We start from the raw sequence: 288,358 nt of genomic DNA, 5'->3' as shown, positions 1-288,358 counted from the left end.
GCCATTGTGCCGCAGGTGGATCAGCAATGGGGGGGGGTGGTGTGCATGCGGGTGTGGTGGGTGGGGTTGGGGAGGGGGGTGAGGGTGCTGGGTGGGTGGATGGGTGGGGGGTGTGGGTGGTCGGCTGTTGCCATGGTGTGCGGTCTGTGGCCGTACTACCCGATTCCCACGCCCATCTAGTCAGTGAAGCGGGCGGCTGTCAGCCTGTCCCGTGCCCGCTGGCCCAGCCGGTAACGGTGGACAGCCACCCGCCTGTGTCTAGCCCGTCTGCCCTGACCATTGCCCCCATCCCCCTCATCTGGGGAGGACTGCGCCTCTTCCTGCTGCTCCTCCACTCCGCCCTCCTCTGCCTGCGGCACATCGCCCCTCTGCTGGGCTATGTTGTGCAGGACGCAGCACACCACAATGATGCGGCCGACCCTATCTGACCGATACTGTAGGGCGCCCCCATGAGAGGTCCAGGCACCTGAAACGCATCTTCAGCACGCCAAAGCACCTCTCTATCACTCCCCTTGTCGCTACATGGGCATCATTGTAGCGGTTCTCCGCCTCATTGCGTGGCCTCCGTATAGGCGTCATCAGCCACGATCGCAATGGGTAGCCCCTGTCGCCCAGCAACCAGCCCCTCAGCCAGGGATGGCGTCCCTCGTACATGCCGGGGATGGATGACCGCGATAACACGTATGAGTCGTGTACACTGCCTGGGTAACGGGCGCAGACGTGCAGGATCATCATGCGGTGGTCGCAGACCACCTGTATGTTCATCGAATAGGTCCCCTTCCTATTGGTGAACACGGCCCTGTTATCTGCAGGTGGCCTCACGGCGACGTGCATCCCATCAATCGCGCCCTGGACCATGGGGAACCCGGCCACGGCAGAGAAGCCCACGGCCCGGGCATCTTGGCTGGCCCGGTCCACAGGGAAGCGGATGTAGCGGTGCTCCATGGCATATAGGGCATCTGTCACTGCACGGATGCACCGGTGCACCGATGTCTGCGATATGCTGGACAGGTCCCCACTCGGTGCCTGGAATGACCCCGTTGCATAAAAGTTCAGGGCCACCGTAACCTTGACGGACATGGGGAGAGGGTGTCCCCCGCCAGTGCCACACGGGGACAGGTGTGCCAGCAGGTGGCAGATGTGTGCCACGGTTTCCCGCCTCATCCGGAGTCTCCTCCTGCATTCCCGGTCCGTGAGGTCCTGGTATGACTGCCAGGGACGGTACACACGGGGCGCTCTCGGGTGCCTCCGTTGCCGTGGGGCCGCGACGTCCTCCTCCCCCTCCTCGTCCTGTCGGTCAGGTGTCCCTCCAGCCCAGGCGGCTGCCGCCTGCCCCTCTGCGGCAGCCTGCGCCGCCTCTCTGGCACACTCCTCCTCCTCCTCCTCATCCAAGGCAACACAAACATTAGCGGCTGCCGCCATGGCGGCCAACATCGCTGGATGATCGGAAAACATGACGGCCTGGTGGGGGGGGGGGGAACGACGACATGTCATCATTTCCCATATCCCCTCCTCCACCCAGCCAGGTGGCATGGACCGCATGGGTCCAACTGTTGGAGGCTGGCACCTGGCCAGGTGGACCAACTAACTTGCCCTCGCATCCCCCTCCCCGGCACGAGACCCCCATCCCCCTCCCCGGCACGGACCCCCATCCCCCTCCCCGGCACGTCCCCCCCATCCCCCTCCCCGGCACGGCCCCTCCCCCCATCCCCCTCCCCGGCACGGACCCCCCATCCTCCTCCCCGGCACGGAGCCCCCCCCATCCCCCTCCCCGGCACGGGCCCCCCATCCCCCTCCCCGTCACGGACCCCCCCCCATCCCATTCCCCGGCACGGACCCCCCATCCTCCTCCCCGGCACGGAACCCCCCCCATCCACCTCCCCGGCACGGACCCCCCATCCTCCTCCCCGGCACGGACCCCCCATCCTCCTCCCCGGCACGGACCCCCCCCCCCATCCCCATCCACGGCACGGGCCCCCCATCCCCCTCCCCGGCACGGACCCCTACCCATCCCCCTCCCCGGCACGGACCCCCCGTCCTCCTCCCCGCCACGGACCCCCCCCCCATCCCCCTCCCCGGCACAGACCCTCCATCCCCCTCGCCGGCACGGGCCCCCCATCGCCCTCCCCGGCACGGGCCCCCCATCCCCCTGCCCGGCACCGAGCCCCCCCTCCATCCCCCTCCCCGGCACGGACCCCCCCCCCATCCCCCTCCCCGGCACGGGCCCCCCATCCCCCTCCCCGGCACGGAGCCCCCCCCCCATCCCCCTCCCCGGCACGGGCCCCCCAAACCCCTCCCCGGCACGGACCCCCCCTTCCTCCTCCCCGGCACGGACGCCACATCCTCCTCCCCGGCACGGATCCCCCATCCTCCTCCCCGGCACGGACCCCCCATCCCCCTCCCCGGCACGGACCCCCCATCCCCCTCCCCGGCACGGACCCCCCATCCTCCTCCCCGGCACGGACCCACCCCCAATCCCCCTCCCCGGCACGGGCCACCCATCCCCCTCCCCGGCACGGACCCCCCCCCATCCCCCTCCCCGGCACGGGCTCCCCATCCTCCTCCCCGGCGCGGACCCCCCCCCCCCCATCCCCCTCCCCGGCACTGGCCCCCCATCTCCCTCCCCGGCACGGAGCCCCACCCCATCCCCCTCCCCGGCACGGCCGATGGGGGATATGGGGGTGGGGGATATGGGATGGGGTATATGGGGGAGCGTGGAAATGGGGGAGGGGGTATATGGGGAGGGGATATGGGGGAGGGGGGATATGGGGGAGGGAGGATATAGGGGTGGGGGATATGGGGGAGGGGGATATGGGGGAGGGGATATGGGGGAGGGGGCATATGGGGGAGGGGATATGGGGGAGGGGGCATAAGGGGGAGGGGGATATGGGGAGGGGGCTATGGGGAGGCGGATATGGGGAGGGGGATATGGGGGAGGGGGATATGGATATCGGGCAGGGAGGGGGGGCTCACCCTGGCTGCCCGACGAGGTTGTTCACCTTCTTGTGGCACTGGGTGCCTGTCCGTGGTGTCAGAGCCACAGCACTGAAGGCCTCTGCCACCTCCCTCCACAGACGCCGACTGTGGCGTGGGGCAACTCTGCAGCCGTGTCCGGGATACAGGGCCTCCCTCTTCTGCTCCACTGCGTCCAGGAACGCCTCGGTGTCGTGGGACTGGAACCTCGGGGCAGAGCGGCGGGCGGCCATCTGGTCGGGTCTTCTGGTCAGTACGAGATTTACCCAGGGACCACTTTGTAGGCTCATGCTGAAAATATTTGTTTGTGACAGTGTGGTTAGTGCTCTGTTGTCATGTTATTGCTATTTAATATCTTGTTCACCTGGGAATACACTTATGGACTGGTTACTTGAGTTGGATTTAAAATTTGTAATTGGATTGACAGAATCTGCAATCCTGTGCGTATATTCCAACGATAAATTGATCGGACACAAGTCAAATACTTTATTAATGATCAGAATTTACTGACTGCAGACTGACACGAAGATCACAAAGGATGGTCTGTGGCAGGAGATACACACGTTAGAGCTCGGCCCTCCCGATAGCTTCCTTTATCTCCCATTTTATCTTAAGTCCCGCTTATAGGCGGAGGGTCTGCTCCTCCTGCACTTTTTACATTGGGTATTTTTAGCTCAACATTGCAACACTCCAAATGCTCCACTGAATCGTTACAGGACATAAACTACTGTATCTGTTCACTTTTGCAAAGAAAAGTAAACCTATGAATCACAAAAAGATCAGAATTAACTATTTATGTGGCATTTGCATGTTATAATAACTCATAAGGAAGATGGCGTTAACAAAGATGAATTTGTTTACATATTTACAATTACCTGCTTATCATAGCATCTCACTCCCAGTGCAGACCTCGCTGGGAGGATAGGTCTCACCAGGCCCTGAGTTGGACATATTTCTATCCCCTGCCTTATTGAGCCCTAGGTGGTTGGCCCCCGCCCCCTACCTGGTGAGCTTGTACTCTGTCCTGTAACGATTCAGGGTGATCATAAGAACATAAGAACTAGGAGCAGGAGTAGGCCATCTGGCCCCTCGAGCCTGCTCCACCATTCAATGAGATCATGGCTGATCTATTGTGGACTCAGCTCCACTTTCCGGCCCGAACACCATAACCCTTAATCCCTTTATTCTTCAAAAAACTATCTATCTTTATCTTAAAAACATTTAATGAAGGAGCCTCTACTGCGTCACTGGGCAAGGAATTCCATAGATTCACAACCCTTTGGGTGAAGAAGTTCCTCCTAAACTCAGTCCTAAATCTACTTCCCCTTATTTTGAGGCTATGCCCCCTAGTTCTGCTTTCACCCACCAGTGGAAACAACCTGCCCGCATCTATCCTATCTATTCCCTTCATAATATTATATGTTTCTATAAGATCCCCCCTCATCCTTCTAAATTCCAACCAGTACAGTCCCAGTCTACTCAACCTCTCCTCGTAATCCAACCCCTTCAGCTCTGGGATTAACCTAGTGAATTTCCTCTGCACACCCTCCAGTGCCAGAACGTCCTTTCTCAAGTAAGGAGACCAAAACTGAACACAATACTCCAGGCGTGGCCTCACTAACACCTTATACAATTGTAGCATAACCTCCCTAGTCTTAAACTCCATCCCGCTAGCAATGAAGGTCAAAATTCCATTTGCCTTCTTAATCACCTGTTGCACCTGTAAACCAACTTTTTGTGACTCATGCACTAGCACACCCAGGTCTCTCTGCACAGCAGCATGTTTTAATATTTTATCATTTAAATAATAATCCCTTTTGCTGTTATTCCTACCAAAATGGATAACCTCACATTTGTCAACATTGTATTCCATCTGCCAGACCCTAGCCCATTCACTTAGCCTATCCAAATACCTCTGCAGACTTCCAGTTTCCTCGGCACTTTTTGCTTTACCACTCATCTCAGTGTCGTCTGCAAACTTGGACACATTGCCCTTGGTCCCCAACTCCAAATCATCTATGTCAATTGTGGGTCCAACACTGATCTCTGAGGGACACCACTAGCTACTGATTGCCAACCAGAGAAACACCCATTAATCCCCACTCTTTGCTTTCTATTAATTAACCAGTCCTCTATCCATGCTACTACTTTACCCTTAACGCCATGTATCTTTATCTTATGCAGCAACCTTTTGTGTGGCACCTTGTCAAAGGCTTTCTGGAAATCCAGATATACCACATCCATTGGCTCCCCATTATCTACCGCACTGGTAATGTCCTCAAAAAATTCCACTAAATTCGTTAGGCACCACCTGCCCTTTATGAACCCATGCTGCATCTGCCCAATGGGGCAATTTCCATCCAGATGCCTCGCTATTTCTTCCTTGATGATAGATTCCAGCATCTTCCCTACTGCTGAAGTTAAGCTCACTGGCCTATAATTACCTGCTTTCTGCCTACCTCCTTTTTTAAACAGTGGTGTCATGTTTGCTAATTTCCAATCCACCGGGCCCACCCCAGAGTTTAGTGAATTTTGGTAAATTATCACGAGTGCATTTGCAATTTCCCTAGCCATCTCTTTTAGCACTCTGGAATGCATTCCATCAGGGCCAGGAGACTTGTCTACCTTTAGCCCCATTAGCTTGCCCATCACTACCTCCTTTGTGATAACAATCCTCTCAAGGTCCTCACGTGTCATAGCCTCATTTCCATCAATCACTGGCATGTTATTTGTGTCTTACACTGTGAAGACCGGCCCAAAAAACCTGTTCAGTTCCTCAACCATTTCCTCATCCCCCATTATTAAATCTCCCTTCTCATCCTCTAAAGGACCAATATTTACCTTAGCCACTCTTTTTTGTTTTATATATTTGTAGAAACTTTTACTATCTGTTTTTATATTCTGAGCAAGTTTACTCTCATAATCTATCTTACTCTTCTTTATAGCTATTTTAGTAGCTTCCTGTTGCCCCCTAAAGATTTCCCAGTCCTCTAGTCTCCCACTAATCTTTGCTACTTTGTATGCTTTTTCCTTCAATTTGATACTCTTCCTCATCAGTGGTTGTTTCCCCATGGTTCTCATGGGAGTTATAACAAGTGTCTTGTAGAATCATGGAAAAATTTAAGGCTCAGGACGAGAACATTCAGCCACTAGGTTGCCTGTCAGCAATGGAATATAAAAGTAGAGAAGTGTTGTTGCAATTGTATAGGGTGTTGGTGAGACCACATCTGGAGTATTATGTCCAGTTTTGGTCTCCTTATTTGAGGAAGTATGTGGTGGCATTGGAGGCAGTTCAGAGGAGATTCACTAGATTGATTCCGGGATGAAAGGGTTGACATACAAGGAGAGATTAAACCGTTTGGGATTTTACTCGTTGGAGTTTAGAAGAATGAGAGGGGATGTGATTGAGGTGTATAAAATATTAAATGGGATTGATAAAGTAAACATATATCAAATATTCCTCCTTGTGGGGTAATCTAGAACATGAGGTCACAGATATAGATTGAGAGGCGGTAGATTTAAGATTGAGATGAGGAGGAACTACTTCTCGCAGAGGGTGGTGAATTTGTGGAACTCGCTACCCCATAGTGCGGTGGAATCGGACTCATTGGATGGTTTGAAGAAGGAGATAGATATATTTCTGATTAAAAAATGGGTTAAAGGCATGGAGGTACAGTGGTTAGCACTACTGCCTACGGCGCTGAGGACCCAGGTTCGATCCTGGCCCCAGGGCACTGTCTATGTGGAGTTTGCACATTTTCCCCATGTCTGCGTGAGTTTCACCCCCACAACCCAAAGATGTGGAGGGTAGGTGGATTGGCCACGCAAAATTGCCCCTTAATTGGAAAAAAATAATAATTGAGTACTCTAAATTTTTTTTTTTTACAAATGGGTTAAAGAGTTATGGAACATGTAGGGAGGTGGATTTGAGATCAGGAAGAGATCAGCCATGATCTGATTAAATGGTGGAGCAGGTTCGAAGGGCTGAATTGCCTACTTCTGCTCCTAATTCCTATGTTCCTATGTTCAAATGTACGTTCATTTTTTTTGATAATTCTAAGATTTATCTGCATAAAATAATCTAACAGGAAACGTTTATATAAATCCTTTATATTAAGAATTTACATAAAAGGACATATATCCTTTTGGATGAAATTGATGCTTTAATTATTTCTCAATCTTAACCTCATCGAGATCAAGGGCTGGAGGATATACAGGAGTATGTGTCATGGGAGGGGTGGAGAATCATTCAGGAATTGAATTGGAAACAAAACCGTTCACAGAAAGATGGTCATGTGTTTTTGCTAACTCTGCAAGTTGAATTGTGCATGAAACGATAGACAGGAAATGAAAAGCCACTTCCGTGATTTTACCAGCCCTTTAAACTAAGTCATTTAAAAGGAGATGGTGGAGACGTGTGGTAGGTGTGGATTTAATTAATAATTAAAGCTGTTGGAATGAAATTTCTTACCCAATTCTTACTTAATATAGAAAAGAATGTAATTCAGTAGTCATAACAAAAGTGGTGTATTTTAAATATCTGATAGGATGTATAATGTCAGTAGATCTATAATGGATACTGACTCTCCTCTTACATTCTAGGGTTCAGATTGTTCGCACTCAACTAGTCCGGCTCATTGTGTGATTACTGTACTGACTGGCATTACCCTGCCAATACCCAACACCCATTTAACCAACACTGAGCCCTTAAAATGACGAATATGGATGAGAATCCACCTGGTATGTGTGTTTTAATAATTAAGATTGTCAGGAAGAAATTAACCAACTTTCCTTGTTTGAAAATTAATGTAGCTAAATACTGTTTGAGACTGAAATACTTGTTAAAATTTGCCTCTGCCCGGTTAACAAATAATTCCCCTGTAAACAAGAAGGTTTATACACCAGGGACATTGCCACTGAGTTAAATGGGTCTAAGTGACATTAATAATGAGGGAAGGAGGTGTTCAGCTGGAGAATAGCGGGAGAGGTAAAAACAGAGCTATGTTAGTCTCTCGATTTTGTTTATTTGTTGATTTTGTTTCAGTATTAAATTAACGTGGGATGAAACCTGCCCAGGTTTAGAGAGTTTATTTAATCATGATAATCTTTATTATTTGTGGTGTTCTTTGTGTTGCTTATTTCCGGATGGTTGGCGTAGTGTTCATAAAGGCAGCAAAATAGCTTGAACTTAAAAAAAGCTATAAATTTATTAACACTACTAATTTGGATTCGACACATACTCCTAAAGAATACACAGTTGATTATTAACATTTAAACTACACTCATCCACAACTAATCTTGATACTGATATAAATTATGATCTGCTCTTCTTACACTATCTGCACTTCTGACTCTCTCTAGCTACCTCCTGCACACATTCTCCCACAAAGCTTAGCATCACTGCCTCATATAGTTGTAACTGTAGCTCTCTCTAGTGGCTACTCTAGACACTTCAATAACCCTTGTAGTTCTTACAGTTATGATAATACCACATTATTGCCACAAGTAGGCTTACATTAACACTGCAATGAAGTGAGCACTACTTTGAAAATCCCCTAGTCGCCACATCCAGCGCCTGTTCGGGTACACAGAGGGAGAATTCGGAATCATAGAATTTACAGTGCAGAAGGAGGCCATTCGGCCCATCGAGTCTGCACTGGCTCTTGGAAAGAGCATCCTACCCAAGGTCAACACCGCCACCCTATCCCCATAACCCAGTAACCCCACCCAACACTAAGGGCAATTTTGGACACTAAGGGCAATTTATCATGGCCAATCCACCTAACCTGCACATCTTTGGACTGTGGGAGGAAACCGGAGCACCCGGAGGAAACCCACGCACACACGGGGAGGATGTGCAGACTCCGCACAGACAGTGACCCAAGCTGGAATCGAACCTGGGACCCTGGAGCTGTGAAGCAATTGTGCTATCCACAAGGCTACCGTGCTGCCCCTGGAATGTCCAAGTCACCTAACAAGCACCTAACGGGCCTAATGTAGGTCTGTTTCAGCAAGTTGATCGCTGCTGGGAATTCTTCCGCGTCCTCGATGAGTGCGTAGATTTCGGGACTCACTCTGGAATGCAGGACCTGCATCTTCTGGTCTTCCGTTGGTCTGCTGGGGGCCGTTCGGAGGTACCCCTCGAAGCACGCCAGCCAGTGTTTAAACGCCGATGTTGTGTTAGCTGCTTGGGGGCCTATTCGCAGGCACTCCGGGGCAATCCGGAGCGCCATATTCCTTTTTAAGTCTGCTCAATAAATTGTAGCACCATCGATCACACACGAGGCAAGACATAGAGAACTTCAGTCGAGGCTTTATTGAGCAGACTTGTTCAGACTTGTTCCCCAGCAGCTCAGTCACAGAATGCAGCTGCGGGGAGTAAACCGGGTTCTTATACCCCGCCTATCTGGGTGGAGCCCAGTAGGCGGCAGATCCAATCGGGACCCAGCATCTGTCCTCCAATAGCTCCTCGGCATTCATGGTGTACCGTATTACCCCTAATACATACCACCACACCCATGAATTGCATTCATGAAACCTATTAGAATATTCAAACTTTGGTGGGCCGAAGGGCCTGTTCCTGTGCTGTATTGTTTTTTGTTCTTTGCTTTTTTGTCAGCCTTGACTGGGAATTTTCGAATGGACCAATCCTTGAACAGCCTTGGCAAAGAAAAAATAAGAAAGAATAAAGAAAAATAAGGGAGGTAATAGCCATATTAAAATCAGTCGACAGAATCTGCCACAAATATAAATCAACATCTTCTCTGCATCTTCTCTGCATCAGATTAAACTTCCTGTTTTGGAACCTGTGATGGTGTTATGGTGCAAGAAGATAAGAACATAAGAACTAGGAGCAGGAGTCGGCAATTCTGTCTCTTGAGCCTGCTCCGCCTTTCAATTCAAGCACAATTGATCTCACCTCGGCCTCAACTCCACTTTCCTGCCCGTTCTCCATAACCCTTCAACCCATAACTAATTAAAAATCTGTCTATCTCCTCTTTAAATTTACTCAATGTCCGACATCCATCAAACTCTGGGGTAGTGAATTCCACAGATTCATAACCCTTTTAGACAAGTAATTTCATCTTATCTCTGTTTCAAAAAAATGCTAAGTCATTCAAGACTGGGTGTTAAGGGGCCGTGAGGATGTGTTAGTTTACACAGATTGTTGGACCTCCTCCCCTGTAAAAAACGTGTCATTAGGTGAATTGGACATTCTGAATTCTCCCTCAGTGCACCTGAACAGGCGCCGGAGTGTGGCGACTAGGGGCTTTTCACAGTAACGTCATTGCAGTGTTAATGTAAGCCTACTTGTGACCATAATAAAGATTATTATTATTTATTAATGTGCCTCAGTGTTTCGATAGTGACCGCTGAGGTTGTCAACCCCATTTCCTGGACGTCCAGCCACTTGGAGTACGCATTGACCAGTATCAAGAACATTTTCTCCAGGAAGGGGGTCAGTGAAATCAATGCGTAACCTTGTCCACAGATGGCCAGACTATTCCCATGGATGCAGATGATGCTTGTGACTGACAAAAGTCACACTGATGAACCAGGGGCGGGTTACCTGGCCAGTCCCGTCGGCGTGGATTGGACATGGTCCATCACGGCGGGACCTGGCTTATAGGCCAGCTAGGTGAGTCCTCGGGGGGGATCCGGCCCCGGGGGCGTGGGGGGGGGGGGGGGGCGCACGGTGGCCTGGCCCGCGATCGGGGCCCACCGATCTGCGGGCGGGCCTGTGCTGTGGGGGCACTCTTTCCTTCCACGCCGGCCTCTGTAGGGCTCTGCCATGGCCGGTGGGGAGAAGAACCCCCCTGCGCATGCGCAGGAAACATGCCGGCTGGTCTGCGCATGTGACTGGGAAGTGCGGAGGATTCCCCACCTTCCGGTCGGCCCGACACCGGAGTGGTTCGCGCCACTCTTGGCGCCGGTGTCAGGCCATCCGGCCAGTTGCAGGAGAATCCCGCCCTAGGTTCTCAATACCGCCATATGTAGTTCCTGGCCAATATTTCCATCTTACTCTGGTAGGGTGCACACTGTGCAACTCCTTCAGTGATTGCTCTCTTGCTACGGGTGGTATTACCACTCGACAACTGAGTTTATCTTTCCTCAGTTGGTCACGTCTGAGCTGATCTGACTTGTCGTGGTGCCATCCACTTAGAACCATTTGTTTGACCTTTGCGAGGACCGTGTCACTTTGGGCCCAGTTCCTGATTTGGCTGAGGAGACCAGCAGGGTATCTTGAAAATTTAACGGCAGGATCATGTCTTGTGGCACAGGCAGTGATGCTATACTTTGGGGGAGCTGGAGCCGACTCGGGCATTGGAGATGTGTCCCTGGTCAGTGTTGGAAATTGTAGCTATAAGCCTCCAATAGCAAGGCCCGCCTTTGACCCTGGCTGAAGCAATTGGCAGCATTGGTTTACCTTGCGAAGTAGTCCTAGTAGTGGCTTGTGGTCGGTTACGATGGTGAAATGGCAGCCAAACACATACTGATGGAAAGTTTTTAATGCCGTTAATCAAAGCTAGGCCCTCTAATTTGCACATAGTTTGATTTCGCGTCAGTGAGTTTTCTGGAGGCAAAAGCGATGGGCCTGTCAGTATCGTCCTCCATCTTGTGGGACGTGATCACCCCTGTCCCATCAGGTGAAATGTCGCAGGTCAAAATGATTGGTTTGCCTGAGTCGAAATGGACCATCAAGCTGTATATCTGTCGGGCCTATTTGACTTGTGGGTTTTTCCAATCCCAGTGTTGGTGCTTCTTTAAAAGGAGGTGCAGCACCGCTAATGTAGTTGCCAAATTAGGGATGAACCAGCCATAGTATTTTACCATGCTCAGAAATGATGCAAAAGCGTGACATTTTTCGGCACAGAGACCTCTTCGATAGCTTTCCCTTTGTCCTTTAAAGGGTGCAGATCTTTTAAATCCACCTTAAATTCTAAATATGTGACCACATTGGCTTCAAATGTGCACGTTTCTCTTTTTAATCTGTTGTCAGCGCCTCTGAACCTTTCAAGGTAGCACAGTGGTTAGCACTGTTGCTTCACAGAGCAAGGGTCCCAGGTTTGATTCCTGGCTTGGGTCACTGTCTGTGTGGAGTCTGCACGTTCTCCCTGTGTCTATATGGGTTTCCTCCGGGTGCTCCGGTTTCCTCCCACAAGATGTGCTGTTAGGTGAATTGGACATTCTGAATTCTCCCTTAATGTACCCGAATGGGCGCTGGAGTGTGGCGACCAGGGAATTTTCACGGACACTTAATTGCAGTGTTAATGGAAGCCTACTTGTGACAATAATAGAGATTATTATTATACAAGCTGGCCAGATGCTCTTTGTGTAAAGTTCCATCACTAAGATGCCGTCTAAGTGCACCACGACTTTTGGGATTCCTTGTAAGGGGGCGAGATTCTCCGACCCCCCGCCGGGTCGGAGAATCGCCGGGTGCAGGCGTGAATCCCGCCCCCGCTGGTTGCCGAATTCTCCGGCACCGGATATTCGGCAGGGGCGGGAATCACGCCGCGCCAGTTGGCGTGACCCCCCTCCGCGATTCTCCGGCCCGGATGGGCCGAAGTCCCGCCGCTAAAATGCCTGTCCCGCCGGCGTAGATTAAACCACCTACCTTACCGGCGGGACAAGGCGGCGCGGGCGGGCTCCGGGGTCCTGGGGGGGGCGCGGGTGATCTGGCCCCGGGGGGTACCCCCACGGTGGTCTGGCCCGCGATCGGGGCCCACCGATCCGCGGGCGGGCCTGTGCCGTGGGGGCACTCTTTCCCTTCCGCCTCCGCCACGGTCTCCACCATGGCGGAGGCGGAAGAGACTCCCTCCACTGCGCATGCGCGGGAATGCCGTCAGTGGCCGCTAACGCTCCCGCGCATGCGCCGCCCTGAGATGTCATTTCCGCGTCAGCTGGCGGGGCACCAAAGACCTTTTCTGCCAGCTGGCGGGGCGGAAATTCGTCCGGCGCGGGCCTAGCCCCTGAAGGTTGGGGCTCGGCCCCCAAAGATGCGGAGCATTCCGCACCTTTGGGGCGGCGCGATGCCCGACTGATTTGCGCCATTTTGGGCGCCAGTCGGCGGAAATCGCGTCGATACCGGAGAATTTCGCCCCTGTCCTCCATCATCAGTTAAAATATTACACAAGTTGATGGTATCCCAAAAGGCAAACTGGTATATAACAGAATGGTCAGGTTTTAAGACATTAGGAGCCGCCCATTCTGAGAATTATACCAGTTTTATCATCCCTAGTTCTTCCTAGCGTGTCAACTCGGCCTCTACTTTCTTGTCAGAGCATATGAGATGGGCCTAGCTTTGAAGAATTTGTGGATTTGGGGTTTGTGTAAATTACTTGCCTTTACGCCTCATACTCAGCCCCCCCCCCCCCACCAAGCTAATTTTGAAACACAGCTTCATACTTGCATGGGTGGCACGGTGTCGAGTGATTTGCACTGTTGCCTACGGCACTGAGGACCTGGGTTCGATCCCCGCTCCGGGTCATTGTCTGTGTGGAGTTTACACGTTCTCCCTGTGTTTGCATGGCTCTCACCCCCACAACCCAAAGATGTGCAGGTTAGGTGAATTGGCCACGCTAAATTGCCCCTTAATTGGAAAAAAATAATTGGATACACTAAATTTATTTTAAAAAATCTTCGTACTTCGACTTTCGAAAAATGCATTCAATATCCTGAAAATGTCTAGCCATTTTTGTTTTATCTGACGTATTGTTATGGGCCAGGATTTAGAAAACTCCAAAGTATATCATGCAGTTCACCTGATGTTCACCTGAAAGTTTATTGAATGTGGCTAGTTTAGCACACTCGCTGGCTTTTAAAGCAGACCAAGGCAGGCCAGCAGCATGGTTCGATTCCCGTACCAGCCTCCCCGAACAGGCGCCGGAATGTCGCGACTAGGGGCTTTTCACAGTAACTTCATTGAAGCCTACTCGTGACAATAAGCAATTTTCATTTCATTTTTTCATTTCACAAGAGCCGGCCTATAAAATGTTATTCAAGTTCTTCGGCACTTTTAATCAAAAAAAACAAACTTTATTTTATTAATTTAGTTAACATTTGTATAAACACACACATCAAGAATTTTTATCAACTACAAACATAAATACCTAACACAGCTACAGTCATCTATGTATAACCTTTAATGAATCCCCGCTTAACTGTTCCAATTTAATAACAAGATCCAAGTAAAAAACAGAACCCCCTTTTCAAAGGTGTGGCCCAGCACACGGCCCTCTTACTGGTATAAGACTTGGTATTGATACTCTTGTTTTCCTTTCCAAACACCAGCTTTGAATTCCTCCAGAAAGAAATTATCACTTTTAACTTGTCAAGCAGACTGGAAACAGCTTTTAAAATGAGGATAGAGAAACCCTTCTTTCAACCTGTGCAGTACAAACCAGTACAAACTCAAAGCAAAAGTAAAACTTAAAACCAAAAGTAAACTCACAGAGACACAGCGCAGCTCCACAAACACTATCACTGAAGACATGTGATAAGACAATTTCTTAAAGGGACACTGACATGACAGTATCCAACCTCGCCCCGTGAGGCTTGGCACTTGTCTTTCCACAATAATTATGGAAAGAGGGGGAAAGAGAAGATATGTTAGCAAGTTGAGTATTCTCTTGCCCATGCAGATCCAACAGGCTATATGGTGATCTTGATTTGCACTTCAGCTCCAACCACCACATGCCCCCTCCAATCCACTCCCCTCACCTCAGTGTAACCCCCCACCCAATAATTTGCTTTCCATACTGCACCCCAGTCCCCATCAATGAGTAGCACCGAGAGCCTCTACCCTCACCCCCCCATCCCTGGGTAGCACGGTAGCACAGTGGTTAGCACTGTTGCTTCACTGCTCCAGGGTTCCAGGTTCGATTCCCAGGTTGGGCCACTGTCTATGAGGAGTCTGCACGTTCTCCCTGTGTCTGCGTGGGTTTCCTCCGGGTGCTCCGGTTTCCTCCCACAAGTTCCGAAAGACGTGCTGTTAGGTTAATTGGACATTCTGAATTCTCCCTCTGTGTACCCGAACAGGTGGCAGAAAGTGGCGACGAGGGGCTTTTCACAGTAACTTCATTGCAGTGATAATGTAAGCCAATTGTGACAACAAAGATTATTGTCATAATATATTATTATAAAGTATCATCAGCACTTTCGAGAAAATATTCCCGCTAGTTGGTTTATCATCTACATTGGAGGCAGGTGGGTTTTGATTGGCCTCAATGGGAGTGGGGATGTGATGTGAGGAGTGATGGACAGGAGTGATGCCAGGGGAACAGAGGTGGTGACTCACCTGATGTGCCCGAAGGAGGTCATTCATCTTTTTCCGATACTGCATACCACATGCCTCAGCCACCTCCGCCAAGGCCCGATTAAGGATTGTGAACTGGAGCCTCCTGCCCACCCTGAGGAAAAGGGTTTTCCCCCTCACCTCCATTGCGTCCAGCATCCTATTCAGATCACTGACAAGAAACCAGAAGGCCGTTCTCCTCTGTGCCATCTTCTTGGCTGGAATGAGTTTGTGTGGGGAGTGGAGTGCATTTAAGCAACTTCAGCTTGTCAAGCTCTCCAGCACCAATTCCGACCCCAGAGAATCTGATGCCAGCGGAAATGAGATTGGCTTTAGATTCACATGGGCAGAATGCTGGCCCATAACTATGTTCCGAATTGCTCCACAAACAGCACCCCCAATGGGAATGCTACCCACATGCAATTTAGTCCCAGAGTCAACACGGGCGGCATGGTGACACAGTGGTTAGCACTGCTGCCTCACAGCGGCAGGGACCCGGGTTTAATTCCGGCCTTGGGTGAATGTGTGGAGTTTGCACTTTCCCCCTGTATCTGCGTGGGTTACCTACGGGTAATCCGGTTTCCTCCCACAGTCCAAAGATGTGCAAGTTAGGTGGATTGGCCATGATCAATTGTCCCTTCATGTGCAAAAGATTAGGCTAGGTGGGCTTACTGAGTTATGGGGGTAGGATAGGGGCCTGACCCTAGGTGGGGTGCCCTTTCAGAGGGTTTGTGCAGACTCGATGCAACAAATGGCCTCCTCCTGCAATGTAGTGATTCTATAATTCTATTCTAACACAAAGGGCGGGATTCTCCCGTACCCGGCAGGGCGGGGGCACCCGGTGGGACGGAGTAGCAGGAATCCTCCGCACCTTCAGGGGCTAGGCCTGCCCCGGAGTGGTTTGCATCCCACCGGCCGGCGTGGAAGGCGCGAACCGCGCCAGCCAGGGCAGAAGGGACTCCGCCGGCTGGCGCAGGTCCGCGCATGCGCGGGAGCATCAGCGTCTGCTGACGTGATCGCCGCGCATGCGCAGGGGGGTTCACCGTCGGGCCGGCCATTGCGGAGGCCTACAAGACCGGCGCGTAGGGCCAGGCCACCGTGGGGGCACCTCCTGGGGCCAGATCTCCCCGTAACCCTCCAAGAACCCCGGAGCCCGCCCGCGCCGCCAGTTCCCGCCAGTAAGGGACCAACTCTAACTTACCGGCGGGGCTTCGGCCATCGTGGGCCGGATAATCCGGACAGCCCCAGGGCACATTGAGTCACGCCGGACCCTGCCATTCTCCGAGGCGGACGGCACGACTCACGCCACAGCGGTTTTGGGGGGACAGGAAAATTGGGAGGATGGCGGGGATCATGCCAACCCCCGGCGATTCTCCCACCCGGCGGGGGGGTCAGAGAATCCCACCCATAGTCTCCCAAACAGCGAATTTAGCCCAATGTTTTGAGTTTGAATGACTCTTCTTCAGAGCCCAGCCTTCACATTTATATAACTGTAGTCATAGTGTGCAGTCAAAAATACATCATTTCATTGCCATTTTAGATATTTCGACCTCTGAGACAGATGAAGTGGGAACAAGCAGCACACTTGATGATGTCGCCAAACCAAATGTTCCACCTGGCAGTGGCTCGAGTGGTAAAGAATCAGAGAGTGATATTCAATCTCGGAGTGATCTGTGTGACAGGAATTTGGAGGGTGCATCTCGTGTGAGGACGCCTTGTCCAGTACTTGAGGAAGATGCAGAACTATCATGTAGTGGGACTGCAGCTGGATTAACAAGTGTTCTTGATGATGAAGTCCCTGAAGACCAGAACATGGAACCTGACACAACTGCTCCATTACCAAGTCCAGATCCTACTGAAAAACAAGAAGGTAAAATAGTGGTTCTAATGTCCCAGATGCTCCCTCTTTATCTGATAAAAGTACTTGTAGAGGTGATGGACAAAGTAGGTTATTTTGAGTGAATTCTGGATATAATCCTAATCCTCACCATTTATCCAGATCTGTGATTAATGAAGAAAATGCTGTCACTAGTTTTATTTTGGATATTTTAGGTGGCATAGCTCAATTAAGTTTGTTAATTATAAAATATTAGTTAAACAGAAAATGTTTGGTCTATATAATTGCTGGGACAGCAACTCGTGGACAGTGAAGTGGTTAGTTGTGGAGTCTCCCCGAATACTCTTGGGGTTTGGGAAGCTTCCAGTCTGAAAGAAGTTCTTATTTGAATTATATTACAGTGGAAACCAACGCAGTGGAACTGTCATTGCTTCATCCCAGCCTCATCGATCTAATTGTAGCCAGAAAATTTCTTGCAATGGTTTCTCTTCCTACTCCTACATTGTTAACTCTGCTTTCCCCAGGATGTATAGTTGTCCCTTTCCATTTCTCAACTGCACACTACCCCTCAGTGACCACCTAAAAGCACAAAGTCAGATTCCACATGTACACGAACAACACCCAGTTTTATTTTACCACCACGTCACTGTGCCTGGCCACTCTCTCTGATGTGTCACACTCTGTAACAGAAATTTCCTCCAACGAGGAGTGTTGGGATAAATGAATCTATTGTCTTCGGCCCCACCCCCACTCTGCTCCATGGCCACCATTTTCATGCCTGCTGACTGTACACAGTTGAACCAGACCATTCAAAATCTTTGTGTTGTGTTTGCCCCCCATAATGAGCCTCTAACCACATATCTGTTCCACCACAAAAACACTTACTTCCATCCCCATAGTAATGGCTAACTCTGACCCCTGTCTCAGCTCATCTGCTGCTGAAACTATCATCTTGTAATAACTCCCACGAGACCCACCGCGATGACCTGATTTCTGTCCCCGTGAGGTTTGTATAACATGAGCTCACTCACTGAGGGGTGGAGGCCTAATAGCAGGGCTTGTTAAAACCTACCTATATAAAGCGGCCAGGATGGGAACTGGCATCTTCGGATGGTCCTGGCTGGGACTAGATGCACTTAACAACTGAATAAACATTTTGGTTTGAATCCTTTTTGGAATTCAGTGATTGTAATATTGGCGAAAAGAAAAAAACAGAAGTATAAGCTGCGATTCCGGATGTCCAGCCATGGCTGAGTCTCACCACAGAGGAACAAGGTCAGCACTTCGTGAGGCTCAATGCTTTTGACATAAGCGTAGAAGACTGAGCCCAGTATGCTGAACAAATGCATTACTTTTTCGGAGCGAATGTCATTATAGGGGATGACCACCAGAAAGTGATACTCCTGAATGCCTGTCGGGCCCCTAATTTTAGCGTCATCAAAAGCCTGACCTACCCTGCGACCCCAGGTTCAAACACCTTTGACAAACTGGTGACACTCGTGGCGGTCCATTATGACCCCAAACTGTTGGTAATTGACCAAATGTACAGGTTCAACACGGCCAGGGGAAGTCAGATTATTTGGTACGCCTACGCAATCTGGCCGAACACTGCAATTATGAATGAAAAATGAAATGAAAATCGCTTATTGTCACATTAGGCTTCAATGAAGTTACTGTGAAAAGCCCCTAGTCGCCACATTCCGGCGCCTGTTCGGGGAGGCTGGTACATGAATTGAACCGTGCTGCTGGCCTGCCTTGGTCTGCTTTAAAAGCCAGCTATTTAGCCCAGTGTGCTAAACCAGTGTGCATGGACTGTTCCTTCCAGAGATTCTTGTGTGCAGAATCAACAACATGGCGACCCAACATAAGTTGCTGGCTGAACTATCTATGTACCTGAAAAGGACCATAGAGATAGCCCTCTCCCATGAAAACGCAGAGAAGGGAGTCCAGGATCTCCAGGGCTCACGAGATAGGGAGGTAAATGGCATAGGACACCCCCACCCCCCTTATTCATGTGAATACCGCCCTCAAGAGTAGAGTCTCTTGGAACCAGCCATTACCAGAGCAATGTCAAGGCCAGACCCGTTGGCCAAGAGCCTCTACAACCTGGCAAAATGTCTCCCCTGAGCCCCAGGAGGAGACTCACAGTGGTGCAGCACCTGTGGTCGGAGAAACCGTGGGGACCAGGAACGGCAGATCTGCCAACAAGCACTCTGCCCTGGCCGGGGGACACACCCTCCTGGAGCCAGGGCTTTACGCCTGGCACAACCCGATGAAGATAAGTTCATGCAGCTAAAGTGCATTGCCGCACCAAGAATGGCCCCCATCAAAATCACAGTCCAGGTTAATGACCGCCCGCTTGAAATGAAAATTGACATTGGGGCTGCTGACGCAGTCATAGGACGGCTGACGTACCAGAAAGTCTGGACAGGAATCCACCACCTGGACCTGAGGGACACTGAGGCATGTTTCGCAACGTACATGGGTGAACCGTTACCCATCACGGGCACGACAATGACTCCAGTTCTCTATGGGCAGAAGTCCATCTGTTTGCCATTGACAGTGGCATGAGGGCCTGGACCCAGTGTGTTGGGCCGCGACTGGTTGCAGAGACTCCACCTGGACTGGCAGAAGATTTTCAAGATGGGCACTGGGGGATTGTATGAAGTCCTAGGGAAATACCCAGAGGTTTCCCAGGACGGCCTGTGAAAAAATAAAGGGTGCCATGGCCAAAATCTATGTAGACTCAGAAGCCCACACAAAGTATTTTAGGGCCCACACAGCTCCCTGCGCCTTGTAGATGAAGGTAGAGAAGTAGCTGGAAAACTTGGGAATCATCCGTCCTATGCAGTTCGCAGAATGGGCAGCACCTGTAGTCTCAGTGCTAAAGCCAGATTAAACCATCCGGCAGTGTGGCAATTAAAACCATCCGCCAGTGTGGCGATTATAAGTTAACGGTGAACAAGGCCTCTCCGATGGACGGGTTTCCGATGCCGTGCATGGAGTACCTCTATGCAAATTTGCTGGAGAGCACTCTTTCTCAAAGTTAGACATGAGCCACGCATACCTTCAGTTGGAGCTAGACGCTGCATCCAGAAGGTTTGTGGCCATCAATACCTATGGGAGTCTTTACGAATATACCAGACTTCTATTCAGGGTATTATCTGCCTGTGCGATTTTTCAGAGGGTCATGGAAAGCATCCTCCAAAGGCTTCCAAGGGTGTCAGTTTATGTGGATGGTCTCCTGATCACCGGAGACACTGAAAAAGACCGCCTGAGCAATTTAGAGGAAGTGCTTCACCGATTCGCTCAGGCAGGCATCCATCTTAAAAGGGGCAAGTGCATTTTTCACACAAAAGTGGTCAGATACCTATGGTATCGACAAGGATGGCTTGCACCCAATGGAGGAGAAGGTACAGACAATCAAACAGATCCCCACGCCTGAGAACTCGACCGAACTACCGTTGTTCCTCAGCCTTGTAAAGTATTGCGGCAAGTTCACCCCGAACCTGGCGCCACTCCTTAAAAAAAACACCAGGACTGAGCAAGGAGGGCGCCACAAGAAGAGGTGTTTGCCAAGGTGAAGCGACAACTATGGTCCTCCAGGTTGCTGATACACTACAACCCTTCCAGGCCACTCCGGATCACATGCGATGCCTCCCCATATGGCATGAGGGCGCTGTTGCCCATTGGTTGGACAAAGGGATGGAGTGACCAATAGCTATGTATCGAGGACTTTGGACAATACAGAGCGTGGATATGTGCAGATCGAGAAGGAAGTGCTGGCCGTTATCTTCACGGTCACGAATTTCCACCAATACAGTTATGGGCAATGTTTTATGATCATAACAATCACAAACCATTGCTCGGCTTGTTCAAGGAGGACAAGGCAATCCCGCCGATAGCGTCAGCCCGGAGAAAATGTTGGGTGCTATTATTGGCATCATACGCATATGTGTTCAGTTTTGCCCAGACTTGCAAATCGCACACGTGATGCCTTGAGCTGAATCCCATTGCTGACACATCCCCCGTTTCTGCTAGTGGCAGGCAAAGTTACTGTGGTCTTGAATTTTATGGACACCTTGCCAGTCACTGCCTCACGGATCCATGAGTGGACACAAAAGGACCCTTAGCAAAATTACATCACATCGTTCTGCTGGGGAGGGGACAGCAGGGAGAGCCTGAGGAGCTGTGGAATTTCACGACAAAGCAACAACAGGTGAGCATGGAGGACGACATTGTCCTGTGGGAAGCCTGCGTTCTGGTCCGAGCAAAGCCAGAAAATCCATATTGCAAAACAGACACCCGGGAGTATCCGCGGTGAAGATGCTTGGCAAGAGCTACGTTTGGTGGCCAGGATGTGATGGCGACATCGAGCAGTTGGGGCAGCAATACGCCGCATGTCAGTAGCATCAAGAGCTCCCACCAGCAACAGCTCTTCGTCCATGGAGATTTCCAGGTAGACCCCGAGTATGATTGCATGCCGCCTTCGCTAGACCTTCTCAAGGCTCCATGTTTTGCTAATCCACTTAAAATGGTTGGAGGTCTACCGAATGCCGTCCACCACTTCAAGGGCTACCATCGAGAAGTTGCACCTTTCATTCAGTACCCATGGCATCCCGGAGATACACGTTACAGATAAAAGTTCCCCTTTTACCAGCGCGAAATTCTCACACTTCATGAAGTCAAACAGGGCAAAACACATTTGACCGCCCCATACCATCCCTCTTTAAATGGCCTAGGTGAATGGGCGGTACAGACTTTTAATAGGGGCATAAGAAAGTAGGCCACAGGATCCATGGAGACAAAATTAATATGGTTCCTCTTCAGCTATCATACCACGCCACATATAATGACTGGAGTGGCGCCGGCGGAACTTCTGATGGGCTGAATACAGAGGACCAATTTAGCCTGATATTCCATGATATTGGTGGGAAAGTGCAAAGAAGACAGGCGTCGGGATTCTCTGCCCCACCGCGCCACATTTCTGCCTCAACCCGCCGGCGGGAATCTCCGTTACGCCGGCCGGTCAATGGGGTTTCCCATTGTGGGGCAGCCCCAAGCCATTGTGAAACCCCCGGGTGCTGGCACAATGGAGCATCCCGCCGGCGGAGAATCCCACCCAGGATCTCCAGAAACAATACCACAGCAGGCAGACACACAACAGAGGTTTCCGGCTAGGGGATGCGGTAAAGGCTTGGAACTTCAGAGACGGTTCCCGGTAGATACGTACACTATGAAAACCAAGGAGCGGACGGTACGAAAGCTCATGGGCCATCTTAAATGCAGAGAGCCCATATCAGGACTGGTCCCACTGAATGAGTCAGCCCTCCATCTCTCCTGCCCATCACCCAAGGGCCAAGGGGCAATACCCCCAGGGGCCAGGACACAGGTGGAAGACTCAGGGCCCGATGTGGAGATACAAGCGTCCACAGGTTCGGACGGCAGCTTGACCAGGGAGCGGTCGCCGACAGCACCCCCCCCCAAGATGATCGGCCCAGAAACAGCGCTCCCAACACGTTACATATCCCTCCGACCAAGCCCTGCAACCATTGAAAGTGCAACCGTGGGCTAAGTGAAGGAGGAGGCTATATCTACCCTCTGTGACAGAGGAGCTTACGGACCACGGGAAGGAACAATGTAATAACTCCCACAGGGACGACCCGATTGATCTCCCAGTGGGGTCGTGGAATACAAGCTCCCCTGCTCCGCTGAGGGGCAAAGGCTTAACAGCTTTGCTCTTTAAAACTTACCTACAAAAGCTGGCCAGGATGGGAACCGGCATCTTCGGAGAACCCTGCTGAGACTAGATGTACTACTCACCGCTCTGCAGCTTTGCACTTACTTGCTGAGTAAACCTTTTGGTTTGAATCCTTCTCGGGACTCCTGTGATTGTAATACTGCTATGCGTTTTACTTGGATTGGATTGGATTTGTTTATTGTCACGTGTGCCGAAGTACAGTGAAAAGTATTTTTCTGCGAGCAGCTCAACAGACAATAAGTACATGAAAATAAAAGAAAATACAGAATAGGGCAACACGAGGTACACAATGTCACTACATAAGCACCGACAGGGGTGTAGTGTTAATGAGGTCAGTCCATAAGAAGGTCGTTTAGGAGTCTGGTAACAGCGGGGAAGAAGCTGTTTTGAGTCTGTTTGTCCGTGTTCTCAGACTTCTGTATCTCCTGCCCGATGGATGAAGTTGGAAGAGTGAATAAGCCGGGTGGGAGGGGTCTTTGATTATGCTGCTCGCTTTCCCCAGGCAGCGGGAGGTGTAGATGGAGTCAATGGATGGCAGGTTCGTGTGATGGACTGGGCTATGTTCACGACTCACTGAAGTTTAGTGCGGTCCTGGGCCGAGCAGTTGCCATACCAGGCAGTGATGCAGCCAGATAGGATGCTTTCTATGGTGCATCTGTAAAAGTTGGTAAGAGTTAATGTGGACATGCCGAATTTCCTTAGTTTCCTGAGGAAGCTGTTGTGCTTTCTTGATGGTAGCGTCGATGTGGGTGAACCAGGACAGATTTTTGGAGATGTGTACTCCGAGGAGCTATTCCGGGGCAGGTATGACCTATATAAGAAGGACGGTTTGCACCTAAACTGGAGAGGCATAAATATCCTGGCCGCGAGGTTTGCTAGTGTCACACGGGAGGGTTTAAACTAGTATGGCAGGCGGGTGGGCACGGAAGCAATAGGTCAGAAGGTGAGAACATTGAGGGAGAACGAAGGAATAGGGCCAGTATGGCTCTGAGGCAGAGCAGACAGGGTGAAGTTGCTGAACACAGCGGGTCTGGTGGCCTGAAGTGCATATCATCTAATGCAAGAAGTATTACGGGTAAGGCAGATGAACTTAGAGCTTGGATTAGTACTTGGAACTATGATGTTGTTGCCATTACAGAAACCTGGTTGAAGGAAGGGCAGGATTGGCAGCTAAACGTTCCAGGATTTAGATGTTTCAGGTGGGATAGAGGAGGATGTAAAAGGGGTGGCAGAGTTGCGCTACTGGTTAGGGAGAATATCACAGCTGTACTACGGGAGGACACCTCAGAGGGCAGTGAGGCTATATGGGTAGAGATCAGGAATAAGAAGAGTGCAGTCACAATGTTGGGGGTTTACTACAGGCCTCCCAACAGCCAGTGGGAGATAGAGAAGCAGATAGGTAGATAGATTTTGGAAAAGAGTAAAAACAACAGGGTTGTGGTGATGGGAGACTTCAACTTCCCCAATATTGAATGGGACTCACTTAGTGCCAGGGGCTTAGACGGGGCAGAGTTTGTAAGGAGCATCCAGGAGGGCTTCTTAAAACAATATGTAGACAGTCCAACTAGGGAAGGGGCTGTACTGGACCTGGTATTGGGGAATGAGCCCGGCCAGGTGCTAGAAGTTTCAGTAGGGGAGCATTTCGGGAACAGGGACCACAATTCAGTAAGTTTTAAAGTGCTGGTGGACAAGGATAAGAGTGGTCCTAGGATGAATGTGCTAAATTGGGGGAAGGCTAATTTTAACAATATTAGGCGGGAACTGAAGAACCTAGATTAGGGGCGGATGTTTGAGGGAAAATCAACATCTGACATGTGGGAGGCTTTCAAGTGTCAGTTGAAAGGAATTCAGGACCGGCATGTTCCTGTGCAGAAGAAGGATAAATACGGCAATTTTCTGGAACCTTGGATAACGAGAGATATTGTAGGCCTCGTCAAAAAGAAAAAGGAGGCATTTGTCAGGGCTTAAAGGCTGGGAACAGCCGAAGCCTGTGTGGAATATAAGGAAAGTAGGAAGGAACTTAAGCAAGGAGTCAGGAGGGCTAGAAGGGGTCATGAAAAGTCATTGGCAAATAGGGTTAAGGAAAATCCCAAGGCTTTTTACACGTACATAAAAAGCAAGAGGGTAGCCAGGGAAAGGGTTGGCCCACTGAAGGATAGGCAAGGGAATCTATGTGTGGAGCCAGAGGAAATGGGCGAGGTACTAAATGAATACTTTGCATCAGTATTCATCAAAGAGAAGGAATTGGTAGATGTTGAGTCTGGAGAAGAGTGTGTAGATAGCCTGGGTCAGGATGAGATCCAAAAAGACGAGGTGTTGGGCGTCTTGAAAAATATTAAGGTAGATAAGTCCCCAGGGCCTGATGGGATCTACCCCAGAATACTGAAGGAGGCTAGAGAGGAAATTGCTGAGGCCTTGACAGAAATCTTTGGATCCTCACTGTCTTCAGGTGATGTCCCGGAGGACTGGAGAATAGCCAACGTTGTTCCTCTGTTTCAGAAGGGTAGCCAGGATAATCCAGGGAACTACAGGCCAGTGAGCCTTACGTCAGTGGTAGGGAAATTACTGGAGAGAATTCTTCGAGACAGGATCTACTCTCATTTGGAAGCAAATGGACGTATTAGTGAGAGGCAGCCTGGTTTTGTGAATGGGAGGACGTGTCTCACTAACTTGATAGAGTGTTCGAAGAGGTCACAAGGATGATTGATGCAGGTAGGGCAGTGGATGTTGTCGACATGGACTTCAGTACGGCCTTTGACAAGGTCCCTCATGGTAGACTAGTACAAAAGGTGAAGTCACATGGGATCAGGGGTGAGCTGGCAAGGTGGATACAGAACTGGCTAGGTCATAGAAGGCAGAGAGTAGCAATGGAAGGATGCTTTTCTAATTGGAGGGCTGTGACTTGTGGTGTTCCACAGGGATCAGTGCTGGGACCTTTGCTGTTTGTAGTATATATAAATGATTTGGAGGAAAACGTAACTGGTCTGATTAGTAACTTTGCAGACGACACAAAGGTCGGTTGGAATTGCGGATAGCGATGAGGACTGTCAGAGGATACAGCAGGATTTAGATTGTTTGGAGACTTGGGCGGAGAGATGGCAGATGGAGTTTAATCCGGACAAATGTGAGGGAATGCATTTTGGAAGGTCTAATGCAGGTAGGGAATATACAGTGAATGGGAGAACCCTCAAGATTATTGAAAGTCAGAGAGAGATATACAGTGAATGGGAGAACCCTCAAGAGTATTGAAAGTCAGAGATATCTAGGTGTACAGGTCCACAGGTCACTGAAAGGGGCAACACAGGTAGAGAAGGTAGTCAAGAAGGCATACGGCATGCTTGCCTTCATTGGCTGGGGCATTGAGTATAAGAATTGGCAAGTCATGTTGTAACAGCCTCCCCGAACAGGCGCCGGAATGTGGCGACTAGGGGCTTTTCACAGTAACTTCATTGAAGCCTACTTGTGACAATAAGCGATTTTCATTTCAGCTGTATAGAACCTTAGTTAGGCCACACTTGGCTCATAGTGTTCAATTCTGGTCGCCATACTACCAGAAGGATGTGGAGGCTTTAGAGAGGGTGGAGAAGAGATTTACCAGAATGTTGCCTGGTGTGGAGGGCATTAGCTATGAGGAGCAGTTGAATAAACTTGGTTTGTTCTCACTGGAACAAAGGAGGTTGAGGGGCGACCTGATAGAGGTCTACAAAATTATGAGGGGCATAGACAGAGTGGATAGTCAGAGGCTTTTCCCCAGGGTAGAGGGGTCAATTACTGGGGGGCATAGGTTTAAGGTGCGAGGGGCAAGGTTTAGAGTAGATGTACGATGCAAGTCTTTTACACAGGGTAGTGGGTGCCTGGAACTTGCTACCGGAGGAGGTGGTGGAAGCAGGGACATTAGTGACATTTAAGGGGCATCTTGACAAATACATGAATAGAATGGGAATAGAGGGATACGGACCCAGGAAGTGTAGAAGATTGTAGTTTAGTCAGGCAGCATGGTCGGCACGGGCTTGGAGGGCCGAAGGGCCTGACATTTCTTTGTTCTTTGATCTTTGTATAGTTTTTTACCAGAGTTTTTGCTGATCTTTTGATATAGAACTTTAGCATAAACAGCTGGTGTCAGGTGACTGAAATTCATAGAATCGTAGAATTTACAGTGCAGAAGGAGGCCATTCAGCCCATCAAGTCTGCACCGGCCCTTGTAAAGAGCACCCTACTTAAGCCCCATTAATGGAGATCAATGAGGATGAGTTGAACTTGGCTAGGATAGAATATGGAACAAACTTTTGGATGAACTGAAGTTTATGGAGAACGAAAGGACACCAAGAGAACACTAGAATACTCAAAAATCTATGACCCAGCTTTCAGTTGCTCATAATTTTTCCCTCCATGGTTGGTCGTCTCCCATTCTATTTTCATGTTGACAATATTTTTAATTAACGGTGCTGTAAAAATGGAAACGGTCAAATTTCATTATTTTGCATGTACTCCGGAGCAGCATATTACTGCATTTAAACAATAGTGAATTGCTGAAATTGCTCATCTTGTGTCGGATGGTTTTTGTTTACGATTGGGAAGATAGATGTGACTTATTCATTGAATTTCTTTGTGGGGTTAGAACATATAGAACGATACAGCGCAGTACAGGCCCTTCGGCCCACGATGTTGCACCAAAACAAAAGCCATCTAACCTACACTATGCCATTATCATCCATATGCTTATCCAATAAACTTTTAAATGCCCTCAATGTTGGCGAGTTCACTACTGTAGCAGGTAGGGCATTCCACGGCCTCACTACTCTTTGCGTAAAGAACCTACCTCTGACCTCTGTCCTATATCTATTACCCCTCAGTTTAAAGCTATGTCCCCTCGTGCCAGCCATATCCATCCGCGGGAGAAGGCTCTCACTGTCCACCCTATCCAACCCCCTGATCATTTTGTATGCCTCTATTAAGTCTCCTCTTAACCTTCTTCTCTCCAACGAAAACAACCTCAAGTCCATCAGCCTTTCCTCATAAGATTTTCCCTCCATACCAGGCAACATCCTGGTAAATCTCCTCTGCACCCGCTCCAAAGCCTCCACGTCCTTCCTATAATGCGGTGACCAGAACTGTACGCAATACTCCAAATGCGGCCGTACCAGAGTTCTGTACAGCTGCAACATGACCTCCTGACTCCGGAACTCAATCCCTCTACCAATAAAGGCCAACACTCCATAGGCCTTCTTCACAACCCTATCAACCTGGGTGGCAACTTTCAGGGATCTATGTACATGGACACCTAGATCCCTCTGCTCATCCACACTTTCAAGAACTTTACCATTAGCCAAATATTCCACATTCCTGTTATTCCTTCCAAAGTGAATCACCTCACACTTCTCTACATTAAACTCCATTTGCCACCTCTCAGCCCAGCTCTGCAGCTTATCTATATCCCTCTGTAACCTGCTACATCCTTCCACACTATCGACAACACCACCGACTTTAGTATCGTCTGCAAATTTACTCACCCACCCTTCTGCGCCTTCCTCTAGGTCATTGATAAAAATGACAAACACAACGGCCCCAGAACAGATCCTTGTGGTACTCCACTTGTGACTGAACTCCATTCTGAACATTTTCCAGCAACCACCACCCTCTGTCTTCTTTCAGCTAGCCAATTTCTGATCCACATCTCTAAATCACCCTCAATCCCCAGCCTCCGTATTTTCTGCAATAGCCTACCGTGGGGAACCTTATCAAACGCTTTGCTGAAATCCATATACACCACATCAACTGCTCTACCCTCGTCTACCTGTTCAGTCACCTTCTCAAAGAACTCGATAAGGTTGACAGACCTCGTAGATAGTGGAGAAACTATGGATGTCATATACCTGGGCAGAACTTTACTCCGTTGGGATTTTCCGATCCCGCCAATGGACTTTTGAACGGCTCCATGCATTTCAGGGCCATGCCCCCCCCCATCAAGTCGGGACCATAAAATTCCACCCCTAGATTTCAGGAAATCATTTGACTCTGTCCCACATAATAAAGAAATACATTGACCGGAACCCCCCGGCCATTGCGATTCACTTTTTCCACTGGGTGCGTACCCCGCCAGCGGGTTTAGTAGCAGCTTAGGGTGGTTACGATGGGAAATCCCATTGACAAGCGGCGAGAAGCCAGAATCCTGCCACCAGCTAACAGCACATGGCTGAGAAACGCGGCTCGGGGAAGGGGGAAACCCATCCATTGGGATGGATTCTCCATTTGGGAGACTATGGGCGGAATTATCCGTAGCCCGACGCCAAAATTGGGATCGGCGACCAGGAGGAGAATGCCTTCCGACGCCGGAATCCGGGCAGGTGTCTGTTTGATGCTGGTTCGCGATGCTTCACCCCCTCCAAATCGGCATCATCGGGAGGTGTGCCGTCGCAACATCTTTGGTGTGTCAGCAGCTGGCCTACCCACAATCCTCTGCCTCCGATGGCACGGATTCCCAATGGCGTGGGCCACGTGTGGCCCCAGCGGTCGTGAGCCTGACGTGCCAGCATGCGGATATTATCTAGCGCCGGCACACCCGGCAGGGATCCGTGCTGCTGGCCTGGGGGCTTCTGCTAGGGCTGGAGGAAGTGGTGGGGAGTGGCCAGGGTTGGGCTATGAGGTCGGGGTGATCGGGTATGCGGTCCTAAACAGCTGGCACCATGTTTGCCGGCGCAACCGGTGTGTATGTGGGGGGTGTAGACGTGGGTGGATGCAGCTCATCAGCGCTATGTATGTGTGGACCGGGACCGGTGATTCTCTGGGTGATCCATGGGTGTTTCGGGCGGCGCCGGTGCTAGTCCCTTACCGGTACCAGAATCGGTGAGGGTTTTGCTCCGGTTTTCCCATCGTGAAACACCACGGATTCTCCGTTGGCATTGGCACTTAGCCTCAGGAACGAAGAATCCAGCCCTATGTTCTCCCGCCGGAGCTGAATTGCACCAGTTTTACAGTCCCCTTGGGGTCCTAAAGTGGGATGCAATTCAGTGTTCCATGCCATGCAAATTTAGGCATGGCATGGAATACGGGGGATTCCCATGGAATCCAACTACTAGGCTGCCATCTTGAGCAGGTGGCTGGATATTGAGGTACTGCAACCAACCACCTTCCACCCTGTACTGTAAATTGGCCCTCCATCCCCACCGCAAATCGGCCCAACACCACCCCCACCGCACAGCAGCCCTCCACCCCTAGATTATCTGGATGCCCCGCCCACCTCCATGTATGGGGTTGACCCGAACTGCCCCAGTGACCCCAGTAATAGAGGGAATGCCTCACAAAGGCCCTTTTAATAGGGAGACCCCCATAGGGACCCCTGTCATAGGGGAACCCCCCAACAGGGACCCCGTGCCTAAAGGAACCCCCTTCACACACACAGCCCCCCACACCAGAACTGCCAGAAAAGGGGCCCCTTTCTGGAATTAGACAGCAGTCTGTGGTGATATACTTCATTGCAAGTACACAAAGGGTTAATGTACATACACTACACCTAGCTAGACACTAGAGAGAACACCAGAGACATGGCACACAGACAGTCAGTAAGATAGGACGCGATCAATGGGCATTCACAATTACACACAGAGGTGACACTACTACAGGAGGGCATTACACCAACCCATATAAAAGGACACATCACACATGCTCAGTCTCTTCCCAGTGGAGTCTCTCAGTGAGCACAGACACAGGGTTGATTGAACATCACTCTCACCACGTGGATTGTCGCAGATTGGTTCGTCAGTCTGAGTAGCTATAGCAGGATTAACAGTAGCATCGAATCCAAGTAGGAGAATTGTTATTCGTTTAATAAACGTGTTAAAGCTATCTCCAAGTCTGAACCTTCCTTTGTCAGAGTGCACATCAAGAAAGCAGTTTATGCTACGACAAGAGCATAACAAAACACAGTCTAGATAGGGGCAGTGCGAAGCATTATAGCTGTAATGCTTACCAAGCAGCTCCAGTGTCCATTCCTCAAAGAAGAACAGCTGTACTTGCATCTGGTTTCCACAGAACCATCAGCTGCAAGCCATTCATCGCTTTCCACAAATGGTCTGTGATTTGCAACTTGTACAAACCATCTGCAGCTTTGATCCATTTATATCCCTTCACAGTTCAGTGGCCTAAGTGGTGAAACCCCAATGTTTGTAAATATTGACCACATCAAAGAGATGTAAGTGCATTCCAGCTGATGCACCTGCACTTACCTCTCTTTGATGTGGTCAGTGTTTACAAATATTGGGAACCTGACTAGGCACAGTGGCTCTCCTTGGAGGAATGGACAGGTGGAGCTGCAAGGTAAGTACTGCAGCTATAATGCTTCCCACTTCCCCGGTCTGGACTGCTCTCTAGCTTCCAGACAGGGCTCACTTTCTGAAATGGCGGGGGGGTGGTGGTCTGTGTGGGGGGGTGTCTGTGTGTGGGGGTGTGTGTATGGGGAGGTCTGTGGAGAGAGTAGATTTTCAGTGAAGTTACAGAAGATTTGAGCTGTTTATAATTGTTTATAATTTTAAGAAATTAATAAGGAAGGAATTATGTTCAAATATTCCAAATTTACAAACAATACCAAATTGAAGAAAAATTAATATCCAAATCGACAAATTCAAAATGACCTGGACAAGCTCAATTCATAAGCGGAGATGCATTCTAAGACAGAGGGGCAGAAATGGTTGTTGGAGGTCCCTGGTTATAGATGTTTCAATAAGATTAGGGAGGGTGGTAAAAGAGGTGGGGGGGTGGCATTATTAATTAGAGATAGGATAACAGCTGCAGAAAGGCAGTTCGAGGAGTATCACCCTATTGAGGTAGTATGGGTTGAAGTCAGAAATAGGAAAGGAGCAGTCACCTTGTTAGGAGTTTTCTATAGGCCCCCCAATAGTAACAGAGATGTGGAGGAACAGATTGGGAAACAGATTTTGGAAAGGTGCAGAAGTCATAGGGTAGTAGTCATGGGCGACTTTAACTTCCCAAATATTGAGTGGAAACTCTTTAGATCAAATAGTTTGGATGGGGTGGTGTTGGGCAGTGTGTCCAGGAAGCTTTTCTAACACAGTATGTAGATTGTCCGACCAGAGGAGGGGCAATATTGGATTTAGTACTGGGTAATGAACCAGGGCAAGTGATAGATTTGTTAGTGGGGGAGCATTTTGGAGATAGTGACCACAATTCTGTGACTTTCACTTTAGTAATGGAGAGGGACAGGTACGTGCAACAGGGCAAGGTTTACAATTGGGGGAAGGGTAAATACGATGTTGTCAGACAAGAATTGAAGTGCATAAGTTGGGAACATAGGCTGGCAGGGAAGGACACAAGTGAAATCTGGAACTTGTTCAAGGAACAGGTGCTACGTGTCCTTGATATGTATGTCCCTGTCAGGCAGGGAAGAGATGGTCGAGTGAGGGAACCATGGTTGACAAGAGAGGTTGAATGTCTTGTTAAGAGGAAAAAGGTGACTTATGTAAGGCCGAGGAAACAAGGTTCAGACAGGGCATTGGAGGGATACAAGATAGCCAGGAGGGAACTGAAGAAAGGGATTAGGAGAGCTAAGAGAGGGCATGAACAATCTTTGGCGGGTAGGATCAAGGAAAACCCCAAGGCCTTTTACACATATGTGAGAAATATGAGAATGACTAGAGCGAGGGTAGGTCCGATCAAGGACAGTAGCGGGAGATTGTGTATTGAGTCTGAAGAGATAGGAGAGGTCTTGAATGAGTATTTTTCTTCTGTATTTACAAATGAGAGGGGCGATATTGTTGGAGAGGACAGTGTGAAACAGATTGGTAAGCTCGAGGAAATACTTGTCAGGAAGGAAGATGTGTTGGGCATTTTGAAAAACTTGAGGATAGACAAGTCCCCCGGGCCTGACGGGATATATCCAAGGATTCTATGGGAAGCAAGAGATGAAATTGCAGAGCCGTTGGCAATGATCTTTTCGTCCTCACTGTCAACAGGGGTGGTACCAGGGGATTGGAGAGTGGCGAATGTCGTGCCCCTGTTCAAAAAAGGAACTAGGGATAACCCTGGGAATTACAGGCCAGTTAATCTTACTTCGGTGGTAGGCAAAGTAATGGAAAGGGTACTGAAGGATAGGATTTCTGAGCATCTGGAAAGACACTGCTTGATTAGGGATAGTCAGCACTGATTTGTGAGGGGTAGGTCTTGCCTTACAAATCTTATTGAATTCTTTGAGGAGGTGACCAAGCATGTGGATGAAGGTAAAGCAGTGGATGTAGTGTACATGGATTTTAGTAAGGCATTTGATAACGTTCCCCATGGTAGGCTTATGCAGAAAGTAAGGAGGCATGGGATAGTGGGAAATTTGGCCAGTTGGATAACGAACTGGCTAACCGATAGAAGTCAGAGAGTGGTGGTGGATGGCAAATATTCAGCCTGGATCCCAGTTACCAGTGGCGTACCGCAGGGATCAGTTCTGGGTCCTCTGCTGTTTGTGATTTTCATTAATGACTTGGATGAGGGAGTTGAAGGGTGGGTCAGTAAATTTGCAGACGATACGAAGATTGGTGGAGTTGTGGATAATAAGGAGGGCTGTTGTCGGCTGCAAAGAGACATCGATAGGATGCAGAGCTGGGCTGAGAAGTGGCAGATGGAGTTTAACCCTGAAAAGTGTGAGGTTGTCCATTTTGGAAGGACAAATATGAATGCGGAATATAGGGTTAACGGTAGAGTTCTTGGCAATGTGGAGGAGCAGAGAGATCTTGGGGTCTATGTTCATACATCTTTGAAAGTTGCCACTCAAGTGGATAGAGCTGTGAAGAAGGCCTATGGTGTGCTCGCGTTCATTAACAGAGGGATTGAATTTAAGAGCTGTGAGGTGATGGTGCAGCTGTACAAAACTTTGGTAAGGCCACATTTGGAGTACTGTGTACAGTTCTGGTTGCCTCATTTTAGGAAGGATGTGGAAGCTCTGGAAAAGGTGCAAAGAAGATTTACCAGGATGTTGCCTGGAATGGAGAGTAGGTCTTATGAGGAAAGGTTGAGGGTGCTAGGCCTTTTCTCATTAGAGCGGAGAAGGATGAGGGGTGACTTGATAGAGGTTTATAAGATGATCAGGGGAATAGATAGAGTAGACAGCCAGAGACTTTTTCCCCGGGTGGAACACACCATTACAAGGGGACATAAATTTAAGGTGAAAGGTGGAAGATATAGGAGGGATATCAGAGGTAGGTTCTTTACCCAGAGAGTAGTGGGGGCATGGAATGCACTGCCTGTGGAAGTAGTTGAGTCGGAAACATTAGGGACCTTCAAGCAGCTATTGGATAGGTACATGGATGACGGTAAAATTATATAGTGTAGATTTATTTGTTCTTAAGGGCAGCACGGTAGCATTGTGGATAGCGCAATTGCTTCACAGCTCCATGGTCCCAGGTTTGATTCCGGCTTGGGTCATTGTCTGTGCGGAGTCTGCACGTCCTCCCCGTGTCTGCGTGGGTTTCCTCCGGGTGCTCCGGTTTCCTCCCACAGTCCAAATATGTGCGGGTTAGGTGAATTGGCCAATGATAAATTGCCCTTAATGTCCAAATTGCCCTTGGTGTTGGGTGGAGGTGTTGAGTTTGGGTATGGTGCTCTTTCCAAGAGCCGGTGCAGACTCAAAGGGCCGAATGGCCTCCTTCTGCACTGTAAATTCAATGATAATCTATGATTAATCTAGGACAAAGGTTCGGCACAACATCGTGGGCCGAAGGGCCTGTTCTGTGCTGTATTTTCTATGTCTATGTCTATGTCTAAAGTGCAAGGTTATGAAATTTGGTTGTTTAAAGGTTTGCTTTGGATTATGTGCTGATTGGGATTATTCTTGAACTATTGGGGCAGGAATGAGAACTTGATGTTTGAGTGCAAAAGTCACGAAACCCATTAGTTTAATGGCCCCAGCCTGTTAAAAAGGGAATACTGTAGATAGGTGAGTTAGATGGACTGAAGGTCTTCTACTGCTTGAAACTATTATGATAGGAGAGATTATAACTTCACATGCCAAAAATCAATTCAGAGGTAAATTCGGTGCTTTTGTTGCTAATAAATTAATACAATTGACGGAGAATAAATTAAAGTTTCATCCACTTTTTTCTTCCCTAGATGCAGCCATTGAACTTGGTAGCGAGATTGCAGCTGATCAGAAAACCAGAGAAAGGAATCGAGATGGTACTGATAACTCTATTCTCCTGCTTATGGGAATTCACCTGCTCCTCGATAGCTCCCTGAATGAGACACATTGCCTACCCTGGGTCTCTTCTGCTGGTTCCCTGAATCTTAATCTGTTTATCTGCTGCCTCATAAATTACAAATAATGACTGATTGGACCTGTCTCTGACCCATCTAACCTACACAATTATAATACCTTGTCTATCGCTGTAAGATTTTGGAACTGGGAGACACAGATAATTAAGGTATAGTTTATCAAGAAGCAACAATTTAAATATGACACATCAGCGAAACAGACAGGAAAAGTACACTACCCGTGACAGTGAAGTGATTCCAGTGACAAACAGAGAGTTAGCACAGAGTGATGATCTCAGTATTTTGTGATGGCAACTTTCTAGTCCCTAGTCTTCCCTCCAGCTTCCTCCATCTTCCTTGGTCTATCCTCCACCTGAACAAAGAGTCTGCCTGATGAGGACTGTCCCCTGACAAGAACTCTCCACTGCCGAGGACTCCCCCTCATTGCCACAGAGGGCGGTGGAGGCCGGGACGTTGAGTGTCTTTAAGACAGAAGTTGATAAATTCTTGATTTCTCAAGGAATTAAGGGCTATGGAGAGAGAGCGGGTAAATGGAGTTGAAATCAGCCATGATTGAATGGTGGAGTGGACTCGATGGGCCGAATGGCCTTACTTCCACTCCTATGTCTTATGGTCTTATGGACTCTCCACTGCCGAGGACTCCCCCTTGACGAGGACTCCCCCCTAACGAGGACTCCCCCCTGACGAGGACTCCCCCCTGACGAGGACACCCCCCTGACGAGCATTGCCTCCTGACGTGGATTCTCCGCTGACGAGGACTCTCCCCCAACGAGGACTCTCCCCTGATGAAGACTCTCCCCCGAAGAGGACTACCCCGTGACGTGGACTCTCCCCTGACGTGGACTCCCCCTGACGAGGACTCCCCCTGAAGAGGACTCCCCCCTGACGAGGCCTCCGCCATGACAAGCACTGCCCTCCCTGACGTGGACTCTCTGCTGACGAGGACTCTCCCCAACGCGGACTCTCCCCTGACGAGGACTGTCCCCTGACAAGGACTCCCTGACGAGGACCCCCCTCCCCCCCCCCCCCGCAACGAGGACTCTCCCCGACGCGGACTCTCTCCTGTCGAGGACTCACCCTGACGAGGACTCTCCCCTGATGATGACTCCCACCTGACGATGACTGTCCCCTGTCTCCGAGTATGCATTAATACACTTTATTTTTATGGGCTGGTAGTTTGCCCTGTTATTTTTGTACCTTCCTAGCCAATGAATACAAAATAGATCCCTAGATGGTCACTTTTTCCCTGTCTATCACTTAGCTCAAGGTCGCTTTTCAGATTACCTCATGATGAGGATTATTTGCTGAACCTCACCAGATAATTAAGATATAGTTTATCAAGAAGCAACAATTTAAATATCAGTGACACAGACAGGAAAAGTACACTACCCGTGACAGTGAAGTGATTCCAGTGACAAACAGAGAGTTAGCACAGAGTGATGATCTCAGTATTTTGTGACGGCAACTTTGTGTGGGGAAAAGATATACAAGGCACCAGCTTACCCACTCAGGAATGTCAATATGGAAGCCTGAACAAAGAGACTTTGACATTTCTCCAGACTGTTTCTGTGTTTGTCCCAAGAGAGAAACAAAACTTTCTCTGCTGAGTTGGCTTTATGATCTGCTGAATAATTCTCTACAATTCTAAAACCTGACATTTTTATTGGTCCTATTTCTTACAGTACTCTTCGCCTGACTCCAAAACACTCATCTGCACTTTGGTGCGCTGATATCGACAGTTATAACTGTTACCTCTTCTCTGATTCGAAAACTGGAATTCTTTCCTCTTCTAGAGATCTGACTGATCTTCACTACTCTCTTTATACTCAATCCTGCTTCTGAATTGGACCTCACACCACTACAGCCTGGAGATTGCCTCTTCCCTTTGCTCAGGTATTCATGCAGTGGACTGGTTTCCATTTGTGTAGCACCTCCAGTTCTAATGCCCTGCTCCCTCCCTTACTTTCTTCTCCATGGCCGTGAATGTCCTGTTTCACCTCTCCCTATTCAAGCCTCATTTAATTCTAGCTCCTATTTGACATTTTTCCCTTTGCTCTCATTCTCCGGACCTGACCCAGCACCTCCATCAATTCTATTGTTTCACACCTTCTTCTCCCTTTCCATCTCCATATGCATATCTTGCAGAAGACCCACATTCTGCTACCTTGCCTGTCCCTTATCACTCAACTGCTGGCCTTTTAAATCATCACCATGTGCACCTTCTTGTTAAACCATCAAACTCCTGGGGTGTTTTATTTACCAAAAGCTTAAGTGAACTAATTATCCATAGAATCCATAAAATCCCTACAGTGCAGAAGGAGGCCATTCAGCCAATCGAGTTTGTACCGACCCTTCGAATGAACACTCGATCCATGTCCATCCCACCCTATCCCCATATCCCCCTAACCTAACCGACACATCCCTGGACACTAAGGGATAATTTAGCATGTCCAATCCACCAAACCTGCATGTATTTGGACTGTGGGAGGAACCCGGAGGAAACCCACGCAGACACGGGGAGAAAATACAAATTCCACACAGACAGGTACCCTTGGCCAGAATTGAACCCGGGTTCCTGGCGCTGTGAGACAGTAGTGCTAACCACTGTGCCACCTTGCTGGCCAATATATGTACTGTCGCTATAAAAGCAGGTCAGAGGCTGGGAATTAGGTTGAGAGAAACTCACCTCCTGACCCCTCCAAAGCCTATCCATCATCCACAAGGCACAAGTCAGGAGTGTGATGGAATATTCCCCACTTGCCTGGATGAGTGCAGCTCCAATACCTCTCAAGAAACTAAACACCATCTGGGACAAATTAATCTACTTGATTGGTAACCTATCCATCACCTTCAACATTCACTCCCTCCATCACTGGCACATAGTGACAGCTGTGTGTAACAGCAGCACGGTGGTAATGTGCTTAGCACTGCTGCCTCACAGTGCCAGGGATTCGGATTCAGTTCCAGCCGTGGGTGACTGTGTGGAGTTTGCACATTCTCCCCGTTTCTGCATGGACTTCCTGCAGGTGCTCCAGTTCCTTCCTACAGTCCAAAGATGTGCAGCTTAGGTGCATTACCATGTTAAATTACCCCCTTGAATCAAAAAGGTTAGGTGGAGTTACTAGGTTGTGGAGATAGGTTGGGAGCATCGGCCTAGGTAGAGTGCTCTTTTGAAGAAGGTGCAGACTCGATGAGCTGAATGTCCTCCTTCTGCACTGTAGTGATCCTATGATTCTATGACCTACAAGATGAATTGCAGCAACTTGCCAATCTCCTTTGACAGCGACTTCTACATCCGTGATCTCTATCATCTTGAAGGATAGTAAGAAGTCTTACAACACCAGGTTAAAGTCCAACAGGTTCAAGTGAAACCTGAGGAAGGAGCTGTGCTCCGAAAGCTAGTGATTCAAAACAAGCCTGTTGGAGTTTAACCTGGTGTTGTAAGACTTCTTACTGTGCTCACCCCAGTCCAACGCCGGCATCACCACATCATGGCTACCTTGAAGGATAAGAGTGCATGCTCACCACCTGCAAGTTGCTCTCCAAGCCATTAACATCCTGACCTGGAAATATATTGTCATTCCTTCACTGTAACTGGGTCACAATCCTGGAACTCCCTCCCTAACAGCACTGCGGGTTACCTACATCACATGGTCTGCAACGATTCAAGAAGGCAGCTCACCATCACCCTCTCAAGGTCAATTGTCATATTGCAATAAAAGGCTAGCCTGGCCAGCGATACCCAAATGTTGTGAATTAAGAAACTAAAATAAATCATCTTTTCTTCACTGTCATTGGGTTCAACATCCTGGGTCTCAATTCTTAACGGAAGAATGTAAGTAAGCAGTTAATATTTAAATAGGTTGTGGTCTTTTGTTCCAGGTAATGTTGAGCCTACCCTGCGGCTGAAGGACAAGGAGACCCTCTTCATGCTACTTGCCCTTCACATGGAAGAGTCTCCACTCTGTGAAAATCCAATGAGACATAAATCAGATAGAAAAGAGAAAAAGATCATGGTAAGAAAAATAATCTGACAATATGCCTCCGATTTCTGATCTGCTTCACTATAATCAATGCTGATTCATAATACTGAATGTGAGGCAGTTCCAAACTACTATTGAGTAGAAACCACTGACCAAAACATTTCTTGTATATCGTCAGCAAGTGATGAGGAGTTGCATTCCTGGAGGTGCTGCCTTTTAGATGTCAAACAAAGTCTCTGGGTGGGATTATCCGACATTCCAGCCGCGGGTTTCTCGGTCACGCGCCGTTCGCTGGCACCAGTATTCTACCTTCCCACCGCTTGTCAATGGGATTTCCCATTATAACCATCCTACGTCACCGGGAAACCTGCAGTCAGGGGAGCACTGCTGGCGGGAAAGTGAATCACAACGGCCGGGAGTCCGGCCTCTGTCTGCTCTCTCGGGTGATATAAAAGATCCAAGGACATTATTTTGAAGAGGAGCAGGGGGAAATATCCCCAATTTCCAAGCACTCAACCAATATCAGATTATCTGATCATGAACACATTGCTGTTTGTGGGAAGCTGCTGTGTTTGCTGTTACATTTCGTGCACCCACAACCACACTTCAACCTCTCGCGGTCATGAAAGACACCGTATAAATCTAAGTCCTTCTTTATTGGCCCATAATTTCCTGGCTCCCCAGAGTCAGATTTGGGAGCTACTCCAAAGATGCGCTGGGGAATTCCTTGCAGATGTTGCCAGGTAATGGTTTATGTAGCAATTGTCCAGAAGCACTAAAGTTCCCTGGACAATTGCACTACGCTGGGATTCATCCGGCAAAGTGACATTGGATGGTTCTGCCAATGTTACGATAATACTTATTCTGACAAAGCTAGAAGAAATTAAACCACTTTTAACTTCAATACCCTGACTTGACTAATTCCACACCCCTGACCCCACAAGGGATTCGTCCCCCAAGCAAGCAACCCCCCCCCCCCCCCCCCCCCCCAAACACACAGTGCCTCTGAAGTTTTCCCCACACCTGACCCTCCACCTGCATGGGTCTCTACCCTCTCTCCACATCCCCCCTGCCCCCCAACCCAGCTGGAGCCCCGCTCGCAACCCGACACTACCAGACCCCTAACCCAACCAGACCCGACCAGAACTAACCTCTCCTCACCGCCTCTCCCGTTTCACCCCCGTGCGCCAATCCAGCTGGATCCTGATCCATCCCAACCCTTACCTTCCCCAATGCTGACTGCGCCGATATGTCCTCACCAACTCACACTCCCACCCCAATGCCCAACCTCCCACCCCCCAATCCCATCCACCCACCTGAGGCACTTAATTTCTCCCCAGCCTATTATTTTCAATGGGAAATTTAAACTCACCACTTTTATGGCAGCTAATGTTGCGCTTCTTTGATACTCCGACCTGGACCCAGGGTCCTGCAGCGCTGCCTGAATCTTGTTGGGCCAGAGGCAAGAAGGTTAAATAATATAGGTGCTGCAGAAATTTAGGGCAGGTAAGTGGGTCTTGTGATGCAGTGGGTAGCATCCCTGCCTCTGAGCCAGAAGCTCCGGGTTTGAGTCCCACCCCAGGACTTGATGGCTAAGGAAGGTGCATTCCTAAACCGCCAAACAGGCTGAAACTGTCAACCTGCAAAATCCTTCCAAACACACTAATGTCTGGTGATAAAAGTGAGTCCTGGTCAGCCACGCTTGATATGGAATGGTGCCCATCAAGCTATAAGCCCCTAGCGACAGACTAGCGACCAGTTTCGGGAATTACAAGCTATGGAATCAGACAAAAGTCTGTCTTAGTGCAGCACTAGGTGAGGGAAGAGATTTGGGAATGGGTAAGGAGTGGCACTCTGACGTTGATTGCCACTCCGAGGAAGTTATGGCCCAATAAGAGATGTGATGATAGCTAAACAATGGGAAACAATGAAGGAAGTAATTTATAATCCTCAACAAATATATATTCACTGATGGGTGTGTCTGCACCAGAGAGATTCCAGCGGATCAGGAAGGCAGATCAACACCACCATCTCAAGGGCAATTAGGGATGAACTTCAAATGCTGGTCTAGCCAGTGATGTCACATCCGATGACAGAGCAAAAACACCTCACTAAATCACACTCAAACTCAAATTATATCACATTATGATCACTCTTCTGCAGTGCTCATTAATGACAAGGTCATTAATTAATCCTGTTTTTTTAGGCAAAATTACAAATTGTCATGACCTCCTGCGCTAGTGCATGGACAGTTCCAGCCCCATTTGACCTGGAGTTGCAACACAGGTGAAATTAGATTTTATTTAAAATACCCAAGGTCCTTGGTTGAACCCAAATAAACTAGTCACCAGGGGCGTCATTCTCCGACCCCCCGCCGGGTCGGAGAATGGCCGTTGGCCGCCGTGAATCCCGTCCCCGCCCCCGCCGAAGTCTCCGAAGGGAGAAAAGTCGGCGGGGCGTTAATGGCGCCGCTGCCGCGGAGAATGTCACGGGTCTGCGCAAGGCAGCCGATTTTCGGCCTGCCGATATTCTCCCTTCCGGATGGGCCGAAGTCCCGTCGACGTGATGACCGTTCACGTCGACGTGAATCAAACCTCCTTTTCATCGGCGTGACCCGGTGCTCCAGGCTCACGCCGACCAGCGAGGAGGTGAGTGACGGCCTGGGGGGTTGGCTCTGGGCAGGAAATGGCGTGGCCGCAGACTGATTGCCTGAGGAGAGGTTTGTCTCGGCTTGTGTGTGTGTGTGTGCGGCCGTGGGGGGGGGGGGGGGGAGGGGGGGGGTGGTTAGAGTAGGTTGGGCTCCGGGGGAGTGCCGGGAGGGGGTCCGTGCCGGGGTGGAGGTTGGGGGGGGGGGGGGGTCCGTGCCGGGGTGGAGGTTGGGGGTTGGGGAGGGGGTCCGTGCCGGGGTGGAGGTTGGGGATGGGGTCCGTGCCAGGGTGGAGGTTGGGGGTTGGGGGGGGTCCGTGCTGGGGTGGAGGTTGGGGAGGGGGTCCGTGCCGGGATGGAGGTTGGGGGTTGGGGGAGGGGTCCGTGCTGGGGTGGAGGTTGGGGAGGGGGTCCGTGCCGGGGTGGAGGTTGGGGGGGGGGGGTCCGTGCCTGGGTGGAGGTTGGGGGTTGGGGAGGGGGTCCGTGCCGGGGTGGAGGTTGGGGAGGGGGTCCGTGCCGGGGTGGAGGTTGGGGGTTGGGGGGGGTCCGTGCTGGGGTGGAGGTTGGGGAGGGGGTCCGTGCCGGGATGGAGGTTGGGGGTTGGGGGGGGGTCCGTGCTGGGGTGGAGGTTGGGGAGGGGGTCCGTGCCGGGGTGGAGGTTGGGGAGGGGGTCCGTGCCGGGGTGGAGGTTGGGGGTTGGGGGGGGGTCCGTGCTGGGGTGGAGGTTGGGGAGGGGGTCCGTGCCGGGATGGAGGTTGGGGGTTGGGGGGGGGTCCGTGCTGGGGTGGAGGTTGGGGAGGGGGTCCGTGCCGGGGTGGAGGTTGGGGTGGGGGGGGTCCGTGCCGGGGTGGAGGTTGGGGGTTGGGGAGGGGGTCCATGCCGGGGTGGAGGTTGGGGGTTGGGGGGGGGGTCCGTGCTGGGGTGGGTGATGGGAGGGCAAATGAGTTGGTCCACCTGGCCAGGTGCCAGCCTCCAACAGTTGGACCCATGCGGTCCATGCCACCTGGCTGGGGGGAGGAGGGGATATGGGCAATGATGACATGTCGTCGTTCCCCTCCCCCCCACCAGGCCGTCATGTTTTCAGACCATCCAGCGATGTTGGCCGCCGTGGTGGCAGCCGCTCATGTCTATGTTGCCCTGGATGAGGAGGAGGAGGAGGAGGAGGAGGAGGAGGAGCGTGCCAGAGAGGCGGCGCAGGCTGCCGCAGAGGGGCAGGCGGCAGCCGCCCAGGCTGGAGGGACACCTGACCGACAGGACGAGGAGGGGGAGGAGAACGTCGCGGCCCCACGGCAACGGAGGCACCCGAGGGTGCCCCGTGTGTACCGGCCCCGGCAGTCATACCAGGACCTCACGGACCGGGAATGCAGGAGGAGACTCCGGATGAGCCGGGAAACCGTGGCACACATCTGCCACCTGCTGGCACACCTGTCACCGCGTGGCACTGGCGGGGGACACCCTCTCCCCGTGTCCGTCAAGGTTACGGTGGCCCTGAACTTTTATGCAACGGGGTCATTCCAGGCACCGAGTGGGGACCTGTCCGGCATATCGCAGACATCGGTGCATCGGTGCATCCGGGCAGTGACAGATGCCCTTTATGCCATGGCGCACCGCTACATCCGCTTCCCCGTGGACCGGGCCAGCCAAGATGCCCGGGCCGTGGGCTTCTCTGCCATTGCCGGGTTCCCCATGGTCCAGGGCGCGATCGATGGGATGCACGTCGCCGTGCGGCCACCTGCAGATAACAGGGCCGTGTTCACTAATAGGAAGGGGACCTATTCGATGAACGTACAGGTGGTCTGCGACCACCGCATGATGATCCTGCACGTCTGCGCCCGTCACCCAGGCAGTGTACACGACTCATTCGTGTTGTCGCGGTCATCCATCCCCGGCATGTACGAGGGACGCCATTCCCGGCTGAGGGGCTGGTTGCTGGGCGACAGCGGCTACCCATTGCGATCGTGGCTGATGACGCCTATACGGAGGCCACGCAATGAGGCGGAGAACCGCTACAATGATGCCCATGTAGCGACAAGGGGAGTGATCGAGAGGTGCTTTGGCGTGCTGAAGATGCGTTTCAGGTGCCTGGACCTCTCTGGGGGCGCCCTCCAGTATCGGTCAGATAGGGTCGGCCGCATCATTGTGGTGTGCTGCGTCCTGCACAACATAGCCCAGCAGAGGGGCGATGTGCCGCAGGCAGAGGAGGACGGAGTGGAGGAGCAGCAGGAAGAGGCCCAGTCCTCCCCAGATGAGGGGGATGGGGGCAATGGTCAGGGCAGATGGGGTAGACACAGACGGGTGGCTGTCCACCGTTACCGGCTGACCCAGCGGGCACGGGACAGACTGATAGCCGCCCGCTTCACTGACTAGATGGGCGTGGGAATCGGGTAGTATGGCCACAGACCGCACACCATGACAACAGCCGACCACCCACACCCCCCACCCATCCACCCACCCAGCACCCTCACCCCCCTCCCCAACCCCACACACCCCACCCGCATGCACACCACCCCCCCCACCCCCAATTGCCGATCCACCGGCGGCACAACGGGCCGGGCTCACCCAGTTGCGGGTGGACGCGTGTCTATCGCAGGCCATGGAGAATGATGACAACCCGCCTCCGATGAGCTCCTGGCTCTACATCGTTGGACTATGTCTGACCCATGGCCACAGTACCACCATCCACCCGGACCATCCCTGCATGCGGCTGTGACACTGCAGCGCACGGTCCCGTCCTCTGCCCGGGGGATGTTAATGGCGGCCCAGGGGGAAGGGGGCAGACTCACCTGGGGCTGAGGTAAGACCACCCCTCACACACACACTTGCGCTCAACGTACATGACACCCCCGCACACTTTGGACAGAGCACAAAGGCAGCTTCGGTAGGTGTAACATTGACTTTAATAACCAAAGGAGTTCATGCACGTGCCCTAGCGCCTAAAACTCATCTGTGCCCTGCACCCGTGCCAACTTACTCAGTGTCTAATTGTTTGGCCTTACGGGCCCTTTGACTACGTCTACGTGGTTCCCCAGACGGTACAGCAGAACTGGAGGTGGACTCCTGTGATTCCTGCCCTCTGACACTGGATCCCTTTGGCGGCCGTTTCCTGGGGCGTCCTGGCCTAGATGGGCCAGGCTGCGGCCCGGGCGACTGGGATGGCGAGCTGCCAGCCTGTCCTGCCCGTTGCCCACCCGATGCACCTGGGACGGAAGGGGGGGAGTCCGAGGTGTCGCGGTGTACCGGGACCTCCCCTACAGAGGGAGCCGGGACGGACCACACCACCTCCTCCTCCCTCGGGGTGCCCGATGGCCCCCAGGCCTCTACATGGGTGGGGGATGCGAACGGACTGGCCATCCGACGCGCTCCCGACATCTGGCGCTGCCAGTCCTGGAGGCCCGTGCTGGTATCGACAGGGGTCTGCAGGTTTGCAGCCATGGAGCCCAGGGGGTTGTCGAATCCTGTCTGCGACAGTGCGACGCCAGCTCGCACATGGCCACTGGCGCCGATGCCCTCAGCGATGGCCTGCTGAGACTGGGCCATGGCCTGCAGAGACTGGGCCATGGCCTGCAGAGACTGGGCTATGGCCTGCTGAGACTGGGCCATGGCCTGCTGAGACTGGGCCATTGCCTGCTGAGACTGGGCTATGGCGTGCTGAGACTGGGCTATGGCGTTGAGCGCCTCTGCCATCTGGCGCTGGCACTGGCTCATGGCCTCCTGTGAGAGGGCAACCATTTCCTGGGCCACAGACGCCGCCTGCACGGAAGGCCCCAGGCCTCGCAAACCGTTCCCCATGTCTGACACCGTCGCACCCATTGCCTCCACCGCGGACGCCACCCGTGCGGTGTCAGCCTGGGTGGCACGCATGACCGGGACCACTCCCAGCTCCTGGACGGGGGTGGACTCCTCCACCTGCGACCGCAGCCGCCGCAAGCCACCCGTCACCCTATTCGCTCGTCTCCGTGTCAGTGGTTGCATCGGATCTATGTGTGGGTGTGGTAACTGCAGGAACCCGGGATCCATCTGGGCGGCAGATGTTCGCTTGGCCTGGGAAGCCCTCCGACCGCCCGGTCCCTCTGCTGCTCCTACCTCCACCTGCTGTACCGGGACGGCTGTGTTGCGCGCACCAGTGAGTGTACCAGACGCCTCATCACTAAAGTGCCCAACCGTGTTTCTGCGATGGTGGAGGGTGTTGGTGACAGCAGTGGCGTTGTGTCGTGCTCTTCGTCCCACTCTGAGTCCATGGCACTTTGGGGTGGGGGTTCGTCTCCACCCATCCACTCTGAGTCACTGTCCGGTATTTCGTCTTCCCGGGTAGGGGTGTCCTGGGTAGTGCTGTCCCGGGTAGTGCTGTCCCGGGTAGTGCTGTCCCGGGTAGTGCTGTCCCGGGTAGTGGTGTCCTGGGTAGTGGTGTCCCGGGTAGTGGTGTCCCGGGTAGGGGTGTCCTGGATAGTGGTGTCCTGGGTAGTGGTGTCCTGGCTCGGATGTGACGGGGGCCTGTGGCTGCCCCCCTCATCGCTGGGTGGTCGCTCCCGCACGTGACGGGGGTGTCGTCTCCCTGTTGCTCCAGGTCTCTCCGTCTCCCGTGGTGTGCGAGGGGCATCCTGCGGGCGTCGCATGCTGGAGGGTCCGGGTCTCTCCGTCTCCCGTGGTCTCCGAGGGGCATCCTGCGGGCGTCGCATGCTGGAGGGTTCGGGTCTCTCCGTCTCCCGTGGTCTCCGAGGGGCATCCTGCGGGCGTCGCATGCTGGAGGGTGCGGGTCTCTCCGTCTCCTGTGGTCTCCGAGGGGCATCCTGCGGGCGGTCTGCATCTGCGGGGATGGGTGCCTGGACGTTTGGTCCTGCGATACACAATGAAGCATGCATGGTTAGACATCAGGCAGTGATCAGGTGATACGGGGGAGGGGGATATAGGGGAGGGGGGATATGGGGACGGGCTGTTGGTGGCTCACTTGCTCGTGGGGCCCCGACCTCTGCATCAGCAACCTCCCGGTCCTCAGGTCCGCCAGCCAGTTCCAGGGCCCTTTCCTCGTGTACGGTCAGTGGCCTCTCATCAGCGGGCCCTCCTCCAGTCCTCACATGCTCCCTATTGTTGTGTGCGCGCTTCTCCTGGGGGGGGGGGGGGGTGGTGGCAGGGGTAAAAGGCAACAGTGTTAGGCAGGTATATGAATGCACGCCATCGGTTGCGCGTGCATTGCAGAGGTTAAGGTTAGGGCTGGATTCACTTGGGGATATGGGGGATATGGGGGAGGGGGGGATATGGGGGAGGGGGGATATGGGGGATATGGGGGAGGGGGGAATATGGGGGATATGGGGGAGGGGGGGATATGGGGGAGGGAGGATATGGGGGAGGGGGGATATGGGGGATATGGGGAGGGGGATATGGGGGAGGGGGGATATGGGAGATATGGGGAAGGGGGGATATGGGGGATATGGGGGAGGGGGGAATATGGGGGATATGGGGGAGGGGGATATGGGGATATGGGGGAGGGGGTGATATGGGGGAGGGGGGATATGGGGGATATGGGGAGGGGGGATATGGGGGAGGGGGGAATATGGGGGATATGGGGGATATGGGGAGGGGGGATATGGGGGAGGGGGGGATATGGGGGAATATGGGGGAGGGGGGATATGGGGGAGGGGGAATATGGGGGATATGGGGGAGGGGGGATATGGGGGATATGGGGGAGGGGGGATATGGGGGAGGGGGGATATGGGGGATATGGGGAGGGGGATATGGGGAGGGGGGAATATGGGGGATATGGGGGAGGGGGGATATGGGGGATATGGGGGAGGGGGGATATGGGGGAGGGGGGATATGGGGGAGGGGGGAATATGGGGGATATGGGGGAGGGGGGGATATGAGGGAGGGGGGATTTGGGGGAGGGGGGATATGGGGGATATGGGGGAGGGGGGATATGGGGGAGGGGGGGATATGGGGGAGGGGGAATATGGGGGATATGGGGGAGGGGGGATATGGGGGAGGGGGGGATTTGGGGGAGGGGGGATATGGGGGATATGGGGAGGCTCACCCTGCCTGCTCTGACGAGGTCGTTCACCTTCTTGTGGCACTGGGTGCCTGTCCGTGGTGTTAGGGCCACAGCGGTGACGGCCTCTGCCACCTCCCTCCACAGACGCCGGCTGTGGCGTGGGGCAACTCTGCGGCCGTGCCCGGGATACAGGGCGTCCCTCCTCTGCTCCACCGCGTCCAGGAGCGCCTCCACATCGCGTGACTCGAACCTCGGGGCTGAGCGACGGCCAGCCATCAAGTCGGGTGTTGCGGTCGGCTGTTCCGGTCGGGTGGGGGGGAGCTGCGCGGCCTTATGAGCCGTCACGCCGTGCAGCGCGTATGACGCTGCACGGCGTGAACCACTGCGCAAGCGCGGATCCCGTTACGTCGCTGCTAGCCCATTTCGGGCCGCAGAATATCGGCCCATTTTTATGACGTGACGCAAGTGTGATTTGCGCCGTTTTTTGCGCCGATCGGCGGACTTTCCGCCGATAATGGAGAATTTCGCCCCAGATCTGTAACTTTAAAACACAAGTAACCTTTTGTTATGGACAGTATTATAATTAAATTACCTACTACTTTCTCAAACCATCTTTTCCGAACTACCCCCACTCTCTAGTCACACACACAAACAAGAACACAGAGGGGGAAAGGGTGGTGGAAAGGGAAAGAAAATATTAATAAAAATAAAAAGATTAGGATCTTTGATGCAATGGGTTGATTTCCAGTCAATAACTTTCTGAAGTTCAGGCTTTCATTTTGGAACTTCTTCATTCTCGGCTTGAGATGCTTTTCTCTGGCAAGGTTGTTTACCTTCTCTGCAGACTCAGCATCAGTTTCAATGATAATAATAATCTTTATTGTCACAAGAAAGCATACATTAACACTGCAATGAAGTTACTGCGAAAAGCCCCCAGTCACCACATTCCAGCACCTGTTCGGGTACACAGAGGGAGAATTCAGAATGTCCAATTCACCTAAATTCATCTTTGGATTGTGGGAGGAAACCGGAGCACCTAAAGGAAATCCACGCAGACACAGGGAAAATGTGCAGTCTCCACACAGACAGTGCCCCAAGCTGGGAATCGAACTTGGCGCGGTGAAGCAACAGTGCTAATCACTGGGCTACCATGCCGCTCATCATGTACATGGCAAAGAATGTACCAGGCACTCACTGATTTCAGAATAGAGCAGTTCTTTACTTCAACAAGCAGGAGAGAGAGAGTGTTCCTTTCACTGCCAAGGTCTAATCACTTCAGCTGTGTTCTCTCAGAAAGCATTACACAACAGCCAATCACTGATCCTTTTCAGGCAGAACACAGTCCCTGGCCAACCCATTGTTTACCAATTAACAAATCAAACCGATTCCCTCCAAAGCTGGTTCCAAATATCCACTCGGTGATGAAGAGTCTGCCTTCCCCGATACAAAATACAAAACCTTTGAACACAGTGTCCTGACAAGCAGGCTGTTTCAGCTGTGAATCTTCTGCTTAAAGGCACATCCCGGACCAAAATAGAAAAAAAGAAAATAAAAGAAATGGGAACAAAGGAAATAAAGAGGAAGAACTCTCACAATCTACGTTAGTCTGCAGCTGCAGAAACGCCTATCTGTTCCCTGAACTATCAAATCACCCATCACTTTTGCTGCTCCAGACTTCCTTGAACTGCTCTTTCAGATAAGCTATCGGTGGTGTCAAAAACTTGGCTCTGGCTGGATTCCCCAGATAAACAATCACTCTTACCAATTGAATACTGCTTGGAGAGTGGGATTCACTTGGTGGACTCCTGAACACCTGGTGGGTCACCCATTCCCTATTCCCAAGCTGCGGTGTGACCACATTTATAAATGTGCTATCCACTTAGCTCTCAGCCTCATGAATACACTGCAGTGACCACGGTTGCTGCTGAAGTTTGGAACCATCAGACTCTCTCCACCTCTCGCACTATTTCTCTATTCCCTCTACTCTCTGAATTCTCTCCACTCTTGTCCGGTTTCTCTCTTCCCTCTGTTAACTGAACTCTCTCCACCTCTCATCCTATTTATCTGCTCTCTCTATTCACTGAATTCTCTCCACGTCTTGTCCTCTTTCTCTGATCCCTCTGTTCACTGATTTCTCTCCCGTTCTTGTCCTGTTTCTCTGATCCCTCTGAATTCTCTCCCCTTCTTGTCCTGTTTCTCTGATCCCTCTGTTCTTTGAATTCTCTCTACTTCTCGTCCTGTTTATCTGCTCCCTCTGTTTACTGAACTCTCCACTTCTCGTCCTGTTTATCTGCTCCCTCTGCTCACCGAACTCTCCACTTCACGACCTGTTTATCTGCTCTCTCTGATCTCAGAACTCTCTGCGGTTCTCATCGTGTTTCTCTGTCTCTCTGTTTTCTGAACTCGCTCCTCTTCTCATCCTGTTTCTCAGCTCTCTGTTCTCTGAACTCTCTCCACTTCTTGTCCTGTTTATCTGTTCCCTCTGTTCTCTGAACTCTCTCCACTTCTCATCCTGTTTCTCTGTTCTCTGAACTCTCTCCACTTCTCATCCTATTTCTCTGCTCTCTGTTCTCTGAACTCTCTCCACTTCTGGTCCTGTTTCCCGGCTCCCTCTGTTCACTGAATTCTCTCCACTACTCGTCCAGTTTCTCTGCTCCCTCTGTTTCCAGAACTCTCTGCGGTTCTCATCCAATTTCTCTGCTCTCTCTGTTCTCTGAACTCTTTCCACTTCTCGTCCTGTTTCCCAGCTCTCTCTGTTCTCTCAACTCTCTCCACTTCTTGTCTGGTTTCTCTGCTCTGAATTTTCATTGCTGCTTTTCTGGTTCTAACACACCTGAATCAAGAAACCACAGCTCTGTACACTGTTTAAATATTCTGAATTTAGTTAGCAGGTCAGTTGCTTCCCATTTCAAACTGGGGAATTTTGTGGGCATTCTGACAACATTCATCTGACCTTCTTTCTCCTATTGTACCTGGGACTATTGTTTCTGTCGCTGCTTTTGACGAAGGTCCACCCCTTTATAACCACAACCTTCTCTGGCCTGATTTTTATTCCTTTATTTTGTTTGTCTCTCCCCCTTGCTCACCATTTATCCAGCCCATACCCTGGTCACTCACCTTATCCAACTGAGCTACCCTACTACTGTGCTGGCCCTCCCAACACCGTCCTACTCCCCAACAAGGATCCATCAGCTTTTTACCTGAGCATTCTCTCTGTACTGTGTCTTCAAAGCTTTTCTGTGCAGTCAGCACTCTGTGATTCCAAATGCTCTGATGCTGTAACTTCTCTCAGTATTCTGACTTTCAGGGAAGCGTGATCTAGGCTCAATCTCACTTCAGCCTGGAGATGACCAGTTTTAGAACAAGGGTCGTCTCACATTAAATAGCGCAATCTAACACTGTTCATCATGTCGTTCATACCTATACTTCACCCCGTAGCGCAGAGCACCACGCCATTAAGAAGGTATCACTGCTGCTCACCATGTTGAGTGTGTCTTATGATACTCTAAAAGCACCAATCTCTCATAAGGAATTGTGAAATTGTGTTGTTGGCTCATTACTTAATTCTAGGTATATGTGAACATGGATGAAAATCTTGAAGGCATTATGAGCAGGGCAGTGTGTCTGTGTTCCTCTCCAGGCTGAAGTTAAAGTGAGCCTGGATCAGATAGCACACTTCCCGCAAAGCGATGACATGTTTCTATTTCTACAACACATTGGGCAAGTGCACGGTCAATTCCAGCCCCACGCATCCCAGAGTCACAACACAACGGAATTAAGCAATAATTCTTTAAAAAAAATACCCAAAATCTCTGGCCCTTGGCTGTCCAATAATTATAGTCACCAGGGGCGAGATTCTCCGACCCCCCACTGGGTTGGAGAATCGCCGTGGGCCTTCGTGAATTCCGCCCCCGCCGAATTCTCCGAAGGGAGAAAAGTCGGCGGGGCGTCAATCGCGCTGCACGCCTCGGAAAATAGCATGGGTGGGCGCGAGGCAATGGATTTCGGGGCTGCTGATATTCTTCCGTCAAGATGGGCCGAAGTCACGTCGTGGTCACGTCGGCGTAAATCAAACCACCTTTCAATCGGCGTGAACCAGTGCTCAAGGTTTACGCTGACCAGCGTGGAGGTGGGTGACAGCCTGGGGGGTTGGCCGCTGGAGAGGCGATGGCGTGGCCGCAGTCTGTATGTGTGGGGGAGAGGTGTGTGTAGGGTTCTGTGTGCGGCGGCGGGGGGTGGTTAGAGTGGGCTGGGCTCCGGGGGAGGGCCGGGAGGGGGGGTGAGTGTCGGGGACGGGAGGATGACTGCCGGGGAGGGAAACGGGCGATGGGGGTCCGTGCCGGGGAGGGGGACGGGGGGGATGGGGGTCTGTGCCGGGGAGGGGTTCGGGGGTCCCTGCCGGGGAGGGGGACGGCGGGACGGGGGTCCGTGCCAGGGAGGGGGAACGGGGGACGGGGGTCTGTGCCGGGGAGGGGGACGGGGTCCGTGCCGGGGAGGGGGATGGGGGACGGTGGTCCGTGCCGGGGAGGGGGATGGGGGGGGGGGGTCCGTGCCGGGGAGGGGGGTGCGAGGGCAAGTGAGTTGGTCCACCTGGCCAGGTGCTAGCCTCCAACAGTCGGACCCATGCGGTCCATGCCACCTAGCTGGGGGAAGGAGGGGGTATGGGCAATGATGCCCCCCCCCCCCTCCAGGCCGTCATGTTTTCCGGTCAGCCAGCGATGCTGGCCGCCGTGGCGGCAGCCGCCAATGTCCATGTTGCCCTGGATGATGATGAGGAGGAGGAGCGGCCAGAGAGGCAGAGGGGCAGGCGGCAGCCGGCCAGGCTGGAGGGACACCTGACCGACAGGACGAGGAGGGGGAGGAGGACGCCCCGTGTGTACCGGCCCCGGCTGTCATACCAGGACCTCACGGACCGGGAATGCAGGAGGAGACTCCGGATGAGCCGGGAAACCGTAGCACACATCTGCCAGCTGCTGGCACACCTGTCACCGCGTGACACTGGTGGGGGACACCTCCCCGTGTCCGTCAAGGTTACGGTGGCCCTGAACCTTTATGCAACGGGGTCATTCCAGGCACCGAGTGGGATCTGTCCGGCATATCTCAGACATCGGTGCACCTGCAGATAACAGGGCCGTGTTCACCAATAGGAAGGGGACCTATTCGATGAACATACAGGTGGTCTGCGACCGCCGCATGATGATCCTGCACGTCTGCGCCCGTTACCCGGGCAGTGTACACGACTCATACGTGTTGTCGCGGTCATCCATCACCGGCATGTACGAGGGACACCATCCCCGGCTGAGGGGCTGGTTGCTGGGCGACAGGGGCTACCCATTGCGATCGTGGCTGATGACGCCTGTACGGAGGCCACGTAATGAGGCGGAGAACCGCTACAATGATGCCCATGTAGCGACAAGGGGAGTGATAGAGAGGTGCTTTGGCGTGCTGAAGATGCGTTTCAGGTGCCTGGACCTCTCTGGGGGTGCCCTCCAGAATCGGTCAGATAGGGTCGGCCGCATCATTGTGGTGTGCTGCGTCCTGCACAATATAGCCCAGCAGAGGGGCGATGTGCCACAGGCAGAGGAGGGCGGAGTGGAGGAGCAGCAGGAAGAGGCGCAGTCCTCCCCAGATGAGGGGGATGGGGGCAATGGTCAGGGCAGACGGGCTAGACACGGGCGGGTGGCTGTCCACCGTTACCGGCTGGGCCAGCGGGCACGGGACAGGCTGATAGCCGCCCGCTTCACTCACTAGATGGGCGTGGGAATCGGGTAGTATGGCCACAGACTGCACACCATGGCAACAGCCGACCATCCACATCCCCCACCCATCCACCCACCCAGCACCCTCACCCCCCCTCCCCAACCCCACCCACCCCACCCGCATGCACACCACCCCCCCATTGCCGATCCACCTGCGGTACAACGGCCAGGCTCACACAGTTGCCGGTGGACGCGTGTCTATTGCAGGCCATGGAGGATGATGACAACCCGCTCTGCGATGAGCTCCTGGCTCCACATCGTTGGACTATGTCTGACCCATGGCCACAGTACCACCATCCACCCGGACCGTCCCTGCATGCGGCTGTGACACTGCAGCGCACGGTCCCGTCCTCTGCCCGGGGGGATGTTGATGGCGCCCCAGGGGGAAGGGGGCAGACTCACCTGGGGCTGAGGTAAGACCACCCCTCACACACACACTTGCGCTCAACGTACATGACACCCCCGCACGCTTTGGACAAAGCACAAAGGCAGCTTCTGTAGGTGTAACATTGACTTTAATAACCAAAGGAGTTCATGCACTCATCTGTGCCCTGCACCCGTGCCAACTTACTCAGTGTCTAATTGTTTGGCCTTACGGACCCTATGACTACGTCTAGGTGGTTCCCCAGACGGTACAGCAGAACTGGAGGTGGACTCCTGTGATTCCTGCCCTCTGACACGGGATCCCTTTGGCGGCTGTTTCCTAGGGCGTCCTGGCCTAGATGGGCCAGGCTGCGGCCCGGGCGACTGGGATGGCGAGCTGCCAGCCTGTCCTGCCCGTTGCCCACCCGATGCACCTGGGATGGAAGGGGGGAGAGTCCGAGGTGTTGAGGTGCTCTGGGACCTCCCCTACAATGGGACCCGGAACAGGACCCAGCACCTCCTCCTCCTTCGGGGTGCCCGATGACCCCCAGGCCTCTACATGGGTGGGGGTTGCGAACGGACTGGCCATCCGACACCCCCCAGACATCTGGCGCTGCCAGTCCTGGAAACCTGTGCTGGTATCGACAAGGATCTGCAGGTTTGCAGCCATGGAGCTCAGGGAGTTGGCCATCCCTGTCTGTGTCTGGGCGACGCCGGCTGGCACATGGGCAATGGCGCCGATGCCCTCAGCGATGGCCTGCTGAGTCTGGGCCATGGCCTGCAGGGATTGGGCCATGGCCTGCTGAGACTGGGCCATGGCCTGCTGAGACTGGGCGATGGCGTTGAGCGCCTCTGCCATCTGCCGCTGGCGCTGGTTCATGGCATCCTGTGAGTGGGCAGCCATGTCCTGGGCCATAGACGCCGCCTGCACGGAAAGCCCCAGGCCTCGCAAACCGCTCCCCATGTCTGACACCGTCACACCCATTGCCTCCACCGCGGACGTCACCCGTGCGGTGTCGGCCTGGGTGGCACGCATGACCGGCACCACTGCCAGCTCCTGGACGCGGGTGGACTCCTCCACCTGAGACTGCAGCCGCCGCAAGCTGGCCGTCACCCTCTTCGCTCGTCTCAGGTTCGGTGGTTGCATCGGACCTATGGGTGGGTGTGGTAACTCCAGGAACCCGGGATCCATCTGGGCGGCAGATGTTCGCTTGGGCTGGGCTGCCCTCCGACCGCCCGGCCCCTCTGCTGCTCCTACCTCCACCTGCTGTACCGGGACGGCTGTGTTATGCGCAACAGTGAGTGTACCAGACGCCTCATCACTAAAGTGCCCAACCGAGGTGAGTGTTTCTGCGATGGTGGAGGGTGTTGGTGACAGCAGTGGCGTTGTGTCGTGCGCATCGTCTGACTCTGAGTCCATGGCACTTTGGGGTGGCGGTTCGTCTCCGCCCATCCAATCTGTGTCACTGTCCTGTATTTCAGTCTCCTGGGTAGTGGTGTCCTGGGTAGTGGTGTCCTGGGTATGGGTGTCCTGGGTAGAGGTGTGCTGGGTAGGGGTGTCCTGGGTTGTGGTTTCGTGGCTCGGCTGTGACGGGGGCCTGTGGCTGCCCCTCTCGTCGCTGGGTGGCACACGCCTGCGTCGTCGCACCCGCACGAGAGGGGGGCGGCGTCTGCCTGTTGCTCCAGGTCTCTCCGTCTCCCATGGTCTCCGAGGGGCATCGTGCGGGCGTCGCATGCCAGAGGGTCCGGGTCTCTCCATCTCCAGTGGTCTCCGAGGGGCATCCAGCGGGCGTCGCATGCCAGAGGGTCCGGGTCTCTCCGTCTCCAGTGGTCCCCGAGGGGCATCTTGCGGGCGTCGCATGCCCGAGGGTCCGGGTCTCTCCGTCTCCCGTGGTCTCCGAGGGGCATCATGCGGGCGATCTGCATCTGCGGGATGGGTGCCTCGATGTTTGCTCCTGCGATACACAATGAAGCATGCATGGTTAGACACGCAGGCAGTGATCAGGTGATATGGGGGAGGGGGGATATGGAGGAGGGGGGCTATGGGGGAGGGGGGACATGGGGGAGGGGGATATGTGGGAGGGAGATATGGGGGAGGGAGGATATCGGGAGGGGGGATATGGGAGATATGGGGAGGGGGGATATGGGGACGGGCTGTCGGTGGCTCACTTGCTGGTGGGCCCCCGACCTCTGCATCAGCAACCTCCCGGTCCTCAGGTCCACCAGCCAGTTCCAGGGCCCTTCCCTCATGTTCGGTCAGTGGCCTCTCATCAGCGGGGCCTCCTCCAGTCATCCCATGCTCCCTGGTGTTGTGTGCGCGTTTCTCCTGTGGGGGGGGGTGGTGGCAGGGGTAAAAGGCAACAGTGTTAGACAGGTATATGAATGCACGCCATCAGTTGCGCGTGTATTGCAGAGGTTAAGGTTAGGGCTGGATTCACTTGGGGAAATGGGGGAAGGTGGATATGGGGAGGGGGGATATGGGGAGGGGGGATATGGGGGAGGGGGGATATGGGGAGGGGGATATGGGAGGGGGGATATGGGGGAGGGGGTATATGGGGAGAGGGGAAATGGGGAGGGGGATATGGGGGAGGGGGGATATGGATATCGGGCAGGGGGGGAGGCTCACCCTGCCTGCTCTGACGAGGTTGTTCACCTTCTTGTGGCACTGGGTGCCTGTCCGTGGTGTCAGGGCCACAACGGTGACGGCCTCTGCCACTTCCCTCCACAGACGCCGGCTGTGGCGTGGGGCGACTCTGCGGCCGTGTCCGGGATACAGGGCCTCCCTCCTCTGCTCCACTGCGTCCAGGAGCGCCTCAATGTCATGGGACTGGAACCTCGGGGCTGAGTGGCGGGCGGCCATCCTGTCGGGTCTTCTGGTCGGGTGGGGGTAGCAGCGACTCTTATGAGCCGTCACGCCGTGCGGCGTGTATGACGCCGCACGGCGTGAACCACGTGAGCCAGCGCGGATAGCGTCACATCGCTGCTAGCCCATTCCGGGCCGGAGACATTGCGACGTTTGGGGCGTCGTGATGCAGGTGGGATTTGCACTGTTTTTGGCGCCGGTCGGCGGACATCGCGCCGATAACGGAGAATTTCGCCCCAGGTTTGTAAATTCAAACACAATGGGCGGAATCCTCCCCCCCACGCCGGGTGGGAGAATCGCGGGGCGCCGCCCGAATCCCGCCACGCGCCCCTGCACCCGCACGCGATTCTCCCACCCTCCCCAAACTGGGACGGCGAGAATCACGGTTGGCCGCTGGGAGAATCGCCGCTCGCCGTTTATAACAGGCCCGGTTGGGCCGAGCGGCCTGCCCAACACGACAGGTTCCCGCCAGCGCCATCCACACCTGGTCGCTGCCGGCAGGAACAGCGCGGGAACGCTGGGAGGGTGGCCTGTGGGGGGGGATGTCTCTGCACCGGGAGGGGCCTCAAAAGGGCTCTGGCCCGCGATCGGTGCCCAGCGGGCCGGCCTCTCTGAAGGAGGACCTCCTTTCCTCCGCCACCCTGCAAGATCCATCCAACGTCTTGCGGGGCGGCCGTGGGGAGGACGACAACCGCACATTTACGCAGCGCCGGCCGCGTCATTTACGCGGCGCCAAGGCCCGGCACGCGTAAATGACGCGGTGCCACTCCTAGCCCCCCGGGGGCGGGAGAATAGGGGGCTGGGAGCGGCCTCCGACGCCGGAGTGATACACTCCGGTTTTCACTCCGGCGTCGGGACTTAGTCTCCCGATGGGAGAATTGCGCCCAATTACTCTTTATTTATAACTAGGACACATATGAAATATGAAGTGAGTACAGCTGCTTAACATCAAGCTAATACACAACTTCCTCTTCAACTACCTCACCCTTCTACCAATGCACAGAAGATAGACAAACACAGAAGGGTGGAAGGGGTAAAAATAATAATATATAATAATCTTTATTGTCACAAGTAGGCTTACATTAACAATGCAATGGAGTTACTTTGAAAAGCCCCTAGTAGCTACATTCTGGCGCCTGTTCAGGTACACAGAGGGAGAATTCAGAATGTCCAAACTACCTAATAACACGTCTTTCAGGGCATGTGAGAAGAAACCGGAGCACTCAGAGAAAACAAACGCAGACACAGGGAGAATGTGCAGACTCCGCACAGACAGTGACCCAAGCTGGGAATCGAACCAGGGACCCTGGCGCTGTAAAGCAACAGTGCTACCCACTGAGCTACCATGCTGCCCATCATGCCGCCCATAATGAGAATTAAGGTCAAATGAATCCTTGCTTCAGGTGATGAGTTCTTTAGTGCACTTTCTGCACAGGAGGAGTATGGATTAAAGTCTCTGGTTTACAGTCTGTGATGATCTTCCTGGCAATTAACAATATCTTACTCAGATTTTACAGGAAAGGCCCTGAGCTTCACATCAGCCTGTTCTGCAGAGAGATTTGCCAGATTCTTCTTGCATCAGTCTTTTCTGCAGAGAGAGAGGTAGTTCCCACAGTGGCATTTTGGTGATTGTTTCTGGAGAAAACAGAATGGAAAAAGAGAGGTGTTCTCCCTTAACTGCCAAAAGCAAATGTGAAAGCTTCCCAGGTCCCTGAATTATTTCAGTGGGCTCAGATCCAATCACCACCCATTACCAGGCAAAGTACAGCCTTTTGGACCAATCCATTGGCCGTCAGCTAAATCAATCAAACCAAGACTCAGCCAATCGCCGGTCAGTCCACCACTCCAGTACAAACCAACACAGGTATCAGCTCAAATTAAAGACACAGGCCACTGTCCATAAATCATTCATCGATCAAAAATGTAACAGCAAAAATAAAAGTAAGGGGAAATAAAGGAATAAACAGGAAGGACCTTTACACTATCCCTAAAAGGCATATTACAACACAACATGTTGCTTGGTTGCTGTTACATATTGCTGTTTTTTGTGTATTTTATCATGCTCGCCTATTTCATTTGATTTTGAATCCACTACTGTTCTTGCAGATCAACAAAACTGGGATAGTTATTTGTGACTCGGATTCGATTCAGCGTGTGATGATGATGGATTGCTCTCGGGAACAGCTACATGCTGCACAGCTTGTGATGGTGAACCTGACATCGAGAGCAAGAGGTTGTGATGTGTACTTATCCCGGAAACCCTGCACGGACTGTGCCAAATGTCTCGTCCAAGGCAAGACTCAAACTTTAATAAATCACTGACTACACCGCACTTCGGACACGATTCAACCAAAATATTTCAGTGTCATTTTGGGTGGGTTTAGCACTGCAATCAGTCCCCCCTCTCCCTGCCCCCGCATCGCAAAACATCCCCCTCACCCAAAACAGCTCCCCACCCCCCGCATCTCAAACAGCACCCCGCACCCAAATCAGCCTCTCAACCCCCCACATTGCCAAACAGCCCTTCCAGACCCACATCAGCCCCCCATCCCCCATTTCTTTTGCAAAAAACACACCCCACGCACTCAAATCAGCTCCCACTACCTGCATCACAAATTAGCCCCCCACCCCTTATTTCTGTGTCCCCTCTTCCCCCAAGTACAAGGGGTGATGCAACCTGCCCGACCCAGGACCCGCTAAATAGGGAGAACCCCTATTCAGGGACCCTCCCCTTGAACAAGGACATACCCCTCCCCAAGGACCACCTAAATAGGGAGACTCCCTCAATAGGGTGACTCTCCCTGGGGATCTCTTAAATAGGGATACCCCTCCAGGGACCACATTAATAAAGAGACGCCGCAGGGATGCCCTAAATAGGGAAACACCCTCCAGATACCCCATAACTAGAGGGACACTCAATAGACCCTAAGAGAGACCTTTCACAGGGGCGTCCTAACTAGAGGAACATCCCACAGAGACCCTGGGCGTCATTCTCCGACCCCCCAGAGGGTCGGAGAATGGCCGTTGGCCGCCGTGAATCCCACCCCCGCCGGTTGCTGAAGTCTCCGAAGGGAGAAAAGTCGGCGGGGCGTTAATGTCGCCGCTGCCGTCGGAGAATGTCACGGGTCTGCGCAAGGCAGCCGAATTTCGGCCTGCCGGTTATTCTCCCTTCCGGATGGGCCGAAGTCCCGTCGACGTGATGACCGTTCACGTCGACGTAAATTAAACCTCCTTTTCATCGGCATGACCCTGTGCTCCAGGTTCACGCCGACCAGCGTGGAGGTGAGTGACGGCCTGGGGGGTTGGCTCTGGGCAGGCGATGGCGTGGCCGCAGTCTGAATGCGTGAGGAGAGGTGTGTCTCGGGTTGTGTGTGTGTGTGTGTGCGGGGGGAGGGGGGTGGCTAGAGTGGGCTGGGCTCCGGGGGAGTGCCGGGAGGGGGTCCGTGCCGGGGAGGGGGATGGGGGGTCCATGTCGGGGAGGGGGATGGGGGGTCCGTGCCAGGGAGGGGGATGGGGGGTCCGTGCCGGGGTGGAGGTTGGGGTCCGTGCCGGGGTGGAGGTTGGGGGGGATCAGTGCCGGGGAGGGGGATGGGGGGGTCCGTGCCGGGGAGGGGGAATGGGGGTGGTCCGTGCCGGGGAGGGGGATGGGGGGTCCCTGCCGGGGAGGGGGATGGGGGGGGTCCGTGCCGGGAAGGGGGGTCCGTGCTGGGGAGGGGGATGGGGGGTCCGTGCCAGGGTGGAAGTTGGGGTCCGTGCCGGGGTGGAGGTTGGGGGGGGGTCCGTGCCGGGGTGGGGGATGGGGGGGGTCCGTGCCGGGGAGGGGGATGGGGGGGGTCCGTGCTGGGGAGGGGGATGGGGGGTCCGTGCCGGGGAGGGGGATGCGAGGGCAAGTGAGTTGGTCTACCTGGCCAGGTGCCAGCCTCCAACAGTTGGACCCATGCGGTCCATGCCACCTGGCTGGGGGGAGGAGGGGATATGGGCAATGATGACATGTCGTCCTTCCCCTCCCCCCCACCAGGCCGTCATGTTTTCCGATCATCCAGCGATGTTGGCCGCCGTGGCGGCAGCCGCGAATGTCTATGTTGCCCTGGATGAGGAGGAGGAGGAGGAGCGTGCCAGAGAGGCGGCTCAGGCTGCCGCAGAGGGACAGGCGGCAGCCGCCCAGGCTGGAGGGACACCTGACCGACAGGACGAGGAAGAGGAGGAGGACGTCGCGGCCCCATGGCAACGGAGGCACCCGAGGGCGCCCCGTGTGTACCGGCCCCGGCAGTCATACCAGGACCTCACGGACCGGGAATGCAGGAGGAGACTCCGGATGAGGCGGGAAACCGTTGCACACATCTGCCAGCTTCTGGCACACCTGTCACCGCGTGGCACTGGCGGGGGACACCCTCTCCCCGTGTCCGTCAAGGTTACGGTGGCCCTGAACTTTTATGCAACGGGGTCATTCCAGGCACCGAGTGGGGACCTGTCCGGCATATCGCAGACATCGGTGCATCCGGGCAGTGACAGATGCCCTATATGCCATGGCGCACTGCTACATCCGCTTCCCCGTGGACCGGGCCAGCCAAGATGCCCGGGCCGTGGGCTTCTCTGCCGTGGCCGGGTTCCCCATGGTCCAGGGCGCGATCGATGGGATGCACGTCGCCGTGCGGCCGCCTGCAGATAACAGTGCCGTGTTCACCAATAGGAAGGGGACCTATTCAATGAACATACAGGTGGTCTGCGACCACCGCATGATGATCCTGCACGTCTGCGCCCGTTACCCAGGCAGTATACACGACTCATACGTGTTGTCGCGGTCATCCATCCCCAGCATGTACGAGGGACGCCATCCCCGGCTGAGGGGCTGGTTGCTGGGCGACAGGGGCTACCCATTGCGATCGTGGCTGATGACGCCTATACAGAGGCCACACAATGAGGCGGAGAACCGCTACAATGATGCCCATGTAGCGACAAGGGGAGTGATAGAGAGGTGCTTTGGCATGCTGAAGATGCGTTTCAGGTGCCTGGACCTCTCTGGGGGCGCCCTCCAGTATCGGTCAGATATGGTCGGCCGCATCATTGTGGTGTGCTGCGCCCTGCACAACATAGCCCAGCAGAGGGGCGATGTGCCGCGGGCAGAGGAGGGCGGAGTGGAGGAGCAGCAGGAAGAGGCGCAGTCCTCCCCAGATGAGGGGGATGGGGGTAATGGTCAGGGCAGATGGGGTAGACACAGGCGGGTGGCTGTCCACCATTACCGGCTGGCCCAGCGGGCACGGGACAGACTGATAGCCGCCCGCTTCACTGACTAGATGGGCGTGGGAATCGGGTAGTATGGCCACAGACCGCATACCATGGCAACAGCCGACCACCCACACCCCCCACCCACCCAGCACCCTCACCCCCCTCCCCAACCCCACCCGCATGCACACACCCCCCCCCCCCATTGCCGATCCACCTGCGGCACAACGGGCCGGGCTCACACAGTTGCGGGTGGACGCGTGTCTATTGCAGGCCATGGAGGATGATGACAACCCGCCCCGCGGTGAGCTCCTGGCTCCACATCATTGGACTATGTCTGACCCATGGTCACAGTACCACCATCCACCCGGACCATCCTGCATGCGGCTGTGACACTGCAGCGCACGGTCCCGTCCTCTGCCCGGGGGGATGTTGATGGCGGCCCAGGGGGAAGGGGGCAGACTCACCTGGGGCTGAGGTAAGACCACCCCTCACACACATACTTGCGCTCAACGTACATGACACCCCCGCACGCTTTGGACAGAGCACAAAGGCAGCTTCTGTAGGTGTAACATTGACTTTAATAACCAAAGGAGTTCATGCACGTGCCCTAGCCCCTAAAACTCATCTGTGCCCTGCACCCGTGCCAACTTACTCAGTGTCTAATTGTTTGGCCTTACGGGCCCTTTGACTACGTCTACGTGGTTCCCCAGACGGTACAGCAGAACTGGAGGTGGACTCCTGTGATTCCTGCCCTCTGACACTGGATCCCTTTTGCGGCTGTTTCCTGGGGCGTCCTGGCCTAGATGGGCCAGGCTGCGGCCCGGGCGACTGGGATGGCGAGCTGCCAGCCTGTCCTGCCCGTTGCCCACCCGATGCACCTGGGACGGAAGGGGGGGAGTCCGAGGTGTCGCGGTGTACCGGGACCTCCCCTACAGGGGGAGCCGGGACGGACCACACCACCTCCTCCTCCCTCGGGGTGCCCGATGGCCCCCAGGCTTCTACATGGGTGGGGGATGCGAACGGACTGGCCATCCGACGCCCCCCCGACATCTGGCGCTGCCAGTCCTGGAGGCCCGTGCTGGTATCGACAGGGATCTGCAGGTTTGCAGCCATGGAGCCGAGGGGGTTGGCAAACCCTGTCTGTGACAGTGCGACGCCGGCGCGCACATGGCCACTGGCGCCGATGCCCTCAGCGATGGCCTGCAGAGACTGGGCCATGGCCTGCTGAGACTGGGCCATGGCCTGCAGAGACTGGGCTATGGCGTTGAGCGCCTCTGCCATCTGGCGCTGGCACTGGCTCATGGCCTCCTGTGAGAGGGCAGCCATGTCCTGGGCCCCAGACGCCGCCTGCACGGAAAGCCCCAGGCCTCGCAAACCGTTCCCCATGTCTGAAACCGTCACACCCATTGCCTCCACCGCGGACGCCACCCGTGCGGTGTCAGCCTGGGTGGCACGCATGACCGGCACCACTCCCAGCTCCTGGACGCGGGTGGACTCCTCCACCTGCGACTGCAGCCGCCGCATGCCGCCCGTCACCCTCTTCGCTCGTCTCCGGGCCGGTGGTTGCATCGGATCTCTGTGTGGGTGTGGTAACTCCAGGAACCCGGGATCCATCTGGGCGGCAGATGTTCGCTTGGGCTGGGCTGCCCTCCGACCGCCCGGCCCCTCTGCTGCTCCTACCTCCACCTGCTGTACCGGGACGGCTGTGTTGCACGCACCAGTGAGTGTACCAGACGCCTCATCACTAAAGTGCCCAACCGAGGTGAGTGTTTCTGCGATGGTGGAGGGTGTTGTTGACAGCAGTGGCGTTGTGTCGTGCTCTTCGTCCCACTCTGAGTCCATGGCACTTTGGGGTGGGGGTTCGTCACCACCCATCCACTCTGAGTCACTGTCCGGTATTTCGTCTTCCAGTGTAGTGCTGTCCCGGGTAGGGGTGTCCTGGGTAGTGCTGTCCCGGGTAGTGGTGTCCCGGGTAGTGGTGTCCTGGGTAGTGGTGTCCTGGGTAGTGATGTCCTGGGTTGTGGTGTCCTGGGTAGTGGTGTCCTGGCTCGGATGAGACGGGGGCCTGTGGCTGCCCCCCTCGTCGATGGGTGGTCGCTCCCGCACGTGACGGGGGTGTCGTCTCCCTGTTGCTCCAGGTCTCTCCGTCTCCCGTGGTGTGCGAGGGGCATCCTGCGGGCGTCGCATGCTGGAGGGTCCGGGTCTCTCCGTCTCCCGTGGCCTCCAAGGGGCATCCTGCGGGCGTCGCATGCTGGAGGGTCCGGGTCTCTCCGTCTCCCGTGGTGTGCGAGGGGCATCCTGCGGGCGTTGCATGCTGGAGGGTCCGGGTCTCTCCGTCTCCCGTGGCCTCCGAGGGGCATCCTGCAGGCGTCGCATGCTGGAGGGTCCGTGTCTCTCCGTCTCCCGTGGTGTGCGAGGGGCATCCTGCGGGCGTCGCATGCTGGAGGGTCCGTGTCTCTCCGTCTCCCGTGGTGTGCGAGGGGCATCCTGCGGGCGTCGCATGCTGGAGGGTCCGTGTCTCTCCGTCTCCCGTGGTGTGCGAGGGGCATCCTGCGGGCGTCGCATGCTGGAGGGTCCGTGTCTCTCCGTCTCCCGTGGCCTCCGAAGGGCATCCTGCGGGCGGTCTGCATCTGCGGGGATGGGTGCCTGGACGTTTGGTCCTGCGATACACAATGAAGCATGCATGGTTAGACATCAGGCAGTGATCAGGTGATATGGGGGAGGGGGATATAGGGGAGGGGGGATATGGGGACGGGCTGTCGGTGGCTCACTTGCTACTACGCCCCTGACCTCTGCATCAGCAACCTCCCGGTCGTCAGGTCCGCCAGCCAGTTCCAGGGCCCTTTCCTCGTGTTTGGTCAGTAGCCTCTCATCAGCGGGGCCTCCTCCAGTCCTCATATGCTCCCTATTGTTGTGTGCGCGCTTATCCTGTCGGGGGGGGTGGGGTGGCAGGGATAAAAGGCAACACTGTTAGGCAGGTATATGAATGCACGCCATCGGTTGCGCGTGCATTGCAGAGGTTAAGGTTAGGGCTGGATTCACTTGGGGATATGGGGGATATGGGGGAGGGGGGATATGGGGGAGGGGGGATATGGGGAGTGGGGATATGGGGGAGGGGGATATGGGGGAGGGGGATATGGGGAGGGGGATATGGGGTAGGGGGGATATGGGGGAAGGGGGGATATGGGGGAGGGGGGATATGGGGAGGGGGGATATGGGGGAAGGGGGATATGGGGGGAGGGGGGATATGGGGAGGGGGATATGGGGCAAAGGGGGATATGGGGAGGGGGGATATGGGGGAGGGGTGGATATGGGGGAGGGGGGGATATGGGGGTAGGGGGGATATGGGGGAGGGGGGATACGGGGGAGGGGGGATATGGGGGAGGGGGGATATGGGGAGGCTCACCCTGCCTGCTCTGACGAGGTCGTTCTCCTTCTTGTGGCACTGGGTGCCTGTCCGTGGTGCCAGGGCCGCAGCGGTGACGGCCTCTGCCACTTCCCTCCACAGACGCCGGCTGTGGCGTGGGGCAACTCTGCGGCCGTGCCCGGGATACAGGGCGTCCCTCCTCTGCTCCACCGCGTCCAGGAGCGCCTCCACATCCCGTGACTCGAACCTCGGTGCTGAGCGGCGGCCAGCCATCCAGTCGGGTGTTCCGGTCGGGTGGGGGGGAGCAGCGCGGCCTTATGAGCCGTCACGCCGTGTGGCACGTATGACGCTGCACGGCGTGAACCACTGCGCAAGCGCGGATCCCGTTACGTCGCTGCTAGCCCATTTCAGGCTGGAGACTTTCGCCCCATTTTTCCGACGTGACGCAAGTCGGATTTGCGCCGTGTTTTGCGCCGATCGGCGGACTTTCCGCCGATAACGGAGAATTTCGCCCCCTGTAGCTAGAGGGACTCCCAAAGACACGTCCCAGCTAGAGGGACCACCCATTGAGATCCCCTAACTTGAATAACCCCCCACATGGACCCCATAACTAGAAGGACACTCCCATACACCTCCCAGAAAAGAGATGCATATCTGGAAGCTAGAAAGCAGCCCAGATAGGGGCAGTGAAAAAGATTACAACTGCAACACTCACCTGGAAGCAAAATGTGTCTATTCCTGGAAGAAGAACAGCTGTGACCTGGGCCGGGATTCTCCCCTATCCGGCGGGGCGGGGGGGGTCCCGGCGGGATGGAGTGGCGGGAAGCACTCCGGCGTCGGGCCGCTCCAAAGGTGCGGATTTCTCCACACCTTTAGGGGCCAAGCCCTCACCTTGAGGGGCTAGGCCCGCGCCGGAGTGGTTGGCGCACCGCCGGCTGGCGGGAAAGGCCTTTGGCACCACGCCAGCCGGGGCCGAAAGGACGGCCGGCGGAACTCCGCGCATACGCGGGAGCGTCAGCGGCTGCTGACGTCATCCCCGCGCATGTGCAGGGGGGGATCCACTTCCGCATCGGTCATCGCGGAGGCTATGGCCGAGGCGGAAGAAAAAGAGTGCCCCCACGGCACAGGCCCGCCCGCGGATCGGTAGGCCCCGATCGCGGGCCAGGCCACCCCATGCCTCCCCCAGGACCCTGGAGCCCGGCCGCGCCGCCAGTCCCGCCGGTAAGGTAGGTGGTTTGATTCACTCTGGCAGGACGGGCATGGCAGCAGCGGGACTTCGGCCCATCGTGGGCCAGAGAATCGCATGGGGGGGCCCGCCGACCGACGCGGTGCAATTCCCGCCCCGCCGAATTTTCGGTGCCGGAGAATTCAGCTGCCGGCGGGGGCGGCGTGAATCCCAGCGGGGGGTCGGAGAATCCCACCCCTGTGTTCAAATCCCTCAGATCCAATGCAGGTCCGGAGCTCGCCGGAAGGCTTCTTTACGCACACCATGGAACTGACCCAGTCAGTTGGTTCCGTCACTCTGGAGAGGACTCCTTGGTCCTGGAGGTCCTGCAGCTGCTGAGGTCCTCTGGAGAGGACTCCTTGGTCCTGAGGCGGTCCTTGAGGGGTGCTGGGACTCTGCGAGGTGCATGAACCACAGGCGTGGCATCTTGTTTGAGCAGGATTTAGTAAGTGTATGGAAGCGTGCCCATGCCTTCGAAAACATTGCTGTGCTGGTCGATGATGGCATTGAGTTGCGCCCTGAAGTCCGCATCCTGGAAGGCAGACGTGTCCTCTGGAGAGAGAGAGTGTACTTGTTGAACGAGTTTTAGGAGTTTGCACGCCTGTGCGCCGAGCAGAGAGTCCTTCGAGGAGCCCACGATCTCGAAGGGAAGGATGGCTTTTCGCGAGTTGTGCGTCACTTCCAGTTGGCATGAACCGGTAGCAGGAATGACGTTGCCATTGTAGTCCACTAGTTGGCAGGTCGACGGAAGAATGGTTGGTTTAACCCCAAGGGTCTGAAGGTCTGACCACGCTAGGAGATTAGCGGAAGCACCAGTGTCCAGGCGGAATCGTATCTGGGATCGGTTAACCGTCAGGGTGGCACATCACTCGTCGTCTGGATCAATGCTGTGCACCGACAGCGGCTGGTGGTTTTGATTCGGGACAACCTGTTCTTTGTTATAACAGCGACTCGAAAAGGCTCCCTCGGGTCCTCGGTGTCACTGATCTGCGGGAAGTCGGAATCGGACTCGGTGAATGTGGGTTGAATTGCCCGAACGTTCCTGCGAGGCTGGCTGAAGTGATGTGGATTGGCAGGCTGAGCTGCTTGACAGCGGGCAGCATAGTGGCCAAGTCTGCCACATCGTAGGCATTGTTGTGACATTGCCGCTTTAAATGGGCAGCACGGTAGCATTGTGGATAGCACAATTGCTTCACAGCTCCAGGGTCCCAGGTTCGATTCCAGTTTGGGTCTCTGTCTGTGCGGAGTCTACACATCCTCCCCGTGTGTGCGTGGGTTTCCTCCGGGTGCTCCGGTTTCCTCCCACAGCCCAAAGATGTGCAGGTTAGGTGGATTGGCCATGCTAAATTGCCCTTAGCGTCCAAAAATTACCCTTAGTGTTGGGTGGGGTTACTGGGTTATGGGGATAGGGTGGATGGTGTTGACCTTGGGTAGGGTGCTCTTTCCAAGAGCCGGTGCAGACTCGATGGGCCGAATGGCCTCCTTCTGCACTGTAAATTCTATGTAAATGGGCGGAGCCACAGTTGCCGCACGTCGTGACGACAGTACGCTCGTTGCGCCACTGCGCATGCGCGGTGCAGTCCTGCATGGTGCGCGTCTGCGCACCACGTACCTTCACGTCACTGTCCCCTCGTTTGGCGCGTACAAGCGCGGGAGGCCGCGAAAAGCGCGCAAAATGGCCGCCCTCATCCAGGCTGCAGCCTTGGAGGTGTTCAATTGTTTGGACCCGTTCCGCCTCGTGGGGACCTTGCCGCGCTGTTTCATCCGCCTGTATGTGGGAGTACCGGCTGGTGGCATTTTCATGCAGGACACAGGTCTCGATGGCAGTCGCTAGGGTGAGTTGCTTAATTTTGAGGAGCTGCTGACGCAGGGGATCCGACAGAACACCAAATACGATCTGGTCGCGTATCATGGAGTCGGAGGTGGGCCCGTAGCTGCAGGACTGCGCAAGGATGCGGAGGTGTGTTAAAAAGGATTGGAAAGGCTCGTCCTTACCCTGCAAGCGCTGCTGGAACAGATATCTTTCGAAGCTTTCATTGACCTCTCTGCTGAAGTGGGTATCGAATTTGAGGAGAACCGTCTTGTACTTTGTCTTGTCCTCGTCGTCTGCGAATGTGCGGAGTTAAAGATGTGGATGGTATGTTGCCCGGCCGTGGAGAGGAGCAGAGCAATCTTCCTGGTGTCCGAGGCGTTCTCCCTGTCCATGGCTTCGAGGAAGAGCTGGAAGCACTGTTTAAAAATCTTCCAATTGACCCCGAGATTGCCGGCGATGCGGAGCGGCGGCGGGTTGATGTTCTCCATACTTCAGGTTGCCGGAATGCTGATTAGTTGCAGGTTGGTCTTAGAAGTGTTAGTATGCAACCACTCCTTGTACCATGATGTGTTGGGTGTTCATGATCACAAACAGGTCACCAACACTGGAAGTGGTGCAACTCTATTTTATTATAAGGTTAACTATATTAACATACTTGAACTGTGGGTAAATGCAATACCAGCTTTAACTGTTGACCCTTGCCTAGTCCTAACCAGGTGATTTCCTCAGCCACTGAACGGAGCAACCCGTTATCTATTGAGATTTCAATCCCCAGCCAAATTTACCTCATCCTCCCTCCTCTGATTTTACTGTTCCTTTATTCTTCATCAATCTCTCCCACTCTATAAACTCTCCGAACAATATTCGAAACCACCCCCTCCGTTTAGATATATCACTCAACATCTGTCATAAAATAAACCATTTCTAAGCCCTGCCTTGAATCCCTCATCATCCTCATCCTCTCTAACATTACTCCCTTGAACACTCTCTCCAAAGGAGCCCATAATGGCACCTTCACTCTTTCAAGCTGCCAACTTTCTAGCCTTTTTTAAAATCATTCATGGGATGTGGGTGTCGCTGGTTGGGCCACCATTTATTGCCCATCCCCAAGGGCTTTTATAAATCAACCACATTGCTGTGGATCTGGAGTCACATGTAGGCCAGACCAGGTATGGGCGACATATTTCCTTCTCTAAAATATATTAGTGAACCAGATGGATATTTATGACAATTGACAATGGCCATCATTAGGCTTTTAACTCATTCCAGATTTAAAAACATTGGGCGGGATTCACTGACCCCCCGCCGGGTCGGAGGTTCGCCGGGGGGGGCGGCGTGAATCCCGCCCCTGCCGGCCACCGAATTCTCCGGCACCGGAGATTCGCCGGAGGCGGGAATCGCGCTGCGTTGGTCGGCGGACTCCCCCCCCCGGCGATTCTCCGGCCCACGATGGGCCGCAGTCCCGCTGCTTCTATGCCGGTCCCGCCGGCGTAGATTGAACCAGGTCCCTTACCACCGGGACCTGGCGACGCAGGCAGACTCCGGGGTCCTCGGGGGGGGGGGTGTCTGGCCCTGGGGGTGCCCCCACGGTGGCCTGGCCCACGATCGGGGCCCTCTGATCCGCAGGCAGGCCTGTGCCGTGGGGGCACTGTTTTCCTATGCGCCGACCATCAGCCTCCACCATGGCCGACGCGTAGGTGAACACCCCCCCTGCGCATGCGCAGGGATGACATCACCAGCCGCTGACGCTCCTGCGCATGCGTGGACTCGCGCCGGCCGGCGGAGTCCCTTCGGCCCCGGCTGGCGTGGCGCCAAAGGCCTTCCCCGACGCCGGAGTGGTTCACGCCACTCCGTCCCGCCGGGACACCCGCCCCGCCCGGTAGGGGAGAATCCCGCCCATTTAATTTAATTTTCACCAGCTGCCATGGTGGGATGCAAACCCATGTCCCCAGAGCATTACCCTGGGTCTCTAGATTACTACTCAAGCAACAACCACTGCCTAAAGGGCCTGTTCCTGTGCTGTATTGTTCTTTGTATAGAAAAGAAGTATCTATAAATATAGAGTATAAAAATTGGCAAGTCATGCTACAGTTGTATAGAACCTACGGTAGTAAGGCCGCACTTGGAATATTGTGCACAATTCTGACCGCCACACTACCAGAAGGATGTGGAGGCTTTGGAGAGGGTGTAGAGGAGTTTTACCAGGATGTTACCTGGTCTGGAGGGTGTTAGCTATGCGGAGAGGCTGAATAGACCCGGACTGTTTTCATTGGAACGGCGGAGGTTGAGGGGTGACCTGATAGAGGTCTACAAGATTATGAGAGGCATGGATTGAGTGGATGGCAGGCATTCGTCCCAGGATGGAGGTGTCAGTCACTAGGGGCAAAGTTTAGAGGAGATGTGCGAGGCAGGGTTTCTTTGCTCAGAGGGTGGTGAGTGCCTGGAATGTGCTGCCAGGGGAGGTTGTGGAAGCAGATACGTTAATGGCATTCAAAAGGCATCTCGACAAATACATGAGTAGGATGGATAAAGAGGGATATGGCACAAGGGAGTGCTGAGGGTTTTGACCAAAGGTGGTATCATGACCGGTACAGGCTTCAAGAGCCGAAGGGCCTGTTCGTGTGCTGGATTGTTCTTTGTTATTCTTTGTTCTCTTTGTTCATTGTACTATTTCCAGGGCCACTTCCTTAAATACTCTGGGATGAAAATTATCAGGACCCAGAGATTTGTCCGCCTTCAACCCCATTAATTGCTCCCAAACCATTTATTTACAAATACTAATTTTTCTTCAGCTCCTCACTAAAACTTGTGTTTCTCAGAACTTCCATTACATTATTCATGTCTTCCTTTGTGAAGACAGAAGCAAAGTACAAATTTAGTTCCTCAGCCATTTCTTTGTTCTCTGTTACAAATTCCCCCGTTTCTGACTGTAAGGCACCTTATATTAGTTTTTTAATCAATCTTTTTCTCTTTATACCCACAGAAACTTTTACAGTCAGTGTTTATGTTCCCTGCTAGTTTACTTTCAAATTGTATTTTACCCTTCTTAATCAATCCCTTGGCCTGTCTTTGCTGAATTTTAAACTGTTCCCAATCCTTAGGTCTATTGATTTTTCTTGCGAATTTGTATGCATCTTCTTTGAATCTAATACTATCTCTAATTTCCCTTGTAGCCATGGTTTGTCCACAGTTCCCTTTCTACTCTTGCGCCAAATAGGAATAAATAACTTTTTGAGGTCATCTATTTATTCCTTGAATGCCTGCTATTGCCTGTCTGCTGTCCTTCCTTTCAGTCATGTTTCCCAGTCCATAATAGCTAATTCATGCCTCGTACCACCATAGTTACCTTTATTGAGGTTCACAACCTTGGTCTCAGCATCAACTAACTTACGATACATCTGTTTGTTTTAGAAAATATTTTAATGAAGCATTTGTAATTTTCACAATTTAACATATTGACATTTCTAAAATGCGGGTTGACGCACAAAATACCCCCTAAAATGACAACAAACAATAAACCACGTACCCCACTTCAATTACCTGTATACTAAATTCCTTGTCCTTATTTAACATTACCATGCCTGCTAATTTCCTCCCCTCCCACCTTTTTCCCTTTCTTCCTTACTGCTGACGTTAAGCTTTTGTTCAAGAAATCGATGAACGACTGCCAATTCCAGGCGAATCCCTGTATTGATCCTCTTAGAGCGAACATGATTTTCTCCAGACTGAGAAACTCTACTATATCCCTGACCCACACTCCTGACTTCAGGGGCTCCGAGTACCTCCATCTCAGCAAGATCTGTCTCCGGGCCACCAGGGAGGAGAAGGCCAGGATATCGGCATCCCTCCCCCACTTTTCCCCCAGATCTTGCGACACCCCAAATATTGCTAATTCTGGACTCAGTCACCCTACCTTCCAGGAATTCCGACATAATCTGCAAATCCCTGCCAGAATTCCCTCAGGTTCGGACATGCCCAAACATATGAACATGGTTGGCCGGGCTACCCCCACACCGCCCACATCTGTCCTCCACCTCCTCGAAGAACCTACGCACCCGAGCTACTGTCATGTGGGCCCTGTGGACTACCTTGAACTGAATCAAGCTAAGTCGAGCTCAGGACGAGAATGCATTTCCCCTTTTCAAGACTTTTTCCCACAGTTCAGTTTCCAGCTCCCTCCTAGCTCCTTTACCCACTTCCTCTTCACCTCTCTGATAGGGGTCCCTTCCCACTCTAACAATTCCCTGTATATGTCCGAAACCTTCCCACCTCCAACCCCTGATTTTGACAGCACTTTATCCTGTAGTCCCCTCAGGGGGAGGCGAGGAAAGCTTGGGACCTGTCTCCGTACAAAGTCCCGCACTTGAAGATACCTAAACCCATTCCCACCCGGCAAATCAAACTCCTCCTCTAATGTCTCCAAGGTCGCAAAGCCCTCCTGGATGAATAGATCCCCAAACCTCTCAATCCCTGCCCGCTGCCATACCTTAAAGCCCCCATCCAGACCCCCCGGGACAAACCGGTGCTTGTCATAGATCAGTGACCACACTGACGTCCCCTCCAGTCTCATATGTTGACTCCATTGCCCCCACACCCTCAGGGCTGCCACCACCACAGGACTTGTGGAGTACCGAGCCGGCGAGAACGACTGGGGCGCCGTCAGTAAAGCCTCCAGACTCGTACCTGCCTCCATCTGCTCCCAGACCGACCCCTCCCCCTCCCCCACTACCCACTTCCTGACCATCGATATGTTGGCAGCCCAGTAATAGTTAATAAAGCTTGGGAGAGTCAATTCCCCTTCCCCGTGGGCCCGTTCCAGGAGTGTCCTCTTTACTCTCGGGGTTTTACCCGCCCATATAAACCTCAATATCGCCACATTCATACTTCTGAAAAAAGCCTTTGGGACAAAAATTGGGAGACATTGAAAAAAGAAAGGACCGTCATCTTCACCGTCTGAACCCTCCCCGCCAGCGTCAGTGGGAGCATGTCCCAACTACAAAAGTCCCTTCTCATTTGGTCCACTGCTTTGCCCAAATTTAACTTGTGAAGCTGCCCCTAATCCTTGGCCACTTGAATCCCCGGTACCTAAAACTCTTCCCAGCCACTTTAAAGGATAGCTCCTTTCCTGCCCCCGTGCCGGAATAACGAACATCTCGCTCTTTCCCATATTTAACTTGTGGCCTGAAAATCGCCCAAATTCTCCTAATACCTCCATGATTTCGATCATCCCCCCCACCGGGTCCGTGATATAAAGCAGCAAATCGTCCGCATAGAGAGAGACCCTGTGTTCCACCACCTCTCACTATACCCCGCCAGGCATTCGCTGCTCTCAGAGCCATTGCTAAGGGTTCTATGTCCATGGCAAACAGTAATGGGGAGAGCGGGCATCCCTGCCTTGTTCCCCGACAAAGACTAAAGTATTCTGACCAAACTCGGTTAGTTCTTACATTTGTCACCGGGGCCTGGTACAGTAGCCGGACCCACTCCACAAATCCCTGCCCAAACACAAACCTGCCGAAAATATCCCTTAGATACTTCCACTCCTCTCGGTCGAAAGCCTACCACCTCAGCCTCGCGCCCCTCCGCTGGCATCATAATTACATTAAGAAGCCGTCTAATGTTGGATGTCAGGTGCCTGCCCTTTACAAGTCCCGTCTGATCCTCCCCAATTATCTCTGGGACTCCTCTCCTGGCAATCCTCTATTCAAGTGGCCAGGACCTGGGCCAATAATTTTGCATCTACATTCAAGAGGGAGATTGGCCTGTATGATCCACAGCTTTCCGGATCCTTGTCACGCTTCAGGATGAGAGAAATTAATGCCTGTGATAACGTTGGGGGAAATACTCCCAGCTCCTTGGACTCGTTGAAAACCTTAACCAGGATCAGCCCCAGTAACCCAGAGAACATCTTATAAAATTCCACTGGGAAGCCATCAAGTCCCGGGGCTTTACCCGATTGCATCACCCCCTGTCTATCTATCACCTATCCAAGCCCAGTCGGGCCCCCCAGGGCCTCCACCAGCTCCTCATTTACCTTTGGGAACTCTAGCCTCCCCAGGAATTGATTCATGCCCTCCTCCCCAACTGTGGGTTCCGATTCGTATAGCTGACTATAAAATTCCCGGAACATTTCATTCACCGCCCCGGGTCCGTCACCGTCTTCCCCCTCAAATCCTTTATTTCCCAATTTCTCTCGCCACCTCCTGTTTCCTCAGCTGATGCGCAAAATCCTGCTAGATTTCTCCCCATGTTCATATGTTGCCCTTTTTACCCTCCTCAGCTGAACCTCCGCCTTTCCTGTGGAAAGGAGCCCAAACACCATTTGAAGTCTCTGGCGCTCCTTCAGGAGCTCCTCATTTGGAGACTGTATGATTTCTCCTACCAACCTGTCCGTCTCCACCCGCTCAGTTTTATCCCTGTGGGCTCAAATCAAAATAAATTCCCCTCTAATGACCGCTTTCAGTGCCTCCCAGACCACCCCAGCTGCAGTCTCTCCCATGTCATTGATCTTTATGTACCCCCAAATGGCCTCGCTCACTTGCTCACAGATCTCCTCATCCACTAACAGCCCTGTATCTAGTCTCCACTGTGGGCGCTGGGACATTCCTGTGTCTGCCCGTAGGTCTATCCAGTGTGGTGCCTGATCTGAGACCATAAGTAGTGAGTACTCAGTGTCCTCAACCCCATGCTAACAGTATTTTATCTAGCATGAAGAAATCTATCCTGGAGTATGCCTTATGTACATAGGAGGAGAATGAATATTCCCTGCTCTTTGGTATCTCAAATTTCCACGGATCCACCCCTCTTATGCGCTCCATGAACCCTTGCAGTTCCTTTGCCATTGCTGATAGCTTCCCAGACCTAGCACTCGACCTGTCCAACCTCGGGTCCAGGACCGTATTCAAGTCACCCCCCATGATCACTCACTATACATCTTGATAAAGAATTCAGCCATGTTATGGCCATTCAGCCCCAAGGGTTCTCTCACAATTAGATTCCGAACTAATCCTTTCTCATTGCACAACACCCAGCCCGAGGTGGCCTGTTCGTTTGTTGGTTCCTCAACATACTGGTCTAGAAAACCATCCCGTAGACACTCCAAAAATTCCTCATCTATTGTACTGTGACTTGGAAACATAACAGCATTCCTTTTGTCACTGAGACAAAATCCTGGAGAGTTGCTGGCCTAGCCAGCATTTATTACCCATGTCTTATTTATTTTGAGTAGGTAATTCTGAGCTGCCACCTGATCCATTACACTCCATGTGATATATACCCCCACAATGCTGTTAGAAAAGTTCCGGTCTTGCGGTATGCTGGCTTCAGTATTTAAGGAGTTGCAAATTGTTCCGAATACTGTGCAATTATTCGGTAACTTCCTGAATTCTGACCTGATATTAATTAATTTTTTAAGTCTGATTGGGCAGAATCAGCTGTGGCTATTTTCAATGCCGAGGTCAATTTCAAGTGGTTAATCAAGTCTTATCGTTATTTAACAGTTCTGTAGCAGTTTGATATGACTGAGTGACTTTCTATACCATTTCAGAATGCCATTAAGAGCTGTGGCTCTAGAGTCACATATAAACCAGAGCAGATAATAATATCAAATTTCCTCCCATAAGAACCATAAGAAATAGGAATAGGCCATCGGCCCCTTGAGCCTGCTCTGCCATTCAATAGGATCGTAGCCGATCCGACATTCCTCACATCCATTTTTCTGCTCTTTCCCCGTAACCTTTGAATCCATTACTGATCAAGAATCTCTGCCTTAAATATACACAAGGACTCTGCCTCCACAGCTCTCTGTGGCAAGGCGTTGCAAAGACTCACTACCCTCTTAGAAAAGAAATCCCTCCTCATCTCAATCTTAAAGTAGCACCTCTTTATTCTGAGGCTATGCCCTCTAGTCCTAGACTCTTCCATGAGATGAAACCTCTTTTAAATCTTTGTCTGATCTTGGTTTTCTTTTGATGCCTGTCCAGGCTGTTTTTAAAACTACAGACATTTGGTTTTGATTTGAACCTCTACCACTGAATTCTGCTATTTTAAATGACTCAGGCATACCCCTTGATGCTGTGTTTTCTGTGGCATAGCTCGTGATGTAATTTTGATGGATTCGACTCGCAGCCAATCCCCTCTTCTGAAACATTTTGCTTGTTTTTGATTGGGATTGGTAGAGCCGTTCAGAAATTTTGGAGCAGAAAACAGGTTCCATTTTTGCTTTCAGTTTTGTTCTGAGAAGGAGCTGAGCAGAAGGCTGTTAAATATTTCTCCCAGAAAGGCTGGAGCATTTTTTCTCTCTGATATCTCAGCTGGAGTGAGCAGGTCTGGACTCTCAGTCCTCTGAAGGCTTTATCCTGATTTAAATGCTGCAAGCATTCTTCCCAGCCAGGTCTGTGAAAGCCTAGCCTCTGTTTGGAAGGCTGGTGAAGACGTAATGCTGACAGCGCTCCACTGAGAAAGGGCCTTTTACTTTCTCTTCACTAGAATTAATCTTGATCTGCAGAAAGAGCAGCCAAGCATTCCAGAGGAAGAGTGGATGGAAAACCCTCTTGTAAATTCTCATGGTGAGAATTTCAGTTTGACTCAGTGAGGCTGATGGTCCGTCTGGTGGACTCAAGGTAGAATTGCACAGACCGGAGGAGAATATTTTCTGTGAAAGCCCAGGTCAGTGGAGGGAAAGGTAACTTTCCAGACGAAGCCTTACAGACTGAGAGTTCTAGATGGAGACACACATCAAAAGATCAAAACCAAACGATAATTTCAACACTTCACGTCCTTGGAAGATTACTGACTACAAAGACTGTGAAGACAGTGAAGAGTCTCATCTGTCATCCATTATGATCCCTGTTATTTTGAACCAATCCTACCCTTTCCATTGTGTGTCTGTCTCATGTGTGTCCTGATGGAGGGTGGGATGAGGTTTGGGGAATAGGTCGATTAGTAGACCGTTGTTCAAGTGATTATTATTGTTTCTATTACATGTTTGTCATAGAATCATAGAAAAGTTACAGTTCAGAAAGAAGCCATTCTGCCCATCTTGTCCATGCCAGCCCGAGGATACCCAGGTGCCCTGTAGCCTAGAGCACATAAGATGCACATCCAGGTCATTTTAAAAAGAGTTTAGGGCCTCTGTCTCCTCCACCAAATCGGGCAGTGAGTTCCAGACTCCCACTTCCCTCTGTGTAAAAAAGGTCTTCATGTCCCCTCGACACCTTGTGCAACTTATCTTGAATCTATGTCCGCCTAGTTCTAGAATTCTTCACCAAGGGAAACAATTTTATCTTGTCCACTCTATTTCTTCTCCTCATAATTTTGTGCATCTTAATTAAGTCACCCACCAACCTTATTTGTTCCAAGGAAAATAACCCCAGCCTATCCAATCTCTCCTTGTAGCTATTCTTCTCTTATAATGAGTAACTGGCACAGTGGCACAGTAGTTATCACACTGCTTCACAGCGCCAGGGACCTGGGTTTAATCCTGCCTTGGGGTGACTGTCTGTGTGGAGTTTGCACATTCTCCATGTGTCTGCGTGGGTTTCCTCTGGGTGCTCCGGTTTCCTCCCACTGTCCACAGATGTGCTGGTGAGGTGGATTGACTGTGCTAAATGCCCCTTGATGTGCAGATTAGGTGACAGAAATAGGGCGGGGTTGGTTGGGTAGAGTGCTCTTTTGGAGGGTCAGTGCACTCTAGATGGGCCAAATGGCTTCCTTCTGCACTGTAGGGATTCTAAACAGTTTACAAAATGTTAATCTGGCGCCTGTAAGTCATTGGAGCAGTTGAGGGCCAAAGATCTCAGGAAAACATACAAATTATTGGTTAATTCACATAGAACAAAGAACAAAGAAAAGTACAGCAGAGGAACAGGCCCTTCGGCCCTCCAAGCCTGTGCCGACCATGCTGCCCGTCTAAACTAAAATCTTCTACACTTCCTGGGTCCATATCCCTCTATTCCCATCCTATATTCATGTATTTGTCAAGATGCCCCTTAAATGTCACTATCGTCCCTGCTTCCCCGATCTCCTCCGGCAGCGAGTTCCAGGCACCCACTACCCTCTGTGTAAAAAAACTTGCCTCGTACATCTCCTCTAAACCTTGCCCCTCGCACCTTAAACCTACGCCCCCTAGTAATTGACCCCTCTACCCTGGGGAAAAGCCTCTGATTATCCACCCTGTTTATGCCCCTCATAATTTTGTAGAGGGGGTCTTTCTGCCACCTATTTTGAATCTATGTTCTAAAATTTTCAACTACGGGAAATGATTTCATCCTGTCCACTTTATCTCTTTCCCCTCATAATTTTGTACACCTTAATTAAGTCGCCCCTCAGCCTTCTTTATTCCAAGGAAAATAACTTTGTTTGTAGCCACACTTTTCTAGCACTGGCAACATTCTTGTTAAGTGAAGTGAAAATAACTACTCACTTGAATATATATATCTGGGTCCCGACCTCAATCATGTTAGATCTCGCGAGGCTTGTCAAGGCTGCTAAATCTCGCAAGAAGCTTCTTGTAAGATATACTGGCCTCATCGTGCCCCAGGTCGGGAGCGGCACTGCTGATAGATCACACCGATTATTTCATTGGAAGCAGTTCAGCGAAGGTTCACTGGGATGATCCGCGGTATGGAGGGATTGTCTTGTGAGCAAAGGTTAAATAGGCTGGGACTCATTGGAATTTAGAAGAATGAGAGGTGATCTCACTAAAACATATAGGATTCTTAAGGGGTTTGACAGGTTAAATTGTTACAACACCCTGAGCTAGTGTGCAGCAAATTCCAGCCCCACAGGCCTGGGAGTCCCAACAGAGGTTGGTGGAATTGTGGATAGCGGTGAGGACTGTCAGAGGATACAGCAGGATTTAGATCGTTTGGAGACTTGGGCGGAGAGATGGCAGATAGAGTTTAATCCGGACAAATGTGAGGTAATGCATTTTGGAAGATCTAATGCATGTAGGGAATATACAGTGAATGGTAGAACCCTCAAGAGTATTGAAAGTCAGAGAGATCTAGGTGTACAGGTCCACAGGTCACTGAAAGGGGCAACACAGGTGGAGAAGGTAGTCAAGAAGGCATACGGCATGCTAGCCTTCATTGGCTGGGGCATTGAGTATAAAAATTGGCAAGTCATGTTGCAGCTGTGTTAAGTAATGGTATAACAGTTGTATAGAACCTTAGTTAGGCTACATTTGGAGTATAGTGTTCAATTCTGGTCGCCACACTACCAGAAGGATGTGGAGGCTTTAGAGAGGGTGCAGGAGAGATTTACCAGGATGTTGTCTGGTATGGAGGGCATTAGCTATGAGGAGCGGTTGAATAAACTCGGTTTGTTCTCACTGGAACAACGGAGGTTGAGGGGCGACCTGATAGAGGTCTACAAAATTATGAGGGGCAAAAGCTGTGGAGTGCTCAGTCTTCTTTTGCCTACACTTGTTTAGCCCTTCTCCGGGGTCTCCTCTGTTATAGCCGATCGCATCTAGGATCGCTGTGTGCATTTCTTGGAGTGTGCCTCCTCCTACATTCTGGGGTCGGGAAGGGCTGCCACGACTGAAGGGTCGAGGCTTAAAACTGTGAGCTTCACTTGCTCCTTTTCGTCCAGGCCGTACATGGTAGCCTGCTGTTTAACTGTAGCAAAAAACTGGTGGGGGTCTGATGTGGGAAGGAACGGTGTAATCTTTCCACACGCGTCCCGTAATTGGGTCACGGTTAACGGGGTTGTATACAGGAAATCTGTGTTTCCTTCTGCTGCTGCCCTGCGATGTGTGGTTACAGGGTTCATAGGGGTGTGTTCTGCCTGTTCAGTCGGGGGTTGGGGTGCTTTTTTCTTTTGGGGTTTTTCTTGCGTACATGTCCCATGTACGTATCTGTGGGCAGTCTCATTTAACTCCTGCCAATCGGTGCCATTTTCCGGGTCTAATTGGGGTCCAAACGTATTTTGAAACCCATTCTGGACAGAAAGCAAAGATTGCAATTCTGCAATTTGCTTCCGCCACTTTGCGTGATCTACTGAGCTATGCCTTTGTTCCGTCGTGGAAGTGTGGAGTGCTCGTAGGGCTGCTTTCAAATCATTGCACTGTTTCTGCAATTTCTCTGCCTGTTGCTCGGTTTCTTGTCTTACCAAGACCGCACGTTGCGTATCCTGGTAGGCCTTATCATACTGGGTCTGAAAACGACTCAAATGGGCGAGACAAGACTGGTGTGCCGACTTGGCATCATCCACCTCTCTGTCCCTCGCTGCTAACTGTTCTCTCAAATCTTTATTATCTTTCTCAAACTCGCTCACATCTTCCTCACTATTTCTGTCTCTCTCCTCAATCTCTCTATGGAGCATCCTAATGACCTCCTCTGTGCCTCGCAATTATGCCAAGCAGGACAGGACACGATTGCCATCGGTTTGCAAGCTTTCCCTAAGCTCTTCTTGTGGATCTCTGACAGGTTCTCCCACCAAGTATGTCCCATACTCCCGGGACCTGTTTCGTCATTCGCGCAGAATTCATTCCAAAGGGTCCATCCTTTCCCTTTGAGGTACTTTCTGATTTCCTCTTCCCATACGGGACACTGTCCTACTCTACTGGTCGCTGCGACCTCGTATTTCTGGGGGTTCATAAGGCATTCCATTGCCTCCATTGCCATTTTCTGTATCTGGGTTCTCTACTGAATTTGGAACAGGGGGTGATAAAGTGGTGATGTAAACACGGGTACAGCTTACGCTAATTTTCGGCCTACAAAACTCCCGACAGTTTTACACAACAAAATCTCTCAGGTTTACCTTATATCCCTGTTAGTACGCATGCATTAACACACTTCTGAATCTTGGAGGCTTGATCAGTATTGTTCTCACACTTGTGGTTTTTCTGTTTCTAATTGGATTCCAATTCAAATTTGGGTTCTCTCGGAGTGACTAGGCCACTTCTGAGTCGAGTCCCGGCGGAGTCGCCAGTAAATGTTGCTAATTGTGTTTCTCTTAATTTGTCTCTGAAGATGGCGGCCAACATGGTCGCCTTCCTTAATTCTAATGACTTTTTGCTCGAGAGTCGCCAGGTATCTTTCGATACCGCCACAAGGTTCAAAACCGAATACTGATCAAAGACTCGATACACCAGTCCGTAAGTTCAAACTCAATGCTCATTTATTTACACACACAGTCAATTATACTCATGATTAAAACTCTACAGACTAAACTATCACTACTGTTAAAGCCTATACTTAGCTTCGGGCAGAGGAACAATGGCCGTTGTTCGGTTCTGAGGCTGCTGGGGTTGAACTGGTATGGAATAACAGCTAAGGACGTCTGCCTGGTAGCGTGCATTGACCTTGGACTTACTTGTTCTGATGTTGCTGTTGGGCAGGTCTCTCCTTGGTGAGAGCCGGAGCCACAAGAGAGACATTCTCTCTTGGGGGATCCTTCTTATACCCAAAAGGGGCTTCTCGCGCTTTTGGGCGGGCCTTGAACTTGGCCCCAATTAATTGGGCCATTTCCCAATCGTTCCTGTCGATTTCCTCCAATAGAGCGATGGGTGCCCTGATTGCTGAGTGTGTCCTAGGTGGCCGTTGGCCTGCTTTGTTCTGGTCTCCTCTGGCGCCGGGGTGTCTGCCTTGGTATCGTTTACTTAAATGTTACCCTTTTGTCCCCAGGGATGGCTCTTTAGTATGGTAATGGTTTTGAAGTATCGGTCTTGTCTGAGAGCTACGGCTCCAATGAACAGACAAACCCCGCACCTGCTTGCTTTCTCAGTATTGCCCATTTTCCCTGCAATCTTTGCAAAGTGTCCATTTTGTAATCGGGAAGTGGCCATCCCAGATGGCTACAGTGCCACATGCCATTGGAACGGCATTGGCGTGTCATCGGAAGGCCCTCCCCTGAGGCTCCGCCCCCGATGGTCCGAATTCCCGGCCGCATGGTTGATGTGTTGTCTAAGCGGTGGGAACCCGGAGTGGCGACCGTGGACTGTGTCCAGCGTCACCACAGTCGGCCGGGAGCCATGCGGCTGGCTGGGGGTGCTTCTGCGAGGGTTGGGGGGACTGGTGGGGTGGGGGGGGAGGTGGGGGGGAGGCGGGGTGACCAGGGGTATGTGCTCGGGTATGTGCACGGCCGGTGCCATGTTGTATGGCGTGACCGCTGCAGGTTGTCGCTGTGCACATGCACGGCCACGGGCCCGGCCATTCTCTGGCCGTTTTTATTTTTAAAAATCCTTTTTAAAATAAATTTAGTATACCCAATTCATTTTTTACAATTAAGGGGCAATTTAGTGTGGCCAATCCACCTAGCCTGCACATCTTTTGGGTTGTGGGGGCGAAACCCATGCAAACCCGGGAAGAATGTGCAAACTTGTAGAAGCCAGGTATTTCTAATACAAATAATGTAGGTAAAAGATAGCTGTTTAAGCATAAATATTAAGCCCCAGTTTTAAATACCCATTTAGCTATGAGGAGCGGTTGAATAAACTCGGTTTGTTCTCACTGGAACGAAGGAGGTTGAGGGGCGACCTGATAGAGGTCTACAAAATTATGAGGGGCATAGACAGAGTGGATAGTCAGAGGCTTTTCCCCAGGGGTAGAGGGGTCAATTACTAGGGGGCATAGGTTTAAGGTGAGAGGGGCAAGGTTTAGAGTAGATGTACGAGGCAAGTTTTTTACACAGAGGGTAGTGGGTGCCTGGAACTCGCTACTGGAGGAGGTGGTGGAAGCAGGGACGATAGTGACATTTAAGGGGCATCTTGACAAATACATGAATAGGATGGGAATAGAGGGATACGGACCCAGGAAGTGTAGAAGATTGTAGTTTAGTCGGGCAGCATGGTCGGCACGGGCTTGGAGGGCCGAAGGGCCTGTTCCTGTGCTGTACATTTCTTTGTTCTTTGTTCTATACAGCATAATTCACTTTTACTGGGGTCCGTTGTTCTGGCAAATACATATTTTCAAAGTCAGTGTGACATTAAAACACAAGCTGTACCAGTAATCAGATCAAGGACGTAGCAGGCACCACAGCAACATGAAGGCACCATTGTTCACAATGCAGATAACAGCTAAGTCAGCAGAAGACCAGTTTTTGTTGGTAAAGATTAAGCAGAATATTGCATTCCATAACATGCACAAATTGTCAGACATGAAACAATTAAACAATAATGTTGCACATTGAAGATGGACGGCTTGCCATCAAATCAAATGTGTTTGAGTCTAACCCAAACCAATTAGGATTATATTGGGGGGGGTGATTAGATGACTTAAGACAGATATGAAAGTGTATAACTGAACAGTTTCCCCCTGCCATTTTAGTCTTTCTGTTAGTTTAGTCAGTTTTGTCCTTAATAGTCTTTCTGTTAGTTAGTGTTGTGTTGTCTTTTCCGGGGTGTTAGTCTGTGTCAGTGATGTAGTATATTTTTGACTTTGAGTTTGAGTTTAGCTGAAGATGAGCTCTCTCTCTATTCATGTTTCATTTCCAGACTTTGACCTTTTAAAAGTTACTTTCGAGCTGTCTGCCTAAGCAAGAAGATAATGTCTTGATTCTCTGAAAGCTTCGAATTGTCTACGAATTGCCTTTTAAATGACCTTCAAATTGTAATCAATAGAAGACAAATAAAATAATTCCTTTTGGCACCTGAGAAGTTTTAACTGCAAATTTCTGCTGAGTCCCAGTAATCGCAAAGTGCTACTGGGAACCGAATAGTAGAAATAATATAAATTCCTTCAGCTTTACACAGTCGAATAATACTAAGAATCCAATCCACCTAGCCTGCACATCTTTTGTGTTGTGGGGGCGAAACCCACGCAAACCCGGGGAGAATGTGCAAACTCCACACGGAAAGTAACCCAGAGCCGGGATCGAACCTGGGACCTCGACGCCGTGAGGCAGCAGGGCTAACCCACTGTGCCACCGTGCTGCCCTCTCCGGCCGTTTTTGATGCGGGATCCAGGAGATTTACCCGGCGCCACTGCTAGCCCCTCACCGCTCCCGGAATCGGTGAGGGTTCGACACCGATTCTGGCGTTGGCCCTTAGCCGTAGAAACAGAGAATCCAGCCCAAAGTTTTTACGCAAAGGGCTACAGGGTCTCCCAAATTATCGGGGGCCTCTGCATTGTTGGGCTCTGGGCACGGTGGTATCCGGCACTCCTGGTGCCACTTGGGCACCACGCACTGCCAACCTAGTACCCTGGCTGAGCCACCCTGGCAGTGCCACTTAGGTGCCACCCTTACACTGCTAGGGTGCCCATGTGGCACTGCCAGGCTGGTCGGAGCACTTCCAGGTTGCTAGACTGGCAGTGCCAAGGTGGCATGCCCTTACCAGGGATCAGGTCTGGGAGTGCCCTGCGCGTATGAGGTAAGGTGAGTGATAGGTGAGTTGTGGCATGAGTTATAGGTAATTTGGGATGTTGGGGGGGCATCCGTAGTCAGGGGTCTGTAGACCAGGGTTTTATTTAAAAATGGCACCCGATCTCTTCGCTGGTGAGCGGAACTCGTTAGTGTAGGAAATGGCCTCGGTGTACAGCCTCGGTGTGTCGCTCCTCACTAAGGCCCTGAAATGAAGTAGAGGGATCATTCCTGGCACTGCAAACACCAGGAAACACCCGGCTTGGTGGGCTCGACATGGGATTCTGTTTAATTTCCGTTAAATCGTGTCCAACATCTTTCCTTCAATAAAGAAGCCAAACTCCTGAAGCCCGACTCTTAAACTCCAACTCCCCTGAAGTAAGGGCCAACATTCCATTATCCTTCCTGATTAGCTGCTGCACCTGTGTGCCAGCTTTCTGTGTTTCATGCACCAGTACCTCAGAGTACTTGTGTTGCAGCTTTTTAGATTTTTCCTCCATTTAAATTAGCATCCATGCATTGCGGTCACTGCATCCAGAAAGTGTATCTGAGCAAGACACCCGAGGTGTTCAAGTCAAGGCAAGCATCCAGCAGAGGGCAGTAGAGAGGAGCTGCTGATTGGCTGTTGTGGGGAAAATGTGCATTCGTGCATTGCGGTCACTGCATCCAAAAGGTGGTTTGTGGAGGAGCTGTTGTCAAGTGACAGTTAAACCTGAAACAATTCTTCAGTGTTTCCCTCCCTACCTCCTCCTCTAACCAAAAAAAAAAGACAATCACTGTAAGGATCCCAGCCGAGTAAAGATCAAGAGGGAGACTCGAGGACAGGTGGAAGTAGAAAGAAGTTGAACCGAGATGTCACAGCCTGCAGGTAAGTGATTGGCTGTGATTGGTAAGCAGTTTTTCTTTTCCCTGAGGTGTTATCATGTGGGGCGCAGTGGTTGCTGAGAAGGGGAGTAAATTTATTTTTAAAAACTTACTGTTGGAAGTGTAAAAATGGCAGGAGATCCCAGACCCGTGTTATGCTCCTCTTGCTCCGTGTGGGAGTCCAGGGACACGGCCGATGCCCCTGACTCCTTCATGTGCAGGAAATGTGTCCAGCTGCAGCTCCTGTTAGACCGCATGACGGCTCTGGAGCTGCGGATGGACTCACTTTGGAGCATCCGCGATGCTGAGGAGGTCGTGGATAGCACATTCAGTGAGTTGGTCACACCGCAGATTAGGATTGGTGAGGGAGACAGGGAATGGGTGACCAAAAGGCAGAGAAAGAGTAGGAAGGCAGTGCAGGTGTCCCTGCGGTCATCTCCCTCCAAAAGAGGTATACCGTTTTAGATGCTGTTGGGGGAGATGACTCACCAGGGGAGGGCAATAGTAGCCAGGCTCATGGCACCGTGGCTGGCTCTGCTGCACTGAAGGGCGGGAAAAAGACTGGCACGGATATAGTCATAGGGGATTCAATCATAAGGGGAGTAGACAGGCGTTTCTGTGGTCGAAAACAAGATTCCCGAATGGTATGTTGCCTCCCGGGTGCACGGGTCAGGGATGTCTCAGATCGGCAGCAGGATATACTGAAGGGGGAGGGTGAACAGCCAATTGTCGTGGTGCATATAGGCACCAACGATATAGGTACAAAATGGAATGAGGTCCTACAATCAGAATTTAGGGAGTTAGGAGATAAGTTAAAAAGTAGGACCTCAAAGGTAGTAATCTCAGGATTGCTACCAGTGCCATGAGACAGTCAGAGTAGAAATTCAAGAATAGTCAGAATGAATACGTGGCTTGAGAAATGGTGCAGGAGGGAGGGGAGGGCACTGGCAGGGCTGGCTGTAGGGGGTGGGAGTAGCACTGCCATTGCTGGCTGTGGGGGAGCACTGGCAGTGCTGGATGTGGGGGAGCACTGGCAGTGGGGGGGGGGGGGGCACTGGCAGTGCTGGCTGTGGGGGGGTGAGCACTGGCTGTGGGGGGGGGGGCACTGGCAGTATTGGTTGTGGGGGGGGGAGCACTTGCATTGCTGGCTGTGGGGAGCACTGGCATTGCTGGCTGTGGGGGGGCATGAACACTGGCAGTGCTGGCAGTGAGGGTGTGGGGGGAGCACTGGCCGGGCTGGCTGTCGGGGTTGGGGGAGCACTGGAAGTGCTGGCTGTGGGGGAGAACTGCACAGACATGTCCCTGTGAAAATGAGGGATAGAAATGGAAAGATTAGGGAATCATGGATGACGGGCGGAATTTGTGAGACTAGCTAAGGTAAAAAAGGAAGCATACATAAGATCTAGGTGACTTAAAACTGATGAAGCTTTGGAGGAATATCGGGAAAGTAGGACAAATCTCAAACGCGCAATAAAGAGGGCTAAAAGGGGTCATGAAATATCTTTGGCTAACAGGGTTAAGGAAAATCCCAAATCCTTTTATTCGTATAAAAGGAGCAAGAGGGTAACTAGAGAAAGGACTGGCCTAATCAAAGACAAAAGAGGGAATTTATGAGTCAGAGGAAATGGGTGAGTTTCTAAATGAGTACTTTGCATCGGTATTCATCAAGGAGAGGGACATGACGGATGTTGAGGCGAGGGATGGATATCACAACTGTCATTAAGGAGGGCACGATAGAGGATTCGAGCACTGAGGCAATATGGGTAAAGCTAAGATATAGGAAGGGTGCAGTAACATTGTTGGGACTTTACTGCAGGCCTTCCAAAAGCGAGCGCGAAGTGGAGGTACAAATCTGTAGACAGATTATAGAAAAATGTAGGAGCAATAGGGTGGTCGTGATGGGAGATTTTAACTTCCCCAACATTGAATGGGACTCATGTAGTCTTGGAGGCGTAGATGGAGCAGAATTTGTAAGGAGCATACAGGAGAGTTTTTTGGAGCAGTATGTAAATATTCCAACTCGGGAAGGGGCCATACTGGATCTGGTATTGGGGAATGATCCCGGCCAGGTGGTTGAAGTTTCAGTCGGTGATTACTTTGGGAATAGCGATCACAATTCCGTAAGTTTTAGAATACTCATGGACAAAGACGAGAGTGGTCCTAAAGGAAGGGTGCTAAATTGGGGAAAGGCCAAGTATAACAAAATTCGGCAGGAGCTTGGGAATGTGGATTGGGAGCAGCTGTTTAAAGGTAAATCCACATTTGAAATGTGGGAGTCTTTTAAGGAAAGGTTGATTGGAGTGCAGGACAGACATGTCCCTGTGAAAATGAGGGATAGAAATGGCAAGATTATGGAACCATGGATGACGGGTGGAATTGTGAGACTAGCTAAGATGAAAAAGGAAGCATACATAAGATCTAGGCGACTTAAATCTGATGAAGCTTTGGAGGAATATCGGGAAAGTAGGACAAATCTCAAACGCGCAATAAAGAGGGCTAAAAGGAGTCATGAAATATCTTTGGCTAACAGGGTTAAGGAAAATCCCAAAGCCTTTTATTTGTATATAAGGAGCAAGAGGATAACTAGAGAAAGGGTTGCCCCACTCAAAGACAAAAGAGGGAATTTATGCGTGGAGTCAGAGGAAATGGGTGAGATTCGTAATGAGTACTTTGCATCGGTATTCACCAATGAGAGGGACATGACGGATGTTGAGGCTGGGGATGGATGTTGAAATACTCTAGGTCAAGTCGGCATAGGGAAGGGGGAAGTTTTGGGTATTCTAAAAGGCATTAAGGTGGACAAGTCCCCAGGTCTGGATGGGATCTATCCCAGGTTACTGAGGGAAGCGAGGGACGAAATAGCTTGGGCCTTAACAGATATCTCTGCAGCACCCTTGAGCACGGGTGAGGTCCCGGAGGACTGGAGAATTGCTAATGTTGTCCCTTTGTTTAAGAAGGGTAGCAGGGATAATCCAGGGAATTATAGACCTGTGAGCTTGACGTCAGTGGTAGGCAAACTATTGGAGAAGATACTGAGGGATAGGATCTATTCACATTTGGAAGAAAATAGACTTATCAGTGATAGGCAGCATGGTTTTCCAAACCCAATAGAATTCTTTGAGGAAGTGACAAAGTTAATTGATGAGGGAAGGGCTGTAGATGTCATATACATGGACTTCAGTAAGGCGTTTGATAAAGTTTCCCATGGCAGGTTGATTATCATAAATTATCATAGAATTTACAGTGCAGAAGGAGGCCATTTGGCCCATCGAGTCTGCACCGGCTCTTGGAAAGAGAACAAAGAACAAAGAAATGTACAGCACAGGAACAGGCCCTTCGGCCCTCCAAGCCCGTGCCGACCATACTGCCCGACTAAACTACAATCTTCTACACTTCCTGGCTCCGTATCCCTCTATTCCCATCCTATTCATGTATTTGTCAAGATGCCCCTTAAATGTCACTATCGTCCCTGCTTCCACCACCTCCTCCGGTAGCGAGTTCCAAGCACCCACTACCCTCTGCGTAAAAAACTTGCCTCGTACATCTACTCTAAACCTTGCCCCTCTCTCCTTAAACCTATGCCCCCTAGTAATTGACCCATCTACCCTGGGGAAAAGCCTCTGACTATCCACTCTGTCTATGCCCCTCATAATTTTGTATACCTCTATCAGGTCTCCCCTCAACCTCCTTCGTTCCAGTGAGAACAAACCGAGTTTATTCAACCGCTCCTCATAGCTAATGCCCTCCATACCAGGCAACATTCTGGTAAATCTCTTCTGCACCCTCTCTGAAGCCTCCACATCCTTCTGGTAGTGTGGCGACCAGAATTGAACACTATACTCCAAGTGTGGCCTAACTAAGGTTCTATACAGCTGCAACATGACTTGCCAATTCTTATACTCAATGCCCCAGCCAATGAAGGCAAGCATGCCGTATGCCTTCTTGACTACCTTCTCGACCTGTGTTGCCCCTTTCAGTGACCTGTGGACCTGTACTCCTAGATCTCTTTGACTTTCAATACTCTTGAGGGTTCTACCATTCACCGTATATTCCCTACCTGCATTAGACCTTCCAAAATGCATTACCTCACATTTGTTGCATTACCTCACATTTGTAGGTTGCATTGTAGGTTCACATTGCACCCTACCCAAGGTCAACACCTCCACCCTATCCCCATAACCCAGTAACCCCACCCAACACTACAGGCAATTTCGGACACTAAGGGCAATTTATCACGGCCAATCCAACTAACCTGCACATCTTTGGACTGTGGGAGGAAACCGGAGCACCCGTAGGAAACCCACGCACACATGGGGAGGATGTGCAGACTCCGCACAGACAGTGACCCAAGCCGGAATTGAACCGGGGACCCTGGAGCTGTGAAGCAATTGTGCTTCCGTGTTGCCCCTTGATGGAAAAAGTGAAGTTGTATGGGGTTCAGGAGTACTAGCTAGATGGCTAAAGAACTGGCTGGGCAACAGGAGACAGACAGTAGTGGTGGAAGGGAGTGCCTCAAAATGGAGAAAGGTGACTAGTGGTGTTCCACAGTGATCCGTGCTTGGACCAGTCGGCAGGTCATGTTACAGGACTTTGGTTAGGTCACATTTGGAATACTGCGTGCAGTTCTGGTCGCCACAATACCAGAAGGATGTGGATGCTTTAGAGAGGTTGCAGAGGAGGTTCACCAGGATGTTGCCTGGTATGGAGGGTGCTAGCTATGAAGAAAGTTTGAGCAGATTAGGATTGTTTTCGTTGGAAAGACGGAGGTTGAGGGGGGAACCTGATTGAGGTCTACAAAATTATGAGAGATATGGACAGGGTGGATAGCAACAAGCTTTTTCCAAGAGTGGGGATGTCAATTACAAGGGGTCACGATTTCAAGGTGAGAGGAAGAAAGTTTAAGGGAGATGTGCGTGGAAAGTTGTTTACGCAGAGGGTGGTGGGTGCCTGGAACGCTTTGCCAGCGGAGGTGGTAGAGGCGGGCACGATAGCGTCATTTAAGATGCATCTTAAGCTGGAGTTCAGCGGGAGCGGAGTGCAGAGGCTGCTGGTGGGTGAGTACTGTAATTTAAAGTAACTTACCTTACAGGAGCAGATCTTGGAGTTTCAGCGGGAGCGGAGCGCAGAGGCAGCTGGTGGGTGAGTATTTAGGTAAACACTTACCTGGTCCCGTTTTCGGTCCCTCGTTGCTGTTTTAAAAAAAAAATTTAGTGTTTAAGGCGGGAACAGGAAGTTCGACCTGCGGACTTCTGGGAAGTCCCTCACCAATAAATTCTGGTGGAGAGGAAACCCGAGACACTACACGTGTAGTGTCTCCCACCCGCCCTCCTCCTCTAACCTAATAATAAAACCCATTGGTGGGAGGTAAGTACCATATTGTATTATTATTATTATTATTTTTTTAAATTTAATTTAGTTGTTAGCCAGATCTTGGTAGAAAGTTAGAGGGATGGCAGGGAAGGGAATGCAATGTTCCTCCTGCAGGATGTTTGAGGTGAAGGATGGCGTTAGTGTCCCTGCTGATTTTACTTGCAGGAAGTGCTGCCATCTCCAGCTCCTCCAAGACCGAGTTATGGAACTGGAGCTGGAGTTGGAAGAACTTCGGATCATTCGGGAGGCAGAGGGGGTCATAGATAGCAGCTTTAGGGAATTAGTTACACCAAAGATTGGAGATAGATGGGTAACTGTAAGAGGGACTGGGAAGAAGCAGTCAATGCAGGGATCCCCTGCGGTCGTTCCCCTGAGAAACAAGTATACCGCTTTGGATACTTGTGGGGGGGACGACTTACCAGGGGTAATCCATGGGGTACGGGCCTCTGGCACGGAGTCTGTCCCTGTTGCTCAGAAGGGAAGGGGGGAGAGGAGCAGAGCATTAGTAATTGGGGACTCGATAGTCAGGGGCACAGATAGGAGATTTTGTGTGAGCGTGAGAGACTCACGTTTGGTATGGTGCCTCCCAGGTGCAAGGGTACGTGATGTCTCGGATCGTGTTTTCCGGGTCCTTAAGGGGAGGGGGAGCAGCCCCAAGTCGTGGTCCACATTGGCACTAATGACATAGGTAGGAAAGGGGACAAGGATGTCAGGCAGGCTTTCAGGGAGCTAGGATGGAAGCTCAGAACTAGAACAAACAGAGTTGTTATCTCTGGGTTGTTGCCCGTGCCACGTGATAGTGAGATGAGGAATAGGGAGAGAGAGCAATTAAACACATGGCTACAGGGATGGTGCAGGCGGGAGGGATTCAGATTTCTGGATAACTGGGGCTCTTTCTGGGGAAGGTGGGACCTCTACAGACAGGATGGTCTACATCTGAATCTGAGGGGCACAAATATTCTGGGGGGGAGATTTGTTAGTGCTCTTTGGGGGGGTTTAAACTAATGCAGCAGGGGCATGGGAACCTGGATTGTAGTTTTAGGGTAAGGGAGAATGAGAGTATAGAGGTCAGGAGCACAGATTTGACGTCGCAGGAGGGGGCCAGTGTTCAGGTAGGTGGTTTGAAGTGTGTCTACTTCAATGCCAGGAGTATACAAAATAAGGTAGGGGAACTGGCAGCATGGGTTGGTACCTGGGACTTCGATGTTGTGGCCATTTCGGAGACATGGATAGAGCAGGGACAGGAATGGATGTTGCAGGTTCCGGGGTTTAGGTGTTTTAGTAAGCTCAGAGAAGGAGGCAAAAGAGGGGGAGGTGTGGCGCTGCTAGTCAAGAGCAGTATTACGGTGGCGGAGAGGATGCTAGATGGGGACTCATCTTCCGAGGTAGTATGGGCTGAGGTTAGAAACAGGAAAGGAGAGGTTACCCTGTCGGGAGTTTTCTATTGGCCTCCAAATAGTTCTAGGGATGTAGAGGAAAGGATGGCAAGGATGATCCTGGATAAGAGCGAAAGGAACAGGGTAGTTATTATGGGAGACTTTAACTTTCCAAATGTTAACTGGAAAAGATATAGTTCGAGTACATTAGATGGGTCGTTTTTTGTACAGTGTGTGCAGGAGGGTTTCCTGACACAATATGTTGACAGGCCAACAAGAGGCGAGGCCACGTTGGATTTGGTTTTGGGTAATGAACCAGGCCAGGTGTTGGATTTGGAGGTAGGAGAGCACTTTGGGGACAGTGACCACAATTCGGTGACGTTTACGTTAATGATGGAAAGGGATACAGTAAGAAGTCTTACAACACCAGGTTAAAGTCCAACAGGTTTGTTTCGATGTCACTAGCTTTCGGAGCGCTGCTCCTTCCTCAGGTGAATGAAGAGGTATGTTCCAGAAACACATATATAGACAAATTCAGAGATGCTAAACAATGCTAGGAATGCGACCATTAGCAGGTGATTAAATCTTTACAGATCCAGAGATGGGGCGACCCCAGGTTAAAGAGGTGCGAATTGCATCAAGCCAGGACAGTTGGTAGGATTTCGCAGGCCAGATGGTGGGGGATGAATGTAATGCGACATGAATCCCAGGTCCCGGTTGAGGCCGCACTCATGTGTGCGGAACTTGGCTGTAAGTTTCTGCTCGGCGATTCTGCGTTGTCGCGCGTCCTGAAGGCCGCCTTGGAGAACGCTTACCCGGAGATCAGAGGCTGAATGCCCTTGACTGCTGAAGTGTTCCCCGACTGGAAGGGAACATTCCTGCCTGGTGATTGTTGCGCGATGTCCGTTCATTCGTTGTCGCAGCGTCTGCATGGTCTCGCCAATGTACCATGCTTCGGGACATCCTTTCCTGCAGCGTATGAGGTAGACAACGTTGGCCGAGTCGCACGAGTATGTACCGCGTACCTGGTGGGTGGTGTTCTCACGTGTAATAGTGGTATCCATGTCGATGATCTGGCACGTCTTGCAGAGATTGCCATGACAGGGTTGTGTGGTGTCGTGGTCACTGTTCTGAAGACTGGGTAGTTTGCTGCAAACAATGGTTCGTTTGAGGTTGCGCGGTTGTTTGAAGGCAAGTAGTGGGCGTGTGGGGATGACCTTGGCAAGATGTTCATCGTCATCAATGACGTGTTGATGGCTGTGAAGAAGATGACGTAGTTTCTCCATCAAGGACGGTCACCTCAGCACTTCGCTTTACCGCAAACCCACGGACAACCTCATGATGCTCCACTTCTCCAGCTTCCACCCTAAACACATTAAAGAAGCCATCCCCTATGGACAAGCGCTCCGTATACACTGGATCTGCTCAGACGAGGAGAAGCGTAACAGCCATCTACAGACGTTGAAAGATGCCCTTGTACGAACGGGATATGGCACTCGACTCATCGATCTACAGTTCCAACGCGCCACAGCGAAAAACCGCACCGACCTCCTCAGAAGACAAACATGGGACACAACCGACAGAATACCCTTCGTCGTCCAGTACTTCCCCGGAGCGGAGAAACTACGTCATCTTCTTCACAGCCTTCAACACGTCATTGGTGACGATGAACATCTTGCCAAGGTCATCCCCACACCCCCACTACTTGCCTTCAAACAACCGCGCAACCTCAAACGAACCATTGTTTGCAGCAAACTACCCAGTCTTCAGAACAGTTACCACGACACCACACAACCCTGCCATGGCAATCTCTGCAAGACGTGCCAGATCATCGACATGGATACCACTATTACACATGAGAACACCACCCACCAGGTACGCGGTACATACTCGTGCGACTCGGCCAACGTTGTCTACCTCATACGCTGCAGGAAAGGATGTCCCGAAGCGTGGTACATTGGCGAGACCATGCAGACGCTGCGACAACGAATGAACGGACATCGCGCAACAATCACCAGGCAGGAATGTTCCCTTCCAGTCGGGGAACACTTCAGCAGTCAAGGGCATTCAGCCTCTGATCTCCGGGTAAGCGTTCTCCAAGGCGGCCTTCAGGACGCGCGACAACGCAGAATCGCCGAGCAGAAACTTATAGCCAAGTTCCGCACACATGATTGCGGCCTCAACCGGGACCTGGGATTCATGTCGCATTACATTCATCCCCTACCATCTGGCCTGCGAAATCCTACCAACTGTCCTGGCTTGTAGCAATTCACACCTCTTTAACCTAGGGTCGCCCCATCTCTGGATCTGTAAAGATTTAATCACCTGCTAATGGTCGCATTCCTAGCATTGTTTGGCATCTCTGAATTTGTCAATATATGTGTTTCTGGAACATACCTCTTCATTCACCTGAGGAAGGAGCAGCGCTCCGAAAGCTAGTGACATCGAAACAAACCTGTTGGACTTTAACCTGGTGTTGTAAGACTTCTTACTGTGCTCACCCCAGTCCAACGCCGGCATCTCCACATGATGGAAAGGGATAAGTATACACCACAGGGCAAGAGTTATAGCTGGGGGAAGGGCAATTATGATACCATTAGACGTGACTTGGGGGGGATAAGGTGGAGAAGTAGGCTGCAAGTGTTGGGCACACTGGATAAGTGGAGCTTGTTCAAGGATCAGCTACTGCGTGTTCTTGATAAGTATGTACCGGTCAGGCAGGGAGGAAGGCGTAGAGCGAGGGAACCGTGGTTTACCAAAGAAGTGGAATTTCTTGTTAAGAGTAAGAAGGAGGCCTATGTGAAGATGAGGTGTGACGTTTCAGTTGGGGCGATGGATAGTTACAAGGTAGCGAGGAAGGATCTAAAGAGAGAGCTATGACGAGCAAGGAGGGTAATGAGAAGTATTTGGCAGGTAGGATCAAGGAAAACCCAAAAGCTTTCTATAGGTATGTCAGGAATAAGCGAATGACTAGGGAAAGTGTAGGACCAGTCAAGGACAGGGATGGGAAGTTGTGTGTGGAGTCTGAAGAGATAGGCGAGATACTAAATGAATATTTTTCTTCAGTATTCACTCAGGAAAACGATAATGTTGTGGAGGAGAATGCTCAGCCCCAGGCTAATAGATTAGATGGCATTGAGGTACGTAGGGAAGAGGTGTTGGCAATTCTGGACAGGCTGAAAATAGATAAGTCCCCGGGACCTGATGGGATTTATCCTAGGATTCTCTGGGAGGCCAGGGGAGAGATTGCTGGACCTTTGGCTTTGATTTTTATGTCATCATTGGCTACAGGAATAGTGCCAGAGGACTGGAGGATAGCAAATGTGGTCCCTTTGTTCAAAAAGGGGAGCAGAGACAACCCCGGCAACTATAGACCGGTGAGCCTCACGTCTGTAGTGGGTAAAGTCTTGGAGGGGATTATAAGAGACAAGATTTATAATCATCTAGATAGGAATAATATGATCAGGGATAGTCAGCATGGCTTTGTGAAGGGTAGGTCATGCCTCACAAACTTTATCGAGTTCTTTGAGAAGGTGACTGAACAGGTAGACGAGGGTAGAGCAGTTGATGTGGTGTATATGGATTTCAGTAACGCATTTGATAAGGTTCCCCACGGTAGGCTATTGCAGAAAATACGGAGGCTGGAGATTGAGGGTGATTTAGAGATGTGGATCAGAAATTGGCTAGCTGAAAGAAGACAGAGGGTGGTGGTTGATGGGAAATGTTCAGAATGGAGTTCAGTTACAAGTGAAGTACCACAAGGATCTGTTCTGGGGCCGTTGCTGTTTGTCATTTTTATCAATGACCTAGAGGAAGGCGCAGAAGGGTGGGTGAGTAAATTTGCAGACGACACTAAAGTCGGAGGTGTTGTCGACTGTGTGGAAGGATGTAGCAGGTTACAGAGGGATATAGATAAGCTGCAGAGCTGGGCAGGGAGGTGGCAAATGGAGTTTAATGTAGAGAAGTGTGAGGTGATTCACTTTGGAAGGAATAACAGGAATGCGGAATATTTGGCTAATGGTAAAGTTCTTGGAAGTGTGGATGAGCAGAGGGATCTAGGTGTCCATGTACATAGATCCCTGAAAGTTGCCACCCAGGTTGATAGGGTTGTGAAGAAGGCCTATGGAGTGTTGGCCTTTATTGGTAGAGGGATTGAGTTCCGGAGTCAGGAGGTCATGTTGCAGTTGTACAAAACTCTGGTACGGCCGCATTTGGAGTATTGCGTACAGTTCTGGTCACCGCATTATAGGAAGGACGTGGAGTCTTTGGAGCCGGTGCAGAGGAGATTTACCAGGATGTTGCCTGGTATGGAGGGAAAATCTTATGAGGAAAGGCTGATGGACTTGAGGTTGTTTTCATTGGAGAGAAGAAGGTTAAGAGGAGACTTAATAGAGGCATACAAAATGATCAGGGGGTTAGATAGGGTGGACAGTGAGAGCCTTCTCTCGCGGATGGAAATGGCTGGCACGAGGCAGCACGTTATATTGTGGATAGCACAATTGCTTCACAGCTCCAGGGTCCCAGGTTCGATTCCGGCTTGGGTCACTGTCTGTGTGGAGTCTGCACATCTTCCCCGTGTGTGCGTGGGTTTCCTCCGGGTGCTCCGGTTTCCTCCCACAGTCCAAAGATGTGCAGGTTAGGTGGATTGGCCATGATAAATTGCCCTTAGTGTCCAAAATTGCCCATAGTGTTGGGTGGGGTTACTGGGTTATGGGGATGGTGTGGAGGTGTTGACCTTGAGTAGGGTGCTCTTTCCAAGAGCCGGTGCAGACTCGATGGGCCGAATGGCCTCCTTCTGCACTGTAAATTCTATCTATGGAGGGGACCTTGCTTTAAACTGAGGGGCAATAGATATAGGACAGAGGTCAGAGGTAGGTTCTTTACGCAAAGAGTAGTGAGGCCGTGGAATGCCCTACCTGCAACAGTAGTGAACTCGCCAACATTGAGGGCATTTAAAAGTTTATTGGATAAACATATGGATGATAATGGCATAGTGTAGGTTAGATGGTTTTTGTTTCGGTGCAACATCGTGGGCCGAAGGGCCTGTACTGCGCTGTATCATTCTATGTTCTATGTTCTATCTAGACAGATATATGAACGGGCGGGGAACAGAGGGAAGTAGATCCTTGGAAAATAGGCGACAGGTTTAGATAAAAGATCTGGATCGGCGCAGGCTAGGAGGGCCGAAGGGCCTGTTCCTGTGCTGTAATTTGTTTTGATCTTTGCACTCTGATCTTTTTTTCCCACTTTCAAGATGAACAATTCCACATTTTTCCACATTATATTCCACTTGCCAACTTTCTGCCCACTTATTTAGATGTTTACAGCATGGAAACAGGTCCTTTGGCCCAGCTTGTCCATGCCGCTCAGTTTCTATCACTAGGCTCGTCCCACTTGTCCGCATTTGACTCATATCCCTCCATACCCACCCTGCGCATTGCTTTTTAAAAGACAAAATCATACCTACCTCGACCACTGCCTCTGGCAGACCGTTCCAGTTGCTCAGCCCCCTCTGTGTGAAGAAATTTCCCCCCTGGTCTCTTTTGTATCTCTCCCCTCTCACTTTAAACCTGTGCCCTCTAGTTCTAGACTCCTCTACTTTTAGGAAAAGTTGTCGACCTTATCTATGCTCCTCCTTATTTTATGGATCTCTATAAGATCACCCCTAAGCCTCCTACGCTCCAGGGAAAAAAGTCCCAGCCTATCCAGCCTCTCCTTATAACTCAGACCATCAAGTCCTGGTAGCATCCGCTTTTATATTTTCTGCACTCTTTCTATTTTAACAATATCCTTCCTATAATAGGGTGACCAGAACTGAACATAGTATTCCATGGTCTTACCAATGTCTTGTACAACTTCAACAAGATGTCCCAACTCCTGTATTCAGTATTCTGACCAATAAAACCTAGCCTGCTGAATGCCTTCTTCACCACCCTGTCCACCTGCGACTCCACCTTCAAGGATCTATGAACCTGTACTCCTAGATCTTTCTGTTCTGTAACTCTCCCCAACTCCCTACCATTAACTGAGTAGGTCCTACCCTGATTTGATCTATCAAAATGCATCACCTCATATTTATCCAAATTAAACTCCACCTGCCATTCATCTTGGCCCAGTTGGTCAAGATCCTGTTGCAATCTTTTATAACCTCCTTCACTATCCACTGTGCCACCCATCTTGGTGTGATCTGCAAACTTACGAACCATGCCTCCTACATTCTTATCCAAATCATTAATATATATAACAAATGACAGTGGACCCAGCACTGATCCCCGAGGCACACCGCTGGTCACAGGCCTCCAGTTTGAAAGACAACTCTCTACAATCACCCATTTGGCTTTGGTCACCAAGCTCTTTGCAAACTTTCAATATCCCTCTTGCAACCTGTCTCTCCACCAATTTTTGTGTCGTCTCAAAATGTGACTAAAGTACATTTGCTTCCTTCCTCCAAGTCATTAATATATATTTTAAACTGTTGTGACAAGTCACCAACCTCAAAAAGAACCCCTTATCCCAACTTGTAGTTTCGTGCCCATACGGCAATTCTCTATCCATGCCAATATGCTGCCTCCAACACCATGCACTCTTATCTTATGACTTAACCTTTTGTAGGTACATTGCTGAACATTTTCTGGAACTCCAAATACAACACATCTCACACCTCTATCCACTCTGGCTGAGACTTCCTCGAAAAACTCTAATAAATTAGTCAGACATAATTTTCCTTTCATGAAGCCATGCTGACTCTGCTTGATTACATTATGATTTTCCAAATGTGCTGCTATTATTTCCTTAATTAATTCCAACATTTTTCCATCAATAGAAGTTAGGCTAATCGGCCTATAATTAAAAGCTTTTTGTCTCCCTCCCTTTTTGAATATGGGTGTCACATTAGCAGTTTTCCAATTCTCCACTACTTCTCCAGAATCTCCTAAAAGGTATTAGTCAACCAGATGGATTTTTATGACAATCCAGCAGTCATGACTACCATTTTATTCCCTATTTCTTAATTAATTGAATTCAAATTTCCCCAGCCACCACAGTAGGATTTGAACTAATGGCTGTGGAGCATTATCTGAGTGGCTGGTTTATTAGTCCAGGAATATTACCACTATGAGCAACAAGTTGAAGTTAATAGATTTGTTTGTAGTTAAAATTAAAGAGTATAAAAAGAAGTAAACACAATCTTAAATTATGTGATTTAAGGAACTGTTATTGTCTCATTCATTGCAGGTGGGGTTCGGTCAGTGATCTTCTGGCCTAAGGATCCAGAATATAGTCTTGAAAATGAAGATACGGGTGAAAAAGATTCAAATGAAGTGAACCAAATATTCAGAATCAGCAGCACTATAGCAACACCCCATGTGCCTATTATTGATTGTAAGGATGTGGTATCTCAGATCTGCAGACGTACCCGCAGACAGAAGTGTAAAGATTGTCAGAATTATGATCATATTGACAGCTTGAAAAAGGAACTGATTCGTTATTGGGAAAAATCTGAAATCGATTATGAAATGGACAACAAGAGTTTGGAATCTCTGATTGACTGCACATTGTATTCCTATGATGTACTCCTAAACTGTAACCATGGCAGGATCAGGGAGATCCCAGACTTCACTCTAGCCCTTGCGGCTCATTCGTTGCAACTGTGCTTCCTGCTAGCTGCTCGATCAGGTTGGTTAGTAATATCAAGAGCTGTTGTTAGTGTCAGCACCAAACACTTCTTTTCAGGGCTCGATCCCCAAGTGCCTGCTTTCTTCATCCTGATTTTAGTTGATGAAATGCCATAGTGGTTAGTAACATGAAACAATTTAAACTAAACTAAAGTTAAAGAATGTGTTTCTAACACTCTCTCATTTCTGATCTAGATGATCCAGATCGTGGTGTTGGTGCAATAATCTACAACAAGAGACACAGCATTGTAAGTGAAGACTGCATATTTGGAATTTTTAATTCATTAATGGAATGTTACTATTGCTGGTATGACCAGCTTTTATTGCTCATTCCTCATTGTTCTTGAAAAGACTTCAGTGAGCCATCTTCTTTCCCACTGCGGTTGTGTAATGTAGATACACCCACAGTGCTATTATTGTGGAAATTCCAGCTCACTGATCCAGTGATTATGAAGGAACAGTGATATATTTCCAAGAACATAGAACGATACAGTGCAGTACAGGCCCTTCGGCCCACGATGTTGCACCGACATGGGAAGTCAAAAAACAAAAGCCATCTAACCTACACTATGCCATTATCATCCATATGCTTATCCAATAAACTTTTAAATGCCCTCAATGTTGGCGAGTTCACTACTGTTGCAGGTAGGGAATTCAAGGTAGCTCACCACCACATTCTCAAGGGCAATTAGGGATGGGCAATAACTGCAGGCCTAGCATTAATTTAAAAAAGGACTCCAATGAGTTTTCTGGCACTGGGGAATATGAGGAGCTTTGTAACATTTTTACAATATGCTTTACAACCTCAGATTTTCATATTTAATGATTATAGGCTGAACATTTCTATGTGGTTTTATTTTTGCTGGCACCTAGGATCATATTAACTTTAAAATGGGATCACACAGGAAGATAGTTTGGGAAGGACTGCTCTAAGGGACTATTGACAGCTTCACACCTGAGCTGACGTGTGTTTCACATACTCTGAAGTCGGCTGGAGAATGAGGTGTTAGATCCTTCAGATCAACAGCTCCCATGACAGGGACAGCAACTTCTGCTTTCTCTGCAGTCATTTTCAACTGAATGGAGCAGAGTGGTTGTGACAAAACATAAATGTCTTTACCCGTCAGTCTGGCCTCAATAAAAGTCGAGATGGATTTGCAGGTATGGCATTAGTTATTTTATTTGACTTGCAAGCCTGATTCATTTCACACAGGCACAGGACACAACTAGTCTCCTAGACCCCGGGAAACGAATGAAGAAGGAGACAAAGAGATTTCTGCAAATACATTCAAATGGCATCAAGTTTCACATACACGATTCCCATAGGTCATCCTATACCCCTCCTGACCTGGCCATACATCCTAATTGGCTCACTTCCAGTCCCTTCCTCTGGCCCCCTATGACCCAGCATCCTTTTCTCCTCCTATGCTGGACACTCCTCCCCCTTGCTTTGCCATGCGTTCTAAAATCCTTTGTCTGTGAACTCACCAGAATGAGACTGGCCTATCTCTACATTACAGTAACTAATACATGGCCACATTTATCAACCAGTCCTTCCAACCTCCAAATCCCCAGTTACCCCAAGAGCATTCCGTCCAGGTGATCCCGTATGCGATCCATAAATTTAGTGATGTTGGCGGTTAAGTCTTGAACTGCCATGATACACTTGCCCTGTACTATGGCACATGCCCCACCCTCACGGACCAGAAGATAGTCAAGAGCATACCGGTTCTGCATTGCAAACAACCGCAGCTACAAGACGCTCAGAATTCCCCACCCGGCTGAGTGGCCCCGGTTGGGTGCGAGAACCTGAGGTTTTTTCCAGTTCTCGCAGAATTCAGCTGAGACTGCCCGGCGGGTTAACTGATTATGCAGCATCCACGCCGAGGGGCAGGGGACTGTGGTAGGGACTAGAGTCCCAATAGCAATTTGGTGGGGAAATGGGAGTGACAAAACATTGGTCGCAGTGCCATTAAATAAAAAGTAGTATCCTTGCTCCGTGTGCAGGCTAGCATCACAATCAGTATATCGGTTGCGCAGGGATCCCCCAGTAGCCCAGTTTATCCAGCTTTGAAACGCCCATTCGGGCCGCCTAGCGGAAAGCCCTAGTCCCAACAGTGATATGAGAGACATTCGCCCAGCCACAAAGGAGCTGGAGGCCGGCGTTCAATGGAACGCAGGTGGTGTTATAACAAACGCATTGGCCAGACACCTGGGTGATATGACACCTCCTGTCCGTACAGGTGGGGAACAGACATGTTATATTCTTTTCCACCTCTACCAGCAAACAGCCGTATCCTTCACTGCTGAAACAATTCTCGTACGACCGGGAATCCCGATTGGGAGTGAAGTGGCTAGGTATGTACGCCTTCCACCGTTGCAGCCAATCATACTGTGAGTGGGAATTATCCCGAGGAAGGGGAAGGCAAATAGCCAGTGGTGCTGAACCCGGATCGTAAGGAAGAGTGACTTGCTCGGGCGGTGGCTCGGAACGCTGACAATGAACCACTGTTTGGGGAGTGCCCCAAAGCGGTGAAACAGAAAATAACCTAGACACCGCTGCGGGGTTCGGGTAGCAGACAACCCGTCCCTGGCCATACAAGCGGTTGTAAATCTGGTAAAAGAGATTCATACTACCCGTGTTTTCCTCAGTTTGGCCTCTAAATGAATTAAGTGCACCTCCTGATAACCTACGTTCTAGTTGTACTCCCCTTCTCACACGCTTCATCCTCTCTCTAGTCCCCCTCTCTCTTTCACAACCTCTTCCTACTCTCTCCTGACGGTCTGATTTTACCTTTATGGCACCAATCTTAACACATCCAAAATCAAATTTACATGTACTCCAAAAACAAGGCAATGTCCATGTAATGTTTCCTTCCCATCGCCGGGACCGGTGCAATTGCTTCATGAGTCCTGCATTGTCCGTTAGCCTGATGACCTTCCCTGAGTCGATACCATGTCTTCGTATATGGGGCAGCGAAGAACATCACCTCTGCATAACCGAAATGTCCTTGTAGTTTGGTTGGGGTTACAAATGTAGATAATATTTCCCTTTTCCATGTCCGTCGCCAATGACACTCCAAGCGAGGTGAGGCCGAAGATCACACAGGTGGTGCGTAGCCACCCCATCATGCTCCACACCTGTAAAATAGCACTGGGGAAGGGAGGCAGGTTAATCTGTCCAAGAAAATGAGGCCCGTTATCAGAACTCAACTGAGCTGGTATTCTGTACCGGGGAATGATTTCCCGCATCAGAACTTTAACCACAGTAGCAGCTTTATTATCGATAGTCAGATACGCCTCAATCCATCTGCTGAACACATCCACAATGACCAAAACATATTTATAACATTGACATCTTTCCAACTCAATGTAATCCATTTGGAGTGTCTCAAAGGGACCACTGGGCAACGGGGTTTGCCCCATTCCACAAGGGATACCTTTGCCGGTGTTATATTGCTGACAAATCAAACACCGAGTGCTGATACTCTGAGCCAACCCCTGCATTTTAGGATGCCACCAAGTGTCCAGCAACAAATCACTAGTCCCCCGAGCCCCACAATGAGTTGCAAAGTGTACACATTCGATGACCCATAAAGCCAGTACATCAGACATACAAGTCTGATGTGCTGGCGTGGTCCATAAAGAGGGAACAGAATCATATGTACAACCTAACCGTTTCCACATTTGTTTATCACTCTCAGGAGCGTCCTCCTGTAACCTTATGACGCCTTGGATGGTTGGCATTGGCTTGTCAGAAGCAGACATATTTATAGTAGATCGTTTAGTCTGACTTAACATTTTAGGCACCATCACTTGCTGAATTTGCGCGGCTGTCGGCGCTGCACAATCTGCTTGTTCATTACCAACATCAACTGGGGTCTTACCGTTTGTATGGGCAGCGCATTTAATGACGGAAATCTGCACGGGCATAAGGAGGGCCTGTAGTAGGTCATTAACTAAACCCTGGTGGGATATTTGACCACACATAATCATGTCAGGTTGTTCTGACGAAATATCACTCAAATCGTCCCTTATTGTGGTAGTTTCCTGAATCAAGGCTAAACAGCCGTGGCCAGGTGCATCTTCATGGACAGGGGGACCACTAAGAAAACAGGCTGGATTGATAGTGGTACAGTGTTTAAATGTCAGACGTGGATTGTTCAAAAGGTATACCTCATACCTATTCTGACGAGCTGCGGTAAGATGCTGAGTCTGCAGTTGCCTCAGTAGTGCAATGACCGAGTGGGAGCTATACACCGTAATATCCTGTTGGAGAGTGAGAGCATGTAACGGCTGTGCGACGGCATTGATTGAACGTAAATCCTGTACTAATCGGTACTGGTGTGGCTTGGCTGGTTTAGGCACAGCAAGTATGGGGGTGTTACATTCTGATTGGCAAGGGACCAAAGTACCCTGTTGCAACAGCTCTCGGATTAATTTGTCTATAGACGGGGCAGCTTGGGGTTTCAGGGGGTATTGCCGAATGGAAGGCAGCTTTACATGGTCCTTAATCGTTACCTTAATAGGTGTAACATTTGTCTTTCCCACTTGTGATGGGTATTCCGCCCATACCTGTGGATTGACATATTCCAAAACAACATGTCCCCGGTGATGCTGCAGTCGAGTGTTCATCGTTTCAGGGACCTCAAAATATTTTATGGCAGTGCCGTCTGGCGTGACTTGAAGTGCGTACTCTGTTGGATCTGAATGATCCACTGCCCTCCTTACCATAGGCCCCAGATCCCTGGCATGGTACTGGTCGTGGACCTGACGTGTAATATGAGGGCTTGCCGAAGCTGACTGTGGCCATAAATGTGGTGGTATTGTAACAAAATCGGCTGTACCTTCTTTTCCCGTGACTGTGCTGTAACTTTGACTGGCCATTCGGTCCCAATTAATGGTGGGTATTTGTCCTTCAACTCCCTGTTTTGTCCGGTTCTGTCATAGGCCAGGGTAACGTGATGCAGTGAATGTTCAATGTCTAACGTCCACCACTGGGGGGTGATAGAAATATAGCACTGTTGTCTCATCCTCCATGATTGAACCGTTACCCTTTCGTCTCCGCACTCTAGCTGTAGCTGGAAGATACACAGTAAATCTCGGGCCAACAAGTTACAATCCAATCCAGTAGTCACTACAAACTGATGATCTGCAGACTTATTCTCGTAAGTGACTGTCACAGGTTCAGAGATAGGATACTCACACACCTGTCCTTGGGACCCCGACAAATGCTGCGTGTGGTCGGATAGTGGTGGTCGAAGTTCTGATTGTACCGAAGACATGGCTGCTCCAGTGTCGATTACAAATGGGTGATGTTGATCTCCTATCTGCAGAGAGATGCTAGGTTCCCTGTCCGATTGGAGAGTCCTTATGACTAAATTCGCTAGTCAATCCTGTGTTAGGAAAGGGTTTGCCTGGCAGAAGTCAGTGTATCTCGTCTGTCCTCCCCTTGGTGGGTACCCCCTCCTTTGGGTCGGGTAGTCTCCTTCTGCTGCCTGTCTTTTAAAGGGACATTCCTGATGCCAGTGATCTGCACGGCCGCAATTAAAACATGAATTGTTCCCTCTATATCTGCCCCGTCCTCTTCTCCCAGTAGACCAATGGCCCCTCAGAGGGAGCGGCGGTTGTAAAGCTGGTGGTACTTACGGTGGGCCATAAAGAGGAGCTGAGGGTCCCTTTGGGTGTGTTTGATATCCTCCTCCTTGCTGATCCACCCACCCAAAGTCACAATATTGGAGTTCCAGCTGGTAAGCCACCGTTTCTGCCGCTGGTTGGGATCTCAGATCATCCTTTTTCATTACATACTCAGTCTTAATCTTTGTAACAGCCTCCTTCCTGGCCTACACCCCCCTTTCAATAAAATCTGACTGCCCTGGCCATCTGGGAAGGGTCGTTCTCTGTCCAATTCATGTTATTACATTTCACAGCAGTAGCCACGGAAGGTGGTAGGCAATGAATTAACATAGCACAATATTGAGGGGAATTCTGACGATTTTGATATGGCAAGTCGCCTGACTGCCCACGGTAGATTTCATTAAAACTTTCCAGAAATTCCGCTGGCTCTTCAATCTTTTTAGGTTTGAGGTCTAAGATAGCAGAAATATTTATGGGCTTTTGAAATGTGCTATTCAACGCATTCAGGATTTGTGTCCGTCTATCGTCGTCCAACGCATGGGCTTGCTGAAGTGCGGCGTGGCTAGCATAATTCAAGTGATTAAGATGATTGCGGTACTCTGCTGGGGTTAAAACCTGCTGGACTAGGGCCCAGAGGTCCCTAGAATCAGCTTGATAAATTGAGATGGTAGTTCTCAAGTAATCCACGAAAGCAGCAGGAGATTTTTTTCTATCTGGGATTGTAGCCATAATAGCCATCATCTCACTGGGTCTCCATGGGAAATAAACGTATATCGTGGGCTGGGCCCCGGCCGTCACAGCGTCAGGGTTTGGTATTTTCCTAATCGGCAACTGTCTCCGAGTCTCACCAGGGGGCACTCTAGCTCTTTCCTCGTGCTCTTCCAAGACTTCGACGTCCCTCCCTGTCACTAGAGGGAGCTCTTTCTCTTCAGAACCATCCCTTTCCTCTCCCTTTGTTCTCGGAGTTTGCTGTTCCCCCTTATCGGTCTGAAGGGATTTAGGTGGTATGCTTGATTGTTTCTGGATAGGATCAGGCCCTTCTCTCGCTGTCCGAGATTGGGTCCTAGAGCTAATTGGGCTTGTGGAACAGAGCCCCCCCTTCTCTCTCAGACAGTGAAGATGGTACCAAAGGGGCTGGGGGGGCTGGCATGATTTGAATCTGGGGAGCAGTGACTCTATATAAATTATTATCCTCTGGTGGTTCTGGAATTAGTGCAGACTGTGCTACAGGTGCAGTCGGAAGCCTAGCCGATGTGGTCAAATTGTCCAATACGTCATATTCTGTCAATTCAAGGCCAGCCATTGAACTACGTAGCCCATCTTTTGTTTTACCCGAGCCTTCCCTGTCTTTACTTGCGCGTTTTTTTGAATTCACACTCCTTTTTCAAAACCTGTAATGTTTTTTTTTGTTACCCCCTTCACGAATTGGAATTCCCATTTTAAGGGCATTTTCTTGCCAACTTGATAACATGATCTTATCCCTCTCATGTTGACAATATTGTCTCCATAATCTGATTAACTCTTTAGCTTTCATACTTTGGCTCTTTCTTTTTTATTATTATATATTTTTATTTTTTATTTGCTTATTTATGACCAATGGCAATTTTTGCTCCTTGGCAAAATTATTGAAAAGGTTCTAACAGTGTTCTTTTAAAACTTAAAATGTTTGAAAATTCAAATTGAATTACTGCAACCTGCAAGCTTAGCTCTGATCTCAACTCAGAACTAAATTTACGATTTGCTTAACACAAACTCGTATAACTTTTACAACTTAATTAATTCTTTATCTTAACAATTTTCTTTCAACAAGTTTTTCTTACATTCACAAAATGTTGGCTGCTATCAATGAGGGAACAGTTAGCTGCAGTGATGTATACCGGAGCAAAGTCAGCTGTCATTTCCAGATTTACACTTTTTAAAATGGTGTCAGTGAGTTTCTTTAAGTTTCTATTAATTCACAAATAAAATGAGATTGACATTATTTCAAGTAAGTAAAACTTAAGATTCTGGCAATTTCAATCAATTGCTTTCGAAAATAATAAACTTTTATCAAAGAGGTGGAGAAACCCACTGGTTTTCTTTAATTAATTCAAAACGTAACTTTGCTGGAGTTCACTGACTCGAAAGAAAGGTATCCGATTACACCACAGGCTGCCTGTTAACTCAAGCTGCTGTTAACCCTTTGAGAGACTTCTGCTTTAACTAACATGCAGCACCCAGTTTGTTTTAAAATTTATCGTTTCTCGCCACTTCAGTCCAAGGATACAATTTTAGCTTAATCAACTATAGATTTAAAACACTCATTGAACTGAACCCTCATCCTGAGGTCCCATCAGTTCTTCAAAACACTCACATATGGAATTGAATCATCTTTGTTTAGATGTTGCATCAACCCAAAACCTAACCCAAGCCGAATCAGAACTCACACATGGAATTGAATCATCTCTGTTTAGATGTTGCATCAACCCAAAACCCAACCCAAGCCGAATCAGAACTCACACATGGAACTGAATCATCTCTGTTTAGATGTTACATCAACCCAAAACCCAACCCAAGCCGAATCAGAACTCACACATGGAATTGAACCATCTTTGTTTAGATGTTGCATCAACCCAAAACCTAACCCAAGCCGAATCAACAATATGAAATCCCATCAATTAAATTTCTAATCCCCAGACTGACCTTTGATATCGTCGAGACGATCTTTCCGTACCAACCGCGAGTGACCAGACTAATCAGACGATAAGAAGAGGGGAAAAAGCAATGGGCGGTCATTTTCCAGCTGTACATTGTGGGCCCGTTTTCCCACTCTCCCTGTTCATAATCAGTCTAATTCTGATTTCGCGGTTGGTCAGAACTGTCTTGAGAAATCCCGGGTTTCAGGCACCAAATGACAAAACATAAATTTCTTTACCCGTCAGTCTGGCCTCAATAAAAGTCGAGATGGATTTGCAGGTATAGCATTAGTTATTTTATTTGACTTGCAAGCCTGATTCATTTCACACAGGCACAGGACACAACTAGTCTCCTAGACCCCGGGAAACGAATGAAGAAGGAGACAAAGAGATTTCTGCAAATACATTCAAATGGCATCAAGTTTCACATACACGATTCCCATAGGTCATCCTATACCCCTCTTGACCTGGCCATACATCCTAATTGGCTCACTTCCAGTCCCTTCCTCTGGCCCCCTATGACCCAGCATCCTTTTCTCCTCCTTTGCTGGACACTCCTCCCCCTTGCTTTGCCATGTGTTCTGAAATCCTTTGTCTGTGAACTCACCAGAATGAGACTGGCCTATCTCTACATTACAGTAACTAATATCTCTAAAACAATTATTTTATATCACATTCGTCAGTTGGGCAAAGGGTCACAGGTCAATGGAGGTGATATGCTCAGCACAGGGTTTATAAGTCAGGGATCAGCTTATTTGACCTCTCTGAACAGCAATACCTCCAAAGGCTCCAGCAGGAATGTCAGGTGATTGCAAACCATTTTGGTCATCAAGGTGATGAAATCCCTCAATGTTTTTGTATTAGGCTCATTCCAAGGCTCAGTCATTGACATCACAAAATGCAGCCCATCAACGGGCAGACTTCACTCTGCAGAGGGTTGTTGGCTTTGTCTCCCTGTCAGGTTTCTGCAGCCCAGAGTGTGGTGGACAGCATCCATGTGATGATCAAGACTCAGAACAGGTCTTTGTGAGTCAGAAGGGATCCATTCCTTCAATGTGTAGCTGGTGTGTGAACACCATGAGGGAATACTATACGTGTGCACCAAGTTTCCAGGGAGCTTCTATGAAGCAGTCTCAGGTTCTCCAGCCTTTTCTCTCCACCAGACAGCCTCTACCATTGGCAGGCTCAAAGTGCAGTTCCAATGTCAGGATTGATCTGGGAGCGGCCTTCAATACGGCTCAGCAAATCTCTCCCGGAGAGTGGATTTGTGCTGTATCCAATACAATTTGGTGTGCAGAGGACTAGATCCGTTGCCAGACAAAGGTGGAGAAGGCCTGGCATCCTCAGAGGAGGAGGAGGGCCCAGCAGAGCAGGAAAAGACAGATGTGCTGATGATGCCTGCTGCCATAGAACTGCAAGCTCATGAGAACTGTAATGCTGTCTTGAAGTTCGGTTCAACTGGGTACAGTGTTCAGCATTGCACTTGTGACATCCTGACTCCTGTGGCTGCAAGTACAGCCACACCTACCATCCCTTCTCAAATCTAGTCACTGCAGAGAGCCTTGCATTGTCACCCACAGTTGGCATAGAACATCGAACTGTACAGCACAGTACAGGCCCTTCGAAGGGCCCACGATGTTGTGCCGAACTAGTCTGAAACTAAGATCAAATCAACCTACTCCAAATCATTCTAGTGCACTCCAAATGCCTATCTAATAACCACTTGAAAGTTCCTAAAGTGCCTGACTCCACTACCATAGCTGGGAGTGCGTTCCATGCCCAAACCACTCTCTGAGTAAAGAACCTACCTCTGACATCCCTCCTATATCTTACACCATGAACCTAATAGTTATACTCCCTTGTAACAGCTACATCCACCGAAGGAAAAAGTCGCTGAACGTTCACTCTATCTATCCCTCTCATCATCTTATACACCTCAATTAAGTCACCTCTCATCCTCCTTCGATCCAATGAGAAAAGCTCTAGCTCCCTCAACCTTTCCTCATAAGACCTACCCTCCAATCCAGGCAGCACCCTGGTAAATCTCCTTTGCACCCTTTCCAATGCTTCCACATCCTTCCTATAATGAGGTGACCAGAACTGCACACAATACTCCAAATGTGATATAACCAAGGTCTTGTACGGTTCCAGCATAACCTCACGGTTCTTAAACTCAATCCCCCTGTTAATAAATGCTAACACATTATAGGCTTTCTTCACGGCTCTATCCACTTGGGTGGAAACTTTCAGAGATCTACGGACATGAACTCCGCAATCTCTCTGCTCCTCCACATTCTTCAGAACCCTGCCGTTAGCCCTGTAATCCACATTCAAATTTGTCCGACCAAATGAATCACCCCTCACTTATCAGGGTTATACTCCATCTGCCACTTTTCAGCCCAGCTCTGCATCCTATCAATGTCACTTTGCAGCTTACAACAGCCCTCCACATTATCCACTACTCCACCAATCTTGTGTCATCAGCAAATTTACTAACCCAACCTTCAACTCCATCATCCAAGTCATTGATAAAAATCACAAATAGCAGAGGACTGATCCCTGTGGTACACCGCTGGTGACTAGACTCCAGGATGAAAATTTACCATCTACCACCACCCTCTGTCTTCTATGTGATAGCCAGTTACTGATCCAATTGGCCAAATGTCCCTCTATGCCATGCCTCCTTACTTTCTGAATGAGCCGACCATGGGGCACCTTATCAAACGCCTTATAAAATCCATGTTTACGACATCAACTGTTCTACCTTCACCTATGTACTTAGTTACCTCCTTAAAGAATACAATCAAACTTGTGAGGCAAGACTTATCCCTCACAAATCTGTGCTGACTATCCTGGATTGAGCTGTATCTTTCCAAATGATCATAAATCCTATCCCTCAGGAACCTTTCCAATAATTTACCTATGACCGAAGTGAGATTAACCGGCCTATAATTCCCAGGGTTATACCTATTCCCTTTCTTGAACAAGGGGACAACATTCACCCCTCTCCAGTCTTCTGGCACTATTCCTGTAGACAGTGAGGACATAAAGATCAAAGCCAAAGGCTCTGCAATCTCATCCCTCGTCTCCCAAAGAATCCTAGGATATATCCCATCAGGCCCCAGGGGACTTATCTATCCTCAGGCTTCTCAAAATTTCTAACACATCTTCCTTCTGAATATCTACCTCCACCAGCCTACCAGCCTGTATCGCACTATCCTCCTGCACAACATGGCCCCTCTCCTTTATGAACACTGAAGAAAAGTATTCATTTAGACCCTCTCCTATATGTTCAGACCCCTTGCACACGTTCCCACGACTGTCCTTGACCGGCCCTAACTTCACCTTGGTCATTCTTTTATTCCTCAGATAAGTGTAAAAAGCCTTGGGGTTTTCCTTGATTCTACCCACCAAGGACTTCTCATGCCCCCTCCTGCTCTCCTAAGCCCTTTCTTGAGCTCCTTCCTAGCTATCTTGTATCTCTAAAGTACCCGAACTGAACCTTGTTTTCTCATCCTTACATAAGCCCCCTTCTTCCTCTTGACAAGGCATTCAACCTCTATGGTAAACTATGATTCCCTCACTCGACCATTTCCTCCCTGCCTGACAGGGACATACATATCAAGGACATGCAGTATTTGCTCCTTGAACAAGCTCCACATCTCAATTGTGCCTATCCCTGACAGTTCCTGTTTCCATCTTATGCTCCTAAATTCTTGCCTAATCGCATCGTAACTACCCTTCCCCCAATTATGAACCTTGCCCTGCCATATGTTCCAATCTCTCTCCATTGCTATTGTGGAAGTCACCGAATTGTGGTCACTATCTCCAAAGTGCTCTCCCACAACCAAATCTAACACTTGGCCCGGTTCATTACCCAGTAACAAATCCAATGTGACCCTGCCTCTTGTCTGTCTATCCACATATTGTGTGAGGAAACCCTCCTGCACACACTGGATAAAAACAGCCCCATCCAAACTGTTCGAATTATAGTGGTTTGAATCAATATTTGGAAAGTTAAAGTCACCCATGACAATGACCCTGTGACGACCGCACCTATCCAAAATCTGCACTGTAATTGTTTCCTCCACATCTCTGTTACTGTTTGGAAGCCTATAGAAAACTCCTAAAAAAGTGACCACTCCTTGCCTATTTCTAACTTCAGCCTACACTACCTCAGTTGACAGATCCTCCTTAAACTGCCTTTCTGCAGCCATTATACTATCTTTGATTAACAATGCTACTCCTCCACCTCTTTTACCACCTGCCCTAATCTTACTGAAACATCTAAACCCCAGAACCTCCAACAAGCAATCCTGCCCCTGTTCTATCCACGTCTCCGTAATGGCCATGACATCATAGTAATTTAATTAATTGACGCAATGTCAGTTAGAGGGGTGCTGTGCTCTGACTGTGAGATGTGGCAGGTCCGGGAGGCTTCCAGCGTCCCGGATGGCTTCATCTGCAGAAAGTGCACCCAACTGCAGCTCCTCACAGACCGCATGGTTCGGTTGGAGCAGCAATTGGATGCACTTAGGAGCATGCAGGTGGCGGAAAGCGTCATAGATCGCAGTTATGTAAGTGTGGTCACACCCAAGGTGCAGGCAGAGAAATGGGTGACCACCAGAAAGGGCAGGCAGTCAGTGCAGGAATCCCCTGTGGTTGTCCCCCTCTCGAACAGATATACCCCTTTGGATACTGTCGGGGGGGATAGCCTCTCAGGGGAAAACAGCAGCAGCCAGAGCAGTGGCACCACGGCTGGCTCTGATGTTCAGAAGGGAGGGTCAAAGCGCAGAAGAGTAATAGTTATAGGGGACTCTATAGTCAGGGGAACAGATAGGCGCTTCTGTGGACGTGAAAGAGACTCCAGGATGGTATGTTGCCTCCCTGGTGCCAGGGTCCAGGATGTCTCCGAACGGGTAGAGGGAATCCTGAAGGGGGAGGGCAAACAGGTAGAGGTCGTTGTACATATTGGTACTAACGACATAGGCAGGAAGGGGCATGAGGTCCTGCAGCAGGAGTTCAGGGAGCTAGGCAGAAAGTTAAAAGACAGGACCTCGAGGGTTGTAATCTCGGGATTACTCCCTGTGCCACGTGCCAGTGAGGCTAGAAATAGGAAGATAGAGCAGACAAACACGTGGCTAAACAGCTGGTGTAGGAGGGAGGGTTTCTGTTATCTGGACCACTGGGAGCTCTTCCGGGGCAGGTGTGACCTGTATAAGATGGACGGGTTGCATCTAAACCGGAGAGGCATAAATATCCTGGCCGCGAGATTTGCTAGTGTCACACGGGAGGGTTTAAACTAGTATGGCAGGGGGGTGGGCACGGGAGCAATAGGTCAGAAGGTGAGAGGGTTGAGGGAGAACTAGGGAATAGGGACAGTGTGGCTCTGAGGCAGAGCAGACGGGGAGAAGTTGCTGAACACAGCGGGTCTGGTGGCCTGAAGTGCATATGTTTTAATGCAAGGAGCATTACGGGTAAGGCAGATGAACTTAGAGCTTGGATTACTACTTGGAACTATGATGTTGTTGCCATTACAGAGACCTGGTTGAGGGAAGGGCAGGATTGGCAGCTAAACGTTCCAGGATTTAGATGTTTCAGGCGGGATAGAGGGGGATGTAAAAGGGGAGGCGGAGTTGCGCTACTTGTTCAGGAGAGTATCACAGCTATACAGCGAGAGGACACCTCAGAGGGCAGTGAGGCTATATGGGTAGAGATCAGGAATAAGAAGGGTGCAGTCACAATGTTGGGGGTATACTACAGGCCTCCCAACAGCCAGCGGGAGATAGAGGAGCAGATAGGTAGACAGATTTTGGAAAAGAGTAAAAACAACAGGGTTGTGGTGATGGGAGACTTCAACTTCCCCAATATTGACTGGGACTCACTTAGTGCCAGGGGCTTAGACGGGGCAGAGTTTGTAAGGAGCATCCAGGAGGGCTTCTTAAAACAATATGTAAACAGTCCAACTAGGGAAGAGGCGGTACTGGACCTGGTATTGGGGAATGAGTCCGGCCAGGTGGTAGATGTTTCAGTAGGGGAGCATTTCGGTAACAGTGACCACAATTCAGTAAGTTTTAAAGTACTGGTGGACAAGGATAAGAGTGGTCCGAGGATGAATGTGCTAAATTGGGGGAAGGCTAATTATAACAATATTAGGCGGGAACTGAAGAACATAGATTGGGGGCGGATGTTTGAGGGCAAATCAACATCTGACATGTGGGAGGCTTTCAAGTGTCAGTTGATAGGAATACAGGACAGGCATGTTCCTGTGAGGAAGAAAGATAAATACGGCAATTTTCGGGAACCTTGGATGACGAATGATATTGTAGGCCTCGTCAAAAAGAAAAAGGAGGCATTTGTCAGGGCTAAAAGGCTGGGAACAGACGAAGCCTGTGTGGCATATAAGGAAAGTAGGAAGGAACTTAAGCAGGGAGTCAGGAGGGCTGGAAGGGGTCATGAAAAGTCATTGGCAAATAGGGTTAAGGAAAATCCCAAGGCTTTTTACACTTACATAAAAAGCAAGAGGGTAGCCAGGGAAAGGGTTGGCCCACTGAAGGATAGGCAAGGGAATCTATGTGTGGAGCCAGAGGAAATGGGCGAGGTACTAAATGAATACTTTGCATCAGTATTCACCAAAGAGAAGGAATTGGTAGATGTTGAGTCTGGAGAAGGGGGTGTAGATAGCCTGGGTCACATTGTGATCCAAAAAGACGAGGTGTTGGGTGTCTTAAAAAATATTAAGGTAGATAAGTCCCCAGGGCCGGATGGGATCTACCCCAGAATACTGAAGGAGGCTGGAGAGGAAATTGCTGAGGCCTTGACAGAAATCTTTGGATCCTCGCTGTCTTCAGGGGATGTCCCGGAGGACTGGAGAATAGCCAATGTTGTTCCTCTGTTTAAGAAGGGTAGCAAGGATAATCCCGGGAACTACAGGCCGGTGAGCCTTACTTCAGTGGTAGGGAAATTACTGGAGAGAATTCTTCGAGACAGGATCTACTCCCATTTGGAAGCAAATGGACGTATTAGTGAGAGGCAGCACGGTTTTGTGAAGGGGAGGTCGTGTCTCACTAACTTGATAGAGTTTTTCGAGGAGGTCACTAAGATGATTGATGCAGGTAGGGCAGTAGATGTTGTCTATATGGACTTCAGTAAGGCCTTTGACAAGGTCCCTCATGGTAGACTAGTACAAAAGGTGAAGTCACACGGGATCAGGGGTGAACTGGCAAGGTGGATACAGAACTGGCTAGGCCATAGAAGGCAGAGGGTAGCAATGGAGGGATGCTTTTCTAATTGGAGGGCTGTGACCAGTGGTGTTCCACAGGGATCAGTGCTGGGACCTTTGCTCTTTGTAGTATATATAAATGATTTGGAGGAAAATGTAACTGGTCTGATTAGTAAGTTTGCAGACGACACAAAGGTTGGTGGAATTGCGGATAGCGATGAGGACTGTCTGAGGATACAGCAGGATTTAGATTGTCTGGAGACTTGGGCGGAGAGATGGCAGATGGAGTTTAACCTGGACAAATGTGAGGTAATGCATTTTGGAAGGGCTAATGCAGGTAGGGAATATACAGTGAATGGTAGAACCCTCAAGAGTATTGAAAGTCAAAGAGATCTAGGAGTACAGGTCCACAGATCACTGAAAGGGGCTACACAGGTGGAGAAGGTAGTCAAGAAGGCATACGGCATGCTTGCCTTCATTGGCCGGGGCATTGAGTATAAGAATTGGCAAGTCATGTTGCAGCTGTATAGAACCTTAGTTAGGCCACACTTGGAGTATAGTGTTCAATTCTGGTCGCCACACTACCAGAAGGATGTGGAGGCTTTAGAGAGGGTGCAGAAGAGATTTACCAGAATGTTGCCTGGTATGGAGGGCATAAGCTATGAGGAGCGATTGAATAAACTCGGTTTGTTCTCACTGGAACGAAGGAGGTTGAGGGGCGACCTGATAGAGGTATACAAAATTATGAGGGGCATAGACAGAGTGGATAGTCAGAGGCTTTTCCCCAGGGTAGAGGGGTCAATTACTAGGGGGCATAGGTTTAAGGTGAGAGGGGCAAAGTTTAGAGTAGATGTACGAGGCAAGTTTTTTACGCAGAGGGTAGTGGGTGCCTGGAACTCACTACCGGAGGAGGTAGTGGAGGCAGGGACGATAGGGACATTTAAGGGGCATCTTGACAAATATATGAATAGGATGGGAATAGAAGGATACGGACCCAGGAAGGGTAGAAGATTGTAGCTTAATCGGGCAGTATGGTCGGCACGGGCTTGGAGGGCCGAAGGGCCTGTTCCTGTGCTGTACATTTCTTTGTTCTTTGTTCTTTGTTCTTTGTCCCAGGTATCAATCCATGCTTCAAGCTCACCAACCTTGGGCAGGATTCTCCCGTACCCGGCGAAGCGGGGGGTCCCGGCGGGACGGAGTGGCGTGAACCACTCGGGCGTCGGGCCACCCCAAAGGTGCAGAATACTTTGCACGTTCAGGGGATAGGCCCGCCCAGGAGTGATTAGCGCCCCGCCGGCCATGGGATAGGGGCCTGGCGCCATGCCAACCGACGCCTAAGGGCCTCCGCTGGCCGGCGCGAGTTGGCGCATACGCGGGAGCGCCAGCGTGTGCTGGCGTCATCCCCGTGCATGTGCACAGGGATTCACTTCCGCATCGGCCTTCGCGGAGGACCACAACGGCCGATGAGGAAGCAATAGAGTCCCCCCATGGCACAGGCCCGCCCGCGGATCGGTGGGACCCTACCGTGGGCCAGGCCACCGTGGGGGCACCTCCCGGGGCAAGATCCCCCCGCAACCCCCCAGGAACCCCAGAGCCTGCCCACTCCACCAGTAGGTCCCATTGGTAAGGGACCTACTCTGATTTACGCCGGCGAGACCGGCTACTGGTGGACGGGACTTTGCTCCATTGCGGGCCGGAGAATTCGGGCGGCCCCGGCGCCCATTGAGTCACGCCGGACCCCGCCATTCTCCGAGGTGGGCGGCGCGACTCACACCGGGCCGGTTTTTGGGGGGGCGGGAGAATTGGGAGGACGGCGGGGGCAGGATTCCCGCCGACCCCCGGCGATTCTCCCACCCGGCGGGTGTAGCAGAATCCCACCCCTTCTTCCTGATGCTCCTCGCATTGAAGTAGACACACTTCAAACCACCTTCATGCCTGCAGGTCCACTCTTGTGACTTTGGTACCTTCCTACCTCCTGGACTACAAATCAGTTTCCCATCCCCTGTCAAATTAGTTTAAAGCCCCCCCCCCCCCCCCCCCCGAAGAGCTGTAGCAAACTTCCCTCCAAGGATATTGCTGCCCCTCTGGTTCAGGTGTAACCCATCCTGTTTGTACAGTTCCCACCATCCCCAGAATATGCTCCAATTATCCACGTAACTGAAACCATCCCTCCGACACCATTCCTGCAGCCACGTGTTTATCTGCACTCTCTCCCTGTTCCTCAACTCGCTAGCACATGGCACTGGCTGCAAACCAGAGATGACAACACGGTCTGTCCTGGCTCTCAGCTTCCACCCTAGCTCCCTGAATTCCTGTTCTACATCCCCGTCCCTTTTCCTACCTATGTCGTTGGTCCTGATGTGTATCACGACTTGTGGCTGCTCCCCCTCCCCCTTATGGATCCTGAAAACATGATCAGAGACGACACGGAGCTTGGCACCCGGGAGGCAACACACCAACCGTGAGCCTCTACCGTTGCCACAGAACCGCCTATCTGTATCTATAACTATATATGTCTCCAATAACTAATGCTCTCCTACTATCCCCCTTCCCTTCTGAGTCACAGGGACAGACAGTGCCAGAGACCTGGTCACCGAGGCTTACCTCTGGTAGGTCCCGCCGCCCAACAGTATCCAAAATGGTACACAAAGAACAACAAAGAACAAAGAAAATTACAGCACAGGAACAGTCCCTTCGGCCCTCCCAGCCTGCGCGATCCAGATCCTTTATCTAAACATGTCACCTATTTTCCAAGGATCTACTTCCCTCTGTTCCCTGCCCGTTATTATATCTGTCCAGATGCATCTTAAATTATGCTCTTGTGCCCGCCTCTACCACCTCGGCTGGCGAAGCGTTCCAGGAACCCACCACCCTCTGCGTAAAAAACTTACCACGCACATCTCCCTTAAACTTTCCCCCTCTCACCTTGAAATCGTGACCCCTTGTAATTGACACCCCCACTCTTGGAAAAAGCTTGTTGCTATCCATCCTGTCATAGAATATCATAGAATTTACAGTGCAGAAGGAGGCCATTCGGCCCATCGAGTCTACACCAGCTCTTGGAAAGAGCACCCAATCCAAGGTCAACACTTCCACCCTATCCCCATAACCCAGCAACCCCACCCAACGCTAAGGGTAATTTTGGACACTAAGGGCAATTTATCATGGCCAATCCACCTAACCTGCACATCTTTGGACTGTGGGAGGAAACCGGAGCACCCGGAGGAAACCCACGCACACACGGGGAGGATGTGCAGACTCCGCACAGACAGTGACCCAAGCCGGAATCGAACCTGGGACCCTGGAGCTGTGAAGCAATTGTGCTATCCACAATGCTACCGTGCTGCCCCTACCTCTCATAATTTTGTAGACCTCAATCAGGTGCCCCCTCAACCTTCGTCTTTCCAACGAAAATAATCCTAATCTACTCAACATTTCTTCATAGCTAGCAACCTCCATACCAGGCAACAGCCTGGTGAACCTCTTTTGCACCAGCTCTAAAGCATCCACATCCTTCTGGTAATGTGGCGACCAGAACTGCACGCAATATTCCAAATGTGGCCTAACCAAAGTCCTGTACAACTGTACATGACCTGCCGACTCTTGTACTCAATACCCCGTCCGATGAAGGCAAGCATGCTGTATGCCTTCTTGACCACACTATCGACCTGCGTTGCCACCTTCAGGGTACAATGGACCTGAACTCCCAGATCTCTCTGGACATCAATTTTCCCCAGGACTCTTCCATTGACCGTATAGTCCACTCTTGAATTAGATCTTCCAAAATGCATCACCTCGCATTTGCCTGGATTGAACTCCATCTGCCATTTCTCTGCCCAACTCTCCAATCGATTTATATTTAGCTGTATTCTCTGACAGTCCTCCTCGCTAACTGCAACTCCACCAATCTTAGTATCATCTGCAAACTTGCTAATCAGACCACCTATACCTTCATCCAGATCATTTATGTACATCACAAACAACAGTGGTCCGAGCACGGATCCCTGTGGAACACCACTAGTCACCTTTCTCCATTTTGAGACACTCCCTTCCACCACTACTCTCTGTCTCCTGTTGCCCAGCCAGTTCTTTATCCATCTAGCTAGTACACCCTGAACCCCATATGACTTCACTTTTTCCATCAACCTGCCATGGGAAACTTTATCAAACGTCTTACTGAAGTCCATGTATCTGACATCTACAGCCCTTCCCTCATCAATTAACGTTGTCACTCTCTCAAAGAATTCTATTAGGTTTGTAAGACATGACCTTCCCTGCACAAAACCATGCTGCCTATCACTGATAAGTCTATTTTCTTCCAAATGTGAATAGATCCTATCCCTCAGTATTTTCTCCAACAGTTTGCCTACCACTGACGTCAAGCTCACAGGTCTATAATTCCCTGGATTATCCCTGCTACCCTTCTTAAACAAAGGGACAACATTAGCAATTCTCCAGTCCTCCGGGACCTCACCCGTGCTCAAGGATGCTGCAGAGATATCTGTTAAGGCCCCAGCTATTTCGTCCCTCACTTCCCTCAGTAACCTGGGATTGATCCCATCCGGACCTGGGGACTTGTCCACCTTAATGCCTTTTAGAATACCCAAAACTTCCCCCTTCATATAAGTATGTGCCTGTCAGGCAGGGAGGAAGTGGTCGAGTAAGGGAACCGTGGTTCACTAAGGCAGTCGAAACACTTGTCAAGAGGAAGAAGGAGGCTTAAGTAAAGATGAGACATGAAGGTTCAGTAAGGGCGCTCGAGAGTTACAAGTTAGCTAGGAAGGACCTAAAGAGAGAGCTAAGAAGAGCCAGGAGGGGACATGAGAAGTCTTTGGCAGGTAGGATCAAGGCTAACCCTAAAGCTTTCTATAGATATGTCAGGAATAAAGGAATGACGAGGGTAAGAGTAGGGCCAGTCCGAGGAGATAGGAGAGGTGCTAAATGAATATTTTTCGTCAGTTTTCACACAGGAAAAAGACAATGTTGCCGAGGAGAATACTGAGATTCAGGCTACTAGACTAGAAGGGCTTGAGGTTCATAAGGAGGAGGTGTTAACAATTCTGGAAAGGGTGAAAATAGATAAGTCCCCTGGGCCGGATGGGATTTATCCTAGGATTCTTTGGGAAGCTAGGGAGGAGATTGCTGAGCCTTTGGCTTTGACCTTCAAGTCATCTTTGTCAACAGGAATAGTGCCAGAAGACTGGAGGATAGCAAATGTTGTCCCCTTGTTCAAGAAGGGGAGTAGAGACAACCCCTGTAACTACAGACCAGTGAACCTTACTTCTGTTGTCGACAAAATCTTGGATAGGGTGTATAATCATCTGGAAAGGAATAATTTGATTAGACATAGTCAACACGGTTTCGTGAAGGATAGGTCATGCCTCACAAACCTTATTGAGTTCTTTGAGAAGGTGACCAAACAGGGGGATGAGGGTAAAGCAGTTGATGTGGTGTATATGGATTTCAGTAAAGCGTTTGATAAGGTTCCCCACGGTAGGCTACTGCAGAAAATACGGAAGCATGGGATTCAGGGAGATTTAGCAGTTTGGATCAGAAATTGGCTAGCTGGAAGAAGACAAAGGGTGGTGGTTGATGGGAAGTGTTCAGACTGGAGTCCAGTTACTCGTGGTGTACCACAAGGATCTGTTTTGGGGCCACTGCTGTTTGTCATTTTTATAAATGACCTGGAGGAGGGCGTAGAAGACTGGATGAGTAAACTTGCAGATGACACTAAAGTCGGTGGAGTTGTGGACAGTGCGGAAGGATGTTACAAGTTACAGAGGGACATAGATAAGCTGCAGCGCTGGACTGAGAGGTGGCAAATGGAGTTTAAGGCAGAAAAGTGTGAGGTAATTCATTTTGGAAGGAATAACAGGAAGACAGAGTACTGGGCTAATGGTAAGATTCTTGACAGTGTGGATGAGCAGAGAGATCTCGGTGTCCATGTACATAGATCCCTGAAAGTTGCCACTCAGGTTGAGAGGGTTGCTAAGAAGGCGTACGGTGTGTTAGCTTTTATTGGTAGAGGGATTGAGTTTCAGAGCCATGAGGTCATGTTGCAGCTGTACAAAACTCTGGTGCGGCTGCATTTGGAGTATTGCGTGCAATTCTGGTCGCTGCATTATAGGAAGGATGTGGAAGCATTGGAAAGGGTGCAGAGGAGATTTACCAGAATGTTGCCTGGTATGGAGGGAAGATCTTATAAGGAAAGGCTGACGGACTTGAGGCTGTTTTCGTTAGAGAGAAGAAGGTTAAGAGGTGACTTAATTGAGGCATACAAGGTGATCAGAGGATTGGATAAGGCGGACAGTGAGAGCCTTTTTCCTCGGATGGTGATGTCTAGCACGAGGGGACATAGCTTTAAATTGAGGGGAGATAGATATAAGACAGACGTCAGAGGTAGGTTCTTTAGTCAGAGAGTAGTAAGGGAGTGGAATGCCCTGCCTGCAACAGTAGTGGACTCGACAACACTAAGGGTATTCAAATGGTCATTAGATAGACATATGGACGATAAGAGAATAGTGTAAATGGGCTTTAGAGTGGTTTCACAGGTTGGCGCAACATCGAGTGCCGAAGGGCCTGTACTGCGCTGTAATGTTCTATGTTCTATGTCCTTCCTTATGCCGACTTGACCTACAGTATTTAAACATCCATCCTTCGCCTCAACATCCGTCATGTCCCTCTCCTTGGTGAATACCGATGCAAAGTACTCATTAAGAATCTCACCCATTTCCTCTGACGACACGCATAAATTCCCTCTTTGTCTTTGAGTGGGCCAATCCTTTCTCTAGTTACACTCTTGCTCCTTCTATCCGAATAAAAGGCTTTGGGATTTTCCTTAACCCTGTTAGCCAAAGATATTTCATGACCCCTTTTAGCCCTCTTTATTGCGCGTTTGAGATTTGTCCTACTTTCCCGATATTCCTCCAAAGCTTCATCAGATTTAAGTCACCTAGATCTTATGTATGCTTCCTTTTTCATCTTAGCTAGTCTCACAATTCCACCCGTCATCCATGGTTTCATAATCTTGCCATTTCTATTCCTCATTTTCACAGGGACATGTCTGTCCTGCACTCTAATCAACCTTTCCTTCAAAGTCTCCCACATTTCAAATGTGGATTCACCCTTAAACAGCTGCTCCCAATCTACATTCCCTAGCTCCTGCCGAATTTTGTTATACTTGGCCTTTCCCCAATTTAGCACTCTTTCTTTAGGACCACTCTCGTCTTTGTCCATGAATATTCTAAAACTTATGGAATTGTGATCGCTATTCCCAATGTAATCACCGACTGAAACTTTAACCACCTGGCCGGGATCATTCCCCAATACCAGGTCCAGTATGGCCCCTTCCCGAGTTGGACTATTTACATACTGCTCTAAAAAACTCTCCTGGATGCTCCTTACAAATTCTGCTCCATCTACGCCTCCAACACTACACGAGTCCCATTCAATGTTGAGGAAGTTAAAATCTCCCATCACGACCACCCTATTGCTCCTACATTTTTCTATAATCTGTCTACATATTTGTACCTCTACTTCACGCTCGCTTTTGGGAGGCCTGTAGTAAAGTCCCAACAATGTTAGTGCACCCTTCCTATTTCTTAGCTCTACCCATATTGCCTCAGTGCTCGAATCCTCCATCATGCCCTCCTTAATCATAGCTGTGATATCATCTCTGAACAGTAATACAACTCCTCCAACCTTTTTACCTCGTTCTCTATCCCTCCTGAAGCATCTGTTCCCTGGGATATTTAGTTGCCAGTCTTGCCCTTCCCTCAACCAAGTCTCCGTAATACCAATAACATCATATTACCAGGTACTAATCCAAGCCCTAAATTCATCTGTCTTACCTGCTACACTTCTCGCATTGAAACAAATGCACCTCAGACCACCTGTCCCTTTGCGTTCATCATCTCTTCCCTGTCTGCTCTTCCCCTTAGTCACATTGAGTTTATTATCTAGTTCCTTACTGGCTTTAGTTGCTGTCTCTTTACTGACCTCTGACTTCCTAATCTGGTTCCCATCCCCCTGCCACATTAGTTTAAAAGCTCCCCAACAGTGTTCGCAAAAGCTCCCCGTAGGACATTGGTTCCAGTCCTGCCCAGGTGTAGACCATCCGATTTGTAATGGTCCCACCGCCCCCAGAACCGGTTCCAATGTCCCAAAAACTGAACCCCTCCCTCCTGCACAATCGCTCAAACCACGTATTCATTCTGACTATTCTTGAATTTCTACTCTGACTGTCTCATGGCACTGGTAGCAATCCTGAGATTACTATCTTTGAGGTCCTACTTTTTAACTTATCTCCTAACTCCCTAAATTCTGATTGTGGGACCTCATCCTGTTTTGTACCTATATCGTTGGTGCCTATATGCACCACGACAACTGGCTGTTCACCCTCCCCCTTCAGCACCGCCCTACGATGACGATTCCGTCCCCACAGAACCAGACACCACCTTTTGGCACCACGATAATTCATTCAGGCTCGTCCGGAACGACGAGATGGACCCCAAATCGCACCATGCAGCCCTATCAGCCCTTATACATTCAAGAGTATGGCATCCGGGAGAAGGTGACGACTTTGAGTCTGACTCCCAAAGCGAGAACCCCTTTGTGACATTGTTCGCAACTGATTTTCCGGGCAGCACGGTAGCATTGTGGATAGCACAAATGCTTCACAGCTCCAGGGTCCCAGGTTCGATTCCGGCTTGGGTCACTGTCTGTGTGGAGTCTGCACATCCTCCACGTGTGTGCGTGGGTTTCCTCCGGGTGCTCCGGTTTCCTCCCACAGTCCAAAGATGTGCAGGTTAGGTGGATTGGCCATGCTAAATTGCCCATAGTGTCCAAAATTGCCCTTAGTGTTGGGTGGGGTTACTGGGTTATGGGGATAGGGTGGAGGTGTGGACCTTGGGTAGGGTGCTCTTTCCAAGAGCCGGTGCAGACTCGATGGGCCGAATGGCCTCCTTCTGCACTGTAAATTCTATGATTCTATGATTCTATGAGTATGTCCTGCAGCCGATCTGAGACATCCCTGACCCGTGCACCCGGGAGGCAACATACCATTCGGGAGTCTCATTTTTGACCACAGAAATGCCTGTCTACTCCCCTTACGATTGAACCCCCTATGACTATAGCCCTGCCAGTCTTTTTCCCGCCCTTCTGTGCAGCAGAGCCAGCCACGGTGCCATGAGCCTGGCTACCACTGCCTTCCCCTGGTGAGTCATCTCTCCCAACAGTATCCAAAACGGTATACCTATTTTGGACGGAGATGACCGCAGGGGAGACCTGCACTGCCTTCCTGCTCTTTCTCTGCCTTTTGGTCACCCATTCCCTGTTTCCCTCACCAACCCTAATCTGCGGTGTGACCAACTCACTGAACGTGCTATCCACGACCTCCTCAGCATCGCGGATGCTCCAAAGTGAGTCCATCCGCAGCTCCAGAGCCGTCATGCGGTCTAATAGGAGCTGCAGCTGGACACAGTTCCCGCACATGAAGGAGTCAGGGGCATTAGCCGCGTCCGCGGTGGGAGGCACTACGAGTGTAGTGTCTCGGGTTTTGCAACCGACCAACTTAAATAGTGGTAAAACTCAAACAGTTGAGCACCTACCGGATTCTCAAGCTGCACTCCGGCTCCCTCTCTCTCTCCTGCTCCCGGAAAGGAAGGCCGCTGGAACCTGGAGGCGAGTTTAAACACCTACCTGAATCCCAAGCTGCACACGCTGCGCTCCGGCTTCCTCTCTCTCTCCCACTCCCGAAAATGAAGGCCGCTGAAACCCGGGGGCAAGTTTAAACACCTACCTGAATCCAAAGCTGCACTCGCTGCGCTCCGGCTCCCTCGCCCGCTCCCGGAAATGAAGGCCTCTGGAACCTGGGGGCAGGTTTAAACGCCTACCTGAATTCCAAGCTGCACTTGCTGCGTCCGGCTCCCTTTCTCTCTCCCGCTCCCGAAACTGAAGGCCGCTGGAACTGGGGGGCAAGTTTAAACACCTACCTGAATCCAAAGCTGCACTCGCTGCGCTCCGGCTCCCTCTCCCGCTCCCAGAAATGAAGGCCGCTGGAACCTGGGAGCAAGTTTAAACACCTACCTGAATCCCAAGCTGCACTCGCTGCGCTCCGGCTCCCTCTCTCTCTCCCGCTCCTGAAAATGAAGGCAGCTGGAACCTGGGGGGCAAGTTTAAACACGTACCTGAATCCCAAGCTCCACTCCGGCTCCCTCTCTCTCTCCCACTCCCGGAAATACCTGTTATTGAGGGGAACAACCGCAGGGGATCCCTTCACTGACTGCTTCTTTCCCCTCCTTTTAAATGTCACCCAGCTACCTTCATTCTTCGGAGTAACTACATCCCTGTAGCTTCTATCTACAACCGACTCTGCCTCCCGAATGATCCTCAGTTCATCCAGCTCAAGTTCCCTAACACGATCTTTGAGGAGTTGGAGATGGGTGCACTTCCCGCAGGTGAACTCAGCACTGACAGTGTCCCTCACCTCGAACATCCTGCAGGAGGAACATTGCACTGCCCTCTCTGCCATCCCTTCCATTTATCCACATGACAATTACAGAGAGAAAAAAAAAAGCTTACCTGATTTTCACACTCCCCGCAGGTTAGAGGTGGTGGAAGGGTGGCGAGAGGAAAAGGAAAGAAAAGCTTAGCTCACCAACTCACCACTGTGGTGTTGGGTGTTCTGACACACAGATGAGCCAACACGGTTGTATATGGTACAACGCTATTTTATTTAAACTTACTATGTACAGTTTTGTCTTTGCACTCTGCACGTGGGGGTTCCCTGCTTGTGATGTTTTAACAGCTCTTTCTTGTTTCTTTGTCCCCAGACCTACTGACCACCAGGTGTCGTGCTCGTGCTTTTTATGTGGTTGGTGTTCTTGTCTGTGATTGGTTGTGGTGTTGTGTGCTCTGATTTGCCTGTTGGTGTGTCCATCATGATGTGTGTGTTTGAATATCATGACATCCCCCCTTTTTACAAAGATATGTGCCTACGTGGTAATAAATATGATCGTGTCATGAGTGCATCTAAGAGTGTGTGTGTGTCGTGTGCAGCATGTGCATATGACGGAACTATGTACATGGGGCGATGTCGGGTGCGTCACATGAACCAAGTTGTACCATAACATAACATAAATGCGAGCGAGAGAAGAAAAAAAAAAACTTGAACAGTTGTCCAGTCAGACGACATCTGGAACGATAAACAACAACAGGTTATCATGTAAAATTGTGCAACTTGTTAAACATATGAACGGTATTATAAGTCCAGTCTAATGGGCTTGCGACGAGTTCGGGTTGATCGCCTCAAGGGTGGATCAAGAACCACCGGCTGCTGTGCAGGCATGGCCATGGGTGGCGATGGAAAGGGCGTGATGTGCGGCAGCTCCACAAAGTCATCCTCGGAAGCCTGTTGAGGATCTGGCGTGTGCGTACTGTGTGGCTGTGAGCGTGGAAGTCGGCGAAGGGCGCGCCGATTGCGGCGACGCACGGAACCATCCGGCATGCGAACCAGGAACGAGCGGGGAGCCACTTGTCGGAGGACTTCGGCCGGTGCTGACCAGCCACCATACGGTTGATGGACGCGTACTTTGTCTCCGGAGGACAGGGGGGGCAGGTCCGTCGCTCGTGTGTCGTACCGACTTTTCTGGCGATCACGCTGCAGTTGCATGTTCCGAAGAACCGCCTCATGGTCTGTTGTTGGTGCCAGGATGGAAGGTACCGTCGTCCTGAGGGAGCGACCCATTAGTAGCTGCGCTGGCGAGAGACCTGTGGATAGCGGGGCCGATCGATAGGCCAGCAAGGCAAGGTTAAAGTCCGATCCGGCAGCAGCCGCCTTGCACAGGAGCTGCTTGGCGATGTGGACACCCTTTTCAGCCTTCCCGTTCGATTGTGGATGCAGAGGGCTGGATGTCACATGAGTGAAACCATATGCTGCGGCAAAGGACGACCATTCACGGCTGGCGAAACAGGGTCCATTGTCTGACATGACAGTCCTTGGAATGCCATAGCGAGCAAATGTTTCCTTGCAGGCCCCAATGACTGCGGACGACGTCAGATCATGGAGAGGCATGACTTCCGGGTAGTTTGAGAAGTAGTCTATAATAACGATGTAATCTCTGCCGAGCGCGTGAAATAGGTCAACACCCACCTTCGCCCAGGGGGACGTCACCATCTCGTGTGGTAGAAGTGTTTCCGGAGGTTGCGCCGGCTGAAACCTCTGACAGGTTGTGCAGTTGAGCACCATGTTGGCTATGTCTTCATTAATACCCGGCCAATATACCGCCTCCCGGGCCCTTCGTCTGCATTTTTCGACGCCCAAGTGGCCTTCGTGTAGTTGATGAAGAATCATCTGGCGCACGCTGTGCGGAATAACGATCCTGTGTGATTTCATAAGGACCCCGTCTATGTTGGTAAGATCATCTCGCACATTATAAAACTGGGGGCACTGCCCTTTGAGCCACCCTTCCGTCATGTGGCGCATCACTCGCTGCAGAAGGGGGTCAGTCGCCGTCTCTGCGCGTATGTGGGCCAGACTAGGATCATCAGCTGGCAGATTTGCTGCTGTCAGAGTTACGTGTGCCTCAATTTGACGCACGAACCCCTCCGCATCTGGTGGTGTGCTCACTGCTCGGGAAAGAGTGTCCGCCACGATGAGCTCCTTCCCCGGAGTGTAGATCAGTTCGAAATCGTACCTCCTGAGTTTAAGTAAGATGCGCTGGAGGCGAGGAGTCATGTCGTTCAGGTCTTTGTTAATGATGTTGACCAGGGGGCGGTGGTCAGTTTCGACCGTAAATCGTGGCAGGCCATACACATAGTCGTGGAACTTGTCCAGTCCAGTTAACAAGCCCAGGCATTCTTTTTCGATTTGCGCGTAGCGCTGTTCGGTAGGGGTCATGGCTCGTGAGGCATATGCAACCGGGGCCCATGACGACGTGCTGTCTTTTTGCAGGAGTACCGCTCCAATACCAGATTGGCTGGCGTCTGTTGAGATCTTTGTAGGGCGAGTCGTGTCAAAGAAGGCCAGCACTGGTGCCGTGACCAGTTTGTGCTTGAGCTCCTCCCATTCCCGCTGATGCGATTGGTGCCAGTTGAATTCTGTCGATTTTTTTTACGAGATGGCGCATATTTGTTGTATGAGAAGCCAGGTTGGGAATGAACTTCCCAAGGAAGTTGACCATGCCCAGGAATCTTAAGACAGCCTTCTTGTCAGCCGGCCGTGGCATGGCTGTGATGGCGCTAGCCTTGTCTGCATCGGGACGGACCCCTGACCTTGAGATGTGGTCCCCGAGGAATTTCAGCTCCGTCTGGCCGAAGGCACACTTCGCACGGTTGAGACGCAGGCCATTTTGTCGTATGCGGGTGAAGACACGTCGTAGACGATGCATGTGTTCCTGCGGAGTGGTGGACCAAATGATGATATCGTCCACATATACACGTACCCCTTCGATGCCTTCCATCATCTGCTCCATAATGCGGTGGAAAACTTCAGATGCTGAAATGATGCCGAATGGCATCCGGTTGTAGCAGAATCTGCCAAAAGGGGTGTTGAATGTGCATAGTCTTCGGCTGGCCGGGTCCAGTTGGATCTGCCAGAATCCTTTGGACGCATCCAATTTGGTGAATATTTTGGCTCGCGCCATCTCGCTGGTGAGGTCCTCTCGTTTCGGGATGGGATAGTGTTCCCGCATGATGTTGTTATTCAGATCTTTAGGATCTATACATATACGGAGCTCGCCAGAGGGCTTCTTTACACAGACCATGGAGCTGACCCATGGCGTGGGCTCCGTGACCCTGGATAGGACCCCTTGGTCCTGAAGAATCTGCAGTTGTGCCTTGAGGCGGTCTTTGAGTGGCGCAGGAACCCTGCGAGGTGCGTGAACGACAGGGATGGCGTCCGGTCTGAGTCGAATCTTGTACGTGTATGGCAATGTCCCCATGCCTTCAAAAACCTCCTGGTTGTGAGCAAGGAGGGAATGGAGATTTGCGTGGAACTCAGCATCCGGGAAGTCGGATATCTCATCTGGAGAGAGAGACATAATGCGCTGTACCAGGTGAAGGACCTTACACGCCTGTGCGCCCAGTAACGAGTCCTTTGATGAGCCGACAACTTCGAAGGGGAGTGTGGCCGTGTACATCTTGTGGGTCACCTGTAGCTGGCAAGATCCTATGGACGGGATGACGTTCCCGTTATAGTCAACCATCTTGAGCCGGGATGGCGTGATGGGTGGTTTGACCTTCATGGCCTGGACTGCAGAATATGCAATCAGGTTGGCGGATGCGCCGGTGTCCAGACGGAAGGCGACGCGCGATCGGTTGACCGTCAGGGTGGCACACCACTCATCGGCTGGATTGATGGCATTGACCTTGTTGACATCGATGACGGAAACGCGGAAGGCATCCTGGTCATCTGCATCACTTAACTGGAAGTCTTGATGCGTGGGCTGGACGGTCCTGACTTGTCTGCGAGATTGTCGAGGATGCGCCGGATCCATGGGTTGAGCCGAACGACAGTGGGCTGCGTAGTGGCCCATCTTGCCACATCTGAGGCACTGTCGGTTTTTTGCAGGACATTGCCCTTTTAAATGTAGAGCTCCACAATTGCCGCACGTCATGACGTCACGGCGTTCGTTGCGCCACTGCGCATGCGCAGTGCGATCTTGCGGTGGGCGCGCCTGCGCAGTGCGTCTCTCGTTGTGGCCGTTATTTTTGGCGCGCACCTGCGCGGGAGACCGCGAAAAGCGCGGGAAGCGGCCGCTGTCGTCCGGGCCGTGGGTCGGGAAGTAATCGACGGCCTGGATGCGTTCGACGTCGTGGGCGGCCTGGCTTGCCGATTCGACGGCTGGGGACCCCCTCCGTGCCAACTCTGACGCCTGAAATTGGGCAAAACGGCAGGTAGCATTTTCGTGGAGGACACAGGCTTCCACAGCAGATGCTAAGGTGAGGCTTTTTATTTTAAGAAGCTGCTGGCGTAGGCCACTAGAGGCAACGCCAAAAACAATCTGGTCCCTGATCATGGACTCTGTGATGGTGCCGTAACCGCAGGACTGCGCTAGAATCCAGAGGTGCGTCAAGAAGGGTTGAAAAAGCTCCTCCTTACCTTGCAGGCGTTGCTGAAAGAGGTATCTTTCAAAACTTTCATTTACTTCAACTTGAAAGTGCTGGTCCAGCTTGAGGATGACCGTGTCATATTTGGATTGGTTTTCGCCTTCTTCGAACACCAGTGAGTTGAAGACGTTGGTGGCGTGCTGACCTGCGTAGAAGAGGAGCATTGCAATCTTCGTGTCATCCGAGGCACTCTGTTTTTCGGTGGCACGGATGTACAGGTCAAATCGCTGCCTGTAGAGCTTCCAATTGGTACCTAGGTTCCCCGCGACTTGCATCGGCTGCGGTCCGTCGGTGTGGTCCATGTCCAGAATGGCAGGTTAGTAGGCAGGTATCGATCCACTCCTGTACCATGTGGTGTTGGGTGTTCTGACACACAGATGAGCCAACACGGCTGTATATGGTACAACGCTATTTTATTTAAACTTACTATGTACAGTTTTGTCTTTGCACTCTGCACGTGGGGGTTCCCTGCTTGTGATGTTTTAACAGCTCTTTCTTGTTTCTTTGTCCCCAGACCTACTGACCACCAGGTGTCGTGCTCGTGCTTTTTATGTGGTTGGTGTTCTTGTCTGTGATTGGTTGTGGTGTTGTGTGCTCTGATTTGCCTGTTGGTGTGTCCATCATGATGTGTGTGTTTGAATATCATGACAACCACACAGTCTTTTTTTTTTGATAAGAGGAGGAAGCTGGGTGGGGACATTACCTGTGTAGTGTCTCGGGTTTAGCCACTGCCTGAAATATATTAGTTCTAGAAACTCACCCGACAGCAGCTTTCCACAATTAGCTCCCCGCAACAGCCAATCAGTGTCGCCTCTCTGCCACCCACCTACATTCACCTATCTATGGTCACTGTGCCATAGAGCATAAACAACTCCATAACACTCAGCAGCTCACAAAAAATAATGCCTTCATTGAAATGTGATGCCCTTTGTAAAACAAAGGCAGTTTCTGCATGCTCTGATTTTTACATGGTGCTAACCCTGTAGTTTTAGCAGCGTTGAGGCAGATACCCGCAGTATATGCTCTCTTGAGCCTGTTAGGGCCCAGCCAAAGACTGAAGTGGGTAGTACCGAACCTGAGGGCTCTAATAACCCCATATGAGACTCAAGTGTCAAATTCTGTTAGAAAATCCTTCTGTGAAAGCCTGGCTATGTTTCACTGCTTTAAAGGCACTGCAACCTGTTATTTGTTACCAACAGAAGTGACTGTTCCAATGCAATTGTGGTTGACCTCCCATCATTTACCCTCAGCAAACTTCAGCTCATTCAAAACCTGGTGGAAAATAACTATTTTTGGTGCATTTATATATTTAGATGGCACGGTAGCACAGTGGTTAACACTGTTGCTTCATGACTTCCGGGTGCGGCTATGCAGAGCTAGGTCGCATATTCGGTTGGTCCCGCTTGGAACGGACTTTTGGGCTCTTTTACAGGGCCCCCACGGCATTTGTTTGACATTTCCCGGTGTGGGAAGAAGACTGCAGCATTCCCCTGACAGTGTCCCCCAGGAATGTTATGTCTTTTGGCTACCAGACCCGTCAGAAACAGTAAAAGATTTGGCTTGAGTTGCAGGAATAGACAAAGGCCTCTTGCAGCATGCAGGCGGGGGAAGGGCAAGCTTAAAGCTGCAATCTGACTTGACTCTATCAAAGGTGAATTCTAGCAGCAGAGGGAACAACTGTGAAAAGGAAGCAGGGACGAGGCTTCCGGTGGTGGCCATGGAGGAGTAGGTCGCGCATTCGGCAGCTCCCGTCTGGAACGGACTGTCAGACCTTTTTCAGGAGTTTCCATAGACTTTTTGGGGCAGACTGGTGAAGTTAACACTGCCAAAAGGATTCCCTCTCGACTTCCGGTTGCGGCTATGCGGAGCTAAGCCATACGATTCGGCAGCTCCCGCTACCATGGACTTTGGGGCTCGTTAGAGGAGCCCCAACGGAACTTTTTTTTTTTTTTTTGACGCAGCCCATGGGGAAGGGAAGAGAGAGGTCCCCCTCCAACTTCTATGAAATGGTCCAGAAGTGTAACGGCCAAAGGAGCGGCACTGGAGCAATGGGAGAAGCAAGGGAAAGAAAACAAAATGGCGGCGGCCAGGGACAAAGGGGAGCTGCAGGAGTTCATCAAGCGCTGCTTCGAGGAGCAGCGCGAGGAGATGCGCAAGGAGATGTTGGCGCCTATGCTTTCGGCAATTGAAGGACTTGGGATCACCAGAAGGCCCACGAAGCTAAGATCCAAGAGGTACAGAAAAGAGTCAGTCAGAACGAGGACGAGCTCGTGGGCCTGGCGGTGAGAGTGGAGCAGAACGAGGCGCTACAAAAGAGGTGGGCGGGAAGACTCGAAGACCTGGAGAACAGGTCGAGGAGAAAGAATCTGCGAATCCTGGGTCTCCCTGAGGGAGTGGAGGGGGCTGATGCCGGGGCATACGCGAGCACGATGCTCGAGGCGATGATGGGCACGAAGGCCCTTCGAGGCCGCTGGAGTTGGACGGGGCACATTGGGTGCTGGCGAAGAAGCCCCAGGCAAATGAGCCGCCAAGGGCGATGGTGGTGAGGTTCCACCGGTTCACGGACAGAGAGTGGGTCCTGAGATGGGCCATAAAGGAGCGGAGCAGCAAGTGGGACAATGCAGAGATCCGAATATACCCGGACTGGAGCATGGAGATTGCAAAGCGGAGAGCGGGTTTCAACCGGGCCAAAGCGGCGTTGTACCGGAAAGAAGTGAAATTCGGAATGCTGCAGCCAGCGCGACTGTGAGTCACATACAAGGGCCAACACTATTACTTCGAAACGCCTGAAGAGGGGTGGACCTTTGTACAAGCCGAAAAGTTGGACTCTAACTGAGGGTTTGTGAGGGTGGGGGGGATGTTTTGGGGTTTGATGTGTGATGGTTGTTGTATATAGGGGAGTCAATCACGCGCAGGAAATGTTACATGGGCTGGGGGAGAGAGACAAGGCCGCGACAGGAGCTGCGCCAAAGGGGTCGGAGCGGGCTTTGGAAAGGCTTGAAGGGGAACTAAAGAATTCATATGGATTGGGAGACTCCCACGCGGGGAGGTCAATGGGACGGCGGGGGAAGCTGGGGTCAGCAGGCGTCAGCTGACTTACGGGAGTGACATGGGGGAGGAAAAAAAGCTAGACAGGGGTCTAGCGGGGGGAGGGGAGGGGGGAAGGGGGGGAAAAGGGTTGCTGCTGCACTGGCCGAAAGGGAATGGGACACAGAAGAGGTGGTCGGTTCGGGGGTCCCCCCTCTGGGGGACTGGAGGGTGAGGGAGGCGTGGACACAGGAATGGCCCAGAAAAGGAGATGGCAAGTCGGCGGGTGGGGGGTGGGGGGGGGTGGGGTGAGAGCCCCTCCAATCAGGCTGCTAACGTGGAATGTGAGGGTCCTGAATGGGCCGGTGAAGAGGGCTCGAGTGTTCGCACACTTAAAGGGACTGAAGGCGGACGTGGCCATGCTCCAAGAGACATACCTGAAGGTGGCGGACCAGGTCAGGCTAAGAAAGGGATGGGTAGGACAGGTATTCCACTCGGGACTGGACGCAAAGAATAGAGGGGTGGCAATATTGGTGGGAAAGCGGGTGTCATTTGAGGCCAAGACTATTGTAGCGGACAATGGAGGGCGATATCTAATGGTGAGCGGTAGGCTGCAAGGGACGTGGGTGGTGTTGGTAAACGTATACGCCCCGAACTGGGATGATGCAGGATTCATGAAGCGCATGTTGGGGCGCATTCTGGACCTGGAGATAGGAGGCCTGATAATGGGAGGGGACTTCAATACAGTGTTGGATCCAGCACTGGACCGCTCCAAATCAAGGACTGGAAAGAGGCCGGCGGCGGCCAAGGTACTTAGGGGGTATATGGACCATATGGGGGGAGTGGACCCATGGCGGTTTGCAAGGCCGCAGGCCAGGGAATTTTCTTCTCCCATGTACACAAAGCCTACTCCCGGATAGATTTCTTTGTTCTGGGTAGGGCACTCATCCCGAGGGTGGAGGGGACGGAGTATTCGGCTATAGCCTTTTCGGACCATGCCCCGCACTGGGTGGAACTGGAGCTGGGAGAGGAGATGGACCAACGCCCATTGTGGCGGCTGGATGTGGGACTGCTGGCGGACGAGGTGGTGTGTGGGAAGGTGAGAGGGTGTATCGAAAGGTACTTGGAGGCCAACGACAACGGGGAGGTGCGGGTGGGGGTGGTATGGGAGGCCTTGAAGGCGGTGATCAGGGGAGAGCTAATTTCCATTAGGGCTCATAGGGAGAAGACAGAGGGTATGGAAAGGGAGAGGTTAGTGGGGGAGATTTTGAGAGTGGACAGGAGATACGCAGAGGCCCCGGAGGAAAGATTACTTGGGGAAAGACGACGGCTCCAGATGGAGTTTGACCTGTTGACCACAGGGAAAGCGGAGGCACAATGGAGGAAAGCGCAGGGGGCGACCTACGAGTATGGGGAAAAGGCTAGTCGGATGCTGGCACACCAGCTCCGTAAGAGGATGGCAGTGAGGGAAATAGGGGGAGTCAAAGATGGAAGGGGAGACACGGTTCGGAGTGCGACGAAAATAAACGAGGTATTCAAGGCCTTTTATGAAGAGCTGCACAGATCCCAGCCCCCAGCGGGGGAAGAGGGGATGAGACGATTCCTAGATCAGCTGAGATTCCCGAGGGTGGACGAGCAAGAGGTGGCTGGTTTGGGGGCACCAATTGGGTTGGAGGAGCTGAGCAAGGGTTTGGGGAGCATGCAGTCGGGGAAGGCCCCGGGACCGGACGGATTCCCGGTGGAGTTCTACAGGACGTACGCAGACCTGTTGGCCCTGCTACTGGTGAGGACCTTTAATGAGGCAAGATAGGAGGGGACCCTGCCCCTGACAATGTCGGAAGCGACAATTTCTTTGATCCTAAAGCGGGACAAGGACCCACTGCAATGTGGATCGTACAGGCCGATCTCGCTCCTCAATGCGGATGCAAAGTTGCTGGCCACGAGGATCGAGGACTGTGTCCCGGGGGTAATCCACGAGGACCAGACGGTATTTGTAAAGGGCAGGCAACTAAACACCAATGTGCGGCGGCTCTTAAACGTGATTATGATGCCGTCGCAGGAGGGAGAGGCGGAGATAATGGCAGCTATGGATGCGGAGAAGGCCTTTAACCGAGTAGAGTGGGAGTACCTCTAGGAGGTGCTGCGTAGGTTTGGGTTCGGGGTAGGGTTTATCAATTGGGTTAAGCTCCTTTACAGAGCCCCGATGGCGAGTGTAGTGACGAACCGGCAGAGGTACCGTCACTGTACCGAGGGACGAGGCAGGGGTCCCCCTGTCCCCCCTGTTGTTCGCATTGGCGATTGAACCATTGGCCATGTCATTGAGGGAGTCTAATAAATGGAGGGGGGGTGGTCCGAGGGGGAGAAGAGCATCGGGTGTCGCTATATGCGGATGACCTGTTGCTGTACGTGGCGGATCCAATGGAGGGGATGGTGGAGGTCATGCAGACTCTAAGTGAGTTTGGGGAGTTTTTGGGCTATAAGCTCAATGTAGGGAAGAGTGAGCTCTTTGTATTACAGGCGGGGGACCAAGAAAGAGGGATAGGGCACCTACCGCTGAGGAGGGCGGAGGGGAGCTTTCGGTATCTGGGGATCCAGATAGCCAGGAGTTGGGGGACCCTACATAAACTGAATCTCACGAGGTTGGTGGAGCAAATGGAGGAGGATTTCAAATTATGGGACATGTTACCGCTCTCGCTGGCGGGTAGAGTGCAGTTGGTCAAAATGGTGGTCCTTCCGAGGTTTCTGTTTGTGTTTCAGTGCCTTCCCATCGTGATCACTCAGGCCTTTTTTAAGAGAGTAGGCAGGACTATTATGGGGTTTGTGTGGGCAAATAAGACCCCAAGAGTAAGGAGAGGGTTCCTGGAACGCAGTAGGGACCGAGGAGGGTTGGCGCTGCCAAACCTGGGGAGCTACTACTGGGCAGCAAATGTGGCGATGATCCGCAAGTGGGTTATGGAGGGAGAGGGTGCGGCATGGAAGATGATGGAGATGGCGTCCTGTAAAGGAATGAGCCTGGGGGCGTTGGTGACGGCACCGCTGCCGCTCTCGCCGACAAAGTATACCACGAGCCCGGTGGTGGCGGCAACGCTAAGGATCTGGGGCCAGTGGTGACGGCACCGGGGTGCAATGGGAGCATCGGTGTGGTCCCCGATCAGGGGTAACCACCGGTTTGTCCCGGGGAAGATGGACGGGGGGTTCCAGAGCTGGCATCGGGCGGGGATTGGAAGAATGGGGGACCTGTTCATCGACGGGACGTTTGTGAGCCTAGGGGCACTGGAGGAGAAGTTCGAGTTACCCCCGGGAAATGCCTTTAGATATATGCAGGTGAGGGCTTTTGTGAGGCGACAGGTGAGGGAATTCCCGTTGCTCCCAGGACAAGAAGTTCAAGATAGGGTGATCTCGGGTGTATGGGTCGGGGAGGGCAAGGTGTCGGAAATACACCAGGAGTTGAAAGAAGAGGGGGAAGCGCTGGTAGAAGAGTTGAAGGGTAAATGGGAGGAGGAGCTGGGGGAGGAGATCGAGGAAGGTCTGTGGGCTGATGCCCTAGGTAGAGTTAATTCCTCCTCCTCGTGTGCCAGGCTCAGCCTGATACAATTTAAGGTGGTCCTCAGAGCGCACTTGACGGGGGCGAGGTTGAGTAGGTTCTTTGGGGTAGAGGACAGATGTGGAAGGTGCTCAGGGAGCCCGGCGAACCATATCCATATGTTTTGGTCATGCCCGGCACTGGAGGGGTTCTGGAGAGGAGTGGCGGGAGCAATATCTCAGGTGGTGAAAGTCCGGGTCAAGCCAAGCTGGGGGCTAGCAATATTTGGAGTAGTGGACGAACCGGGAGTGCAGGAGGCGAAAGAGGCCGGCATTCTGGCCTTTGCGTCCCTAGTAGCCCGGCGAAGGATCTTGCTAATGTGGAAGGAGGCGAAGCCCCCCAGCCTGGAGGCCTGGATAAATGATATGGCTGGGTTCATAAAGTTGGAGAGGATTAAGTTCGCCTTGAGAGGGTCTGTGCAGGGGTTCTACAGGCGATGGCAACCGTTCCTAGACTATCTCGCGGAGCGTTAGAGGAAGGTCGGTCAGCAGCAGCAGCAACCTTGGTGGAGGGGGGGTGGAGGGGACGTCCTGGGAGGGGGGCGGGGGAAGAGGGGACTGCCTGGGAGGGTGGATGAGCAAGAGATAACATGAAGGGTTGGGGAAACTGGCACGTACGGGTGAGGGCCAGTGTACAAAGCTGTGTAAATATACCATTTTGCCATGTATATATCTTGCTCTGCGCGATTTCTCGGTTTTTTTTGTTACGAGTGGGGGGGGGGGGGGGGGGGGTTATTGTTTGTAAGGGAGAAAAATTGTGTTAAAAAACTTTAATAAATATATATTTTTTTAAAAACACCGTTGCTTCATAGCTCCAGTGTCCCAGGTTCGATTCCCGGCTTGGGTCACTGTGCAGAGTCTGCATGTTCTCCCTGTGTCTGTGTGGGTTTCCTCCGGTTGCTCCGGTTTCCTCCCACAGTCCAAAGATGTGTAGGTGTTAAGTCCATGCTAAATTACCCTTTGTGTCCAAAAAGGTTAGGTTGGGTTACTGGGTTTCGGGGATAGGGTGGAGGTGTGGGCTTAAGTGGGGCTCTTTCCAGGGACCAGTACAGACTCGATGGACCGAATAGCCTCCTTCTGCACTGTGAATTCTATGAATAGCCAGGACCTGTTAAAGGGCAGGTATGCTCTTACTAGAGATTGGAGGAAACAATTATATCAACAGAACTGGCTACATTCCGGATACATTCATGGAGCAATGGGTTGGGGAGACGAACCACAAGGAGAGGCAATTGAAAGGAAGCTGATGATCATAGGCCCGATTTTCCAATCAACCCCAATCCAAATGCAGCCGTCAGCTTTTGGTAATTTCTATCTCCGCAACACCAATCACAGAATCACAGAAGCTGTAGTATGATATGATAAAAGATGATAAAAGCTTTGGTAAAAAGCTTTGATAAAAGAAGAAACAGTCAGATAGAAAAGACTCAAAAACACAAGAGGGGGAAGAGATAGAGAGATAGCAACATGGAGACAGCAGAGACAATGAACCTCCTCTGTCAGGACGGTGTAACAGCTGGCAGAGGTGGGTTGTATTCAGCTGCTGTCAAATTTAATTACTATATCTGTTCTTAAATCTGTTTTTTCCTGCAGATTGGGGCTGGTTACAACGGCTATATTAAGAAAACAACATATGGAAATTTCCCTCGCAGTGGACGAAACAGCAGTCGCACAGTTGCCAAATCCAGTTCCATGGTTCATGCAGAAGTCAATGCTCTTCTGTTCAGGTAGAGTCTCTGCTCTCTGTCCATTAAGTGTAACACCCATGACGGCTGTTAATAATAGGCTCATTTGCTGAATATCCTGTGGACTGTCACGGTTTGAGCCACAGTCAATGAGTTATCTGAGATCAGAGACCTGGGAGGGTGGATGAGCAAGAGATAACATGAAGGGTTAGGGAAACTGGCACGTGACTGAAGAGTCATAAATATTGGCATCAATGCCCCTGACAAGAAAGGCGAAAATGTACCTGGACTATATGTACCGAATCTCTGTCCTGTTAGAAAGGCCACATAAATTAATGCGGATAATCAGATGAAGGATGGCCAACCTGCACCTTATGCAAAATTAACACACTGAAATTTCCTGTGTAGATATGCATTTGAATCTGAAGGAATTGTGTGACGTACAATACGTTATGCAGCACCAGTCGACTGTCACTCCTGCAAGGAATCACCCCTTAATATGAGGAACTGAACAACATAAAACAAACCAGTGCCTGCTTCAGAAAAGATAGTTGTCCAGATACACTGTTCAAATCAGTATTTTCCTATCTCATGAATACTGTTCGGATCCAGAAGATAATTGCAGCGAAGACCAAATCCCAGAGTGAAACAATTGTTTTATATTCTGACAATGAGGAAATTTATAAATCACAGATTCCAGTAACACTTTTGGGATTTTAAAAATTAAATTAAAACATTTATTCAGAAAAGAAGAGGAAACTTGAGCACACACGATTACAGTTACACAGTTAACATTTGTTTCACACAGTAATCACTCTCCAGGCAACACTCACTTATAGATGTTTGACAACAAAAGTCCAATAATATTACTGCAAGGCAAACCTGCTGTTTCTGTAGGAAAGGTATAATCACATGATTTCTCAACCTCACTTCCACTGTGCCGTGGAAATTCAAGAAACTTCAAAAATAAAGACCTGGGGCTGGATTCTTCATTTGGGAGACTAAGTCCCCATGCCGGCATGAAAACAGTAGTGTTTTACGCCAGGAAAACTGACTCAAAACGGCCACTGATTCCCTGCTCTGAGGGAGGCTAGCAGCCAGGCAGCGTCGAGCTCTCAGCTCTAGCTGCCGGTATGGCCCGGTGCATTGCCAGGTCCATGGCCGTGCATGCATACAGTGGCGGCCTGCAGCGGCCGCGCCGTGCTTCATGGCAGATGCAGCCCATGGACCCGGACCGCAAAATTAGTCCCCCGCTTTGGCCGCTCGCGTGCCCCGGACCGCTCCACCACAGTGCCCCCAGCCCCGAATAATGCGGGCCCTGCCCGTGGATCAGCCCTCCCCTCCCCAACTGTGGCGGCACTGGAATGAGTCCGCAGCCGCCACGCTGAGTTCACGACGGATGAGACCACACGTGTCCCACGCTGTCAGGAACTCGGCCGTTCGGGGATGGAGCATCGCGGGGCAGGCCTCAGGCAATGGCCAGAGGCCGTGAATGCAGCGCGTGGCGTACTCCTAGAATACACTGTATTTTAGGGGGCGGAGCATCGCGAAAGCGGTGCCGCACCCGATTTTGACATCGTCGGGGATTCTCCGCCCCCTCACCGAACGCAATTTCGGTGTCGGGGATCGGAGAATCCAGACCCTGCTTTCTGGAAAACAGACACTTTGGGCTTGGGTAGAATGTCTGTTCCAAACCTTACATACTCACAACTGTTTTCCCAATACCGGGCTGTACTCCAGGAGGTCTCATATAGCCACCACCCAAAACAGCTAAACCATCCTCCTGAAATATCCCTTTTCTCTTTCATCTTTGATTGCATTGTCTTTAGCATCTCTTTAAAATTTCACTTTTCCAAAATATAAAACAAAACCCTCATGTGCTCCAGATTGCTCCAACTTTTCAGTCAAATAAAATGCAATGATCTTTCCCGACTTGTTCATTACATTTTCCAAGTTGCAAAACATTTTACTCTTCTTTCAAATTTAACAGCTGAAAATTCAAACCCTTACTTATCTCATGCAAATTTCTGCTCATTGCGTGTTTCGTTCTAGAAAATTCATTTAGTCATAGATCATATGACCACTTGAGCACATGGGATATCCATTAGGTCACATTGACACATGAAATACCAGTGTTTATTGGGGATGCATCCATGTGGTCTTGAATCATAGAATCATAAAATTTACAGTGCAGAAGGGCCCATTGAGTCTGCACCGGCCCTTGGAAAGAGCACCTACTTAAGCCCACACCTCTACCTCATCCGTGTAACCCAGCAACCCCACCTAACCTTTTTGGACTCAAAGGGGCAATTTAGCATGGCCAATCCACCTAACCTGCACATCTTTGGACTGTGGGAGGAAACCAGAGCACCCGGAGAAAATGCACTCAGACACGGTACAGACTCCGCACAGACAGTGACCCAAGCTGGGAATCGAACCTGGGACCCTGGAGCTGTGAAGCAACTGTGCTAACCACTGTGCTACCGTGCCACCCAACATGCCTTTAACACTTACAGCATTTCATGTATCAATCCTAACCAGACAATCAGTCCCCAGATTAATTAAATTATTTTCACACACAGACAGACCCACAAGCCTGCTTCACAGAAAAGCACAATAGACTCTAAATATATTAATCATAACATCTCTTGTCATAATAGCTAAGCAGATGGAATCCTTCACACCCCATAGACCCACACAGGCAAAGTAATTCACATAAGAACTCAAGAACTAGGAATAGAAGTAGGCATTTCACCCTGGAGCCTGCCGCACCATTCAATAAGATCATGGCTGGTGTGACTGTGGCTGCAACTTCACCTTTCTGTCTGTCCCCTATAAGCCTCGACTCCCTTATAAATCAAAAATTGTGAATATATTCAATGACACAGTCTCCATTGCACTCTGGAGTAAGAATAATGACCCTGTGATGCTCCTCATCTCAATCTTAAATGAGAAACCTCCTATTTTTAAACTCTGTTCCCTAGTTCTATTCACTTGTGAGGGAAAATATTCCCTCAGCATCTACCCTGTTAAGCCCCCTCAAAATCTATGTTTCACTCAGATCACCTTTCTTTCTTCTAAATGCCAATGGATATAGGTATAGGTACAACCCCCTCAACCTTTCATCATGAGACACCCCTTCAACCCAGGAATCAGCCATGTGAACTTTCTCTCAACTGCCACCAATGCTTCCTTAAAGAGATCAAAACTGTACACGGTATTCCAGGTGTGGTCTCACCATTTCGTATTAACCCACACTGGTAGGCCTCCACAGCCTTCTGCGGCGAAGAGCTGCACAGATTCACCACCGTCTGGCTGAAAAAATTCCTCCTCATCTCTGTTTTAAAGGATCGGCCCTTTAATCTGTGATGGTGTCCTCTGGTTCTAGTTTTTCCTTCAAGTGGAAAGTGGAAAGTCCAGAGGCCATTCCAGTACGCAATAGTACAGCTAGTTTTTCCGACAAGATACAGGCCTCGCAGTATCTTGTACATTTCAATAAGATCCCCTCTCATCCTTCTAAACTCCAACGAGTACAGATCCAGAGTCCTCAAACGTTCCTCATACGACAAGTTTTTCATTCCAGGAATCATTCTTGTGAACCTCCTCTGGACCCTTTCCAAGGCCAGCACATCCGTCCTGAGATACGGGGCCCAAAACTGCTCACAATACTCCAAATGGGATCTGACCAGAGCCTGATTCAGCCTCAGAAGTACATCCCTGGTCTTGTATCCTAGCCCTCTTAACATGAATGCTAACATTTGCTTTTTTAACTGCCAACTGAACCTGCACATTAACCTTAAGAGAATTGTGAACATTGCATTTGCCTTCTTAACTACCGACTGAACCTGTACATTAACCTTAAGAGAATCGTCAACAAGGACTCCCAAGTCCCTTTGTGCTTCTGCTTTCCGAAGCATTCCCTATTTAGAAAATAGTCTATGCCTAGATTCCTCCTTCCAAAGTGCATAAACTCACACCTTTCCACATTGTATTTCATTTGCCACTTCATTGCCCACTCTCCTAGCTGGTCCAAGTCCTTCTGAAGCCCCCTTGCTTCCTCAATACTACCTGCCCCTCGACAGATCTTTGTATCATCTGCAAACTTAGCAACAGTGCCTTCAGTACCTTCTTCCAGATCATTAATGTATATTGTAAAAGGTTGTGGTCCCAGCACAGATCTCTGAGGCACACCACTAGTCACCGGCTGCCATCCTGAAAAATACCCCTTTATCCCCACTCTTTGCCTTATGCCAGTCAGCCAATCCTCTATCCATGCCAGGATCTTACCTTTAACATCATGGGCTTTTAACTTATTTAACAGTCTACGATTCGGCACCTTGTCAAAGGCCTTCTAGAAATCTAAATAAATCACATCCACTGATTCTCCTTTGTCTAACTTGCTTGTTACCTCCTCAAAGAACTCTAACAGATTTGTTAGGCACGACCTCCCTTTGACAAAGCCGTGCTGACTCAGTCCTATTTTACCATGCACTTCCAAGTGCTTTGCGTCTCATCTTTAATAACAGACTCGAAAATCTTACCAATGACCAAAGTCAGGCTAACCGGCTAACCGACCTATAATTTCCCGTCTTCTGCCTCCCTCCCTTCTTTAACAGTGGTGTTACATTAGCCACTTTTCAGTCCTCTGGGACCCTTCCTGCCTCCAGTGACTCCTGAAAGATCATCACTAATACCTCCACAATTTCCTCAGCTATCTCTTTTAGGACCCTGGGGTGTAGTCCTTCCGGTCCAGGTGATTTATCCACCTTCAGACCTTTCAGTTTCCCCAGAACCTTCTCCTTAGTAATGGTCACTGCACTCACCTCTGCCCCCTGGCTCTCCTGGAGCTCTGGCATCCCACTGGTGTCTTCCACCGTGAAGACTGATGCAAAGTAACTATTCAGTTTGTCTTCCATTTCTTTGTTTCCTATTATTACTTCTCCAGCCACATTTTCCAGTGGTCCAATGTCTATTTTTGCCTCTCTCTTACCTTTTATATGTTGAAAAAATCTCTTCCTATCTTCCTTTATATTACTAGATAGCTTGCACTTGTACTTAATCTTCTCCCTCCTTATTGCTTTTTTTCGTTTTCCTCTGCTCACTTTGAAAGGCTTCCCAACCCTCTGGTTTCCCACTAATTCTTGCCACTTTGTATGCTTTTTCCTTAGCCTTTATGTTGTCCTTGACATCCCTCGTCAGCCATGGATGCCTTGTCCTCCCCATAGCATGTTTCCTCCTCCTTGGGATGAATTTCTGTTGTGCCTCCCTAATAACCCCCCAAAACCCCTGCCGTTCCTGTTCTACTGTCTTCCCTGCTGCGCTCCTTCTCCAATTAACTCTGGCCAACTCCTCCCTCATGTCTTTATAGTTACCCTTATTTAATTGTAATACTGTTACATCTGATTGCAGCTTGTCCCTCTCAAACTGCAGGGTAAATTCAATCATATTGTGGTCACTGCTCCCTAAGGGTTCCTTCACCTTAGGTTCCCTAATAAAGTCTGCTGATTATACATCACCAAATCCAGAATTGCCTGTTCCTAGCTGTCACAAGCTGCTCCAGAAAACCACCTCATAGACATTCCACAAATTCCATTTCTTGGGATCCACTACCAACCTGATTTTGCCAGTCCACCTGCATATTGAAGTCCCCCATGATTATTGTAATATTGCATTTTTTACATGCCTTTTCTATCTCCTGATTTATTTTCTGCCCCACATCCTGACTACTGCTAGGGGGCCAGTACATAACTGCCATCAGGGTCTTTTTACCTTTGCGATTCCTCAACTCTACCCACAGAGATTCTCTGCCTTCTGATCCTATATCGCTCCTTGCTATCGATTTAACTTCATTCCTTACTAACAGTGCAACCCCGCCCCCTTTGCCCATCTGCCTGTCCTTTCGATAGGACATATATCCTTGGATATTTAGATCCCAGCACTGATCCCCTTGCAGCCAAGTCTCTGTGATGCCCACAACATTGTACCGGCCAATTTCAATGTGCGCAACAAGCTAATTTACCTTGTTCCGTATACTGTGCGCATTTAGGTACAGCACCCTCAATCCTGCATTGCCCACCTCCGTTTTCACACTCTCCTCAGTCACTGTACTCTGTACTGTAGCCCTTTTTGATTTTTGACTATGGCTTCTCTGCCTTTAACTTTCCCCCTTACTGCTTTTTGTTTCTGGCCTCGTTTTACTTCCCTCCGACTGCCTATATTGGATCCCATCCCCCTGCCACATTAGTTTAAACCCTCCCCAACAGCTCTAGCAAACATCACCCCTAGGTACATCGGTTCCAGTCCTGCCCAGGTGAAGACTATCCGATTTGTACTGGTCCCACCTCCCCCAGAACTGGTTCCAATGCCCCAGGAATTTGAATCCCTCCCTCTTGCACCATCTTTCGAGCCACACATTCATCCTATCTATGCTGGCATTTCTACTCTGACTAGCTCGTGGCACTGGGAGCAATCCTGAGATTACTACTTTTGAGATCCTACTTTTTAGTTTAACTCCTAACTCCCTGAATTCAGCTTGTAGGACCACATCCCGTTTTTACCTATATCGTTGGTGCCTATGTGCACCACGACAGCTGGCTGTTCACCATCCCCCAGAATGTCCTGAAGCCCCTCCGAGACATCCTTGACCCTTGCACCAGGGAGGCAACATACCATCCTGGAGTCTCGATTGCGTCCACAGAACCGCCTGTCTATTCCCCTTACGATTGAGACCCCTATCACTATAACCCTGCCATTCTTTTTCCTGCCCTCCTGCGCAGCAGAGCCAGCCATGGTGCCATGAACCTGGCTGCTGCTGCCTTCCCCTGGTGAGCCATCTCCCTCAACAGTATCTAAAGTGGTATAATCTGTTTTGCAGGGAGATGACCGCAGGGGACACCTTGTTGGTGAAAACTCACCACTATTCTTAGAAGTCCCCCTATACCAAAACGGGCCAACATTCTAAATGGTGAACAGGGATTCTCACTCCCTGACTCCGATGCAGGCTTCAGTGGGTGCTATTCAGGTCAAACTATGTTTTCAAGTTATCCCCCGGTATAACCCATACCTTCACCGAAGATTTCATCTACTTACCACTTAGTAGCATCGATCCTGGGTCCCGCATTGCTAAGTAGGTAAAGTAGACTTTGGAATAACCACTATTTCAGGTTAAATTAAGTTATTTTATTATTATATTTTTTCTTTTAAATGCTGCAATTACTTTCTTTACAGAAAGGAAAAAGATCTTGCTTCTGGATCCTTCTGGTTGGTTGGAGGGACCTTCAGGCCCAACTTGACAATTAATCTTCTTTTTAAAATCTGGTCTTCTTTAGATGTATTTGCTGATGAGCTCAGTTGCTGTCTCCTATCTTTCCCATGTACCGAGCTGTGAAAGCTGGCTCTGCTGGCTGTCTCTGAGCTGACTCTGAGCTGACTCTGCCTACTCTTTAAATTCTAGTCTTCCTTAGATGTATTAGCTGTTTTAGCTCGGCTGCTTTGCCCTGTCCCTTTCCCATGGCCGAGCTGACTGTAAGCTGACTCTGCTTGCTTCTCTTGTTCCTTCTCTGCTTCTCTATGACCTCTGGTTCTGTGTAGTTCCTGCTCTGGTCTCTCGGTTTATATTGTCTTTCGAACAGTTAAGTTTTTATGACTTTATTGTGAAGTAACTCTTATCCCTTTGTTTGTAAAAAGTATCTTTGATCTAAACATTCTAATACAACCAAGTATTAATTTTGACATGACTTCATCTCATAGATCTGATTACATTGTGTCCTTTGTGATGTTCAAAGTTCCTTTGTGATATTCAAAAATGCTTTGGTTTCAAGAGGTGTGAATTTTGGTTTGGTTCCTGTCATTTCTATAGTTTTATTTTCCAATTGTGTCCTCAGCTCATAATTTTGACTTTGATTTAGGCTTTGAATTATGTTTTTCGTAGACTGATAGTCTCCAGTTTTCTTTAATTTATCTGGTATTAGCAAAATTTCACATCTAGAATTGTCACCAAATTCAACTGAACCTCATCCTTTCCTTTCCAGCTGCTTACTAAGATAGTTAATTTCAACGAAGGTGTAAAACATTGCTTTTAGCTGTGTGCTAAAAATCCACTTGGCTATAATTTCAAAGGTTTACATTTATCACCTAGCTCAACTGAAACTATCATCCATGCTTTTCCAGATGCTGACTAAGATAGTTACTTTCAATGAAGGTGTGAGCCATTGTTTTTGGCTTGATTCAACATCCTGTGTGTTTGCTAAGCCTGCTTGACCAAGGATATCTGCATTTTACAATCCTGCTCTTTGCAGCTGCTATTAACCCTTTGTGGGATCTTTCCCTGTATCCTCTCATGTTTCTCTCGGACCAGATATTGCCAGACTTCCATGTTTCAAATAACACATCTTTCCATATTTTCAAAACAACCTGCACTACCTTCCTACTCTTGCTCTTTCTTTTGGTCATCCATTTTCTATCTCCCTCAGTAACTTTCACCTACGGTGTGACCAACTCGTTAAATGTGCTATCCACGACATCCTCAGCATCGCGGATGCTCCAAAGTAAGTCTATCCGCAGCTCCAGAGCCGTCAAGCGGTCTAACAGGAGCTGCAACTGGACACACTTCTTGCATGTGAAGGAGCCAGGAACAGTGGACGTGTCCCTGAGCTCCCACATATCACACGAGGAGCGTGACACGGGTCTGGGATCTCCTGCCATGTCTTAAACCTTAGGTTTACTTTTCAACTACAATTCCAGAAAATGAAAGAAAAAATAAATAAATATACAAATCAAAAGAAAAACTACTTACCAGTCACTTACCACCTCCTCCCCACCCAGCTTTGAATTCCCACCTAGCTTCAAATTCCAAAACTCACTCTTCACTGTGTCTCACTCTGGCTCTGTCTTCTCTGGCTCACTGGGAGAACTGAGAGCAGTTATCACTCTGAATTCACCAAAATTATCCAGAGATAGAGTTTAGATGGCAGAGAGATCAAAATTACACTTTCTTTGGCTGGCTTCAGCTCCAACATTAAAACGAAACCAAAAAACACAGACACACCCAAGCTTTTCCTGAAAGTGAAACTAAAAAGCAGAGCCAGAGCTCAGCTCCACCCACACTCTGACATCTCTTGAGCAGACAAACACTTCTTAAAGTGACACTGCCATGACACTGGCCACCCCTCAGCACTGGAAATTTCTTCCAACTAAATATTGGGAAGACCAAAACCATTGTCTTGGTTTTGAGATCTTTAGTGACTTTTCCTGCAGATGTTTTCCATTTTCTGATTAGCACATCCACATTCTGCAGGATCCACACATCATTATCCTTCCCAGTCCTAACATTCTTGCTAAGTTTTTAGTTCACATTCTCATCCATTTAAATTTCAGTTAAACTCTGGATCTCTTTGCTTTTGTTGCTAATTCCCACTCTGGTCAAATTTCCATTTGGGAAGTACTGTTTGCACAGTTTTAACTTCACTCCCTTCCCAATCACTTTGGTGTGTGCCATCGTTTTTAAATAATAATCTTTTATTGTCACAAGCTGGCTTACTTACACTGCAATGAAGTTACTGTGAAAAGCTCCTTCGGTGCCACATTCTGGCACCTGTTCGGGTACACAGAGGGAGAATTCAGAATGTCCAATTCACTGAACAGCGCGCCTTTCAGGACTTGTGGCAGGAAACCAGAGCACCCGGAGGAAACCCACGCAGACACGGGGAGGACGGGCAGACTCCGCACAGTGACCCAAGCCGGGAACCGAACCTGGGACCCTGGCGCTGTGAAGAAACAGTGCTAACCATTGTGTTACCGTGCCGTCCATCTCTCAGGATAGTGTGTTCCTACGACTCCAATTCATCCCAAATTAGATTGTAAATCAAGTGCTATTACCCAATGCAACATATAATTGATTGACCTCAATATTTTAATCAACTGCTGATTTATTTTTCCTACAGGTCGGGCGCAAGTACTGATTCCAGTGTGATGTTTGCCTCTAAAATACCATGCTTCGAGTGTGAAAAAATGATCAATGCCTCTGGCATCAAGATTGTGGTTTCAGTTAACGATTGGAAAGGTGCCATGGAACCAAGAGCAGGTGTCTTGGAATTGAGGGTTGGAGCCCAGAAATCTGGAGAAGAAGCCTGGGAATCAGAAGCGGGATCTCAGGAACCAGGGGAAGGTGTGAAAATCATGTTGGTAAGGAGAGACACACTTGGAGCGTGATCCTCCAGCCACGCTGAGCCGGAAAAGCAGCTCGCTGCAGCCCAGCATGTCCATTGAGAGCTGGGAGACTCCGCTCCCGGGATCTACCCGTCTCTCAACGCCTGGCGAGATTCAAAGCAATCTCGGAAGACGTTGTGAGGCGAATCCTGACCGCAATGGGGAGGAGCACCTTTTGGCAAATCTGCATATTAGAGTGAGGTAGGAAGCCTTGCACTAATATGCAGATTCATGAGGTACTTGAGGCTTTGGGATTCAATCACTTCGCCTCAGGGACCTCAGACGAGCACGGTTTGATACTGGTCCCCACAAATGTGGACCAGACGGAACGCCACTCGTGGGGGGTCTCCAAGGGAATCGGAGCTCCTCATTGTAAAAAGCGGGGCTGTGTGCGGCCTCGGCCGGGTGTTCCCCGTTCAGGCCCCTTATTCAAAGTGAGTCCGCTTTGCATAGCCACGTGTCTCTCGGCACTGCGAGTGCTGGCAAAAACGGCTAAACACGCTTCCCCTTCGTTTGAGTATACCCCCATCACCCTTACTGCACCCCATCCTCCTAGTATGCCCCTACCCTCCCGAACCCATTTGACTAAAATTAAAACAGAAAATTCTGGATAAACTCAGGTCTGGCAGCATCTGTGGAGTGAGAAACAGACTTAATTAGGATCTAAACAATCTTTCTACAGGACAATTGACTACTTGACCACCCCCACCACTGACCACCTCCTCACTGACCACCTAACCCACTCCCACTGACCACCTCCATTGCTCGATCCACTCCTAACCTCTCACCTTTATTCTGGCATCTCAAAGTGATAGCGACCTTTAAAACTACCTGCTTTATGTGCTGGAAAAAGGAGGCAAGTGTTCCTCCCCTCCCACTCTCCTGTGCTCGACCGAAGGTCCCAGGAACTTGCTACACTATTCTCACCTGGCCCATGTCAAGGTGCAGAGTAAGAAACTAGGAGTGGAGTGGCAATCTGACTGTGATTATCTCGACTAAATTATGGCCCATAACAGATTTGAGTGAGGTCTCAACATCATGACCCTGGTTAAGTCTGGCCTGAATTTCTTTGGCAGACTCTGTATCGTCCATGCTGAGCGACCCAAAATAGCAGAACACTGTTCATCAGAATCCTATAACTGTTTTCACCCATCTCCATCATCTTTGTCTTGTTGACATTGATCAGGAGACCGTATTTCTGGTTAACCTGATCTGGTTTCCGCCCACAAATCTAGAAAGACGTGCTGTTAGGTAATTTGGACATTCTGAATTCTCCCTCTTGTGTACCCGAACAGGCGCCGTAATATGGCGACTAGGGGCTTTTCACAGTAACTTCATTGCAATGAAGCCTACTTGTGAAAATGAAGATTATTACGGGCTGGTTCAGCACAGTGGGCTAAACAGCTGGCTTGTAATGCAGAACAAGGCTAGCAGTGCGGGTTCAATTCCCATACCGGCCTCCCCGAACAGGCGGCAGAATGTGGCAACTAAGGGCTTTTCACAGTAACTTGATTGAAGCCTACTTGTGACAATAAACTATTGTTATTATTCTTAAAGCACACTGAAGATTCAAAACTCACCATCTGCCAATCAGTATTCTACATTTATATCCACCCAGTGTCTTCCTCATAACTATTTCTGCTGGAACTTTGATTAAATATGGTGAGAGGAGATATAGCTGTCTAATACCCTTTTAAAACAGCACGATAGCACAGTGGTTAGCACAATTGCTTCACAGCTCCAGGGTCCCAGGTTCGATTCCCCACTGGGTCACTGTCTGCGCGGAGTCTGCACGTTCTCCCCGTGTCTGTGTGGGTTTCCTCCGGGTGCTCCGGTTTCCTCCCACAGTCCAAAGATGTGCAGGTTAGGTGAATTGGCCATGCTAAAATTGCCCTTAGTGTTGGGTGGGGTTACTGGGTTATGAGAATGGGGTGGGAGTGTGGGCTTGGGCGGGGTGCTCTTTCCAAGAGCCGGTGCAGACTCGATGGGCCAAATGGTCTCCTTCTGCACTGTAAATTCTATGAAAACACTGAACCATTCTGGGAGGGTGCCAGTAACTCTGACCCTAGCTTGTTGCTTGTGAAAGCTTGGTTCACAAATTGATTCAATGCGACGAGTGTTCCAGCTCTCCAAATAACCAATAACTTGAACCATATTTCAATGCTTGTGTTGAGATTATTCTGTTAATTATATTGGATGATCATTGAAACTATTTCTCTCTTTTGCTTGCAGTGGGAGTGGCCAGGTGAATTGAGAGGTAAGGGGCACACTTCTAAGACCTGGAATATGAAGGGTTAATACTGTTTTGCTGGTCAGGAAGAGCAAGGAGATCTGCCACAAACTCTCTCACCTTTACACTCCACCCCCACCCTCTGGTTCACTTTCCCACACAATCTCAGGATTATTATCTCAGCCAGTATTTCCCTTGCTCGGACATATCCAGGTTTTGTTGAAAATATCAGTTGACCTTTTCAGGCAGACACATCCTGCCCATTGCACTATTCCCTCTCAATACGTTGTGTTACAGATGGTAAGCTGCTCCTCATGACTACCTCAGTGATGCTGTCCTTTCTGAAAAGTGCTTAGTCAACAGAAAGGACAACGGCAAACCCAGCCCTGTCGACCCTGCAAAATCCTCTTTACTAATACCTGGGTGCTTGTGCCAAAATTGGGAGAGCTGTCCCACAGACTTAGTCACATTCATACCTTACAGATAATGTCCCAACATACCATCTCCATTTTTGGGTATGTCCCATCGGCAGGACAGACCCAGCAGGTGTGGCGGCATATTGGTATACAGTCAGGAAGGACTCCGGACCCCATGAAGTCCCATGGTATCAGTTCAAACATGGTTACCAAATACCGCCCACCCCTCAGTTGATGAATCAGTACTTCTCCATGTTGAACACCACTTGGCGGAAGCATTGAGACTGACACGGGTACAGAATTTCCAAGGGCCCTTAGGGGTGGGTAATAAATGCTGGCCGAGCCAGCGAAGCCCACATTACATTAAATAATGAACGCTAGTTAGCACTGCTGCCTCACAGCTCCAAAGACCCGGGTTCAATTCCGGCCTTGGGTATGGAGTTTGCACATTCTCCCCATGTCTACGTGGATTTCCTCCTGGTTCCCCGGTTTCCTCCCACAGTCCAAAGATATGCAAGTTAGGTGGATTGGCAGTTTTAAATTGCCCTTAGGTGGGGTTACGGGAATAGGGTGGGGGAATTGAGTCTAGGTCGAATGCTCTTTCAGAGGGTTGGTGCCGACTCGATGGACCGAATGTCCTCATTCTGCACTGTAGGGATTCTATGATTCTAAAATCATCCGATTGTTACACCACCGCCCAGTCTTTGTGGCGACAACGCCCAGTCTTCACATTGAGGATACCCACCAATGTGTTGTGTGGCACTACCACCATGCTAAATGGAATTGATTTTGAACAGATCTAGCAACTCTAGCCTGGCAACTATGAGGTATTGAGGGTCTTTAGCGGCAGCAGAATTGTTACCAACCACAATCTGTAACCTGATGGGCCAGCATATCCCCACTCTATCATTACCACCAAACCAGGAGATCAACCTGGTTCAGTGATGAGCTCAGGAGCATACTGAAAAATGAGGTGTAAACCTGGTGAAGCTACAACACAGAACTACCTGCGTGCCCAACAGAGCTAAGACATTCCCTAACCAAAGGATCAGGCCTAAGCTGTACTCTTCTGCTACATTCTGCCATGAGTTATGGTGGACAATTAAGCAATTCACTGGAGGAGGAGACTCCACAGCTATCATCATCCTCAATGATGGAGGAACCCAGCACATCTGTGCAAAAGTTGAGGCTGAACCATTCTCAACAATCTTCAGCCATAAATGCCAAATGGATGATCCGTCTCGGTTTCCTTCACAGGTCCCCAGCATCACAGATGCCATCTTCAGCCAATTTGATTCCCTCCATGTGATACCAAGAAATGGCTGAAGACACTGGATACAGCAAAAGCTATGGGCCCCGACAATATTCTGGCAATAGTAATGGAGACTTGTGCACCTGATCTTGCTGTGGCCCTGGCCAAGCTGTTCCAGTGCAGTTACAACACTGGCATCTACCCAGCAATGTGGAAAATTGCCCAGGTATAGCCTTTACACAAAGGGCAGAATAAATCCAACCCGGACAATTACCGCCCCATCGGTCTACTCTCAATCATCAGCAAAATGATGGAAGGGGTCATCAACAGAGTTGTCAGTGGTATGTGTTTAGCAATAACCTGCTCACAGACACTGAGTTTGGGTTCTGTCAGGGTCACTCAGCTCTTGACCTCATTTTAGTCTTGGTTCAAACATGGACACAAGAGCTGAACTCCAGCGGCGAGGTGAGAGTGACTGCCCTTGACATCAAAGAACAAAGAAAAGTACAGCACAGGAACAGGTCCTTCAGCCCTCCAAGCCTGCGCTGACCATACTGCCCGTCGAACCTAAAATCTTCCACACTTCCGGTGTCCGTATCCCTCTATTCCCATTCTATTCATATATTTTCCAAGAAGCCCTTTAAACGTCACTATCGTATTGCTTCCACCACCTCCTCTGGCAGTGAGCCCCAGGCACCCGATACCCTCTCTGTAAAAAACTTCTCTTTAACCGCTCTTTAACCTGTGATTATCCCTCTCTCCAGTTCCTCCATTTGGACCTGTAAAGACTTAATTACCTGCAAAGACTCGCATTCAAAGTATCGTCTTGCATCTTTGCCTTTGTCTATATATATGTTTCTGGAACCTACCTTTTCATTCACCTGAGGAAGGAGCAGTGCTCCGAAAGGTAGTGATTCGAAACAAACCTGTTGGATTTTAACCTGGTGTTGTCAGACTTCTTACTGTGCTCACCCCAGTCCAACTTAGGAAGTGTGCAGAAGAGATTTAAGAGGATGCTATCTGGACTTGATGGTCTGAGTTATAAGGAGAGGCTGGATAGGCTGGGATTTTTTTCCCTGGAGCACAGGAGGCTTAGGGGTGAACTTATAGAGGTCTATAAAATAAGGAGGAGCATCGATAAGTTAGATAGTCAACATCTTTTCCTAAAGGTAGAGGAATCTGGAACTAGAGGGCATAGGTTTAAGGTGAGAGGAGAGAGATACAAAAGAGACCAGGAGTGAAATGTTTTCACAGGGTGGTGAGCATCTGGAACGGGCTGCCAGAGACAGTGGTAGAGGCGGATACAATTTTGTCCTTTAAAAAGCAGTTACATGGGCAGGGTGGGTATAGAGGGATAGGGACCAAATGTAGGCAAGTGGGACTAGCTTAGTGATAGAAACTGGGCAGCATGGACCAGCTGGGCCGAAGGGCCTGTTTCCATGCTGTAAACATCTATGACTCTATGGCAATCGATGCTGGCCTAGCCAGCGAAGCCCACATCCCGTAAATGAAAAACAGAAACTCTCTACCCTCCCTCCTAACACCTTCCTTACTACCCATACACAACACACATGATGAATGTAAACCTTGCAGATAAATATAATTAATTCAGAGCTGACCTGCTATCAACGTGTATCTTTGACCATCAGGTAACCAGGACAACACGGACCCACCTACCGTGACGGTAAGCTGAGCTGCTCAGTACCATTGGGGAACTTTGGGATTTGTGTGCATTGCTTCTCAATAAATCCAGACACTTGTATCAGGGGCAAATGGTGAAATTGACTCATTGATTCCCTCACATCCATGTGTTTATTCGGATCCTTCCTCTTTCCAACTATCACGTGTGTACGGGGATTCTCAAAACTGTTTTCATATTTAACCATTGGCATATGCAGCCATTCTGACATATTCAGCCATTGACCTCTCCAATAGTTGGCATATAGAGCCTGTGACATATTCAGTCTTTATTTATATAGCAGTTGGCATAGAGCCTGTGACATATTCAGTCTTTATTTATTTAGCAGTTGGCATATAGAGCCTGTGACATATTCAGTCTTCATTTATATAGCAGTTGGCATAGAGCCTGTGACATATTCAGTCTTTATTTATTTAGCAGTTGGCATATAGAGCCTGTGACATATTCAGTCTTTATCTATACAGCAGTGGCCCTATAGAATTTAATGCCCTCATCGTGCCCGACATGGGTCACGATGAGGCTGGTAAGTCTCGTGAAAGGTCTCTTGCGAGATTTATGATGTTCGGAATGCCTCGTGAGATAACAAGATCTCCTGAGGCATTGAGAATTGGATACCTCCCTCAATGGGCGGGATCCAGATTTGAATATTCAAGTGTACAGTTAGTCTTGTTTGAATATGTCTGCACCACAGTTACCCAAGACAGGCGATCTAATGGGCTCGCCTTGGCGGCCCCGAACAGGCGCTATTTAGCGCTGGTTTCCATAAATGTGAGCCAGGCCTACCAACACTTGTGGGGGGGGGTGGGAATAGGGGAGGTCTCCCAGGCAATCGGGGGGCAATCCCAGGCAATCGGGGGCCCCTCCCAGGCGATCAGGGGCCCCTCCCAGGCGATCGGGGCCCCTGGGTGGTCGGATCCTTGGTAGGGTAGTACCCTGGCTTCCCCGATGCCACCCAAACACCATGAAAGTGCCAGCCTGACGCCCTAGCAGTGCCATCCAGGTGTCCAGGTTGCATTGCCAGGATGCCAAGGTGGCACTGCTTTGGTGCCAGGCTGGCAGTGCCATGATGCCCAGGTAGCATCTTGCCCATGCCGGGGATTGGGCCCATGAGTGCCCTGTCCCAATGAGGTGGGGTGCGGGAGGCTCAATGACCCCTAATTGGTAAGTTGGAGTTTGGGGGGGCTCCAGAGGTCACGGTTTGGGGTCCAGAGATCAGGATACCATTTAAAAATAGCACCCCGATCTCTTCCTGCACTGGCGAGCTGAACTTGGTGCCGGAAATAATCTTAAATGCAGCTTCGGTGGAGTGTTCCTCGCCGAGGCCCAAAAATATAGTAGAGTCCTGGTTAATAGCATGGTCATTCTCGACGCGGCGGGAAACTGCTCCAATGGGATACAGTCACCAGATTTATAAGTAAAACATTAACAAACTGTTTATTTATAACAAGAGTATAAAATGAACATATAATGGCAATAACGGAATGGTGGTCTACTGGTCTACCTATTCCCAAAACCCCATCCCACCCAGACACACACAAGACAAACACTCAGTGAAGAGGTAGGGAAAGAATTAAAATAACTGGAATTGAAGGAAAAGGTTTGGGATGAATATTCACTGCTGAGATTGTGGCAGGCGCCGATCTTCTCCGAATGCGACCTCTGCAGAATTGATTTCTACAGGAGATTCAGGACGGTGCGATTCTATCCTTTGACCACTAAACCAGCAGGGGCTGGTTTAGCACAGGGCTAAATTGCTGGCTTTGAAAGCAAACCAAGGCAGGCCAGCAGCACGGTTCAATTCCCATACCAGCCTCCCTGAACAGGCGCCGGAATGTGGCGACTAGCGGCTTTTCACAGTAACTTCATTTGAAGCCTACTTGTGACAATAAGCGATTTTCATTCAGATAGAGCCTTACACAGGAGATTCAGGTTGATGCAATTCTGTCCTTCGACCACCAGATGGAGCCTCCATCTCCCTGAGATATTACTGGAGCTTTATATCTGAGACATTAGAGACTTTTCCTTTTGCCTGATCTCTGTGCAGAAACCCCGGCTGTATCATGAAGAGAGTTCTCAGGCTGGGTTTTTCCCAGCCACTCAGACAGAGTGGGTAAATCTGCTTGCAACATTTCACTCCAATAGGTCCCTTCACAGGTCAGACTGCTCCCAGCATCTTTTTAAATAGTTCCCTTCCCAGGTCTAGCTAGGAGCCTTTTACATCACCTGGCAGAGAAAACAAAGAGATAGTGCCTTCCCACTGCTTTCTGCCTGTGTTTTCTCACAGCAAACTGGAGCTCTTCACAGGATCCGCCTTTCTTCTGGATTGTTCTGAATGACTCCACCAATCATAAGCGTAAATAGGTGATGTCTCAGAATTCCAGACTCACCAATTGGCGGCTTGCCAAGTCTATCAAACTGACATCATGGGCACTGCTACAGAGCATTAAGTGGAAGTCCTGGGCTAGTTCATTAGACCAGGGATGTTTCAGTTTGACTGAAGTCTGTAGCTTAAGCAAAAGTCCCAATGTTGCAGCAGCTAACAAGAAGAATGTAGATCAAAGGCAGTCAGCAGGACAGGAATTGAACAGGAAACATGGAACGGGCGAAAGGTTTTAGTGCCGCATAGGAGACTGTTAAATAAGTTAAGAGCTCATGGTGTTCAGGGTAAGATCCTGGCATGGATAGAGGATTGGTTGAATGGGAGAAGGCAGAGAGTGGGGATAAAGGGGTCTTTTTCAGGATGGAAGCTGGTGACTAGTGGTGCGCCTCAGGGGTCTGTGCTGAGACGACAACCTTTTACAATATCCATTAACGATCTGGAAGAAGGTACTGAAGGCACTGTTGCTAAGTTTGCAGATGATACAAAGATCTGTAGAGGGACAGATAGTATTGAGGAAGCAAGGGGGCTGCAGAAGGACTTGGACAATCTAGGAGAGTGGGCAATGAAGTGGCAAATGAAATACAATGTGGAAAAGTGTGAAGTTATGCACTTTGGAAGGAGGAATTTTGGCATAGACTATTTTCTAAATGGGGAAATGCTTCGGAAAGCAGAAGCACAAAGGGACTTGGGAGTCCTTGTTGACGATTCTCTTAAGGTTAATGTACAGGTTCAGTCGGTAGTTAAGAAGGCAAATGCAATGTTAGCATTGATGTCAAGAGGGCTAGAATACAGGACCAGGGATGTACTTCTGAGTCTGTATAAGGCTCTGGTCAGACCCCATTTGGAGTATTGTGAGCAGTTTTGGGCCCCGTATCTAAGGAAGGATGTGCTGGCCTTGGAAAGGGTCCAGAGGAGGTTCACAAGAATGATCCATGGAATGAAGAACTTCTCCTATGAGGAACGTTTGAGGACTCTGGGTCTGTACTCGTTGGAGTTTAGAAGGATGAGAGGGGATCTTTTTGAAACTTACAAGATACTGCGGGCCTGGATAGAGTGGATGTGGAGAGGATGTTTCCACTTGTAGGAAAAACTAGAACCAGAGGACACCATCTCAGACTAAAGGGACGATCCTTTAAAACAGAGATGAAGAGGAATTTCTTCAGCCAGAGGGTGGTGAATCTGCAGAACTCTTTGCCGCAGAATGCTGGGGAGGACAATTCACTGAGTATCTTTAAGACAGAGATAGGTAGGTTCTTGTTTAATAAGGGGATCAGGGGTTATGGGGAGAAGGCAGGAGTTTTATGTTTTTCCTTTGTCTTGACTCTGAACATTTATCAAATGGCACGGTGGCACAGCGTGGGTTTCCTCCAGGTGCTCTGGTTTCCTTCCACAGTCCAAAGATGTGTGGGTTAGGTGGATTGGCCATGATAAATTGCCCCCAGGTGGGATGATAGGAAAAAGGTGGGGTTTGGATTGGGCCTAGGTGGTGTGTTCCTTCAGAGGGTCAGTGCAGACTTGAAGAGTCCCCTTCTGCACTGTAGTGATTCTTCTATCATTCTCGGTCATTTCTGAAATAATCTCTCCCTTCTGGCTTCGAATGTTGTCAATTCAGGTCACACTCCAGAGGGTTAAATCCATAATCTAGGCTGCTACTTCAGTACTCAGGGAGTGTCAGAGATACGTCCTTTCTGGTAGGTGTTAAACTGGGGCTCTGTCTGTCCTCTCAGGCCAATATACAAAATCTGGAAGAGCAGGGGCATTTACCTCTGTGTCCTGATGAATATTTATCACTCACCTAAAATCGCTAAAAACGATGGTCTCGTCATTTTAGCATTGCTGATTGTGGGATCTTACTGTGTGCAACTTTGCTGCAGCATTTCCCTGGATTATCAGTGTGACTACATGTCGAATCTGCATTATTGGCAAGAACGTGCCTTGGGACATCCTGATGTTGCAGAAAGTGCTATGAAAATACAAATCCCTTTCTTCCTATTTTCATTTGTGCTCTGCCCTATCTGGACCATTGTGATCTCCACCATTTCTAACACACCATCCTCTTCAAACCAACAGGATCATTGAATATACTTATTCTAGCTGCCCCATTCTCAAAAGATTTATCCTTTCAGAAAATTAAAGAATGTACCATTTCATAACTATGATGTACAATGTCCCTGTAAAATGAATGAATGTCCCACACTTTGTCTTTGGTGAATTAATACTTCAATCTTTTTTTTCATTCCAGCATTCATGTAAACTTGCAGGTAAGTAGTAATATGAGAGTTTAAGTAAATTATACACACACTCAATCACACCAAAATAAAATCAGTTGCAAACATATACAGATTATATAGATAGATATTGTCCCCATCTAACACTCCCAGAGCTCCCTTTACACTGTCCCTATCAAACCCACAGTTTGATGCTTTGGGAGAAATAGAGGGGGACTTAAAGGGGGATGGGGGAGTAGCATTACTGGTTAAGGAGAATATTATAGCCGTATTGTGGGAGGACACCTTGGAGGGCTCATACAATGAGGCAATCTGGGTAGAGATCAGGAACAGGAATGTTGGGCATTTATTACAGGTCCCCCAACTGCCAGCAAGAGATAGAGGAGTAGACAGAATCATAGAATCATAGAATGTACAGTACAGAAGGAGGCCATTCGGCTCTAGACTAGAAGGGCTTGAGGTTCATAAGGAGGAGGTGTTAACAATTCTGGAAAGGGTGAAAATAGATAAGTCCCCTGGGCCGGATGGGATTTATCCTAGGATTCTCTGGGAAGCTAGGGAGGAGATTGCTGAGTCTTTGGCTTTGATCTTTAAGTCATCTTTGTCTACAGGATTAGTGCCAGAAGACTGGAGGATAGCAAATGTTGTCCCCTTGTTCAAGAAGGGGAGTAGAGACAACCCCGGTAACTATAGACCAGTAAACCTTACTTCTGTTGTGGGCAAAATCTTGAAAAGGTTTATAAGAGATAGGGTGTATAATCATCTGGAAAGAAATAATTTGATTAGACATAGTCAACACGGTTTCGTGAAGGGTAGGTCGTGCCTCACAAACCTTATTGAGTTCTTTGAGAAGGTGACCAAACAGGTGGATGAGGGTAAAGCAGTTGATGTGGTGTATATGGATTTCAGTAAAGCGTTTGATAAGGTTCCCCACGGTAGGCTACTGCAGAAAATACGGAAGCATGGGATTCAGGGAGATTTAGCAGTTTGGATCAGAAATTGGCTAGCTGGAAGAAGACAAAGGGTGGTGGTTGATGGGAAGTGTTCAGACTGGAGTCCAGTTACTAGTGGTGTACCGCAAGGATCTGTTTTGGGGCCACTGCTGTTTGTCATTTTTATAAATGACTTGGAGGAGGGCGTAGAAGGATGGGTGAGTACACTTGCAGATGACACTAAAGTCGGTGGAGTTGTGGAGAGTGCGGAAGGATGTTACAAGTTACAGAGGGACATAGATACGCTGCAGTGCTGGGCTGAGAGGTGGCAAATGGAGTTTAATGCAGAAAAGTGTGAGGTGATTCATTTTGGAAGGAATAACAGGAAGACAGAGTACTGGGCTAATGGTAAGATTCTTGGCAGTGTGGATGAGCAGAGAGATCTCGGTGTCCATGTACATAGATCCCTGAAAGTTGCCACTCAGGTTGAGAGGGTTGTTAAGAAGGCGACGGTGTGTTAGCTTTTATTGGTAGAGGGATTGAGTTTCGGAGCCATGAGGTCATGTTGCAGCTGTACAAAACTCTGGTGCGGCCGCATTTGGAGTATTGCGTGCAATTCTGGTCACCGCATTATAGGAAGGATGTGGAAGCATTGGAAAGGGTGCAGAGGAGATTTACCAGAATGTTGCCTGGTATGGAGGGAAGATCTTATGAGGAAAGGCTGAGGAACTTGAGGCTGTTTTCGTTGGAGAGAAGAAGGTTAATTGAGGCATACAAGATGATCAGAGGATTGGATAGGGTGGACAGTGAGAGCCTTTTTCCTCAGATGGTGATGTCTAGCATGAGGGGACATAGCTTTAAATTGAGGGGTGATAGATATAAGACAGATGTCAGAGGTAGGTTCTTTACTCAGAGAGTAGTAAGGGAATGCCCTGCCTGCAACAGTAGTGGACTCGCCAACACTAAGGGTATTCAAATGGTCATTGGATAGACATATGGACGATAAGGTAATAGTGTAGATGGGCTTTAGAGTGATTTCACAGGTCGGCGCAACATCGAGGGCTGAAGGGCCTGTACTGCGCTGTAATGTTCTATGTTCTATCGCGTCTGCACCGGCTCTTGGAAAGAGCATCCTACCCAAGGTCCACACCTCCACCCTATCCCCATAACCCAGTAATCTAGTAACCCCACCCAACATTAAGGGCAATTTTGACACTAAGGGCAATTTAGCATGGCCAATCCACCTAACCTGCACATCTTTGGACTGTGGGAAGAAACCGGAGCACCCGGAGGAAACCCACGCACACACAGGGAGAATGTGCAGACTCCGCACAGACAGTGACCAAAGCCGGAAATCGAACCTGGGACCCTGGAGCTGTGAAGCAATTGTACAAACCACAATGCTACCGTGCTGCCCGTAGAGATATTTTGGATAGATGCAAAAGTAACAGGATTGTTGTGGTCGAGGATTTTAATTTCCCCTATATTGACTGGGACTCACTAGGGGTTTGGATAGGGCAGAGTTTGTAAGGTGTATCCAGGAAGCCTTCTTAATGCAATATGTAGATAGTCCAACTAGGAAAGGGGCAGTACTGGATCTGGTATTGGGGAATGAGCCTGGACAGGTGGTTGAGGTTTCAGGAGGGGAACATTTTGGGAGTAGTGACCACAATTCCGCACGTTTTAGGAAACCTTTGGAGAGGGATGAGGGCAACCCTCGCGTTCAGGTGCTAAACTGGGGAAAGGCAAATTATGATAACATTAGACAAGAATTGAAGAATTTGGATTGGGTGCGGCTGTTGGACAATAAATCAACATCGGACAGGTGGGAGTCTTTCAAGCGACATTTTATTAGGATTCAAGAAAGTCACGTTCCTGAGAGAATGAAGGATAAGTATGGGGCGTTTAGGGAGCATTGGATAACGAGGGATATTGTGAACCTCATCAAAAAGGAAAAGGAGACTTTTGTACGATCTAGAAAGGTGGGGACAGTCAAAACACTTGAGGAATATAAAGAAAGTAGGAAGGTACTGAAGCGGGAAATTAGGAGGGCTAGGGGGGGTCATGAAAAGTTCTTGGCAAGTAGGATTAAGGTGAATCACAAAGCTTTTTATTCATATGTAAAAAGCAAGAGGGTGACCAGGGAAAGGATTGGACCACTTAAGGTGAGTGGGGGAATCTATGTGTTGAGCCAGAGGAAATTGGCGAGGTACTAAATGAGTACTTTGCATCAGTGTTCAGCAACGAGAGGGACTTTGTGGAAGATGATTCTTCGGGAAGGTGTGTGGACAGTGGATCATGTTAACATCAAAAAGGAGGAGGTATTGGGTCTTTTAAAAGATATTAAGGTAGATCAGTCTCCTGGGCTGGATGGGATTTATCCCAGAATGCTGAGGGAAGCAAGGAAGGAAATTGCTGGGGCCTTGACTGACATTTTTGTATCCTCATTGGCTACAGGTGAGATACCAGAGGACTGGAGAATAGCTAATGTGGCACCACTGTTTAAGAAAGGTAGCAGGGATAATCCTGGAAACTATAGGCCGGTGAGCCTCACGTCGGTCGTAGGTATATTATTGGAGAGAATTCTCAGGGACAGGAATTATACCCATTTGGAAACAAATGAACTCATAAGCGATAGACAGCATGGTTTTGTGAAGGGGAGGTCATGCCTGAGTAATTTGACCGAGTTTTTTGAGGAGGTGACAAAGATGATTGATGAGGGGGAGGGCGGTGGATGTTGTTCACATCGACTTCAGTGAGGCTTTTGACAAGGTGCCTCATGGCAGACTGGTGCAAAATGTGAAGTCACGTGGGATCAGAGGTGAGGTGGTAAGATGGATACAGAACCTACTCAGTAACAGAAGGCAAAGTGTAGCAGTAGAAGGGTGTTTCTCTGAATGGAAGGTTGTGACTAGTGATGTTCCACAGGGATCTGTGCTGGGGCCTCTGTTTTTTGTGGTGCACAAAAAGGATTTGGAGGAAAACGTAACCAGTCTGATTAGCAAGTTCGTGGATGGCACAAAGGTTGGTGGAGTGGTAGATAGTGTTGAGGATTGTCAGAGGATACAGCAGGACATAGATAGGTTGGAGATTTGGACGGAGAAATGGCAAATGTAGTTTACTCCAGACAAATGTGAGGTAATGCATTTTGGTAGGTTCAACGTAGAGGGGAAATTTACCATAAATGGCAAAACTCTTAGGAATATAGAAAGTCAGAGAGATCTGGGTGTGCATGTCCACAGATCTTTGAAGGTGGCAGCACAAGTGGATGAGGTAATCAAGAAAGCACACGGAATGCTTGCCTTCATTGGACGGGGCATCGAGTAAAAAAACTGGCAAGCCATGTGACAATTGTTTTTTGTTTGCACTGAGTGCTGAATTTGATGCATTTGAGTGCTATAGTGAGAGTTTGGTGACTGAGTGAGTGCTGAATTTGGTGCATTTGAGTGCGATAGTGAGAGTTTGGTGACTGAGGGAGTTAGGTGAGGAGGGAGTAAGGTGCTCCTTTCATTTTGTTTCCTACATTTCCGCAAAGAGTGAGAAGAGAGCCAGGGGTTTACAGAGAGTGCAGCTGACTGGGAGCAGAGTCGGAGGGCGGAGATCCAGTTGGTCCACAGAGCAGCTATACTCTGTAAGGTAAGAGGGGATGGAGGCTAGGCCAGTTGCATGCTCCTCCTGTAGGATGTGGGTGGTGAGGGATACCACCGGTGTCCCCGCTGACTATACCTGCGGGAAGTGCACCCAACTCCAGCTCCTCAAAGACCGTGTTAGGGAACTGGAGCTCAAGCTGGATGAACTTCGGATCATCCGGGAGGCAGAGGGGGTGATTGAGAAGAGTTACAGGGAGGTAACCACACCCAAGGTACAGGACAAGAATAGCTGGGTTACAGTCAGGGGAAAAAAACCAAACAGGCAGACAGTGAAGGGATCCCTCGTGGACGTTCCCCTTCAAAACAAGTATACCGTTTTGGATGCTGTTGGGGGGGATGACCTACCGGGGAAGGCCCTAGCGGCCAGGTCTCTGGCACTGAGTCTGGCTCTGGGGCTCAGAAGGGAAGGGGGGGGATTGAAAAGCAATAGTTGTAGGAGATTCAATGGTTAGGGGAATAGATAGGAGGTTCTGTGGTCGCGAGCGAGACTCCCGGAAGGTATGTTGCCTCCCGGGTGCCAGGGCCAGGGATGTCTCGGATCATGTCTTCAGGATCCTTAAGGGGGAGGAGGAGCAGCCAGAAGTCGTGGTGCACATTGGTACCAACGACGTAGGTAGGAAAAGGGGTGTGGAGGTAATAAATGAGTTTAGGGAGTTAGGCTGGAAGTTAAAAGCCAGGACAGACAGAGTTGTCATCTCTGGTTTGTTGCCGGTGCCACGTGATAGCGAGGCTAGGAATAAGGAGAGAGTGCAGCTGAACACATGGCTGCAGGAATGGTGTAGGAGGGAGGGCTTCAGGTATTTGGATAATTGGAGCGCATTCTGGGGAAGGTGGGACCTGTACAAGCAGGACGGGTTGCATCTGAACCAGAGGGGCACCAATATTCTGGGAGGGAGGTTTTCTAGTACACTTCGGGAGGGTTTAAACTAATTTGGCAGGGGAATGGGAACCGGATTTGTAGTCCAGCAACTAAGGTAGCCAATATTCAGGACGCCAAAGAGTGTAATGAGGCAGTGGGGAAGGGAACACTGACAAAGGAGAGTACCTGCAGGCACGGAGATGGGTTGAAGTGTGTTTCCTTCAACGCAAGAAGCATCACGAATAAGGTGGGTGAACCTAAGGCATGGATCGGTACTTGGGACTACGATGTGGTGGCCATCACGGAAACTTGGATAGAAGAGGGGCAGAAATGGTTGTTGGAGGTCCCTGGTTATAGATGTTTCAATAAGATTAGGGAGGGTGGTAAAAGAGGTGGGGGTGGGGTGGCATTGTTAATTAGAGATAGTATAACAGCTGCAGAAAGGCAGTTCGAGGAGTATCAGCCTACTGAGGCAGTATGGGTTGAAGTCAGAAATAGGAAAGGAGCAGTCACCTTGTTAAGAGTTTTCTATAGGCCCCCCCCAATAGTAGCAGAGATGTGGAGGAACAGATTGGGAAACAGATTTTGGAAAGGTGCAGAAGTCACAGGGTAGTCGTCATGGGTGACTTTAACTTCCCAAACATTGAGTGGAAACTCTTTAGATCAAATAGTTTGGATGGGGTGGTGTTTGTGCCGTGTGTCCAGGAAGCTTTTCTAACACAGTATGTAGATTGTCCGACCAGAGGAGGGGCAATATTGGATTTAGTACTTGGTAATGAACCAGGGCAATTAATAGATTTGTTAGTGGGGGAGCATTTTGGAGATAGTGACCACAATTCTGTGACTTTCACTTTAGTAATGGAGAGGGATAGGTGCGTGCAACAGGGCAAGGTTTACAATTGGGGGGAAGGGTAAATGTGATGTTGTCAGACAAGAATTGAAGTGCATAAGTTGGGAACATAGGCTGTCAGGGAAGGACACAAGTGAAATCTGGAACTTGTTCAAGGAACAGGTGCTACGTGTCCTTGATATGTATGTCCCTGTCAGGCAGGGAAGAGATGGTCGAGTGAGGGAACCATGGTTGACAAGAGAGGTTGAATGTCTTGTTAAGAGGAAAAAGGAGACTGATGTAAGGCTGAGGAAACAAGGTTCAGACAGGGCGTTGGAGGGATACAAGATAGCCAGGAGGGAACTGAAGAAAGGGATTAGGAGAGCTAAGAGAGGGCATGAACAATCTTTGGCGGGTAGGATCAAGAAAACCCCACGGCCTTTTACACATATGTGAGAAATATGAGAATGACTAGAGCGAGGGTAGGTCCGATCAAGGACAGTAGTGGGAGATTGTGTATGGAGACTGAAGGTATTTACAAATGAGAGGGGCGATATTGTTGGAGAGGACAGTGTGAAACAGACTGGTAAGCTCGAGGAAATGCTTGTTAGGAAGGAAGATGTGCAGGGCATTTTGAAAAACTTGAGGATAGACAAGTCCCCCGGGCCTGACGGGATACATCCAAGGATTCTATGGGAAGCAAGACATGAAATTGCAGAGCCGTTGGCAATGATCTTTTCGTCCTCACTGTCAACAGGGGTGGTACCAGGGGATTGGAGAGTGGCGAATTTTGTGCCCCTGTTCAAAAAAGGGACTAGGGATAACCCTGGGAATTACAGACCAGTTATTCTTACTTCGGTGGTAGGCAAAGTAATAGAAAGGGTACTGAAGGATAGGATTTCTGAGCATCTGGAAAGACACTGCTTGATTAGGGATAGTCAGCACGGATTTGTGAGGGGTAGGTCTTGCCTTACAAGTCTTATTGAATTCTTTGAGGAGGTGACCAAGCATGTGGATGAAGGTAAAGCAGTGGATGTAGTGTACATGGATTTTAGTAAGGCATTTGATAAGGTTCCCCATGGTAGACTTCTGCAGAAAGTAAGGAGGCATGGGATAGTGGGAAATTTGGCCAGTTGGATAACGAACTGGCTAACCGATAGAAGTCAGAGAGTGGTGGTAGACGGCAAATATTCAGCCTGGATCCCAGTTACCAGTGGCGCACCGCAGGGATCAATTCTGGGTCCTCTGCTGTTTGTGATTTTCATTAATGACTTGGATGAGGGAGTTGAAGGGTGGGTCAGTAAATTTGCAGATGATACGAAGATTGGTGGAGTTGTGGATAGTGAGGAGGGCTGTTGTCGGCTGCAAAGAGACATAGATAGGATGCAGAGCTGGGCTGAGAAGTGGCAGATGGAGTTTAACCCTGAAAAGTGTGAGGTTGTCCATTTTGGAAGGACAAATATGAATGCGGAATACAGGGTTAACGGTAGAGTTCTTGGCAATGTGGAGGAGCAGAGAGATCTTGGGGTCTATGTTCATACATCTTTGAAAGTTGCCACTCAAGTGGATAGAGCTGTAAAGAAGGCTAGTGTGCTAGTGTTCATTAACAGAGGGATTGAATTTAAGAGCCGTGAGGTGATGATGCAGCTGTACAAAACTTTGGTAAGGCCACATTTGGAGTACTGTGTACAGTTCTGGTCGCCTCATTTTAGGAAGGATGTGGAAGCTTTGGAAAAGGTGCAAAGGCGATTTACCAGGATGTTGCCTGGAATGGAGAGTAGGTCTTACGATGAAAGGTTGAGGGTGCTAGGCCTTTTCTCATTAGAACGGAGAAGGATGAGGGGCGACGTGATAGAGGTTTATAAGATGATCAGGGGAATAGATAGAGTAGACAGTCAGAGACTTTTTCCCCGGGTGGAACAAACCATTACAAGGGGACATAAATTTAAGGTGAATGGTGGAAGATATAGGGGGGATGTCAGAGGTAGGTTCTTTACCCAGAGAGTAGTGGGGGCATGGAATGCACTGCCTGTGGAAGTAGTTGAGTCGGAAACATTAGGGACCTTCAAGCAGCTATTGGATAGGTACATGGATTACGGTAAAATGATATAGTGTAGATTTATTTGTTCTTAAGGGCAGCACGGTAGCATTGTAGATAACACAATTGCTTCACAGCTCCAGGGCCCCAGGTTCGATTCCGGCTTGGGTCACTGTCTGTGTGGAGTCTGCACATCCTCCCCGTGTCTGCGTGGGTTTCCTCCGGGTGCTCCGGTTTCCTCCCACAGTCTAAAGATGTGCAGGTTAGGTGGATTGGCCATGATAAATTGCCCTTAGTGTCCAAAATTGCCCTTAGTGTTGGGTGGAGGTGTTGACTATGGGTAGGGTGCTCTTTCCAAGATCCGGTGCAGACTCAATGGGCTGAATGGCCTCCTTCTGCACTGTAAATTCAATGATAATCTATGATTAATCTAGGACAAAGGTTCGGCACAACATCGTGGGCCGAAGCGCCTGTTCTGTGCTGCGTTTTTCTATGTTCTATCTTCTAATTGTATCGAACCTTGGTAAGGCCGCACATGGAATATTGCGCACAATTCTGGTCGCCACACTACCAGAAGGATTTGGATGCTTTGGAGACGGTGCAGAGGAAGTTTAGCAGGATGTTGCCTGGCCTGGAGGGTGTTAGCTATGTGGAGAGGCTGAATAGATTCAGACTGTTTTCATTAGAAAGACGTAGGCGGAGGGGTGACCTGATAGAGGTCTACAAGATTCTGAGGGGCATGGATAGAGTGGATGGGCAGCCACTGTTTTTCTGGGTGGAGGGGTCAGTCACCAGGTGGCATAGGTTTAAGGTCTGTGGGGCAAAGTTTCGAGGAGATGTGCGAGGCAGGTTTTTTACGCAGTGGGTGGCGAGTGCCTGGAACGCATTGCCGGGGAGGTTGTGGAAGAAGATACATTAATGGCGTTCAAAAGGCATTTTGACAAACACATGGATAGGATGGGTATGGAGGGATATTGCACAAAGAAGTGCTGAGGGTTTTGGCAAAGGTTGTTATCATGACCGGTACCGGCTTGGAGGGGCGAAGGGCCTGTTGCTGTGCTGTATTGTTCTTTGTTAAACACTTCCAGGGCAGGTTCAGCACGGGGTTCGATACAGGGTAAAACTCCCTCAAACTGTCCCCATCAAACACTGGCAGGACGGTTACAGCACGGGGTTAGATACAGAGTAAAGCTCCCTCTACATTGTTGCCGTCAAACACTCCCAGGGCAGGTACAGCACGGGGAAAGATACAGAGTAAAGCTCCCTCTGTAGCTACCGCTGAAACACTAAAATATTGGAAATGGTCAGTGATCACTCCCAGGTCTGCCTCACCTTTTTGCCTTTAACCTGCACACGTTTGTGTTTCTACTCTTACTCAACACACTTAAGACCCTGGGCTGGATTCTCCGTTCTTGTTCTCCCGCATGAGCTAAGTTGTACCAGTTTTATGATCCCCTTGCGGTCGTAAAACGGGAGGCAATTCAGTGTTCCTCGACATGCAAATTTATGCATTAGGTGGAATACGATGGATTCCGGGGGAATCACTACATTGGGCAGCCATTTTGAACAAGCAACCCGACAGTGAGGTCCTGTGGCCTGCCACCACCTGAATCCCGTGCCGCAAGTCAGTCCCTCCCCTTCCCCCGTAACACAAATCAGCTCCCCCCCCCCACACACACACACACACACGTGGCAGCCCAGATTGCCCGGGTGTCCCCCCTGCTCCTCGGTATGGGGGTGACTCGGCACCCCCTTCGGGACACCTGTAATAAGGGGATCCCCCCAGGGACCTTTGTAATAGGGGACCTCCCATCAGGTGCCTGTAATGAGGGACCCCAGGGACCCCTGTAATAGTGGGACCCTCCAGGAACTCCTGTAATAAGGAGACCTGACAGGGATACCTGTAATAAGGGGAGTTCCCAGGGACCCCTGTAATAGGGAGACTACCCACAGGGACCCCTGTAATAGGGAGACTACCCACAGGGACCCCTGTAATTGGGAGAACCCCACAGGGATGCTTGTAATAGGGGGATCCCCAGGGACCCCTGTAATGGGAGAACCCCCCCAGGAACCCCCTGCAAAAGGGCACCCTCCAGGGATCCCTATAATAGTGAGAGCCCCAGAAACCCCTGTAACAGGGGACCACCCACAGGATGCCTGTAATAAGCCCCCCCCCAGGGACCTCTGTATTGGGGGTCCTCCCACAGGGACCACTATCCTAAAGGCTTCCTGATTGATAGCTCATAAAAACCACTTGCAAAGTATAGTGATCTGCTGTGCTGTGCTTCATTGTGGACACAGCCCGCGACCCGGACTGCAAACATAGTACCACCTTTGGCCACTTGTGCGCCCCCGGACCAACCCCCCACTGTGCCCCCATCCCTGAATAAAGCCCCCCTGCCTGCGCATCACCCTCCCCCGACTGTGGCGGCACTGGACTGAGTCTACAGCCGCCATGCTGAATTCACGACAGGTGAGACCACACATGTCGCACACCATCGGGAACTCGGCAGGTTGGGGACGGAGCATCATGCGGCGGGCCACAGGCAATGGCCTGAGGCCATGGATACAGCATGCAGCGTGCTCTTACAATGTGCCGCTTTTCAGGGGGCGCTGCTTTGCAAAAGCGGCGCCGCCCCCGATTTTGGTGTCATTGGGGATTCTCCGCCCCATTGCCAAACGCGATTTCGGCATTGGGGATTGGAGAATCCAGCCCAAGAAGTGAACCTTGCCCATGTGATTCTCAGCCATGGTAACTGGAGAATCATGAGAGAATGGAGCATGGGGCACCGTTTCCGCTAAATAGTGTTGCAAACCTTTGGTTGGCTCTTAATTCGTAATTTCCTCTGTTTGTTTAACCTTTGCTCTAGAGTCGCCAGGTATCTTTATGATACCGCCATGAGATTCAAGTTCAAGTAATGATCAATAACTCAACACACCAATTAGTAAGATTCAAATCAAAGCACATTTATTATACACAGTAAATCACTACTCATGCATAAACTCTACTTTCTAGGCTATTCCTATCACTAAAAGGCCTATACTTAGCTTCGGACTGGCCCACCAGGTCAGGGGAACAAATGGCCTTTCGTTCAGGTCCTGAGTCTGCAGGATTCAAAAGCTGGTATGGACTGGTAGCTAGGAGCGCCTATCTCATAGCGAGCGTTGACTTGAGACTTACTTGGTTGGCGGCAGCGAGACAGGTCACTGTCAAGGGTTGGTTCAAGTTGCTGAGTGACCCTGCCAAAGAAGAACGATTTGAACTTGGGGGGGCTTTACTTTATAGTCCCCAGGGGCTTCCCACCCTTTGGGGCGGACCCCGTACCTGGCTCCAAGTGATTGGACTACTTTCCGATCACTTGGATCGATTTCTCCAATACTGGGGTCGTTCCTTGATCGTTGGGCGGTCCCTAAAGGTCCGTTGGCCTCCCTTTGTCTTACCTCCTGCTGGCGCCGAGGAGTCTGGCTTGGCTTTATTCACCTTAACTGTTGCAATTGTGCCTTGGAATCGCTCATTACTATGCAGATGGCTGCTGCATTACTATGCAGATGGCTGCTGGTTTCAGTGCTGTCTGGTTCCTTACAGGTTTCAATGCACATGATTTCTGTATTTGCTAGTCTTTGCCTGTGTTGGCTGAATTTCCCTTCAGCCTTTGCAGTTCTCCATTTTAAGTCGGGAAGTGGCCAACTCAGGTGGCTACAATAGGTGCAAATGGGTCAATGTGCCCCATTTGCATTTATCTCCATGCTCCTGCTGGCGTGTGGCATGGAACCCATTCACGCCATCAATGTGGGGTCGGAGCGTGGCATTTGGGTCGGCGTCCCGCACCAATCCCGATTTTACCCCAGCAACCGATTCTTCACCCCATTGGGGAACGCATTTTGAGTGTCTCGGAGACGGAGAATTCCACTCCATATCTGCTATTTTTCCTCGACTTGAGATTGTTTGGCAATCTTGTTCCAAGAATTCATCCAAACTGTCTCTGATTTCGAATCATAGTGATCATTCTGGAAAGTTATACAGTTAAATGTGATTTTTAAAATCTTGAATCTTATGTTGTTTTTACTTGACCAGTCTCAGTTGGTCCTGTACGCCTACCGAACAAGGATGATCTGCTAATGTACCTCGCTTTGCAAATGGAAGAATCACCATTGTGTGTGCAACCAAAAGAGAAAGGTAAAATTAAAGTGAGTATTTCATAGGTGGAGGCAGAGGCATTGAGTATTTTTTAAGGCAGAGTTTGAATCTTGACTGGCAAGATGTTCTAAAGAGTCTTATTAGATTCAAAATATTAATTCTATGTTTCTTTCCACAGATGATGCCAGACTTGCTGAGTTTTTCCAGCATTTTCTATTTTCATTTCTGAATATTGGGAAGGTGGTGGTGCAGGGGTATTGTTACTGGACCAGTAATCCAGAGACCCAGGTGAATGCTCTGGGGACCCAGGTTCAAATCCCATCATGGCAGATGGAGAAATTTGAACTCAAGTTCTGGGGGGGTATACAGAAAGGAAATGGGGAGGGCACAGCCCAACTTGTTCCCTCTCGGGTAATAGGAAGGAGTAACAAGCCCAGAGAACCATGGATGACCAGAGACATTCAGGGTACGATGAGAAGAAAAAGAGAGCCCTTTAGCAAGCACAAGGGGAGAAAATCAACAGAGGCATTTGTGGAGTACAGAAAGTGCAGGATGGAGCTTAAGAAAGCAGTTCGGAGAGCAAAGAGGGCATATGAGAAAGCTCTGGCTGGTAAAAGTAGGAAAATTCCCAAGATATTCTGTAAGTATATCAATGGGAAGAGGCTACCAGGGAAAGAGTAAGGCCCATTACGGACCAATAGGGAAATCTGTGAATGAAGCCAGAGGACATTGGTAGAGTGTAGAACGACTACTTAACATCTGTCTTCACCCAACAGAATGTGGAGGTAGATATGGAACTCAGGGAGAGAGACTGTGAGGTAATTGAGCAAATTGTCATAGGGAGTGACAAGATTTTGGAGATGTTGGTGGGCTTAAAAGTGGACAAACATCCAGGTCTGGATGAATTGAGTCCCAGGATGCTTTGGGAAACGAGGAAGGAGATGGCAGGGGCTCTGACCCAGATTTTTAATTCCTCTCTGACCATGGAGGATTCGCCAGAAGACTGGAGAACAGCTAATGTGCTTCCACCATTTAAGAAAGGTTGTAGAGATAAGCAAGGGAACTACAGACTAGTGAGTCTCGTGTCAGTGTAGGGAAGCTATTGGAGAAAATTCTGAAGGAGATAATCCATCTCCACTTTGAGAGGCAAGGTTTGATCAGGAATAGTCAGCATGGCTTTGTCAGAGGGAGTCATGCCCAACAAATTTGATTGAATTTTTTTGAGCATATGACCAGGTGTGTAGATGAGGGTGGTGCAGTTGATATAGTTTTCATGGATTTCAGCAAAGCCTTTGGCAAGGTCCCACATCGGAGACTTATAAAATAGTCAAATGTACATGGGATACAAGGTAACTGGATTCAAAATTGGTTTAGCTGTCGGAGATGGAGGGTGATGACGAACCGCTGCTTTAGTGACTGGAAGCCAGTGTCCAGTGGCGTACCACAGGGATCTGTGCTGGGACCCCTATTGTTTGACATTTATATAAAAGACATAGATTACATAGGATCAGAAAGTTTGTGGATGACACAAAGATTGGCCGAGTGGTTAACAGTGAGGTTGAGTGACTTGGGTTTAAGGAAGATATAGACAGGATGGTCAAATGGGCAGAAAAGTGGCAGATGGAATTTCACCCTGAAAAGTGTAAGGTGATACACTTTGGAAGGAGTAATGTGGCAAGGAAGTATTCAATGAATGGCCTGACACGGGGAAGTTCTGAGGAACAAAGAAATCTTGGCGTGTTTGTCCATAGATCTCTGAAGGCAGAAGGGCAGGTTAACAGGGTGGTGAACAAGGCATATTGCCTTTATCAATCGAGGCAGAGATTACAAAAGCAGGAAGGTCACGTTGGGGTTGTGGAGAACTTTGGTGAGCCACAGCTGGAGTACTGTGTGCAGTTCTGGCCACCACAAGGAAGTATGTGATTGCACTGGAGGGGGTGCAGCAGTGATTCACCAGGATGCTGCCTGTGATGGAACATTTCAGTTATGAAGAGAGGTTGGATCGGCTTGGGTTGGTTTTGCTGGAGCAGAGAAGATTGAGGGGTGACCTGATAAAGATGTACAAGATTATGAGGGGCATGGACAGGGAGAATAGGGAGCAGCTGTTCCCCTTATTTTAAGGGTCAGTTATGAGGGGACACAAGTTCAAGGTCAGGGTAGGAGGTTTATGGAGGATTTGAGGAAAAGCTTTTTTACCGAGTATGGTTATGGTCAGGAATGCACTGCCTGGGAGTGTGGGAGAGGCGGGTTGCCTCACATCCTTTAAAAAGTAACTGGACACATCATAACATTCAAGGCTGTGGGGTAAGTGTTGGCAAATGGGATTAGGTGGGCAGGTCAGGTGCTTTTCATGGGTCAGTGCAGACTCGATGGGCTGAAGGGCCTCTTCTGCATTGTATTATTCTGTGCTTCTGTGAATATTGTTGACAGGTGGTCATACTATTTATGGCCCAGCTGAGGTGAGGGAAGGGAAACAAAAGTAACTGATAGCAACATGAGTGATTTCAGTGTAAAACTGGAAAAATATTTTTGAAGATGCCAAAGGTGCGATTTGCCAGTTTCAATAAAGCAATTGTGTTGCTAAAAACAACCTTTAAACATGAAATCTCCTCATCACCTCTTAGGCACGCTGGACGTAGGCTACAAATGATATGAACTCTGTTCTATACCCTTCTACTGACATATTAACACATACAAGTTTTTGGTGAGTGTGTCACCATAAGACCATAAGACATAGGAGCAGAATTAGGCCACTTGGCCCATCGAGTCTGCTCCGCCATTCAGTCATGGCTGATATTGTCTCATCCCCATTCTCCTGTCTTCTCCCCATAACCCCTGATCCCCTTATTAATCAAGAACCTATCGATCTCTGTCTGAAAGACTCAGTGAATTGGCCTCAACAGCCTTCAACAGCGGCAAAGAGTTCCACAGGTTCACCACCCTCTGGCTGAAGAAATTCCTCTTCATATCAGTTTTAAAGGATCGTCCCTTTAGTCTGAGATGGTACCCTCTGGTTCTAGTTTTTCCTACAAGTGGAAACATCCTCTCCACGTCCATTCTATCCAGGCCTCACAGTATCTTGTACGTTTCAATAAGATCCCCCCTCATCCTTCTAAACTGCAACGAGTACAGACCCAGAGTCCTCAAATGTTCCTCATACGACAAGTTCTTCACATGTTGGTCCTGTCTCCATCAGCAAAATACAGATGAAGACCACCCAAAGGCAGGTATAGTCCCATCTTTCCACTCAGATTATGGCTGTTTCTCAGTTCAGTAGATCAGAAAATAGAAGTCTTTGAGTCAGAACACAAGTAAACAAGAAATAGAAGCAGGAATATGCCACCACAGTAGCCTAGTGGTTAGCACAGTTGCTTCACAGCTCCAGGGTGCCAGGTTCGATTCCCGGCTTGGGTCACTGTCTGTGAGGATTCTGCACGTTCTACCCGTGTGTGCGTGGGTTTCCTCCGGGTCGTCCCATTTCCGCCCATAGTCTAAAGATGTGCGGGTTAGGTGGATTGGCCAATCTAAATTGCCCTTAGTGTCCAAAAAAGGTTAAGTAGGGTTACTTGGTTACGGGGATAGGGTGGAGGTTTGGGTAGGGTGCTCTTTCCAAGGGCTGATGCAGGCTCGATGGGAGAATAACCTCCTTCAGCACTGTAAATTCCATGATTCTATTCCTTCAAGCATGCCCAGCCATTTAATGCAATCATGCCAGCCTCAACTCCTTTCCTGTGTCATTTCCCCATATCCCTCTATTCCTCAATCTATCAAATATTTATCCAGCTCCACTTTAAATACTTCTAATGATCCAGCCTCCACCACCCTCCGTGGCAGAGAATTCCAGAGATTCACACTCGACAGGAAGACATTTCTATGCACCTCAGGTTTAAATGACCGGCCCTTTAACTTGTAGCCATGTTCTTTTATTCAAGACTCTCCCACCAGTGAAAACATGTCATCATCTATCCTGTCAGGCCCCCCAGGAACTTATATTATTCCCAGGAGTGGTGCAGCACGGAGTTAGAAACAGTGTAAAGTTCCCTCTACACTGTCCCCATCAAACACTCAAAGGGCAGGTACAGCACAAAGTTAGATACAGTGTAAATCTCCCTCTACACTGTCCCCATCAAACACTCCCAGGACAGCTACAGCACTGGGTTAGATACAGTGTACAGACATACATACATACATACATACAACATCACAGTACAGGCCCTTCGGCCCTCGATGTTGCGCCGACCTGTGAAACCACTCTAAAGCCCATTTACACTATTCCCTTATCGTCCATATGTCCATCCAATGACCATTTGAATACCCTTAGTGTTGGCGAGTCCACGACTGTTGCAGGCAGGGTATTCCACACCCTTACTACTCTCTGAGTAAAGAACTTACCTCTGACGTCTGTCTTATATCTATCTCCCCGCAATTTAAAGCAATGTCACCTCATGCTAGACATCACCATCTGAGGAAAAAGGCTCTCACTGTCCACCCTATCCAATCCTCTGATCATCTTGTATGTCTCAATAAGTCACCTCTTAACCTACTTCTATCTAACGAAAACAGCCTCAAGTCCCTCAGCCTTTCCTCATAAGATCTTCCCTCCATACCAGGCAACATTCTGGTAAATCTCCTCTGCACCCTTTCCAATGCTTCCACATCCTTCCTATAATGCGGTGACCAGAATTGCACGCAATACTCCAAATGCGGCCGCACTAGAGTTTTGTACAGTGCAACATGACCTCATGGCTCCTAAACTCAATCCCTCTACCAATAAAAGCTAACACACCCTACGCCTTCTTAACAACTCTCTCAACCTAAGTGGCGACTTTCAGGGATCTGTGCACATGGACACTGCCAAGAATCTTACCATTAGCCCAGTACTCTGTCTTCCTGTTATTCCTTCCAAAATGAATCACCTCACACTTTTCTGCATTAAACTCCATTTGCCACCTCTCAGCCCAGCGCTGCAGCTTATCTATGTCTCTCTGTAACTTGTAACATCCTTCCGCACTCTCCACAACTCCACCGACTTTAGTGTCATCTGCAAATTTACTCACCCATCCTTCTACGCCCTCCTCCAGGTCATTTATAAAAATGACAAACAGCAATGGCCCCAAAACAGATCCTTGTGGTACACCACTAGTAACTGGACTCCAGTCTGAACACTTCCCATCAACCACCACCCTTTGTCTTCTTCCAGCGAGCCAATTTCTGATCCAAACTGCTAAATCTCCCTGAATCCCATGCTTCCGTATTTTCTGCAGTAGCCTACCGTGGGGAAGCTTATCAAACGCTTTACTGAAATCCATATACACCACATCAATTGCTTTACCCTCATCCACCTGTTTGGTCACCTTCTCAAAGAACTCAATAAGGTTTGTGAGGCACGACCTACCCTTCACGAAACCGTGTAAAGCTCTCTCTACACTGTCCCCATCAAACACTCCCAGGACAGGTACAGCACGGGGTTAGATACAGATAAATCTCCCTCTACACTGTCCCCATCAAACACTCCCGAGGACAGGTACAAGCAAGGGGTTAGGTACAGAAAAAAGCTCCCTCTACACTGTCTCCATCAAACACTCACAGGGCAGATACGGCACGGGGTAAGGTACAGAGTAAAGCTTCCTCTACACTGTCCCCATCAACGCTCAAAGGGCAGATACAGCACAGGGATAGGTACAGAGTAAAGCTCCCTCTACACTGTCCCATCAAACACTCCCAGGACAGGTACAGCACAGGTTCAATACAGAGTAAAGCTCCCCTGTCACCAACAAACACTCCCAGGACAGGATATACACGGGGTTAGATGCAGAGTAAAGCTCCCTCTACACTGTCCTTTTCAAACACTCCCCACACAGGTATCACATGAGGTTAGAATCTACGTGTCCCATAAAACAGTTCTGGATTAGGTGTTGAACAACTGTGCAAAATATCCCGGAGCAGTAAAGTGATAAATTGTCTTTTTTATTTCAGTTTTCCAAAACCGGGATTACAATCTTTGCTGGAGATGGGACCAATCAGATACTTGTGATAGACTGCTCCAGAAATGGCCTGCATGCTGTACAGCAAGTACTGCTCAGCTTTCCCAAATGTTTACAAGGAAATGTGGTATACTTGTCGAGGCATCCTTGTGTCCATTGTGCAAAACTACTCCTTCAAGGTATGTGGGAGCTGCCAGTAGAGAAATGGAGCATTGAGAATTGCCACACTCGGGGTGAATGATGTCAGATTGAAGCAACTCACTGAAGAGTTACTTGATTTACATATGTAGGGGATGTGAAATAATATGGAATCATTCCACAAAAGATGCCAACTCAGAGTGGGATAGAGTGATATTTGAACTTATCTAAGAACGCTTTACCTGAACAGTTCCTGTCTTCCCCTGTATCATAAGAAGTCTTACAATACCAGGTTAAAGTCCAATAGGTTTGTTTTGATGTCAGTAGCTTTCGGAGCGCTGCTCCTTCCTCAGGTGAATGAAGACCTCTTCATTCACCTGAGGAAGGAGCAGCGCTCCGAAAGCTAGTGACATTGAAACAAACCTGTTGGACTTTAACCTGGTGTTGTAAGACTTCTTACTGTGCTCACCCCAGTCCAACACCGGCATCTCCACATTATGGTTCCCCTGTATCGTAACAGTTCCATATCTCTCCATCCTGATTATTATCATCATCACATCAATACAAATATTAACATCTACCCCAATTCCAGTTAATCCAACAACATGTATAAAACAGAAATAATTAACTGTCATCGACCTACCAGGATGTTTTCACATTCCTTTTCCTATCCTAGTGTTCCTGGTGAGGGAGGAGGTTCCTGAGCTTTCACTGAGGACGGACGCGATCTACCCGAATAGGAACAGAGTCCCATAGTGCGATTGGTTGGGTATTAACCGGAGCTCGGGGCGGCAAGAAACACCAGCCTACTGAACAACTGTTCGGGTAGATCAGGGGCCTCAGCAGGGAACGCATAGCTGAGGACAGACTTAGTCCTGTTTTCTGCACTGAGGAGCTTAGCTTGCCGGAACTCCTGAGTGCAGGGAGAGATTGGGACACCATTTGTAAATGGTATCCCAATCTCTCAGCCCCCGACGTGACCCCCAAACCTCCCCCAAGCACCAACTCACTGATAAGAGGGTTTTCCTCCCCTCCCAAGCCTCAGGCAGCCCCAGATCCGAGTCCTGTCTTGCAAAGAATTCCAGCTTTGTGACGCCAGCCTGGCACCCTGGCAGTGGCCCTCCCAGCTGGAGCTGCACTCATTGAGGAAAGTGGAGAGTATTTCATCATACTCCTGACTTGGGTATCATAGCTTGTCAAAAGGCTTTGTGGAGTCAGGAGGTGAATCGCTTGCACAGGATACCCGGCCTCTGACCCGCTCTGAAAACCACAGCATTTATATGGCTGTACCAATTTATTGAATGGTCAATAGTAATTTCCAGAATGATTATGGTGGAGGATGGCCTCTCATACCATAAGACCATAAGACATAGGAGCAGAATTAGGCCACTCGGCCCATCGATCCTGCTCCGCCATTTAATCTTGGCTGATATTTTTCTCATCCTCATTCTCCTACCTTCACCCCAGAACCCCTGATCCCCTTATTGATCAAGTCTTAAAGATACTCAGTGATTTGGCCTCCACAGCCTTCTGCGGCAAAGAGTTCCACAGATTCACCATCCTCAGGCTGAAGAAATTCCTCCTCTTCTCTGTTTTAAAAGATCGTCCCTTTAGTCTGAGATTGTGTCCTCTGCTTCTAGTTTTTCCTACAGTGGGAAAATCCTCTCCACGTCCACTCTATCCAGGCCTCACAGTATCATGTAAGTTTCAATAAGATCCCTCCTCATCCTTCTAAACTCCCAACGAGTACAGACCCAAAGTCCTCAACTGTTCCTCATACGACAAGCTCTTCATTCCAGGGATCATTCTTGTGAACCTCCTCTGGACCCTTTCCAAGGCCAGCATACCATCCTTAGATACAGGGCCCAAAACTGCTCACAATACGACAAATGGGGTCTGACCAGAGCCTTACATAGCCTCAGAAGTACATCCCTGGTCATGTATTCTAGCCCTCTTGACATGAATGCTAGCATTGCATTTACCTTCCTAACTGACGACTGAACCTACACGTTAACATTAAGAGAATCGTGAACAAATACTCCCAAGTCCCTTTGTGCTTCTGATTTCATAAGCATCTCCCCATTTAGAAAATAGTCTATTCCTCCATTTCTCCTTCCAAAGCGCATAACCTCACATCTTTCCACATTGTATTCCATCTGCCAATTCTTTGCCCACTCTCCTAGCCTGTCCAAGTCCTTTGCAGCCCACCTGCTACCTCAATACTACCTCTCCCGCTACAGATCTTTGTATCATCTGCAAACTTAACAACCGTGTCTTCAGTTCCTTCTTCCAGATCACTAGTGTATATTGTGAAAAGTTGTTGTCCCAGCACTGACCCCTGAGGCACAGCACTAGTCACTGGCTTCCATCCTGAAAAAGACCCCTTTATACAGCTTCAACCGGGACCTTGGATTCATGTTGCATTACATTCACCCCCCACCATCTGGCTTGGGCTTGCAAAATCCTACAAACTCTCCTGGCTTGAGACAATTCACACCTCTTTAACCTGTGATTATCCCTCTCTCCAGTTTCTCCATCTGGACCTGTAGACTTAATTACCTGCAAAGACTTGTATTCAAAGTATCGTCTTGCATCTTTGACTTTGTCTCTATATATGTTTCTGGAACCTACCTCTTTATTCACTGAGGATGGAGCAGTGCTCCGAAAGCTAGTGATTTGAAACAAACCTGTTGGACTTTAACCTGGTTTTGTAAGACTTCTTACTGCGCTCACTCCAGTCCAACGCCGGCATCTCCACATCATGTGAAATTGGTGGCAGAGATCAGAGGGCATGGACTGGCAATGAAGCAATGCTTTCTCTGGGATACAAGTGTTTCAAAAAGCATACATACACAGACATAGAATCCCTGCATTTTGCCCATCAATTCTGCACCGGCCCTTCGTATGAGCACTGTACCTATATCCACTCCCTTGCCACCCCTCTCTATCCCCGTCACCCCATAATCTAACTTGCACATTCCTGGACACTAAGTGGCAATTTATCATGGCCAATCCAACTAACCTGTACATCTTTGGACTGTGGGAGAAAACCTGGGTATATGGACAAAATCCACGCCAACATGGGGAGAACATGCAAACTCCACACTGATGTGTTGTGTACTCTGGGATAACACAAGCTGCAACTGGATGCAGCTTTAACCAAAAGATACTCCAGACCTTGAAGTTAGTTCAATCTGATTTATTGAACCAGTAGCACAGTTAGCACAGTCCTCTATGAGTTCGACTCTCTGCTAACCTACGTGTGGCTACTCTGTCTGACTGAACCAGACTAGGTCTTAGCCACGTGCTGGAGGCGTGATACTGTACATACACCCTGACTCACTCTGCAGATGTTCATCCCTGACTCACTCTGCAGATGTTCATCAGTGGAAAGAGGCGGAGTGTGAGTGCCTCATGCCTTTTATAATGAGATACCACCTCTGAGTATCCTGCCTGCTCATTGGTCATGTCCTGTTCTCTGTGTTCATTAGCTGCCTGTCTGTGCCTGTCTGCATATCATTATCTGCATGTCTGCATATCATGACATCTCCCCTTTTAAAAAATGTTTTGTTGGCACATGGGAACGTACTTACATGTGGTGGCGTATATTAACATATTTACAAGCGGTGGCATATGTGAACATATGTACATGTGAACACATCTGTCTAATGTGAGAAAACAGAACATAGCAAACAAAACAAATGTTCATAAGTTCAGTCTCTGGGGCTTGTGTCGGATCCTTATCGACTGCCAGAGAGATGGTGGTGGGGACGACGGCACCTTGACAGGCGGGATGGAAGCCTGACTGGTGGCCTCGTAGTTCAAGGTATCAGGAGGTGACAAAACAATGGACGGAAACCTGTCAACGCTTCCAGACAGCGCAGAGCAAGGAGATGCTCCAGCAGTATGAAACGGAGAAGAAAGCGGTTGCGGGCAGGCAACTTTGTGCAGTGCCCGTCTGTTTCGTCGCACAGCAGAACCATCATCCATACGTACAAAATACGAGCGAGGCGCAGCCTGTCGAACGACAACTGGAGCAGACTAGCCACCATCCGGTATCTTGATCCTGACAGTGTCTGCCGGGGATAATACGGGCAAATCGGTGGCATGAGCATCATAGCCCTGCTTTTGCTGGTTTTGGAGCTGCTGCACCTTCTGCAGTACCGGGAAGTGATCCAGGTTGCACAAGTACTATGGCTGGAAGTGCCGTCCGCAGGTCCCTGTTCATCAGGAGTTGAGCCGGCGAAATACCAGTGGACAGTGAGGTCACCCTGTACGGAAGCAGTGCGAGGTAGATGTCAGAAGCAGAATCCGCGGCCTTGCAGATGAGCAGTTTCACAATGTGCACCCCTTTTTCAACCTTCCCATTGGACTGTGGATAGTGTGGGCTGGAAGTGACCTGTTTTAAATGGTATGACTTGGCAAACATAGACCACTCGTGGCTGTTGAAGCGTGGGCCATTGTCACTCATGACAGTGAGTGGGATACCATGCCTGGAGAACGTCTCCTTACAGGCCTTGATGACGGTCCGAGATGTGAGGTCTGAGAGCTTCACAACTTCAGGGTAATTGGAGAAATAGTCAATAATCACCATGTAGTCACGCCCATTCGCGCGAAAGAGGTCGATGCTAACCTTGGACCACGGGGAGGTCTCGATTTCATACTGCTGGAGCATCTCCTTGCTCTGCGCTGGCTGGAAGCGTTGACAGTTGAGGACCATGTTCGAGATGACCTGGCTAATACCGGGCCAGTAGACAGCCTGCGTGGCTCTGCATCTGCACTTCTCAGGTGTCCCTCATGGATCTGGCAGAGCACCAAGCTCTGGAGACTGAGTGGAATGACAATCCGGTCCAGCTTGAGGAGGATACTATCAATCACCGTCAGGCCGTCCTTTACATTGTAAAATTGAGGACACAGCCCTTTCTGCCAGCCATTGGCGAGGTGGTGCATGACATACTGCAAGAAAAAAACGAAGAACAAAGAAAAGTACAGCACAGTAACAGGCCTTTCGGCCCTCCAAGCCAGTGCCGACCATGCTGCCAGTCTAAACTAAAATCTTCTACACTTCCTGGGTCCGTATCCCTCTATTCCCATCATATTCATGTATTTGTCAAGATGCCCTTTAAACATCACTATCGTCCCTGCTTCCACCACCTCCTCCGGCAGCGAGTTCCAGGCACCCACAACCCTCTGTGTAAAAAACTTGCCTCGTACATCTCCTCTAAACTTTGCCCCTCGCACTTTAAACCTATGCCCCCTAGTAATTGACCCCTCTACCCTGGGGAAAAGCTTCTGATTATCCATTCTGTCTATGCCCCTCATAATTTTGTAGAGGGGGTCTTTGGCTGTCTCCTCGCAGATACGAACCACCTTCTCATCAGATGCTGGGAGGGTGCTAGCACACAGCTGCACCTGTGATTCAATCTACCAGATGATTTCCAGCGGTTCACTAGGCAATGTGATGGAGCGGGACAATGCATCAGCGATGATGAGCTTCTTGCCATGCGTGTACACTAAGTCAAAATCGTACCTTCTGAGTTTGAGGAGGATGCGCTGCAACGGAGGCATCATGTCGTTCAGGTCCTTGTGGATAATGTGGAGCAGAGGCCTATGATCCGTCTCGACTGTGAATGCCGGCAGGCCGGAGACATAGTCGTGAAACTTGAGAATGCCAGTGAGAAGACCCAGGCATTCCTTCTCTATTTGCGCATACCTTGTTTCGGTGGGCTGCATGGCCCTCGATGCATAGGCTACCGTGCCCAGGATTAAGTGTCATCGCGTTGAAGCAGCACCGCACTGATGCCATCCTGGCTCGCATCTTCGTCTCCCTGTCTGGGTCGAAAAATGTCAAGACGGGTGCAGTGGTGAGCTTGGCTTTCAGCTCCAACCACTTTGCCTGTTGTGCTGCCTTCCACTCAAAGGCAGTGGTCTTTCTTACTAGGTTTCGTAGGGCCGTGGTGTGTGAGGCTAGGTTTGGGATGAACTTGCCCAGAAAATTGACCATGCCCAGGAAGCGCAACACCACCTTCATGGCTTTGATGGCCTTGACCTTGCCTGTGTCCGGGGCACACCCTGCTGAGAGATCTGGTCACCTAGGAACTTGAGTGTCGACATGCCAAAGCAACATTTGGACCTGTTCAGCTTCAGGCCATTGGCATGGACATGGCGGAATACCGGCTGGAAACGTGAAACATGCTCTTCAGAGGTCGTGGACCATATGATGATGTCGTCCACGTACACATGAACCCCTTCAATGCCCTCCATCATCTGCTCCATGATGCGATGGAAGATCTCCGATGCCGAGACAATGCCAAACGGCATGTGATTATAGCAGTATCTGCCAAACAGTGTATTGAAGGTACAGAGCCTTCTGCTGGACTCATCCAGCTGGATTTGCCAAAATCCATGTGACGCATCTAACTTGGTGAAAAAATGTGCGTGTGCCATCTCACTGGTGAGTTCCTCCCGCTTCGGGATCGGGTAGTGTTCACGCATTATATTCTTATTGAGATCCTTGGGATCAATGCAGATTTGCAGGTCTCCCGAAGGCTTTCTAACACATATCATCGAGCTGACCCAGTCAGTCGGTTCGGTTACCTTGGAAATGATGCCCTGTTGCTGAAGATCCTTGAGCTGTGCCTTCAGGCGCTCCCTCAGCGGAGCCAGGACCCTGCGTGGTGTGTGGACCACTGGCTTGGCATCAGGTCGTAGCAGAATCTTGTATCGATATGGCAGCGTGCCCATCCCGTCGAACATATCCAGATACTGAGCAAGGATGTTGTCAATGCAGGCCTGAAGATCCACATTGGAGGTTGTCGTTGTGTAAACCCGCTGCACAAGGTTCAGCTGCTTGCAGGCATGCGTGCCAAGTAGCGATCCCCTGTCAGGCTTGACAATTTCAAAATGTAACCGTACATGGGTGCTCTGGTTGGAGATGAGTAGGTGGCTGGATCCCAATTCCGTGATGGCATTTCCGTTGTAGTCCAGGAGCCTGCATGTTGCTGGAAGGACCTTGGGGGGCTTCTTGATGCGTTTCAAATCTGTCTGTGAGAGGAGGTTGGCAGAAGCACCTGTGTTCAGCTTAAACTGGATGGAGCAGTGGTTGACCTGCATCACCGCACGCCATTTGTCCGCAGAATCCACAGCGAGGATGGATTGAATTTGTGATGAGTTGGATGTGGCATATTCACATTTGGTAATGATGCCCACACAGTAGGCGGATTCCAGGCATTCTTCTTCTGGATCCGTTGTGCTGCCAGGATCAGAATCCTGTAATCGTTGTTGCACACTCTGAACGTGCCGTCGTCGGAATTGCGAGCGCTGGGCCCTGACAGGGGGTGCAGACCTGCACAAGGCTGCATAATTTCCAGGCTTCCTGTAGTTTAAACATCGCCTGCCTCTTGCAGGGCAGCGTTTCTTTAAGTGGGCATTGCCGCAGTTCGAGCACGCCATGACGTCGCCGTCCTGACGCTCCGTGCATTGTCGCACATACGCAGTGCGGCTGTCGGCCGCTTCATTATCCCGTTTGCATCGTGCATGGGTGGGGCCCCAGGAAAAGCGCGCAAAATGGCGGCTGTCTTCAATGCTGAGGCGCTGCATCCGGGCGATGGCCTGCACACTCTCTGCCTCGTAGGACGCAAGTTTCTCATTTTCAGTTGATTTGTACTGGGCATAGCGATTTTTGGTGTGCTCATGCACTGTGCATGTTTCAATCGTGACTGGCAGGGTTACATGCTTGATTTTCAGTCGCTGCTCTCTCAGAGGATCAGAGTGAACTCCAAAAACGATTTGGTCTCTGATCATGGAGTCAGCAATATCACCAAAGTTGCAGGACAGCGCTAGCAGGCGGAGGTTGGTTAAGAAGGAGTTGAAAGATTCATCTTTACCTTGTAGACGCTGTTTGAATATGTCGCGCTCGAAGATTTCATTGGTGTCCACTTCACAGTGACTATCGAACTTGTCCAGGATGGTCTGAAACGTTGTCTTGTCCTGGCCTTCGGTGAAGTGAAAAGAGTTGAAGAGTTCAATGGCTTCATCACCCGCTGTTGAGAGGAGAAGCACGATCTTCCTTGCATCAGATGTACCCACGAGGTCTGAAGCTTTGATGTACAGCAGAAACTTTTGCTTGAATGTCCGCCAGTTGGCACTGAGATTGCCGGAGGTCCTGAGCTGATGAGGAGCCTGAATCTTCTCCATGGTGCCGGGATACATTCGCTGGTCGTCACGGAACAGACTGAGGTAAACCATCTAGATTGAGCAGTCTCCTGGTAGCATGATGTGTTATGTACTCTGGGATAACACAGGCTGCAAATGGATGCAGCTTTAACCAAAAGATACTCCAGATCTTGAAGTTAGTTCAATCTGATTTATTGAACCAGCAGCACAGTTAGCACAGTTCTCTATGAGTTTGACTCTATGAGTTCCCCATGGTCGGCCCATGAAGAAAGTAAGGAGGTGTGGGATAGAGGGAAACTTGTCCAATTGGATTAGTAACTGGCTATCACATAGAAGAGGGTGGGGGTGGATGGAAAATGTTCAGACTGGAGACCAGTTACCAGCGGTGTACCACAGGGATCAGTGCTGGGTCCTCTGCTATTTGTGATTTTTATCAATGACTTGGAGGAGGGGGCTGAAGGGTGGGTCAGTAAATTTGCTGATGACACCAAGATTGGTGGAGTAGTGGATGAGGTGGAGGGCTGTTGTAGGCTGCAAAGAGACATTGATAGGATGCAGAGCTGGGCTGAAAAATGGCAGATGGCGTTTAACCCTGATAAGTGCGAAGTGATTCATTTTGGTAGAAAAAATTTGAATGCAGATTACAGGGTCAAAGGCAGGGTTCTGAGGAATGTGGAGGAACAGAGAGATCTTGGGGTTCATGTCCATAGATCTCTGAAGGTTGCCACTCAAGTGGATAGAGCCGTGAGGAAGGCCTATAGTGTGTTAGCGTTTATTAACAGGGGGCTTGAGTTTAAGAGCCGCGGGGTTATGCTGCAACTATAAATGACCCTGGTGAGACCACATTTGGAGTATTGTGTGCAGTTCTGGTCACCTCATTATAGGAAGGATGTGGAAGCATTGGAAAGGGTACAAAGGAGATTTACCAGGATGCTGCCTGGTTTGCAGGATAGGCCTTATGAGGAAAGGTTGAGGGAGCTAGGGCTTTTCTCTTTGGAGCAGAGTCGGATGAGCGGCGACTTAATAGAGGTTTATAAGATAATGAGGGGGATAGATAGAGCGGACATTCAGAGACTATTTCCTCGGGTGGATGTAGCTGTTACAAGGGGGCATAACTATAAGGTTCAGGGTGGGAGATATCGGAGGGATGTCCGAGGTAGGTTCTTTACTCAGAGAGTGGTTCGGGTGTGGAATGGACTGCCTGCTGTGATAGTGGAGTCGAAAACTTTAGGAACTTTCAAGCGGTTATTGGATAGGCACATGGAGCACACCAGAATGACAGGGAGTAGAATAGCTTGATCTTGGTTTTGGACAATGCTCGGCACAACATCGAGGGCCGAAGGGTCTGTTCTGTGCTGCACTGTTCCTTGTTCTATACACTCTGCTAACCTAAGTGTGGTTACGCTATCTGACTGAGTCAGACTAGCTCTGAGCCACGTGCTGGAGGTGTAATACTGTAAATACACCATGGGGCAGCACAGTGGCACAGTGGTTAGCATTGCTGCCTACGGCGCTGAGGACCCGGGTTCTGGGTCACTGTCTGTGTGGAGTTTGCGCATTCTCCCCGTGTCTGCGTGGGATTCACCCCTACAACCCAAAGATGTGCAGGATAGGCGGATTGACCACACTAAATTGCCCCTTAATTGGAAAAAATAATTGGGTACTCTAAATTTAAAAAAATAAAAAGTAAATGCACCCTGACTCACTCTGTGGATGTTGGTCAGTGGAAAGAGGCGGAGTGCGAGTGCCTCGTGCCTGTTATAGTGAGATCCCTCCCCTTAGTGTCCTGCCTGCTCATTGGTCATTTACCAGCCTCCCCGAACAGGCGGCGGAATGTGGCGACTAGGGGCGTTTCACAGTAACCTCATTGAAGCCTACTTGTGACAATAAGCGATTATCATTATGATTATCATTATCGTGTCCTGTTCTCTGTGTTCATTAGCTGCCTGTCTGTACCTGTCTGTATATCATTATCTGCATGTCTGCATATCATGACACACAGTCACCCATTGCCATAATTGAACCCGGGTCCTTGGCGCTGTGAGGCAGCAGTGCTAAAAACTGTACCATCCGTAATGGCTTTCTAGCTCTCAGCCAAGCTTCATTATGTGTGCATATGTGGCTTTGGGTATGGGTGGAAGGGCAGAGCTTGGCATTGGCGGCTTGAGGAGGATCTTTTGAATTTGACTTTTGAAAGGTTCCGCGATGCAGACTAGGGGTCACAACTCTTTAAAGGGGCCGTGAACAAAGACCGTTTGGCCCAGCGCCATGAAACTAGCAGACGGGATATCTATCTCCACACTGGAACCAACCAAGTTGGGAATACAGGACTTTTATGTTTGCCAGGAACGTGCACACATGCTTTAAAGGCACTTCTGTAAATGGGGTTGGAAATCCCCAAAATTCAGCCCATCCACCATTTTTAAAGGGTTCCCAAGTCATCCGAGCTAAGTGAAAATCAAGGCCAATAAATCTGTTCCTCTCTCCACCTGTTGCTACTTCCAGCACTTTCTGTTTTATTATTATTAGGTTGTGAGTTGGACAAGTTACCATTCACCAAGTTAATGGCAGAGGCAGGATGAGGGAAATAGCTGCCTCTCTATTATCCCTGAAGGAGATGTATGATCAATCGTGTGTGGTCATTAAACTTCTTCTAACCTTATGTAGGATGATGGAGGTGGCACTGACTTTCCTCCTTTACTTCCCCTCACACATCCTTCCTACCCTCAATCCCTAATTGTGAGAAAAACATTGATCAAAGTGTCGAAGAAATCTGGGAGCCCTTCCCGCTACTTCTTCCACGCCAATCCTCGACTGCTGCTTCCTGAATCACTTTTACAATGCTCCAAAAAGTGTGTCCTGTTTAATCAACCACAGCATTTTAAATATCTCCAGATGTTGATAAACCAATCAATGGCAGTGTTTCTGATATTAACACACATTGTGCAACTAATAAACACCACTTCAACAAAATGGGTTTATGATCGGGTTCCCCAGACAGTCAGAAATCTGCCCCACCATTAATCTACCAGTCCAAGGAACACATTGGCCACCCAGTTAAGTAAAGATTTAGGAGCCACGTCAAATTGTCTGATATCAATATTGGTGTTACTAGGATCCACACTAATTGTTGAAGTCAAAACCTAGACACAGAGCTTTTCTTTACTGAGAGAGTTAATTGGCTTTGTTCAGCCGCATAGCTACACTCCCACGCACAGTGTCCCAGCAATCCTCTATTTATATTCTCGTTTAAGAAAACAAAAGGTCGACTTCCGGGTGCGGTGATGCACTGCTAAGCCGCACGTCTCGGCACCTCCCGTTCCAACGGACTTTTGGGCTCTTATCGGGAGCCCCAACGGAAATTTTTTTCGACCTAACCCAGTGTGGGGTGACGAAGGGAGGAGTCCCCCCGGGTGTGTATGGAAAGGAGCGGCGGTAGTGGCCAGATTGCGAAGGATCCTTTGGAGCAGCGGCAGAGAAGAGAAGGGAGAAGCAAGATGGCGGCGGATGGAGCCCAGATGGTATGGGGCCCAGACCAGCAGGAGTTTCTCCGACGATGTATGGAGGAGCTCAAGAAAGAGGAGCTGGCGCCGATGCTACTGGCAATTGAGGGACTGAAGGAAACACAAAAGGTCCAGGCGATGGAGCTCCGTGGAGTGAAGGCAAAGGCAGCCGAGAATGAAGATGAGATACAGGACCTGGTGGTAAAAATGGAGACTACACAAGAGGTGCATAGAAAGGCTGGAAGCCCTGGAGAACAGCTCGAGGAGGAAAAACCTACGGATTCTAGGTCTCCCCGAAGGAGCAGAGGGAGCTGACGCTGGGGCTTATGTGAGCACGATACTCCACACACTAATGGGAGCTGAGGCCCCAATGGGCCCCCTGGAAGTGGAGGGAGCGTACCGGGTCCTCGTGAGAAGACCAAAGGCAGGTGAAACACCAAGAGCAATAGTGGTGACGTTCCATCGCTACAGGGACAGAGAGATGGTCCTGAGCTGGGCCAAGAAGGCACGGAGTAGCAAATGGGAGAATGCGGTGATTCGTGTGTATCAGGACTGGAGTGCGGAGGTGGCGAGAAGGAGGGCGAGCTTTAACCGGGCCAAGGCGGTGCTCCATAGGAAGAAAATTAAATTTGGGATGCTGCAGCCGGCGCGACTGTGGGTCACACATCAGGGCAAGCACCACTACTTTGAGACGGCGGAGGAGGCAGGGACATTTATCCAAGAAGAGAAACTGGACTAGATTTGAGAGTTTGATGTTTGGAGAGAAGCAGCGAGGTGGTGGTACAGAAATGTAAAGTGGGGAAAGGAAAGGGCTACTGTACAGCAATGTTGGACGGGGAATTTTTCTCCCCCCGATGGCGGGGTCACGAAGAAATGTGGGCGCCGGTGGGAAAAGGGACAGGGAAGGGGAATGAGGGAACTGCGCCATAGGGGCCGGGCCGAGAGGAAAGCGCGAGTATTTTCCCGCGCTATGGAAATTATAGCGGGAAAACGGGCGCAGGAAGGAAGGGAGCCCCACACGCACGGAGGTCAAAGAGTGAACGGGGGAAGCCGAGGTCAGCCAGAGTAAGCTGACTTCCGGAAGCAATATGGGGGGAGTAATCAAGCTAGAGGGGCATCTCGTGGGGGGGGGATCAACTGGGTTACTGCTGCTGAGTGCAAGGGGGAGCTGGTAAGAGATGAGGTGGTCGGGGCGGGAAGGCACTACCTGGGGGACAGACGGGTGCGTGGGACCTGGATGAGGAGATGGCCTAAAAAAGGGGATGGCTAGTTGACGAGGGGGGGGGGGTGAATGGCCCCCCAATCCGGCTGATCACGTGGAATGTGAGAGGCTTAAATGGGCCGATTAAGAGGACACGGGTGTTTGCGCACTTAAAGAGACTGAAGGCGGACGTAGTCATGCTCCAGGAGACGCACCTGAAGTTGGCGGATCAGGTTAGACTAAGAAACGGATGGGTGGGACAGGTATTCCACTCAGGGTTGGATGTGAAAAACAGAGGGGTGGCAATATTGGTGGGGAAACGTGTATCATTCAAGACTAAGAACATAGTGGTGGACAGTGGGGGCAGATATGTGATGGCGAGTGGCAGACTGCAGGGCGAGGCTATTGTGCTGGTGAATGTATATGCCCCGAATTGGGATGACGCGGGATTCATGAAGCGAATGCTGGGATGTATCCCAGACCTGGAGGTGGGAAATTTGATAATGGGGGGGGACTTTAACACAGTGCTGGATCCAGGGCTAGACCGGTCCAGATCCAGGACCGGGAGAAGGCCGGCAGCGACCAAGGTGCTTAAGGGATTTATGGAACAAATGGGGGGAGTGGATCCATGGAGATTCGCCAGGCCAATGGCTAAAGAGTTCTCTTTCTTCTCCCACGTCCATAAGGTATACTCCCGGATAGACTTTTTCGTTTTGGGAAGGGCACTGATCCCGAAAATGGCAGGAACGGAGTACTCGGCCATAGCCGTTTCAGACCACGCCCCGCATTAGGTGGATCTGGAACTAGGAGAGGAAAGGGAGCAGCGCCCACTCTGGCAACTAGATATGGGACTACTGGCGGACGAGGGGGTCTGTGGAAGGGTGAGGGGGTGTATTGAGCGATACCTGGAGGTCAACGACGATGGGGAGGTTCAGGTGGGGGTAGTATGGGAAGCGCTGAAGGCAGTGTTTAGAGGAGAGCTGATCTCCATTAGACCCCACAAGGGGAAACAAGAGGGCAAAGAAAGAGAGAGATTAGTGGGGGAAATTTTGAGGGTGGATAAAAAATATGCGGAGGCCCCAGACAAAGGGCTATACAGAGGAAGACGAAGACTACAGACGGAGTTTGACCTGCTGACCACGGGAAAGGCAGAGGCACAGTGGAGGAAGGCACAGGGGATGCAATACGAGTATGGGGAAAAGGCAAGCCGGCAGCTAGCCCAACAACCTCGGAAGAGGATGGCGAGAGAGATCGGGGGAGTTAGGGACGAAACGGGAAATTTGGAGCAGAGAGCAGGGAAAGTGAACGAGGTGTTCAAGACCTTTTACGAGAGGCTATACAAGTCCCAACCCCCGGGGGAAAAGAAGGAATACTACACTTTCTGGACCAGCTAAGGTTCCCGAAGGTGAAGGGGCAGGAGGTGGCAGGTCTGGGGCGCCAATCGAGGTGGATGAGGTGATTAAAGGACTGGGGAACATGCAGGCAGGGAAGGCCCCGGGACCAGACGGGTTTCCGGTGGAATTCTACAGGAAGTATATGGATCTGTTGGCCCCGCTTTTGGCGAGAACCATTAATGAGGCTAAGGAAAGGGGGATGCTACCCCCGACAACGTCGGAGGCGACGATATCGCTAATTCTGAAACCAGATAAAGACCCGCTGCAATGCGGGTCATCCAGGCCTATCTCACTCCTAAATGTAGATGCCAAACTGCTGGCCAAAGTGATGGCGACAAGGATAGAGGATTGTGTCCCAGGGGTGGTACATGACGATCAGACAGGGTTTGTAAAGGGGAGACAACTGAATGTTAATGTACGAAGGTTGCTGGGGGTGATGATGACGCCCCCTCCGGAGGGGGAGGCAGAGATAGAATTTTATAGAATTTTACAGTGCAGAAGGAGGCCATTCGGCCCATCGAGTCTGCACGGGCTCTTGGAAAGAGCACCCTACCCAAGGTCAACACCTCCACCCTATCCCCATAACCCAGTAACCCAGTAACCCCACCCAACACTAAGGACAATTTTGGACACTAAGGGCAATTTATCATGGCCAATCCACCTAACCTGCACATCTTTGGACTGTGGGAGGAAACCGGAGCACCCGGAGGAAACCCACGCACACACGGGGAGGATGTGCAGACTCCGCACCGACAGTGACCGAAGCCGGAGTCGAACCTGGGACACTGGAGCTGTGAAGCAATTGTGCTATCCACAAGGCTACCGTGCTGCCCCAAGATAGTGGCGGCGATGGATGCAGAGAAGGCATTCGATAGGGTGGAGTGGGACTATCTGTGGGAGGTGCTGAAGAGGTTTGGGTTCGGTGAGGGGTTTATTAGTTGGGTCAGACTCATATATGGGGCCCCGATGGCAAGCATAGTTACAAACCGGCAAAGGTCGGGATATTTTCGGCTACATAGGGGTACAAGACAAGGGTGTCCCCTGTCCCTGTTACTGTTCGCGTTGGCAATTGAACCACTGGCCATAGCGCTGAAGGGTTCTAAGAAGTGGAGGGGGATGCTTAGAGGGGGAGAGGAACACCGGGTGTCGCTCTACGCAGATGATCTACTGCTATATGTTGTGGACCTGGTAGAGGGGATGCCAGAGGTAATGCAGATACTTAGGGAGTTTGGAGAGTTCTCGGGATACAAACTAAATATGGGGAAGAGCGAGCTTTTTGTAATGCACCCCGGGGAACAGGGCAGGGGGATAGATGCTCTGCCGCTGAGGAGAGTGGTAAGGAACTTCCGATACCTGGGGATCCAGGTGGCCAGGAACTGGGGAACCCTGCATAGACTTAACCTGACGCGACTGGTGGAGCAGATGGAGGAGGACTTTAATAGGTGGGATATGGTGCCGCTGTCGCTGGCGGGCAGAGTGCAGGCAGTTAAAATGGTGGTCCTCCCGAGGTTTCTTTTCGTGTTTCAGTGCCTCCCCATTCTGATCACAAAGGCCTTTTTAAAAAAAATAGATAGGAGCATTATGAGCTTTGTGTGGGCGGGAAAGACCCCGAGAGTAAAGAGGGGGCTCCTGCAGCGCAGTACGGACAGAGGGGGACTGGCGCTGCCGAGTCTGAGCGACTACTATTGGGCCGCCAATGTGTCGATGGTCTGTAAGTGGATGAGGGAGGAAGAGGGAGCAGCGTGGAAGAGGCTGGAGATGGCGTCCTGTAAGGGAACGAGCCTAAAAGGGCTGGCGACGGCGCCGCTCCCGTTCTCCCCGAAAAGGTACACCACAAACCCAGTGGTGGTGGCAACTATGAGGATCTGGGGGCAGTGGAGGCGACACAGGGGAGTGACGGGTGCCTTTGTGTGGTCCCCGATAAGGAATAACCACAGGTTTGTCCCAGGGAGGATGGATGGGGGGTTCCAGTATTGGCAGCGAGCAGGAATTAGGAAGCTGAGGGACCTGTTTATAGAAGGGACGTTTGCAAGTCTGGGAGTGCTAGAAGAAAAATATAAGTTGCCCCCAGGGAACGCCTTCCGATATATGCAAGTGAGGGCATTTACGAGGCAACAGGTGAGGGAATTTCCGCAGCTCCCGACGCAGGGGATCCAAGATAGAATGATTTTGGGGGCATGGGTTGGAGAGGGCAAAGTGTCCAAAATATACCGGGAAATGAGGGACGAGGAGGAGGCGATGATAGAGGAGCTGAAAGGAAAATGGGAAGAAGAGCTGGGGGAAGAGATCGAGGAGGGGCTATGGGCGGATGCCCTAAGTCGGGTAAATTCCTCGTCCTCGTGTGCCAGGCTTAGCCTGATTCAATTTAAGGTTCTACACAGAGCACATATGACGGGAGCAAGACTGAGCAGGTTTTTCGGAGTCGAGGACAGATGTGGGAGGTGCTCAGGAGGCTCGGCGAACCACACACACATGTTTTGGTCATGTCCGGCACTGCATGAGTTCTGGGGGTGTGTGGCAAGGGTAATTTCAAAGGTGGTGAAGGTCCAGGTCAAGCCAGGCTGGGGGTTAGCTGTATTTGGGGTTGCAGAAGAACCGGGAGTGCAGGAGGCAAAAGAGGCCGACATTTTGGCCTTTGCGTCCCGAGTAGCCCGGCGTAGGATTTTACTCATGTGGAAGGAAGCGAAGCCCCCGGGCGTGGAGGCCTGGATAAACGACATGGCAGGGTTCATAAGATTGGAACGAATAAAATTTGCGTTGAGAGGATCGGCTCAGGGGTTCTCCAGGCGGTGGCAACCGTTCCTTGACTATCTCGCAGAACGATAATGAAAAGATAGAAATGACAGCAGCAGCAACCCAGGGGGGAGGACGGGAGGGGAGGAGCACTATTTTGTGTTTTTGCTATTTGTTTTTCTCTTCTAGTTTTTTGTTGTAAGCTCACTATATTATTTCAATAATGTTTAATGTATAATCCCTTGTTGAGTTGTAAAAACGGAAAAATTTTTGTTTGAAAAATTTCAATAAAATATATTTTAAAAAAAAGAAAACAAAAGGTCAAAAAAGTAAAATAATGGATGGGGGTGACAGCCCCTGATGGGGCACTGTAACAAAGTTAGCATAGAATCCCGGCAGTGCAGAGGAGGCCATGCGGCCCATTGACCCTTCAAATGAGCACTCTAACAATTTACACTCCCTAGTCCACCTCACCCTATCCCCAGAACCTAACCTGTGCATCACTGGACATTAAGGGACAATTTAACATGGGCAATCCACCTAACCCGCACACCTTTGGACTATGGGAGGAAACTGGAGCACCTGGAGGAAACGCACACAGACACGGTAAGAAGGTACAATCTCCACACAGACAGAGGGCGGAATTGAACCCAGATCCCTGGTGCTGTGAGGCAGCAATGCTAACCACTGTGTCACCATGCCATCTTATTTATATGTGCTCAAAGTAATTATTTAAAGAATAACCTTCATCTCTGTATCCTAAAAATATAATTGACAGCCTGTTTCTATAACAGTCTGTTGAACTGATACATCAGGAATTACCTGCAGATAGATATTAGATAGTGATTCTGAAGTGGAATATCACATGTTGTCATCACATATCGGAGTGATACAAAGAACAAAGAACAAAGAAAATTACAGCACAGGAACAGGCCCTTCGGCCCTCCCAGCCTGCGCCGATCCAGAACCTTTATCTAAACCCGTCGCCTATTTTCCAAGGATCTACTTCCCTCTGTTCCCCGCCCGTTCAGATATATGTCTAGATGCATCTTAAATGATGCTATCGTGCCCGCCTCTACCACCTCCGCTGGCAAAGCGTTCCAGGCACCTGCCACCCTCTGCGTAAAAAACTTTCCACGCACATCTTACGTACATAAAAAGCAAGAGGGTAGCCAGGGAAAGGGTTGGCCCACTGAAGGATAGGCAAGGGAATCTATGTGTGGAGCCAGAAGAAATGGGTGAGGTACTAAATGAATACTTTACATCAGTATTCACCAAAGAGAAGGAATTGGTGGATGTTGAGTCTGGAGAAGGGGTGTGTAGATAGCCTGGGTCACATTGAGATCCAAAAAGACGAAGTGTTGGGCGTCTTGAAAAATATTAAGGTAGATAAGTCCCCAGGGCCTGATGTGATCTACCCCAGAATACTGAAGGAGGCTAGAGAGGAAATTGCTGAGGCCTTGACGGTAATCTTTGGATCCTCACTGGCTTCAGGTGATGTCCCGGAGGACTGGAGAAGAGCAAATGTTGTTCCTTTGTTTAAAAAGGGTAGCAAGGATAATGCAGGGAACTACAGGCCGGTGAGCCTTTCGTCAGTGGTAGGGAAATTACTGGAGAGAATTCTTTGAGACAGGATCTATTCCCATTTGGAAGCAAATGGACGTATTAGCGAAAGGCAGCATGGTTTTGTGAAGGGGAGGTCATGTCTCACTAACTTGATAGAGTTTTTCGAAGAGGTCACAAAGATGATTGATGCAGGTAGGGCAGGGGATGTTGTCAATATGGACTTCAGTCAGGCCTTTGACAAGGTCCCTCGTGGTAGACTGGTACAAAAGGTGAAGTCACACGGGATCAGGGGTGAGCTGGCAAGTTGTATACAGAACTGGTTAGGTCATAGAAGGCAGAGAGTAGCAATGGAAGGGTGCGTTTCTAATTGGAGTGCTGTGACTAGTGGTGTTCCGCAGGGTTCAGTGCTGGGACCTTTGCTGTTTGTAGTATATATAAATGATTTGGAGGAAAATTTAACTGGTCTGATTAGTAAGTTTGCAGACGACACAAAGGTTGGTGGAATTGCGGATAGCTATGAGGACTGTCAGTGGCTAAAGCAGGATTTGGATCGTTTGGAGACTTGGGCAGAGAGATGGCAGATGGAGTTTAATCCAGACAAATGTGAGGTAATGCATTTTGGAAGGTCTAATGCAGGTAGGGAATATACAGTGAATGGTAGAACCCTCAAGAGTATTGAAAGTCAGAAAACAATCCGAATCTACTCAACCTTTCTTCATAGCTAGCACCCTCCATACCAGGCAACATCCTGGTGAACCTCCTCTGCACCCTCTCTAAAGCATCCACATCCTTCTAGTAATGTGGCTACCAGAACTGCACGCAGTATTCCAAATGTGGCCTAACCAAAGTCCTATACAACTGTAACATGACCTGCCGACTCTTGTACTCAATACCCCGTCTGATGAAGGCAAGCATGCTGTATGTCTTCTTGACCACTATCGACCTGCATTGCCACTTTTAGGGTACAGTGGACCTGAACTCCCAGATCTCTCTGTACATCAATTTTCCCCAGGACTCTTCCATTGACCGTACAGTCCGCTCTTGAATTGGATCTTCCAAAATGCGTCACCTCGCATTTGCCTGGATTGAACTCCATCTGCCATTTCTCTGCCCAACTCTCCAATCTATCTATATTTTGCTGTGTTCTCTGACAGTCCCCCTCGCTATCTGCAACTCCACCAATCTTAGTATCATCTGAAATCTTGCTAATCAGACCACCTTTACCTTCGTCCAGATCATTTATGTATATCACAAACAACAGTGGTCCGAGCACAGATCCCTGTGGAACACCACTAGTCACCTTTCTCCATTTTGAGAGACTCCCTTCCACCACTACTCTCTGTTTCCTGTTGCCCAGCCAGTTCTTTATCCATCTAGCTAGTACACCCTGAACCCATGCGACTTCACTTTTTCCATCAACCTGCCATGGGAAACTTTATCAAATGCCTTACTGAAGTCCATGTATATGACATCTACAGCTCTTCTCTCATCAATTAACTTTGTCACTTCCTCAAAGAATTCTATTAGGTTTGTAAGACATGACCTTCCCTGCACAAAACCATGCTGCCTATCATTGATAAGTCTATTTTCTTCCAAATATGAATAGATCCTATCCCTCATATCTTCTCCAACAATTTGCCAACCACTGACGTCAAGCTCACTGGTCTATAATTCCCTGGATTATCCCTGCTACCCTTCTTAAACAAAGGGACAACATTAGCAATTCTCCAGTCCTCCGGGACCTCACCCGTGCTCAAGGATGCTGCAAAGATATCTGTTAAGGCCCCAGCTATTTCGTCCCTCGCCTCCCTCAGTAACCTGGGATAGATCCCATCCGGACCTGGGGACTTGTCCACCTTAATGCCTTTTAGAATATCCAAAACGTCCCCCTTCCTTATGCCGACTTGACCTCGAGTATTTAAACATCCATCCCTAGCCTCAACATCCATCATGTCCCTCTCCTTGGTGAATACCGATGCAAAGTACTCATTAAGAATCTCACCCATTTCCTCTGACTCCACGCATAAATTCCCTCTTTTGTCTTTGAGTGGGCCAATCCTTTCTCTAGTTACCCTCTTGCTCCTTATATACGAATAAAAGGCTTTGGGATTTTCCTTAACCCTGTTAGCCAAAGATATTTCATGACTCCTTTTAGCCCTCTTTATTGCGCATTTGAGATTTGTCCTACTTTCCCGATATTCCTCCAAAGATTCATCAGTTTTAAGTCGCCTAGATCTTATGTATGCTTCCTTTTTCATCTTAGCTAGTCTCACAATTCCACCCGTCATCCATGGTTCCCTAATCTTGCCCTTTCTATCCCTCATTTTCACAGGGACATGTCTGTCCTGCACTCTAATCAACCTTTCCTTAAAAGACTCCCACATTTCAAATGTGGATTTACCCTTAAACAGCTGCTCCCAATCTACATTCCCTAGCTCCTGCCGAATTTTGTTATACTTCGCCTTTCCGCAATTTAGCACTCTTTCTTTAGGACCACTCTCGTCTTTGTCCATGAGTATTCTAAAACTTACGGAATTGTGATCGCAATTCCCAAAGTAATCACCGACTGAAACTTCAACCACCTGGCCGGGATCATTCCCCAATACCAGCTCCAGTATGGCTCCTTCCCGAGTTGGACATACTGCTCTAAAAAACTCTCCTGGATGCTCTTTACAAATTCTGCTCCATCTACGCCTCCAACTCTACATGAGTCCCATTCAATGTTGGGGAAGTTAAAATCTCCCATCACGACCACCCTATTGCTCCTACATTTTTCGATAATCTGTCTACATATCTGTACCTCTACTTCACGCTCGCTTTTGGGAGGCCTGTAGTAAAGTCCCAACAATGTTACTGCACCCTTCCTATTTCTTAGCTCTACCCATATTGCCTCAGTGCTCGAATCCTCCATAGTGCCCTCCACAATCACAGCTGTGATATCATCTCTGACCAGTAATGCAACTTGTCCAACCCTTTTACCTCCCTCTCTATCCCTCCTGAAGCATCTGTACCCTGGGATATTTAGTTGCCAATCTTGCCCTTCCCTCAACCAAGTCTCAGTAATACCAATAACAGCATATTCCCAGGTACTAATCCAAACCCTAAATTCATCTGCCTTACCTGCTACACTTCTCACATTAAAACAAATGCACCTCAGACCACCTGTCCCTTTGCATTCATCATCTCTTCCCTGACTACTCTTCCCCTTAGTCACAATGAGTTTATTTAGTACCTTACTGGCTTTAGTTGCTGCCTCTTTACTGACCTCTAACTTCCTCATCTGGTTCCCATCCCCCTGCCACATTAGTTTAAATCCTCCCCAACAGTGTTCGCAAAAGCACCCCCTAGGACATTGGTTCCAGTCCTGCCTAGGTGTAGACCATCCGATTTGTAATGGCCACCAGAACCGGTTCCAGTGTCCCAAAAATCTGAACCCCTCCCCTCCTGCACCATCTCTAAAGCCATGTATTCATTCTGACTTTTCTTGAATTACTACTCTGACTGTCTCGTGGCACTGGTAGCAATCCTGAGATTACTCCCTTTGAGGTCGTAATTTTTAACTTATCTCCTAACTCCCTAAATTCTGATTGTAGGACCTCATCCCATTTTTTACCTATATCGTTGGTGCCTATATGCACCACGACAACTGGCTGTTCACCCTCCCCCTTCAGTATGTCCTGCAGCCGATCTGAGACATCCCTGACCAGTGCACCCGCGAGGCAACATGCCATTTGGGAGTCTCGTTTTCGACCACAGAAATGCCTGTCTACTCCCCTTACGATTGAATCCCCTATGACTATAGCCCTGCCAGTCTTTTTCCCGCCCTTCTTTGCAGCAGAGCCACCACGGTGCCATGAGCCTGGCTACTACTGCCTTCCCCTGGTGAGTCATCTCCCCCAACAGTATCCAAATGGTATACCTGTTTTGGAGGGAGATGATCGCAGGGGACACCTGCACTGCCCTCCTGCTCTTTCTCTCACCCTGTCACCCAGTCCCTGTCTCCCTCCCCAATCCTAATCTGCGGTGTGACCAACTCACTTAACGTGCTATCCATGACCTCCTCAGCATCGCAGATGCTCCAAAGGGAGTCCATCCGCAGCTCCAGAGCCGTCATGTGGTCTAACAGGAGCTGCAGCTGGACACAGTTCCCGCACATGAAGGAGTCAGGGGCATCGGCCGCGTCCCTGAACTCCCACATTGAGCATGAGGAGCATAACACGGGTCTGGGATCTCCTGCCATTTTTACACTTTACCTTAACTGATTACAAATATAATATCAAATAAGGAATAAGTGAAAGGAATAAAGATTTTACTTACCAATCACGATAATTACCAACACACGAAGAGTTAAATTTCACCCAGCTACTGCTAATTGGAGCACTTACCTTACCAGCCAATCAGGTCACTGCTTTGCTGTGATGTCTCTCTTCAAATTTATCCCCAAAGACTCTGTGGCGGCTGTTTAAGCAGCTAGTTTAAATACTCACCGCTCGACTCTGTAGCTCCGCCCACTCTTACAGCTGGATCCGCGAAGCAGCTAGTTTAAATACTCACCGCTCGACTCTGTAGCTCCGCCCACTCTTACAGCTGGATCCGCGAAGCAGCTAGTTTAAATACTCATCGAACGACTCTGTCGCTCCACCCACTCCAACAGCTGAATTCCCGCCGAAAAGCAATGCTAAATTGTTCTGCTAAATTCAACATTTGCATAATGAAAGTTAGAAATTGATTTTAATATTGAGGTTTCTTCTCTGACAGGAGTTGTTCATCAAGTTTATTATTGGCCTAATCTGGAGCAGCAAGAAGCTGATGATAATGAAGATGCTTTGGATAATGCTAATAAAGTTAATCGATTGTTTTGTGGCGCTAAAGTCAGTGCAGAAATGTATATACCACTCCTGGACTTAGAAACGGTTGAAAAAAGAATTTCACCCAAAATCAGATTGATACCTTCAACAAAACCCAGAAAATACAAGTCAATTTTTGATTCAACTAATCTAACAAAAATTCTAGAAGCTCTGCAATTACTTCATATAAAAAAGAAAGATTACAAAGCAACCTTCAGAAAACAATTGGAGACTGCTTATAAGTGCCTTGATACATTGCAAAACAGCACTGTTGGAAACTTCAAAAAGAAATCGGCAGAAAACCCTGAAGGTCAGGATGGCAGGAATTTACATGAACTGTCAAACAGCACTGATGGTAATTTGGGAATAAATAATTCCAGTTTGGATGCAGAGATGGAGAAGAGGGACTTACATGCCTTACAACTGTGCTTCCTACTGGCTGCAAGATCAGGTAAGAAAATTAACACCAGCTCATAGAACAGAATGCCCAATGTCGAGGTGCAGCTCCAACATCTGAAGCTGAGGTGGAGGCAGCCTGCAGACTGATCTGCGCTGTAGACTGATGATTTTGACTGGTGTCTTCTGGTGACCTAGGCTGGAGGTTCCCAGCCTTCTAAGACCAGCCCACACAGCCTGACCTGCTGGAGGCAACTGGATCACTGGCATTGGGGAAGGTGGAACGGCAGGGCACCCTTAGAGCATCCTGGGATGAAGCCTCTAGGTGTCTGGCTGGCATGTCTCCTCTCACTGGGTGATCATTGTCACCTCCCTGACTCCTTGAAGAGAAGGGGGACCTAAAGAGTGGTGGAGTTGCCCCATCCCTCTCTTACCTTGCCACTGTTGCACTGTCTCCATGGCCGAAATGACAGGTCCAAGCACATATCTGACAGCAACTGTGTGTTTTGCTCGACCTGGGACTCCAAGGTGGCTGCCACCCTTTTCAGAGAGGTAGCCAAGCGCTTGCATGTCAGAATCACAACGGTAGATAGAACATGGACAGACTGCTCAACCTTTGGTCCAATTAGTGCATGACCTCTGGCATCTCAGCCTGATGTTCTCCTGCCTGTCTCTGCATGTCTGTATCTCTTATGGCCAAGTCCAGAGGGCATGGGCCTCAATAGAGGCTTGGCGTCCAGCAGTTTCTAAGTGTCAGTGACCTCAGCTGTCACAAGCCTACCCTAGATGAGATGAGCACAGTAAGAAGTCTTACAACAACAGGTTAAAGTCCAACAGGTTTGTTTCAAACACTAGCTTTCGGAGCACTGCTCCTTCCTCAGGTGAATGAAGAGGTAGATTCCAGAAACATATATATAGACAAATTCAAAGATGCAAGACAATGCTTAAAATGCGAGCATTTGCAGTTAATTAAGTGTTTACAGATCCAGAGATAGGGGTAACCCCAGGTTAAAGAGGTGCGAATTGTCTCAAGTCAGGACAGTTGGTAGGATTTTGCAAGCCCAAGCCAGATGGTGAGGGATGAATGCGATATGAATCCCACGTCCCGGTTGAGGCCACACTCATGTGTGCGGAACTTGGCTATAAGCTTCTGCTCGGCGATTCTGCGTTGTCGCACGTCCTGAAGGCCGCCTTGGAGAATGCTTACCCGGAGATCACAGATTCAGCAATGCCCTTGACTGCTGAAGTGTTCCCCGACTGGAAGGGAACATTCCTGCCTGGCGATTGTCGCACAATGTCCGTTCATTCGTTGTCTCAGCGTCTGCATGGTCTCGCCAATGTACCACGCTTCAGGACATCCTTTCCTGCAGCGTATGAGGTAGACAATGTTGGCCAAGTCGCACAAGTATGCACCACTTACCTGGTGGGTGGTGTTATCACATGTAATGGTGGTATCCATGTCGATGATCTGGCACGTCTTGCAGAGATTGCCATGGCAGGGTTGTGTGGTGTCGTGGTCGCTGTTCTGAAGGCTGGGCAGTTTGCTGCAAACAATGGTTTGTTTGAGGTTGCGGGGTTGTTTGAAGGCAAGTAGTGGGGGTATGGGGATGACCTTGGCAAGATGTTCATCTTCATCGATGACGTGTTGAAGGTTGCGAAGAAGATGTCATAGTTTCTCTGCTCCGGGAAAGTACTGGACGACAAAGGGTATTCTGTCGGTTGTGTCCCGTGTTTGTCTTCTGAGGAGGTCGGTGCGTTTTTTTGCTGTGGCGCGTTGGAACTGTCGATTGATGAGTTGAGCGCCATATCCCGTTCATATGAGGGCATCTTTCAACGTCTGTAGATATCTGTTACGCTCCTCCTCATCTGAGCAGATCCTGTGTATACGGTGGGCTTGTCCATAGCGAATGGCATCTTTGATGTGTTTAGGGTGGCAGCTGGAGAAGTGGAGCATCGTGAGGTTATCCGTGGGCTTGCGGTAAAGCGAAGTGCTGAGGTGACCGTCCTTGATGGAGATGAGTGTGTCCAAGAATGCAACTGATTTTGGAGAGTAGTCCATGGTGAATCTGATGGTGGGATGGAACTTACTGATGTCATCGTGTAGTCGTTTCAGGCAATGGGGCCCTATGTGATAACCTCTCTGCCTACATCGAGGGCATCTTGAAGCCCATCGTACAAGGTACGCCCAGCTTCTGTCGCGACACGACGGACTTCCTCCAGAAACTCAGCACCCATGGACCAGTTGAACCAGGAACATTCCTTGTCACAATGGACGTCTCGGCACTCTCCACCAGCATACCCCATGACGATGGCATTGCTGCAACAGCCTCAGTACTCAACACCGACAACTGCCAATCTCCAGACGCAATTCTGCAAAACATCCGCTTCATTCTGGATCACAACGTCTTCACCTTCGACAACAAGTTCTTCATCCAGACGCACGGAACAGCCATGGGGACCAAATTCGCACCTCAATATGCCAACATCTTCATGCATAAGTTTGAACAAGACCTCCTCACAGCACAGGACCTTCAACCGACGTTATATACCAGATACATTGATGACATTTTTTTCCTTTGGACCCACGGCGAAGAATCAGTGAAACGAGAACACGATGACATCAATAAGTTCCATCCCACCGTCAGACTCACCATGGACTACTCTCCAAAATCAGTTGAATTCTTGGACACACTCATCTCCATCAAGGACGGTCACTTCAGCACTTCGCTTTATCGCAAGCCCACGGATTGTCTACCTCATACGCTGCAGGAAAGGATGTCCCGAAGCCTGGTACATTGGCGAAACCATGCAGACGCTGCAATAGATGAGATGAGTGTTTGAGCTGCTGGAGGATGCAAGTGATGGTGCATCCTCTGATAATTCTGGAATCGCTCCTCGGAGGTGGGGTTGGCGTTCGAGCAGTTATTGGTCCTATTGTTGGCCTCATCCTTTTCTTGCTGATGCCTGGAATGGAGAAATTAAGGATTTAGTGCCTGCCTAAGAAGGCGCCTTAATTAAACCAATGTGTTACTCTGTGGGCACAGCTGAAAACTGCAAGCCGGAGGCATCTCCACTGACTTTCTGCCTCACCTTCGGTGCAGGCACAAGCCTAGCCCACCCCAATCAGCTGTGCAGCTGTGCAGCCTCCTCTTCGAATGGGTTGAGGACTTTAATACCTGGCAGTCCATCACCAGTTTGGACCCACTCTCTCCTTCTGTGAACGTCTTTGTCCTGCAAATAAAGGATCGCGTGTTATTCCAATGAGTTCATGAGAAATTCAGGGGTGTGTGTGCCTATGCCAGCCTCGAAGCCTTTCCCCAGAAAGTGATTAAGAAGCACGATGTCCTGCAACTGATAGAAGATTGAGAGCATGAAATGTCTGCCACACAGACCCGGTGCACATGTATCATCTGTGAAGTCACACGGGATCAGGGGTGAGCTGGCAAGGTGGATACAGAACTGGCTAGGTCACAGAAGGCAGAGAGTAGCAATGGAAGGATGCTTTTCTAATTGGAGGGCTGTGACCAGTGGTGTTCCACAGGGATCAGTGCTGGGACCTTTGCTCTTTGTAGTATATATAAATGATTTGGAGGAAAATGTAACTGGTCTGATTAGTAAGTTTGCAGACGACACAAAGGTTGGTGGAATTGCGGATAGCGATGAGGACTGTCAGAGGATACAGCAGGATTTAGATTGTTTGGAGACTTGGGCGGAGAGATGGCAGATGGAGTTTAATCCGGACAAATGTGAGGTAATGCATTTTGGAAGGTCTAATGCAGGTAGGGAATATACAGTGAATGGTAGAACCCTCAAGAGTATTGAAAGTCAAAGAGATCTAGGAGTACAGGTCCACAGGTCATTGAAAGGGGCAACACAGGTGGAGAAGGTAGTCAAGAAGGCATACGGCATGCTTGCCTTCATTGGCCGGGGCATTGAGTATAAGAATTGGCAAGTCATGTTGCAGCTGTATAGAACCTTAGTTAGGCCACACTTGAAGTATAGTGTTCAATTCTGGTCGCCACACTACCAGAAGGATGTGGAGGCTTTAGAGAGTGTGCAGAAGAGATTTACCAGAATGTCGCCTGGTATGGAGGGCATTAGCTATGAGGAGCGGTTGAATAAACTCGGTTTGTTCTCACTGGAATGAAGGAGGTTATGGGGAGGCCTGATAGAGGTCTACAAAATTATGAGGGGCATAGACAGATTGGATAGTCAGAGGCTTTTCCCCAGGGTAGAGGGGTCAATTACTACGGGGCATAGGTTTAAGGTGAGAGGGGCAAGGTTTAGAGTAGATGTACGAGGCAAGTTTTTTACGCAGAGGGTAGTGGGTGCCTGGAACTCGCTACCGGAGGAGGTGGTGGAAGCAGGGACGATAGTGACATTTAAGGGGCATCTTGACAAATACATGAATAGGATGGGAATAGAGGGATACGGACCCAGGAAGTGTAGAAGATTGTAGTTTAGTCGGGCAGCATGGTCGGCACGGGCTTGGAGGGCCGAAGGGCCTGTTCCTGTGCTGTACATTTCTTTGTTCTTTGTTGGTGAGTGCTAAAACCCAAACTCCTGTTTCGTAACCCTTAGTACTTGCACACTAAGACTGCTGGATGCTGTAAAGAGAGTGTCAATTTGCAGTGAGTCGAAAGTGCCACTAACTCCCGTGGAGCACAACAGACCATTCATCCATTTTCTGTACTGCTGAGTAGATCACTAAGAGGCCCTTTGAGCAATAACCACTGCTGCAATCTGAGCCCATACTGTCATGGTCAGATGGGAGGACCTCCTGCTGCTGCTACCCTGGGGAAACAACACTTCTTGTCTTTCCTGGATGGTCTGGAGGAGAATTGCCGGGAAGGCTTCACTGAATTGTTGTCTGATCTGGGATATCCTGGATGAGTAATCCAGAGCATCTGGCCTGCAATGAGTGAATGGCTGTCCGAATGCCCTTTAAATATGGTTCCTGAAATTGTGTGGACAACTGCGTGCCAAAGAAAGCAGTGCGTTCCACAACCGGAAACCATGGCTCAATCGCGAGATTGACTCCCTACTGAAGGACAGATCTGAGGCGTTCAAGGCAGACGACCCTGACCTATACAAGGAATCCAGGTACGACCTCCGCAAAGCCATCAGAGATGCCAAGAGAGAATATCAAACCAAGCTAGAGTCACAGACAGACTCTCGGCGGTTGTGGCAAGGACTAAACAACATAACGGGCTACAAAGCGAAGCCAAACAGTATCTCTGGCAGCAGCGCACCCCTCCCCGATGAACTCAATGCATTCTATGCTCGGTTCGAGCAGGTAACCAACAATCCGCTGTCGAGTGCCCCAGCAACCCATAATTCACCCATACCCACCATCACAGCTTCCGAAGTCAGATTGGCCTTCCTGAAAGTGAACCCTTGGAAGGCGACGGGCCCGGACAGGATCCCTGGTCATGCACTCAGAGCCTGCGCGGACCAGCTGGCAGAGGTATTCGCGGACATCTTTAACCTGTCCCTACTCCACTCTGAGGTCCCCACCTGCTTCAAGAAGACCACCATCATACTGGTACCAAAGAAAAACCAGGCAACGTGCCTCAATGACTACCGACCAATGGCCCTGACTCCAGTCGTAATGAAGTGCTTCGAGAGGTTGATCATGAAGCGCATCACCTCCATATTCCCAGAACGGCTTGATCCACTGCAATTCGTATACCGCTGCAACCGGTCCACATCAGACACCATTTCCCTGGCCCTACACTCATCCCTAGAGCATCTCGAAAACAAGGACTCCTACATCAGACTCCTATTTATTGACTACAGCTCCGCCTTCAACACCATAATCCCAGCCAAGCACATATCAAAGCTCCAAAACCTAGGACTTGGCTCCCCACTCTGCAACTGGATCCTCGATTTTCTGACCAACAGACCACAATCAGTAAGAATGAACAACAACACCTCCTCCACAATAGTCCTCAACATCGGCGCCCCGCAAGGCTGCGTACTTAGCCCCCTACTCTACTCCCTGTACACACACGACTGCGTGGCAAAACTTGGTTCCAACTCCATCTACAAGTTTGCTGACGATACAACCATAGTGGGCCGGATCTCGAATAACGACGAGTCCGAATACAGGAGGGAGATAGAGAATCTAGTGGAGTGGTGTAGCGACAACAATCTCTCCCTCAATGCCAGCAAAACGAAAGAGCTAGTAATTGACTTCAGGAAGCAAAGTACTGTACACACCCCTGTCAGCATCAACAGGGCCGAGGTGGAGATGTTTAGCAGTTTCAAATTCCTTGGGGTGCACATCTCCAAAAATCTGTCCTGGTCCACCCACGTCGACGCTACCACCAAGAAAGCACAACAGCGCCTCAGGAAACTAAGGAAATTTGGCATGTCCACATTAACCCTTACCAACTTTTACAGATGCATCATAGAAAGCATCCTATCGGGCTGCATCACAGCTTGGTATGGCAACTGCTCGGCCCAGGACCGCAAGAAACTTCAGAGAGTCGTGAACACCGCCCAGTCCATCACACAAACCTGCCTCCCATCCATTGACTCCATCTACACCTCCCGATGCCTGGGGATTATGCGGGCAGCATAATCAAAGATCCCTCCCACCCGGTTTACTCACTCTTCCAACTTATCATAGAATTTACAGTGCAGAACTTCTTCAATTGGGCAGGAGATACAGAAGTCTGAGAACACGCACGAACAGACTCAAAAACAGCTTCTTCCCCCCTGTCACCAGACTCTTAAATGACCCTCTTATGGACTGACCTCATTAACACTACACCCTGTATGCTTCATCCGATGCCAGTGCTTATGTAGTTACATTGTATATGTTGTGTTGCCCTATTATGTATTATCTTTTATTCCCTTTTCTTCTCATGTACTTAATGATCTGTTGAGCTGCTCACAGAAAAATACTTTTCACTGTGCCTCGGTACACGTGACAATAAAAAAATCCAATCCAATCCAATCCAATTCAACCCCTTGGGGCAATGGTGACCTCCTGCCTGCCCGCACCACTACATTCACTGGTTACATAATTAATAAGCTAACCAATACAAGACCTCTGATCTTCCTCATGTGTAAATTATTCTGATTTCCATTCGGACCACCAGATGTAGACTCTGGAATGGAAGATTCCAGCCATTGGAGTGGAATTTAATACTCATAGAACATAGAACTGTACAGCACAGTACAGGCCCTACGGCCCACGATGTTGTGCCGAACTAGTCTGAAACTAAGATCAAATCAACCTACTCCCAATCATTCTAGTGCACTCCATATGCCTATCCAATAACCGCTTGAAAGTTCCTCAAGTGTCCGACTCCACTACCATAGCTGGGAGTGCGTTCCACGCCCCAACCACTCTTTGAGTAAAGAACCTACCTCTGACATCCCTCCTGTATCTTCCACCATGAACCTTCTTGTTATGCCCCCTTGTAACAGCTACATCCACCCGCGAAAAAAGTCGCTGAATGTCCACTCTATCTATCCCTCTCATCATCTTATACACCTCAATTAAGTCACCTCTCATCCTCCTTCGCTCCAATGAGAAAAGCCCTAGCTCATAGAACATAGAACATAGAAAATACAGCACAGAACAGGCCCTTCGGCCCACGATGTTGTGCCGAACCTTTGTCCTAGATTAATCAGAGATTATCATTGAATTTACAGTGCAGAAGGAGGCCATTCGGCCCCCTGAGTCTGCACCGGCTCTTGGAAAGAGCACCATACCCAAACTCAACACCTCCACCCAACACCAAGGGCAATTTGGACATTAAGGGCAATTTATCATTGGCCAATTCACCTAATCCGCACATCTTTGGACTGTGGGAGGAAACCGGAGCACCCGGAGGAAACCCACGCAGACACGGGGAGGACGTGCAGACTCCGCACAGACAGTGACCCAAGCCGGAATCGAACCTGGGACCATGGAGCTGTGAAGCAATTGCGCTTTCCACAATGCTACCGTGCTGCCCTTAAGAACAAATAAATCTACACTATATCATTTTACCGTCATCCATGTACCTATCCAATAGCTGCTTGAAGGTCCCTAATGTTTCCGACTCAACTACTTCCACAGGCAGTGCATTCCATGCCCCCACTACTCTCTGGGTAAAGAACCTACCTCTGATATCCCTCCTATATCTTCCACCTTTCACCTTAAATTTATGTCCCCTTGTAATGGTGTGTTCCACCCGGGGAAAAAGTCTCTGACTGTCTACTCTATCTATTCCCCTGATCATCTTATAAACCTCTATCAAGTCGCCCCTCATCCTTCTCCGCTCTAATGAGAAAAGGCCTAGCACCCTCAACCTTTCCTCGTAAGACCTACTCTCCATTCCAGGCAACATCCTGGTAAATCTTCTTTGCACCTTTTCCAGAGCTTCCACATCCTTCCTAAAATGAGGCGACCAGAACTGTACACAGTACTCCAAATGTGGCCTTACCAAAGTTTTGTACAGCTGCATCATCACCTCACGGCTCTTAAATTCAATCCCTCTGTTAATGAACGCGAGCACACCATAGGCCTTCTTCACAGCTCTATCCACTTGAGTGGCAACTTTCAAAGATGTATGAACATAGACCCCAAGATCTCTCTGCTCCTCCACATTGCCAAGAACTCTACCGTTAACCCTATATTCCGCATTCATATTTGTCCTTCCAAAATGGACAACCTCACACTTTTCAGGGTTAAACTCCATCTGCCACTTCTCAGCCCAGCTCTGCATCCTATCTATGTCTCTTTGCAGCCGACAACAGCCCTCCTTACTATCCACAACTCCACCAATCTTCGTATTGTCTGCAAATTTACTGACCCACCTTTCAACTCCCTCATCCAAGTCATTAATGAAAATCACAAACAGCAGAGGACCCAGAACTGATCCCTGCGGTACGCCACTGGTAACTGGGATCCAGGCTGAATATTTGCCATCCACCACCACTCTCTGACTTCTATCGGTTAGCCAGTTCGTTATCCAACTGGCCAAATTTCCCACTATCCCATGCCTCCTTACTTTCTGCATAAGCCTACCATGGGGAACTTTATCAAATGCCTTACTAAAATCCATGTACACTACATCCACTGTTTTACCTTCATCCACATGCTTGGTCACCTCCTCAAAGAATTCAATAAGATTTGTAAGGCAAGACCTACCCCTCACAAATCCGTGCTGACTATCCCTAATCAAGCAGTGTCTTTCCAGATGCTCAGAAATCCTATCCTTCAGTACCCTTTCCATTACTTTGCCTACCACCGAAGTAAGACTAATTGGCCTGTAATTCCCAGGGTTATCCCTAGTTCCTTTTTTGAACAGGGGCACGACATTTGCCACTCTCCAATCCCCTGGTACCACCCCTGTTGACAGTGAGGACGAAAAGATCATTGCCAAGGGCTCTGCAATTTCATCTCTTGCTTCCCATAGAATCCTTGGATATATCCCGTCAGGCCCGGGGGACTTGTCTATCCTCAAGTTTTTCAAAATGCCCAACACATCTTCCTTCCTGACAAGTATTTCCTCGAGCTTACCAATCTGTTTCACACTGTCCTCTCCAACAATATCGCCCCTCTCATTTGTAAATACAGAAGAAAAATACTCATTCAAGACCTCTCCTATCTCTTCAGACTCAATACACAATCTCCCGCTACTGTCCTTGATCGGACCTACCCTCGCTCTAGTCATTCTCATATTTCTCACATATGTGTAAAAGGCCTTGGGGTTTTCCTTGATCCTACCCGCCAAAGATTGTTCATGCCCTCTCTTACCTCTCCTAATCCCTTTCTTCAGTTCCCTCCTGGCTATCTTGTATCCCTCCAATGCCCTGCCTGAACCTTGTTTCCTCAGCCTTACATAAGTCACCTTTTTCCTTTTAACAAGACATTCAACCTCTCTCAACCTTTCCTCATAAGACATCCCTCCAATCCAAGCAGCATCCTGATAAATCTCCTTTGCATCCTTTCCAATGCTTCCACATCCTTCCTATAATGAGGTGACCAGAACGGCACACAATACTCCAAATGTGGTCTAACCAAGGTCTTGTACAGTTGCAGCATAACCTCACGGCTCTTAAACTCCATCCCCCTGTTAATAAATGCAAACACGCTATAGGCTTTCTTCACGGCTCTATCGCTTGGGTGGCAACTTTCAGAGATCTATGGACATGAACTCCGAGATCTCTCTGCTCCTCCACATTCTTCAGAACCCTGCCGTTTAACCTGTAATCCACATTCAAATTTGTCCTACCAAAATGAGTCACCTCACACTTATCAGGGTTAAACTCCATCTGCCACTTTTCAGCCCAGCTCTGCATCCTATCAATGTCTCGTTGCAGCTTACAACAGGCCTCCACATTATCCACTACTCCACCAATCTTGTGTCATCAGCAAATTTACTAACCCAACTTTCAACTCCATCATCCAAGTCATTAATAAAAATCACAAATAGCAGAGGACCCAGCACTGATCCCTGTGGTACACCGCTGGTGACTAGACTCCAGGATGAAAATTTACCATCTACCACCCTCTGTCTTCTCTGTGATAGCCAGTTACTGATCCAATCGGCCAAATTTCCCTCTATGCCATGCCTCCTTACTTTCTGCACAAGCCGATCATGGGGCATCTTCTCAAACGCCTTACTAAAATTCATGTATATGACATCAACTGCTCTATCTTCAACTATGTACTTAGTTACTTATCAAAGAATACAATCAAACTTGTGAGGCAAGACTTACCCCTCACAAATCCGTGCTGACTATCCTGGAGTAGGCTGTATCTTTCCAAATGATCATTAATCCTATCCCTCAGGACCCTTTCCTATAATTTACCTGTGACCGAAGTGAGACTAACCGGCCTATAATTCCCAGGGTTATACCTATTCCCTTTCTTGAACAAGGGGACAACATTCGTCTCTCCCAGTCTTCTGGCACTATTCCTGTAGACAGTGCGGACATAAAGATCAAAATCAAAGGCTCTGCAATCTCATCCCTTGCCTCCCACAATATCCTAGGATATATCCCATCAGGCCCAGGGGACTTATCTATCCTCAGGCTTCTCAAAATTTCTAACACATCTTCCTTCCGAATATCTACCTCCTCCAGCCTACCAGCCCCTCTCCTTTGTGAACACTGAAGAAAAGTATTCATTTAGGGCCCCTCCTATATGTTCAGACTACATGCACACGTTCCCACTATTGTCCTTGACCGGCCCTAACTTCACCTTGGTCATTCTTTTATTCCTCAGATAAGTGTAAAAAGCCTTGGGGTTTTCCTTCTTCCTACCCGCCAAGGACTTCTCATGCCCCCTCCTAGCTATCCTAAGCCCTTTCTTGAGCTCCTTCCTAGCTATCTTGTATCCCTCAAGTGCCCTAACTGAACCTTGTTTTCTCATCTTTACATAAGCCCCCTTCTTCCTCTTGACAAGACATTCAACTTCTTTTGTAAACCATGGTTCCCTCACTGGACCATTTCCTCCCTGCCTGACAGGGACATGCATACCAAGGACACGCAGTATTTGCTCCTTGAACAAGCTCCACATCTCAATTGTGCCTATCCCTGACAGTTCTTGTTGCCATCTTATGCTCCCCAATTCTTGGCTAATCACATCGTAATTACCCTTCCCCCAATAAACCTTGCCCTGCCGTATGTTCCTATCCCTCTCCATTGCTATAGTGAAAGTCAACGAATTGTGGTCACCAACTCCAAAGTGCTCTCCCACAACCATATCTAACACTTGGCCCGTTTCATGACCCAGTACCAAATTCAATGTGGCCCCGCCTCTGGTCGGTCTATCCACATATTGTGTGAGGAAACCCTCCTGCACACACTGGATAAAAACAGCCCCATCCAAACTATTCGGATTATAGTGGTTCCAATCAATATTTGGAATGTTAAAGTCACCCATGACAACTACCCTGTGACGACCGCACCTATCCAAAATCTGCATTGCAATCTTTTCCTCCACATCTCTGTACTGTTTGGTGGCCTATAGAAAACTCCTAACAAAGTGACCGCTCCTTTCCTATTTCTAACTTCAGCCCACACTACCTCAGAAAACAGATCCTCCTCAAATTGCCTTTCTGCACCCATTATACTATCCTTGATTAACAATGCTACTCCTCCACCTCTTTTACCACCTTCCCCAATCTTACTGAAACATCTAAACCCCGGAACCTCCAATAACCATTACTGCCCCTGTTCTATCCACGTCTCCGTAATGGCCACAACATCGTAGTCCCAGGTACCAATCCATACTTCAAGCTCACCAACCTTATTCCTGATGCTCCTCGCATTGAAGTAGACACACTTCAAATCATCTTCATGCCTGCAGGTCGACTCTTGTGACCTTGATACCTTCCCCAGTATTGCACTACCCTGAACTTCCTGAACTCTAGCAATGCTATCTCCTGGACTACAAATCAGTTTACCATCCTCCTGCCAAATTAGTTTAAACCTCCCCAAAGAGCTGTAGCAAATTTCCCTCCCAGATATTGGTGACCCTCTGGTTCATATGTAACCTGTCCTGTTTGTACAGGTCCCACCTTCCCCATAATGTGCTCCAATTATCCAAGTAACTGAAACCCTCCCTCCTACACCATCCTTGTAGCCATGTGTTTAACTGCACTCTGTCCCTGTTCCTCACCTCGCTAGCACGTGGCACTGGCAGCACACTAGAGATGACAACATTCTCAGTTTCCACCCTAGCTCCCTGAATTCCTGTTCTACATCCTCGTCCCTTTTCCTACCTATGTCGTTGGTACCGATGTGTACCACGACTTGTGGCTGCTCCCCCTCCCCTTTATGGATCCTGAAAACATGATCAGAGACGACACGGAGCTTGGCACCCGGGAGGCAACACACCAACTGTGAGCCTCTATCTTTGCCACAGAACCCCTTGGTGTAGGTTGGGAGAGCCATTTCATCAGTTGGCAAGTCATGGGATGGAGAACCTGACATCTTCCACATTCCACCTGAGGGGTAGGAAGATTGAAGCTTTCCCTAAAGGGCATAACATTTATTTTTTAGCGGTAATCAATAATAGCTGCATGGTCGCCATTACCTATAATAGATTTACACTCCAGATTTTTATTAATTGAATTTAAATTCCACGAGTTGCCATGGTGGGACTTGAACCCATTCCTCCAGAGGATTAACCTGGGCTGACGAATTAATAATCCAGTGACATTCACGGACCACCAACACCTGTACTCATACACATTTTCTGAACCTGTTTAGTCCTGCTCGTTCTCTGTGTTCAGAAGAGCTAGCTCTGTAAATCCTCAAAGCTCTGTCATGTTACTGCTATGCATTCTCCAAACACAACAGACTTCATAGCCGGGATTCTCCGAGCTCCCGCCGGGTTGGAGAATCGCCGTTGACGCTGAAAATTCCTGCCACGCCGCTCCGACACCGGGATGCGATTCTTCGCCGACCGGAGAATCGGTGCCAGCTGCACGTGCGTGGTCGATGCAGCGCCGGTTGGGGGCTGTTGAAAGAGGCCCCGCAGCAATTCTCTGCGATCGACCAGCCGAGTCCCCGCCGAATTACGCCGTCGTGATTCACATATGATACCACCCGGTGGGAGCTCAGACCCGCAGTGGCCATTCTGGTGGGGGGGCGGGAGCTACCGATCGGCGGGCGAGCACAATCTGGGGGGGGCCTAGCTTCTTCCGCACGGGCCCGCTGTGTCGCTACGCCAGGTTGCACGGCGCCGGCGTGGAAACGGCCACCGCGCGTATATGCGGACCTGCACCTGCACGCAGCTCCCTTGGAGCATTCGGTGCCATGCTGGCCCCCTGTGGGCCACTGAATTCCTGGGCCAAGATGCCCGTTGACGCCGGCGTGAAACACTCCGGTGTTTACGCCGGCTTCAACACTTAGCCGGGATTTTGAAGAATCCCGACCCATGTTCTGCGTTTCATGATCTTGGTTATAATAATGCTATTGTTCTTTGATCTTGATAATGATAATGCTATCCGCTCTCTGATCTTGGTTGTGACAATGCTACCGCTTTCTAATTTTAGTTATGACAAGGGTATCGTTCTCTGACCTTGCTTGTGATAATGATACCCGCTCTCTGATCTTGATGTCTATGTTAATGCTGTCGTTCACTAATCTTGGTTGTGATAATGCTGACCTCTCTTTGATCTTGGCTATGATAATGCTATCAGCTCTCTGATCATGGTTATGATAATGCTATCTGCTCTCTGATCTTGGTTATGATAATGCTATCATTCTCTGATATTGATGTGATAATGCTATCCTTTCTCCAACATTGGTTCTGATAATGCCATCCACTCTCTGACCTTGGTTATAATAATACTGTCCTCTCTCTGATCTTAATTATCCGCTTTCTGATCTTGGTTATGATAATGTTATCCACTCTCTGATCTTGGTTATGATAATGTTATCCACTCTCTGATCTTGGTTATGATAATGCTAACGTTCTCTGATCTTGGTTGTGATAATGCTGTCCTCTCTCTGATCTTGGTTGTGATAATGCTGTCCTCTCTCTGATCTTGGTTATGATAATGTTGTCCTCTCTCCGATCTTGGTTATAATAATGCTGTCCGAGGGCGGCACATGGCGCAATACTTAGCATTGGGACAACGGCACTGAGGTCAAAGGTTCGAATCCCGGCCCTGGGTCACTGTCTGGAGTTTGCACATTCTCCCCGTGTCTGTGTGGTTTCACCCCCACAACCCAAAGATGTGCACATTAGGTGGATTCGCTACACTATATTGCCCTTTAATTGGAAAAAAAAAATTGGATACTAAATTTATGAGAAAAACGTATTAATGCTGTCTTCTCTCTGAACTTAATCATGATAATGCCATCCGTTCTCTGATCTTGGATATAATAATGCTATCCTCTCTCTGATCTTAGTTATGATGATCCTAGCGTTCTCTGATCTTGGTTATAATAATGCCATCTTCTCTCTGATCTTGGTTGTTATAATACCACCTGCTCTCTGACCTTGGTTATAATAATGCCATCTTCTCTCTGATCTTGGTTGTGATAATGCTATCCGCTCTCTGATCATGGTTATGATATCCTCTCTCTGATCTTGGCTATGATGATGCTGTCATGATCTGATCTTAGTTGTGATAATGCTATCTTCTCTCTGATAGAACATAGAACATACAGTGCAGAAGGAGGCCGTTCGGCCCATCAAGCCTGCACCGACCCACTTCAGCTCTCATTTCCACTCTATCCCCGTAACCCAATAATCCCACCTAACCTTTTGGTCACTAAGGGCAATTTAGCGTGGCCAATCCACCTAACCTGCATGTCTTTGGTCTGTGGGAGGAAACCGGAGCACCCGGAGGAAACCCACGCAGACACGGGGAGAACATGCAGACTCCGCACAGACAGTGACCCAGCGGGGAATCGAACCTGGGACCCTGGTGCTGTGAAGCCACAGTGCTATCCACTTGTGCTAACGTGCTGCCCGCTATGCTACCATGCTGCCCGCTGTGCTACCGTGCTGCCCGCGTGGTTACGATAATGCTATCTGCTCTCTGATCTTTTTATGATAATACTATCAGCTCTCAGATCTTGGATGTGATAATGCTATCTGCCCTCTGACCTTGGATGTGATAATGCTATCCGCTCTCTGATCTTGGATGTGATAATACTATCCGCTCTCTGACCTTGGATGTGATAATGCTATCCGCTCTCTGATCTTGGATGTGATAATGCTATCCGCTCCCTGATCTTGGCTGTGATAATGCTATCGGCTCTCTGATCTTGGCTGTGATAATGCTATCCGCTCTCTTATCTCAGTTATAATAATGCTATCCACTCTCTGATCTCGGTTATAATAATGCTTTCCGCTCTCTGATCTTGGCTGTAGTAATGCTATCCGCTCTGTGATCTTGGTTATGATAATGCTATCCACTCTCTGATCTTGGTTATAATAATGCTATCCACTCTCTGATCTTGGTTATAATAATGCTATCTACTCTCTGATCTCGGTTATAATAATGCTATCCACTCTCTGACCTCGGTTATAATAATGCTATCCGCTCTCTGATCTTGGCTGTAGTAATGCTATCCGCTCTGTGATCTTGGTTATGATAATGCTATCCACTCTGTGATCTTGGTTATAATAATGCTATCCGCTCTCACTTGGTTATGATGATGCTATCCTCTCTCTGATCTTGCCTATCATAATGCTATCATTCTTTGATCTTGTTTATGATAATTCTGTCTGCTCTCCGGTCTTGGTTATGATTATGCTTTTCACTCTCTGATCTTGGTTATGATAATGCTATTCATTCTCTGATCTTGGTTGTGATACTGCTTTCGTTCTGTGAACGTGGTTATGCTAATGCTATCATTCACTGACCTTGGTGATGATAATGCTGTCCTCTCTCTGATCTTGGCTATAATAACGCTATCCACTCTCAGATATTGATTGTGATAATGCTACCCGGTCTCTGATCTGTTTAGCACAGGGCTAAATCGCTGGCTTTGAAAGCAGACCAGGGCAGGCCAGCAGCACGGTTCGATTCCCCGAACAGGCGCCGGAATGTGGTGACTAGGGGCTTTTCACAGTAACTTCATTTGAAGCCTACTTGTGACAATAAGCGATTTTCATTTCATTTCGTTCATTTCATCTTGGTTATGATAATGCTATCCGCTTTCTGATCTTGATTGTGATAATGCTATTGGCTCGCTGATCTTAGTTGTGATAATACTATCATCTCTCTGATAGAATCATAGAAGTTTACAGCATGGAAACAGGCCCTTCGGCCCAACCAGTCCATGTCGCCCAGTTTTTACCATTAAGCTAGTCCCAGTTGCCCGCACTTGGCCCATAACCCTCTATACCCATCTTACCCATGTAACTATCTAAATGCTTTTTAAAAGACACAATTGTACCCGCCTCTACTACTACCTCTGGCAGCCCATTCCAGACACTCACTACCCTCTGAGTGAAGAAATTGCCCCTCTGGGCCCTTCTGAATCTCTCCCCTCTCACCTTAAACCTATGCCCTCTAGTTTTAGACTCCCCTACCTTTGGGAAAAGATGTTGACTATCTACCTTATCTATGCCCCTCATTATTTTATAGACCTCTATAAGATCACCCCTAAGCCTCCTACGCTCCAGGGAAAAAAGTCCCAGTCTATCCAGCCTCTCCTTATAACTCAAACCATCAAGTCCCGGCAACATCCTAGTAAATATAGGCTGTGATAATACTATTTGGTCTCTGATCTTAGTTATGATAATGCTGTACGCCCTCTGATCTTGGTTAAGATAAAGCTATCTACTCTCTGATCTTGGAAATGGTAATGCTATCCACTCTCTGACCTTGGTTACGATAAAGCTATCTGCTCTCTGATCTTACTTATGATAATGCCATCCACCTTTGATCTGAGTTATGATAATGCTATCCCCTCTCTGCTCATGCCTATGATAATGCTATCCGCTCTCTGATCTTCATTGTGTTAATGCTATCCACCCTCTGATCTTGGTTGGGATTATGCTATCCGCTCTCTGATCTTGATTGTTTCAATGCTAGCCGCTCTCTGATCTTGGTTATGATAATGCTATCCGCTCTCTGATCTTGGTTATGATAATGCTATCCACTCTCTGATCTTGGCTGCAGTAATGCTATCCGCTCTGTGACCTCGGTTATGACAATGCTATCCTCTCTCTGATCTTGACTGTGATAATGCTATTGGCTCTCTGGTCTTAATTGTGATAATGTTATCCTTTCTCTGATCTTGCTTGTGATAATGCTATTCACTCTCTGATCTTGGTTGTGATAATGCTAGCCTCTCTCTGATCTTGGTTATAATAATGCTATCCTCTCTTTGAACTTGGTTGTGATAATGCTATCATTCCCTGGTCTTGGTTACGATAATGCTATCCCCTCTCTGATCTTGACTGTAGTAATGCTTTCTGCTCTGTGATCTTGGTTATGATAATGCTATCCGCTCCCTCACTTGGTTATGATAATACTATCCGCTCTCTGATCTTGGCTGTGATAATGCTATCCGCTCTGTGATCTTGGTTATGATAATGCTATCCGCTCTCTAATCTTGGCTGTAGTAATGCTATCCGCTCTGTGATCTTGGTTGTGATAATGCTATCCACTCTCTGATCTTGGTTATGATAATGCTATCGGCTCTCTGATCTTGGCTGTAATAATGCTATCCACTCTCTGATCTTGGCTGTGATAATGCTATCCGCTCTCTGATCGTGGTTATGATAATGCTATTGGCTCTCTGATCTTGGCTGTGATAATGCTATCCACTCTCTGATCTTGGTTATTGATGCACGATCAATGACCACTAAACCGAGGTTGTAGTCCAACTGAAGGCTTTAATAAGCTAGATGTTTCCCCGAGCAGCTGAGGTACAGAATGAGGGCTGCTGGGGCAGCACGGGTTCTTAAACTCCGCCTATCAGGGCGGAGCTATTATACACTCTAGCCAATAGAAAGCATACAGTTTCCACCAATGGTGCTTTAGCCGATCAGATACCGTAATACATATAATACCACATTCACGCCCTGTTAAAAAAAAAAGAGTCCGGCGGGGGTGGTGGCCAGAAACTACAAAACATAACAACATGGTATAATTAGTTATGGAGGTACCGTAATACCTCCATACAGTGTTTAGTAACTATTTCCAACTCTGGTAGCTATGTACATTTGATGGTTTATATTTACAGATTACAGTTAAAATTAAGCAATCAGTCGATTGGGGGCCCTGGTCATCCTCTGTGATTGTCGGAGCCTCGGTGGTGACTCCGGTGGAGGCACGGGCATCTGTGACTCCGGGAGCGTGGCTTCGATCTCCATGGCAGCTTCGTCACCCCTAGATGGCGCTGGTGGGGAAAACGGCTGACCTGGGAAGGAAATGCCTGCAGGGGGCGTCGGTGGGTGGGGGGGGCCTAGACGGGGGCGGCGGAAGGACCGATCCTCTGGTAAGATGCTGCGGTGGAGGGGAGGGTGGGACTGGTGGCTGGAATGTGCGTGGAATTCCGGCGGGCGCCAGGTCCCGTAGGGAGACCGTATCTTGACGGCCGTCGGGGTACGCCACGTAGGCATCCTGGGGGTTAGCATGGAGCACATGGACCCTCTCGACCAATGGATCCGACTTGTGCGCCCGCATGTGTTTTCGGAGCAGGATGGGTCCGGGTGCTGCCAGCCAGGTCGGGAGCGAGGTCCCAGAGGAGGACTTCCTGGGGAAGACAAGGAGACGTTCGTGAGGTGTCTGATTGGTGATCGTACAGTGTAGTGACCGGATGGAGTGGAGGGCATCTGGGAGGACTTCTTGCCAGCGGGAGACTGGGAGGTTCCTGGACCGTAGGGCCAGTAGGTCGGTCTTCCAGACCGTTCCGTTCTCCCTCTCTACCTGTCCGTTACCCCGGGTATTGTAACTGGTCGTCCTGCTCGAGGCGATGACCTTGCTGACCAGGAATTGACGCAGTTCGTCGCTCATAAAGGAGGACCCCTATCACTGTGTATGTAAGCGGGGAACCGGAACAGTGCAAAGTTGCTATGGAGGGCCTTGATGACGGTGGTGGCGGTAATGTTGGGGCAGGGGATGGCGAATGGGAACCGGGAGTACTCGTCAATCACGTTCAGGAAGTACGTGTTGTGGTCAGTGGAGCGGAGGGGGCCTTTGAAGCCCATGCTGAGGCGTTCAAAGGGATGTGAAGCCTTTATCAGGTGCGCTCTCTCTGGCCGGTAGAAGTGGGGTTTGCACTCCGCTCAGATTTGGCAGTCCCTGGTGGCAGTCCTTTTTTTTTAATAAATATATTTTATTCAAGATTTTTTGGCCAAACATAACAGTACGTAGTGTTTCTTTTAAACAACAATAAAGCAATATATATAACAGTGGCCAGTTTTAAACAAGTAAATAAATAATTTATGAACAGAAACAAAAACCAAACTAAATGGCAACTGCCTTGTCAAAAATAAATACTCTCCAAAGATACAATCCAACAGTCCAATATACATTACCTAAAACAAGTGCCTATACATATACAATAACATCCCTGAGAGTCCGTCCGATTCCTTTCCCCCCCTGGGTTGCTGCTTCTTTTCCTTTCTACTTCTTTTCCAATCCCTCTATCTTTCTGTGAGGTAGTCGACGAACGGTTGCCACCGCCTGGTGAACCCTTGAGCCGAACCCCTTAGTACGAACTTAATCCGTTCTAACTTTATAAATCCTGCCCTGTCGTTTATCCAGATCTCCACACCCGGGGGTTTGGCTTCCTTCCACATTAACAATATCCTGCGCCAGGCTACTAGGGACGCAAAGGCCAAAACATCAGCCTCTCTCGCCTCCTGCACTCCCGGCTCTTCTGCAACCCCAAATATAGCCAACCCCCAGCTTGGTTCGACCTGGACCCCCACCACCTTCGAAAGCACCTTTGCCACCCCCACCCAAAACCCCTGTAGTGCCGGGCATGACCAGAACATGTGGGTGTGATTCGCTGGGCTTCTCGAGCATCTCGCACACCTATCCTCTATCCCAAAAAATTTACTGAGCCGTGCTCCAGTAATATGCGCCCTGTGTAACACCTTAAATTGTATCAGGCTTAGCCTGGCACACAAGGACGATGAGTTTACCCTACGTAGGGCATCAGCCCACAGCCCCTCCTCAATCTCCTCCCCAGCTCTTCTTCCCATTTCCCTTTCAGCTCATCTACCATAATCTCCCCCTCGTCCCTCATTTCCCTATATATGTCCGACACCTTACCATCCCCCACCCATGTCTCTGAGATCACTCTATCCTGCACCTCCTGCGTCGGGAGCTGCGGGAATTCCCTCACCTGTTGCCTCGCAAAAGCCCTCAGTTGCATATACCGAAATGCATTCCCTTGGGGCAACCCATATTTTTCCGTCAGCGCTCCCGACTCGCAAACGTCCCATCTACGAACAGATCTCTCAATTGTGCTGCCCCTGCTCTTTGCCATGCTCCAAATCCCCCATCCATTCTCCCCGGAACAAACCTATGGTTATTTCTTATCGGGGACCGCACCGAGGCTCCCGTCTTTCCCCTATGCCGTCTCCACTGCCCCCAAATTTTCAATGTAGCTACCACCACCGGGCTTGTGGTGTATTTCTTCGGTGAGAACGGCAACGGTGCCGTCACCATAGCTTGTAGGCTAGTCCCCCTGCAGGACGCCCTCTCCAATCTCTTCCACGCCGCTCCCTCCTCTTCTCCCATCCACTTACACACCATTGAAATATTGGCGGCCCAGTAGTACTCACTTAGGCTCGGTAGTGCCAGCCCCCCACTGTCCCTACTGCGCTGCAAAAATCCCCTCCTCACTCTCGGGGTCTTCCCGGCCCACGCAAAACTCATAATACTCTTCTCGATTCTTTTGAAAAAAGCCTTCGTGACCACCACCGGGAGGCATTGAAACACAAAAAGGAATCTCGGGAGGACCACCATTTTAACCGCCTGCACCCTGCCTGCCAGTGACAGGGACACCATGTCCCATCTCTTAAAGTCCTCCTCCATCTGTTCCACCAACCGCGTTAAATTAAGCCTATGTAATGTACCCCAATTCTTGGCTATCTGGATCCCCAAGTACCGAAAGTCCCTTGTTACCTTCCTCAACGGTAAATCCTCTATTTCTCTGCTCTGCTCCCCTGGATGCACCACAAACAACTCACTTTTCCCCATGTTCAATTTATACCCTGAAAAATCCCCAAACTACCCAAGTATCCGCATTATCTCTGGCATCCCCTCCGCCGGGTCCGCCACATATAGCAACAAATCATCCGCATACAGAGATACCCGGTGTTCTTCTCCTCCCCTGGTACTCCCCTCCACTTCCTGGAACCCCTCAATGCTATGGCCAGGGGCTCAATCGCCAGTGCAAACAATAATGGGGACAGAGGACATCCCTGCCTCGTCCCTCTATGGAGCCGAAAATAATCAGACCCCCGTCCATTCGTGACCACGCTCGCCATCGGGGCCCTATACAGCAACTGTACCCATCTGATATACCCATCTCCAAAGCCAAATCTCCTCAGCACCTCCCACAAATAATCCCACTCCACTCTATCAAATGCTTTCTCGGCATCCATCGCCACCACTATCTCCGCTTCCCCCTCTGGTGGGGGCATCATCATTACCCCTAGCAGCCTCCGTATATTTGTATTCAGCTGTCTCCCCTTCACAAACCCAGTTTGGTCCTCATGAACCACCCCCGGGACACAATCCTCTATCCTTGTTGCCATTACCTTGGCCAGAATCTTAGTGTCCACATTCAGGAGGGAAATAGGCCTATAGGACCCGCATTGCAGCGGGTCTTTTTCCTTCTTTAGGAGGAGCGATATCGTTGACTCTGACATAGTCGGGGGCAGCTGCCCCCTTTCCCTCGCTTCATTAAAGGTTCTCATCAGTAGCGGGGCCAGCAAGTCCATATATTTCCTATAGAATTCAACTGGGAATCCGTCTGGTCCCGGGGCCTTTCCCGCCTGCATGCTCCCAATCCCTTTCACTACTTCCTCCGTCTCAATCTGTGCTCCCAGTCCCGCCCTCTCCTGCTCCTCCACCTTAGGGAATTCCAGCTGATCCAGAAAGCACATCATTCTCTCCTTCCCATCCGGGGGCTGAGCTTCATATAATCTTTCATAAAATGCCTTGAACGCTCCATTCACTCTCTCCGCTCCCCGCTCCGTCTCTCCCTCCTCATCTCTCACCCCCCCTATCTCCCTCGCTGCTCCCCTTTTCCTCAGTTGGTGGGCCAGCAACCTTCTCCCCATATTCGTACTGTACACCCTGTGCCTTCCTCCATTGTGCCTCTGCATTACCCGTAGTCAACAAGTCAAATTCTACATGTAGCCTTTGCCTTTCCCTGTACAGTCCCTCCTCCGGTGCCTCCGCATATTGTCTGTCCACCCTCAGAAGTTCTTTCAACAACCGCTCCCTTTCCCTACACTCCTGCTTTCCTTTATGTGCCCTAATAGATATCAGCTCCCCTCTAACCACTGCCTTCAGCGCCTCCCAGACCACTCCCACCTGGACCTCCCCATTATCATTGAGTTCCAAGTACCTTTCAATACACCCCCTCACCCTTAAACACACCCCCTCATCTGCCAATAATCCCATGACCATTCTCCAGGGTGGACGCTGTTCTTTTTCCTCCCCTATCTCCAGGTCCACCCAATGTGGAGCGTGATCCGAAATAGCTATAGCCGTGTACTCCGTCCCCGTCACCTTCGGGATCAGTGCCCTTCCCAAAACAAAAAAGTCTATCCGTGAATAAACTTTGTGGACATAGGAGAAAAACGAAAACTCCTTACTCCTAGGTCTACTAAATCTCCAGGGGTCTACTCCTCCCATCTGCTCCATAAAGTCCTTAAGCACCCTAGCTGCAGCCGGCCTCCTTCCGGTCCTGGACCTCGATCTGTCCAGCCCTGGGTCCAGCACCGTATTAAAATCTCCACCCATTACCAACTTCCCCACCTCTAGGTCCGGGATACGTCCTAACATATGCCTCATAAAGTTGGCATCATTCCAGTTCGGGGCATATACGTTCACTAAGACCATCGCCTCCCCTTGCAATTTGCCACTCACCATCACGTATCTGCCCCCACTATCCGCCACTATGGTCTTTGCCTCAAACATTACCCGCTTCCCCACTAGTATAGCCACCCCCCTATTTTTTGCGTCTAGCCCCGAATGAAACACCTGCCCCACCCTTCCTTTGCGTAGTCTGACCTGGTCTATTAGTTTCAGATGCGTCTCCTGCAGCATAACCACATCTGCCTTAAGTTTCTTTAGGTGTGCGAGTACCCGTGCCCTCTTTATCGGCCCGTTCAGCCCTCTCACATTCCACGTGATCAGCCAGGTTGGGGGGGCTCCTTACCCCCCCCCCCCCCTCTTGTCGACTAGCCATCTCCTTTTTCAATCCAGCTCCTCACCCGGTTCCCACGTAGCCGTATCTCCCCCCAACGGCGCCCTCCCGCCCCGACAACCCCACCCCATACCAGCTCCCCCTTCTCCCCAGCAGCAGCAACCCAGTTAACCCCCCCCCGCCCCCGCTAGATCCCTCACTCGCGTAATTGCACCCCCCATGTTGCTCCCAGAAGTCAGCAAACTCTGGCCGACCTCGGCTTCCCCCCGTGACCTCGGCTCCCACTGTGCGAGGCCCCCTCCTTCCCTGTTCCCGCCATGCTTACCATAGCGCGGGAACAAAGCCCGCGCTTCCCATTTGGCCCCGCCCCCAATGGCCGGCGCCCCCAGCTCCTCATCCTCCCTCCCCCCTCCCCCACGACATGGGGAAGAGAGAAAAGTTACAGGGTCGCAGGATTAACAACTTGGGAAATCATCTCTTCCCCCTTTTCCCCCCTTCTTCACCCCACATATTCGCCCCACCACTTTGTCCCAAGCGTTCTTTTTCTAGCCCGTTTATTCCAGTTTCTCCTCGACAATACATGTCCACGCCTCTTCTGCCGTTTCAAAGTAGTGGTGTTTCCCTTGATGTGTGACCCACAGTCTTGCCGGCTGCAGCATTCCAAATTTAACCTTCCTTTTGTGCAGCACCGCCTTGGCCCGATTAAAGCTTGCCCTCCTTCTCGCCACCTCCGCACTCCAATCTTGATATACGCGGATCACCGCGTTCTCCCACCTACTGCTCCGAGTTTTCTTTGCCCATCTGAGGACCATCTCTCTGTCCTTATATCGGAGAAATCTCACCACTATGGCTCGAGGAATTTCTCCAGCCCTCAGTCTTCGCACCATAACTCGATAGGCTCCCTCCACCTCCAACGGGCCCGTCGGGGCCTCCGATCCCATTAACGAGTGCAGCATCGTGCTCACATATGCCCCGACGTCCGCCCCTTCTGCACCTTCGGGAAGACCAAGAATCCTTAAATTCTTCCTCCTCGCATTATTTTCCAGCACCTCCAGCCTTTCCGCACACCTTTTGTGTTGTGCCTCGTGCATCTCTGTCTTCACCACCAGGTCCTGTATGTCGCCCTCATTCTCAGCAGCCTTTGCCTTCACGACCCGAAGCTCCTGCTCCTGGGTCTTTTGCTCCTCCTTTAGCCCTTCAATCGCCTGTAATATCGGGGCCAACAGCTCCTTCTTCATCTCCTTTTTAAGTTCTTCCACGCAACGCCGCAGGAACTCTTGTTGGTCAGGACCTCATATTAAACTGCCTCCTTCCGACGCCATCTTGCTTTGTGCTTGCTTTCCTTGCCGCTGCTCGAGAGGATCCACCGCAATCCGGCCACTTTCCTCTCCTTTTTCCATCCGTGTCCAGGGGGGATTCCCTTCTGGTTTACCGCACAGTGTTTTTAGCCGTTAAAATTGCCGTTGGGGCTCCTATTAAAAGCCCAAAAGTCCTTTCCACCGGGAGCTGCCGAAACGTGCGACTTAGCTGGTCATCGCCTCACCCGGTAGTCCCCCTGGTGGCAGTCCTGACCTCCTCGATGGAGTAGGGCAGGTTGCGGGTCTTGACGAAATGGAAAAAGCGAGTGACCCTCCGGGTGGCAGAGGTCCTCGTGGAGGACTCGGAGGCGGTCCACTTGTGTGGTGGCACATGTGCCGCGGGACAGGGCGTCAGGAGGCTCGTTTAGCTTCCCGGGACGATACAAGATCTCGTAGTTGTAGGTGGATCCTCCACCGCAAGATCTTGTCGTTTTTTATCTTGCCCCACTGTGCATTATCGAACATGAAAGCAGCCGACCGTTGGTCAGTGATGAGAGTGAATCTCCTGCCCGCCAGGTAATGCCTCCAATGTCGCACAGCTTCTACTATTGCCTGGGCCTCCTTTTAGACTGAGGAGTGGCGGATTTTGGAAGCATGGAGGGTACGGGAGAAGAAGGCCACAGGTCTTCCCGCTTGGTTGAGGGTGGACGCATCGCTCTCGACCTGGAAGGGGAGGTTCTCGTCAATGGCGTGCATCGTGGCCTTTGCAATGTTTGCTTTGATAAGGCTGAAGGCCTGGCGGGCCTCTATCGACAAGGGAAAAACTGTGGATTGGATCAGAGGACGGGCCTTGTCCGTATAGTTGGGGACCCACTGGGCGTAGTAGCTAAAAAACCCTAGGCAGCGTTTCAGGGCCTTGGAGCAATGAGGAAGGGGGAACTCCATAAGGGGGATGCGTTTAGGTTCGGGGCCTATAACTCCATTTCGCACTACATAGCCGAGAATGGCTAGGCGGTCGGTGCTAAACAGGCATTTATCCTTATTGTATGTTAGGTTAAGGATTTTAGCGATCTGGAGAAATTTTCGGAGGTTGGTGTCGTGGTCCTGCTGGTCGTGGCCGCAGATGGTAACATTACCGAGATACGGGATGTTGCCCGTAAACCGTATCGGTCAACCATTCGGTCCATCTCACGCTGGAAGACCGAGACCCCGTTGGTGACACCAAAGGAATCCTTAAGAAGTGATAGAGCCACCCGTCTGCCTCGAAGGCAGTGTATTTGCGGTCATTAGTGCGGATGGGGAGCTGGTGGTAGGCGGACTTGAGATCCACCGTGGAGAAGACCTTATAATGCGCGATCCTGTTTACCCGGTCGGATATGCGGGGAGAGTGTAGGCGTCCAGCTGCGTATACCTGTTGATGGTCTGACTGTAGTCGATGACCATCCAATGCTTCTCCCCAGTCTTTACCACTACTACTTAAGCTCTCCAGGGGCTGCTACTGACTTCAATGACCCCTTCCCTCAGTAGCCTTTGGACCTCTGACCTAATAAAGATCCGGTCCTGGGCACTGTAGCGGCTGCTCCTGGTGGCGACGGGTTTGCAATCCAGGATGCGGTTCGCAAACAGGGAAGGCGGGTTGACCTTAAGGGTCGCGAGGCCGCAGACAGTAAGGGGGGGTATAGGGCCGCCGAATTAGAAGATCAGACTTTGAAGGTTACACTGGAAGTCTAAACCCAGGAGTGTAGCCACGCAGAGGTGGGGAAGGATGTAGAGACGGAAATTTTGGAACTCCCTTCCCTGGACTGTGAGTTTTGCTACACAAAACCCCTTTATCTCCACCGAGTGGGAACTGGAGGCCAGTGAGATTTTTTGATTAACAGGGTGGATGAGGAGGGAACAGCGCCTTACCGTGTCGGGGTGTATGAAGCTCTCCGTGCTCCCAGAGTCGATTAAGCAGGACGTCCCGTGCCCGTTGATGAAAACGGTCATCGTAGCAGTTGAGAGTGTTCGAGGTCGAGACTGATCCAGAGTCACCGAGGCCAATCGCAGTAGTTGAAAGTTCTGTTCGGGCAGTGTGTGGTCGGCCGAGCTGGGGTACTGGGGGTTCATCCAAGATGGCATCTCCCATTGGTCGCACATGGTCGGGGGTGCACAAAATGGCGGCGCCCACCCCTCCAACGTGGCGTCCGCGGAACAAGATGGCGGCGCCCGGGGTCCGCACATGGCCCTGGGATATGGAGGTGGTGGCGACCGCTGGCCGCACGGGGCCCATGGAGAAATTTTTGGTTGCGGTTCGCATTCGCCGCTGGAGACCGCGGCCACCGCTCGGCCTGACATACCCCCTCGAAATGGCCCTTTTTGCCGCATCCCTTGCAGATGGATGCGCGGGCTGGGCAGCGCTGGCGGGGGTTCTTGACCTGCCCGCAAAAGTAGTAGCGGGGCCCCTTGGGGTTGCCAGGCCGCCTTGCAGCGCAGGTCTATGGGGGAACAGGGGTAGTCTCAGGGTCGGCCGCGGTGGGGTTCCACGCTGCCCAGCGGGCTGCCGCGCAGTCGGGAATGTAGGCGCGGGCGTTCCTGGAAGCCACGTCCAGGGAGCCTGCAAGGACCATTGCCTCCCTGAGACCCAGGGTGTCCTTCTCCAACAGGCGCTGGCGGATTTGTGACAAAAGCATACCTGCCACGAAAGCGTCCCGGACTAAGAGTTCCGTGTGTTCGCTCGCCGAAACTTGCAGGCAGCCGCAGCTTCTTCCCAGCACCAGGAGTGCACGGTAGAATTCCTCCAGCGATTCCCCAGGGGTTGGTCGCCTAGTTGCAAGCAGGTGCCGGGCATAGACCTGGTTTACCGGGCGAATATAGTGTCCTTTTAGCAGCTCAATTGCTGCATCGAAGTCTTCCGCTTCCTCGATGAGGGTGTAAATCTCCAGGCTCATCCTTGAGTGCAGGACGTGCAGTTTCTGCTCTCCCGTGGGTGCGTTTTCGGCCGTCTCGAGATAACCTTTAAAACACGCCAGCTAGTGCTTAAAGATTGTCGCTGAGTTCGCCGCGTGGGGGCTAAGTTGCAGACACTCCGGCTTGATTCGGAGCTCCATCCTTTCTTCTTAAAATTCTAGCTTATTAAATTGATGCACGATCAATGACCACTAAAGCGAGGTTGTAGTCCAACTGAAGGCTTTAATAACCGTAATACCTATAATACCACAGTTATAATAATGCTATCCGCTCTCTGATCTGAGTTATAATAATGCTATCCACTCTCTGATCTCGGTTATAATAATGCTATCTACTCTCTGATCTTGTCTACGATAATGCTATCCTCTCTCTGATCTTGGCTTTGATAATGCTGTCCGCTTTCTGATCTCCGATTATAGTTGCGAAAATACTATCAAAGGGGGATAGAGTCAGGGATCGGGGGCAGAGGGAGATTGAGTCAGGGATCAGGGGACAGAGGGAGATAGAGTCAGGTATCAGGGGGAGGAGGGAGATTGAGTCAGGGATCATGGGACAGAGGGAAATTGAGTCAGTGATCAGGGGGAGGAGGGAGATTGAGTCAGGGATCAGGGAGGGGGATTGAGTCGGGGATCAGGGGGAGGAGGGAGATTAAGTCAGGGATCAGGGGGCAGAGGGAGATTGAGTCTGGGATCAGGGGGCAGAGGGAGATTGAGTCAGGGATCAGGGGGCAGAGGGGGATTGAGTCAGGGATCAGTGCGCAGAGGGGGATTGAGTCAGGGGTCGGGGCAGAGGGGGATTGAGTCAGGGATCAGGGACAGAGGGGGATTGAGTCAGGGATCAGGGGCAGAGGGAGATTGAGTCAGGGATCAGGGGGCAGAGGGGGATTGAGTCAGGGATCAGGGGAGGGGGATTGAGTCAGGGATCAGGGGGCAGAGGGGGATTGAGTCAGGGATCAGGGGCAGAGGGAGATTGAGTCAGGGATCAGGGGGCAGAGGGAGATTGAGTAAGGGGTCAGGGGGCAGAGGGGGATTGAGTCAGGGGCAGAGGGAGATTGAGTCAGGGATCAGGGGGCAGAGGGAGATTGAGTCAGGGATCAGGGGGCAGAGGGAGATTGAGTAAGGGGTCAGGGGGCAGAGGGGGATTGAGTCAGGGGTCAGGGGCAGAGGGAGATTGAGTCAGGGATCAGGGGACAGAGGGAGATTGAGTCAGGGATCAGGGGCAGAGGGAGATTGAGTCAGGGATCAGGGGAGGGGGATTGAGTCAGGGATCAGGGGGCAGAGGGGGATTGAGTCAGGGATCAGGGGCAGAGGGAGATTGAGTCTGGGATCAGGGGCAGAGGGAGATTGAGTCAGGGATCAGGGGAGGGGGATTGAGTCAGGGATCAGGGGAGGGGGAGAGTCAGGGATCAGGGGGCAGAGGGAGATTGAGTCAGGGGGCTGAGGGAGATTGAGTCAGGGATCAGGGGCAGAGGGAGATTGAGTCAGGGGTCAGGAGGCAGAGGGAGATTGAGTCAGGGATCAGGGGCAGAGGGAGATTGAGTCAGGGGGCAGAGGGAGATTGAGTCAGGGATCAGGGGGCAGAGGGAGATTTAGTCAGGGGTCAGGGGGCAGAGGGAGATTGAGTCTGGCATCAGGGAGGGGGATTGAGTCAGGGATCAGGGGAGGGGGATTGAGTCAGGGATCAGGGGAGGGGGTTTAAGTTGGGGATCAGGGGGCAGAGGGGGATTGAGTCTGGGATCAGGGGAGGGGGATTGAGTCAGGGATCAGGGGAGGGGGATTGAGTCAGGGATCAGGGGGCAGAGGGAGATTGAGTCAGGGATCAGGGGAGGAGGGAGATTGAGTCGGGGATCAGGGGGCAGGAGTAGATTGAGTCAGGGGGCAGAGGGAGATTGAGTCAGGGGGCAGAGGGGGATTGAGTCTGGGATCAGGGAGCAGAGGGAGATTGAGTCAGAGATCAGGGGGCAGAGGGAGATTGAGTCAGGGGTCAGGGGGCAGAGGGAGATTGAGTCAGGGGTCAGGGGGCAGAGGGAGATTGAGTCAGGGATCAGGGGCAGAGGGAGATTGAGTCAGGGATCAGGGGGCAGAGGGAGATTGAGTCAGGGATCAGGGGCAGAGGGAGATTGAGTCAGGGATCAGGGGGCAGAGGGGGATTGAGTCAGGGATCAGGGGCAGAGGGAGATTGAGTCAGGGATCAGGGGGCAGAGGGGGATTGAGTCAGGGATCAGGGGAGGGGGATTGAGTCAGGGATCAGGGGGCAGAGGGGGATTGAGTCAGGGATCAGGGGCAGAGGGAGATTGAGTCAGGGATCAGGGGGCAGAGGGAGATTGAGTCAGGGGTCAGGGGGCAGAGGGGAATTGAGTCAGGGGCAGAGGGAGATTGAGTCAGGGATCAGGGGGCAGAGGGAGATTGAGTCAGGGATCAGGGGGCAGAGGGAGATTGAGTAAGGGGTCAGGGGGCAGAGGGGGATTGAGTCAGGGGTCAGGGGCAGAGGGAGATTGAGTCGGGGATCAGGGGACAGAGGGAGATTGAGTCAGGGATCAGGGGCAGAGGGAGATTGAGTCAGGGATCAGGGGAGGGGGATTGAGTCAGGGATCAGGGGGCAGAGGGGGATTGAGTCAGGGATCAGGGGCAGAGGGAGATTGAGTCAGGGATCAGGGGAGGGGGATTGAGTCAGGGATCAGGGGAGGGGGATTGAGTCAGGGATCAGGGGGCAGAGGGAGATTGAGTCAGGGGGCAGAGGGAGATTGAGTCAGGGGTCAGGGGCAGAGGGAGATTGAGTCAGGGGTCAGGGGGCAGAGGGAGATTGAGTCAGGGATCAGGGGCAGAGGAAGATTGAGTCAGGGGTCAGGGGGCAGATGGAGATTGAGTCAGGGATCAGGGGGCAGAGGGAGATTTAGTCAGGGGTCAGGGGGCAGAGGGAGATTGAGTCTGGGATCAGGGGAGGGGGATTGAGTCAGGGATCAGGGGAGGGGGATTGAGTCAGGGATCAGGGGAGGGGGTTTAAGTTGGGGATCAGGGGGCAGGGGGGATTGAGTCTGGGATCAGGGGAGGGGGATTGAGTCAGGGATCAGGGGAGGAGGGAGATTGAGTCGGGGATCAGGGGGCAGGGGTAGATTGAGTCAGGGGGCAGAGGGAGATTGAGTCAGGGGTCAGGGGGCAGAGGGGGATTGAGTCTGGGATCAGGGAGCAGAGGGAGATTGAGTCTGGGATCAGGGGGCAGAGGGAGATTGAGTCAGGGGTCAGGGGGCAGAGGGAGATTGAGTCAGGGATCAGGGGGCAGAGGGAGATTGAGTCAGGGGTCAGGTGGCAGAGGGAGATTGAGTCAGGAATCAGGGGCAGAGGGAGATTGAGTCAGGGATCAGGGGCAGAGGGAGATTGAGTCAGGGATCAGGGGCAGAGGGAGATTGAGTCAGGGATCAGGGGAGGGGGATTGAGTTGGGAATCAGGGGGCAGAAGGGGATTGAGTCAGGGATCAGGGGCAGAGGGAGATTGAGTAGGGGATCAGGGGGCAGAGGGGGATTGAGTCAGGGGTCAGGGGGCAGAGGGAGATTGAGTCTGGGATCAGGGGGCAGAGGGAGATTGAGTCAGGGGTCAGCGGGCAGAGGGGGATTGAGTCAGGGGTCAGAGGGCAGAGGGGGTTGAGTCAGGGATCAGGGGCAGAGGGAGATTGAGTCTGGGATCAGGGGGCAGAGGGAGATTGAGTCAGGGGGCAGGGGGCAGAGGGGGATTGAGTCAGGGGTCAGGGGGCAGAGGGGGATTGAGTCAGGGATCAGGGTTAACCTAACATACAATAAGGTGAAATGCGTTTTCCGCACAGCCCGCCTAGCCATCCTTTGGTACGTTGTGGAAAACGGAGTCCTATGGCCCGATCCCGACCGCATGCACCCCCTCCTGGAATTTCCACTCCCCCACTGCCCCAAGGCCCTGAAGAGATGCCTGGGGTTCTTTTCCTATTGTGCCCAGTGGGTCCCCGATTATGCGGACAAGGCCCGCCCACTCATTAAATCCACCATTTTACCCCTGGCGGCTGAGGCCAGCCTGGCCTTTAACCGCATCAAAACAGATATTGCCAAAGCCATGATGCACGCAGGAGACCAGTCCATCCCATTCCAAGTGGAGAGCAATGCGTCTGACTTTGCTCTGGCCGCTACCCTCAACCAGGTGGGCAGGCCCGGGGCTTTCTTCTCCTGTACCCTCCAGGGCTCCGACATTCGACACTCCTCCGTCGAAAAGGAAGCCCAGGGCATTGTGGAAGCTGTGCGACATTGGAGGCATTACCTGGCCGGCAGGCGATTCACTCTCCTCACTGACCAACGGTCGGTTGCCTTCATGTTTAACAATACGCAGCGGGGCAAGATCAAGAATGACAAGATCCTAAGGTGGAGGATCGAACTCTCTACCTATAATTATGATATCTTGTATCGACCTGGGAAGCTCAATGAGCCCCCAGATGCCCTATCCCACGGTACATGTGCCAGCGTATAAGTAGACCGACTTCGGGTCCTCCACAATGACCTCTGTCACCCGGGGGTCACCCGTTTTTTCCATTTTATCAAGACCCGCAATCTGCCTTACTCCATCGAGGAGGTCAGGACCATGACCAGGGACTGCCAGGTCTGCATGGAGTGCAAACCGCACTTCTATCGGCTGGATAGAGCACACCTGGTAAAGGCTTCCTGCCCCTTTGAGCGCCTCAGCATCAATTTCAAAGGGCCCTCCCCTCCACTGACCATAATGTGTACTTTCTCAACATCATTGATGAGTACTCACGTTTCCCTTTCGCCATCCCATGCCCTGACATGACCTATGCCACAGTCATCAAGGCCCTGCATGGCCTCTTCACCTTGTTCGGTTTCCCCACTTACATCCAGAGCGATCGGGGTTCCTCCTTCATGAGTGATGAGCTGCGTCAGTTCCTGCTTAGCAAGGGCATCGCCTCAAGCAGGACTCCCAGCTACAATCCCCGGGAAAATGGACAGGTGGAGAGGGAGAACGCAACGGTCTGGAAGGCCGTCCTTCTTGCCCTACGGTCTAGAAGTCTCCCTGTCATCCGCTGGGAGGAGGTCCTTCCCAATGCGCTCCATTCCATCCGGTCGGTCCTGTGTACTGCCACCGGCAGCACGGTAGCATAGTGGTTAGCACAATTGCTTCACAGCTCCAGGGTCCCAGGTTCGATTCCCAGCTTGGGTCACTGTCTGTGCGGAGTCTGCACGTTCTCCCCGTGTGTGCGTGGGTTTCCTCCGGGTGCTCCGGTTTCCTCCCACAGTCCAAAAATGTGCGGGTTAGGTGGATTGGCCATGCTAAATTGCCCTTAGTGTCCAAAATTGCCCTTAGTGTTGGGTGGGGTTACTGGGATAGGGTGGGGGTATGGGCTTGGGTAGGGTGCTCTTTCCAAGAGCCGGTGCAGACTCGATGGGCAAAATGGCCTCCTTCTGCACTGCAAATTCTATGATGATTCTATGATTCAATGTGTCTATTCTATGATATTTGTCTTGCCCAGGAAGTCCACCTCAGGGGTCTCACCTCCGTCCTGGCTGACGGTTCCAGGGCCCGTCCTCCTCCGGAAGCATGCAAGGAGTCACAAGTCGGATCCCCTGGCCGAACGGGTCCTTCTCCTCCATGCTAACCCCCAATATGCCTACGTGGCACACCATGACGGGCGGGAGGACACAGTCTCCCTTCGGGACTTGGCACCCGCAGGTTCCCCAGCGACCATCACCACTACCCCCAACTCTACACTGTCTCCCTCCGTTGCTACTCACGACTCAACACATTCTCCCTCCGTTGCTACTTATCCAGAAGACGACACGCTCCTGGATACGCAGGCCTCAACACTTCATCTGACACCAGTGTCCTCACCACAGCCCGGACTGAGGCAATCACAACGGAAGGTCAGAGCCCTCGACAGACTCGATCTCTAATTCAACGTGTCCACTTCACCCCCGCCGAACTCTTTTTTAACAGGGGGTGAATGTGGTGAACCATTGTATTATATTGTACATACTGTTCTTACTTATGATACTTACTGTTCTTACTGTTTGTGACAAGTCTGGGTTTGTCCCTGCTAGCTCCGCCCCTCGGGCTCAAGTATAAAGGTAGCTAACCTCCAGCCCTGCCCGCATTCTGGGACCGGCTGCCAGCAGGTGTCTTTTAGCTGATTAAAGCCACAGTTTACTCTTCCAACTCTCATCTGTCATCATTGATGGTACATCAGAGATTGAGTCAGGGATCAGGGGAGGAGGGAATTGAGTCAGGGGTCAGGGGAGGAAGGAGATTGAGTCAGGGGTCAGGGGAGGGGGATTGAGCCAGGAATGAGGATGTGGAGGGAGATTGAGTCAGGGATCAGGGGGCAGAGGAAGATTGAGTCAGGGATCAGGGGAGGAGGGAGATTGAGTCAGGGGTCAAGGGAAGGGGATTGAGCCAGGAAAGAGGAGACGGAGGAGATTGAGTCAGGGATCAGGGGAGGGGGATTGAGTCAGGAATGAGGAGGTGAAGGGAGATTGAGTCAGGGATCAGGGGACAGAGGGCAATTGAGTCAGGGGGCAGAGGGAGATTGAGTCAGGAGTCAGGGGGCAGAGGGAGATTGAGCCAGGAGTCAAGGGGCAGAGGGAGATTGAGTTAGGGGTCAGGGGGCAGAGGGAGATTAAGTCAGGGATCAGGGGAGGAGGTAGATTGAGTCAGGAATCTGGAGGCGGGGTGCGTTTGAGTCAGGATCAGGGGGAGATAGATTGAGTCAGGGATGAGGAGGCGGGTGGAGATTGAGTCAGGGATGAGGAGGCGGGTGGTGATTGAGTCAGGGATGAGGAGGCGGGAGATTGAGTCAGGAATGAGGAGGCGGGTGGAGATTGAGTCAGGGATGAGGAGGCGGGAGATTGAGTCAGGGATGAGGAGGCCGGTGGACATTGGGTCAGGGATGAGGAGGCGGGAGATTGAGTCAGGGATGAGGAGGCCGGTGGAGATTGAGTCATGGATGAGGAGGCAGGTGGTCATTGAGTCAGGGATGAGGAGGCAGGTGGAGGATGAGTCAGGGATGAGGAGGGGGGTGGCGATTGAGTCAGGGATGAGGAGGCGGGTGGAGATTGAGTCAGGGATGAGGAGGCGGGTGGCGATTGAGTCAGGGATGAGGAGGCGGGAGATTGAGTCAAGGATGAGGAGGCGGGTGGAGATTGAGTCAGGGATGAGGAGGCGGGAGATTGAGTCAGGGATGAGGAGGCGGGTGGAGATTGAGTCATGGATGAGGAGGCAGTTGGAGGATGAGTCAGGGATGAGGAGGCGGGTGGAGATTGAGTCAGGGATGAGGAGGCGGGAGATTGAGTCAGGGATGAGGAGGCGGGTGGAGATTGAGTCAGGGATGAGGAGGCCGGTGGAGATTGAGTCAGGGATGAGGAGGCGGGTGGAGATTGAGTCATGGATGAGGAGGCCGGTGGAGATTGAGTCATGGATGAGGAGGCAGGTGGTCATTGAGTCAGGGATGAGGAGGCAGGTGGAGGATGAGTCAGGGATGAGGAGGCGGGTGGAGATTGAGTCAGGGATGAGGATGCGGGTGGAGATTGAGTCAAGGATGAGGAGGCGGGTGGAGATTGAGTCAAGGATGAGGAGGCGGGTGGAGATTGAGTCAGGGATGAGGTGGCGGGTGGACATTGAGTCAGGGATGAGGAGGCGGGTGGAGATTGAGTTAGGGATGAGGAGGCGGGTGGAGATTGAGTCAGGGATGGGGAGGCGGGTGGAGATTGAGTCAGGGATGAGGAGGCGGGTGGAGATTGAGTCAGGGATGAGGAGCCGGGTGGAGATTGAGTCAGGGATGAGGAGGCGGGTGGAGATTGAGTCAGGGATGAGGAGGCGGGTGGAGATTGAGTCAGGGATGAGGAGGCAGGTGGAGATTGAGTCATGGATGAGGAGGCGGGTGGACATTGAGTCAGGGATGAGGAGGCGGGTGGAGATTGGGTCAGGGATGAGGAGGCGGGTGGAGATTGAGTCATGGATGAGGAGGCGGGTGGAGATTGAGTCAGGGATCAGGAGGCGGGTGGAGATTGAGTCAGGGATGAGGAGGCAGGTGGTCATTGAGTCAGTGATGAGGAGGCGGGTGGAGATTGAGTCAGGGATGAGGAGGCGGGTGGAGATTGAGTCATGGATGAGGAGGCGGGTGGCGATTGAGCCAGGGATGAGGAGGCGGGAGGAGATTGAGTCAGGGATGAGGAGGCGGGTGGAGATTGAGTCAGGTATGAGGAGGCGGGTGGAGATTGAGTCAGGGATGAGGAGGCAGGTGGACATTGAGTCAGGGATGAGGAGGCGGGTGGAGATTGAGTCAGGGATGAGGAGGCGGGTGGAGATTGAGTCAGGGATGAGGAGGCGGGTGGAGATTGAGTCAGGGATGAGGAGGCGGGTGGACATTGAGTCAGGGATGAGGAGGCGGGTGGACATTGAGTCAGGGATGAGGAGGCAGGTGGAGATTGAGTCAGGGATGAGGAGGCGGGTGGAGATTGAATCAGGGATGAGGAGGCAGGTGGAGATTGAGTCATGGATGAGGAGGCGGGTGGAGATTGAGTCATGGATGAGGAGGCGGGTGGAGATTGAGTCATGGATGAGGTGGCGGGTGGATATTGAGTCAGGGATGAGGATGCGGGTGGAGATTGAGTCAAGGATGAGGAGGCGGGTGGAGATTGAGTCAGGGATGAGGTGGCGGGTGGACATTGAGTCAGGGATGAGGAGGCGGGTGGAGATTGAGTTAGGGATGAGGAGGCGGGTGGAGATTGAGTCAGGGATGGGGAGGCGGGTGGAGATTGAGTCAGGGATGAGGAGGCGGTGGAGATTGAGTCAGGGATGAGGAGCCGGGTGGAGATTGAGTCAGGGATGAGGAGGCGGGTGGAGATTGAGTCAGGGATGAGGAGGCGGGTGGAGATTGAGTCAGGGATGAGGAGGCAGGTGGAGATTGAGTCATGGATGAGGAGGCGGGTGGACATTGAGTCAGGGATGAGGAGGCGGGTGGAGATTGGGTCAGGGATGAGGAGGCGGGTGGAGATTGAGTCATGGATGAGGAGGCGGGTGGAGATTGGGTCAGGGATCAGGAGGCGGGTGGAGATTGAGTCAGGGATGAGGAGGCAGGTGGTCATTGAGTCAGTGATGAGGAGGCGGGTGGAGATTGAGTCAGGGATGAGGAGGCGGGTGGAGATTGAGTCATGGATGAGGAGGCGGGTGGCGATTGAGCCAGGGATGAGGAGGCGGGAGGAGATTGAGTCAGGGATGAGGAGGCGGGTGGAGATTGAGTCAGGTATGAGGAGGCGGGTGGAGATTGAGTCAGGGATGAGGAGGCAGGTGGACATTGAGTCAGGGATGAGGAGGCGGGTGGAGATTGAGTCAGGGATGAGGAGGCGGGTGGAGATTGAGTCAGGGATGAGGAGGCGGGTGGAGATTGAGTCAGGGATGAGGAGGCGGGTGGACATTGAGTCAGGGATGAGGAGGCGGGTGGACATTGAGTCAGGGATGAGGAGGCAGGTGGAGATTGAGTCATGGATGAGGAGGCGGGTGGAGATTGAGTCATGGATGAGGAGGCGGGTGGAGATTGAGTCAGGGATGAGGAGGTGGGTGGACATTGAGTCAGGGATGAGGAGGCGGGTGGAGATTGAGTCAGGGATGAGGAGGCGGGTGGAGATTGAGTCAGGGATGAGGTGGCGGGTGGAGATTGAGTCATGGATGAGGAGGCGGGTGGAGATTCAGTCAGGGATGAAGAGGCGGGTGGAGATTGAGTCGGGGATGAGGAAGCGGGTGGAGATTGAGTCAGGGATGAGGTGGCGGGTGGACATTGAGTCAGGGATGAGGAGGCGGGTGGAGATTGAGTTAGGGATGAGGAGGCGGGTGGCGATTGAGTCAGGGATGGGGAGGCGGGTGGAGATTGAGTCAGGGATGGGGAGGCGGGTGGAGATTGAGTCAGGGATGAGGAGGTGGGTGGAGATTGTGTCTGGGATGAGGAGGCGGGTGGAGATTGAGTCAGGGATGAGGAGGCGGGTGGAGATTGAGTCAGGGATGAGGAGGCGGGTGGAGATTGAGTCAGGGATGAGGAGGCGGGTGGACATTGAGTCAGGGATGAGGAGGCGGGTGTAGATTGAGTTAGGGATGAGGAGGCGGGTGGCGATTGAGTCAGGGATGGGTAGGCGGGTGTAGATTGAGTCAGGGATGGGGAGGCGGGTGGAGATTGAGTCAGGAATGAGGAGGCGGGTGGAGATTGAGTCAGGGATGAGGAGGCGGGTGGAGATTGAGTCAGGGATGAGGAGGCGGGTGGAGATTGAGTCAGGGATGAGGAGGCGGGTGGAGATTGAGTCAGGGATGAGGAGGCAGGTGGAGATTGAGTCATGGATGAGGAGGCGGGTGGACATTGAGTCAGGGATGAGGAGGCGGGTGGAGATTGGGTCAGGGATGAGGAGGCGGTGGAGATTGAGTCAGGGATGAGGAGGCGGGTGGAGATTGAGTCAGGGATGAGGAGGCAGGTGGTCATTGAGTCAGTGATGAGGAGGCGGGTGGAGATTGAGTCAGGGATGAGGAGGCGGGTGGAGATTGAGTCATGGATGAGGAGGCGGGTGGCGATTGAGTCAGGGATGAGGAGGCGGGAGGAGATTGAGTCAGGGATGAGGAGGCGTGTGGAGATTGAGTCAGGTATGAGGAGGCGGGTGGAGATTGAGTCAGGGATGAGGAGGCAGGTGGACATTGAGTCAGGGATGAGGAGGCGGGTGGAGATTGAGTCAGGGATGAGGAGGCGGGTGGAGATTGAGTCAGGGATGAGGAGGCGGGTGGAGATTGAGTCAGGGATGAGGAGGCGGGTGGACATTGAGTCAGGGATGAGGAGGCGGGTGGACATTGAGTCAGGGATGAGGAGGCGGGTGGACATTGAGTCAGGGATGAGGAGGCAGGTGGAGATTGAGTCAGGGATGAGGAGGCGGGTGGAGATTGAATCAGGGATGAGGAGGCAGGTGGAGATTGAGTCATGGATGAGGAGGCGGGTGGAGATTGAGTCATGGATGAGGAGGCGGGTGGCGATTGAGTCAGGGATGAGGAGGCGGGAGGAGATTGAGTCAGGGATGAGGAGGCGGGTGGAGATTGAGTCAGGTATGAGGAGGCGGGTGGAGATTGAGTCAGGGATGAGGAGGCAGGTGGAGATTGAGTCAGGGATGAGGAGGCGGGTGGAGATTGAGTCAGGGATGAGGAGGCGGGTGGAGATTGAGTCAGGGATGAGGAGGCGGGTGGAGATTGAGTCAGGGATGAGGAGGCGGGTGGACATTGAGTCAGGGATGAGGAGGCGGGTGGACATTGAGTCAGGGATGAGGAGGCGGGTGGACATTGAGTCAGGGATGAGGAGGCAGGTGGAGATTGAGTCAGGGATGAGGAGGCGGGTGGTGATTGAATCAGGGATGAGGAGGCAGGTGGAGATTGAGTCATGGATGAGGAGGCGGGTGGAGATTGAGTCATGGATGAGGAGGCGGGTGGAGATTGAGTCATGGATGAGGTGGCGGGTGGAGATTGAGTCAGAGATGAGGAGGCGGGTGGAGATTGAGTCATGGATGAGGTGGCCGGTGGAGATTGAGTCAGGGATGAGGAGGCAGGTGGAGATTGAGTCATGGATGAGGAGGCGGGTGGAGATTGAGTCATGGATGAGGAGGCGGGTGGAGATTGAGTCATGGATGAGGAGGCGGGTGGAGATTGAGTCAGGGATCAGGAGGCGGGTGGAGATTGAGTCAGGGATGAGGAGGCAGGTGGTCATTGAGTCAGTGATGAGGAGGCGGGTGGAGATTGAGTCAGGGATGAGGAGGCGGGTTGAGATTGAGTCATGGATGAGGAGGCGGGTGGCGATTGAGCCAGGGATGAGGAGGCGGGAGGAGATTGAGTCAGGGATGAGGAGGCGGGTGGAGATTGAGTCAGGTATGAGGAGGCGGGTGGAGATTGAGTCAGGGATGAGGAGGCAGGTGGACATTGAGTCAGGGATGAGGAGGCGGGTGGAGATTGAGTCAGGGATGAGGAGGCGGGTGGAGATTGAGTCAGGGATGAGGAGGCGGGTGGAGATTGAGTCAGGGATGAGGAGGCGGGTGGACATTGAGTCAGGGATGAGGAGGCGGGTGGACATTGAGTCAGGGATGAGGAGGCAGGTGGAGATTGAGTCAGGGATGAGGAGGCGGGTGGAGATTGAATCAGGGATGAGGAGGCAGGTGGAGATTGAGTCATGGATTAGGAGGCGGGTGGAGATTGAGTCATGGATGAGGAGGCGGGTGGAGATTGAGTCATGGATGAGGTGGCGGGTGGATATTGAGTCAGGGATGAGGATGCGGGTGGAGATTGAGTCAAGGATGAGGAGGCGGGTGGAGATTGAGTCAAGGATGAGGAGGCGGGTGGAGATTGAGTCAGGGATGAGGTGGCGGGTGGACATTGAGTCAGGGATGAGGAGGCGGGTGGAGATTGAGTTAGGGATGAGGAGGCGGGTGGAGATTGAGTCAGGGATGGGGAGGCGGGTGGAGATTGAGTCAGGGATGAGGAGGCGGGTGGAGATTGAGTCAGGGATGAGGAGCCGGGTGGAGATTGAGTCAGGGATGAGGAGGCGGGTGGAGATTGAGTCAGGGATGAGGAGGCGGGTGGAGATTGAGTCAGGGATGAGGAGGCAGGTGGAGATTGAGTCAAGGATGAGGAGGCGGGTGGAGATTGAGTCAGGGATGAGGAGGCGGGTGGAGATTGGGTCAGGGATGAGGAGGCGGGTGGAGATTGAGTCATGGATGAGGAGGCGGGTGGAGATTGGGTCAGGGATCAGGAGGCGGGTGGAGATTGAGTCAGGGATGAGGAGGCAGGTGGTCATTGAGTCAGTGATGAGGAGGCGGGTGGAGATTGAGTCAGGGATGAGGAGGCGTGTGGAGATTGAGTCATGGATGAGGAGGCGGGTGGCGATTGAGCCAGGGATGAGGAGGCGGGAGGAGATTGAGTCAGGGATGAGGAGGCGGGTGGAGATTGAGTCAGGTATGAGGAGGCGGGTGGAGATTGAGTCAGGGATGAGGAGGCAGGTGGACATTGAGTCAGGGATGAGGAGGCGGGTGGAGATTGAGTCAGGGATGAGGAGGCGGGTGGAGATTGAGTCAGGGATGAGGAGGCGGGTGGAGATTGAGTCAGGGATGAGGAGGCGGGTGGACATTGAGTCAGGGATGAGGAGGCGGGTGGACATTGAGTCAGGGATGAGGAGGCAGGTGGAGATTGAGTCATGGATGAGGAGGCGGGTGGAGATTGAGTCATGGATGAGGTGGCGGGTGGATATTGAGTCAGGGATGAGGAGGTGGGTGGAGATTGAGTCATGGATGTGGTGGCCGGTGGAGATTGAGTCAGGGATGAGGAGGCAGGTGGAGATTGAGTCAGGGATGAGGAGGCGGGTGGAGATTGTGTCATGGATGAGGAGGCGGGTGGAGATTGAGTCATGGATGAGTAGGCGGGTGGAGATTGAGTCATGGATGAGGAGGCGGGTGGAGATTGAGTCAGGGATGAGGAGGTGGGTGGACATTGAGTCAGGGATGAGGAGGCGGGTGGAGATTGAGTCAGGGATGAGGAGGCGGGTGGAGATTGAGTCAGGGATGAGGTGGCGGGTGGAGATTGAGTCATGGATGAGGAGGCGGGTGGAGATTGAGTCAGGGATGAAGAGGCGGGTGGAGATTGAGTCGGGGATGAGGAGGCGGGTGGAGATTGAGTCAGGGATGAGGTGGCGGGTGGACATTGAGTCAGTGATAAGGAGGCGGGTGGAGATTGAGTCAGGGATGAAGAGGCGGGTGGAGATTGAGTCGGGGATGAGGAAGCGGGTGGAGATTGAGTCAGGGATGAGGTGGCGGGTGGACATTGAGTCAGGGATGAGGAGGCGGGTGGAGATTGAGTTAGGGATGAGGAGGCGGGTGGCGATTGAGTCAGGGATGGGGAGGCGGGTGGAGATTGAGTCAGGGATGGGGAGGCGGGTGGAGATTGAGTCAGGGATGAGGAGGTGGGTGGAGATTGTGTCTGGGATGAGGAGGCGGGTGGAGATTGAGTCAGGGATGAGGAGGCGGGTGGAGATTGAGTCAGGGATGAGGAGGCGGGTGGAGATTGAGTCAGGGATGAGGAGGCGGGTGGACATTGAGTCAGGGATGAGGAGGCGGGTGTAGATTGAGTTAGGGATGAGGAGGCGGGTGGCGATTGAGTCAGGGATGGGTAGGCGGGTGTAGATTGAGTCAGGGATGGGGAGGCGGATGGAGATTGAGTCAGGAATGAGGAGGCGGGTGGAGATTGAGTCAGGGATGAGGAGGCGGGTGGAGATTGAGTCAGGGATGAGGAGGCGGGTGGAGATTGAGTCAGGGATGAGGAGGCGGGTGGAGATTGAGTCAGGGATGAGGAGGCAGGTGGAGATTGAGTCATGGATGAGGAGGCGGGTGGACATTGAGTCAGGGATGAGGAGGCGGGTGGAGATTGGGTCAGGGATGAGGAGGCGGGTGGAGATTGAGTCAGGGTTCAGGAGGCGGGTGGAGATTGAGTCAGGGATGAGGAGGCAGGTGGTCATTGAGTCAGTGATGAGGAGGCGGGTGGAGATTGAGTCAGGGATGAGGAGGCGGGTGGAGATTGAGTCATGGATGAGGAGGCGGATGGCGATTGAGTCAGGGATGAGGAGGCGGGAGGAGATTGAGTCAGGGATGAGGAGGCGGGTGGAGATTGAGTCAGGTATGAGGAGGCGGGTGGAGATTGAGTCAGGGATGAGGAGGCAGGTGGACATTGAGTCAGGGATGAGGAGGCGGGTGGAGATTGAGTCAGGGATGAGGAGGCGGGTGGAGATTGAGTCAGGGATGAGGAGGCGGGTGGCGATTGAGTCAGGGATGAGGAGGCGGGAGGAGATTGAGTCAGGGATGAGGAGGCGGGTGGAGATTGAGTCAGGTATGAGGAGGCGGGTGGAGATTGAGTCAGGGATGAGGAGGCAGGTGGAGATTGAGTCAGGGATGAGGAGGCGGGTGGAGATTGAGTCAGGGATGAGGAGGCGGGTGGAGATTGAGTCAGGGATGAGGAGGCGGGTGGAGATTGAGTCAGGGATGAGGAGGCGGGTGGACATTGAGTCAGGGATGAGGAGGCGGGTGGACATTGAGTCAGGGATGAGGAGGCGGGTGGACATTGAGTCAGGGATGAGGAGGCAGGTGGAGATTGAGTCAGGGATGAGGAGGCGGGTGGTGATTGAATCAGGGATGAGGAGGCAGGTGGAGATTGAGTCATGGATGAGGAGGCGGGTGGAGATTGAGTCATGGATGAGGAGGCGGGTGGAGATTGAGTCATGGATGAGGTGGCGGGTGGAGATTGAGTCAGAGATGAGGAGGTGGGTGGAGATTGAGTCATGGATGAGGTGGCCGGTGGAGATTGAGTCAGGGATGAGGAGGCAGGTGGAGATTGAGTCATGGATGAGGAGGCGGGTGGAGATTGAGTCATGGATGAGGAGGCGGGTGGAGATTGAGTCATGGATGAGGAGGCGGGTGGAGATTGAGTCAGGGATGAGGAGGCGGGTGGAGATTGAGTCATGGATGAGGAGGCGGGTTGAGATTGAGTCATGGATGAGGAGGCGGGTGGAGATTGAGTCAGGGATGAGGAGGCGGGTGGAGATTGAGTCATGGATGAGGAGGCGGGTGGAGATTGAGTCAGGGATGAGGAGGCGGGTGGAGATTGAGTCATGGATGAGGAGGCGGGTGGAGATTGAGTCATGGATGAGGAGGCGGGTGGCGATTGAGTCAGTGATGAGGAGGCGGGTGGCGATTGAGTCAGGGATGAGGAGGCGGGTGGCGATTGAGTCAGGGATGAGGAGGCGGGTGGCGATTGAGTCAGTGATGAGGAGGCGGGTGGAGATTGAGTCAGGGATGAGGAGGCGGGTGGAGATTGAGTCAGGGATGAGGAGGCGGGTGGAGATTGAGTTAGGGATGAGGAGGCGGGTGGAGATTGAGTCAGGGATGGGGAGCAAAGGCAAAGGATGATGTAGGATTGAAGGATGAGTTTGGTGACAAGAATTTTGATTGTGAAAATGAAATAGCCTCAATTGATTCCAAACTTCCATCCTCAGGTGAACCAGTTTAAAGAAGAGACTGGAAGGTCTGATCAGATGATTTCAGTGTACACAGGGTGATTTCATCCAGTTCTTTGTTGATCAAGCAGTAACATTCTCGAATCTGGAAGGTTCTTGGCCAGCCTCAGAAAGCAGAATCTTTTAAACCATCATGCTGGAGCTCTGAAATTGTAGTCACAATTCCTGTTCAATGATTGATATATTTCTGATTTTCAGATAGTCCTGGGCATGGAGTCGGGGCACTGATTTACCAGGATGGTTGCTTTGTAAGTATTGTATCGACATTTATACAGATTCACTTCATTTCTGTTCATTTTGAATTTGAAACTTTTCCCTGCAGACTTTAATTCCACACCACTCGATTGTTGCTAACACATTGCAACAGGTTTGGCTGCACTGATAAACATCCTGATCACTCTACAGGTGGGAATAGGCTACAATGGTTTTCCAAGAGGGAATCGCTGTGGACAATATCTTCAGAATTACCCAGAGCCGAAGGAAGACTGTGCTCAGTCGCAGAAAAAGGCCTCTGGAGCACAGCAACAGAGCACACATTTCATCATCTGTGCTGAGGCCAATGCTCTTTACTTCAGGTAAATGATGGATGAATTTAACAAGAATTCTTCAGCTTTCCCTGTACAGAGAGGGACAGCAGAGCGATTTCCAACATCAACTTGTATTTATATACACCTTTGAACTAAATTAAGTGTTCATCTCTTAGAAAGTGAGACTGGGGTGTTAATAATGGGGAACCAACAAATGACAGACACGTTGAACAAGTATTTTAAATCTATCTTCATCATAGAAACATTGAAAACATCCCAAGAATCGAAAAAAAGGGGGGCAACAGGGAGGGAGGAACTTTTTTTTTCTTTATTCTTTCATGGGATGTGGGCATCGTTGGCTGGGCCAGCATTTATTGCCTATCCCTGTGGGCATTAGGGGCTTTTCACAGTAACTTCATTGCAGTGTTAATGTAAGCCTACTTTTGACAATGAAAGAAAAGATTATTATTATTTATGAGTCAACCACATTGCTGTGGATCTGGAGTCACATGTCGGCCAGACCAGGTAAGGATGGCAGATTTCCTTTCCTAAAGGACATCAGTGAACCAGATGGGTTTTTCATGGTCATCATTAGACTTTTCATTCCAGATTTCTTTTATTGAATTCAAATTCCACCATCTGCCCTGGTGAGATTCGAACCGGGTCCTCAGAGAATTTCCTTGGGCCTCTGGATTATTAGTCCAGTGTCACTGCCTCCCCAATCACAATCACTGGAGAAAAAGTGTTCATCAAATCAGTGGTTCCAGAGACTGACCAGTCCCATGGACCTGACAACCTGTATTCTCACCTCTTAACGCAAGAGGCTGCAGAGAGAGTGGGTTTATTGGTTAACATCTTCCAAAATTCCTCAGATTCTGGAAAGGTGCTAGCAGATTGGAAAAGCACAATTGTAACATCACCAATCGAGAGAGGAGAGAGACAGAAATCCGAAAGCTATCAGGCAGTTAGTTTAACATCTGTCAGTGGGAAAGTGCTCAAATCCATTATTAATAGGAGGTCAGAGCAGAAGATTTAGAAAATACACTAAGGCCGAGCCAGTATGGTTTCTGGGAAGGGAAGTATGTTTGTCTGTCCATTTGCCACTGAAGGTGTCCTCAGACTTGGTACACTGTCCCCATCAAACACTCCCAGGACAGGTACAGCACGGGGTTAGATACAGAGTAAAGCTCCCTCCACACTGTCCCCATCAAACACTCCCAGGACAGGTACAGCACTTGGTTAGATACAGAGTAAAGCTCCCTCCACCCTGTCCTTATCAAACGCTCAGGGCAGATCTAATTGTATTTGATTATGAACTCAGTGCCGAGGCAAGGGAATACACAATGATCGGAAGAATGCTTAGGAAATATAGAGGACTAGAGGGACCTTGGGGTGAATGTCCGAGCGTCCCTGAAGGCAGCAGGACAGGTAGATGAGGTGGCTAGGAAGGCATTTGGGATACTTGCCTTTATTAGCGGAGCCATATGATATAAGTGCAAGGAGGTTATGATGGAGCTGTATAAAGCACTAGTTAGACCACAGCTGGAGCACTATGTGCAGTTCTAGCCACCACACGAGAGGAAGGAGGTAATTGCACTGGTGAAGGTGCAGAGGAGATTCACCAGGATATGCCCTGGGCTGGAGGGTTTCAGCTATGAAGTGAGCTTGTTAGGCTGGGGTTGTTTTCCTTGGATCAGAGAAGGCTGACGGGGGCACCTGATTGAGGTGTACAAAATGATGAGGGACATAGATAGGCTGGAGAGGGTACTTTTCCCCTCAGTGGAGGGGTCAATAACCAGGGGGCATAGATTGAAGGTAATGGGCAGGAGGTAGGTTTATAAGAGATGTGAGGAAAAACCTGGTGGGAATCTGGAACTCACTCCCTGAGATGGGAGGGAGAGGTGAGATGGGAGGGAGCCTTCACAACCTTTCAGAAGTACTTAGATGAGCACTTGAAATATCATAGCATACAAAGCTACAGGCCTAGTGCTGGAAAATGGGATTAGTACAGATAGGTGCTTGATGGCCAGCACAGGCATAATGAGCCAAAGGCCTCTTTCTGGTCTGTAAAACTCTATTTTTAATAAGAACATTGGGAATCCACATCGAGTAAAATAAAGAAGTGTAGTTTTATTTGCTCACAATATTCACAATATTCGCACTTCCTGACTTCCGGTGGTGGCCATGGAGTGAGTGGTCACTTATTTGGTAGACCCGCTCGTGGTGGACCTTTGGGACCTTTTTCCCTGATTTATGGTGGATTTGACCAACAAAACAGGAGACTGGTGAAGTAGAGGAGAAGGATTTCCCCAAAGTGTATGGATTCGTGGACCAGAAGTCGTCTGAAAAGGAGAGACCGTTGGTCGAAGACGGGAGTGGAGTCAGCAGCGCAGGAGACTATGGCGGAGGGTCAGGGACCGAAATTGCAGGCCCAGTGGTCAATGGAGCAGCTGATGGACTTTCTCCAGGAGTGCTTTGCTCAGCAAAGAAAATAATACCTGGATCCGATTAAGTCAGGGATTGACCATGTGGAGCAGAGATTGGAAGCCCAGGGCCAGGCGATGCAGAAGGTGGAAAAGGCGGTTGCTGAGCACGATGACCAGCTAACCATGATGGCGGCGGAGGTGAGACTGATGAAGGACGAACAGAAAAGGCTGCAAGAGAAAGGGGAGGATCTGGAGAACAGACCGTGCAGGCAGAACCTGAGGATTGCTGGCCTCCCAGAGGGCAGCGAGGGATCGGACGCAGGGGCATATGTGGCGCATATGTTCGAAAAGCTGATGGGAGAAGGTGCGTTTACTCGGCCCCTGGAGGTGGACAGAGCGCTGATGCGGAAGCCGCTGAAGAATGAGTTGCCGAGGGCGATGTGGTACAAATGCACCGATTCCTGGGCAAGGAACAGATCTTGAGATGGGCCAGGCAGACAAGGAGCTGCAAATGGGGAGATAATGAGCTGCGTATTTACCAGGACTTGGGTGCAGAACTGGCCAAAAGGAGGACGAGTTTCAATAAGATGAAACCAGCCCTCTTTAAGGAGGGGGTGAAGTTCAGCATGCTGTACCCAGCGTGGGTCACTTATGAGAGCAAGGAACTTTATTTCGGATCGCCAGATGAGGCGATGAACTTTGTTAAGGACAGGGGACTGGCAGGTGATGGAGAACATTGAACTTGGGGGTGAGTAGTTGTGTTCTTGTTATGCTGCTAAATTTCTTTTCTCTTTGGGTTTTGTATGTATTGTTTTGCACTACGTTTTGGGCCATTGCTCAGTTTTGTATGCAGGTTAACTTTGTTCTTAATGGGGGACGGTGGGTGGAATTTTCTTCTTTGTTTTTGTTGGGGATTGTGATGTTTTGCATATGTATGTTCGAGCGGGGGAGAGGGTGATCAGTGGGGGTAGGATGCTTGGAACTATGGGCGGGGGCTACCAGGCTAGCTAGGATTGTTATTTTGTTATTGGAGGGGCGGGAGGGGGGGAATTGATCTGCTGACAGGGGAGAGACTGGCACTTGGGGACAGATTGGCGGTTGATGACGATGGGCGCCCGAGGGCGGGCCTGAGGAGGTGAGGGACGTGGGCTGGAGGCTGGCCTAAGAAGGGTGATGGGTGATGGGCAGGGGTGGAGGGGGGTGGCACCCCGACCAGGCTGATCACATGGAATGTGAGAGGGCTGAATGGGCCAGTCAAGAGGACCCGCGTGTATGTGCATTTGAAGAGTTTGAAGACGGACGTGGCAATGCTACAGGAGACAGACCTGAGGGTAGTGGATCAGACTCGGCTGAGGAAGAGGTGGGTTGGGCAGGCATTTCATTCGGGGCTAGACTCTAAAACTAGTGGGGCAGCGATCTTGATCAATAAGAGGGTGTCATTTTAGGTAGGGAGCATAGTGGCGGACTCGGGGGGGGGGGGGGGGGTAGGTCCGTTATGGTGAGTGGGAAGCTGGAGGGGATGCCGGTGTATATCTATGCACAAAAGTGGGACGATGCGGAGTTGATGAGACGGGTATTGGGGAAAATTCAGGACCTGGACTTACATAATCTGATCATGGGGGGGGAACTTTAATACGGTTATAGATCCGAGGCTGGATCGGTCGAGTTCAAGGACAGGGAGGGTCCCAGCCCGGCGAAGGAACTAAAGGGGTTTATGGAACAGATAGGGGGAGGTAGATCCATGGAGGTTCTGACGACCAAGAGCGAAGGAATTTTCTTTTTTCTCCCATGTACACAAAGTGTACTCCCGGATTGATTTTTTCATTTTGAACAGAGCTTTGCTGGCGAAGGTGGTGGATTCGGCAATTGTTGTGTCAGACCATGCCCCGCACTGGGTGGATTTACGGGTGAGCAAGGAGGGGGGTCAGCGCCCGCAATGGAGATTGATTGTAGGACTGTTAGCGGATGAGCAGGTGTACGAGCGGGTGAGGGAGGCCAGCCAGAATTATTTGGAGATAAATGACACGGGGAGGTTTCGGCAGCAACGGTATGGGAGGCACCTGAAGGCAGTAGTTAGTGGGGAGCTGATTTCGATATGAGCTTATAGGGAGAAGGTGGAGCGGGCAGAGATGGATAGGCTGGTTAGGAAGATACTCCAGGTGGATAGAAGGTACTCGGAAGCCCCAGAGGCGGGGTTGTTGAAGGAGCGGCAGAAGCTGCAGATGGAGTTTGGGCTGATATCCACAGGGAAGGTAGTGGGGCAGTTGAGGAAGGTGAGTGGGGTGGTATATGCGTATGGGGAGAAGATCAGTAAGATGCTAGCACACCAGCTCAGGAAACGGGAGGCGACCAGGGAGATAGGAAGAGTGAAGGATAGAGGGGGAGCACGACTTTGGACCCAGCAGGGGTGAACGGGATGGTCAGGGAATATTACAGTCGGTTGTATGAGTCGGAGCCCCAACTGAGGCGGAAGGGATGAGGCAATTCTTGGAGGGTTTGGAGTTTCCGAAGGTGGAGGAAGGGGTTGATGGAGGGGCTGGGAGCCCCGATCAGGATTGTGGAAGTAGTAGAGGGATTGGCGGCCATGCAGTCGGGCAAAGCTCCGAGACCGCAAGGTTAATCAATGGAATTTTATAAGACGTTTTCTGGGGTGCTGGGTTCGCTGCTGGTGAGGGCATTTAATGAGGCAAGAGAGCGGGGTGTTCTTCCCCAACAATGTCACGGGCTTCGAACTCATTGATCCTGAAGCCGGAGAAGGACCCAAAACAATGTGGGTCATACAGGCCAATCTCCCTACTAAATGTTGACGCCAAATTGCTGGCCAAGATTTTGGCCCTGAGAATAGAGGAATGTGTACCGGGGATGATAGAGGAGGACCAGATGGAATTTGTCAAAGGCAGGCAGTTAACGGCCATCGTTAGAATGTCATCACGATGCCCTCCGAGGGGAGGTAGTGGTCGCTATGGACGCGGAGAAGGCCTTCGACCGGGTGGAGTGGAAGTATTTGTGGAAGGTCCTGAGGGGGTTTGGGTTTGGGCAGGGCTTTGTAGACTGGATCCGGTTGCTGTACCAGGCACGCGGATGGCGAGTGTGCAGACGAACCGGGTGAGTTCGGACTACTTTAAATTGAGCCGGGGGACAAGGCGCACTCCACTCTCCCCACTGTTGTTTCCCTTTGCTATAGAGCCATTGGCGATGGCGCTAAGAGTGTCAAAGAACTGGAAGGGACTAGTCTGGTGGTGGTGGGGGGTTGGGGGGGGGGCTGAGTACAGGGTCTCGTTGTATGCGGACAATTCACGGTGGTTCACTGGGCACCCACGACGGTGGCCCGGATGAGCAGGTTTTTTTGGGTAGAGGATAGGTGTTTGAGGTGTGCAGGAGGCCCTGCAAATCATGTCCACATGTTTTGGGCATGTCCGAAGCTCGGGAGATTTGGCAGGGATTTGCCGATGTCATGTCCACAATGCTAAAAACGAGGGTGGCGCCGAGTGGCGATCTTTGGACTGTTGGAAGACCTGGGAGTCCTGGGGCGAGAGGCTGACGTTTTTGCCTTTGCCTCCTTGGTAGCCTGAAGACAGATTTTATTATCATGGAGAGTCTCGGAGCCCCCATATTCAGGGGTATGGGTTAGCGACATGGCTCGGTTTCTGAGGCTTGAGAAAATTAAGTTCGCCCTGAGAGGATCAGTGTTAGGGTTCGTTCGCAGTTGGCAGCCGGTTATCGACTTCTTCGGGGAAAACTAAACTGTTAGCAGATACAATAAGGAGGGGGGGGGTTAAGGACTAAGGGGGGGGGCAGGGAGAGTTTGTTTAGTTTAGTTCAATTTAGGCGGGATCAGCGAGAGAAGATGGAGGGACTTGGGGAGTGTGTGTGTAAGCTATGTTGGCGGGGTATGGTTGTTGGTTGGGGTGTTACGCACTGAATTATGGTTACATTTGTGTCTTGTTGTTATAAAACCAGAAATGCCTTAATAAAATGTTTGTTAAAAAAAAATATTCACACTGCCTGCCACATCCCAACTGGGTTACTGTTCTGGTCAGTGCCTTCCTGGTCGACCTTTTATACAGCAGTAATAGAGAGTGCCTGCCCCAGGCGGGAGAACTCGTACTCCGAAAGGACCACGGGGAAGAAAATCATCCCCACCCCGTAGGCCCCGTGCGAAATATTACACGATAAAAGTCACATATTTTTATTGTCAGAGTAATGTCAATGTGAACTCCATTTCAGATTCCAATCATTCCTCTGTGGTGAACTCACTCTCGTTAATATTCAACACAAACCAATGTGAATGTTTTGTTTTAATTTGTGTTTGTTCTGCAGGTCTGAACGCTGTCTGAAGGATGCTGTGCTGTACAGCAGCAGTTACCCTTGTCCCGAGTGCTTGGATTTAATTAAAGAAACCAAACGCATCACTGACGTCATTTGTGTGGCACCCAAAAATAAACAAGCTTTGGATTATTTCCCAAAGGGCTTGTCCCTCACTGTGGTAAGCAGCAGGAGAATAAGGAACTGTCTTTACTCCAGATCTCTCAATATTTCATGAACAAGATGTTTCCTCAGTGTCGCACTTGTCAGATGGACATAGTTCAGCAGGGGATTGGGAAACTGAATTGTAGCTCCAGTATACAGGAGGTTGAGAGTAGTGAGGTCATGAGCAAGGTTTCAAAGTTGCAGGAGTGTACCGGCAGGCAGGAAGGTGGTTTAAAGTGTGTCTTCAATGCCAGGAGCATCCGGAATAAGGTGGGTGAACTTGCGGCATGGGTTGGTACCTGGGACTTCGATACTGTGGCCATTTTGGAGACATGGATAGAGCAGGGACAGGAATGATTGTTGCAGGTGCCAGGGTTTAGATATTTCAGTAAGCTCAGGGAAGGTGGTAAAAGAGGGGGAGGGGTGGCATTGTTAGTCAAGGACATTATTACGGTGGCAGAAAGGATGTTTGATGAGGACTCATCTACTGAGGTAGTATGGGCTGAGGTTAGAAACAGGAAAGGAGAGCTCACCCTGTTAGGGGTTTTCTATAGGCCTCCGAAAAGTTCCAGAGATGTAGAGGAAAGGGTTACAAAGATGATTCTGTATAGGAGCGAAGGCACCAGGATAGTTGTTATGGGGGACTTTAACTTTCCAAATATTGACTGGAAACGCAATAGTTTGAGTACTTTAGATGGGTCCATTTTTGTCCAATGTGTGCAGGAGTGTTTCCTGACACAGTATGTAGATAGGCCAAGGAGAGGTGAGGCCATATTGGATTTGGTACTGTGTAATGAACCAGGACAGGTGTTAGATTTGGAGGTAGGTGAGCACTTTGGTGATAGTGACCACAATTCGATTACGTTTACTTTAGTGATGGAAAGGGATAGGTATATACCGCAGGGCAAGAGTTATATCTGGGGGAAAGGCAATTATGATGCGATAAGGCAAGACTGAGGATGCATCGGATGGAGAGGAAAACTGCAGGGGATGGGCACAGTGGAAATGTGGAGCTTGTTCAAAGAACAGCTACTGCGTGTCCTTGATAAGTATGTACCTGTCAGGCAGGGAGGAAGTGGTCGAGCGAGGGAACCGTGGTTTACTAAGGCAGTCGAAACACTTGTCAAGAGGAAGAAGGAGGCTGCTGTAAAGATGAGACATGAAGGTTCAGTTAGGGCGCTCGAGAGTTACAGGTTAACTAGGAAGGATCTAAAGAAAGAGCTAAGAAGAGCCAGGAGGGTCATGAGAAGTCTTTGGCATGTAGGATCAAGCATAACCCTAAAGCTTTCTACAGATATGTCAGGAATAAAAAAATGATGAGGGTAAGAGTAGGGCCAGTCAAGGACAGTAGTGGGAAGTTGTGCGTGGAGTCCGAGGAGATAGGAGAGGTGCTAAATGAATATTTTTCATCCGTATTCACACAGGAAAAAGACAATGTTGTCGAGGAGAATACTGAGATTCAGGCTACTAGACTAGAAGGGCTTGAGGTTCATAAGGACGAGGTGAAAGCAATTCTGGAAAGGGTGAAAATAGATAAGTCCCCTGGGCCGGATGGGATTTATCCTAGGATTCTTTGGGAAGCTAGGGAGGAGATTGCTGAGTGTTTGGCTTTGATCTTTAAGTCATCTTTGTCAACAGGAATAGTGCCAGAAGACTGGAGGATAGCAAATGTTGTCCCCTTGTTCAAGAAGGGGAGTAGAGACAACCCCAGTAACTATAGACCAGTGAGCCTTACTTCTGTTGTGGGCAAAATCTTGGAAAGGTTTATAAGAGATAGGGTGTATAATCATCTGGAAATTAATAATTTGATTAGACATAGTCAACACGGTTTTGTGAAGGGTAGGTCGTGCCTCACAAACCTTATTGAGTTCTTTGAGAAGGTGACCAAACAGGTGGATGAGGGTAAAGCAATTGATGTGGTGTACATGGATTTCAGTAAAGCGTTTAATAAGGTTCCCCACGGTAGGCTACTGCAGAAAATACGGAAGCATGGGATTCAGGGTGATTTAGTAGTTTGGATCAGAAATTGGCTAGCTGGAAGAAGACAAAGGGTGGTGGTTGATTGGAAGTGTTCAGACTGGTGTCCAGTTACTAGTGGTGTACCACAAGGATCTGTTTTGGGGCCATTGCTGTTTGTCATTTTTATAAATGACCTGGAGGAGGGCGTAGAAGGATGGGTGAGTAAATTTGCAGATGACACTAAAGTCGGTGGAGTTGTGGACAGTGCGGAAGGATGTTACAAGTTACAGAGAGACATAGATAAGCTGCAGCGCTGGGCTGAGAGGTGGCAAATGGAATTTAATGCAGAAAAGTGTGAGGTGATTCATTTTGGAAGGAATAACAGGAAGACAGAGTACTGGGCTAATGGTAAGATTCTTGGCAGTGTCCATGTACATAGATCCCTGAAAGTCGCCACTCAGGTTGAGAGGGTTGTTAAGAAGGCGTACGGTGTGTTAGCTTTTATTGGTAGAGGGATTGAGTTTCAGAGCCATGAGGTCATGTTGCAGCTGTACAAAACTCTGGTGCGGCTGCATTTGGAGTATTGCGTGCAATTCTGCTCACCGCATTATAGGAAGGATGTGGAAGCATTGGAAAGGGTGCAGAGAAGATTTACCAGAATGTTGCCTGGTATGGAGGGAAGATCTTATGAGGAAAGGCTGAGGGACTTGAGGCTGTTTTCGTTAGAGAGAAGAAGGTTAAGAGGTGACTTATTGAGACATACAAGATGATCAGAGGATTGGATAGGGTGGACAGTGAGAGCCTTTTTCCTCAGATGGTGATGTCTAGCACGAGGTGATATAGCTTTAAATTGCGGGGAGATAGATATAAGACAGACGTCAGAGGTAGGTTCTTTACTCAGAGAGTAGTAAGGGTGTGGAATGCCCTGCCTGCAACAGTAGTGGACTCGCCAACACTAAGGGTATTCAAATGGTCATTGGATAGACATATGGACGATAAGGGAATAGCGTAGATGGGCTTTAGAGTGGTTTCACAGGTCGGCGCAACATTGAGGGCCGAAGGGCCGGTACTGCGCTGTAATGTTGTATGTTGTATGTTCTATGAAGGAGACTGTGCCTTGGCGGCCGTCGGGGTATGTACGTAGCGCGTACTGCGGGTTCGCATGGAGTAGCTGTACCCTCCCAACCAATGGGTCCGCCTTGTGGAGCCACACGTGCTTGCGGAGGAGAATGGGTCCTGGAGCTGCCAGCCATTTTGGGAGCGAATCCTGAGAGGTGGACTTCCTGGGGAAGGCAAAGAAACGTTCATGGGGAGTCTCGTTAGTCGCAGCGCACAGGAGCGACCGAATGGAGTGAAGGGCTTCGGGGAGGACCTCCTGCCAGCTGGAGGCCGGGAGATTTCTGGACCGTAGGGCCAGCTGGACGGCCTTCCAGAGCGTCCCATTCTCCCGCTCCACCTGCCCGTTTCCCCGGAGGTTGTAGCTGGTCGTCCTGCCCAAGGAAATGCCCCTGTTGAGCAGGTACTGGCACAGTTCATCGCTCATAAATGAGGATCCCCGGTCGCTGTGGGCGTAGGCGAGAAAACCGAACAGAGCAAAGATGGTGTTGAGGGCTTTGATGACAGTACGAAGTCTTACAACACCAGGTTAAAGTCCAACAGGTTTGGTTCGATGTCACTAGCTTTCGGAGCGCTGCTCCTTCCTCAGGTGAATGAAGAGGTCTGTTCCAGAAACACATATATAGACAAATTCAAAGATGCCAAACAATGCTAGGAATGCGAGCATTAGCAGGTGATTAAATCTTTACAGATCCAGAGATGGGGTAACCCCAGGTTAAAGAGGTGTGAATTGTCTCAAGCCAGGACAGTTGGTAGGATTTCGCAGGCCAGATGGTGGGGGATGAATATAATGTACATGAATCCCAGGTCCCGGTTGAGGCCGCACTCATGTGTGCGGAACTTGGCTATAAGTTTCTGCTCGGCGATTCTGCGTTGTCGCGGGTCCTGAAGGCCGCCTTGGAGAACGCTTACCCGGAGATCAGAGGCTGAATGCCCTTGACTGCTGAAGTGTTCCCCGACTGGAAGGGAACATTCCTGCCTGGTGATTGTTGCGCGATGTCCGTTCATTCGTTGTCGCAGCGTCTGCATGGTCTCGCCAATGTACCACGCTTCGGGACATCCTTTCCTGCAGCGTATGAGGTAGACAACATTGGCCGAGTCGCACGAGTATGTACCGCGTACCTGGTGGGTGGTGTTCTCACGTGTAATAGTGGTATCCATGTCGATGATCTGGCACGTCTTGCAGAGATTACCATGACAGGGTTGTGTGGCGTCGTGGTCACTGTTCTGAAGACTGGGTAGTTTGCTGCAAACAATGGTTCGTTTGAGGTTGCGCGGTTGTTTGAAGGCAAGTAGTGGGGGTGTGGGGATGACCATGGCAAGATGTTCATCGTCATCAATGACGTGTTGAAGGCTGTGAAGAAGATGACGTAGTTTCTCCGCTCCGGGGAAGTATATATGTGTTTCTGGAACAGACTTCTTCATTCACCTGAGGAAGGAGCAGCGCTCCGAAAGCTAGTGACATCGAAACAAACCTGTTGGACTTTAACCTGGTGTTGTAAGACTTCGTACTGTGCTCACCCCAGTCCAACGCCGGCATCTTCACACTTTGATGATAGTGGCAGACGTCTTATCGGGGCATGGGATGGCGAAGGGGAATCTTGAATATTCGTCGACCACATTAAGAAAGTACGTGTTGCGGTCGGTGGACCACGCTGAAGTCCACGCTGAGGCGTTCAAAGGGGCGGGAGGCCTTCACCAGGCGCGCACGGTCTGGCCGGTAGAAGTGCGGTTTACACTCCGCGCAGACCTGGCAGTCTCTGGTGATAGCCCTGATTTCCTCGATGGAGTAGGGCAGATTGCGGGCCTTTATGAAGTGATAAAAGCGGGTGACCCCTGGGTGAAGAGATCGTCGTGCAGGGTCCGGAGTCGGTCCATTTGTGCGCTGGCACATGTACCTCGGGAAAGGGCATTGGGAGGCTCGTTGAGCTTACAAAATCTCGTAATTGTAGGTGGAGAGCTCGATCCTCCACCTCAAGATCTTATAATTTTTGATCTTACCCCACTGTGTGTTGTTGAACATGAAGGCAACCGACCGTTGGTCAGTGAGGAGAGTGAATCTCCTGCCGGCCAGAGAACCTGTTCTCCTGTCGGAAAAACTAGCACCAGAGGACACCATCTCAGACTAAAGGGACGATCCTTTAAAACAGAGATCAGTAGGAAGTTCTTCAGCCAGAGGGTGGTGAATCTGTGGAATCTTTGCCGCAGAAGGCTGTGGAGGCCAACTCACTGAGTGTCTTTAAGACAGAGATAGATAGGTTCTTGATTAATAAGGGGATCAGGGGTTATGGGGAGAAGGCAGGAGAATGGGGATGAGAAAAATATCAGCCAGATTGAATGGCAGAGCAGACCCGATGGGCCGAGTTGTCTAATTCTGCTTCTCTGTCTTATGGTCTTATGGTCCCAACTCCTGTATTCAATGTTCTGACCAATGAAACCAAGCATGCCGAATCAAGCATCCACTATGCCACCAATCATATTACCACCCTATTTTTCTTGCTGCTATCTGTAATCTCCTTACATATTTGCTCCTCAATTTCCTGCTGACTATTTGGGAGCCTGTAGTACAAAGAACAAAGAACAAAGAAATGTACAGCACAGGAACAGGCCCTTCGGCCCTCCAAGCCCGTGCCGACCATGCTGCCCGACTAAACTACAATCTTCTACACTTCCTGGGTCCGTATCCCTCTATTCCCATCTTAGTCATGTATTTGTCAAGATGCCCCTTAAATGTCACTATCGTCCCTGCTTCCACCACTTCCTCCGGCAGCGAGTTCCAGGCACCCACTACCCTCTGTGTAAAAAAAGCCTCTGACTATCCACTCTGTCTATGCCCCTCATAATTTTGTAGACTTCTATCAGGTCGCCCCTCAACCTCTGTCGTTCCAGTGAGAACAAACCGAGTTTATTCAACCGCTCCTCATAGCTAAGGCCCTCCATACCAGGCAACATTCTGGTAAATCTCTTCTGCACCCTCTCTAAAGCCTCCACATCCTTCTGGTAGTGTGGCGACCAGAATTGTGTGGCAACCAGAATCCTACCAAAGTGTTCTTTCCGTTCTTATTTTCCATATAGACTCAGTGGGCGAACCCTTGGATATATCCCCTCTCAATACTGCCGTGATATTATCCTGAATCGTCTTGGCGAACCAAGAAGATAGATGAGGGCAGTACAGTTGCCATTGTCTACATGGACTTTAGCAAGGCCTTTGACATGGCACTGCATGGCAGATTGTTGCATAAGGTTACATTTCACGGGATCCAGGTGGGGTAGCCAATTGGATACAAAATTGGCTTGACGACCAAAGACAAAGGGTGGTTGTAGAGGGTTGATTTTTCAAACTGGAGACCTGTGACCAGCAGTGTGCCTCAGGGACCAGTGCTTTGTCCGCTGATTTTTATTAGTCATATTAATGACTTGGATGATAATTTAGGAGGCAGTGTTGGTAGGTTTGCAGATGACACTATGATTGGTTGCATAGTGGACAGTGAGAAAGTTATCTAGGATTGCAATGGGATCTTGATCAATTGGGCCAGTGGGTAGATGAGTGGCAGATGGATTAATTTACATAAATGTGAGGTGGTGCATTTTGGTAGATCGAATCAGGGCAGGACCTATTCAGTTAATGGTAGGGAGTTGGGGAAAGTTACAGAACAAAGAGCTCTAGGACAAGTGGTGAAACAACTGAGAAACAAGTATACCGCTTTGGATACTTGTGGGGGGGACGACTTACCAGGGGTAAGCCATGGGGTACGGGCCTCTGGCACGGAGTCTGTCCCTGTTGCTCAGAAGGGAAGGGGGGAGAGGAACAGAGCATTAGTAATTGGGGACTCGATAGTCAGGGGCACAGATAGGAGATTTTGTGGGAGCGTGAGAGACTCACGTTTGGTATGTTGCCTCCCAGGTGCAAGGGTACGTGATGTCTTGGATCGTGTTTTCCGGGTCCTTAAGGGGGAGGGGGAGCGGCCCCAAGTCGTGGTCCACATTGGCACTAACGACATAGGTAGGAAAGGGGACAAGGATGTCAGGCACGCTTTCAGGGAGCTAGGATGGAAGCTCAGAACTAGAACAAACAGAGTTGTTATCTCTGGGTTGTTGCCCGTGCCATGTGATAGTGAGATGAGGAATAGGGAAAGAGAGCAATTAAATACGTGGCTACAGGGATGGTGCAGGCGGGAGGGATTCAGATTTCTGGATAACTTGGGCTCTTTCTGGGGAAGGTGGGACCTCTACAGACAGGATGGTCTACATCTGAACCTGAGGGGCACAAATATCCTGGGGGGGAGATTTGTTAGTGCTCTTTGGGGGGGGTTTAAACTAATGCAGCAGGGGCATGGGAACCTGGATTGTAGTTTTAGGGTAAGGGAGAATGAGAGTATAGAGGTCAGGAGCACAGATTTGACGTCGCAGGAGGGGGCCAGTGTTCAGGTAGGTAGTTTGAAGTGTGTATACTTCAATGCCAGGAGTATACGAAATAAGGCAGGGGAACTGGCAGCATGGGTTGGTACCTGGGACTTCGATGTTGTGGCCATTTCGGAGAGATGGATAGAGCAGGGACAGGAATGGATGTTGCAGGTTCCGGGGTTTAGGTGTTTTAGTAAGCTCAGAGAAGGAGGCAAAAGCGGGGGAGGTGTGGCGCTGCTAGTCAAGAGCAGTATTACGGTGGCAGAGAGGATGCTAGGTGGGGACTCATCTTCCGAGGTAGTATGGGCTGAGGTTAGAAACAGGAAAGGAGAGGTCACCCTGTTGGGAGTTTTCTATAGGCCTCCAAATAGTTCTAGGGATGTAGAGGAAAGGATGGCGAGGATGATCCTGGATAAGAGCGAAAGTAACAGGGTAGTTATTATGGGAGACTTTAACTTTCCAAATATTGACTGGAAAAGATATAGTTCGAGTACATTAGATGGGTCGTTTTTTGTACAGTGTGTGCAGGAGGGTTTCCTGACACAATATGTTGACAGGCCAACAAGAGGCGAGGCTACGTTGGATTTGGGTTTTGGGTAATGAACCAGGCCAGGTGTTGGATTTGGAGGTAGGCGAGCACTTTGGGGACAGTGACCACAATTCGGTGACGTTTACGTTAATGATGGAAAGGGATAAGTATACACCGCAGGGCAAGAGTTATAGCTGGGGGAAGGGCAATTATGATGCCATTCGACGTGACTTGGGGGGGATAGGGTGGAGAAGTAGGCTGCAAGTGTTGGGCACACTGGATCAGTGGAGCTTGTTCAAGGATCAGCTACTGCGTGTTCTTGATAAGTATGTACCGGTCAAGCAGGGAGGAAGGCGTAGAGCGAGGGAACCGTGGTTTACCAAAGAAGTGGAATCTCTTGTTAAGAGGAAGAAGGAGGCCTATGTGAAGATGAGGTGAGAAGTTTCAGTTGGGGCGATGGATAGTTACAAGGTAGCGAGGAAGGATCTAAAGAGAGAGCTAAGACGAGCAAGGAGGGGACATGAGAAGTATTTGGCAGGTAGGATCAAGGAAAACCCAAAAGCTTTCTATAGGTATGTCAGGAATAAGCGAATGACTAGGGTAAGAGTAGGACCAGTCAAGGACAGTGATGGGAAGTTGTGTGTGGAGTCTGAAGAGATAGGCGAAATACTAAATGAATGTTTTTCATCAGTATTCACTCAGGAAAAAGATAATGTTGTGGAGGAGAATGCTGAGACCCAGGCTATTAGAATAGATGGCATTGAGGTACATAGGGAAGAGGTGTTGGCAATTCTGGACAGGCTGAAAATAGATAAGTCCCCGGGGCCTGATGGGATTTATCCTAGGATTCTCTGGGAGGCCAAGGAAGAGATTGCTGGACCTTTGGCTTTGATTTTATGTCATCATTGGCTACAGGAATAGTGCCAGAGGACTGGAGGATAGCAAATGTGGTCCCTTTGTTCAAAAAGGGGAGCAGAGACAACCCCGGCATCTATAGACCGGTGAGCCTCACGTCTGTAGTGGGTAAAGTCTTGGAGGGGATTATAAGGGACAAGATTTATAATCATCTAGATAGGAATAATATGATCGGGAGAGTCAGCATGGCTTTGTGAAGGGTAGGTCATGCCTCACAAACCTGATCGAGTTCTTCGAGAAGGTGACTGAACAGGTAGACGAGGGTAGAGCAGTTGATGTGGTGTATATGGATTTCAGTAAAGCGTTTGATAAGGTTCCCCACGGTAGGCTATTGCAGAAAATACGGAGGCTGGGCATTGAGGGTGATTTAGAGAAGTGGATCAGAAATTGGCTAGCTGAAAGAAGACAGAGGGTGGTGGTTGATGGGAAATGTTCAGAATGGAGTTCAGTTACAAGTGGCGTACCACAAGGATCTGTTCTGGGGCCGTTGCTGTTTGTCATTTTTATCAATGACCTAGAGGAGGGCGCAGAAGGGTGGGTGAGTAAATTTGCAGACGACACTAAAGTCGGTGGTGTTGTCGACAGTGTGGAAGGATGTAGCAGGTTACAGAGGGATATAGATAAGCTGCAGAGCTGGGCTGAGAGGTGGCAAATGGAGTTTAATGTAGAGAAGTGTGAGGTGATTCACTTTGGAAGGAATAACAGGAATGCGGAATATTTGGCTAATGGTAAAGTTCTTGGAAGTGTGGATGAACAGAGGGATCTAGGTGTCCATGTACATAGATCCCTGAAAGTTGCCACCCAGGTTGATAGGGTTGTGAAGAAGGCCTATGGAGTGTTGGCCTTTATTGGTAGAGGGATTGAGTTCCAGAGTCATGAGGTCATGTTGCAGCTGTACAAAACTCTGGTACGGCCGCATTTGGAGTATTGCGTACAGTTCTGGTCACCGCATTATAGGAAGGACGTGGAGGCTTTGGAGCGGGTGCAGATTTACCAGGATGTTGCCTGGTATGGAGGGAAAATCTTATGAGGAAAGGCTGATGGACTTGAGGTTGTTTTCGTTGGAGAGAAGAAGGTTAAGAGGAGACTTAATAGAGGCATACAAAATGATCAGGGGGTTAGATAGGGTGGACAGTGAGAGCCTTCTCCCGCGGATGGAAATGGCTGGCACGAGGGGACATAGCTTCAAACTGAGGGGTAATAGATATAGGACAGAGGTCAGAGGTAGGTTCTTTATGCAAAGAGTAGTGGGGCCGTGGAATGCCCTACCTGCAACAGTAGTGAATTCGCCAACATTGAGGGCATTTAAAAGTTTATTGGATAAACATATGGATGATAATGGCATAGTGTAGGTTAGATGGCTTTTGTTTCAGTGCAACATCGTGGGCCGAAGGGCCTGTACTGCGCTGTATCGTTCTATGTTCTATGTTCTAGGACAAGTTGGGCTGAAGGGCCTGTTTCCATGCTGTAAACCTCTATGACTGGGAGAGAGAGTTAGGGTCACACAGGGAGAAAGAGTTGGGATTACACAGGGAGAGAGAGTTGGGGGTCACACAGGGAGAGAGATTTGGGGCTGGACAGGGAGAGAGAGTTAGGGATTACATAGGGAGAGAGAGTTGGGGTCACACAGGGTGAGAGAGCTTGGGTTTCACAGCGAGAGAGAGGTGGGGTCACACAGGGAAAGAGAGTTGGCGCCACATGGAGAGAGAGAGGTGGGATCACACAGGGAGAGAGAGTTGGGGTCACATGGAGAGAGAGAGATGGGATCACACAGGGAGAGAGAGTTGGGGTCACATGGAGAGAGAGAGTTGGGGCTATACAACAAAGTAGAGTTCCACAGGGAGAGAATTAGGATCAGAGAGAGAGAGAGAGTTGGGGTCACACAGGGTGAGAGAGAGTTGGGGTTACACAGGGAGAGAAAGAGTTGGGCTCACAGAGAGAGAGAGAGAGAGAGCTGTGGACAGAGAGAGAGAGAGAGAGAGATGGGCTCACAGAGAGAGAGAGAGATGTGGACACACACTGAGAGTTGGGTTCACAGAGAGAGAGCGAGATGGGGGTCACAGATAGAGAGGTGGGCTCACAGAGAGAGAGAGAGAGAGATAGGGTCACAGAGAGAGAGAGATGGGCTCACAGAGAGAGAGAGAGATGGGCTCACAGAGAGAGAGAGAGAAAGATGTGGACACACAGAGAGAGTTGGGTTCACAGAGAGAGAGAGAGATGGGGTCACAGATAGAGAGAGAGGTGGGCTCACAGAGAGAGAGAGATAGGGTCACAGAGAGAGAGCGATGGGCTCACAGAGAGAGATGGGCTCACAGAGAGAGAGAGAGAGAGATGTGGACACAGAGAGAGAGTTGGGTTCACACACAGAGAGGGAGATGGGGTCACAGAGAGAGAGAGAGAGAGAGATGGGCTCACAGCGAGAGAGAGAGATGGGCTCACATAGAGAGAGAGATGGGATCACAGAGAGAGAGAGTTGTGGACACAGGGAGAGAGAGATGGGCTCACAGAGAGAGAGAGTTGTGCACACAGAACAAAGAACAAAGACCAAAGAAAAGTACAGCACAGGAACAGGCCCTTCGGTCCTCCAAGCCTGCACCGACCATGCTGCCCGTCTAAACTAAAATCTTCTGCACTTCCGGGGTCCGTATCCCTCTTTTCGCCTCCTATTCATGTATTTGCCAAGATGCCCGTTAAACGTCACTATCGTCCCTGCTTCCACCACCTCCTCCGGCAGCGAGTTCCAGGCACCCTCTGTGTAAAGAGAGTTGGGGTTACACAGGGAGAGAGAGTTGGAGTCACACAGGGAGAGAGAGTTGTGGACACAGAGAGAGAGAGAGAAATGGGCTCACAGAGAGAGAGAGAGAGATGTGGACACACACAGAGAGTTGGGTTCACAGAGAGAGAGCGAGATGGGGTCACAGATAGAGAGAGAGGTGGGCTCACAGAGAGAGAGAGAGAGATGGGCTCACAGAGAGGGAGAGAGATGGGCTCACAGAGAGGGAGAGAGATGGGCTCACAGAGAGAGAGAGAGAAAGACGTGGACACAGAGAGAGAGTTGGGTTCACAGAGAGAGAGAGAGATGGGGTCACAGATAGAGAGAGAGGTGGGCTCACAGAGAGAGACATAGGGTCACAGAGAGAGAGAGATGGGCTCACAGAGAGAGAGAGATAGGGTCACAGAGAGAGAGAGAGAGATGGGCTCGCAGAGAGAGATGTGGACAACAGAGAGTGTTGGGTTCACACACAGAGAGGGAGATGGGGTCACAGAGAGAGAGAGAGAGAGAGATGGGCTCACATAGAGAGAGAGATGGGATCACAGAGAGAGAGAGTTGTGGACACAGGGAGAGAGAGATGGGCTCACAGAGAGAGAGAGAGGTGGGCTCACAGAGAGAGAGAGATAGGGTCACAGAGAGAGAGAGATGGGCTCACAGAGAGAGAGAGAGAGATGGGCTCACAGAGAGAGAGAGAGAGATGTGGACACACAGAGAGAGTTGGGTTCACACAGAGAGAGGGAGATGGGGTCACAGAGAGAGAGAGAGAGAGAGATGGGCTCACAGCGAGAGAGAGATGGGCTCACAGCGAGAGAGAGATGGGCTCACATAGAGAGAGTGATGGGCTCACAGAGAGAGAGAGTTGTGGACACAGGGAGAGAGAGATGGGCTCACAGAGAGAGAGAGTTGTGCACACACAGAACAAAGAACAAAGACCAAAGAAAAGTACAACAGGAACAGGCCCTTCGGTCCTCCAAGCCTGCACCGACCATGCTGCCCGTCTAAACTAAAATCTTCTGCACTTCCGATGTCCGTATACCTCTTTTCGCCTCCTATTCATGTATTTGTCAAGATGCCCGTTAAACGTCACTATCGTCCCTGCTTCCACCACCTCCTCCGGCAGCGAGTTCCAGACACCCTCTGTGTAAAGAGAGTTGGGGTTACACAGGGAGAGAGAGTTGGAGTCACACAGGGAGAGAGTTGTGGACAGAGAGAGAGAGAGAGAAATGGGCTCACAGAGAGAAAGAGAGAGAGATGGGCTCACACAGGGAGAGAGAGGTGGGGTCACAGAGAGAGAGAGAGAGTTGGGGTCACAGAAAGAGAGAGAGCTGGGGTCACACAGGGAGAGAGAGAGAGATGGGCTCACAGAGAGAGAGAGAGAGAGATGTGGACACACAGAGAGAGTTGGGTTCACAGAGAGAGAGAGATGGGGTCACAGATAGAGAGAGAGGTGGGCTCACAGAGAGAGAGAGAGAGATAGGGTCACAGAGAAAGAGAGATGGGCTCACAGAGAGAGAGAGAGATGGGCTCGCAGAGAGAGAGAGAGAGAGATGTGGACAACAGAGAGTGTTGGGTTCACACACAGAGAGAGAGATGGGCTCACAGCGAGAGAGAGATATGTGCTCACATAGAGGGAGAGATGGGATCACAGAGAGCGAGAGTTGTGGACACAGGGAGAGAGAGATGGGCTCACAGAGAGAGAGAGTTGTGCACACACAGAACAAAGAACAAAGACCAAAGAAAAGTACAACAGGAACAGGCCCTTCGGTCCTCCAAGCCTGCACCGACCATGCTGCCTGTCTAAACTAAAATCTTCTGCACTTCCGAGGTCCGTATCCCTCTTTTCGCCTCCTATTCATGTATTTGTCAAGATGCCCGTTAAACGTCACTATCGTTCCTGCTTCCACCACCTCCTCCGGCAGCGAGTTCCAGGCACCCTCTGTGTAAAGAGAGTTGGGGTTACACAGGGAGAGAGAGTTGGAGTCACACAGGGAGAGAGAGTTGTGGACAGAGAGAGAGAGAAAGAAATGGGCTCACAGAGAGAGAGAGAGATGGGCTCACACAGGGAGAGAGAGTTGGGGTCACAGAGAGAGAGAGCTGGGGTCACACAGGGAGAGAGAGAGAGTTAGGCTCACACAGAGGGTGTGTTGGGTTCATGTAGTAAACCACTGTTACACCTGTATTAGGTGACCTAAGGTAGGACCTGTACTGCAGGTTCGCCGGTAGTCCCTGCCTGCTGGCTCAGCCCAGTAGGCGGAGTATAAATATGCGTGTCCTCCATTCAGCAGCCATTTTGCCAGCTGCTGTGGGAGGCCACACATCTTAGGGCAATATAGCCTCAGTTGTATCCAACTCTAGTCTTTGTTCAATTGATCATGCCTCAATTTATTGCTCTAAGATTTTCTAAAAGATGGACCTCCGTATGAAATGAAATGAAAATCGCTTATTGTCACAAGTAGGCTTCAAATGAAGTTACTGTGAAAAGCCCCTAGTCGCCACATTCCGGCGCCTGTTCGGGGAGGCTGGTATGGGAATTGAACCGTGCTGCTGGCCTGCCTTGGTCTGCTTTCAATGCCAGCGATATTTAGCCCTGTGCTAAACAGCCCCTCAAGCCAGATCGCCTGCAGCTGGATCCGCAATCAAGCGATGCCAAAAAGGACTTTAATCACTGGCTAACTTGCTTCGAGGCGTATTTCAACTCAGCGACCACCCCTGTTCCGGAGGCTCAGAAGATACAGATCCTGTACTCAAGGTTGAGCTCCAAAGTGTTTTAGCTGATCCAGGACGACCGGAACTACGCCGACGCCATGGCGTTTCTCAAAGAAAACTATGCACAGAAGACGAAGACGCTCTTCTCAAGGCATGCACTCGCAACTCGCTCTCAACTCCCTGGTGAGTCCATAGAAGACTTCTGGCAGGCCCTAATCCCACTTGTCCGGGTCTGTGACTGTCAGGCCATTATGGCCACTGAACATTCGAACCTCCTTATGCGGGACGCGTCCGTTATGGGGATTGGGTCGGACCGCATATGCCAAAGACTGTGAGAAAGGGCCACGCTCGATCTAGCTGAGACAAAGAAGCTAGCACTCTCTATGACGGTCGCCTTGTGCAACAGTCAGGCCTACCTCCCCAGCCGCGCGGCCCACCCCTCCTATGCATCGTGGAGTCCACAGACGGCCGCCCCAGCGGGGGCCTTAGCCAGCCAGTACGCCTGCGCCATGCGCCAGCCCACGCACCCCGGGGGTCCCCGATGTTACTTCTGCGGCCAGCAGAAACACCCTCGCCAACGCTGCCCGGCCTGCACGGCTCTTTGCAAGGCTTGCAGCAAAAAGGGACACTTCGCCGCGGTGTGCCAGGCCCCCGCAGTCACCGCTATCGCCCCCACCCCCCTAGTCTGCACACAATGGGCGCCACCATCTTCATCTCCCCGGACCTCGCGCGGCCAGTGGGCACCGCCATCTTGTCCAACCCCGCAACGTGCGGCCCATGGGCCGTATTTTGTCCCACGCAGTATCTTCAGGCGCCGCCATCTTGTCTCCCCCACGGGGCATGGACACCGATAGCATTCCAGGACCTGGGCCCCCCCAGGCTCCCCATCATCCGACGCCAGCGACGACCGACCACGTCTCGCCTCAGTGACGATCGACCAGTCTCATCCGCACAACCTGGCCACCGTATCGACCAGCGTGAAAATCAACGGCCACGTGACCTCTTGCCTGTTGGACTCCGGGAGCACCGAAAGCTTCATACACCCGGATACGGTAAGGCGCTGCTCCCTCGCGGTACACCCCGCCAACCAAAGAATCCACACACTTTCCCCTGGTGGCCAAGGCACAACAGGCCTTCGCCCGTATCAGAGCCGATATCGCCAAGGCCGGGTAGACGAGACACTGCCCTTTCAAGTAGAGAGCGAGACGCATCAGACGTTGCTCTAGCCACCACCCTCAATCAGGCAGGCAGACCCATGGCAGTCTTCTCCCGCACACTTCATGCCTCAGATATTCGGCACTCATCCGTCGAAAAAGAGGCCCAAGCTATTATTGAGGCTGTGTGGCATTGGAGGCATTACCTGGCCGGCAGGAGATTCATCCTCCTCACTGACCAACGGTCGGTAGCCTTCATGTTCAATAACACACAGCAGTGCAAGATGAAAAACGCTATAATCTTGAGGTGGAGGATCGAGCTCTACACCTATAATTACGAGATTTCGTATCGGCCCGGCAAACTCAACGAGCCCCCAGACTCCCTATCCCGAGGTACATGTGCCAGCGCACAAGTAGACCGATGACAGCCTTTGTCACCCGGGAGTCACACGGTTGTACCATTTTGTCAAGGTTCGCAATCTGCCCTACTCCGTCGAGGAAGTACGGACAATCACCAGGGACTGCCAGGTCTGTGCGGAGTTCAAGCCGCACTTGACCGGCCAGACCGTGCGCACCTGGTGAATGCCTCCCGCCCCTTTGAACACCTCAGCGTGGATTTCAAAGGGCCCCTCACCTCCACTGGCCGCTGACAGGAGGTCCTCCCTGATGCACTCCACTCCATACGGTCACTGCTGTGCACCGCCACTAACAACACACCCCACGAATGTCTTTTTGCCTTCCCCAGGAAGTCCACATCCAGGGTGTCGCTCCCGACTTGGCTTGCAGCTCCAGGACCAGTCCAGCTCCGTAGGCACGTCCGTCTCCACAAGGCGGACCCATTGGTGGAGAGGGTGCAATTGCTCCATGCAAACCCAGAGTATGCCTATGTGGCATACCCCGACGGCCGCCAGGATACTGTCTCCTTCAGTGACCTGGCACCAGCAGGTTCTACACACACACACCCCTCTGGCCCGGCGCCACCCTCCCCTCCCCCGGCGCTCCCAGCATTAACACCAGGACCATCCGTCCTGCCCCTGTCCACGCCCGAGGATGAAGAGGATTTTGGCACGCTTCCGGAGTCACTGAACGTCGGGCCAGCATCGTCATCGCCGCCACCACTACGTCGCTCCCAGCTGAACATCAAGGCACCGGACCGGTTAAACCTCTAACTGGTCCGCCGGACTTCAAAAGACATTTTTTTTTCTGCTCAAATACTGTAAATATAGATTCATTGCTGTATATAGTTCTCCACCACCCCCGCCAGACTCAATTTTAACAAGGGGTGAATGTGGTAAATCACTGTTACACCTGTATTAGGTAATGTAAGGTAGGACCTGTACTACAAGTTCGCCGGTAGTCCCTGCCTGCTGGCTCTGCCCAGTAGGCAGAGTATAAATATGCATGTCTTCCATTCAGCAGCCATTTTGCCAGCTGATGTGGGAGGCCACACATCTTCGAGCAATATAGCCTCAGTTGTATCCAACTCTAGTCTTTGTTCAATTGTTCGTGCCTCAGGTCACGCAGAGAGACAGATATGGAGTCACAGAGAGATGGGCTCACAGAGAGAGAGAGAGATGGGGTCACAGAGAGAGAGATGGGCTCACAGAGAGAGAGAGAGATGGGGTCACAGAGAGAGAGAGATGGGCTCACAGAGAGAGAGAGAGATGAGCTTCCAGAGAGAGAGAGAGATGGGCTCACACAGGGAGAGAGAGATGGGCTCACATGGAGAGTGAGAGATGGGCTCACACAGGGAGAGAGAGTTGGGCTCACACGGAGAGAGTGAGTTGCGGTCATGCAGAGAGAGAGAGAGAGAGAGATGGGCTCACAGAGAGAGAGAGATGGGCTCGCATCGGGAGACACAGAGTTGCGCTCACAGAGAGAGAGAGTTGTGGACAGAGAGAGAGAGAGAGATGGGCTCACAGAGAGAGGGAGAGATGGGCTCACAGAGAGTGAGAGATGGGCTCGCATCGGGAGACACGGAGTTGCGCTCACAGAGAGAGAGAGTTGTGGACAGAGAGAGAGAGAGAGATGGGCTCACAGAGAGAGGGAGAGATGGGCTCACACAGGAAGAGAGAGATGGGGGTCACACATGGAGAGAGAGTTGGAGTCACGCAGAGAGGGAGAGATGGGCTCATAGAGAGAGAGTGAGATGGGCTCACACAGGGAGAGATAGAGTTGGGCTCACAGAGAGAGAGAGAGTTGTGGACAGAGAGAGAGAGAGTTGGGCTCACACAGAAAGAGAGAGTTTGGCTCACACAGAAAGAGAGAGTTGGGGTCACAGAGGGAGAGAGAGTTGGGGTCACAGAGAGAGAGAGAGAGTTGGGGTCACACAGGGAGAGAGAGTTGGGGTTTTCCCTTTTCCTTCTCTTTCTGCAGTTATGTCGACAGTGCGGACTTCAGCACTAAAAGTTGATCTCCTCCATGGAGAAGACAGAGCCTTTCTCACCCAGTGTTCCTCTTCCGCTCATGGGATAAATTTTCCCAGTTTCCAATCTGCTTCAAATATAATAACAGCCAGAGTGTAACACCGCGCTGTGCCAGCCCTGGGTGTGTTTGATGGTACGTGTACAGGGAGCTTTACTCTGTATCTAACCCCGTGCTGTACCTGTCCTGGGAGTGTTTGTTGGGGACAATGTAGAATAAGCTTTACTCTGTATCTAATCCCATGCTGTGCCTGTCCTGGGAGTGTTTGATGGGGACAGTGTAGAGGGAGCTTTACTCTGTATCTAACCCCGTGCTGTACCTGTCCTGGGAGTGTTTGATGGTACAGTATACAGGGAGCTTTACTCTGTATCATACCTGTCCTGGGAGTGTTTGATGGGGACAGTGTAGAGGAAGCTTTACTCTGTATCTAACCCCGTACTGTACCTGTCCCGGGAGTGTTTGATGGGGACAGTGTAGAGGAAGCTTCACTCTGTATCTAACCCTGTACTGTACCTGTCCCGGGAGAGTTTGTTGGGGACAATGTAGAAGAAGCTTTACTCTATATCTAATCCCGTGCTGTACCTGTCCTGGGAGTGTTTGATGGGGACAGTATAGAGGGAGCTTTACTCTGTATCTAACCCCGTGCTGTACCTGTCCTGGGAGTGTTTGATGGGGACAGTGTAGAGGAAGCTTTACTTTGTATCTAACCCCGTGCTGTACCGTCCTGGGAGCTTTTGATGGGGACAGCGTGGAGGAAGCTTTTTCCTGTATCTAGCCCTGTGCTGTACCTGTCCTGGGAGTGTTTGGTGGGGACAGTGTTGAGGGAGCTTTACTCTGTATCTAACCCAGTGCTGTTCCAATCCCGGGAGCGTTTATGGAGACAGTGTAGAGGGAGCTTTACTCTGTATCTCACCCTGTGCTGTACCTAATCTGGGAATCTTTACCTTAACTCAAGCAGAAGGTGAATCTAAATTCGTTAATCTCACACTCTGCTGAGCAAAATAAATCATTTTACAACATAAAAGTATCAAACAATATTTTCAAATGAAAGAGGTATCAAAACATCAATACCAGAATTGCTGTCCTGAGAATTCTAGTTTGTACCTGCAGAGGGAGCACGGGAGCTCCTGTCTGGAAAGCTTCAGGAGAATTTGGATAATCTGAGTTAAAGATGTTTGATGTGTTTCTGTTACTCAGATTCCGCATTAATTGTGATGTTATTTATTTGTTCCCTCCTTTCTCCCATTGCAGTGGACCCAAGATTTGGGAATCACGGAAAAGACATGCAGAAAAATCTAAATAACCTGGTATTGGAGAGGGAGTGGGTGATCGTGTGTGTACAAAACTGAGTTAAAGTCAGAACTGACAACTTCCAGCAACTGTCCTGTGTAGGAGAGTGGGTCAAACAGGATGTTCAAAAGTTATTTCAGCTTCGAATAGAGTTTGGATCCTGGCTAAAGTTTAATTCTCCTGGTGCAAAGTGCATTTCTGCATCATTTCTGGATCAGATTGTGGTTTGCACCATTTTGTTTCTGCCTCACCATCAATTCCTCGCCTTCGATGGAACATCATCCAATGGAAATACCTCCCTTCATCAGTGCAGCCTCTGATAATCTACCCTTCAAACAACTTCACTGACTGCCACATCTGTCTCTGAACTTGGACAACACTAGGGCAGCACGGTAACATTGTGGATAGCACAATTGCTTCACAGCTCCACGGTCCCAGGTTCGATTCCCCTAATTCCAGGACTTTCCCACAATAATCTGGACTGATACATCTGTGCAATGTCTAGGGTATGCTGCACTGTCAGAGGTTCTTTTTTTTGGCACAAGGAAGACATTTACATAGAATTTACATAGAATTTACAGTGCAGAAGGAGGCCATTCAGCCCATTGAGTCTGCACCGGCTCTTGGAAAGAGCATCCTACCCAAGACCCACACCTCCACCCTATCCCCATAACCCAGTAACCCCACCCAACACTAAGGGCAATTTTGGACACTGAGGGCAATTTAGAATGACCAATCCACCTAACCTGCACATCTTTGGACTGTGGGAGGAAACCGGAGCACCCGGAGGAAACCCACGCACACACGGGAAGATGTGCAGACTCCGCACATACAGTGACCCAAGCCGGAATCGAACCTGGGACCTTGGAGCTGTGAAGCTATCCACAATGCTACCGTGCTGCCCAATAAGGGGCAATTCAGCGTGGCCAATCCACCTACTCTGCACATTTTTGGGTTGTGGGGGCGAAACCCACGCAGACACGGGGTTGACAGGATTGACAGGATATGATGTAGAAATGGTTTAACCATTCGCCACATGATGGGACCACAAAACCAGCTTTGCTACAACTGTTTACTATTTCAGCATCAGCCTGGATTGCAAAAGTAACCCTCAACTTCTTTACTCGAATGCAAACTGTCTTCATAAACCTCTCTCCCCTGTCTCCCCCACCCTGTCAAACTTATTTATCACAAGATTGAGACAACCTGATTGGCTGCCTCTGCTACAATGTCCCTTCCCTGCCCTGTCTCACTAGGACGCGCTTTGCCTAAAGTTCCCTCACCCTACCCTCGGCCTGAACTTTCTCAAATTTCTCTCCGATCTCCATTCCTGCTCTCTCCAAGCTCAACCTGTCATTGAGAAAGACCCACCTTCTGCTCGTTCACACCAATTCTCACTAATCTGAAAGAGGCAGCATGGTAGCACAGTGGTTAGCACTGCTGCCTCATAGCTCCATGGACCCGGTTCAATTCCAGCCTTGGGTGACTGTCTGTGTGGAGTTTGCACTTTCTCCCTGTGTCTGCGTGGGTTTCCACCGGGTGCTCCGGTTTCCTCCCATAGTCCAAAGATGTGCAGGTCTAGTCGATTGGCCATGCTAAATTGCCCTTAGTGTCTAAAATGTTAGGTGGGGTTACTGGGTTACGGAGATAGGGTGGAGGCATGGTCTTAAGTAGGATGCTCTTTCCAAAGCCCAGTGCTAACTCAATGGGCCGAATGGCCTCCTTCTGCACTGTAAAGACTATGATTCTATGACTGCTGATGATCCAACCTCCCCTCCAGGCCCCCATGTTAACCAATATTGTAAACAGTTCTTTCTAATCAGGTGCTGTCTCTCTCCCTTTTAAATCTGTCATCATCACCTCTCTCCTCAAAACACCAACCCTTGACCCAACTGTCATGGGAGTGTCCCTTTAAGAAAGGCGTTTGTCTTATCACATGGCTTCAGTGATGTTGTTTGTGTGGGTGGAGCTGGGCTGGCTCTGTGAGTTTTTACTTTCGCTTTGAGGTTTTTGGACTGGTTTGAACTGCGCAGGTTGAAAGAAGTGTCCTTCTCTATCTTCATTTTAAAAGCTGTTCCAGACTGCTTGGTACCTTAAAAGAAATAATTGCTTTCTGGAAGGAATTCAAATCTGCTGTTTGAAAAGGGGAACAGTGTATCAGTAACAACAGTCTTAAACGAGTGAGAATGCAGTGTGCTGGGCCACATCTTTGAAAAGGAGTATCTGGTTTTACATGGATTTTGTTATTGAATTGGAACAGTTAAGGGGGAATTCATTATGGGTTATACATAGGTTACTGTAGCTTTGTTGGGTCTTTATGTTTGTAATTGATAACAATTCTTGCCGTGTGTGTTTATACAAATGTTAACTAAATTCTTAGAATAAAGCTTGATATTTTTGACTAAAAACACCTGAGAAGTACGTTGAATAACACCTGAAAGGCAGGCTCTTGTGTTCATCCTAGCAAAATTCAACAAACAGTTATAGGTCAGGCGAACTCCATAATATACTTTGGAGTTTATAAAACCCTGGCCCATAACAAAATTGGGGGCTCGTGGGATAACAGTCTATCTTTTGTGATTTGGTTGGCTCAGTGAACTTAAACACAGTGAGGGGTGAGCATATTTGTGTTTGCTTTTCAGGTGTTGTATTCAAGTTTAAATAGGGTGTGTGTTCAGGACAATGGCTCTTTCAGAGGCTCAGAAGTTTTTGGGGGCAGAGAAGGTCACACGCAATGAGTTACAAATGGAGTTTAAAAAATAGCCTTTAGATTTGGTAACAACATTGCAATTAACATTGCCTGACAAAGTTACGAAAAGAAGAGGTAATTGCATCGGTAGCTGAGCATTTACAATTGCCTGAGACACAGTCTGAATCATTGGAAATGGCAGGAATTACAGATCAAGCAGCTTGAACACGAAAAAGAATTAAAGCAGCTTGAACATGAAAAAGAATTAAAGCAACTTGAATTCGAAATGAGGGAAAAAGAAAGAATAGACCGAGCAGAACAAATAGAAAAGGAGAGAGAGGAAAGGGAAGAAGAACGAATAGCCCTAGCAGAACAAAAATCAAGAGAAAAGGAGGTACAGATCAGGGAAAAAGAAAAGGAGAGCGAGAAAAAAGAAAGAAACTTTGAACTTCAGAAACTGGCCATGAAACGTGAAAGTCAGTTAAAATTGGTGGAGGTGAAGAGAAACGTACAGTCTGAGGATAGTGATGAGGATAAAGAGCAAAAGCATCATAGTCGAAGGCTTGGTGGGGATCTATTTAAATATGTCCAAGCATTGCCAAGATTTGCTGAGAAGTTTGTCGAAGCCTTTTTCATTTCATTTGAGAAGATGGCTGAACAAATGAAATGGACACAGGACATGTGGGTATTACTGGTTCAAACAAAGTTGGTAGGTAGAGCTAATGTGTTTGCATCATTATCAGAGGAGGTATCTGGGATGTATGAGGAGGTAAAAAAAATCCATCTTAGGTGCATATGAACTAGTGCCTGAAGCCTACAGACAAAGGTTTAGAAATTTAAGGAAAGAACCTGGTCAAACATACAAGAGTTTGAAAGGATCAAACAGAGTTATTTTGATAGGCAAATACGGGCTTTGAAAATAGATCAAACGTATGAAGCTCTTAGAGAAATTATAATTTTACAGGAGTTTAAAAATTCAATTCCTGATGTAGTGAGAACTCATGTGGAAGAGCAGAGGGTTAAAATTGCGAGATTAGCAGCAGAAATGGCACATGATTATGAATTAGTTCATAAATCAAAGTTTAGTTTCCGACATCAGTTTCATCCTGTGAGGGAAAGAAACTGGGGAAAGGAGAAATACTCAGGTGGTAAAGGTAAAGGGGATCTTATGGAGATAATAAGGAAAGTGTACGTCAGATTAAAAAAGGAATCCAGGAGGGTGGAAGGGAAATGAAAAGTTTCAGTTTTTACTGTAATAAACTCGGCCATGTAAAGTCACAGCGTTGGGGTTGAAGAAAAGCACTGGGAAAGCTGATGTAGATAAGCCAGTGGGGTTTGTTAAAGTGGGAAAGGAAAGCGCAATTGAAGTGAAGGACGTGCAAAAGAATGTACAGCCTGATCAAGAGATAATTGAAAAGAAGGTGCCAGATCTCTTTAAAGAATTTACTTGTTTGGGTAAAGTTTACTCATGTGTACCAGGAGGAGTAGGTAAAAATGGCAAAATTTTAAGAGACACAGGAGATAGTCAGTCTTTGATGGTAAGAGATGATGAATTATGTAGTTTGGGAGGAATATTGCCAGAAAAGGTGGTAATATGTGGAATTCAGGGTGAGATGAGTAGTGTTCCATTATATAAGGTGAGGTTGGCGAGTCCAGTGAAGAGGTAATAGGAGTAATAGAGAAACTATCTTGTCCAGGAATACAGTTTATTTTGGGTAATGATACAGCTGGATCGCAGGTGGGAGTGATGCCGACTGTAGTTGAGAAGCTAGTGGAAAATCAAACAACTGAATTTTTGAAGGATGAGTATTCTGTGATTTGTTTTCTGATTGTCTTAAGTCACAGGTTAAGACAAGAGGAGAAATCAAAGAGTGCAGATAAAGTTGAAATTATCAGAAATGATTTTTGATCAGATGGTTGGAAAAGAATAAAAACAGGTGGAGGATGAGGCAGATATTTTTATATTTTCAGGAAAGTTGGCGGAGTTACAACAGAAAGATGTAAAAATAAAACAGATGTATCAGAAAGCACACACAGAAGAGGAATCTGAGTGTCTACCAGAATGTTATTACCTTAAAAATGACGTCTTAATGAGAAAATGGAGACCTTTACATTTGCAGGCGGATGAAAAGTTTGCAGAAGTTCATCAAGTGGTATTGCCAGTAAGGTATAGAAAGGAGGTGTTGCGAGGATTACATGAGGTACCAGTAGGGGGTCATTTTGGAGTAAGGAAAACTCACTAAAATACAAAAACATTTTTATTGGCCTGAACTACATAAAGATGTAATTAAATTTTGTTGATCATGTCACACATGTCAAGTGACAGGGAAACCTCAAGCGATGATAAAACCAGCGCTCTTAACACCCATTCCAGCATTTGAGGAACCTGTTACAAGGGTCTTAATTGATTGCGTAGGACCGCTTCCTAAAATGAAAAGTGGGAATCAATATCTTGTGACTATAATGGATGTGTCTACTAGGTTTCCAAAGGTTATTCCAGTATGCAACATTACAGCTAAAAAGATTGTGGAGGAGTTGCTAAATTTCTTAATAGATATGGACTATATCCATTTAATAGATACAATCTGATCACGGGTCCAATTTTACCAGAAGGTTATTCAAGGAGGTTATGGATAGCTTAGGAGTAAAACAATATAAATCAACTGTGTACCAATCTCAGGGAGCGTTAGAACGATGGCATCAGACTTTAAAGACAATGTTGAGGTCTTATTGTATGCCAAGGGATAATCCTGTCAAGATTATCCAGAGGATTGGGATAAAGGAATTCCATCTGTACTGTTTGCAATTAGGGATGCACCTAATGAGTCAACCAAATTCAGTCGTTTGAAACTAATTTTTGAGGTAAGGGGACCACTTAAATTGATTAAGGAGAAATTGGTGAGAGAGCAGTCTGAAATTACTGGATTACGTGACAAATTTTAGGGAACGATTAAATAGAGCAGGTGAATTGGCTAGACCACATTTAAAAGTTGTACACCATGTTCTATGTGCTGAAACAGGTAGCAGACAAGAAAGCAAAAGTTCGGAGTTTTGCCAGTGGAGATAAAGTTTTAGTATTGTTACCAGTGGTCGGTGAACCTTTAAAAGCAAGGTTTTGCGGACATTATCAGATTGAATGGAAATTGAATGAGGTGAATTATTTGGTAAGAATGCGAGATAGAAGAAAAACTCACCGAGTGCGTCATCTGAATATTTTACAGGGTATTTTGGCAGGGAAGGAAAGCTAAAGGAGGAGGCTTCAATGATTCTAACTCAAAGTGAAGAACCGAATCCCGATGACTCTGAATTTGACATTCCTCAAATTAAATTGTATAACTAGTATGTTCTTAAAAATTGGGATAAATTACTGAGTTACCTTCCAGAAGAAAAACAAACTGACCTGAAAGAGTTATTAATATCACATGGGATTGTGGAAATAAGTTGGGAAGTACTAAAATGGTTATACATGATGCTGTACAACCAATTAATGCTGTTCCAATTAAACCACATCCACATAGACTTAACCCTTTAAAATTGGCACAGGTTCAAAAAGAAATTGAAAGTATGCTTAAAAATGGCAGAATTGAAGTGGTCTGCAGCCAATGGATCTCACCCATCGTGATGACTCAACGATTGTGTGGACTATGGAAAGGTTAATGCAGTTACAAGAACAGACTCTTATTCTATACCACGGTTGGAGAACTGCATTGAGAAAGTGGAACAATCAGCTTTTACCTCCAAATTGGATTTACTTAATGGTTAATTTTGTGACTACAAATGGTATATACCAATTCAAAGTTATGCCATTTAGCGTGAAAAATGCCCCAGCCACATTTCAATGGTTAACTAACAAAGTCATTTCGGGATTACCCAATTGGGCAGTATACATAGACGATCTGGTGATTTTTAGTCAGACATGGAAAGAACATTTGAAGCATCTGATGGAGTTATTCAATCTACTTCACGAGGCGGGTTTGGTGGTAAACCTAGCCAAAAGTGAGTTTGGAAAAGCCCAAGCCACGTTCCTTGGCCATACAATTGGACATGGACAAATGGTCCCACGGGATGTGAAAACAAACGTTATTGGAGTTTTCAATACCCTCGACACGAAGGGAAATAATGAGATTTCTTGGCATGAGAGGTTTTTACTGTAAATTGTGCCAAATTTTAGCAGCGTGGTTGCTCCACTGACGGACTTGCTGAAAAAGCGTAGCAAATTTCAGTGGACGGTGGAGTGTCAACAGGCATTTGATGGCCTGAAGGCTGTGTTAGCCACTGCTCCTGTGTTGGCCCCCCCAAATTACACAAAAACCATTGACGATGGCTATCGATGCGAATGATGTGGGCATAAAGTGCTCTGCTCTTGCAAGAAGACGACGAAGGAATAGAGTGGACTATTAGGTATTTTCCCAAGAAATTAAATAATCACCAGAGGGAGTATTCAACAATTGAAAAGGAAACTTTGAGCTTGGTGCTGGCTTTCCAACATTTTAACATTTATGTTAAATTCATCTGAAACAATTCATCTGAAACAACTATATGTACTGATCATAATCCATTGACGTTTTTGGAGCGATTCAGGAATACAAATGCCAGACTGTTTCAATGGAGTTTATTCGTAAAACCATTTAATTGAAAACGTAAACATGTGGCAGGACTCGAAAATATGATTGCCGATGCTTTGTCGCAATTGTGATGAAGAGAAGCATGTTCGATGATGGAAATCAAAGAACTAAAAATTGACTGTATTATTGGAAATGTTTGCCTGTTTTGTTTTTGTTTCAAAAAATGTATGTTTATTGTCAATTGTTATTAATGGGTACGTGAGAGAGGTGAAAAATGAAACCATTTTTGAAGTTGCTGGTTATTTTCTTTCTGTCATGAGAGTGTCCCTTTAAGAAAGGTTTTTGTCTATCACATGGCTTCAGTTATGTCATTTGTGTGGGTGGATCTGGGCTGTGGCTCTGTGAGTTTTTACTTTTGCTCTGAGGTTTTTGGACTGGTTTGAACTGCACAGGTTGAAAGAAGTGCCTTTCTCTATCTTCATTTTAGAAGCTGTTCCAGACTTCTTGGTAACTTAAATAGATAATTGCTTTCTGGAAGGAATTCAAATCTGCTGTTTGAAAATGGGAACCGAGTATCAATAACAAATGTTTAATACTAGTGAGGATGCCGTGTGCTGGACTACACCTTTGAAAAGGGGTTTCTGGTTTTACTTCGACTTTGTTATTGAATTGGAACAGTTAAGGGGGAATCCGTTAAGGGTAATACATAGATTACTGTAGCTGTGTGGGCTCTTTATGTTTGTGATTAATAAAAATCCTTGCTGTGTGTGTTTATACAAATGTTAACGAAATTCTTAGAATAAAGCTTGTTATTTTTGATTAAAAGCATCTAAGAAGACTGTTGAATAACAGCTTAGAGGCAGGCTCCTGTGTTCATCCTAGCAAAATTCAACAAACAGTTATAGGTCAGGTGAACTCCATAATATACTTTGGAGTTTTCTAAACCCTGGCCATAACCTCGCTGTCATGGCAAACTACCAACCCAGCTACAAACTTCTCCCGCTTCTAATCTCCCTTCATTCTCCAACCTCGCTTCCATCTCCAACTTCCCTCCCATCTCCAATCTCCCTCCCATCTCCAATATCCACCCCATCTCCAAAGTCCCTCCAATCCACCACTCGTCTCCGACCACCCACCGCCTCGAAACTCCCTCTCGTCTCCAACCTCACTCCCGCCTCTGACCTCCCTCCCGCCTCTGACCTCCCTCCCATCTCCAACCTCCCTCCCGTCTCCAACCTCCCTCCCGCCTCTAACCTCCTTCTAATCTCCAACCTCCCTCCCGTATCCAATCTCCCTCTGCCTCTAACCTCGCTCCCGTCTCCAACTTCCCTCCCGTCTCCAACCTCCCTCCCATCTCCAACCTACTCCCATCTCCAACCTCCCACCGATCTCCAACCTCCCTCCCGTCTCCAACCTCCCTTCCGTCTCCAACCTCCCTCCCGTCTCCATCCTCCCTCCCATATCCAACCTCTCTCCAGTCTCCAACCTCCCGTCTCCAACCTCCCTCCCGTCTCCAACCCTCCCTCCCATATCCAACCTCTCTCCCGTCTCCAACCTCCCTCCCGTCTCCAACCCTCCCATCTCCACCTCCGTCCCATCGCCAACCTCCCTCCGATCTCCAACCTCCATCCCATGTCCATCCTCGCTCTCATCTCCAACCTCCCTCCAATCACCAACCTCCCTCCCATCTCCAACCTCCCTCCCATCTCCACCTCCGTCCCATCGCCAACCTCCCTCCGATCTCCAACCTCCCTTCCATGTCCATCCTCGCTCTAATCTCCAACCTCCCTCCAATCTCCAACCTCTCTCCCGTCTCCAACCTCCCTCCCATCTCCACCTCTGTCCCATCTCCTACCTCCCTCCCATACCCAACCTCCCTCCGATCTCCAACCTCCCTCCCATATCCATCCTCGCTCTAATCTCCAACCTCCCTCCCATCTCCAACCTCCCTCCGATCTCCAACCTCCCTCCCATCTCCATCCTCATAGAACATAGAACATACAGCGCAGAACAGGCCCTTCAGCCCACGATGTTGTGCCGAACCTTTGTCCTAGATTAATCATAGATTATCATTGAATTTACGGTGCAGAAGGAGGCCATTCGGCCCTTTGAGTCTGCACCGGCTCATGGAACGAGCACCCTACCCAAATTCAACATCTCCACCCAACACCAAGGGCAATTTTGGACATCAAGGGCAATTTATCATTGGCCAATTCACCTAACCTGCACATCTTTGGACTGTGGGAGGAAACTGGAGCACCCGGAGGAAACCCACACAGACACGGGGAGGACGTGCAGACTCCGCACAGACAGTGACCCAAGCCGGAATCGAACCTAGGACCCTGGAGCTGTGAAGCAATTGTGCTATCCACAATGCTACCGTGCTGCCCTTAAGAACAAATAAATCGACACTATATCATTTTACCGTAATCCATGTACCTATCCAATAGCCGCTTGAAGGTCCCTAATGTTTACGACTCAACTACTTCCACAGGCAGTGCATTCCATGCCCCCACTACTCTCTGGGTAAAGAACCTACCTCTGATATCCCTCCTATATCTTCCACCTTTCACCTTAAATTTATGTCCCCTTGTAATGGTTTGTTCCACCCGGGGAAAAAGTCTCTGACTGTCTATCTATTCCCCTGATCATCTGATAAACCTCTATCAAGTCGCCCCTCATCCTTCTCCGTTCTAATGAGAAAAGGCCGAGCACCCTCAACCTTTCCTCGTAAGACCTACTCTCCATTCCAGGCAACATCCTGGTAAATCTTCTTTGCACCTTTTCCAAAGCTTCCACATCCTTCCTAAAATGAGGCGACCAGAACTGTACACAGTACTCCAAATGTGGCCTTACCAAAGTTTTGTACAGCTGCATCATCACCTCACGGCTCTTAAATTCAATCCCTCTGTTAATGAACGCGAGCACACCATAGGCCTTCTTCACAGCTCTATCCACTTGAGTGGCAACTTTCAAAGATGTACGAACATAGGCCCCAAGATCTCTCTGCTCCTCCACATTGCCAAGAACTCTACCGTTAACTCTGTATTCCGCATTCATATTTGTCCTTCCAAAATGGACAACCGCACACTTTTCAGGGTTAAACTCCATCTGCCACTTCTCAGCCCAGCTCTGCATCCTATCTATGTCTCTTTGCAGCCGACAACAGCCCTCCTTACTATCCACAACTCCACCAATCTTCGTATCGTCTGCAAATTTACTGACCCACCCTTCAACTCCCTCATCCAAGTCATTAATGAAAATCACAAACAGCAGAGGACCCAGAACTGATCCCTGCGGTACGCCACTGGTAACTGGGCTCCAGGCTGAATATTTGCCATCCACCACCACTCTCTGACTTCTATCGGTTAGCCAGTTCGTTATCCAACTGGCTAAATTACCCACTATCCCATGCCTCCTTACTTTCTGCATGAGCCTACCATGGGGAACCTTATCAAATGCCTAACTAAAATCCATGTACACTACATCCACTGCTTTACCTTCATCCACATGCTTGGTCACCTCCTCAAAGAATTCAATAAGACTTGTACCTACCCCTCACAAATCCGTGCTGACTATCCCTAATCAAGCAGTGTCTTTCCAGATGCTCAGAAATCCTATCCTTCAGTACCCTTTCCATTACTTTGCCTACCACCGAAGTAAGACTAACTGGCCTGTAATTCCCAGGGTTATCCCTAGTCCCTTTTTTGAACAGGGGCATGACATTCGCCACTCTCCAATCCCCGGGTACCACCCCTGTTGACAGTGAGGACGAAAAGATCATTGCCAACGGCTCTGCAATTTCATCTCTTGCTTCCCATAGAATCCTTGGATATATCCCGTCAGGCCCGGGGGACTTGTCTATCCTCAAGTTTTTCAAAATGCCCAACACATCTTCCTTCCTAACAAGTATTTCCTCGAGCTTACCAATCAGTTTCACACTGTCCTCTCCAACAATATCGTCCCTTTCATTTGTGAATACAGAAGAAAAGTACTCATTCAAGACCTCTCCTATCTCTTCAGACTCAATACACAATCTCCCGCTACTGTCTTTGATCGGACCTACCCTCGCTCTAGTCATTCTCATATTTCTCACATATGTGTAAAAGGCCTTGGGGTTTTCCTTGATCCTACCCGCCAAAGATTGTTCATGCCCTCTCTTAGCTCTCCTAATCCCTTTCTTCAGTTCCCTCCTGGCTATCTTGTATCCCTCCAATGCCCTGTCTGAACCTTGTTTCCTCAGCCTTACATAAGTCTCCTTTTTCCTCTTAACAAGACATTCAACCTCTTGTCAACCATGGTTCCCTCACTCGACCATCTCTTCCCTGCCTGACAGGGACATACATATCAAGGACACGTAGCACCTGTTCCTTGAACAAGTTCCACATTTCACTTGTGTCCTTCCCTGCCAGCCTATGTTCCCACCTTATGCACTTCAATTCTTGTCTGACAACATCGTATTTACCCTTCCCCCAATTGTAAACCTTGCCCTGTTGCACGTACCTATCCCTCTCCATTACTAAAGTGAAAGTCACAGAATTGTGGTCACTATCTCCAAAATGCTCCCCCACTAACAAATCTATCACTTCCCCTGGTTCATTACCAAGTACTAAATCCAATATTGCCCCTCCTCTGGTCGGACAATCTACATACTGTGTTAGAAAAGCTTCAAGGACACACTGCACAAACACCACCCCATCCAAACTATTTGATCTAAAGAGTTTCCACTCAATATTTGGGAAGTTAAAGTCGCCCATGGCTACTACCCAATGACTTCTGCACCTTTCCAAAATCTGTTTCCCAATCTGTTCCTCCACATCTCTGCTACTATTGGGGGGCCTATAGAAAACTCCTAACAAGGTGACTGCTCCTTTCCTATTTCTGACTTCAACCCATACTACCTCAATAGGGTGATACTCCTCGAACTGCCTTTCTGCAGCTGTTATACTATCTCTAATTAATAATGCCACCCCCCCCCCCCCCACCTCTTTTACCACCCTCCCTAATCTTATTAAAACATCTATAACCAGGGACCTCCAACAACCATTTCTGCCCCTCTTCTATCCAAGTTTCCGTGATGGCCACCACATCGTAGTCCCAAGTACCGATCCATGCCTTAAGTTCACCCACCTTATTCCTGATGCTTCTTGCGTTGAAGTATACACACGTCAACCCATTTCCGTGCCTGCAAGTACTCTCCTTTGTCAGTGTTCCCTTCCCCACTGCCTCATTACACGCATTGGCGTCCTGAATATCGGCTACCTTAGTTGCTGAACTACAAATCCGGTTCCCATTCCCCTGCCAAATTAGTTTAAACCCTCCCGAAGAGTACTAGAAAACCTCCCTCCCAGGATATTGGTGCCCCTCTGGTTCAGATGCAACCCGTCCTGCTTGTACAGGTCCCACCTTCCCCAGAATGCGCTCCAATTATCCAAATACCTGAAGCCCTCCCTCCTACACCATTCCTGCAGCCACGTGTTCAACTGCACTCTCTCCCTATTCCTAGCCTCGCTATCACGTGGCACCGACAACAAACCAGAGATGACAACTCTGTCTGTCCTGGCTTTTAACTTCCAGCCTAACTCCCTAAACTTGTTTATTACCTCCACACCCCTTTCCTACCTATGTCGTTGGTACCAATGTGCACCACAACCTTTGGCTGCTCACCCTCCCCCTTAAGGATCCTGAAGACACGATCCGAGACATCCCTGGCCCTGGCACCCGGGAGGCAACATACCTTCCGGGAGTCTCGCTCGCGACCACAGAATCTCCTATCTATTCCCCTAACCATTGAATCTCCTACAACTATTGCTTTTCTATTCTCCCCCCTTCCCTTCTGAGCCCCAGAGCCAGACTCAGTGCCAGAGACCTGGCTGCTAGGGCCTTCCCCCGGTAGGTCATCCCCCCCCCCAACAGCATCCAAATCGGTATACTTGTTTTGAAGGGAAATGGCCACGCGGGATCCCTGCACTGTCTGCCTGTTTGCTTTTTTCCCCCTGACTGTAACCCAGCTATTCTTGTCCTGTACCTTGGGTGTGGTTACCTCCCTGTAACTCTTCTCAATCACCCCCTCTGCCTCCCGGATGATCCAAAGTTCATCCAGCTTCAGCTCCAGTTCCCTAACACGGCCTTTGAGGAGCTGAAGTTGGGTGCACATCCCGCAGGTATAGTCAGCGGGGACACCAGTGGTATCCCACACCACCCACATCATACAGGAGGAGCATGCAACTGGCCTAGCCTCCATCCCCTCTTACCTTACAGAATATAGCTGCCGTGTGGACTAACTAGATCTCCGCCATCCGACTCTGCTCCCAGTCAGCTACACTTACTGTAAACTCCTGGTTGTCTTCGCACTCTTTGCGGAAATGTCAGAAACAAAATGAAAGGAGCACCTTACTCCCTCCTCACCTAACTCCCTCGGTCACCAAACTCTTACTCTAGCACTCAAAAAGCACGAAATTCAGCACTCAATGCCCTCCCTCCCATATCCAACCTCCCTCCCATCTACAACCTCCCTCCCATCTCCAACCTCCCTCCCGTCTCCAACCTCCCTCCCATCTCCACCTCAGTCCCATCTCCAACGTCCCTCCCATCTCCATCCTCCCATATACAAACGCCCTCCTATCTCCAACCGCCCTCACGTCTCCAACCTCCCTCCTGCCTCCAACCTCCCTCTCATCTCCAACCTCCCTCCCATCTACAACCTCCCTCCCATCTCCAATTTCCCTCTCATTTCCAACCTCCCACCCATCTCCAACCTCCTTCCCGTCTCCAACCTTCCGTCTCCAACCTCCCCCCCGTGTCCAACCTCCTGCCCGTCTCCAACCTCCCTCTTATCTCCAACCTTCTGCGCATCTCAACCTCCCTCCCATCTCCAACCTCCCTCCCATCTCCAACCTCCCTCCCATCTCCAACCTCCCTCCCTTCCCCAACCTCGCTCCAATATCCAACCTCCCTCCCACCTCTAACCTCCCTCTCATCTCCAACCTCCTTCCCATCTCCACCCTCCATCCTGTCTCCAACCTCCCGCCCATCTCCAATATCCCTCTCGTCTCCAACCTCCCTCCGATGTCCACCCTCCCTCCCATGTCCAAACTCCGTCCCATCTCCAACCTCCATCCTGTCTCCAACCTCCCGCCCGTCCCCAATATCACTTCCGTCTCCAAGCTCCTACCCATGTCCAACCTCCCTCCCATCTCCAACCTGCCTCCCATCTCCAACATGCGTCCCATCTCCAACCTGCCTCCCGTCTCCAACCTCCCTCCCTTCTCCATCCTCCCTCCCGTCTCCATCCTCCCTCCCATATCCAACCTCCCGTTCATCACCAACTTCCTCCCGTCACCAACCCCCCCTCCCATCTCCAACCTTCCTCCTGTCTCCAACCACCCTCCCATCTCCAACCTCCCTCCCATATCCAACCAGCATCCCTTCTCCAACCTCCCTCCCGTCTCCAAACTCCCGCCCGACTCCAGTCTCCCTCCCATATCCAACCTCCCTCCCGTCTCCAATCTCCCTCCCATCTGCAACCTCCCTCCAACCTCTAACCTCCCTCCCGCCTCCAACCTCCCTCCCGTCTCCAACCTCCCTCTGATCTCCAACCTCCTTCCCATCTCCAACCTTCCTCCTCTCTCCAACCTCCCTCCCGTTTCCAACCTCCCTGCCATCTCCAACCTCCCTCCCGTCTCCAACCTCCCTAATGTCTCCAACCTCCTTCCCATCTCCAACCTCCCTCCCTTCTCCAACCTCCCTCCCATCTCCAACCTCCCTAATGTCTCCAACCTCCCTCCCATCTCCAACCTCCCTCTCATCTACAATCTCCCTCCAACCTCCCTCTCATCTCCAACTTCCCTCCCATCTTCAACCTCCCTCCCATCTCCAACCTCCCTCCCATCTCCAACCTCCCTCCCATCTCCAACCTCCCTCCCATCTCCAACCTCCCTCCCATCTCCAACCTCCCTCCCATCTCCAACCTCCCTCCCATCTCCAACCTCCCTCCCATCTCCACCCTCACTCCCATCTCCAACCTCCTTCCTGTCTCCAACCTCCCTCCCGTTTCCTATCTCCTTCCCGTCTCAACCTCCCTCCCGTATCCAGCCTCCCTCTCATCTCCAACCTCCTCCCGTCTCCAACCCCCCCTCCCGTCTCCAACCATCCTCCCATCTCCAACCTCCCTCCCATAGAACATAGAACGATACAGCGCTACAGGCCCTTCGGCCCACGATGTTGCACCAAAACAAAAGCCATCTAACCTACACTATGCCATTATCATCCATATGCTTATCCAATAAACTTTTAAATGCTCTCAATGTTGGTGAGTTCACTACTGTTGCAGGTAGGGCATTCCATGGCCTCACCACTCTTTGCGTAAAGAACCTACCTCTGACCTCTGTCCTATATCTATTACCCCTCAGTTTAAAGCTATATTCCCTCATGCTAGCCATTTCCATCCGCGGGAGAAGGCTCTCACTGCCCACCCTATCTAACCCCCTGATCATTTTGTATGCCTCTATGAAGTCTCCTCTTAACCTTCTTCTCTCTAACGAAAACAACCTCAAGTCCATCAGCCT

At 50.1% G+C, this 288,358-nt stretch overlaps 2 protein-coding genes across 2 annotated transcripts; both read left to right on the top strand.

Annotated features, from left to right (window-relative positions):
* Positions 1-7,267: 7,267 nt before the first annotated feature.
* On the top strand, positions 7,268-59,055 carry LOC140396658 (uncharacterized). Its single transcript, XM_072485453.1, has 6 exons — positions 7,268-7,393; positions 7,576-7,713; positions 16,812-17,141; positions 34,975-35,040; positions 39,019-39,152; positions 58,840-59,055. The coding sequence occupies exons 2-6, from the start codon at positions 7,686-7,688 to the stop codon at positions 59,053-59,055; spliced, it is 774 nt and encodes a 257-aa protein (XP_072341554.1). The 5' UTR covers positions 7,268-7,393; positions 7,576-7,685.
* Positions 59,056-95,155: 36,100 nt separating this feature from the next.
* Positions 95,156-273,282, top strand: LOC140396657 (uncharacterized). Its single transcript, XM_072485452.1, has 15 exons — positions 95,156-95,192; positions 99,513-99,953; positions 100,148-100,200; positions 138,797-138,930; positions 148,830-149,070; positions 151,327-151,351; positions 154,642-154,676; positions 159,314-159,332; positions 171,683-171,795; positions 177,722-177,908; positions 201,198-201,737; positions 246,043-246,092; positions 246,250-246,419; positions 253,118-253,283; positions 272,499-273,282. The coding sequence occupies exons 1-15, from the start codon at positions 95,156-95,158 to the stop codon at positions 272,544-272,546; spliced, it is 2,259 nt and encodes a 752-aa protein (XP_072341553.1). The 3' UTR covers positions 272,547-273,282.
* Positions 273,283-288,358: the final 15,076 nt, after the last annotated feature.

Source organism: Scyliorhinus torazame, chromosome 19 (assembly GCF_047496885.1).
Source record: "Scyliorhinus torazame isolate Kashiwa2021f chromosome 19, sScyTor2.1, whole genome shotgun sequence".
NCBI lineage: Eukaryota > Metazoa > Chordata > Chondrichthyes > Carcharhiniformes > Scyliorhinidae > Scyliorhinus > Scyliorhinus torazame.
Note: the sequence above shows the minus strand (reverse complement) of the source record. Positions and strands in the feature narration are given on the sequence as shown.

What these genes read in the sequence shown, in the direction of transcription:
- LOC140396658 (XM_072485453.1), top strand. Translation starts at nt 7,686, where the DNA reads ATGACGAATATGGATGAGAATCCACCTG. An exon ending in TATGGATGAGAATCCACCTG is followed by an intron (nt 7,714 to 16,811) that starts GTATGTGTGTTT and finishes TTGCCATTTTAG; the next exon opens with ATATTTCGACCTCTGAGACA. An exon ending in GAAAAGAGAAAAAGATCATG is followed by an intron (nt 39,153 to 58,839) that starts GTAAGAAAAATA and finishes CTGTTCTTGCAG; the next exon opens with ATCAACAAAACTGGGATAGT.
- LOC140396657 (XM_072485452.1), top strand. Translation starts at nt 95,156, where the DNA reads ATGACGAGCAAGGAGGGTAATGAGAAGTATTTGGCAG. An exon ending in TAATGAGAAGTATTTGGCAG is followed by an intron (nt 95,193 to 99,512) that starts GTAGGATCAAGG and finishes CATTCATTGCAG; the next exon opens with GTGGGGTTCGGTCAGTGATC. An exon ending in GTGGCCAGGTGAATTGAGAG is followed by an intron (nt 151,352 to 154,641) that starts GTAAGGGGCACA and finishes TTTGACCATCAG; the next exon opens with GTAACCAGGACAACACGGAC.